The sequence below is a fragment of the Rhyacophila brunnea genome, unplaced genomic scaffold (assembly GCF_057557595.1).
Source record: "Rhyacophila brunnea isolate RB1 unplaced genomic scaffold, BYU_Rbru_1.0 scaffold_7, whole genome shotgun sequence".
NCBI lineage: Eukaryota > Metazoa > Arthropoda > Insecta > Trichoptera > Rhyacophilidae > Rhyacophila > Rhyacophila brunnea.
The window spans coordinates 42,781,659-43,002,196 of NW_028233339.1; the positions used below are offsets into that span (position 1 = coordinate 42,781,659).

The 220,538-nt window shown below is 35.3% G+C and overlaps 1 protein-coding gene across 3 annotated transcripts; it reads left to right on the forward strand.

The window, feature by feature from the left end:
* The first annotated feature begins 9,017 nt into the window (after window positions 1-9,017).
* Window positions 9,018-217,744, forward strand: nmo (serine/threonine-protein kinase nemo). Of its 3 annotated transcripts, none has more exons than XR_015071945.1 (10): window positions 9,018-9,802; window positions 134,202-134,331; window positions 135,594-135,649; window positions 174,202-174,308; window positions 201,172-201,340; window positions 203,081-203,207; window positions 204,840-205,031; window positions 206,561-206,786; window positions 210,231-210,404; window positions 217,030-217,744. XR_015071945.1 is itself a non-coding variant. In XM_085958251.1 (10 exons), exons 1-10 carry the CDS (start codon window positions 9,528-9,530, stop codon window positions 217,082-217,084), a joined length of 1,431 nt encoding a protein of 476 aa, XP_085814377.1. In that variant the 5' UTR covers window positions 9,018-9,527; the 3' UTR covers window positions 217,085-217,588. The 3 variants fall into 3 exon arrangements, 2 of the variants coding, with proteins under 2 accessions (XP_085814377.1, XP_085814376.1); XM_085958251.1 differs by having other exon boundaries at window positions 210,231-210,324; window positions 217,030-217,588; XM_085958250.1 differs by lacking the exon at window positions 217,030-217,744 and adding an exon at window positions 211,436-211,529 and having other exon boundaries at window positions 210,231-210,324.
* The last annotated feature ends 2,794 nt before the right edge of the window (window positions 217,745-220,538 follow it).

Consider the following 220,538-nt stretch of genomic DNA (forward strand, 5'->3'; position numbering starts at 1 on the left):
TTGTAACAAAGGCCCCCTGGGCTAATGTAATTTTTTAAATTATGTATATTTTTTTTAATAATAAATGCTCTTGCTGTCAAAAAATCATATAGTAAATTTTTAATTAACTATTTCTTTTATTCAACGAATAATTCATAAGATTAAAGAATGTACCATTCTAATTATATTAACCCCAGTTATTAATAGTAAACCCAGGAGATGCAGGTTCGATCCTGCCGGGTGTCTTACTTTTTTCAAAAAGAATATTTCTATTGGTTATAATATATTTTCTCAGAAGTGTTTTTCAAAATTATGTATGTTCATATTATAGTAAATGTTTTTTTATTCATTGCAATCTGGAAAGAGACTTTTCGCGCCATCAGTGAATTTATTTTTCAGGCCCGTGGGTTATAGTTCAAGTTTGAATCAAAATGAGTTAGGGGGTGTCACAATCTGTAATGATATTATTTATTGCTTCATTAAAAACATGTATAATATAAAATAAATATTGATTTAATGTACCTATTATAAAATGTATATTATAATATTTGGATGGATTATTTTTTGTGAAGTACTTATGCATTAAAACAATAAATTAAATTGATTATTATTGCCAGATATCCAAATGAAATAACGATATTTAATTTTTTCATATTGACATACAAAATGGCAGTCAATATTTTAACATTATGTTATATCAATTCAAACAAGATTTTAAAGACTGATAAAAATATACATTTTTAGATCTCAAATAACCGCCACATAATGTAATATTGTTAAGTAACACAAGAGAGCTTGACAGATATATTTCGTAAATTATTACCATAGACAAAAGGGTGTAGGTATATTATTATGAAATTTCAAAATTCGAATTTTTATACGGAATGTAATGTACGTTTTTCAACTTAACTATTACAAAATTAGTGTACGATTGTTCTACGTAATATTAATAGGAAATTTAAAATTTTGTCATTTGTAGTAAATGCATATTATTGTGTATGATATTGAATAATCAATGTAGATTATAATACAGTAAATGTTAATACATAGAACACATTCTATTATTATATTATGTATTTAAATGTTATAATAATGACCATTGAAATTCAAAAGAGTTTGTTTGAAATGTAATAATGTCAAACTATAATTATTTATTGATGTTGTGATTAATATTTAATTAACATGATTTAAAAACAACTATTATAAACATCAGTGGTGAAGAGTGGAGGAAGGCTGTTAGGAACCAACATAAATAGTGCACACTAAACTTTGTTAGTTAAACGTATTTATTTTCATTTTAGTAATACCCCGTTTACACGTGCATGAATTTACTGATGACAGTGTGTATTATCGCGGCCATAACAAGAAAATGCACGTGTAAACACGTATTATCGTGCAAGTTAAATTGCAATATTGAAATGCATGGATCAAAAAAGTTCAGCAGCTTCTGAATTTTCACGCGACAGTTGGAACTTGTGCGATATCTGTGCCTGCGAACCTGCTAGAAAGAAACAAACTACACCGCGCAAAGCATTTTGATGTTTACCAATTTTCACAACCAAGCACCATATAATGACAAAAACTCGTCTCGTGTACGCTTGAAGAATGAGATTGGTCAACACTTTTATGTGTAAAAAGATATTATCGCGATAGTTTAATTTACATACTATTGGTGCCAGTAAATACATGCACATGTACAGGCACTATAAGACTACAAATTACTAATGGTATTGGTTAGTTTTTAAAATTCAATTATACCCTGCGTAAACCAAGCCACAATAGATAATAGTCACAAAATATCCATCTATCTATAAAATATTTTTAATCTATTATGGTTCGGTTAGGTAGGGTTTAATGAATTTTAAAAAATGAACACCCATCTGTAATATTATATATTCTTAATTTAACGAAAACAAATAAGTATGACTGAAAAAGTGTGCACTTATTTTTATTAAAAACTAGATTGGCTACCGAACATGGTTCTTAAATGAACCGATGGTGTTTTACTCTTCAAGCATTCTATTTCAATTAGTATGTCAATGGGCTATATGCGTATGTATAAAAATGAATCGTACAACCGTCATGTTGCTTTAAAGCTCTTTAAGACGTGTGCAATTTAAAACAGTAGCCTGATAGTTTGTCATAATTTTTGAGTTGATAAAATGAATGATGAATGAGTGGTTCACAAGCCAAGTGAACCAAGTTCATTCTGGTTAGTTTTGTATAAACTAGGTTCAAACATAATATTTGAGTATTTCTAATTCTGTAAGGGTATGGTTGTCCTTACAGAATAACTTAAATGTACTCGAGATAACACTTCAGAATTGCGATCATACTCTTCAGAATTGGATATACTCAAATGTTATATTTTAACCTAGCTTACTCATAACTAACCAGAATGGACACTCAAATAACAGACATGATGATGGTTTGGGGGGATCCATTTTGAAAAATATCTATAAGAATGTATTAACAAAATTTAGCAGGTGCAACTACTTATAGCTTCTAGTCGCTTAACCCCTGAATTTTATGGGTGCATTCCCCATACCCAGACGCTTATCATCTAGTGATAAACACAAGGTCTTTAGTTATACCTACAAATTATTGCGAGTTTCACATACACGAGTGGTTATCGAATGCGCGTGGCCTAGCGGTCATAATTATTAGGATCGTTTGTGTCTGGTTGTGTAGTCCACGCTGTTTTGTCTTTTAGACATGTTGCATGAAAGTATTAAAGCAAACATTGAATGCTCCGGATGATTACACCAATTATTCATAAGTGTCACACGTCTTCCAGTGGCAACAGGACTTGTGTGTTGTAGATTGCCAAGAGGAGTCAGGCCAACCCATTGAGAGGACTGTTCGACAGCTTATCATCCGGTCCTGACAAAGAGGAAGAAGAAGCGCATATTCCATTCACCTATATAATTTGTATTTTTTCCGTTCCTGGGGGGGTCTGGAGCAGAAAACATCCCGCTTGTGTGCGTGTGAAAGTGATAGCATGACATTGCCAAATCTTCTGTTTCACTTTTCAACACCTGACTAATTTGTTTTTAGTTCAATTTTGAATGTGCGCTATTCAGTGAAATATTTTCTGTTGTACTGTTCAAATAATTTTTGTCATTTTATTAATTAAAAAACTATGAAATAAGATGCTAGATATGTGTATAATATTATATTAATAAAGAATATTTTTAAAGGACTCTGTCTAAAAGTGTAAACATAAAAATAAAATTCACAGTGAGTAATTTACAATATTTTTTATAGCCATGAAAAATGTAAAAAAAAAATGTATCTTCTTTTTTCAAAATACTAGTGAAAGCGAAATCTACCATTTATTTAGTTGTTTATTATTCTCTATGACTTGATTCTTGGAATGCTAAATATAATTATTATATGGACATCAAAATTATTTAATAAAACGCTCCCCTTTACAGTATAAAGTATAATGCTATAGAATCGACTCAATTATGTTCATCAAATATTTGATTTATCAATTTGCATTTTTGTTTTTGTAATGTAATAAATTATCGATTCTGATAAATATTACAAAAGTATTATGTTTATTTTTTATTTATTACTTTCGAAAGAAAAAAACAATTTTGTGCAATACTTATATAGGGACAATAATATTATAGGGATACTTGTGTTGAATTCTCTAATATTATCTTATCTATGTCCTCAAACAATTGTTTACTAAAAATAATAGTATTCAAATTAGAAACAAAGAAAATTAATTTGTATTACGGGCAACACTCCATGGTGTAAAATATGTCATAAAGTTATCTTGTGAGAATTTTTGCAGTTATAATTTATTTAAAAAGACGAAGGACATTAGTTAGGCAACATTAAATGTCATAAAAGTAAAATTATTGGTTGTCTTTTAATAAGATAACTTAATAGCCAAAGACATTGAGGGAAATCTTCTCTAAATAGACTAAATGATGAAGTTAGCTACGTGTCGTTTTGAACAGAACAGAATTTTAGGTTCACTAAATTAATCGATCACCTATATTAAAAAATCTGCAAATATTGCCCATATAAACCCCAAGCGGTATCGTCAATCTATCTTGTAATATTTGTAAATTCCATTTTGGTCAAAAATCAGATTTTTATCGAATATGTTATTGTTTGTAAGGTTCTTACACCCATAAAAAGTCTTAATCATTTAAAAAAATCAATCCACAAAAAACTCATAATGTCAATACAACAAAAGAAAAAAATTCGAACCTTTTTCATTGAATTTTGACAGTATGTCATACATACAACAAAGAAGGTTGCCATCTTCAATGCATCAATCGATGTTTGGAATATTAATTTTTCTATGGCCAATTCAACCCAAAGAATTTGGACAGTAAAAAGGAGTCTTATAGCGCCTGTACACGTGCATGGATTTACTGTTGGCAGTAGTACTTATTTTCAAATATCGTGACAATAACTGTTTTAACGTAAAAGTGCTGACTGTCTCTCCATTCTCATTCTTCAAGAATAAGCGAGACGCGATATTGTCATTTTATAGTAGGTACTATTTTGATAGGTCGTATTGAAAATCATGACAATGATCAATGACATTTAAAATTATTTTGTTAGTGTATGAAGCATAATTAAGTTGATAACTCCATAAATGTTGAAATCACTCAGTTGCCATTCCGATTTTCTGGCTCTGAGCATGGTGGTCATTTTTTATGTTCATTATGATTACTTAGTCGAGTGCAGTTATACCTAAATGGTTTTACACAAATTTTGCAGAATTTTTCAATTTACAAATCGTGACAGATTGGCTTTTTACACGCCGCGCAAATTGGTGAATGAATGTCATAGTAGAAGTGTGAAGTTCTCTTCAAATGAACATGCAATGCGATTTAACCCATAGCTGACTTAATCAGTTAGTGATCCTTTTTTTTTTTTGCTTCAATTTCATATATTTAGTCTCCATCTCTATAGGAGAAAGTGTTTTTAACATTTTTGATTCAACCGCGCTAAAAATATTGTGAAATCTTCATGAAGTGTTGTAATACAAAAAACATTCACATGATAAAGTATCATTATTATGTTTGAAGTTTCAAACTCTATGGCATTGTTATTTTAAATGTCAATGTGGATATTATAATATTAGGGATTTCACTGCATAGTATAAATGGTTTTCTGAACAAAGCTCTAATCTTAATCATATTGTTGAATATTTTGCACAACTGACTGCCTTTTACAGTTACCAATTATTATTTATCCTGTGGTTGTAAAGCTCTTTATCGACTGTATAGTTATTTTCATATTGCTTTTATACCATAATGTTTATATATTTTAAATCAACTACATATGAAAATTCTCTGTGATAAAAATAAAATATTTATTCATGGTAATATTTTCTTTTACTCTGTGATTATAATAATTAATTACCCCTGACATCTTTATTAGGCTGGTACTTTAAATAATTGAGGAACTGAGAATTGAAGGAATACAAGATGAGCACCAGTGATGTCCTGTAGGGGTAGGCAGTAGAGGTGAGTTGGAAATACTGTCACCAGTTTGTGTACTTAAGTTTCGGATGAAACTACCCATACTAAGTATTTGTTGCCCAATAAACTTGTTTCAAGAAACTTGAAACGTATTAGATGTTCGAATTCGAACGCATTCGATAATAATATCATCGCCGTGACTCGCTATTCCGTGATGCTGGTTGACTTTCAACGCTATTGATATTAAATGCGCGCGAGCGAGATATCATGATACACGTATGTCTAGCCGTGATATTATACTCAACTGTCATTGTTCTCCCTTTCTCCTCTGTTGTAAAGTTGGTATAGTGAAGGACAGAAATGGTCACGTCATGTTCGTTTTATAGTATACTTTTGAGTTCGCCTTAGGGTTTTAGTTTAAGAGTTTTAGTTTCAGTTGAGTATGAAACTTTATCGAGTCCAGGAGTTTGACGCATGGTATGAGATCTCGCCGTCCGCTAGCTAGTTCGTAGTCTTGCTACGTATGAAATCATCGCCTCGGCGTCGCGACTCGCGTATGTTTAGTATGCGACGGGTTTTAGTTTTAGTTTCAGTTGAGTAAGACATTTACATCGAGTTGACATCAGTCGCAAGCCGGAATAGCGGAGTTCTGATAACTGAAAATGAATAACTGAACTGACTACGCGTTTATCTGGTTTTGTCACGTCGAGTTTCTCGATTTTTAGTGTTATAATTGGAACTTATAAACATAAACTGAATTCAAATTGTATGCGTGATTGTATAAATGGATAATAATTATATTATACTTAATAAACAATTATTGTAAAAATGGCTACTAAAAGGTTAAGTTTCGTGTGGAATCGTTCCAAAGAAATAGTTACAAATTATGCCATCTGTAATGTTTGTAAAATAAAAAATTCATACAAGTCAATGTCAAATTTGAAGAAACTTTTACAGCGCAAGCACCCAATTATTCATATTGAATTTGCCAGGCAAAATATAGCTCCACCTGTAAATGAAAATACTTTACAGATAAATGAAACCAGTGCTTTTAATGCTTCAGTATTTTCTACTGAAACAGGAGTGACTAGTACCATAGTTCCAGCTGTACCTGTCTCGAAAATGGGACTTTTCGAAAAGCGGATGTATTTTTAACGATTCTATTATAGCCGATATTTCAAATACTAGTAAGTATTTTGGAACAAGTTTCAATACTAAGTATTTTTTAATACTGGTAGTAAGTATACTTAGTCTTCAAAATCGACCAGTTTTCCCACCTCTAGTAGGCAGATTGAGTGTCGCTTGGTGGCGGCAGTTACTCGAAGGGCGGCAAATGAGAATCATTTGGTATATTATAATATATAGATACAGCTACCTAAACTTAGTAATAACGAAAATATTTCGAATTAAAAATTCAGCTCGCTTGTTGGAAACAAAATGTATTAATTGACATAAAAAGTTTAACAAGACTGTATTTTTTTGTCGTGTTCCCAATGTCTAGTTTACTTCCGTTGCCCTTCGACGTCCGCCGTTGAAATTAAAGATGCACCCCCTCCCTCTTACGGAGCGTCCCACCTACCGCTCCTGGTTCTATCGAAGTAGCCATGCAACACGTTTTTTAGATATTATATAATACAATTAATATAACCATGGTAAAAATATTGTATAAAAAATGGGGCGGCACTTTGGCGCTGACTAGGGACAGAACTTTGTCTAGGGGCGTCACTGATGAGCACCTGGATAGAAGTTGAGTAAACTGACTTGAAAGTTAAATATGCAATTGTAAATTCTACAATATTACTGTTTTCAACATTCTGTAATTAGGTTCGGTCATTATTCCAAAAAAATAAATTCATAATCCTTTTTAATGGAAAACATATACAAATTAGATACATTTCTATGAATATAATAACTAACATTTTATACACAGGAGTACAATCCAATGCTAGAAATAAAATGGATTTAATTTTTCATATGAAGCATAAAAAGGTATGTTATGTGGGAAAACTATAGGTAGGTACTATTTTTTTTGTTATATATCACTTGTATTGCTTTTTAGTCTCTCATTTAATTTAGTAGGGAAGATATTACGCGAAATAAATTGTACACAAATTCTTTTTGTTGTTTAACAGCTATGAGAAATATGGATAAAATTTCCTCCTGGTAATATGGATATTATAACATTCCCGCTTAAATTCAAAAAATTTCCTAGGGCAACATTACGATTTTTAAGTTTGTTTTTCTACCACCGGAGATCGCTAGTTACGATTTACACGCCGTATTGAATATATGACGCGTGCGTCAATACTCTTTTCGAAAATCTTAAAAGTTATTTTTTAAATCGAATAGTTTTGAATTAAATTCAATTAGGTTTCATAAGTAATGGCACTTTCAATGTTAATATCTCTTTACTCAAAAAATAGCCAAGGGTAACATTTAATAGACCAACAATTTGAACTGTATGCAATCAAATGTAATGGTTAGGTGACATACCAAAAACACTGTCGCTGTTGAGTCGATAGAATATTTAATCGTGTTTTTCGGAGCATGATGAGGCGCATTTTTTTCAACTAATAATGTCTAACAACATAAGAAATGCGAAACGGGTAAGTGATCCATTTATGTTCTAATTATACTAGCAACTCGCCGAAGCACGCAAAGCGTCAACCTGAAAAAGCAACTACACGCGATGTTTTAGGTACAGATTGGATCGTCTCGAAACCCTCTCTGCTTGGTTTATCACATTAATTGTATCGCTAGTGTTCAAAATTAATCATTGATCAAACAATCTTTAGATTGGCTTAAACTATTGAAGGCATCTTAAACTATTGAAGACTACACAAAGTATCAAGTTAGAAGTTGCGGATTGAATTATCTATAATTGCATGTCTGTGTCGTATTATATTGTTTGTTCATATGATGAACAATATCCAGCGGCGACAATGACAATATTAACAGTGCACGAATGGAGGTTAAACTGTACACATTATTTGACACATTATCATCTTGCATACTTATATTATATCTGGATGCAAGAAAAATCCCATTCCTATTATTTCTTTTTTCGACCATGTCTAATCCTAATATGAAATCAATTATAACCTCCACAGAGTGGAGGTTATAACAGATTTTGTTTTTACGAGAAATTTATGTCAGCCACTTGCTCAACCTATTAGGTCCATTATCTGGTTCATACGAAAATTGAAAAACAATATGTGTACTTGCCAGAACCAGGATTCGAACCAGGGACCCATGACGCCACAGGTCGGCGCCTACGCCTCACGGACATCGTGGAAGATAAATTCCTATTATCACTCTATAAAGTAATTTCATGGATAGCTAATAAGATATTTATATAAAATATATTTTTAGATTACTCCTACATGGAAAGTGATAAACATTTGTGGTCTTATTAAAATTCCGATAAAGTTGCTGATGATGAGTATTGTATTATAACAATTTTATCGGCGCAGTTTCCTGAAGGCCACAGCTAGCGAGCAGCTGTCGAGTTCGGTGTCGCCACAGTCGGCCATTGTTCTCTTCTCTCCCCTCGCGCGACTCCGTCAACCCCTCCACCTCTTCAGTCCCGCTGCAGCCACGCACCGCGTCGGGCGGTGTCGCAGCATTATCTCCGCTTCAACTCCTTTGTCCTGAAAGAGCCCCGAGCTCTCCGCGCAACAATGATCAGTTGACGCATTTCGCAGATCACAAACGGAATGTGACATCAAAGTCCTGCGCCAAAAATCACAGAACAAAACTCCAGAGCGGAAGCGGACGACAAAGAAGACGCAAGTTCTTTCGCGTAAAGTTCACCGTGAGATGTGCAATGTTTTCATAAATACCTATCACGTATGCTAATGTAGTTTTATTTTTCGTTTATCTATTTTGCTATATTTTAAAATCTGTGATAGTAATAAATTTCGTGAAGGATCTGAGATCTGTCAGTTGAGAATCGCTCGTGTCATTCTCGGTTGTCAGTCAATATCGCGATCGGCTCGTCGCGCGACTTTTGAAGTTTTTTTCTGCCGAAGAACGTGATAAGCCCTGTGCGCGGTGTGCCGTGTGTCCTGGACGCAGTGATGGATTAATCGGATGGCGACCGTAGGCGGTCCGACGCGGCAGTCGCGCGTGTCGATGAGCGTGTCCATGTCGCTGATGCAGGGCGGAGGCGGGGGCGGAGCTGCCCAGGCGGGCGGAGGCGCCGGCGGAGCTATCCTGGCGACGGCCGCGGCGCCCTACTACCAGGCGCCCCCCGCGCCTGCGCCCCCTTCTTCGGGTCAACAGGACCACCACGCTGCTTCGCATCACCACCCCCAAGATGTTCTGCCTGACAGGCCGATCGGTTATGGAGCTTTCGGAGTCGTATGGTTAGTATTACTCATTTCTAATTTCCTCCCCTATACTGTCTCCTTGTTCAACAATATTTGACGAACAAAATTAACATCACAATATTTATTTTTCGGACGCGAAGATATTCCTAAAGTATCAATGATACACATTTTTTCGTGGTTAATTAGATTCCAACATCAGCGATTATAGACGACTCCTCGTGGGGGTAGGCAGGTCATGCGTTGCTTAGGGACGGAAAATGAAGGAACGAATACAATTTTTTGAGAGCAATGGTGGTTTTCAATGACGCAGACGATGCGGTCGCTTCATTAGAAAATATTAACATTTTAGTTTAAAAAATAATCATAAATATTGTTGAATTGTAATACCCATTGCAATATGTATTGCCATCTTCCATGTACTTCCACGCAGTGACGCCCCTTGGAACTATGGAGGTTATACGTTGCATAAGGGCGACACATAGAGGGCGGCGAAAGAAAGAACATATTTAATATTACAACTTTTGAGAGCAGTGGCGATTTTCCAATGAAGCAGACGCTACGATCACTTCATTAGAAATCGACAAAGTTTAAAAAATAACAAGCATACAAATCCTGACAACATAACTATTGTATGGTACTTAATACATATTGTGCACAGGCAACATTTTCACAAAGGTGAAAGGTCTGTCAGCGCCACAGACCTTCACGTACCTAAAACCATCACTGTTTAAGAGAACGTTTCATGGAAGTGCTCTAATTATCAGTACATCGTACCTGGAATGTATACATGCCGATTCAAAGATTTTTTGATGTATTTGTCTGTTTGAGATAGTCGGTAATTAATCATAAAATAGACATTTTGAAACTGAAATGAAAAGGGGTGGTATTTAACCTGCTTATGGGCGGCACTTTGCCTAGGGACGTGGCTGATCAACGTGTGTGTGGATGCAGGCTACGTACCCAATGGGTATGGTAAATAGCTAACATCTCATCATAGAAAAAGTCTGTTGATTCTTCCATGTTGCGCGGTTAGTTGACCCGACTTGTAGAAAATTTGAAAGAATCGGTTATTGAACATTTGGTTAAGGCTACTTCAGCTGGGGCACGGTCTAAAACGATTGTGACTACGCGACGCGAAGATTGTGCAAACGACGCGTGTAGAACAAAACGTAATTTGTCATAAAAAATCAACATGCGTCCATTTAGTGTTATGTTTATTGTTGTATTAGTAATAATAATAATAATATACTCATTGACATGTTTTCTTTTTCAAGTAAATGGGTAACGTTTTTAGTCATCTTTACACGATTTAAGAATTAATTCCCCCGACGCCATCACAAAACAAATTAATTGAGCTCGACTGTCGCTCTCCGATTGGCAGCGAGTCCGAAATTTCGTCGCACCTATAGTTGAAAATTATTTGCCGTTTCACTGAAGTATGCTCTTAACTAATACCAAATCCAATGTTAATTTGATTCAGCTGGAAGATTCAGATAATAAGAGGTGGAAGATATAAAATGCAGTTGATTGACGTAGGTACTTATTGTATTTATAATTCGCTCATAAGCAGTTCAAATGCTTCCTTTCCCTCGATATTGTTTTTTTACAATGAATGTTCGTTAGCACAAGCACAATGAACCAGACATGATTATTGTGCTAGACGTGAGATTCAAACCAGCACCCACTGCTTCAAACCCACCGTTATGTGGGTACCGTTAATCCTAAAGACGGTAACGATTTTAGCACCCTAAAACATGATATTATTTCACGTTGGTAGACGAAATTTGAATGAAGGAATGATTATGATGTGTTTGAAGAAAATATTTTAAGCTTCGTAGTGCTGAATTAGTAATCTATTTGTTCGAAATCCCAGGTAATTATAGCTTCATACCTCATATGCAGGTAGTCTTTTACTTTTTATCACCATTTCTAGCACTAAGACCTTTGGCAGACCTTCGCCAGAAACCAGCGCTTATGATTTTCTGTTATTTTTTACCAAACAATCAGGAATCTCAATTTCGGTCATCCAGGACTTCTCCTGCCCTCAGGGGATACGTACATACTTAGCCCGGCCCGCTTTGCTCGTAAATCCTGAATTCTGTACACGTGGCCAATCCACCGCGTTCGCTGCATTTTCAAATGCCACGTGGTCTTTTCCAACAATTATACTACAGTGAGATTTACGTTTTGTTGGTTCAGATAATTGTTGTTTGTTGTTTCATCGCATAATACCTTCTCAGATCAGTAATTCCCTGTATATGTATCTCTATACCGACCATTCCTTATACTGTCAAGAAACTGTTGCCACATCTAAAAGAGTTAATTCGATTTCAAAATCATGCTCAGTATGCACATTGTTATGTAATTCAAGATTTAGGTGTGTCGTTATCCCACCTTGTCATGCTCTAGTAGTCTAGTATCAGCGCACAGTGAAAGCGCTTGGTCGCACAATTTTATTTCCCTCGTTCCAACGCCACGTGAGAGACCGTGCATTTATAAAGGTTCGGAGTGTCTCAGTCTCGGGTAGCATCCTGGGCACATGTTCCAGCCACGTGAAACATTTATTCGTGATTACATCCGTCACTCAGGTGATCGTAACGCGGTCGTACTAGTGTACTGCGAGAGGTGTTAAATCTCAAACTTCAAAAGTCTGGACCTTGTTAACGTCTCAACCATACGGGGGAGATAGATATTGCACATTTAATGTAGCACGCACGCTGCTGTGTTGGCGAGTTTGGTTCTAACTTCAAGTTACTGAATTTAAAAAACCAAAACAAAATATCAACAGTTTAATAATCCAGTTTATAAATTGCATTTGGATTTTCCGTAAATATGAAACTCGTGGCAGTTAATTTTCCATATCAATAATAACTTCGTTATTTGCTTGTTTATTTTGACCTCAAATGAAAATCAACGTTACAATCACAGTTAAATGATTGGTTTAACCAACTAAACTTACTAAACAATGTCATTCCAATTCATTCATTATCTATGGTAAGCCTGACAAAGTATTACAGACATACTATGGATTGACAATTATTTAATAATTTACAGTGCTCCCCGGAGATGTGAAAATATACGACTAACTGGTATTTTTATGACACAAAACTTCATACCTTCAATTTGTTTCTTATTTTGACAGTAAGTTATCACGCGGCTTTTTCTATCTGATTTTTGGACTTGCTACAAAGTCGCCGATTGTCAATTGCCTCGGCATTAATCGCGCCGGGCTGGGATGCAATGAATTGAATTGAACAAATTACGAATTAAGCACTATGCACTGTGTCGCTGCTTAGGACAACTGCACAGACAGCTGGTTTACCAGTTAGGCACTTTAAACCCGTTTACAAAGGATTTAATTACGCGGTTTACAATGACGTGTAGGTATGTTGCAAGCGGTTGGCTTTGTCTTGTTTTGATGCACAAAGCGGATGGATGTAAAAAAGTACAACTCCGATTAGATTTTATTTTATAACGATATCGTTCAATGTTACTTGATTTTACGATGTTCAATCGTCCTATAATGCAGGAAGAAAAGAGATTTCGATAACTTATTAAGACGGTACTTCAGTGAAACGGCAAATAATAGGTGCGACGAAATTTTGGACTCGCTGGCAATCGGAGAGCGAACGTCGATGTGTGAACACGTCAATTTGTTTCGTGATGGCGACAGGGGTATCAATTCTTAAATCGTGTAAAGATGACTAAAAAACGTTACCCATTTACTTGAAAAAGAAAACATGTCAATGAATATATTATTATTGTTACTAATAGAACAATAAACAGAACATTAAATGGATGCATGTTGGATTTATATGACAAATTATATTTCGTTCGGCACTCGTCATTTGCACAATCCGCGTATCGCCTAGCCACGATCTTTTTAGACCATGTCTCAACTGAAGTATAGCCTTAAGAGCGTACATAAGTGAAACGGCAAATAATTTTCAACTGAATGTGGAACGAAATTACGGCCGCGTTGCCATTCGGAGAGCGAGTGTCAAGGTGTCTGCACGTCGATTCGTTTAGTCATGGTGTCGGATGAAAATATTCTTAAATCGTGTAAAGATAACTAAAAAACTTTACGTATGTACTTAAGAAAACATGTCAATGAATAGGTATACTATTATTTTATGACAAATTATATTTCGTTCGGCTTGTGTCATTTGCACCCGCGACCCGCAATCCGCGCATCGCCCAGTCACGATCTTTTTAGACCATGCCTCAACTGAAGTCTTTATGACGAATGAAAAGTCACTAAGCTCTTCGAATCAACTGGACTAATGACTCTATACGTGGCAGTTTGATCGTTTAATTTTGAAATACATAGTTATAAAAGCAGTTTGTTCAACGTATTTTTTATAACTTTCCAATCTGTATCAGATGTCTCAATAATTTTACTCTTCGTTCGCCAGCTTTGACAGCATATATCTGTGGATCAGATGACTTAGTTGACAGCATATACTTGTGGTTGTCGATAATTTCTTTCACTTCCACCCAATGGCGAAGGAGGGAGTAACGCTGCGGAGATCCGACATTAATTGTGCACACTAAACTTTGTCAGTCATAATTATCTGTTTTCATTGAACTATAAATTCAAACTGCAGATGGCGGCAAGATTCAATTTTGAAAGCTGATTATGTACATGTAAATTGTACGTAAAACATTTCACCGTGGCACAGTTCGCCGTGAGCTTTTTTATCGGAAAGAGGTGAATGTAAACTATACGGTCTCCAATTTTATTAGATTAAATATGAACATTAATTCAATTTTCATATCTGATTTTGGCAAAATTCATGAATTCAAGAATGAAAACATAACCTAACAAATAATCCAGTATATCGGCTATTTTCACAATTTGTTTGCTGCTGGCTTCCTGTGTAAGTGTAAACTGAACCGTGTTTTATTTAGACATGAAATTTATGTCAGTACTATACGACCCAAAGAGGTCTTTAATATACGGCCATATATTTCCGATACAACATTTCACGGTGCAGTGTGATACGGCTAACTGCATACGTACAAGTTTCCGGACACGCTCCGAAACAACACTGAATCCACGGTTATTATCTACTTATTCTAAGTAAATAAACAGTACCTAGCAGATTCGCACTGTTTTTTTAAACAACAAAAAAACAAAAAAAACATAAGAAATAATACATAGGTACACATTTTTTATATTTCCGATACAATATTTCACGGTGCAGTGTGAAACGGCTTATTTTACTGCATACGTACAAGTGCAATTTGTATTTTTAGTTGAATGAAAACAAATAAGTAGGTATGAGTGACAAAGTTTAGAGTGCGTTTTTGTCGAATCTATACACTATACAGCCTACCACACAGGCAGATAAAAGATAGCATTTTTATGGTGTTCAGTACCGATGTGTGATCTGCCAAGGATAATCCTTAGCCTTAGGCCTTAGTAGTTTTCGCCACCATCAACATACTCAACAGCCGTTTACGATTATTAACAATATATGCAAATTTAAGTACATTGTTTGTTTGTAAATGATAATATTTCAATGAATTGTGCGCTGGATAGACCGGTATGTTCTAAATTTTTAAAGCAAATAACAGGTCCACGGTCTGAATTCTCAGAACTATTTTGATTACGAATCTTCTTATAAAGTAGTATTTAGCCATTCAACGGAAAATTTAAATATACAAATAATAATCAGTACTAACTGTGAATTCAACTGGTTTCCGTTCGCATATAATATGCATTGCTTTGTGTGTGTGTCGAGAAGATGCAAATTAGTAACATGTCTGACGAAGTGCAGAATGCATTTTTTTGAATAGCCAAATGCATACTGACGCATCCATCATACATTGTTGTAAAGTATGTCGAGGAATGGCATATTAATCATTTTACGTCTTGTCATTTTAACATTATAATAATATTATGTATTAATTCAAAACAAATTTTTGAGACTCCTTTATTTGAGGTTATATGGGTACCTGTGGCGAAGGGTGGAGGTAGGCTGTTAAGATGCGCCATAAATAGTGCACACTAAACGTTGTCAGTCAAAGGTATTTGTTTTCACTGAAATAATACTACAATTTACAGACGGCGTTGGTTAGTTTCTAAAATTCAATTAAAACCTGCGAACACCAAGTCATACTTAATAGATAATAGTCAAAAAATACTGGTATATCTATAAAATATCTAAAATTATGCTATTAAATCATAATATTTTTTATCTGTTGTACTGTTATAGTTAGATTTAGGCAAGGCTTGAAAAAAAATGAACGAACAATTTGTGTAATATTCCAACTAAAACAAATAAATATGAATAAAACTGTGTGCACAATTTTGTTGTATCGCCCCAAGTATACCAAAACCATTACGGTTTTGTTAGGCAGGGTTTAATTGACTTTTAAAAACTAATCGACACCATCTGTAAATTGTAGTCTTCCTTCAATAAAAACAAATACCTATGATTAACAAAGTTTAATGTGCACTATTTGTGGCGGATCTTAACAGGCCACCTCCACCCTTCGAAACTGATGGGTACTATCCTTGGCTTTATCCAATTGGCTTTCTCTTAGGTATCCTTGGTGGTATTGACTTGTCTGTCCCTGATAGCTATCTTACTAATCGGAAGCATTGGTTGTTTGTGCACCCAAGGTACAGAACTAACCTGCCATTGGTTGCCAATTGGGAGGGCAATGACTCTGTTCAAACAAATCGCTTCGGATGTTGATATATTCCACCTACGTGAGAATGAGTATAGGTGGGCGTTGTTTTATAAATTCTTAAAATATGGTCCACTTAGGTCTTAGCTTATTCCGTGCTTTATGATTTATAATTTTTGTACCTTATGTATTTGTTTCTTCTTTACACTGTTTTAATACTATTTCCTTGTTTTTAACTATCATGTTGTAAAAAAAAAATTTTTGAATTCGAATTTGAAATTATTCCGTTTAAAAATCTGTATGCGATTATTATGATGATTTTAGTTATATTGATAGTTGGAAAAGTAAACTATTTTATTACAACCTGTTCCGTGGTTGGGTCAAAGTCAATTAAAGATAAAAGTGTTCAAATTTTAAATGACTTAATTAAATCTTCATATCCGTTTCAAAGTGCTGCCATCTTCACCGCTGATTCACCAAAGCATGGCCTTAATAATTATGAACTGGTTTAATCAATTATTTATTATGTATGCACAGAAGTAAAAAATATAATATACATATTCGTAAGAATTGTTTGTATTACATTTCGGATGGTTGAAGCCCTCGTTATCACCTTCCCATGTTATGTATTTCTGCATAATGTTAACATGGCCGACAACTTTGTGTCCACGCCATTGGCGGCTGAAAGTGTGCATAATAACTATATTATGCAAGTATTGAAGTAGTAAGCAAGCATACTTATTACCTGCTTACAAAGTGCGAGACCTTCACCCAAAAGTGAGGCAAGTATGATTGAATGTGAATCGTATTTGAATAATATTACTAATTCATTGCTTGCTAAGTTGTTTCCAAAACTTACCTACGTAAGTATTTACTGCACATTGATCCGGTTACTGCAAAAGCGGTGTAGGTAAATACTTACCTGATACGAGTAAACAATTATTTTTTTGTTTTTTTAATTATCTTTTAAAATAATCTGAAAACTGCACTCTTTGCAAGAATTTTAACAGTCATAATTAATAGCATATGGGTAACTCAATAATACTTAATATTGTTAGATAATTAGTGTACCAAAGGCATTGTACTTTATTTACCCAATACATTAATACTTACTTTCGTTAATTTAAAACTGGCCAAATGCAAGAATTATAATCACTTGAATGTTATTTGATATAGTAATCATCATTCAATAAATTGGTGGTAGGTGAACACTAATTAAGCCCACGATGGCTTATAATGTCGTGAGTCTGGAAAATACACATTGTTTTTCAATGTGTGTTTGGAGTCGAGAGTATGTAACCTAATGCCGGGTCCACACTGGCAACATGTCGCGCGACAACCTCGTTAAATTTTACGATAAGTATGATAATTATCGTAAAATTTAACGAGGCTGTCGCGCGAAATGTTGCCAGTGTGGACCCGGCATAATAATTATGTTGAGCAAGTGGCTAATATCCATTTCTCGTGAAAACAAAAATCTGTCAATACAAACCTCCACTCCGTGGAGGCCCCATGTAATCTTTTTATGATGTGGATGAAAATGTGTACTTTTTGCCTCAGTTAACTGTGTTTAATTTATGACAAAAAACAACATTGATTCCAGGCCTTTTTGTACTATATGCCAGAACAACTGGAATGGTGTTTTCAAGTTCATAATGATAGAAAATCACAAAACAGATAATAAATAATATAATTCCGATAGGCTATAATATATACCAATACAGTAAATTTTGACACAGGGTTTTAAATGTGTGAGTGTCCTACGAAAATGAAGCACGCATTATAGACGTGCAATAGCGTGTGTAATACACCAATATTAAATGAGCATCAATGCGTAAACCGAGAACAGTTGTCAGTATTCGACGTATGACGTTTTCTTGACACGTGTTTAAATTTATCGCGTATTCTTCCTTACTCGAGATCGGTTGCCTGCATCATCTCCATACCCGTTAGGTATTTCAGTTCCCATTATTTATGAGTTCCCCGTAGAAAATCGTTGTTTACATTGTTTGTTGTTGCGCTTTTGCAGCAGTAGGTATCACTTCTGCGCGGTGCAGTTTTTTTACACCTGAAAGATAAGAGATCTGTCTTGTGTAAAAATTCAATGCGTACCGGAATGATGGTGCCATAATGAAAACTATAATGTATTTTGAATATAATTATTATGAACTTAATTTTTAACCCCCAAAATTTTCATGTCTGCCTCATCACCTGATCGTTATTAAATTATGTGGAATAAGTGGTCCATTTAACGAAGGAAGGTTGATATTTTTTGTCGGTAATGGGCATACTAAGTTCTTTCAAGCACTAAAGTTTGAAATTGTTTTAATGGACCAACAAGAAACAGAAGTATAATCTTATTTTAACTGGATTTTTCTGCATTATGTAAATTACTGGTTAGTTAGTCTCTGTTCAACTTTATTTATACGTTATTCTGTGAGCTACTTATTAATCGGATTTGTCTGATAAGAAGTTTATCTTCGTTGGCAAAATTTTAATGCATTTAAGTCAAATAGATATTTTCACAGTCTATTTAATCTCATGATAAATAAATGTCTAATTCTTTACTTTAAAAAAATATTTCGCTTAAATGATAGCCAGTTTTTATTGCAGTATATATTCGGTTGACGGGGTTATATGCTTGATCGCCATTGGAGAAAAGTAATTGAGACAATTTCTTGCTAGGTTAGATACTCAAAATAGAATAAATCGAAGCTGTTATAACACTGAATAAACAATTTGTAATTAGGTTAAAACTACTTTCAATCACACGGTAAAGATTGCAATACAAGTGATTCTAAAGCGCGAAATATAATATTATGGTGCATGTCGCGGAATATCACGTGACGACACAGTAAGCTCAAAGCTGCTACGGGAGAAAGTGTGCAATGTCGTTTTTCTTGGTGTTTAAAATGTTATTCCCACCCCTTGCACATTTTCAACCTTTAAACTTAAACGAACATTGTCAGTTGGCAAAATCTGCCGTAATCACTAAAACAATAATGAGGTCACCTCACGTTGAACCGCACCACACAGACACCTGCATGACGCTTTGAACGTTTTTATCATATTCCACATGCCTACACTTTTTCTAATCATGTCAAAATCACGTATTTTGTTTTTAGTGGTTGGCACTATGTATTTTATGTAAGAATATTGTTTATTATCTATGGTCTGCAGGTTGGGTTCTGTTCAAAATATTATCTATGGATATAATATTGCAGGTAATTTTACAGTACGCAAACGTAGAAACTGTTAAAATTAATTGAAATTAGCATGAATAATTAATAATAATTCAAAATACTAATACATTAGAGTTGGCTTTCTCTGTAATTTAATTTAGAGAGGTGGTGATCATTCAAAATATCCTCCAAATTAATGAATGAAACCATATACTAAATTTGTCGCCCTGACGGTGACGTGACATGCAACTCAATTTGATCACAACTTTATAGGTTTTTGTTAAATGTATAGTGTTTTCGTTAAGTGTTAAATGTATAAATGTATTTTTTGGAAAAGTACACTTTTTATGATCTGCTAGTGTATGTATAGTACCTATGGAATGGTGTATCAATGCATTGTTGTCATATTCCGCCTATTAAAAAAATACTATCAAGTATGGTGTGTAGCAACTAGCAAGGCCTTCTACAGTCAGGCTGCGGCATCGAATTGCGAGTTACGATGGTAGTGCTTGTTTTTGATTATTTTCTAACGCAATGCGGTAACCTGCTCGCAGTAAATGAAGATTTTCGATTGCATATCTCATTTGTACGTATTACCATTTATTTAAATATGAAACAATCACCATTTTCTAATACGATCAGTTTCCCATATTGCATTCGAACTATAAACAATTAAGTACTAGCACTACGAATGAAATTCACAGTTTCGTGCCGCGGCCTGACCAAAATGGGCTTTGGACACTGCAAAACGTGTTCACTTTCGCATTGATATTCAATGGGGCTTTTTAACTGGCAACTATTGGATAAATTTTATTTTAATTTATTTAAGAAATCCAAAGTCATCGACCTGCCTCAATCATTCTTCATTTTCTATCTCGTGGATTTTAAAATACGCTTAATTCGCCGGACCTCCGTCTGCCGAATTGATTCATCAGTTTCTTTGTCTCGTGCTCTGGCCAGTTGCCAAATTACAAAAAAAATACTCACTCAAGTGATTTGTGGACTCCACACAGCTGACATTTTGTACACACTGTATCATTATTCAATGTTACAAACTTGAGTAGGTAGGTACACAATAGTTCTGTTTATTATTTATATTCAGAAAAAAAACAAGAGATCTTCTTAAGTATCTAGATCAGTGTTTCCCAACACTTTTTTACACTTGCGCACCGCACCGGTGAAAATATTTCACGGCTGCGAAAACAAATAAATATACCTAACATGAAAATTATTGTTGATTGAAATAGTGATCAGTAATTGCCTGTTAAACCATCTCCGATTTTAAGAAGATAATGCAGGCCTATAGGTAGGTTGTATTAACATTTTTTTTGTTATTTAGAGAAATGGAGCTTAGCCACTTACTCTACCATTTAGGTCCAAACATACATTGAAAACACTGTGTATGAATTATTTCTTTTTGTTGTTTAAAAAAATAGTGAGAGTTTGCTAGTGTTTCTTTACTTAGAATAAGTAGTTAGTTAATAATCGTGGATTCAGTGTTGTTTCGGATCGTGTCCGGAAACTTGTACGTATGCAGTTTGCCGTATCACACTTCACCGTGAAATGTTGTATCGGAAATATATGTCCACAGACCGTCCAACCTCTTTGGGTCGTATAATAGTACCTACTGACAAAAAAATTATGTATAAATAAAACACGGTTCTTGTCGGTTTATACTTTATAGGAGCCAGCAGCAAACGAATTTTTAAAATAGCCCTGGATTATTATACTGTTACAATATACTGGATTATTTGTTAGGTTAGGTTTTCATTCTTGAATTCGTGAATTTTACCAAAATTAGCTATGAAAATTGAATTAATGTTCATATTGAATTTAATAAAATTGGAGACCGTGTAGTATATCTATACGTCATCTCTTTCCGATAAGAAAGCTCACGGTGAAATGTTTTACGTACACTTGTAACCGTTTCGGATAGACCAGGGGTCGGCAGTTTGCCAAGTGAGAAGAGCCAAATTGTCGAGGAAACAGGATAACAAAGGTACTAGAGAGACGCATATATGTAATATACATATGTATGGATATGGATTTTTAGGGGGGGAAAGTTCAAGATTTTTTATTAAAAAAAATAATTAGAACGGCGTGCATGCATCACTTTACAATATCTGGCAAATAGCTACTTATTTTTAATTGAATACGTCATGAATGTAAATTTTCATCTGTTATTCTGCTTCTAAGTTTATTTTTTTATTTGGTTCATAGATGACAATGTTTGTTCGCAAATATATTATGTAGAGCCAAAGATTGTGAGAATAGCAAAAGTTACCGCGTACTATGTTTCAGGCAAACTATTCCATGTATAGTATTGTTTCTATTTTAGGCAGTTGTTTTATAGCTGTCCACTTGTGCTGAGAAATCAAATTGGATTTCTCTCTTTTGAGTTTTTCCAAACGGCTGGTAAGATCTGCGAATTTGTTGCTCCACAGCTTGAGATGAGGTGAGATTGGAGTTTATGTCTGAAGAGCCGCAAACTTCTATGCAAAGAGCCGCGTGTGGCTCTCGAGCCGCATCTGCCTACGTCTGGGATAGACGAAGCGCTGCATTGAAATTCGTTCTGTTTCTGTGTTTCGTTGTTATTACTGACATGGCCGATAAAGTTGTCTCAATTGAATTGAAAGTCAAAAATGCAGTCAATTTAATGTGTTTGTAATTTAGAGATGGATATTCTTCTTTCACTGATAAGATGTTTGAATTTTATGTCTGCACAACACGGTGGCATCAAAAGACAATTAATTCGATTAGGTTTCTTTTTTTTACGAATATATTATTAACCACAAGCATAGCTGGGTTACGTTTATGAGAAGCGCTTTCAGAAGGCAAGTGACGAATAGGCGGCATTTAGTTTCAACTGGAGACAGTCATCAGTACCAGCCATTCTGCATTGAGTTGAACGCTGCTCCAGCTATTTCCATTCATATAGCAAGCTCTCTTCGCAAAGTGCCATTTCCTGTGATGTGGACCGTGGCCCCCACAAGAGGACGGCTGACAGGGCACTAGCCTGGGGCCTGACGTGGCGGGTCGACCAGTTAAGTGAAAAAAACACTATAAATTTGCTCTAATAATTAAAAAAGTCGCCTGCGGTGGTATTTCCCTTAATGATATTTAACATTACAAAGTATGTGGCTGTGCGATGTGATATGATGATTGATATAATTACTTTAATTGATAATTGACGTGTAGAATTTTATTTTATTATTAATTTAAGTGTGTTTCCTGACTTAAAATGACTTTTCATCCAATGCACGTTGCTTGGTTACCACAAAATAAGGTCGCGATCAGTGCTTCATAACATGCTAAGTGCCGACAACTCAATAATTCGAATGGATTTATTTAAAAATCGCTAAAAATACACACAATACCCTGAACCTAGGGGTTCCGTGTGAACCACTCGGGAACAGTTCTGTAGAAAATCGCACAGCCCTTAACCTTAGCGATATATAGGGAGGCCCGTCATGGATCCTGGCATGGGCGCCCGCTTCAAAATGTGGTGGCTGTGGACACCCAGGTATTTTAAACTGTCGACACTTTTAATGTTTCGCTAGTTGCTAATAGTTATTGCACAAAACGTTGATCGATTTGAAAATCAAAGCGAGCTGATTTTGTTATGCAGCCAGTCGATTGAGTTGTCGAATAGGACATCGTCATTAGCGTAAAAACCTACACCATGCGGTAAATGTGAAATTAAAAGATTCTGTACATAATACAGTATAATACACAGTTCGTAGTTCAAGGACGGTTGGTCTCTTAAAACTAAAAAGAAAAAAGTAGGTTTATAAGAAATTATAAAACTCTAAACATGTTCTGACATAAAGGATTGTGCTCTATAGTGTATACTAAAATACGGATGATTGTCGTATCTTGTAATAATTACGCTTGTAGCAGTCGTTGAAGTTTCCCGACTATAATAATTTAACTCTCCACGCGTACTTGCGCGATTGTCAAACGCGAATAGATGAGAATTTCTCACGGGCCCCTCGACAATATCAGCGACGATTTATACTCACTGCCTAATCGTTGGGGGCAGCCTCTGCGTTTGGCTCGGCCGCGGCTCGAAGCCCGCAACGGAGAACGTCAGCGGAGCGCGTCCCCCCTCCGGAGCCCCCTCTCCGGGCGGCGGCGTACCCCCTCGCGTGCGATATAGTTCGGTGACCTCCCCACGGTACGGGCAACCCCTTATTATTAGTTTATTATTGTCCTTATTTGTTCCTCTCCCCCCTGGTTTCTTTCTTCGCTGCTTTTGTGGGCCCCGTCGTAAATGTTGAAAACCGGTGTAGCTATATGATATTCTATTGATAACAATTCATCGACTATTGACTAAAAATGTTTCGGAAAATATCGGTGAAATCAATTACAAGCATATTTTAATTTAACGTAATATTTATCTACCACATTTTTTCGTTCGCTCTACAATCCGATCTGGACCTTGGCCGCCCCCGAATGAGGTTTACACAGAACAACACTAACATGGAGCCCTCCAAACCAACTGGCCCGCACCAGACTTGGTATTAACTCAGTTAGTGCTGACACCGCGACTGGCGCGTTTGCGTTACCTGGCCATTAGATATAATTAACATGATATTTAAACGTGGTAATTAAAAATTAATTAACAGTTCAGCAGTGATTGTGTTATTAATCAAGCGTATCACGAGGCCCACGCTTGGATGTTGTTAAAAAAAGCTTAAACAATACGAAAATGTGACGTTTACGAATTAATGACGGTCAGGCCATAAAACGCAAGAAATGCAATTCCCACTTGACTATTCTCAAACTTTACCAATATTGAATGCTGGTTTCGTTTAAGTGACAAACATTAATGCATATTATGATAAGAGAATTAACAGCGTCTGTACACGTGTACGGATTTACTAACGCGTTATTACGCGTTAAATAGCGTATAAATTAAACTAGCGAAAATAACTGTTTACACACAAAAGTGTTGACTGTCTCGTCAATCTCATTCTTCAAGCTTAAGCGAACGCATTTGTTGTCGTGTGGTACTATTTGTTAGGTTGTGAAAATCGGTCAACGTCAAAATTCTCTGCGTAGTGTAGTTCTTATTTTTTCCGGCAGATTTACCACGCATAATATGTCATATAAGTTGCAACTATCGCCTGAAAATTCAGAAGCCGCTAATTTTTTGTGATCCACGTTTGCAGTCTTGCAACTTGCACGATAATACGTGTTTACATTTTTGCGTTTTATCGTTATGGTCGCGACAATACGTACTGCCTAAATAAAAACACTACCTGCCTTTTAATACCTATTATAAAAAAATATATACATACCTCATTTGTCGGTACGTACGTAAAATAAATACTTAATTGACTTTGAATTATTCAAAGAACTCTCTTATTAAATATGTAATGTTTTACTTTGAACAGTGCTGCTTTCAAGGGACGATTTGTTCTTCTCTTTATTTCATCCCCTACCTTTGTGTGCGTTGTGCTTTACTTTCTGAGGAATAACAACCCGACATATTAATATTGTAATGTGCAGGTTTTCAGTGGACCCATTTTACGTTCCACTTATATTATTTTATTCTCGTCCGTTGAGTTTGGTGTCGTTCAGAAACACGTTTCAGTCGTGGCCTGTCCTGGCAGAGGCATTCTTCAGCGGGGTTAGCTGGAGTCCTGTGATGTCCCCGTCGGGTTCGCGAAAACCGGTTGATAGAGTGAAAGCGTATCAGCGAACCGATTGTTGATTTTTTCACGTTCCTATATACTATATTGATAAACAATTGTTTATCTAATCACTAATGTTATATTTTGATTCATATGGTGTACACACACTGTACTATCTTTTATCATAATAATATTATGAATTGTACTAAGTATATCTGAAATTAATTGCTATAAGTATGCATGTTACGCCAATTGTGCGAAATTGACTATTACATGAAATGGGCAAAATTTTGGCTAATTCGTGTAATAGTCAAGCCCGTTGCCTTATTCATGAATTAGGTAAATTAACTGCCGAGTGCGTGAATTCGCCAGGGTATAGAATTTTTAAACTATCAACATGACAGTAGAAAAAGTAAATTTAATACGGATGGTTTTATTAGTTATAATTGGACATAATATAACATTATTAGATTAGGTTAGGTTTTGTAATTCTGAATTCAACTGAATGTCCATTTTGAGGTTAGCTAATAAGTGTCAACAAACTATCACAAACATACAATCGGCCATTGCACGATTGATACTCAAGCACGAATCAAATCGCGAAAATACCTTTTAATGAAATTCTTCCGTTATCATATTATAGTTCTAGATTTTTTTTGGTCATAGTAAATGGATATGAACGTCATTGTAGTTATTGATTGGTATATTTTTATATAATCAATGACATTTGATTTGACACATTTGGTTAGTTTGATTAGTTGAAAAAAACACCACCGTAGCGCGAACATCTATTTTGACCAATGCATGAGCATTTGACACATTTAGTTAAGTTACAAAAAAACACCACCGTAGCGCTACTATCTAATTTGCCAAATGCATGAATTAGGCAGAAAAATTACTGCCGAATTCACGCACTCGGCTGATATTTTGTCTAATTCATGAATAAGGCAACGGGCTTGCATTTTTCATGATTTAGGCAAAATTTTGCCCATTTCATGTAATAGTCAATTTCGCACATTCGGCGTAACATGCACACATATATTTATAATAATTTCATTACGACCATCCGTCAATGCAGTAATATACCGCTATCTAATGGTTATATACAATTGATTACTACACAACGCTCAATCAAGTTGAAACCCTGAATATGTATATTAATAAAAATGGTATATTATATTATTCTATGTGTAATTTCACACAATATTGTAATAATCGATGACTTTCAAAACCCGACAGAACCATACGGAAAAAATATAACTGATGATACGTTTAACGCTGTTTTGCTTATATGTATTGCATTAGGATTAAAGGGTTTATTGGCTAGTAAAATTGTATAGGTATATTATTGTTTTAATTTGCACGTAAAACTATGATGGAAAAAAAGAAACGTAACTTCAAAATCAACCATTTACCCCCGAAACACAGCGTGTCCGGAAACCTGTGCGTATGCAGTTCGCCGTATCACACTTCACCGTGAAATGTTGTATCGGAAATATATGGCCGTATATTAAAGACCGTCCAACCTCTGGGTCGCATAGTACTGACATAAATTTAATGTCTAAATTAAACACGGTTCTTGTCGTTTTACAGGATGCCAGCAGCAAACAATTTTCGAAAATAGCTGATATACTGGATTATTTGTAACGTTGGGTTAGGTTAGGTATTCATTCTTGTATTCATGAATTTTGCTAAAAAGGTTCTAAATAATACTAAAGTAAGTGAACTAGTTAATTATTAACAATTAACACACCGTAAACGAAAAATAATTAGATATGCACGCGTTATTTCACTTCAGTATAAAATGTGTTTGTAAAAAAATATTATTAGATACGAATGCTCGCCTTTATCAAGTTTTCGTATTATAGTAACTACCTACCTATCTAAATTATGGCATTTTTCAAACTATCCAGAATTTGTGCACAACCAATTAGCGGGTGCATGATTATGTGCGAGGGGGATTGGGTTGATTCGAAAATTACTACCACCCTATGGATATTTTTTTTATAAGAATGATTTACTCAGGTAGCTTCTGATTCCAAGGATGCACTGCGAGACTCCTGTCTGCAGCGTAATGAGCTGAACCTACTCCAATATCAGAGCGTGCTGAGGTCAAGCGAACGGGGTCGCAGTTGGAAGTATTCTCGTTTCTTTTGCATCGTCAGTGTCACAAGCGTACCGTCTCTTATTATTGGATTACACCAGAGTGTACAAATTATTGCGGTACAATAATAGTATATTATGTAGCATTAATATCATGTACATATGGTACTTATCCCTAATCTCACTTAATAAAACGTTTTAATAGCACTGGTATTTTCCGACACTTTATAATTTACTAGCTTTCCCATGCAATATAAAAAATATTATGTATACCTACTTACCGGTGGCGTGTTACATGTAAATTGTACGTAAACGTTTCACCGTGGCACAGTTCGCCGTGAGCTTTCTTATCGGAAAGAGATGACCATATATTATACTATACGATCTCCAATTTTATTAGATTCAATATGAATATTAATTCAATTTTCATGGCTGATTTTGGCAAAATTTCATGAATTCAAGAATAAAATCCTAATAGACATGAATAATGTACAATACGATTCAAAGAGAATCGCTGCGGATCTTTTAATTAATATTTAATTACCACTTTTAAATAACATGCTAATTATATCTAATGGCCACCCAATGCCACTGACTAAAAAACGTTATCCATTTACTTGAAAAAGAAAACATGTCAATGAATATATTATTATCATTACTAATAGAACAATAAACATAACAGTGAATGGACGCATGTTTTATTTTTTATCACAAATTATGTTTTGTTCTACACGCGTCGTTTGCACAATCTTCACGTCGCGTAGTCACGATCGTTTTAAACCGTGCCCCAGCTGAAGTATAGCCTTAACACAAGTATATACTTACTTACATTATTAATATTATGAAAATATGTTAAGAATATTGCAAGTTTGCCACTGAGTAAATAACTAATCCAATTAGTTACAAAATCTTAACAAATTTTATGGTGGAAAAAGCTTTATAGATATAGATATTATCTACCAATGTTTTGGGCGTCAATCTAAATTAATCCAGAATCAGCGTTTATCGGCCAACGGAGTTTCCTGCAAATTACTATTATTAGCTTAAGACTCTTGCTTACATAGAGCGTTAATTTCCAATTATAGGAAGGACTCTGCCCCGATGACGATGGACATTCGATTGACGAAATCGTGACAGTTTCTTAGCATGTGGGGCCGCATATACAACATCGTCTCGACTGCGACATTGTCATAAATCAAAATAACCGACGATGTGGCAAATCTCTCCCGCGTTCAGGCGGGACATGACGTAAGGCGACTAGCTAAAACGAATGACTGACCGCGATGAGCAGCATAGGCGAATGCACCGATGCAACATTTTGCTTTCTACATGTGGCACATGTCGAGTGAAAATGCAACAAGCAGATTTTTTTGTACCAGATATGTCGTACCGGCATGTGCGGTAGTGCATTAAGTTACATGTGTCTTGTAATGTAATGACAACAAAATTTCATCGACAAATTCGACGTGTTGCAGTCGAGACGACTCTGCATGTGCTACCGGGCTAAATTGTATGTATCTAACGCATTTTTTCTGACGGCGTTCCCTCCCCTTCGTCACAAATCGGCACATTAAAGCTTGAACCCCTCCCCTCTTAGTGCGTGATATCATATATGGACGACCTTTTAATCGTCAACGTTTTACCTAACATTAAATTCGAATGTAGATTCTATTGATTCTCTGTTTTACTTATGAACTACCAAAATAAAAATCACAATAGGTTAATATGCTAATACACATTGTAGCTTGCAATCACTTCCTCTGTCGATAGTGCATAGGTTGATGCGCGGCGCTGGGGGGTGGGACGGAGGCGTGCAGCCGGCAACTGGATGCAGCTGCGTTTATAGTAACTCCCTCGTCGACCCCCTCGATGCTTAGGCTCTGCCCGTTATACCCCCCTTCCCAACTATATTTATTTTAACGTTTACTCTCTCCTGTTGTCTATTGTTATCAGCGGAATAGCTGATATCAGCTTTGTGCTGTGTGATACTGCACATCGTAGAATACTCATTGTTATCATTTTGTAGCATCTGGAATTAAATTTCATTTAATAGTTTTACATAAGTACTGTTTTTTTAATAATAGGAATAAAGCTCCCGAGCCATAATAATGAGTAGGTATAGATAGTTTGATGGGAAAGAATGGGCATCGAGCGTTAATAATTTAAACCAAGGCTTGGCAAACTTTTTTTTGTCGTAAAGGGCCAAAAAAGGCAAACTCGAGGATATTCGTATAGTTTTCTTACCATGACGTCCCCTAACGGAGGTCGGCCACTAGGAAACTCAGAAATAATGGGAACTGAAATAAGGGTAAATCCGGGTAAGGAGTAGCAGGTAACCGATCTCGAGTGAGGAAGAACTCGGGATAAATTTAAACACGTGTCAAGAATACGTCACACGTCGAATACTGAAAACTGCTCTCGGCTTATGCATTGACGCTCATTTAATATTGGTGTATTACACACACTGTTCCACGTGCATAATGCGTATTTAATTTTCGTAGGACACTCACATTCAAAACCCTGCATCAAAATGTAGCGTATTGAATATAGCCTATCAGAATTTTATTTATTTGTTCTGTGCTATATAATATATACGGCGTCTCATGACATTCAGCATGCTCTTAAAATGCGTATGCCTAAATTAAAATTACTTTGAGTTGCATATTCCAATTTGGAAGTAAGCACATTATTTCTATTGAATAACGGATGACCGATTTTCAAAAGAAATGAATGTTTTGGCGCTCTCGCAGAAATTACACGTTAACGAAGTTATAATAAAATAATTGGGGAACCATATAGGTATTAACGAGGTATTGAGATATTTAACTGTTTGCATAGCATGCAAAAGATACTATCAAATAGTAAGTCCCACACCACAGTACATAATTTACTCTCAAAGGGACCAGTGCCAGGTGTTTAGTATGTCATTGAATTTATTGGTTTTGTGGATATTTATACTATCTTATAATCTCTATCTACGGAATGATTAAGGCATGCGTCGCATCCACAGCATCCATGGACCGCAAGCCACCGATAAATATTATTTAGATCCCTGAGTACGAATTAGGTTATATTCATATCTTGCAATTTGCCCTTTTCCTTTGTCATCTTTTAATGTGGTCGAGGTACTGTAGTTTTCTGGTTTTTATGTCAATCATTAAATAGTTTTTTTCGATCACCCGAATTTATTATTACTTCACCCTCATAAGTATAAATAAAATAAAATTGAGTAAAATTCGTGCCTTGGGGTTGGTACCAAATACTCAAGCCTGGCAGTATCGGTCACACAATAGAATTGTATTTTAATATATCTCCCCGATACAGTCTCGTGGAGTAAAAAAAATAATAAGGGATGCACAAAATAAAAAAAAAATCATCGTAATTAGGTACAGCATTGCTTTCATTTGCGAATCGGGGCAGGGGTGCGCCAAATTTGCACAGCTAAAGGGATTACAGGGCGCGGCATGGTGTTTTTTTTTAATACACAAATTACAATTTGCAAATTTGGCTCGCGACACCGCGCCGAGCAGATACCCTGTCAGGGCCAACCCCTGGCGAAGGAGGGTGGCTCATGGCCAGATAGTAAATTAATGTTGCGTGCGTGATTTTAAAACTTGGCGCAATACTCTAATTCATTCCACGACCATTTTCATTAAATTGGATTTCGTAGGTATATATTTTTTTGTGTTTTTTACATTGTATTATTTCCGCTCAGCTTATGGATGCATTGCAACGCCTGAACAAAAATATTGTTTTAATTTGTAAATACAATATTTTTTGCTTATGTATTTAGAGCACACATCGCATTTCAATGGACTTCTCCAGTAGTTTTGTACTTGCAGATCGTCAAAATTTCTGCTTGTGTATGAACATACATCGCATTTATGTTGTACCTATATGTTTATCCGTTTGTCTCATTTTATGTGTTTCAGTGGTGATCGGTTCTGCTTATATGAGGACAATTTTTTCAGATTAATTGTCCTTTATTTCTTCCAAGAAAATATGTTAATTTCTAGTTTATTTGTTTTTCAATTCATGAACTGGAGTAGTTTTTATCTCGATTAGTCCTGATAATTGAGCTTTTACTGTGCGTCATATTATTGACAGATTAGTCAATACGCATAGAAAAAAGACGGTATACAGTTGGTCAATGTCCTCATTCTATTCAATTGTAGTGTTTATAGATAGTCATTAGCTTTAATTCGACAGTTTGCACGTGAAAATTGATACATTGAAAATACCCTTGTCGTTAATTGCGCCACGGTATATACCACATCTGGATATGCTTATGAACAATCTATTCTTTCGTAAACGCTTTCATGTCTATACATCATTGTTATCATATCCTGCTAACGTGCTTGCTGAAATATTGCCACATCCAACATTGTGTATGTGCTTAAAACATAAACTCTACCAATTATAATAAGAGTGCAGCGTTATTTGACTTATTCTGCTAACGTGTCCACTTTAATATTACTTGGGTATGTTGGGCAGTGTCAATTATTTGTACATTCAGAATAACATTGAAGGAAAATATCGCTGTATTTAACTAAATGAGAAATCTCAAATAAATGCTAATGAAGCTTAAAATTCGTACAAGTTACCACTTAGGCAAAATGCCGTTCGGTGGATTGGTTTTATGCTTACGGTAATTTCTCATTTGTACAGTTGTTTTCGTGCTCATTATCGCAGTATCGTATACTATAGTATATCCGTAAATACTATTATATTTTATTTATTAAGCCAATGTAGGTGTTCGGTAAGTAGGTATAGTGGGAATAGGAAGTTTCAGTATCAACTTATCTATGGCCGGCCGTTTGACGGCTAGGTGTGCGCCGCGCGGTGTTGCGATCGATCTCCGGCTCGCCACCCCCCTACCCTAACGCAGCCACCCGACGCAACCCCCGTCCTAATCCCGCATTCCTAGGCCGCTCACAGGGAAATGCTCGTACTTGGAACTCGCCGTCATATTACTCGTATCGGTGACTAATTTATTTTTCGAAGTCTACCCACTGTGACTTAATTTCCCGAACTTACGGGGTTGTTTTTCCAATAGAAAGGAAAATCATGGTTACAAACTATAGAGGATAGTCCAGACCGTTACATTATACCTTTTATAAAAACTGTTTATAATAATTATACTTTATAAATTTTATGCAGTATTCCCTATTTGAACGAATGGATTGGTAATTAGGTACGTAGTTGATTGACATTCTTGTCGATTTACTGTCTTTCGTAAGATTTCTTTCTATATATAGACCAGGTGTTCTTATGTGCGGACACCAGACGATTTTGCTGCGGTCACCAACATAATTTTCAGTATTTAATTTAATTAACTGGGCTAACGTTAAATATGCGTTATTGGAAATGAGTCATGACCAAGTACTTAACCATTTTAATAATACCACGGTTGAAAAAAAATTGTCGAAGTTATACGTTGACCGAGAATCAAGTCAATTCAAAGAATTGGCAACAATTGCTTTATTAATATTGTCGATTTTTCCTACTACTGTATGCTGTGAAAGACCATTCAGTGTAATGCACTTCATAAAAACAAATATCGAAGCCAGTTGACAGATGTAAATTTAGGAGCAGCCATGCGGCTCGCATTGGAAAAAGGAGTATTGAGGAATTTCCATTTGCATTATTTTTAAATAAATAGATATGTACATACTAAAATTTTCAAATGTCTTATTAAACGGAGTTGATTTGAGTTGCCCCATCTCCACCCGCCATTTACCTATATGCAGTGGCGGTTTGTGCACGGCCGCCTTCCATGATAAATGGATTTATCTATAAATATATTCATCCATTTTTTTTAGTAAATAAAATTTAGCTTTAAATTTTTCAATTGCAACAGAAGTGAAATTTGGTGCGGCCACCAGACGTTTCAATAGAACTGTTAATTTCAATTGTGCGGCCACAGTTAAATTTCACGTGAGAACCACTGTTCTAGACGCAATATTATAACGTTATAAACTCGGGCTCCGGTAGAGATTGAACCTCATGTCGTATATTTTTGTTGTGGCGTTATTTCTAAGACCGCGGACGGCGTCGATGTCACGACGCCGTGGTGAGCAAAAAAGAAAATAACTTTCCGGTCAAACCGGGGACGCTTGCCCTAGGCGGAGTGGAGTCTTCGGAGACTCGCAAGCTGAAAATTACTTCTCGGTCGGCGCGTTTTGTCTTAAAATTTGTCGTAGAATGTGTCGATTCAAAGAGCACTCTTTACGTTACTTAGGTATGTCAAGTATGATAAATGGTGTGGAATAGATACACTCTAATATGACTCTGTGTAAAGTCTATTTTGTTTGGCGGACCCTTTAGCTAGTCATCAGGGAACAGTAAAGTAAATAAGTAAGTAATGAACGCTTAAAATAGTACAGTTGACAATTATTACCTTATTATATTATATTTGTCTTATGTTATCTGTAACCAGGGTTGCCAGAAATCCAAAATCACAGATCGGGACTTTCATTATTTCGAACGATCAAAAAAAATTAAAAGGATTAAGAAAGAAATTAAGAAATAATACATTATTTTAATTATGGGAGTCATCACTGTTGGAGCCATGGTGTGATGGATGATGAGGTGTTCAGAAGGAGAGATTTGGTGGTTGCTCCGATGGATGTTGGAGCGAGTTTTATTTGCAGCGTAAACGGTCGGTATAATAGTATGTTACAGTAGTTATGTTACAATATTTGTGATACTGTTCCGAGGTCCGATCTCTGTAGAATGAGATGTTGTGCGGAGGGATTCCGAGACCGGGAACTTAAATTGTCCAATGAATTATGATCCGCTATTTATTGATGTACTCACAATCAAAGTAATATCTTGAAAAGAATATCTATGATCAGGTACCTACTCGCTCATTTTGTATGCTTCCATCACTGTTCGACATCGATATTCCATGTTAAACAACATGCAATATAATACAAGAAGTATTGATATAATTGATTTATTTCTCCTCTAAGCTCTTTCGACAACTTACTAAGCGTCATAGATAAATGTGTCTCTTGATTTCAAAATCAGCCAAGTCCATAATAGATGAATAGGAAAAAAACAGCTTTTTGTTTTCTCAAATACAGTCACAAGGGTGAAAGTTTATATTATTTCGAGTATACAATATTTAAAATTAATAAATTACACATTTTGATAAAGTAGTAGTTCTTCAGCAATTCACAAAAAAGTAAAAAAATACCTACACGTAGACTTGGCTGATTTTGAAATGTAGCGACACAAATGTCCTTTATAGAGGGCTTTGTTTATAGACTGTTTTAATTGACTCAATTTCCATAATAAATTTACGTTTAATTCTTTAAAAGGTTACGAAGCTTTCAATATATATTTATTTATAATCTATTGCACGTTTGTCTTTTGAATAGCGGAATATTATATTCGCACAATTAGACTGTTTTCACAAAGTGCCGATAGCATTAAAAAAAAAAATGAAATTCACATCGGAAATCGATGGTTTCACAAATGATCGACTACTGTCGAATGGTAGATTTTAACTACGGAAAGAAATAGTTCTCACTTGTCAATAGATTATTGTAATACTCAAAAATGAATAGTTGTATCGACGGAAAATATATTTTGCTCTTTGCTGTTAAATTAATTAAAAGAATGTTTTAACATGAGTATACTTAATTAGTATTGTACATAATATTATATTCAGTAGGTAGGTACCTATATAAAACCATGAGCAAACTCATTCAAAAAGAAATAATCAATTTGATGAAAGTGGATTATTATTTATTATACATATAGATAGAGAATACGTGGTATTTTGTATGTCTTCAAAAATATATTATAAATCCACATTCTGTTATATTCCTTTTTATTGACGTGGAGCTATTAAAACGACAATTTCTACAGTAATATACTTTATTTCGTAGATATGACATATTATTATTATAACCTCTTTCGCAATGACGTGACCATAGTCGACCATAGGACATTAGCGACGAGCAGGGTTATTTTGCTAGGTGAAAATATTGTTTCGCTTTGTGTATTTCCTCCCTTTTCCATGTGACTAGTTGTGAAAACTAGGTTTACTTAAATTTTTAAAACATGCTACGTTACTTTTGTTTAGTATTATTTAGTTCATGTATTTTCTAAATGGTTGAATATTTTTTGTAGATGTGAATTTTGACTAACGCGATGTACGACTAATGAATTACCTTGTATATACTATTTGAGATAATCTTTAAATTCTATCGAAGACATTGCATCTTTCTCGATAATCGACTTTTCGTGATAATTATACAGCATTTAATACAATATGTTGACATTCATAATATTGCAAGAAAGATATTTTCATGTTTGGTTGCAAATAATTTGGCTGATAATTTTGCTCAATATTTTTTGAAGATTTTTAATTTGGGGACCCCTTGTTATAAATGGAGCTTTGCTCCTATGTGCACTCAATAATATGTTGTCTACGGGTCCACAATAATATTATGTACTTTGTTTACTCATTGTTCATCTTCCTCTAAAGTCTAAATCTAAATGAATGAGTAGTCTACGCCAATGTTTCTTAACTTTTTTACATCCGCGGACGACAAAAAAATCAAAAAATGTTTTGCGAACCATCAACATTGGAATAAAATAATAAATATGTATATATATTTACACTATTTTTGAAACAATTGTCGAAATATAATACAACATACAACCCCACTTCAAATGTTGGATTTCTAGGTAAACCACGTCCTTCTATGAAACGATTTATGACTATATACAATAGTGTCATTCATTCCGGAAATGACTTGTTAATTCATTGTGAACCCTTGTAGGTGCACGAGTTCTGAAAGATGTTAATTAATTGAAATTTAATATAAGTTTTTAAAATGCTTACTAACCTATGGTGTATCTATAGTCTAAGTTACTAACTATTTTTGAACTGCAGAAAATTTTTGCGGCCCACCCAAAAATCTTCGCGGACCACCGATTAAGAAACTATGCTCAAGAGTACCGGTGTACTGGTAAATCCACCCCAGCCATCCTGCATGTTCCAGCGCTGCCGTTTTTCAATTATTGTATTTTTACTTACATCGTTTTTGATGTTAGAACTAGGTACTTACATGAGATTTTAAATCGAAACGTGTGTTTCGCCTAGGGTAGATAGTCTAGGTGAGTTTGTTGGAATTTGTATGGGCCCGTCGTCGGACCCGCCTGGAGCTGTCGGCGTCGCATTCAGCCCGAGTTGCTTAATCTCCTGAGATCCGTTTGTGTTCTCCGTTTACCTGTTCGCCGCAATGCTGCGCGGTGCGTTGTTTTGTCGGAGGCAGCGAGACCCAAACGTGTTCACCATTTTTCAAACTCGTTTTCTCACCGGCCACATTTAATGCTAGGCTTTACCTGAAAACCTGAGGTCGGCCGGTGTGGGCCCAGGTAAATCGCGGCCTGCCAGGGACGAGCGATGACCCTTTAACCACAATAATTTCTTGCGATTTTTAACTCTACAAAATTAACTGTATCTGATTGACTGGTGCAATTTTTAACTATTAGGTTATATTATATTAATTGTGTTGATCCCTTGGCAAGCAACTCCTTCGATCATTAGAAATAATGGGAACTGAAATACATAACGGGTAAGGTGATAGCAGGTAACCGGCTCGAGTAAGGAAGAATCCGGGTTAAACTTACACACGTGTCAAGAATACGTTTTACGTCGAATACTTAAAACTGCTCTCGGTTTATGCATTTACGCTCATTTAATATTGGTGTATTACACACACTATTGCACGTGCATAATGCGTGCTTCATTTTCGTAGGACACTCACACATTCAAAAGCCTGCATCAACATGCGGCGTATTGAATATAGCCTATCGGTATTCTATTTAATATCTGTTCTGTGGTTGCTATGATGTTTTGCATGGCAAAAGATCGAGGGAGTTGCTTGCCAAGAGATCAACACAATTTATATAATATAACCTAATAGTTGAAAATTGTACCAGTCAATCAGATACAGTTAATAAGCTAAATTAACAATTTAGCTGCCACGTATTTTTGCTGTAAAGGTTTAAGTCGTCTGACTTACGTTGCAATGGAACGCCTGCATAATGGCTTCTGTAGATAGATTAACACAATACAAAATCTAATAACCGCTGCTATGAGTCGTTGTTGCCTCCAAGCGGTGTGATGTGAAGTTTTCGCGCCTATTCTAGTTGCCGTGGCGTACTGTTTTTACGATAATTATTTGTAATATAGTAGCAAACGAACAACTGACACAGCACAGCCTTGTATGCGATCCGCCTTAAGTATTGCACACTCGTTAGATCGAGTCCGTTACGTCTATATTTCAATGCGACGGGCTATTTAACAGGTATCAAAAATATTAAGGTATGTGCCGTGAAAATTGTTTAGGTATTGTCTATTTATGTCACGAATTCTGCTCTGATATGGTAGTGACACTACGTTTAATCGTGGCACACCCGTGTATTAGGGAATTAGGGTACACGCGATAGTTCGAGAAATGAAAAAATAAAAACAAACGGTACAAGTCGTTTTACAGGAAGCCAGGCGGGAACAGCGCAAATTTTCATGGTCGATTTTGGCAAAATTCATGAATTCAAGAACTGACAAACAATCCAGTATGTCGCTATTTTCAAATTTTGTTTGCCGCTGGCTTCCTCTAAGTTAACCGACAAGAACCAAACAAACTTGTTAATAAATGTCATTGATTACGATTAACACGTCATTACGAATCAAGCGAAAAGTCCGGTGTGTCAGGCCGAGTTTTTTTTGTTCATGAGTAGTGTTTTAGTATATTATTCTTTTAATTTTTTATCTCGTAAATAAATGTCACTACTTCTGTAATAAATAACAAGTGCCACTATACTTCTCTCACCTCGGCAAACTAAGCAATCGTGTGAAATAAATAATAAACCTTTACCTTTTGTACCTACATTGTCATTACTCATTCATTACTAGGCTTCGTATTCTTAGGTAGTAAAATATTTTTTTTGATTGGCCCCGCAACAAAATATCAAATAATTACAAGATAAAAAAAACTTTTTATATACAACGTTTTTAAATTTTCTGTTGAATCGTATAAAAATTGACTTGCTAGCTTAAACGATCAAAAAAATTGTACTTGATAGAAATAATACTGAAATGTCATTTTGATTTTGATTAGTAACGCACGTATATATAAATAATTTAGTTGCTAGGATCCCAGACCCCTAGCAACTAATAATAGTGGATTGAATTACGGATTTCTTCCGAAATAACTTTTCATACAAAACAGAATTAACCGAAAATGAATTCAATTCTACTTAAAGATTGCTAAAAGTATTGAAAAAATGCATTGGCATCGTGTTCTGATATATTCTAAAAGTTTCAAATGTCTAGCTAGTCGGGAAGTTAGTTAAAAATCGATTGCAAGATTTGTACTGGATAAACAACCACCGGACAAATAAGAATACGACCTAATAAAAACGTTGTAAAATATCTATATGTTTCAGACAATTTTGAAACATTTAAGGCCCATTTGTTAGCACCTATTTTTAACTATTTTTGGATTATTACATATTTTTACATATTTTAGGTTTAAGCACACATTTTCACATAAACACAAAATTAATTATCACAATTCAAATGTTAGAATCATCAACAAAGTCACTAGTGGAGCAAATTAATATTTTAAACAATACTGCTGCTAAAATAAGACAGTGTTCCTAGACCAATTGGAATAAAAATAAGTAAAAAATTAAATCGTCAAAGATTCACTTTCGAAAATTTGAAGCATTATTTTGTTATTTATTAAAGCGTTTTCTGCTTGTGAATAAATAATAAATTAAACTGTTGAAATATATATTATGATTTATTTAATACTTACTTAAATTTTTAGCACATAATTATGAAATTATAATAACATATTTTCCAATTATATCTACATATTTTAGGTACCTATTATTCATTTTTTAGCACCTAAAAATCCTAAGCCTACTCATTACATTATGATGCCGCTCAATGTTTCTGAAAAGCGGTTTAAATTCATTTCCAGGCCTATTACATGGACGGTAGACGAATAGATGCCGCGCTATATACCTACGATGTTATACTTTACTAGTTACCTTGATCTCATCTGTTGAAGCGCAGGTCGTTTTTGGAGAGCCACAATCCGCATGGCGTGAAATATATTTTGGGAAATCTTCCTTTAGAAATCCAGGTGATCATAAAGGATGACCGTCCTTTTATCATTGCGGGAGGCATTATACGCTTAGGAAATAGTACGGAATCCGTGTTTGACTGATATTCATTCCAAAACTATGCTCCGTTTTAATTTTAGGATTTTACAAGTTTCCGATTACTAAGTCGGACATACGTCATAACACTCATAACATATGAATCGATCAATGTAATACGTAGTGAGTACCTAGTCTATGGCAGTACTTCTCAATTCTCAAACTGTGGGGGGGGGGGGGGGGGGGATATCTACCAAACATAAATGAAGACCAAAAGTGCAATTGTATTGGATAAAAACACCATTTGCTAAATCCTAAAAATATAACCATGTTACGTTGCCAGTTCAAGAAGAATTGATTGATCTTATTATTATTAGATAGGACAATTCCCTTGAAGTCGAATTTAATGAAGGAAGTCTTGCAGAATTATTTAGGATAAGACGACAGCAAGAATATCCGTCAATCGCGTAAGCAGTATTATTAATCATAATTCCTTTTACGACAATAATATACCTATGCGAAACAGCATTTGCATCATTACTGGTAATAAAAATAAATACAGGTCTTTGTAGATGTCGTTACTGTACAGATCAAATATGTCGTAACCCTCAAATATCAAATTGTTCAGGAAGTGAAAAAACTGTGGGCGTTGGATTTACTTATTATTTTATATAATATTTATTTATTATTTTATTATAAATTGAGTGACTTATTCTGTACGTACCCTTTGGCTTACGTTTAGAAAGGGTTACAGCGTTTGGCTAGAATATTTTTTTGTCAAGTTACAAATGGCTTAAAAAATAGTTTTGAATTATTTTGATATGAAATATTTTTTGGGATTTATGATACTTAGCTAGTTTGTGTAGAAGTAGGTATGCAATAAATCCATTACCATCAAAATCTCACTTTTGTGAAAAGTGAGGATTACGGCAATTGGCCTGTACAGTGACGATAAGTATATAAAAATAATTACACGATAAAAAGAACTTTTTATGTACAACGTTTTTCAATTTTCTGTTGAATTATTATGCTCAATATGCTCAAACTTGTACTTGATATGAAGTAAATAAAAAAAACAAACAAATATATAGTATATTATATTAAATATATAGTATATTATTCTTTTAATTTTTTATCTCGTAAATAAATGTCACTACTTCTGTAATACCTAAATAACAAGTGCCACTTTACTTCTCTCACCTCGGCAAACTAAGCAATCGTGTGAAATAAATAATAAACCTTTACCTTTTGTACCTACATTGTCATTACTCATTACTAGGCTTAGTATTCTTAGGTAGTAAAATATTTTTTTTGATTGGCCCCGCAACAAAATATCAAATAATTACAAGATATAAAAAACTTTTTATATACAACGTTTTTAAATTTTCTGTTGAATCGTATAAAAATTGACTTGCTAGCTTAAACGATCAAAAAAATTGTACTTGATAGAAATAATACTGAAATGTCATTTTGATTTCCATAGTAACGCACGTATATATTAATAATTTAGTTGCTAGGACCACCCTCTTAGCAACCAATAATAGTCTTTTACTTTTTACGGATTTTTCTGAAATAACTTTCCATACAAAACAGAATTAACTGAAAATGAATTCAATTCCGCTTAAAGATGGCTAAAAGTATTAAAAGAATGCATTGGCATCGTGTTATATTATATTCTAAATATATTATATTCTAAAAGTTTCAAATGTTTAGCTAGTCGGGAAGTTAGTTAAAAATCGATTGCAAGATTTGTACTGGACAAACAACCAACGGACAAACAAGAATACGAGTTATAAACAAAATTTAAAATTGAATTTAAATTTAAATATTGCAAAAATTATGAAGTTTTCCTTACCTACTTAAAATTCTGCGTCGTTCGATTACATTTTTAACGAATGTAACCGATTGATTAATACAGTCGGTGAGACCGGAAATTCGTTTTTTTTAGATTTCTATGTTTATCCACATTGGGTGACGAATATAAGAACCCCAAGTATAAAAATAGTCTATAATTAGCGTTCCGTTACATGGACGTGAACGGAAATAAACTCGATACATTATTTTTACGTAGCTACGGCAAGAACCAAACACGCTTTAAATAGAATAAGGGGACAAAGCTAATTTTTAATAAATTTATTTTTATACAATGCCATAAATAACATCTCCATGAACATCTTCGTAAAGTCGCAGTCACATTCACGATAAGAACAGCTCCTTTACCCTCGACTTTCTTTATGAACTTCGCAACTTTTAGGAGAGAAGCTCATGGTGTTCTTTAAATCCTGCGGGCGACGTCGATAGTCTATTCTGGATGTGTTGTTCTTTTAGGATATAGTCGTTCGTTCGCTTGGCCGTCCATGGAAATCTGAGCATGTTCCTACAGCATGACATCTCACAAACTATCCTGCCATTCTCTTTCTATTGTCTTCAGTGCCAATGCTTCCACACCGTAAAAACATGATTTGTACGCATGCAGTTCGCCGTATCAACCGTGAAATATTCATCGGAAATATATGTTCGTATATTAAAGACCGTCCAACCTCTTTGGGTCGTATAGTACTGACATAAAATTCGTGTCTAAATAAAACACGGTTCTTGTTGGTTTACAGGAAGCTAGCGGCAATCTCATTTTGAAAATAGCCGATATACTGGATTATTTATTATGTTAGGTTAGGATCAAATAAAATTTGAACATTATTGTCTGCAATGCTCCATGAACAACACTTTTTTCATCTCTTTCCGGTACGGTATACGTCTTAGACTATAGATACATCTAGACGCCACCCATTGCATTGCTAAATGAAGCTGTGTGCCGTGCGTTTGGTTTGTGGGCGAGCGAACGAATTCGTATACAAATGTTTGAGACCATAGCATAGACCATTTCGCTAGTGCTCGCCCAAAGTGCTCGCACTAGCCGCTCAGAATTAAAATATAATTTTCTATTTTTTACGTTATATAGTATATGAGAGGTCAAAATGCAACCATTAGGTAAAGATATCCATAATTTAAGTTATTTTAAAGAAACACTAGGTCACTTGATATTAAAATACATAATAATATACAAATAAATTATCACGAACATGTATCAACTTACCTATGAAACGTAATACCATCTTCTTGCTTATCAGTACGGCTACCACATTTTAATACAACACACAGAACCATATTTTCTACTTAATTAACTAAAAATATTTACCACTGACTTTATGTTTAACACAAAAAATAGCAATTTTAGCAACACGGTTATCGACGCTTAGTTAAGCAACAAACTAAGATTTGGCGGCGACACCTTAGCAAACCATCTTCCACATCTGTAAACGTTTTATCTTACTCTAGCGCGTGTCGCAGAGATTATATGGGTGCCGAATACTTTCTCACTCGCACTTATGCATCGTTTTTGCTCAGGCCTTGTCTTAATCTATAGATGTAATACGTACAATTTACATGTAACCGTTGATAATATTGTGTATTTATTATGTATTGATCGCCCTAGACGTCTTTTATCGTGGTTTATTATTAATTAAAATAAAAATATACATATCTACTAACGTTATCAAATTCTTCGCTAAAGAACAATAAGTCGGTAGGTATTGTTTTGTGTTTTATTTCAATTAATACAATGTCATTTTACCGAGAATTGACATTGAAGAAAATAAGTCATCTTAAAACATACACGGTTATTTCAACGCGTGTTCCTGTGGAATGTTGATCAAAACGCGCCTTTTTGTACGATACGGACTGTCCAAACAAACTATATTTTAGTATATAGCAATGTTCGCAGGTATGCGTTTGCAGGCGAAAAATTTTGCATAAAACAATCTACCCTCAAAAGTTATAATTCAACTGAAATTCACAACTCAACACCTCTCATTTCTTATTCTTTCATTCCTTGTTGCGACGAAAATTCCCCTTCCAAGTAAAACCACGCGAATCCACTAATCTAACTTTCAATTTTTAAAGTTAGAGTTATTTAATAATAGGTGACGTTAAACCATTTTTTTTCTCTATTGTCAAAAATTTATTGGTTTCCCTCCACTTCTGAGCCCTGGCACGTTTCGCAGAACTTCGACTGGTAATCACTGCATTACATAATGAATAAATTGACCCTACTGATATAATAAAGGTTCTGCATAACTTATATAGATATTAATGTGTTTTCACTACTTAATCAGTAATCACATTCCAAATCAAGTCAACTAAATTTTGAAGATGGCTTTTATGGGAAATTGCTGACTGTGACAAATTAACAAATTCACTTGGTTTCATTAGCATTTATACGCATTGTCATTTTGGCCCTGACAAAATGTGTGACAAGCCACATATCCCGCAAACACGTAATTGTGTCATCTATTTGCCTCACACTGTCAGTTGACGTCGTTCCTCAAAAAATGTCATATGTACGAGTGAAATACAATTCACAATCTCGAAAAAAATCATATTGTTTTATAATATTACACTAGTGCCTAGTACATGGATGGCGAACCTATGGCACGCGAATGTTTTATTTTGAAGAGAAAAAACTACCTATAATAATTTATAAAAAATGATTTATTTACAAAAAAATTTATAACAGTTATTTAATATGAAAAAAAGTAATGACGATAAGGCCATGCGGATGTTCTTCGAATTTTAATTTTATTTTTACCCATAATATTTGCTAATCGATCGATGCGTGAACGGAAACGATGAAATGCATGCATAAGTGACAAATCGTATTGTACAAAAAATAGAAGGCAAGTAGTCTTCAACAATAAGCATTACGTTTAATGTAAAGATATAATTGCAAGGTCGGTCCTTAGGCTTAAAAAATTTATTGATCGAACGATTAAAATATAAAAATATTCAATCAACAAACTTAACGAAATTTATCGGCAATCATTCAAATATAATAGCAACTTGTTATTTCGCCTCAAACATAATCGTTAAAAATGGAAAACCGTTCACTGCTGGAGAATATAATTATAGAAGCATGATTAAAATCGTACCACGATCTCTTTGAAAAATTTGAAAACTAGGAACAAATTATTCAAAGAATAAAAGATATGCCTTCCGCTAAAAACGCGATGAAAGATAGAACCTCGCGAACTCAATTGTAATTTTTAAACCTTTTTAGTAGATTTCCTAAAAAAATACTTTTTTCATTTTTTCCCCATGAAAAATTGCGTGTCCGGAAGCTTGTACATGCGCAGTTCGCCGTATTACACTTCACCCTGAAATGTTGTATCGGAAATATGGCCATATAATAAAGACAGTCCAACCTCTTTGAGTCGTAAAGTACCTACTAACATAAAATTCATGTCTAAATTAAACACGGTTCTCATCGGTTTACACTTTACAGGAAGCCAGCAGCAAACAAATTACGAAAATAGCCGATATATTGGATTATTTTTTAGGTTAGGTTAGGTTTTCATTCTTGAATTCATGAATTTTGCCAAAATCACCTATGAAAATTGAATTAATGTTCATATTATTGAAACTAATAAAATTGGAGACCGTATGGAATACGGTCATCTCTTTCCGATAGAAAGCTCACGGCGAACTGTGCAACGGTGAAATGTTTTACGTACAATTTACATGTAAGCGAAAAATTGGTCGGCACGTCAGGCAATCAAAAAATAATTTTGGCACGCGTACGTAAAAAGGTTCGGCAATCCTGGCCCAGTAGGTACTCTATTTTGTCCGTGTTAAATACGAAAACAAACACTGTAGGTTATGTCGGTGAATTAACCGCAAATAATGACAACGTAGAATACATCTCTACTGGGTCGCTAAATTATGGGGTAGCGTCGCCTATGATTGTCAAATATTGTTTCGATCAAAACGTGCAAATTCGTACTGCGCAAACTGTCCATGATGGCTATGTCTGTACTTTTTTTTTTTTTTTTTTTTTTTTTTTTTCTTTCTCGACCATGTCCGATCCTGGTAGGATCATATGGGCCTCCACAGAGTGGAGGTTTGTATTGACAGATTTTGTTTTTTACGAGAAATGGATGTCAGCCACTTGCTCAACCTATTAGGTCCATACCCTGACACACACAAATTGAAAAACAAAATGTGTACTTGCCAGACCCAGGATTCGAACCTGGGACCCACGGCTTTATAGTCCAACGCTTATGCCGCGCGGCCACCGTGGGCGTGGGTGGGTGTGTCTGTACTACTATGTCAATACTTTCAAACACTGGTCTTTGCATGGTCATTCATAATTGTGTGAGACTGAAATCTTCCCTGATCTTTCAAAAAGATTACAATTTTGTTTTATCCTTTAGACATTTGATACACGAATGTTGCGTGTATAGCGTTTTGGTGCAGTTGGTTTACTCTCAAGACCAGCTCATTACCGAGATACATCTGTCTGTCATACAAGTATGTAAGAAAATTCTATATGTTTTGATGCGGACGTCCCAGTTTTTGTATTTCGCAGCGGATGGAAAACATGTGAAAGTGCACTAAGAGACAAGCGTATGCGGACATATTATTCTGATTCATCGGGAGTGATCTTGTGAAATGTTTTATTTTAATTAAAGCGCGCAAATTTTTACCACGTGGATTGCCTAAACTACATTTAATTTAAATTCTAATGGATATAAGTTTTGTACTCTTCCCATTTGAGTCGTTTTTTCCGACCCGGGTTTCGCCTTTCGGCATCTTCAGGCGCTGTGTATACGCTATAAAGGCAAACACACACTAAGTACAAAACTTAAATCTATTAGAATTTAAATTCAAATTCCATCAAGTACCTTCCGTCGATAGTATTAATACGTTTAATTTGATGGCAATGTGGACGTGCGCTGAGTTTCAAAACTATCAAACTAATGGATGTGCACCTATATTTGTACAGCAGCAAAAGTTTACAGACCATTGTGTGTTTGTGTCGTCTTCTGGATTCGTCATCAAGAAAACTATTATTGATGATCTTTATTGAAAAGGTTTCATTTCAGTCTCCCGGTCATTATCATTGAGGTCCCGTCCAGCGTAGGCGCGTTCGGTGGAACGATGAGCGGCGCGCGCAACTCAATCGTATAACCGTATAGAAGTATAACCAAAAAAAGACTTTGTTTATGAACATTTTCACACACGGTTATACGTTTGAGTTGCGCGCGCCGCTCAACGCTCCGCCGAACGCGCGTACGCTGTACGAGCGCTAATGGCGTGTTGGTTTTGAGTTTGATAAATTAGCGAACGATTCAATTACATACAGCGTAATGTTTTAAATAATAATAACGGGAATAAATAATTTTAGATTCTGCCGCTACTTAAGTAAATAACAATTATTATCTACTGATAATATTTGTTTGTATTGTATACATAAAGTAAATAACAGTTTGTAGCGGCTATCAGCTGTTTTCTGTTTGTTTTGTATACACACTTATTCAAGTTACGTAGAATTTGGAAAACGATAAGATTGCCGGGTAAGCTGTAATATATAACTGCGTAAGTACTTAGATCAGTGTTTCCCAACACTTTTTACGTCACTGCACACTATTCAAAATACAAAATCTCACACTCGTATTCATCATCATCATCAGCCGGGGTCAATCCACTGCTGGATGAAGGCCTCCCCAAGCATTCTCCAACTCTCTCGGTCTTGTGTCGTTCGCTGCCACGTATTTCCGTCGAACTTTACCAGTTCGTCAATCCAGCGGCTTTTAGGGCGACCCTGTGGCCGTTTCGTACCCCTTGGGGGTACCATTGGATGACGGCATTTGTCCAGCGGCCGTCCTTTCGGCGAGCAATGTGCCCCGCCCATCTCCATTTCAGCTGATTGGCAACGTCTATTACATCGCGTACTCTTGTCTGCTTCCTAACCCATTCGTTTCTCTTACCGTCCCTTCGCGTGATGCCCAACATGCACCTCTCCATGCCTCGCTGTGTGACTCTTAGCTTTTGGACATCTCTCGTGTTGAGGGTAGCACACATTGGTTGAAACCCTACGCTTAAGACATAATGGTAGGTCACTCTTGAAGATACTATTCAGACGTCCGAAAGCACTCCATCCCAGCTTTGTTCTTCGAGCAATTTCATCGTGCATGCTTCCGTCTATGGACACCTGCTGTCCGAGATAGATGTAGCTGCTGACTTGCTCGAGTTGGGTGCCAGAAATACAGATAATCGCAGGGTCCGAAAAACAGTTCCTCATCACTTTTGTCTTTGAGACATTTATCTTTAGACCGACCGTTTGACTGACATCCGCGAGTTCTTGCATTCTACCTTGGAGGTCTTTCGGGTCTTGTGAGAGTATAACAATATCATCTGCAAAGCGCAGGTGACTGAGGTGCTCTCCGTTAATTGGTTAACCTTTTTCCTCCCAATCAAGTTTCCTAAATAAGTCGTCAAGAGTAGCGGTGAATAGTTTAGGTGAAATGATGACGTATTAAATGATCATATTGTGCATACCTATATATTAATATTGTCAATCAGATGTTTGCATTTGGTTAATACATTTGACGCTAAAGACGCACCTAGCGCGTAACGATTACATGGCCATTAGATATAATTAGCATGCTAGTTAAATGTGGTAATTAAAAAGTAGTTATCTAGTCGGCAGTCAATTTGTTAAGGACCCTATGCACAGTCATATTTATTTAAATGAGAGTGAAGGAACCGATTTCGGGCGTACAACACAACGAGCGACAGGTCTCAATTAAATATAATATTGAATGTCGTTTGCACTTTTCGGGCAAAAAAAAATATTTATAGATTTCCGATTATCTCCGCGAAAGCGGCGAAAGACTACCAGTATTCAAAATGTTACTAAAACCAAAGTTGAGAGCTTTTTTATGATTCTTCCCAGAGAGAATACGTTTTTGTTTTTAACGATAAAACTAGACAAACATTAAAATTTTTTATTGGCAAATTATGTTTATTAGCGAAATCTGAATTGGGTCTTTCTAGTATATAATAGCTACCTCACCTGTTTGAATATTTTGACGTCTGAATTGAGTTATTTAAGTATACGCGTTCGTCCTTATTCAGTCACGTGTTTGTGTGTGTTTATGGCGTTTATACCATAGTACAGGGATTGCGAACCTATGGCACGCGTGATGATTTTGCATGGCATGCGTTTAAAGAGAGAAAAAAATACCTATAATAATAATAAATGACAGATCGCATTGTATAAAAAATAGTAGGCAAATACTCTTCAAGAATAAGGATTACGTTTAATGTAAATATATAATTCCATAGGTCGGTCCTTAGACTTTATGCGTCACACATAATATCGTCACTGTTCTGGCAGAAAACACTAATTCGAAAAATTGACATATTGAGTTAGTACCGAAATGTTCCTTATTTCAAACTTTACCGTCTGGAAACCTTCTTAATAAATAAACAGTCTTTATTTTAAAATCATCCTTTTCACGATTACCTAATAAACTCACATGATAGACCATTATTTCAAACATTTTAACAACTTCAAAGTCAGATTACTCAAAACTAGTATTCTCCAGTTAGTGTGTTCTGCCAGAACAGAGACGATATTATCGCACTAACCTCGTCAGGTGGCTGGGGAAACCGCGCCGCGTAACTTTGATTTGAACGATTTACAATACTTGAGACCTCATAGGTTGACCACCCCTGGCCTAGACTTTGAATTGTAACATAGCCTCACCGAGAATTAAACCCACCTTCCTTATTTAAATTTTTTATCGTAAAAATATTATATACTTATTAGTACATTACAGGCCATGATTGTATCACTATGTACATTACATGCTATGCCGCCATGAGGCCCAATGACAATAGCGTAACGAAACAGCAGAGTAATTATTAGTAATAGACGTGAAACAATCACAAACACACAGGGCTTGAGAAAATCACATATATTTGTTGTGACCACCGAGAATCGTAACCGGAGCCTCCTGTCTTACGCACTGGACTACGAGGGCCCGTCCCCCAGTCCTGCCAAAAACCTACCATAGAATATTCGTAAAAATATAACGTCTGAACGGTTTGTCTCCCTAAAAGACAATTTCTATCCAAAATCCGAATCGCGGCAGATCTCGGTCTAGGATATCTGTCAACTACTGTATTCATCAACAAACTTACCGCCATTCACCCTTTTTTTATTACGTCATTCATATCAATGACAGCACACAAGACATTGCTCGTACCTGCACAATAAAAATCCCAACGTCAGTCACGTTATCTACAACTTGAATATCGTTTAATTAAACTGGTAGACGCAGATCTAGCACACAAAGACGCGAGGAAAAGTTTGGCAACTCGATTCGGCGTCAGGCTCCGCTGCGCCCACCTCAATTCCGAGCACTTGTAATAATAATTGATTTCATTTAGTTTTCCTCTCGGGCTACTGATTAACAGGTTGTCAGGGTCGACGGATTGCAGGTGAATCTAAGACGAGGAGCGTTGCCTACATACATTGCTTTCGTGGTGAATCCATTGTCTATTATTATATGTATTAATTTATTGTTATTCATATTCCACGAAAAAATATTGATGTTTCTTTATGTTTATAGTGTTTCGAGGAGAACGTTGAGTGAAAATATTCGAGTTAGGTATAATACAGTTGCTATGAAAATAATAACGACATTATTTATATGTCATCGTGTCCATATTGTGATGTACTCCAATATTGGGAATAAAATTGTTACAGATTTTCATTTAACGCAGTTAGGTGCGTGCTTGAATTCTGCTTCACGCATATTGTATATAGAGTTGGGTTTCGGGAATTCTCGAGATTTTCCATCCCGAATCTCGAGAATTGGAATTTTTTAACATTTCGGGAAATCCCGGATCTTGAGAATCTTTTCTCGGGATTTGGGATTTCTTCATTATCAAATATTAATTGAAAAAATGATTTTCTATATGGAAAAAGTGTACAGAAAACGCAAAACGTTCAAAGACTGGTCGGGGCATTTAACGCAATGAAGTCAACGTCGACTCAAAATGAGCGCAATTTTTGCAACATCAGGGAATTTTGTGTCTCAAAAGCGTACGCGATTGTCAGACGCAGCGATTGACAGTCTGTGTTTTTTGAAAGTCTATTATAATAAGTAATGTTTTGAATTATTTTTGTTTTCCTACATCTATTTTGTTTGTCTTTTTACTTAAATAATAAAAAAAAAATATATTTTTTTCGAATTTGTCTGTTTTTACACTGATTTTAGGATTTTTACAGGTTTTTTTTTCAATTTCCCGATATCTCGAGAATTCTTTTCTGGAAATCCCGAATCTCGAGATTGAGATTTTCTCGGGAAATACCCAACTTTAACTGTATATACGTGGTAATATTATGAAGACTGTACTTACATGAAGTTACATGTGAACCTAATCGAGCTTAACTCATTTTTAATCATATTATATCATTTTGTACATAAACATTGAATACTCACTTTCATTATACGTATTAATACAGAAATATAGATGGATATGAATGAACTTTGGATGGAAATATCATATTAGTAACTGGGAGTGGGCCAATTTGTATGTTAGTATTTATTTGTATGAATAAATTAATCGTCATAATCCCCCAATTTTACCGGTGTAGTATCTCATCGCAAACTAATCAGTGATTAGTTTGACGCCTTATACTATTGCGGAATTCTGGGAAATAGTAGTCACCCTAGGATAATATTAAGTTTACTCTGTACATGCCTGACACAATGGTTATCTTCGGTAACGCACGTGAACGTCTACCTGCTTTCAATGCAGTGCACCGGGAAGATAGACACATTCTCGGTTGCACCGGTAAAGAGATGAACAGGCGCTTTTGAGTGTGCGGCATCGCCAGGTGTTTGTTAATGAATGACGATCGGGCCCAGGTAGTCGCGGGCAGGTGCGCCGTGGCCCGCCCGACAGGTAGATCGGAGACCTCCTCAACAACCTGCGAGCCCCGGCCAAGCGTACCTCGTATCATTCGTAAGCTGTGTTGTATTTTAATTTCCTGTTTCATACACATCTTTCCCGGTCGCTTTTTTTCTTGAATGTGGTAAAGTAGTAATTTGAGTGAAGTTCGCACGATTAATTCGCAGTCAAGTGAACTCATTTATGAACCGTATTGTTAAAATTTTATACAATAATACCATTTTTCAAGATTATTTTATCTCTGTCTGCCTCTGTTTAATTCATTATAAGTTAAAATTTTAAAAAAAAACTACTCAATCGATATTGATGAGACTTGCATGACTGCTAGAATGGTGGGTGCATACTAATTTAGTAGTTTCATCTTGATATCTAGAAAAGTCTCGAAATTACAAAAATAAAAAAACTTCTCGCAGATAACGTACTTGCAGCGATTTGTCGTGATTCGTGACACGAGTAGGTAAAGTGGTCGGATGGTAGCTGCATATTGTATGTACTTAAAACTAGAGAGATAATTAGAAAATGAGAATCTCTAGAATTCGAGAAATTGATACTAGGTAAAAATAACAGAGGGAAGTTGAAAAGGAAGAAGAAAACTGCCGACTGAACCCGGAATTTCAATAATTCGTCGGTTGACTTTTTTTGTGTCATGGGAAATACTAAAAAAACCCTTTGCAACGGCTAAAAACGTCTCGACTTAGATTGTAAATGGAATTTCTGGAATGGAAAAAAAATTCCAATCAAGCTTATGATTAATAAAGAGATAAATTCATAATAGTGTTGATTTTTCGAAATTCTCGAGAATTAATTATCAATAAATTCAAAAACTATTTCGAATTCTCGAGAAATCACAAGTTTTATTTAAAAACTGAACTCTACCTACTTTGCAATAAGGGCGATTCTTACAGAACATTTTCGAAAAAAAACTAACCATTTTTGTGTTCAGATATCGTGTGGGAATGCATTTAAATTACATACTTTTTTATTTCCGTATTTCACGCGGGCGTGGATTTCGCTAGTTGTTGATACATTTCAAGGTGGTTTATGGCATTAATGTAATATGTGGATAAAATTTCGCGCACTATTTATCCCATCCGACACAGAATTCGCGCGGTTATAGGAAAGTCGATTTTCTCCACCGTGCCTACATACATACATCCCGCCTTTGCATAAATGAAAGTTTTCCCGTGCCGGCTCTCGGTACGCCGATACTAAATTTTAATCACTGCTCTGCCGGCGCAAGTTTCCAACCGTGTGTGTAGATTCTGTAATAACCAGCACACCGTCGTACCTGTACGTGGCTAACTACCTACAGTTTTCCCACTGCAGTGTTTACAAAACTTTCGACATCAGAGTCAGTCATGTCGCTACATTTCAAAATCCACCTTTAGGTATTTTTTACTTTTTTGTGTTTTTAACATTTCTGCATTATCAAAATGTGGAATTTATTAATTTTAAATATTCTATACTCGAAATAATATAAACATTCACCCTTGTGACTGTGTATTTGAGAAAAGAAAAAGCTGTTTTTCTCCTATTCATCTATTATGGACTTGGCTGATTTTGAAATCTAGCGACACCCATGTACCCTTTGTATAATTTTCGTAACGCTGAGTAGGTACCCTTCGTTAAAAAAAATTGCATAATATACACACTTTAATAACAATCAAAATATATTTATTTTTCCTTTTTTTGTACATAAACAAAATTGTAATTATAATCGAAAAATAAAATTCATTCATAATAAAATATCTATTAAATATCGAAAATTGTGCCATTGAATCATATATCATTTTAGATATGGTTTGGTTTAGGTAGAACTTAATGATTAAAAAAAAACTAACCAATATCATTTGTAATAATATGTATTCTTAATTCAACGAAAATAAATAAGTATGACAGAAACGGTGTGCACTATTTTGGCAGATTGCCCATATACCTGAACTATTATGGTTTGGTTTAGGCAGGGTGTAATTGAATTTTTAAAACTAATCAGCACCATCTGCAATCTGTTCAATGAAAACAAATATGTAATTATTACTGACAAAGTTTAGTGTGCACTATTGATGTTGGATTTTAACAGCCTACCTCCATCCTTCGCCTTTTATATTATATTATAATATATTAGGCAGCACAATGTGTTTGGCATTGTCGATTCTTAAAATTGGCGCCAATTCCTTGCTTAATATTTACTACATCTATGATCTGTTGGTTGTCGTCTGGTGTACCCACCTCTATAAAATAATGTAAACAGGCTAGCGTACCATTTTCGCTCTACACGCGAGCATTATATTATCTGGCATTTATATAACGTAGGTTATCTTTATTTTTTTTTATCGATCCATGCATTTGCAGACAGATACTCTTCCAGTACTTTGATGTGGGTATTTTATGAATTTTGAAAGCAATATATAAATATATCGAGGGAAACGTAGAAGCGAATAAAATACCCTATAGGTACCTAGTTTATAAAATCCGTCTTATAGTCTGCTAACCTGTTTATCTTTTTAAATTAATCTTGTCAACCAATGAATCGAGTAGACAGGTAGACATTTTTCAGTATAATTCAATTGTTGCCAATACCTACATATCGATATCGCATGTACGTGATCGTAATAATATTGTGTTGACAGCTCTTTTAGATGATGATAACTAATGTGATATTTCGATATTTGTTTTATTTCTTCTCGGTTTCTTAATCATGACTGTGGTACGTGACCATCCTGAAATGCAGCCACTGAACGAACATGCCTAAGGAATCCAATCCCGAACCAAAATTTGACAATCCCGGGATCCCGGGATTGGCATTTTTTCCATTGTTAATATAAAATATTTATATTTACAAATAACATTGATAGAATCGGTCAAAAATAAATTTAGTATAATTTATACTATTTAAGACATTTATTGTTATTGTATACGTTCAATCTTGGAAATACATAAGTTTAATGGAGTAAATAATATTGCAATATAAATAATAATGTGAATTTAATATGAGATTGCTGTTTCTGATAGTAAAGACTTAATTAATGGGTTAGCGAGATTTTAAATAATAAAGCAAATCATGGTGTACTTATGGCCTTACCGCTTCATAAATCTAATTAGTCAGCCAAATATGAAACTGCTGTAAAACATATGAGATCATGGTGGAATTACTTTGTTAATAGTGCGAAGCATTGTTTTTTCCAATCTTTCTCATTTTTATTAATTTATGTGAAAAAATAAAATGAATCGGCAACTTACACATGGGTATAAATCAAACATCATCATTCAAACTCAGCTTATTTCTAATGTAGTTATTTGTTATTAAAAGTATTTTTTCTGTTATATTTTAGTTTTTATTTTATTTTCTATAAAAATTGATAAAAAAATCAATTCCGGGATTCATAGGTATCGAAAATAGCTCGGGATCCCGGGATTGGAATCGCTAACCATGACCCATCCAGACAAAACCCTCTGTGTTTTGTACATCCCTAAAATCTAAACTATTTATAATATTGCCATACATGCCTTTTGCTTTTTAACTATTTCCACGATTCCTAAGTACAAAATATAGTTTTTGTTGTTTTGTTGAATGTTTGTTCTGTTTTAACTCGGATGACTTACATCGCTTGACTACATCCCTGCGCATCTATTTTATACACAAGGCTACTATCGGCGGCTATCATCGGTAGTTTATCATATTTATGCATAGTGTAGGTTAATTGTTACAATAAGTTAACCGTCTGAACTGTCAAAAATGCTATGTTTTAACAGCACCTCTCTTGGCTGTGTTAACTTTTAGACTTTTAGAGCGATATAGACAGTTGTGACAAATTAGACGAAAAACTTATTGCAATAATTATAATACCTCAGTACATTAACATGGTAAACTGCTCTCGATAGCCGCCGATAGCAGCCTTGTGTATAGAATAGATGCGCTGGTACCAGATTGGTAAGGTTTCATCTCGAAAATAACGCACGCAACAATTCATTAGGAGTACCTAGGTGAAGTGTACAAATAGCATTGGTGGAGTGGTGGGGTGCAGTCAAAAGGGCACGTGACTAAATCCAACCATTGCTAATAATAATATTTAATAACGATTACCTAAAGTGGTCAAATACGGATAATAGCGGTGTTGACAGGTTAGGTGATTCAAACGTTGTCTAGGTAAGTACTTCATTCAACACATCGAATTTTGTATTTCTACTTTTTACTTCCGTATTTCACGCGGTAGATGTCGCCGGTTATCGCTAGTTTAAATAAATATAATTAATTACTCCAAATAAGCAGTCTTTTCATTTTCATTTACTTTGTTACATTATTATATTACTTATGTCTAATTAAGTTCTCAATCTCCCTAGCCATAATATGGTAGGTAACTACTATATCGATTCCAACAAAGAAGGATAGAAATTCTTTTTCTCTCCTCTCCTGGTCCAATCTGAACACTCGTGTTTGATTTCTCGTCATTACTTTTTTTCGTTCATTTTCCCCTCTGTTTTCCCACTTCTTTTTCATTCCTATTTCGAGCGTTGGGGTGCTTCTGCTGTATTATTTATTCCCCAGAGCGGTAGGCAACACTGACAGAGTGAATGCGTAGATCTCGCTTCGTTCTCGGTTACGTTTTCGAGCCACGCTACCCGAACCAACTCGGCGGGCACTAAGGCGTAGGCCTCGGGAGTCGGGAGGGGACAACAACCATCAGTACGCGATCGATAGTACGTCGTTACTCTCGGTGAAGTCAATGTTCATTGTCAGAGGTAGAGAGAGAGAGACCTGGCAAAAAAATGGAATGTATCCACCAAAGGCAGGCACACATATGTTTTTTTGCAAATATCAAATGGCGAATGGAGACGCTTTGACTCCAGATCATTACACCAGTCAATTCTTGACTAGACGTACAGGATGCAAACCACATCCTTTGGAAGTATCCTAAAATGCGTATGGAAAGGTAAGAGCTCCGCAGAGTGGAGGTTTTTGTATTAAGACGATACATCAGTGAAACGGCAAATAATTTTCAACTATAGGCACGACGAAATTTTGGACTCGCTGGCATTCGGAAAGCGAACGCGAGGTGTGAACACGTCAATTTGTTTCGTGATGGCGACGGAGGTATTAATTCTGAAATCGTGTAAAGATGACTAAAAACGTTACCCATTTACTTGAAAAAGAAAACATGTTAATGAATGTATTATTATTGTTACTAATAGAACATTAAATGGACGCATGTTGGATTTATATGACAAATTATATTTCGTTTGGCATGCGTCATTTGCACCCGCAATCCGCGCTTAGCCTAGTCACGATCTTTTTAGACCGTGCCTCAACTGAGGTATAGCCTTAACAGATTTTGTTTTTACGAGAAATGGATGTCAGCCACTTACTTGCTCAACCTATTAGGTCCATACTCGAAAACTCCATATTGAAAAACAATGTTTACTTGCCAGACCTAGGCTTCGAACCTGGGACCCACGACGTTATAGGCCGACGCTTAAGCCGCGCGGCCATCTGCACTGTATAAATAATAAACAAAGAAATTAGTTAATAAATAAATGTCGGAATATTTTAATTTTATCAACTACGAACTACCACCGGAACGAATTAAGGAGAGCATATCGATTTTAATCTCACTGTCGTTAGAAAAGCGCTATGATTGCTGGATTAATTCGCAATAGCGTGCCGTGCGTTCACAGTCAAATGGTTTATTGCACCTGTATCCTATCTCTACCTGCTCATGGTGGCAATAGATAGGATCCACGGACAGGTAGATGCCGTCTATTACGAACAGGGAAATCAAAATATATGTTTTAATGCAGGTACCCAATTATGGGCAGATTATAGAGTTAATTTAGTAATGCGTATACTTAGTACCGTTGTAATTATTATTCTGTACCTGGGGCAATTCCACGAGTGTCCTCGATTAGTTAAGATTTAAATACTTAATTAATTTTAGATTTTTAATAATAAGTCCGTTAGTAGAACATGACATTTTTTGTTGTCAACGTTGGCAATTTAATAACCTTTATTTCTCTTTCTGGTAGTTTATAAAATAAGTTGCAACATTTAAAATTGTCTTATCTTTTCAATGTATTTATATTATATTCTTTGATAATCACCACATACCTATAATTTTATTGATGATTTACGACTAGACTCGTGTTTCACTCAGCTGATGAGATGTTTTATCAAGTATGAGTACCGAAATTTACGTTTGAGTCTATGACCTATGTACTGTAATACAATTATATTAAGAGCGTACATAAGTGAAACGGCAAATAATTTTCAACAGTATGTGGGAAGTAATTTCGGCCGCGTTGCCAGTAGGAGAGCGATAGTCGACCTGTGATCACGTCAATTTGTTTTGTGATGGCGTCGGAGGAATATATTCTTAAATCGTGTAAAGATGACTAAAAACGTTCTTCATGTACTTGAAAAAGAAAACATGTCAATGAATATACTATTATTATTACGAATATAATAATAAACATAACATTAAAAGGACGCATGTTGAATTTTTATGACAAATTATATTTCGTTCGGCTCGCGTCATTTGCACAACCCGCGCATCGCCTAGTCACGATCTTTTTAGACCATGCCTCAGCTGAGGTAAAGCCTTAACAGCTAACAGCAATTACACGATACAAAATTATAATTTAACCCCTATGTTATCCACATACCTCGTGATTTTCTCAATAAAAATATCCCCCCCCCCCTTGATCTACACAATTATTAAATTGATTTTCACAAATTTAAAGTCTCCTGCACGTATATATCAGAATGCTGGAAACTCAGCAAACAGAGTGAGAGAAATATGGTTAACATTGAGAATAGAGTTTTGAGTTGAATATTTAGGACTGTTCAAGAAGATGATATTTGGAGGTCAATGTATTATGAGGAACTGTGCATACTGTATGGGGGCGAAAAGATTCCGTGGTATATGAAAATGCAGAAACTGCGATGGATCGGCCACGTGTATATTATACTGCCGAAGAAAATACCAACAACGCAGGCCAAGTATGCAACTCCTGAGTTCAAGAGATTTCCTGGCTTCCCTTGACTGCGAGACTAGATTTTAGAATGCTCGGTCAAAGAAACTGGAGAGTGTCGGGGCCGGATCGTCCAGGTTGATAGACGTTTTTGAAGGAAGCCAAGACTCGCCATGGGTTGTAGTGCCATAAATGATGATACCTAATCCCTTTTCTAAATCACATAGCTCCTTTTATATTCCCACTACACAGTGGGAGACTATAATACAATAATAATAATTTATAACATTTTATAAGTTGTACCTAACCATTGCTCACTGAAGAAGGAAGCCGATACATTACACGACTGGTCCTACTTTTCGTCCCTCCCGTTGTCTATGAATGACCTGTCATTGCCTGTCATTGTCTATAGAGTGCTCATACTGACGCGTTTGTCATGTTCATTTGTCGGAGTATTCTTAGTTTTAGATTTCTTTCAGATTATTTTAACGTATCTTGGAGACCTCGGAGTTCATCTGATTTAGTGGTTATGTGTTATTAATAATTGGAAGTGACGATCAAAGTTAGTGAACTTCTTATGTGTATAATAATATCACACTACACTTTATTTAGCGGTCGATAGGTATAGAATAGACCCACTGAACTACTTTAAGATCGATAGAGCTTTACAGAATCAAATTTATTGTCCAGGTTATTTATATACCTACGTTGATTTTTGTTTGTTTTTCTGCGATATTATCAATAAAGCATTATTGAGTTTTACGAAGCTGGTAAGCAAAAATACCCACGCATAATAATTTTGTTCCTTCAATGAAGTTTCGTTCATTTTGTTCTTTTTTTCATTTTAACAATAGACTTTCGTTACAAGCGTACCGAGATTTCCGTTTGCAAGACTCGAAAAAGTTTTTTTTTAACCAGCAAGTACGAAATTTACAAAAGATTTTCGTGGCCGCATTTTAAAACTGGCCTTTCTTCCTATCCCTTCAATGTCGCCTTTTGTTCGCAGCGAACGATTTGAAGCCATACTCGAGCCGATTCGATAATATAGTCATTCATACACAGGTAGACAACTATCGGTCTACCTGTGTATTTAATACCGTAGAGCAGGGGTTTGAGAGTTATTTGTGTACCTATTAACCAAAAAATATTCGTATTAAATAATATTTCCCCCCCCCTTCCCACAAATTTCAAACTAAACTAAAAGAACATACATGATTCTGAAAACACTCTTGAGAAAATATAGCCAATAGAAAAAATCTTTTTTGAAAAAAGTAAGACACCCGACAGGATTCGAACTCGCTTCTCTTGGGTATCGCGCTCTGTGCATTATCACTATGCTACGACTGCCATGCTTATTTGCGACACATTTTGACTAATTTTTGGATAATCAGAATGGTACATTCTTAAAATCTTGTGAATTATTCGTTGAATAAAAGAAATAGTTAATCATAATCTAAAAGAGTTACCAAAAATACCGAACCTTTTTTCCTCCAAGATAGATTTCGAATTGTATGAAGCATTGTAAACGTAAACGTCTCCAGTTGGGGGTTATGACTTATGGAGAAATGGTGGTTTTTTTGAATACAACATTGATATCTGGATTTTTTAAAGTTGAAGTAGAAGTTGTTTTAGGCCTTTAATGCTCCAAACCATTTCTCTACTTTGTTTTCAAATTCATAAAAGTCCACAATCCTTGTTTACAAATATAGCTTATTGGGTTATATGTAAATTGTACGTATGACAGTCCACCGTGAGCTGTTGTACCCAAAAGAGATGGTCATATAGCATAGAGGTAAAATAATGACGCGTTGTTCGTCGGGCATTGCAGATCGTTCCAATTTTATTAAGTTCAATAAGAACATTAATTTTATGTTGATTGTTATCATGTATCTGATAATAACGCTGTTATACGCTGCTATTATCAAGTATTTGATAGGTACGCCACGCATACGTACGAGCACCTACATCCTAACCTACTTTTGAATCATTCACAATTCTATATAAATTATCGGTGGCGAAGGGTGGAGGTAGGTTGTTAAGATTCACCATAAATAGTGCACATCAAACTTTGTCAGTCATACGTATTAGTTTTCAATGAAATAAGAATACAATTTACAGATGGTGTTGTTAGTTTTGTAAATTTCAATTAAACCCTGCGAAACCAAACCATTAAATAATATAATAGTCAAAAAATACTCGTCTATCTAGAAAATATCGAAAATTACACAATTAAATCATAAAAAACTTTGGATATTTTATATATAGAATAATATTTGTTTTCTATTATAGTTTGGTTTAGGCAGGGCTTTATGAATTTAAAAAAATTGACCAACAATATGTATCCTTAATCCAATGAAAACAAATAAGTATGAATGATAAAGTGTGCACAATTTTGTCGCATTGGCCAAAATACACCAAAACTATTATGGTTTGGCTTAGGCAGGGTTTAATTGATTTCTAAAAACTATCTTACACCAACTGTAAATTGTAGTCTTATTTCAATAAAAATAAATATGTATGTCTAACAAAGTGTAATGTGCACTATTTATGGTGGATCTTAACAGCCTACCTCCACCCTTCGCCACTGTAAATTATATACGATATGATTGTATTTCTAATTTACTTACCTCCACATTTTCTTGTCTCCCTTGTATTCCGGTGGTTATTATATAAGTACCTAAATATTAAATATTTTTTTTAAGAAATGAATTGAAATTAACAATCGGTCAGAAATATGCATATTTTTTATATAGATTTTCGTATAATTTTATCACTAGGTTGAACTGTATGGTGGCCGACTTTTAAATTTTATAACGAGTCGGTTGAGTCGTTTACGTCAAATATTGTTATTCGCCTCTGATTGTTAATAATATGTGTATGTATAATACTGTGAATTTTTTTAAAATTTTATTTATTAAGGAAAACAAACAGTTACATATTGATTACAGAAATTTAAAATATAAGAATAAAAAGTTATTGCAACCAGCAAAGTTTCCATATATACATTATAATATAGTTAAGCCTAACAAGATAGAGAGTACGAATAACATAAATATAAAGAAATTACGTGAGAAAAATGAGGAAGAATAATGAATAATTACATGATATACAAAAGAAAAAAAGAAAAATAAAAAAAGTAACATAAAAAATAAAAGAATATATATATATATATATATATATATATATTATGTATAAGTAAATACATTATATATATATTTATACAAAATTTTGGAGATAGCTTGTTTAAATGAAACAGGTGAATTATTAAAAGGATCAACGGTGGAGAAATACATACCTACTATAATTTAAACAAGAGCGCCGAATAAAGGAGTTTTGTGCATAATTAGAACCGCTACGACTGATACGGTACAAAGTTTGGTTTCGCGTAAATCTTGGATGGACAATGGAAACCCACCCTTTCGAGTAGGTTTGGCGAGTCAACAAAACCATTGATAATTTTAAAAAGAAAATATTGATCAGATATGGAACGTCGACTTTCCAAAGATGGTATCATAAAAGTTGCAGCGGTCGAAGTAGAATTAAATGAAGCTGAGTTTTTTTTGTTAAATATGTACAACTTGTTGACAGTATTACATAATATTATTATACCAATCGTTTGAACATATTTTTGTCCGACCAAATCACTAATAAGTTAAATAATAATTAAATGAATCTAAATTAAATACATGTTGTTTGGAAGTATTACTGATATAATATTCAAGTCGTATCATACAGTATACTGTATACCTCTGGAACCTGCTTATCGTACTATCACTTTGAAATTAGATTGCGTTTTAGTATGTTATCAAATGATTTTATATTACCACTCTTTTGTTTGGGTAAAATAGTCTATAGTAATAATGAAGATCCTCTATTCATTATATTCTATTCAGTAGCCAGTTTTAGATAATAAACGGTCAGCTTACAGTGTATGGCTTTCCACCAAGGTTGAGACCGGCCGATATTAATTCAAATAATAAATGGTCTTCTCGTCTGGTGCAATTTTCTGAACTTCAAACTTTTTGATGAATTTATTTCAGTATCATCTTAAATTTTGGAGATAAATTTATTTCCCAAAGTATTGTTGACGTATTTTGAAAACTTTAAAACAAAAAAAAATCCCTCGACGCAGAAACTCTTGGACGTTTCTTTTTCATTATGTAAAGTTTTTTTTGTTTTTGCATAATTTTGAAATGTCATATTGTAAGGGAGCCCTGTAAAATATTACTCTGATTGTACATACCTACTCTACTTATGAACGTTACAAGAGAAATAATATCTGATAATAAGAATTGGATTATTATAAAATATATCAAAATTGTTTGTAAAGTCACTAACATATAATTATTATTGTATACGACATACGTATACACATTCTTATTATTGGCAAACACGCCTCTTCCTATCTGAATATTCGTAAATCGCACGTTTTTAAAATATATTATAAATTCATAACCTCTTCATGAGCAAACCATGGGGTTTTAAGTTTTAATGGATGACAATTTTCGTGTGCTGTTACCAATGACATTATTAATCGACAACGCACTCATTACAGTAGCTAGCAAGTAAATTCGCGCATAGCGACATTCGCACCTGTGTAGGTAGACGTCACGCAATTTCCATTATGCGATATCACGCATCGGGAATTTATAGCAATATATCCTTTATTGTAATGGCGTTAGAACAGTGTTTCTATTGTCAATATTCATTTGAGCGAACCCGTTCGAACCGAACCATTCTGCAGATCCGACAAAAAGCATTGGGATTTTATAGCAATATCACCTTGTATTGTAATCGCGTTAGAACAGATTATGCCATTCAGCAGACCTGACAAAAAAATGAGTGTAATTTTTTTTCCAGATGCTTCGTCCATATATTAATGTCATTGATGTTTACGGATACGGTGTTGGGTAACTGCTGTCTTTTCTATTATCGTGTACCTAAATATGTAACTATATAAATAAAATACAAATGGTGCAACGTGTAAAATCAACCCTTGGCTTCCTCGATTCTCATTGTCCATTCTATCGGTTATGCACGCTAACCAACTCCCACGCTTCATGAATCGTTCCATCTTCACCTTTCGCTTCCCTCCCTGGTATTCGGTGAGGATTACGGAACCTGTGAGTTTGGCATACGGAGGACATATCCTGCCCATCTGAGCACGCACATAATATTTAAATTATTAATAGTGTTAAATTATGTTAGGCAAAAACGAATACCTAATAGGTAAAAAATAAATACTTATAACGAAAAAAACACGCTTTTAAAGAATATTACTGGTAAATTAAAATCATTGCAAAGTAGGGAACCTATGTGGGTAGAGATCTATTACATACATTTTTTGAACTTGTATAATATTACCCAAAATAAATTAATACTAATATGTAAACATAGTAATCTGAGCGATAACGATAAAACGTGGTAAATATGTGTATAAATATATTGTATAAATAAATAATTCTTTGTCAGCAACGTATTTTATGTAATATAATATAATTCCGCCATATTATAATATGTCTAATCATATAATATGGCGGAATTATTTCTCGGCTATACTTATTCCATTGGACTTCTGATAATTCTATTCATATCACACATTTACATTTAATTTAAAGCATTTTTAAAGTGATTATTTCTAAATAAGTTAGTTGTGCATATTGACATAATAAACACATGCATTAGTTAAACTTTGCACACCATTCATATCGATCGAGCGAAGTTGCACTGCTCTAATGTGACTGACTACTAACTTTATTTTATAAGTGTAAATATATTATCTAAATATTATTAATCCACTTCAAATGAAAATATGAATTAAATTTTAATTAATAAACAATATCCTTTCAACGTTACCCACGTACCTACGCGATTACCCACAAGAATTTCAATAATTTAAAAACTGTAGTCAAAAACAGTTCAAAGTATATTTATTATCCAGTTTACGATAACAATTTTTATATAAGTAATTTCACAATTATTACTCATTTTTATTGCTCATTATTTTGTGATATTAAATTATGTTTTCTCTTCTTTCAGGTAAGCTGGAAATTCTATTACATGCTGTCAAGTATTTAAAGTGAAACACCCTTCTGAGTGTAGGTAAGAACTAGTATGTTAATGTTTTGTACTACAACTATTGCTTACTGTATTCTAGCTGCTAGCATATCAATTAACTTCAAAATCAATAAAAGAGTGATACATATTATGATATGTTGTATTTCGACAGTTAATTACACCGAGATATGAACTGCTATGCGTGATCTTTTTGCTTTTGACCTGCTTCTTAGAGCGAAATATAGGACGAAAATTACGTTATTGCGTTGTGGTGATTTCGAATAATCATACTTACATTGCGATACCAGTATCACCGCGCAGCACCGCCAAGCCAAAATTGGTGTATTACACGCCTCTTAGCTGTGAATAATGTTGATTACGCGAAATATTTTCTACAGATAATTGCAAAGGCAACGTACCTTTCTCATTTGCTTGAGGATGTCAACACAATTCCCTCCCGTTAGTCCGAGAGAGATTGAGGATACGTGTACACCCAAACCTAGAAGGGTTTAATTTGTTTAACGCCTGTATCCCCGTGTCAAAGAAGTAATGGGACGCTATTCTATGTGGCACTTTAGAAAATTAATAATCACATTGCAATACTGGCGACACTGCCGCAAGCTGTCAAATGTCATTGATAACGTGAAATATTTTCAACAAGGTACCTTTGTACGATGTAGGATATATTATAAATTGTAATAATGCAATATACTATAAACGCGATATATAATGCAACAATAAATACCTACCGCGATACAACGCATACACAATTACAGTTCATTTTTTAAATTAACCAAATGGCAAAGTGGCATAATAGAATGTCAGTGGCATGGTGCGTAAGCAGCAGGTGTTAACTTGCAATTTAGATAACCTGTCTTCGTATACAGAATTGATACGAGAGCTATCGGTGTTATCTCGGATCATGAAAGATAACGAAAACATTTTATCCTTGTTAACTAGTTAGAATAGCCTTACAGGTTAAATTTTTAGTATTTTCTGGAGGGTTATGCCGTTTCTTTAGGATCAATATGCTATGTGTTTAGATTAAATTTCATTTAGTCTTCTGCTCCCCGAAGGTCTCTCCACCGCCATTCAACGTGTCAACAATAGTCTCATGCCAGTTCCATTGGATGGCCTTTATTAAAAACGCACGATTGATAAATGATAACGATGCCGAGAACTGGTCTTCAGTTATCAGTATCACGTCGTGACTGGCGCTCGGGTATTTCGGCCACGCTTACCATTGGTCCACCTGCCGCACGTTTTTCTCTGAAATACGAATCTGGTTTTTGTTTACCAACGGCCGTATTGCATTATGATTGCTGTACGTAGGTTATATATTAGTTTCTCCCGTCTGAGAGGTAAATTTGGGTATTTGAAACTTTTACACAAAGTGATAATGTAAATTATATTAAATTCTACAGTTTCTAACTATTACGGTTGTAACACCATCATCAAGACATCTAAAATAAACGGCTTGTCTACACTAAGTATAAAACACATATTATATTATAAACACGGGATGATCTCGCTCATATTGTTAAACGGGTCTCATTTGTTGATTTACATGTAGACCATCTCCCATTTAGGGCGTGACATCGTATATGGACGACCCCTATCAAGCGAAATTAGAAAAAAAAATATATTACGCACCGAAGACTTAAGAAATAATTGCAGTTGGCAATCGTCATTCACCATTCTGGTCCGTGGCCGTCTGCACAACCGTCCTCCAGTATTCTCTATCCCTCTCCCTCTCTTTTTCTCCAGTCGGTCACACTCAGCCCCTCTGCGCCCCTCTTGACGTTATCCGCCCATCTCGTCCTGGGGCGGCACAGGGCCGAGTATTCTTATTCGTAATATAATAAAATAATATGAAGACCCATTCCATTATTTTCATGAAAGTCATTTCGCAGACGTAGTATTGTTGATACTGTAAGCTCTGTACAATATTTTGACCGCATCACGCAGTGGCGGGGGATGGAGGTAGGCTGTTAAGATTTGACATAAATGCAGCCCACTAAACTTTGACAGTCATACTTATTATTTGTTTTCATTGAACTAAGATTGCAATTTGCAGGTGGTGCTGGTTAGTTTTTTTTAAATTCAATTAAACCCTGCCTAAACCATAAATAAACCACAAAATAGTGCACACCTTTTCAGTCATGTTTATTTGTTTTCGTTTAATTAAGAATTCATATTATTATTACAGATAGTGTAGGTTACTTTTTTAAAATTCATTCAGCCCTGCCTAAACCAAACCATAATCGATAAAACATATTCTTCGATCTATAAAATATATAAAATTATGTAACGGTATAATTTTATAAACGAATATTTTTTTGACTACATATTATTATTTACTATAGCTTGGATTAGGTAGGGTTTAATTGAATTTTAAAAAGTAATAAACACTATCTACACTTTGTAATCTACACACTAGAAATAATCACTTGACACGACACATTGGGTCTTTACGCTGGATTGATCGATCCCACTTCTTGATAGACGACCGCTTTACCAACTCAGCCACCATGGGTGCATTATTAGTTTTTTTTATACTTACAACTTATAAGTACAATACATAATAAACGGTACTGAAATGATACCAATATCTCAGGATTATAGGTTAACCCATAATATCCATGTGTGACTTGTGGAATAAACACTAACTACTTATTTTTGTGTTTTATTTTAATTGCCTACCTAATAAAATGTTTTCCTAATTCCCACCAATAAATAGCTGTTTTTATAGTTACCATTAAGTGCACTTCATAATATTAATTATTAAAAAAAATCATCTTACATGATATCTTATCATCTCTACATGATATCAATATTACACAAGGAATTATAAATCTGGATCTTGGTAAAATAAGTGCCATTACTAAGTTAAGTGTTGAAAAGTTCTTATAAATGTTCAAAAATTGCTTTATTTTTTAGTCTTTTCCAAATTATATACTTGTATTAAAAACAAAAATACGTTCTACTAACAAAGTTTAGTATGCACTATTTATGTCGGATCTTAACAGCCTACCTCAGCTGGCTTTGCGTTATGTTTGTTTGGATAGAAGCAAACGCTAACGGGCGCCAATTTCATACATGTTTCTCTTTATACGGACACGTTTTCCACTAGGTTGTTTGGCGCGATGCTTTGTTTTGGCACAACCTTCTCCGACCTCCCCATCCCCCACTACATCCACTGTTCACCCGAAAACCGTTTTCCGATATTATTTTCGCACACCCCATTGTCTTTCGCCTCGTCTTCCTCAGTAGTGGCGTACCATTGGCAATCGTCTAAACTAAACACAAGTGTCTTCTGTTAATAACTTGTAATTTTGACACTATTTCATCTATCACACAACTAAAACTCAATAAACGGGGTACACTAGAACACTGTTAATTATTGGTTTAAAGAAAAACGATGCATAAGTGCGAGTGAGAAAGTATTCGGCACCCTTATAATCTCTGCGACACGCGCTAGAGAAAGATAAAAGGTTTACAGATGTGGGAGATGGTTTGCTACGGTGTAGCCGGCAAATCTTAGCTTATTGCATAACTAAGCGTCGATAACCTGATAATCTCTCCTATGGACACTCACAATTTAAAGTCAAGTGCATTTGAGTGCATGGTGACCTCAGTCTAAAGTAACTGCCCCTGATATATTCCGAGTCATGAAAATTATATTAACGCTTGACCCACTAAACGTTGAGTCTCATGATACGCCCAATTAAGATCGGGTGTTGTTTGGTGTGACCATTAACATCGCAATATTATTTGGTCCCGACGAGAAAGATAGGGGTTGAATAGTAATAGCGAAAAATAAAATCGATATGCGTGATGATATTATGAAAATGTTTTCCACCGCTCGCGACAGACGAGTGCCAAAATCTTCCCGCGCCGGCTTTCTCCGTTCCACATGCGGAATTTCTAAACTATAAGACCGTGAACTAACCAACATCACACTGTGTCTACTCGGCTTCTGTATCTTGGATCTTCACACGCTGTTTGCGGTGCGAAGTCTTCTTTCTGCATGCGCCGGCACCACTGCGCCATGTGTGTACCGGTCCATTTTCGGGGTTAATTGACTCACTGTGCAAAATTATATGCTTACTTTAATTACGTAAAATTTGTTATCTTTGGTTTAAATTGTATTATTAATTGTAATTGGAAGATTGCGAATGTTCTTGCAATTTCATTAAGTTTTATCGTGATGTAGGGTAATTGAAATATTCAAATTAATTTATTTACATTACATATTAGACGACGTTCACATGATAGGAAAAATGTACAAAAATAAGTAACACTTAAAAATATATAAGTAAGTGTATAAAATTGCAGTTAATGTACTGTTACACACTCTACATCGCTAAGTATCTATGTATCGCCCTTCGCGTGTGTGAAGTGTGAATGCAATAATGCAAGACTGCAAGAATTGATCAATTGTTCGGGTATTTCCGAAAAGCGAGATGGCAACACTTCCATATTATGATGATCAGTGATCACAGAACCTTAATAAGCCAGTCGCCATAAATCAAGCCTTTGAAGGGTGGTCCTTGAACTTCTAAATATACAAGGCCCATCGAGTGTCATTAAATATTATCAATATTGAACGCGCTATGATACAGAAGTAACTATTGAAACTTACATATTTTCACATGGAACAAGTTTTACTCATGATCTCCCAGCCCCGCCCCGATTACTTACACTCGCCGATTATATTCATTTTACGTTCAGTAGCTTACATTCTGTGCGACGTATTGTTCGTCTGTTATTATTACTTTTTTAGTTTTATTATTGTAATAACATAGTTTTCAGAAAAGTAAAATTGTTTGAATCCTATATAATAAATAAATTTTTCTTTCGAATTTGGACAGCCAGCATGTTCCATGTTCAATAATTTTTACGGTCAGGGTTTAAGTAACCATAATCTGAGGGTGTTTAACACGTGTTTAAGTTTATGCCTTAGTTTCTCACACTCGAAAATTGTATTTTACAACCACACTCAGAACGTAGCCCACTTAAATAGGTAGGTACTTATACATTTGAAATTGCGATTTTAGTTCCACAAACGACCGTGGTGATGTCTTGATATAAAAGTCGCACTGTATTACCGTCATATTGTGTTCCAAAAAGTTAGGCTTATGAAATTACGGGCATTCCGTGCCTCGGTCGACACAATATTAAAATTATTGTCAAATGTGGGTACTTAACTTAGCAAGTATCTACCAGTAGACGACGAATATATCTACTTATTGCCCCTGTTTGTTTTTGTTATCTTGATTTCATATAATTAGGCATAAGTGACTATTGTAAATTTTTACAGTAAAGAGCGGGCACATTCGCATTATGATTCATTTATTTGAGCAAAAATCTCACGTGATTTCGAAAGTTTTTTTTGTATTGTGTCGGAATTGGAACGAATTGCGAATATTTTCATCCGTTAGATATTTTGTTTTACAAACACGGCACCGGTGCGATTGTTTAGTTACAGTTTTAAAAAGAGATTAAATTTATGAAATGTTGACATCGGCACACTTATAAAGCCATGCTTTGGTGATCAACGACATTCGCTAAGTAGTATTTTGCTATAGTGATGAATATGATGATAATATCTATGTACCCCTGATAACTATCTAAGAAACCGGGAGAATCGGTTTTTGTTTTTAACAAGGTGCATAATTAACTTGCATTATTGGGAAGACAATATCTGCTATAAGACAATACTTTGCACATTGAGTTATCTACACTGATGTTACGTACATTAGTATAGTATACCCACGATGGTTACATGTAAGTTATACATATGCAGTTCATCGTGGGACACTTATTCGTGCGCCGCAGTACGTGAAACATGAGTTCGTATAACATTTTATCAAATGACGAGTTCTTCGTTGAACATTTCACCGTGGAATACATTTGTACGTATCTTACAAAATGCGGCGATAGTTTGCAAATAGTACTGTTCCAATTAGATTAACCCTAACCTAACCTAGTAAACACATCTCCACATGTTCTATCATACGTACAAATATACTCCACGGTGAAATGTTCAACGAAGAACTCGTCATTTGATTAAATGGTACACGAACTCATGTTTCACGTACTGCGGCGCACGAATAAGTGTCCTGCTTTGAACTGTTTACGTACAAATTTCCGGATACGACCCACGATGGCCGCGCGGCTTAAATGTTGACCTATTGCGTCGTGGGTATCATCCTGGGTCTGACAAGTACACATATTGTTTTTCAATTTGTGTATGAGTCAGAGTATGGACCTAATAGGTTAAGCAAGTGGCTGACATCCATTTCGCTTAAAAACAAAATCTGTCAATATAAACCTTCACCCTGTGGAGGCCCATATGATCCTATTAGGATCGGACATTCGAAAGAAAGACGAAATCAAATCTATTTGTATATTATGTATAGGTACCTATATAGTATAACGTAGGATTTCTGTTCACAATATCAACCTGAATACAAATTGTTCGAATAGCTGCGGGTTTATTCTCTAATATTATTATGTTGATATTATGTATGAAAATAATTGTAACTGTATTGTATATTATTTAAATGTGTGTATATTCGTGTGTTTTCCTTTCATCAAAATACTTTGAATGAAAATGCGCGGCCTTTGTTCCGAAATAAAAAATATTAATACGTTTTCCAATATTTTTTCATGAATGTTTTACGCGTTACATTATTATTACGTAGTGATAAAGAGCAAATAAAACTAGTCTTTATTGCGGTATCTAGGCAACCGATGGGTACTTAAAGTCTCAATAGGCGTTTCCATTTTAAGGTAGTTATCATTTTCCTTTGCATCAAATTTTATTGACGGATTATTTTATAGACACATTAAATCCGTGGGTACTCCCGAAGTTAGGCATATTCATCCCGTAATTATCACCATTAAAGTGGAGCACGGTCTTGCTTCGGTATTATTTTACCACGTTTTTCTTAGCTCGTATTCTTGTTTGTCCGGTGGTTGGTTCTTTAGACCATGTCCGATCCTAATAGGAACATATGGGCCCCCACGGAGTGGAGGTTTGTATTAACACATTTTATTTTTACGAGAAATGGATGTCAGCCACTTGCTCAACCCATTAGGTCCATACTCTCTGACTCATACACAAATTGAAAAACAATATGTGTACTTGCCAGACCCAGGATTCGAACCTGGGACCCTCGATAGTCGATACTATAGACCGGCGCTTAAGCCACGCGGCTATCGGTGGTTGTTTATCCAGTACAAATCTTGCAATCGATTTTTAACTAACATCCCGACTAGCTAGACATTTGAAACTGTTAGAATATATCAGAACACGATGCCGATGCATTATTTCAATACTTTTAGCCAACTTTAAGTAGAATTGAATTCATTTTCAGTTAATTCTGTTTTGTATGAAAAGTTATTTCGGAAGAAATCCGTAATCTAGTCCACTATTATTGGTTGCTAAGGGGGTGGTCATAGCAACTAAATTATTAATATAATATACGTGCGTTACTATGGAAATCAAAATGACATTTCAGCATTCTATTTTTTTTGTTTGTTGCAAAATAGCAAAAAAATGATTTGTTTACAATTGCCTTATGTGTCCTAAATTATTAATACCTACATAGAATTGTCAAGTTTATATGATTCAACAGAAAATTTAAAAACGTGGTATATAAAAGGTTCTTTTTATCTTGTAATTATTTAAAATAAAATTTCTAAAGTATAACAAGCAGTACAACAGGCCATGATGCCCAATATGACAGTAGTGTAGTTAGTTAATATAAGTGACACAATCATTAACACTCAGAATTTGAGAAAATCATATAAATATATTGCATTGGCGAAGGGTGACTTTTTGAAAGAGGTAGAGATCAGAGAAAAAGAGCACACTTGTCAGGTATACTTACGGGAAATAAGAAGATAATACGATATTGATGAATAAGTAAGTATACACTAATGAAAACAACATACTAATTCGATGAAATTTTAATAACTTGCTGTCGATATAAAATTGAGCGATGATTTTAAAAATGATGTAACAGTTCGCCGTGAGCTTTCTTATCGGAAAGAGATGACCGTATACTGTACCGTCTCCAATTTTATTAGATTCAAAATGAACATTAATTCATTTTTCATAGCCGATTTTGGATCATGAATTCAAGAATGAAAACCTAACCTAACAATTAATAATCCAGTATATCGGCTATTTTCAAAAATTGTTTGCCGCGCTGGCTTCCTGTAAACTGACAAGAACTGTGTTTTATTTAGACATGAATTTTTATCTCAGTACTATATGAGCCAAAGAGGTTGGACGGTCTTTAATTTATATGACGTCACTATTCTGGCAGAATACATTAATTCGAAAAAATGACATATTGAGTTAGTTATACTAAAATGTTATTTATTTCAAACTTTACCGTCTGGAAACCTTTTTAATAAATAAACAGTCTTTGTTTTAAATTCATCCTTTTTACGATTACTTAATAAACTCACATGACCATTTCAAACATCTTACCAACTTCAAAGTCAAATTACTCAAAACTAGTATTCTCCAGTTAGTGTGTTCTGCCAGAACAGAGACGATATTTCCGTTCAATATTTTACGGTGAAGTGTGATACGGCGAACTGTATACGTACAAATTTCTGGACACGAAATAAAACAGGATATAAAGTTAACTGACAAAGAGAATTATCAAAAAAATCAACGGATGTTTCAACACGCATCTCTTGAAAACACTTTCTAGTTAATGTCAGCAGAATGTAAATTTACTTGTATAATATGTCGTCTCCTGTAAAACAGAGAAAAATGAAAATACCTTTCTTTGTCCTATGGGGTGGATTTGTTATTTATTATTTATAATGATTTGATTTGTTCAAAGATGATTCGCGTCAACTTAAAATGGTTGGTTTTTTATTATGAACGCATGTTATATTTACTAAAATGTGTTATATTTTATATTATTTCTTTCTTCGGCACTGGTGGTGGGGGTGCAATCTGTGAAAGTCATCAGGAGTAAAGGGTTATTATGTCTTCCCCAATTTCGCACACTGTTATACTTTCCACTCAAATATAAGTGATCATTGAAATATCTTCAGTAATTTTATAAATGGCGCTGTCTAAAACTTCCTGGAAACAGCCCCGTCGTGACAGGGATTCACCTCTTTCCCTCCCTCACGGTTCCTCCTTGCCCTCGCGTCTCCTCGTCCCCCGCCACCCTGGGGAAATGCGCGAGAGAGCTTTTGTATTACGGTAATTATTTTCCTTGCATTATTACAGTAGGTACGTAATATTTTAGTTCGGGCTTTCTTCTTATTGAGAATATTTTACGATGCTGTGTTTTAAACTCGGGCTTTCACTCTAAAGTTTAAATTATGACAGAATTTTCAACCTTCGTAGTTATTCAATTCAATTCATTTATTTTTAACATATTGTGGACATTACAAATTATAAGTTTAAGACGTTCACAACATGACATTTATAAACAAAGAAATATAAAACAGTATTACATAAAAAAAGAGATAGATCAGAATAGACATATTATGTAGTATAGTACCAGAAAATGTGTAAAAGGTCTGTGACTGATAAAGACCGTACGATACGTATTGTTGACGGTTCCTAAAATAACTCAAGAATAGCTTCAAAAATCGATCCGACAATCCAATAAGTTGGAGTTTTTCCATCAGGATATCATAATCGACTTTGTCAAATGCTTTCGAGAAGTCATTGTAAGAACAGTCAACCTGGTGGCCTCTATCCAGTGCCGATGATACATAATCGGTAAATACCATCAGGTTAGTTTCCGTTGATCGGCCTGCTCTAAATCCTTTCCATTATATATTATTATATACATGGCCCCCACATCCCGAAGCGGGCCCCTAGGCTGTAATCTTAGGTGCCCCCCCCTACCTTCCACTAAGGTTAAAGGCAGTCTGACGCTCTACAATGGCATTTTCTAAATGGTGTTCGAGGACAATAAAAATGTATGTATTTTTAGCGATTTTTAACACTTTGTGGAGAAAACACAATAACCAAAAATGGTATCGCAGAGCCATATACATATTTTAAAATGGTAACAACCCCGAAGTAAAATACCGCCGCAGGCGACTTTTTTACTATTAGAGGAAATTTAAGATGTGTGTTTATCTAATTATGTGGTCGACCCGCCACATCGGGCCTCCTCTGAACCTGGGCCCCTGTGCTAGAGCCCCCCCCCCTTGTGCGGGCTATGATTATATATATCCCCAACATTTTTACAGCTGAGGACCGGTAATAATAAGATAACTATTTCGGGGACCGCTAACGCAGAAAAAACTCATTCTCAGCACCGATTTTCGATGTTTCTGCTCACGATGTGCCTTTCAAAAGTATTGTTTTACTTTCTGCTGCTATGAAGGAAAAAACTGTAGAACTCTTTGGATACATATTTCTTTGCATTAATATATGTGTCTTTATTTATCTGTCTAACGCAGCGCAACTCAACACACACCCACACACAAACTCTCTTTCTGTCTGTCAAATGTATACCCCGTTTACACGTCCATGGATGTACTGCTGACAGTACACTACCTATTATCACGGCCATAACAAAAAAATGTACGTGTAAACATGTATTGCCCTGCAGTTGCAAGATTGCACGCATGAATCAAAAACGTTCGGATGCCTCTGAATTTTTATGCGACAGTCGGAATTTTTTCAATCTGCTCATGCGCGGCAGAACGATAGTGGCGAACCTGCCGGCAAAAAAACTACACCGCGGACAGACTCATTTTGAGATTTGATTTTTACGACAAATAGTACCACAAAATGACAACACCGCGTCTCGCTACTCTTGAAGAGTATAGTTACGTGTAAACAGTTATTGCCACAATAGTTTGAAAATACACACTATTGATGCCAGTAAATCCATGCATGTGTACAGGCGCTAGTATGCTCAGTTAACAATAAGCTGCCTCTCTCCGATGCACGTAATTTTGCATGCGAATTGGTTTAATCTTAATACAATACCTACCAACGGAACTCTGGCTTTATCGAAATATATTGTTATTCAAATCGACGCGTTCTTAGCTGTGAATATTGTTACCCTATATTTCTTTGCTTATGATATTTAAAAAAAAAAACAGTATTATTGTCAGTCAAGCTGTATTGTTGAGCGCATCGAAAATAATGTTGACATGTGGCAGCGCCACCTGGTTTTTTTCTACTATTCAAATAATAGAGAAAGTATAATAATATCCAACGTTCTTCAATACTTGTGATAGTCTTTATACCTAGCCTTGCACTATGATGCTTGGAAGTTGTTTTTTTTTACCTCTCGGTCTGAAGTTTAGTCGACACGATGCACACTACACCGATCACATGTGTTGTAATTATTATTGTGAGCGCCTGCGAGAGAGAAAAAAAATGAGAACCAACTTGTGTGCCTACGTCACTGTTTTATCGAATGTGCTGTCGTTTGTTAGTGAAAACACTACTTGTTTGATAGACTGTTTGATTGCACTCATGACATAATCTGGACTCGTGAAGTGAGATGACTTATGTGAAAAACGCATTTTTGTCAAGCTAAAATATCTGATTCTATCATTGTTTTAATGAACGGTTTACTGGATATTCAATATCTTATTTAATAATTTATTGAAATTGATTGTATTTACTTATAAATCTGACATTTTGTCTTTTAGGCAATGAAGACTTGTCTTATTAGAATATTAACCAAATATTAACGATACAATTCCTGCATCTCTCATTTTTTCGTAACTGCATTTGAAATGGTTAAAATTAAGTTTTAAACTACAATACTTATATAGACTTTTTACAATGTTTGTATTAGGTCGTATTCTTGTTTGTCCGGTGGTTGTTTATCCAGTACAAATCTTGTAATCGATTTTTAACTAATTTCCTAACTAGCTAGACATTTGAAACTTTTAGAATATATCAGAACACGACGGGAATGCATTTTTTAAATACTTTTGGCCGTCTTTAAGCGGAATTGAATTAGTTTTATTCTGTTTTGTATGTTTCGGAAAAAAATCGTTAAAAGTAATATTTACTACTCACTATTATTGGTTGCTAAGTTGGTCCTAGCAACTAAATTATTAATATATACGTGCGTTACTATGGAAATTAATATGAAATGTCAAAATGACATTTCAGCATTCTATATTAATTATTAATACATAGAATTGTCAAGTTTATATGATTCAACAGAAAATTTAAGAACGTGGTAAGTATATAAAAAGTTCTTTTTATCTTGTAATTATTTATATTCTAATAGATTTAAGTTTTGTACTATTGCATTTGAGTAATCAGTACTCAAATGGAATCGTACAAAATTTAAATCCATTAGAATTTAAATTCAAATTTTATCAAGTACCCTCGGTCGATAGTATTAATAATATTTTTATTGTATAAAATGCTTTTTCGCTAACATTATTTAAGTTGAGATAGATAAAAAAGTATTTTATTAAAATAGCAAATAAAAACACGAATCTAACGATATCCATACATTAAAAAAAAAATCTAAAAACGATCATCTCAGACTTACGGCAGTATTTTGCTGGGGGTACGATATACAGTGACGTCCCGTGGTGGTAGGCAGATTGAGCGTCGTTTGGGGGCGGCAGTTACTTGAAGGGTGGCAAATCGAGGAGAATCATTAAGTATACTATATAGAAATAGGTACCTAAACTTAGTACCTAATAACGAAAATATCCTTCGATTAAAAAAATCAGCTCACTGGTTGGAAACAAAATGTATTAAGAATTAACATGCAAGGTTTAACAAGACTATTTTTTGTCGGTTTCGCGATGTCCAGTTTACTTCTGTTCTCCTTGGACGTCACGTCCTTGATGACCAGCAAAGACACGTGCAGATTTGCGAATTATATTTCAATTATAGTACATAGGTACTTACCTAGCTTGCGTGTTTTGAAAGTTGTCATGTGTATTTTTAAATGTATCTGAAACCGTGGATTCACAATATTGATTATTGAAGTAGAGATGGCATTTAAATTGGATTTAGTGGTATATATTTTGTTAGTAATGTATCCATACAACACATTTCTTAAACATTGGGGATGATAAAAAATACTGTATAAAAATGGGGCGGCAATTTAGCGCTACCTAGGGGCGGCATTTTGTCTAGAGACGTCACTGACGATATACTACTATTGTTGATAAACAATAAAATATACAATATACAATATTTTATCCGTAGTGTCTTTTGTTTGTATGAACAAATGCGGTCAAGCCTTATTTATTATAGTTGTGACTGCTATCTTACGGTGATGCATTTCGATTATTGAATGCATTCTCCCCGCATTCATCGGTTGCATCGTTGAGATCGTTCCCTATGCCCTGTCCTCGGGCGAAGACGCACTGGCCGACATTCCTGGGATGTTTCTGATGCCACGGTTTCGGAATTCGACCGTCTTCCTCCAGTCGTCCTAAATATATTATTTACAAGGAAGTTTTGAATATTATTTTATTACGACGAAATGACCCGCGCGGTCATCGTTTGTGGCTATTGTGCGTCGAGTCGTTTGATGAAATTCTTCGACTCGAAGTGTTGTGATGATGGCATTGTGGCATTCGTTCGCATTTTGACAGGTATTCGGACGGTCGGTTTTTATTAATTTGATTTCAAGATAAATACATTATTTATACAGATAGTATTTTACGATTTAATAGTGCAGGGATGGCGAACCTATGGCACGCGAGATGATTTTGCATGACACGCGAATGTTGTGTTGAAGAGAAAAAAAAATAGATGAGTATATAATTTAAAATATATTTTTTTTTACAAAAAGTTTTACAAATGCCTAAATGTATATTATATAATATAAAAAATGTGTATTTTCTTCGGTTTTTAATAATATTTTTACCAATAATATTTATCAATCGATGCGCAAACGACGAAATTCATGCATAAATGACAGATCGCATTGTATAAAAAATAACAGGCAGCTGATAGTATTGAAGAATAAGCATTATAATTAATTTAAATTGCATAGATGGGTCCTTATATTTTATGGGTCACACATAATAATATGAAAGCACTGACCTTATCAGGCGGCGGGGTAAGCCGTATCGCGAACCTATGATTTTAATAGATTTACAATTACCTTATAACGCTGTAGCGAGAGGCTGCCTCATCTGATCCGAGAAATTTTGGCGTCAATTTGTTCGTAAAGAACCAAACTAAGTAGGTATTATAGTAATAATACCCAAGAACTCAATAGCTTTTAATTTTGAACTTTTTTAATATAATTCCTTATTTTTTTCCTGCTCGATCTACTCGAAAAACTGCTCGGCACGTCAGACAGTCTAAAAATAATATTTGGGAAATTTTGGCACGCTTACGTAAAAAGGTTCGCCATCCCTGTAATAGTGTAAAAGATCGTGACATAAATCACAAAATATCAAAAGTGATTTATGCTAATATCAATATCCCATAATGCAAAGGTACCCAACCTTTTTGAGGTTGAGAGCTACTTTTTATCTTAATTTTCCTGACAATCTACTTTACTTCTTCTAATACGAATTTTTGTTGTTACTTTTTTATTGATCTTCAAAATTAAAAATGATAATTTTAAAATACAAAAAAAATCGTTAAATATCTGCAAATTTTAAATAATTTTCGTATTTTACAACGTTTTTATTAGCTCGTATTCTTATTTGTCCGGTGGTTATTTATCCAGTACAAATCTTGCAATCGATGTTTAACTAACTTCCCGACTAGCTAGACATTTGAAACTTTTAGAATATACCAGAAAACGATGCCGATGCATTTTTAATACTTTTAGCCATCTATAAGTAGAATTGAATTCATTTTCAGTTAATTCTGTTTTGTATGAAAGGTTATTTCGGAAGAAATCCGTAATCCAATCCACTATTATTGGTTGCCAGGGTTCTGGGGTCCTAGCAACTAAATTGATAATATATACGTGCGTTACTATGGAAATCAAAATGACATTTCAATATTATTTATATCAAGTACAATTTTTTTTGATCGTTTAAGCTAGCAAGTCAAGTTTATGTGATTCAACAGAAAATTTAAAGACGTTGTTATATAAAAATTTCTTTTTATCTTGTTATTATTTTGTAGTAAGCAACGAAGAATAAAAAAAATCTTCATGCAATGTTTCATTAATTCAAATATATTTATTAATATATAAGTATATAATTGGTAAAATATTTGACATTGTGAATTGGCAATCTTCAAATAATTCAGCTTATAATTACTTGTTGCAAAACTGTCATCAAGGTGATAATCTGTCAAATAATGTGTTCGACATTTCGATTATATAAATTTCATATAAGAAAATGAGGATTCACATAAATATATAAGTACTTCTAAAACATGACAAATCGTCCTTTAAATATGAGTATTTTTTTTTGATTCAGTTCTTTATATATATCAGAAGATTTCAATATTGTCAACGTAACGTCATTTTGCAATTAAACCAATAATTGTAATTCGAAATTCGCTACATCCATTGGAAAGATCATTTCGATGGTTTGAGTTAAACTTTGGACATAATTTTCATTCGGAAATGAATAAACTGCAAATTTTATAAAGCTCGTTAAAATCATATAGCAAATATATAAAAATATATATTAATGTAGGTGAGGAGGATTTGCAGACGTTTTCGATAAATCATAGAATCACACTACATATACATCTTAATTAAACTATAATTTTTCTAGAGGTTCTATATTATTTAGTACTAGAGACTTTTAAGTTTTGTTGTTATTTTCACGTCCTATCTATATTATACATATTACATACCAGTGGCGAAGGGTGGAGATAGGCTGTTAAGGTTAAGATCCGTATTGCACTCTATACTTTATCAGTCATACGTATTTGTTTTCATTGAAATAAAAGCAACCAACGCCATTTGTAAATTGTACCCTTAGTTCAATAAAAACAATTAAGTATGACCAACACATTTTAATGCGCATTATTTATTGCGGTTCTTAACAGCCTATCTCCACCCTTCGCTACTGTTACGTGCATATGTTTGTAATATCGCAAATCCATCACATACCATATTATTACTTCATCGACCGCCCGTCTAAATATACACAACACTAAATGTAACAAATATTAGGTAAACCTAAATGTATTTTTCGAACAGAATTTCTACAATTAAAAGTAACCACACGCTACTAAATGACATTATTAATATTACATAAACACAATGCTGATGTTACCAATATAATCAGATTTTTGGGGCTGAAAATGAATTCGTCGATGTGACATTATTGACCTGTACGAAAACTCTCAATATGTGGTTGCATTTTTGCTATCGTTTCATGTAGTTTGTTTGCAGACATGTGATATCGAAGGCTCATCGCAGTATGCTCTCTTTTATATTGCATAAGTTGGGAGAGATATATAAATTAATGTTTACATATAACTTCTTTCACTATGATAAGCTAAATATTTTTTTCAATTTTGACACAGTTCTGCTGAAGTTATGTAGGTATGTTTAGTTAGCTATACGAGCATAGTTTTTTTCTTCTATAGTTTCAATTCGTTTTTTCATACCCTTCCTGTTTCTTAATACTTGACAGGATATAAAAATAAAGTGATAAAATCCGATAGGCATGCTGATAAAATGATTGCAAGCTTGTACGTTAGGTATAGTTTGATTAATAAATATTAAAATAGTTTGATAAAGTACATTATCACCATCATCAGCCGGGGTAGATGCACTGCTGGATGTAGACTTTCGGTATTTCGATTCCAGTATATTGAAAGTACAAATTATACTGGAAGACTGTCAGGTCCATTGTAAGTTTTGGATCGTTGCACGGAGTCGTGATCAAAATAGAATAATTTATATTTTCTGCCCACGACTCGGTTTACAATCGGTGACAATTGGGTCGATGGTTACTGAAACGTATGGTCGTACGGCGATCGGGGCAGACGATTGGCGTGAGGCGGTGTAGCTTCAAGAGAGCTTTAGGGCATCATCCCTATGTTTGTTTAGTGGGCCTTGATTACCACTGTATGTATTAATTTTTTTTAAATTATGGTGGATATGGAGCATTGAGGGTTTTACTAAACTATGCATTTTACACCCACGATGACTGTGCAGTTACCGCGTCGGCATATAATGTCGTGGGTCCCAGGTTCGTATCCTGGATCTGGCAAATACAATTTGTCTTTTGAATCAGATCATGGACCTAATAGGTTGATCAAGTGTCCAAGATCCAGTTCTTATGGAAATAAAAATCTGTTAATACAAACTTCCACTCTGTGGAGGCCCATAATATGATCTTATTAGCATCGGATGTAAACGAACAAAATTGTCACATCGTAGGTTTTGACAGTCCAATGACGATATATTGTTTATTGTACAATGTACATAGTTGGTATATACAGACATTTTAAGTTATGTTGGCAAGTATCGTCTATTATTTTGTTTTTGTTTCATTAATATCAGTGGCGTGCGATCCATAGATGTTGTAGATACGGAGAATCCCCATAAATGATACTATGTAATAATGATACACATTTATTTTGTAATTACTGTCCAATTTGTCACAAAACCATAATACGTAACAATTAGTGGCTATATAATATGTATTTTCAACAACATCCTCACAAGTAAAAGTCACCGAACGGTCACTCATTGATATGTCTCTCTAGTATGGAATCGATAGTTCATATACGATATCTCCTTAAAAGGTCTTTATAATGATTACATGAAATACATCTAAGTGTATAAACTAGAAAGATGTTAGGTGTTTCCAGCTGAAGTATATTTTCTTTTTGATTAAGTATACAACAATGCTGTATTATGTTGTCCTACTGTTCCTAAATATAATAAATTTTACATTTTATTTGAATTTTATGAAGATTATTCACCGTTAAAACACATCAAATCTGGTAATTTTTATGAGTAATACTAATAATTGTGTTTTCATAAACATCTTATTCATTATAAACCCGTATTAGTCACATTAATGTAGGTATATACATAATCATATAGAGGGCGTTTTATTTTAAATATACTCCCCTGTAACATGCCAAAAGCAATCTGAAGTTATGGCAAATATAAAATATATTTTCAAATTTACATTTCTCACAAAATTGTTTTAATCATGGTTAGGTAATTGATAAAAAGTATTTTTACCACGTTTTTCTTAGCTCGTATTCTTGTTTGTCCGGTGGTTGTTTATCCAGTACAAATCTTGCAATCGATTTGCAAACGATGCCAATGCATTATTATATTATTATCTATATAATATATTATTTATCAAGAAAATAGTCTTATTACAACGTTTTTATTAGTTCGTATTCTTGTTTGTCCGGTGGTTGTTTGGCCGGTACAAATCTTGCAATCGATTTTTAACTAACTTACCGACTAGCTAGACATTTGAAACTTTTATATATATCAGAACACGATGCTCAATGCATTCTTTTAATACTTTTAGCCATCTTTAAGTAGAATTGAATTCATTTTCAGTTAATTCTGGTTTGTATGGAAAGTTATTTCGGAAGAAATCCGTAATACAATCCACTATTATTGATGCTAAGGGGGTGGTCCTAGCAACTAAATTATTAATATATACGTGCGTTACTATGGAAATCAAAATGACATTTCAGTATTATATATTTGTTTGTTTGTTGCAAAATAGCAAAAAATGATTTGTTGACAATTGCGTTATTTGTCCTAAATTATTAATACACTGAATTGTCAAGTTTATATGATTCAACAGAAAATTTAAAAACGTGGTATATGAAAAGTTCTTTTTATCTTGTAATTATTTTCTTTTATGGTGTTAACTGACAGTTCATGGTAGAAATGCATTGTTTTAATTTAAATAAAAGACATTATTTAATTTTAATTTCAGAGTTCTATTTGACAATTTTCCTCTGAAGCGGACGAAACCGGTCCAGAATAATGTTCAAAAAGTGGAATTGTAACTTACACATATTTTTGAAGTTTTTAATACTGTTTATCGCTAGTTTTGCATTTTTAATTACCCTTCTGTTGAAAATTCATTGACTATTAACCATACATTTTACTATGGCTACCTACCCACACTAAAATCATTGTTGAATAGCAATTAAATGATAGACAACAATCTAGTTGTTATCCAAACTCTTGGATTCGTTTATTATTTCAATTGACATGCGTAAAATATAATAATTTTGTAGTCTTTGCAGTGTGTCAAAAATTTGATAGTTTGATAAAAGTATGTTGTGACATGAATAAGGTTAGGAACCACTGATCTAGTAGATGGCGTTTTGCTACACGAATCAATCAGCGCACCTCAGTCCCTAACACCATCCTTATTTTATAGCACCCTGTCCCTAAGAGAAATTACGTGTTGCCTGCCAACGCAACAAACTCTTGTGTGGAAAGTGCTAAGCATTAAATATTCCGATGAAACATTGACTGAAAAGGGGTGTCTATTTATACACTACGCTTTTTTATCGGGTTAGAGGGTTAGACTGTCCCCGTTTCAAGAACAATTTCCCGGAGCTTATTTTTTATAAAATACGCCGTGTGTCAAATATCCGCTGTTGTCAATTTTTTTACTCACTACCTAGCCAACGTTTTTCTGTATTATTTAAGACGATACATCAGCAAATACATAAACAAAAGCATACCTCAGTTGAGGCATGGTCTAAAAAGATCGTGGCTAGGCGATGCGCAGATTGCGGGTCGCGGGTGCAAATGACGCATGCCGAACGAAATATAATTTGTCATATAAATCCAACATGCGTCCATTTAATGTTCTGTTTATTGTTTTATTATAACAATAATAATATATTCATTGACATGTTTTCTATTTCTAGCAAATGGGAAACGTTTTTAAGTCATCTTTACACGATTTAAGAATATATTCATCCGACTCCATCAGAAAAGAAATTGACGTGCAAACAGGTCGACTATCCCTCTCCGAATGGCAACGCGGCCGAAATTTCGTTCCACATAGTGTTGAAAACTATTTGTCGTTTCACTTATGTACGCTCTTAAGGGGGGACATGCTCGTCGAAGGTCAAAATTGAGTTTTTATTGTATTTTCAAACCATTATACTGGACACTCCTTAAACGTTGTAGATAATCTATTTATATAATATTGAAGCCTTATTATCCTTTATAGTTATTTTAAACATTTGATGACTGCATAAAGTATTTTTGTTACATAAAATAGTATTCTTTTAAACCTCTCGCTCTAATGTTTTAGAATATAGTCATATTTCGGTACATAACTGTGCAGTGGTGTTAAGATTTTTTACATTAATTAATTTTTAAACGCATTTATGAAACCATTAGCATAATTTATTACGAGATAATTTTTGTAAAATATTCACGATAAAAAATTATATTGATAATCTCTGTGATCCCAAATTTGACAAAAATTAGGCATTTTATTATTCAAAAAATCGGCAAGATTAACACATTTGAAGATAATTTTAAAGATACTTATTATAAGCTATATTTTTGACCATTCAAGTGTGATAAACATCTTATGAATAATGATTGCTTTATAATAATTATTGACCTAAGAATAAGGTAGTGTTTTTTTGAAATACGCCATTTCTTTTGTCATTCCCTAGTAGTTAAGCTACAACATACGGCCGTAGCCATAAATTGACAAACTATAATTGAAGTAGGGAGTAAAATAATATTGACGTGCGTGTTTGAACATGTACCGTTTAAAAAAAAATTAAAAAAACTTCTGTTAGGTAAATGTTCAAACACGCGCGTTAACATAATTTTACTCCCTACTTTAATTATAGTTTGTCAATTTATGGCTACGGCTGTATGTTGTAGTTTAACCACTAGGAAATGACAAAAGAAATGGCGTATTTCAAAAAAACACTACCTTATTCTTAGGTCAATAATTATTATAAAGCAATCATTATTCATAAGATGTTTATCACACTTGAATGGTTAAAGATATAGCTTATAATAAGTATCTTTAGAATTATCTTCAAATGTGTTAATCTTGCCGATTTTTTGAATAATAAAATGCCTAATTCTTGTCAAATTTGGGATCACAGAGATTATCAATATAATTTTTTATCGTGAATATTTTACAAAAATTATCTCGTAATAAATTATACTAATGGTTTCATAAATGCGTTTAAAAATTAATAAATGTAAAAAATTTTAACACCACTGCACAGTTATGTACCGAAATATGACTATATTCTAAAACATTAGAGCGAGAGGTTTAAAAGAATACTATTTTATGTAACAAAAATACTTTATGCAGTCATCAAATGTTTAAAATAACTATAAAGGATAATAAGGCTTTAAAATTATATAAATAGATTATCTACAACGTTTAAGGAGTGTCCAGTATCATGGTTTGAAAATACAATAAAAACTCAATTTTGACCTACGACGAGCACGTGGGCCGTTAACGTTTTTCACTTAAATGTAACGTGCATTCAATATTGAAAACAGTCGACACGCTTTGTTGCTTGTTTTATAGTCTGATCGTCATAAAGTACCCTGCTTCAAAATCTTGATGACCTCTTGATGAAATTACGATGACGTTTATATTTATTAATCTGTTCTATAGATATACCATCATAAATCGTCAGGTGTTCGAATTTAGAACTAAGCTCATCTTAGTATAACAAGTGTGAAATGATAATATGTCAAATGTTAGCATGTGGCGTCCCCACCAGATGACAACTTATACTGTTGGATATATAGGAGTAAGACGCTACGTTATACGTATGAATATATTAGGTATTAGATATAGCAGCACGCGTGTTGATAAATCGATTTTTTGATCGTTTCATGCATCTCGAATAATGGCTATAAACACCTGTCACAGATCATCATCAGTCAGTCGCGGCGGACAACATCCAAGAATGTGGCATACCTAAACTCGTCATGTTAACTTAAACGTTTTTCCGTGAGACGCTCACCACTCTGCTTAGTGGGCATGCAGGTAGGCAAGAGGTAACTGCGGTGGGCATCACACGCGATTCGAAACTGGTAGACATTCCTCGCCGAACATTCTCGCTGATCTTCAACTATCTAAGCTATTTCCTATCATTTATCTGTATGATTTTTGAAACGAAATTGCTTTGTCGTGTCAGTAATGTAAAGTCGCATGCAGGAAAGGAATTTTATATCTAATTCTTTTTAACAATGCCAGTAGTAGTGTATTTAGTAATAGAAGAGAAACAATCACACTCACCCAGGCTTTGATAAAATCACAAATATATTGTGGCCTCACCGAGGTCGAACTCGGGGCCCCCGGATAAAAGGCAAGCGCTTTACGCACTTAACTACGAGAGCCGCGCAATACCAAACTTGCAGCATACTATCCTAGGAGATGAGTAGTGTTTCTTTGTTTTATATACTGTTTTAATACTATTTAAATTTCATGTTGTGAACATATAAAATTTATAATTTGTTAAGTTTGAATTGAAGAAAAAGGGTATTCGATTCTGATAATATTATGCTGAATATCAAGTTACGAGGGTGGGTCAATAATTCCTTAGAAAAAAGCATTAAAACAGTTTTTATTTTTGTATTTTTTTTTTATTTCTCAACATAATCTCCTTGGAGCTCAATACACTTGGTTAGACGTTTCTCAATTTTTTTTAAACCGTCAGAAAAATAAGTTTTCGGAAGGTCCTCAAAATAAGCATTTGTCCGATCGATGACTTCTTCATTTGAAAAAAAACGTTGTCCACTTAGCCATTTTTTTAAGTTTGGGAAAAGGAAAAAGTCACTCGAGACTAAATCTGTCGAATACGGTGGGTGGTCGACCAATTCGAACTTCAATTCTTCAATTTTAGCCATTGATCGTAAACATGTGTGAACACGGGCATTGTCCTGATGAAAGAGGATTTTTTTCCTGTTTAAATGAGGCCGTTTTTCTTCAATTTTGTTTTTTAGCTGGTCCAATAAAGATGCATAATAATCCCCTGTTATTGTTTTTCCTTTTTCCAAATAGTCAACGAAAATAATTCCACGTGCATCCCAAAATACAGTAGCCATAACCTTACCAGCTGATTTTACGGTTTTCGCCTTCTTTGGACATGGTTCGCCTTTCGCAATCCACTTTTTTGACTGTTCTTTCGTCTCGGGAGTATAGTGGTGTATCCATGTTTCATCTACAGTCACAAAGCGACGAAAAATTTCATCCGGATTGCGTTGCATGAGCGACAACAGGGCTTTAGAGGCCACCACCCTATTGCGTTTATTGTCGACTGTGAGCAAACGCGGCACCCATCTTGCAGAATTTTTTTTCATGCCCAATTTGTCATGTAAAATAGAAATGACGCTACCTTTTGAGATCCCTGTAACCTCAATTATCTCACTCAACTTTAATCTTCGGTCACTTAACACCATATCGTGGATTTTATTGATCATTTCTGGTGTAGTCACCTCTACAAGACGTCCTGAGCGTGGTTCATCCTTTGTCGATGTACGACCACGTTTAAATTCATTTAACCAGTTATAAATAGTTGCAAGTGAAGGAGCAGATATGCCGTGAACTAAATCCAACTCATTTTTTATTTCCTTTGCTGTTAACCCTTTTATATTAAAATGTTTAATAACAGCTCTAAACTCAATTTTCTCCATTTTTGTAAACAAGCAATTTTTTTTTAAATGTACGAGAAACACACAACAACCCGACCAATCTGATTGAAACTTCGCAGCATACTGAATCGGTAGTGCCGCTGCATGAAAACAAACCGCTTACAGTACTAGTCGCGCCACCTGTCGGCTTTTCTAAGGACTTATTGACCCACCCTCGTATATACTCGTTCTACATATTATTAAAACAATCGAAACCCACTATAGTCAGACTGCGGTACGAAACTGTAATTTCGATCGTAGTGTTAGTTATTGCAAATATTTTGAATACAATACGGTTAACTTTTTGTAGAAAATGACGATTTTGAAATAAATGGTAATACAATCGTAAATCTTCGTTTACTGTGAACAGGTTTCCAAATTGCATTAAAAGATAATCAATAACTACCACCACAATCGTAACTCGATATTAACTGTGCTCTCTCTCTCTCTCTCTCTCTCTCTCTCTCTCTCTCTGTGTGTGTCAAATGGTTACTAAGGCTAATTATTAAATTAGCTACGGGTCATTTCTCGTGGGATATTCGTTTGTAGCATGTTTCACACTTGTACCCTGACAGTTATTTCACAAAATATATTATTACTGAGATTAAAACGTCATACATTACTGTTTCACGCCTAAAAATCGTTTTATAGCACCAATCAGCATTATTCACATGAATAGTATCTGCCTTTCAATGGCTGCGATAGTTTTTCTGATCAGACATACACTTCAAAAGTATATTCCTATATACCTATACAAATTTTGAAATATATGATTTCTAATGAATGTTGTGGTACTGCCATTAGCTCATAATGAAATTAAACCTTTTTCCACCCTATATTAAAATAATGGGAAACTTTACACAGCATCGAAAAGATACTATTAAATATCAACTCACACACCACAGCATTTTTACTTTCATATGGGACAGTATCGGACAGCTAGTATGTCGATGAATGTATTTATTGATTTTGTCGATATTTATACTATAATATAAATATTTTAGAATAGTTAAGGCGTGCGCCGCATCCACATCATATATGAACCGCACGCCACTGGTGCCTACGTAAGCAGTAGGTACTTACTTCTTATGACAAAACCACTTATTTGTGCAATTATATGGAATCTATGATATTGTTTAAAATATTAATACATACTTTGATTGCTATGATAACATTTTTCCATCTTTCTTCCACACATACATTTCCAGCGATTTTCTAGATCATGTCGGTATTTCTACTGCGGTTTTTTTAAATATTGAATTGCCTTGAGTTGTCTATTCGCCGATTTGTGGTGAAAATCTAAAAGCTTAAAGCATGTATTATGTAATGGGAATGGTTCCAATTTAAAAAAAAAATACCTTATGAGTACATGTCTACTAATATACACTAAATTGACCTCCCTTCGGGGATTAGTATTGCAACTAAACGTTCACTGCAATTTAGAAATAATGATATTAAGTTATATAATATTATGTATATGATGGTCAAAATTTACGATTTTGTTCTTTTTACCAATCCCACCCACCTACCTGAAGATCGTCGATTCCTCTTCCCCGGTATTGTTTTTAACTCTAGTGCTTCCCAATCTGATGAGGTCGGTCCTCCATTTCGTGGCTGAGTCGCACATCTGAATTCGTTTCGACTGCAACACGTCGCATATATTATCGATATGAATTTGATGATATTCACAAAACACATGTAATTTAATGTACCCCCGCACACAGCTTGAACGCTACATTTTAGTTTGAAAAAAAAACCGCTGGTTTCTCAAGCAACAAATTTCACTCGTATAATAACAATGGGCAGGAGCACGGCATGGCCTCGCCTATGCGCACGACAGAAAGTTGCAATATTGCACCCAGTATTGATTTATGAGTTTTATGACTATCCCTGTCGAGACGATTTTCAATGTGCGACTGGGCTTGTGTTTGACTCTTGCTCACTTAATCTGTGGTAACCAATTGGTCACGATCATTGGTGCCCTGTCGTTTGTCATTTTCACGATTTACTCTCCTACTAATTGGGATTTGTCTTACAACAAAATAACGGAGGAATGTTTCGAAACTATTTCTCAAAGAAACATCATGCAAGGTACAATGTCGACGGCATTGACCAGTAACCTCTCAATTTTCAATTTATTGTAACTATCGTCGATCTATATTCTGTACCTATTGTTACCTATGCTAATGCATCCCTAAAAACTGTCAATTATTACTGAAAATAATATAATCTTATAAACATGCTTATTTTACACCTAGACATTGTGTTTATCTCGAATGCTTCGCCTTAGGGTAAAGGCTTGGTTAGACTTATTTCTTTGTCCATTCTCTCGGACCGGTTAGGAATTTTCTTCTGTGTTGTTAATCTTGTGTTGGTTTCGTCTCCGACCTCTTTTTCTAATAATCCACGACAGTTGGTCGCCGACCGCATGCCTACTATTAATTCACTTTTGTGGCCTGCCGAGACGTTAACATCACCTGTTTTTTGCCCCGTGTAATAATACAATATTTTTAATACTTCCTCCATATAACTATTTTAAAGATGATACTTGCCTGGGCATATAAATATTTACTAGATAGTATTTTCTTAAATTGCCTGTGTATTGACGTAACATGTGACCATTTTATTTACTTACGGCACAGAATAAAATATTTCTGTGCTGCAAAGTTTTAATCAACCCTTTTGACGTGCTGGCAGATAAATAAATAGCATAAATTCAAAATTATATTTGTCTTGGCAATACATAATAATTATGTGTCTATTTTGTAACACTAAAACTGAAATTTGAAATTGAAAGAAGGAGATACATAATACGATATTAATACTGATGAAATTACAATCACTCAGTGACGACATAAAACTGAGTGATAAATTATATTTATACACACCAAAAATCATTGGATTAATCAAAATATTTTTTTATTTTTAACAACAATCTAGGTATATTTATTTATGTGTTTGAATGCCATAGAAATTATTATACTAAATTAGCTTAATTATGAATTATTTGTATACGCAAAGATTTTAGGCTTACGCATTAGCGCCTATTGTTTTGTACAGATTGTTCCAGACACTTGAGGTCCACAATTAATTAGAGATGTCGCCCTGTTGCATATATTTTTAACCAATTCTTTATAATACATTCGTACTTTCCTACATGACAGATGTCCTTAGCAAATTAAATTATTTTTTTTAAAATAAAGTGCTTATATTAGCCTACCTCTACTTTGTGGAGGCCCATATGATCCTATTAGGATCGGACATGGTCGGGGATATTAGTATAGGTCTGTTACCGAAAGTTGAAGCGATCACAGATACGAAATGTATTTTTGAAGAATACAATATTCTTTTACAGGTGTTTCTTTTTTGATTAGTTCGATTTTTTCCCTAAATCTAAGCAAAGAATCTCCTTTTTTAAAAATCGATTTAAAAATTTAAAACACCTGTAAACAATGCGTCTGTGTGAGTATTCTGGTCGCCTCAACTCTGGTTGTGCTACCTATACGTCAATGAGTAATTAAAAAATATTTTTCTTAGGAAGGTAGGCTTTAAATAGTCGCCAGATATGGAGTCTTAGCCCCTGTTGAATATAGATACTTACGTATATTGTACCTACACTCTTTTTACATTTTTAGACCAAAATCCATCCCACGACAGCCATTGATGCGCTGGACATACCTGCTGCATCTTATACATATATTATAGCGTTTAAAAGCAGTTAATTAAAATTGAGTATATTGGTACAATCATTGTTCGTTGCTTCAGAACGCGGTGTCTTCCTGTCGAAATTTTCACTTGATTTTCCTTGTAGGTATTTTGAATGAGTTGTTACTTTTGTTTTCTCAAAATGTGACCGAGGTATCTACTGTTGTTATATGTTTTTATAAAATTAATCTATCAAAATGTAGACGATTTCATATTCCTACACGTTTCTATCGCTTAATTTTAATGTTATGTTAGTGTTATAATTGTATAAATTCATATTATATTCTTATTAATGGCACTTTATTCATTGTTCCATTCTTCATAGTCCGTGGCCTCCGAATGGCACGATTCCCTGTTTGACGTTTTGTTCATTTATACTTATCTATGGACAAGACATCAAACAGGCAATTGTACCACTCATTTCTCCAGAAGTGGCTGTAATCATGTTGAGAAGGGTACATAACACAGTTTCAATATATAAAAGTGATTTAATATTTCAGTTCAGTTCGTACCTACAATCATTCCAACTCCACTGTCTGGATTTGTGATAAGTAGGGTTTAGCAATACGCATCCAGGATCGTCGCGTAAATAATGGCCCTATCCTTAATCCTGGTTGGAGCATAGTCGGGACGTAAAATGTTCCGGAATTTTAGAATAGTACAATTAGGTAATATTACACTATTCTATAATATCTATTTGTAAGTATTTGTTGTGTTATATAATGTGTTATTTCACCAGACGTTACCAACACTAATGGTACTCCACTACCATCGACGAAACCACAGCACATGAAGTCCAAAACGGGATGAGACAGCATTCAGTGGGCACGATTCCTTCTTTAATGTTTTGTTCGTTAATAATTATCTATGAGCTAAACTTTAAACAGGCAATTGTACCACTTATTTCTCCAAAAGTGGCTGTAATTAAGTTGGGAGGAGTAATACAGTTTGAATATAATATAAAAATGTTTTAATAAAAGTGATAACATAAAAGTTACAATATCACCAGCGGATCTATTCTATACACAAGACTGCTTTCGGGCAGCCAACTAGGGTAGGAAAGTATAGAAATATTAACATTAAGTTAGCCGTCTGAACTGTCAAAACTGTCTATCTCACTTAAAATGTATCACAGCCAAGAGAGGTGCTGTTAAAACATAGCACTTATTGTAACAATTACAACTAACTTATTGTAATTGTTTCAATAAGTGCTAATACTTGAATACTTTCCTACCCTAGGTAGCGGCCGAAAACAGTCGTGTGTATAGAATAGATGCACAGATGAAGATAGCAGTGTGTCTAACTACTTAAGGCCATAATAATTTTACGATGTCAATGTATGAATAACCAAATTTGTACTAATATTTTTTATCATAATTATGCATTACATGCACGCATAGATTAAACAAAATAATATTGAATTCGTAACAATATCTAGAAACAATATAATTTAATATGTAGTGAATTTCCCTGCGTATTTTAATTTTATTTTACAACGTTTTTATTAGCTCGGTGGTTGTTTGTCCGGTACAAATCTTGCAATCGATTTTTAACTAACTTCCCGACTAGCTAGACATTTGAAACTTTTATAATATATCAGAACACGATGCCAATGCATTCTTTTAATACTTTTAGCCATCTTTAAGTAGAATTGAATTCATTTTCAGTTAATTCTGTTTTGTATGGAAAGTTATTTCGGAAGAAATCCGTAATCCAATCCACTATTATTGGTTGCTAAGTGGGTGGTCCTAGCAACTAAATTATTAATGTATACGTGCGCTACTATGGAAATCAAAATGTCATTTCAGTATTCTATATTTGTTTGTTTTTTATTTAATTCATATCAAGTACAAGTTTGAGCATATTGAGCATAATGATTTAAAAACGTATATGAAAAGTTCTTTTTATCTTGTAATTATTTTATGATTTTACCTGTTTTTAATCACAACGATTTGTGGGCAGAAATTGCATCATTTATTAGAATTGAATTATGCAAAGATAAGCGAATCTAATCGACTGTGTTTGTGTATTCAATTAATGCATGCTCTTTTTGCATTTTCGCATTTATTTTTTTATCGTTGCACCGTTACAAAAATGTCATTGTTTTCCGCGCTGAAAATGTCGCGGCAGGCAATTAGATAATGACTGCAATTTCCCACGCTGTGGCGGATTAAATGTCATACATATCTACGATTGTGTTTTCTTTTTTCATAGCGAAACATATTGCTTTTGAAACACGATGTATAGCTTTTTTGGATGTTGGGTTGTTTCTTCTACCCTACGATACTAATTTCTTTCAGCAAATCGTGTAATTTTACAGCTAATTCAGACACATCCTATTACACATGAGTACTGGAATAAATTTGGAAGAAAAAAATAATGTAGGTATGTATGTAACTAAAGAATGTCATAAAATCATATTTTTGTAATAAAATGGAAGTATGTAGGTCAGGGATGGCGAACATATGGCACGCGTGCCACCAGTGGCACGCGAGATGATTTTGAAGAGAAAAGAAATTACTATTTTATACATACATAATTATTTTTTTTATAAAATAGTTTTACAAATAAATATATACCTACTTAAGTATGTACTTACTTCTGTGTAATATTACAAAATAATGACGGCGCATTTTCTTCGGTTTTTCATATTATGTTTAGGTACCAATCGATGCGCACACGGAAACGACGAAATGCATGCATAAATATAATGATAAATCGTATTATATAAAAAATTGCAGGCAAATCATTTTCAAGAATAATCATTACGTTTAATGTAAATATACGATTGCATATCGATGTTGCAGATCACAAACCTTCTATGTAAAATTTTATGATTTTGACTTTATGGTATCAAAAAATCAACAAAAAATTAATGGATCTGTTGAACTTTACCTCCTATGTCAAAGAGAAAAATATCCGAGTTTATTGATATTTTAATTAAAACTCCTATGTCATATTCATCGTATTATGCTGCAAATAAATCAGTTTTAACCTTCCCCTGTAAAATCGTATTTTTTGACTAAGGAGGTTTGTGATCTGCACCATCGATATGTCGGTCCTTAGGATCGGGGAATTAAAAATAAAAATATTCAATCAACAAACCTTATGAAATTATTTATCGGCAGTCATTCAAATATATTAACTGCTTGTTATTTTACCTCAAAAACTCTAAAAATGGAAAACCGCTCAGTGTTTGAGAATATAAATTGAAAGAAGTGTGGTTTAAATGCTTCCACGATCTCTTTGAGTAGGTAATTTGAAATAAAGGAAAAAATATTCAAAGAATAAAAGATATGCCTTCAGCTTGAAATACGGTGAAAGATAGAATATCAACAACTCAATTGTAAATTTGAAACCTTTTTAATAGAATTTTTAAAAACTATTTTTTTAAAACCTTTTTTTCCGCCATAAAAACTGCTTGGCACGCGTACGTAAAAAGGTTCGTCATCCCTGATGTAGGTACTCATAATTACCTACTATAATTATTATCAAATGTTTGTTATAAATTAATGTCAATTGGAAGATAACTCGATCTCAAGAAAACAAACTTTGTATCTAGAAAATGAACAATATTATTACCATTTGGTCAAATGCTCTACGAAGGGCTCGTCATTTGGTCTCAACGATATTCTGCCATATTATGTTGTCGGTACAAAAGCTCACGTTCGTACGTACAATTTACCGGACAAGTGATGTAACTGTGGCATAAAATATAATTTTATAAAAAATTGTTTGACAAAACATAACTCAATGAAAGAACGTAAATTTATTTATAAAAATATTATTTATAAATTGAACTAGTCTTATGAGGTAGTTATAGTCGTCCGTTACGAATATGGGTTTATAGCCCGAAACAGCTGTCAAAGTAAATGACTCCATTGAAGTAGAATTAAAAAAATAACTTTGTTCAAAAACCATCATTATTTACATTATAACCTACCTTTTGTTAAAGGGTTAATTATTAATTTCAATAAACTTTAATTGCCATATAAGTCAGAGTCCCAATAATTAATGTTATTTATAAAACTACCCATAACAATCAAAAAATATTGTCAGTCTTTTTGTCTTATAAGTTTATTTTTTAATTCTTTAAATAATATTTATTTTTGGTTTTATTCACGAACATATTTTCAATATTATTTAATTATTTGTTAACTTATATAATTATTTTTATTTTTCATTATACAGCATTGCAATTGAGTGAATCAAGCGCCGCAGGAAAAAATATTGACAAATTTAATGGCATATTAATACTGTATGTGTTGCTTGAATATTTTACATATGATTTTCAAACCACAATGCGCGAGGCAACTGACCGAGTGGCTTCCTAATCCTCATTGCATTTTAAAGAAATCAGTTTTATACTGTCATAATAAAATTCCATCACGTAAATATTGTTAAACTATTTGTTTAATACGTTGAACGAATTAATGCATGCCGAGAAAATAATTATAAGATCTTATAATAATTAGTAAATTTTAAAGTAGATTTTTATAAGTCTAAAGAAAAGGTATACTCACCTACATGCCATCATGTACCAATCGTAAATACTCGTAAGTTCATTCCAACAGTAGGCCGATGACCAACCTACTCAATCTACGGGTGTTGTACCCCTTTGAACGTTTGTGTTAATGTAAATAATAAATAAACAGCGAAGTTAACTCGTAAAATAGAATAAGTCTAACAGATTCGGGTAACACCACTGACACCTCAATAATCTTGTCCGGAAATTTGTACGCATGCAGTTCGCCGTATCACACTTCACCGTGAAATGTTGTATCGGAAATGTATGGTCGTATATTAAAGACCGTCCAACCTTCGTCGTATAATTATTATAGTACCTACCGAGATAAAATTCATGTCTAAATAAAACACGGTTCTTCTCGGTTTACGTTTACAGGAAGCCAGCGGCAAACAAATTTTGAAAATAGCCGTTGTTATACTGGATGATTTGTTAGGTTAGGTTTTAATTCTCGAATTCATGAATTCTGCTTAAATCGGCTATACAAATTAAATTAATGTTCATACTGATATAATATCTAATAAAATTTATTAGAGACCGTATAGTTAGTATGTATACGGACATCTCTTTCCGATAGAAAGCTCACGGCGAACTGTGCTACGGTGAAATGTTTTACGTAAACTTTACACGTAACCCTCAATAATTGAATAAACTGAAACGTCATCCATTTTATTTTGTGCAAGTAAAAGTTATTAACCCTACGCGAAGAGAGTATGATGCTGGCTTAGTTGAACGAATGACGTAAACCAATTTAAATTTTCAATTTCTCAATTTGTCCCAATGAAATTTACATCTGTATCATCGTGTCATACATCATCTACGTATAAACATTTTACGCTGCACTCTGCATGTGTGTACTCGAATAATTCAGTGGAGAGCAACCATACAGCGGACAGGAATTGTCTAATTACTGAGCAATGTTTAATTTGTCGTAGGTATCGTCTGCCTATATCACTGTCACGCGGCGTTTATTTTTAATTGCAAAGTTTATTGCGGAGTTGGTAAATGGTGGTAGGTAGTAAGTACCTGCATGGTGAAATCTAGGGTGTTTTTAATGAGGGCCATGTATACTACAGTTTATGAAAAAAAACAGGTATTTCTGTTATAAAAAAAAAACTATAGATTGATGGAAAAACTTAGCAATATTTAGTCGTATTTTAGGTTAATACATTTAATTAATATTATAAAATAGACTAAGTTAGTGTAGTGAAAGTGACGTTTCTGTGGCGCCATAGTAGCGACACTTTGCCGACTGCCATCTCAAGGTTCGATGACATTGAGCGAGTTCACATGCTGCTAGTCGGTGAGTTTAAAAGCGGGCGAGTCAGCTAGTGCGATAGTGATGATGACACAAAACTTTCCAATCGCTCAGAAGCCAACAAGCTAGCGAGTTGAAACATTATGTTGTTTCTTTAATTTGCGGAGACGAAAATGTAAATAAAAGTTCATTGGTATTTACGCCAGTCCCCAATATTGAAAGGGTACATAGGATATACTTTATGTATCTTAAACGTCATTTTTGGTACTATTTGACAAGACTTATTGAGTAGTTCATTTTTTTACCGGCAGGTTCGCCACTATCGCTCTACCGCGCAGGCGCAGATCGGCCCACACGCCAGCGAGTAAAATAGCCCGGCTTTCAACTTTTCTAGTAGATTGTTTACAATCTGCTTGTTAGCTAGTTAGATGATGACACTGGGTGGGTTGACTAAAAGTTAGTAAATTCGCTGGCTTTTAGCTTGTTCACTCGCTCAATGTCATCGAACCTTAGCGCCGGTAAAGTTTAATGAATTGCCGAAGAGGTAGAAATGTGGTACGACTTTCGATTTCTGGATAGCTCCCGATGGACGGCCTCTTTCGTTCATCAAGCGAAGTAGGCAGGAAGACGATTTTACAAGGTCGGTTTCCCGACAAACGTAATTATTTTTATGTTATAAATTCCGACTACCAGAGTAAGGTATCTAGTAAAAATAACAATGTATTTTTTCCCTTTCCAATTATTATCTAAGATAATATCAGCGACAAATTGATAACACATACCTAATAATATTAGTGACCGTCGTTACGTATCCGTTTGTGTGTTTGTGTTACAGTGACGAACACTACTTTCTAGGCGAATTATACTAAACAACTTCATTATTTTATATTCTATAAAAATAATTTAATTTGTCAACGACATTTTTGTCGTATATGTTGGAATGTATTATAAGTATATACATATCACAGAACAATCTGTCAAAGGTACTTGACGTCACGTTACCCCAGTCTGTCTATCTAATCGTGTACGATATGGTAGGCTCCAATTGCCAAACCTAAAACCTTTGCGCATAATATTATTGTCTACGATTGCGGCTTTGTCCAAAATAATTAATAATTCGATAATTAAAAAATATATATTTCTAAATCACATACAAATTTTTAAAATAAAATAAATTTTATCTAATCATTTTTTATGTCTATAAATGTTTAGGGAAAATACGTAATTTAAACACATCGCTCAATTTTCTGTCGCCAGTCAGCTATCAGTGTGTATCTATTCATTAGTAGTAATATCGTATTAGGTATCTTCTTATTCCCGTATGTATACCTGATAGGTGTCCTCTTTTTCTCATATATCCAGAGCCTACCTCTTTCCAAAAGTCACCCTTCGCCACTGTTGTGTTATATATGCCCTTTTGGTGATAGTTGCAGAAAATTTGTTATGTTTAGGGTAATATTTTATACTTACTCAATTTGTGATTTATTAATAATATTGAATTACTTGTTTGAACTGTTTTGAGGTGTCCTTTTAATTCTTCTGATGAAGCTATCGATTCATTTACGTCAAAGAAAATTGCCGCTGAGTACATTTAATTAAAACGATAATAAATCTTAGTTAAAAAAGAACATTCTGTCTAATGCGTGTTCCATGTGATGGGTTCATCAGAGGCACCGGTTATTGTATGACATTGTATGTGATATCATATTAGTGTCATCATCATCATCATGCTAGGCACCACGGTCGTCGTAATGCTTCGCCACGTTTATTGTTTTCTTCCCACGTTTGGCGGCCGACGGGAGGTCCGTGAACCGTCCCCATGTTAAAATGTACTTTATTCTCATTCTCACTTCGCTTGCTCGGTTCAGATATTGTTGAGGTGAGTCTGGAAGGATGGCACATAATATTATGTTAAATGTTGCGCGAAATAATATTGCGCCGTGCGGACCTTACATTTTCCTAACTTCAATTTTTTTGTTTTTACATATTGTGGACATTACAAAATATAAGTTTAAGACGTTCACAACATGACATGAATCATTATTAAGATGAAAGAAAAAAGGGATAAAAATGAAAATATAAAAAGAGAACATAATATAAACATACAAAAGCAGTGAAAATACAATCATGCATATTATATAAGTTCAAAGAAGTACACCGAGCTTGCTAAGGAGACCCTATTTTAAGAATTTATAAGATAGCGTCCACCTAAACTCACTCTCACGCAAGTGGAATATGTCAATACCCGAAGTTATTTGGTTGAACATAGTTATCGCCCTCCCAATTGGCATTATCAGTGGCAGGTTGGTTCTGCACCTTGGGAGAATAAACAACTTATGCTCTCTATTTCTAAGATAGTTATCAGGGACACACAGGTCAACACTGCCCAGAATGACAGAGTTCTCATTTATACCTCGTATAAGTCGAAAAAAATACGTAGCTAAAAAAAGATCTCTTCTAAATTGTAGACTGCAGTATGTAAGCATACATAAGAGAAAGTCAGTGGGATAAAGCCACGGATAGTATCCATACAACCTCAAGTAAAGGAGTCTCAAGAATTTCTTCTGAAAAAATCCGTGAACCTTGTACGTGACTTTCTCATACAAATTCTCAAAAATATTAATGTGTACACGTTATCAGGATTATAATTTAACTCAATTTTGCAATACTAATTATCCGTAATTGGCGAAGGGTGGAGGTAGACTGGAGATTTGATATAAATACTGCACACCAAACTCTTGTCAGGCATACGTATCTGTTTTCATAGAACTAATTACAAATTACAGATGTTATTGCAAAGGTTAGTTATTTAATATATACTATGGTTTGGTAAAGTAGAGTTTAATAGAATTAATAAAAAAACTATTTGCAATAGTATTTTTAGTATAATGAAAACAAATAAGTGTGACTGACAAAGTTTACTTAACAGTATTTATGTCGCATCTCCACTGCCTACTTCCATCCTCCGCCACTGCAAGTGAGCATGAGTAACAAATGGAAATGATTAAAACGACACCAGAAGAACTAATTTTGATGTATTTGTAAAAAAATATATAGGGGCCTAACCGCCTTATGCATAGACGACTTATTTAAATAAGTGTTATGTACTATGCATAGGACTATTATATTTTTTACAAATACTTTGGTTCTTCTGGTGTCGTTTTTTATACATTTACCTTTGTCATTCGTGCTTGCTAGTTGTTTGCTACATATTATTCATATTGATGGAGTGCTTTCGGACGTCTGAATAGTATCTTCAAGAGTGACCTACCATTATGTCTTAAGCGTAGGGTGTTCAACCAATGTGTGCTACCCGTACTCACGTATGGCTGCGAGACGTGGACCCTCAACACGAGAGATGTTAAGAGAGATAAAAGCCGCTGGATTGACGAACTGGTAAAGTTCGGCGGAAATACGTGGCAGCGAACGACACAGGACCGAGAGAGTTGGAGGAAGCTTGGGGAGGCCTTCATCCAGCAGTGGATTGACCCCGGCTGATGATGATGATGATTCATCTTGAGTTGAATTAATTTATCCGAGGAGAGGGGACACTTACTCACGAAAATTAAAATCACAATTCCAATCATATTGATTTGTATACAATATTTCTACTGTACGTCATCAACATTACACCATGCGCTTAGCGGACCGCATCGGTTATTGGATACGCGGTCACTCATATTATAAGTAATATCCTCTCCTGGTTTTACGATGTCCTTCCACTGATAAAAATCACCTCACTGCAAACGACATAAAATCGTATTATTTTACTTACCTGTGTACCTACAAACTGACTTCCCACAAAATGAGTAAATTCTTGAGGAGATATTTTGAATAACACCAAAGAGAAACATTACACGAAGTCTACACATCAGTATTTCAAAAATGTAGTTTAGTTTTCACTGAATATTTATGATCCTCCGGTGGAGTAATTGATAAGATTGATGGAGTCGGTACGCTTTCGATGCGATGGACAATGATTATGTCCCCGTCGTCTCTTGGGCAATCCTCAAGGATGGATGGCACCCAACCCAAAATGCTCATCTACTATAGATCAAGAGGAAAAATGAGTTTCGGTTGACCTGACCTACACTGTGGTGATTAGACTGTATATAAAGATACAATATAATCCCTGTGTCTATTAGCGGTGAATCGACTTTGTGGACGATAGAGGGAATGATGATGTTTCTTTTCAATCTAATTTATGATAAGTTGATTACTATTTTCCAGAGTTTGAACCAAAGATTTTAAAAAATCTACTTCTATACAGATGGAGCCTAAATGTATGAAATTTAACCAAAAAAGAACCAATGGTCCAGATATGAAATTAGCTATTGGTGACTTCTCATTCTTGGTTCATTTGTAGAGAACTTCACACTACTCCTATATCATTTATTTGTCAATTTTTAGGGCGTATGCAAACAAAAACAATCCGTCACGATCAGTTGATAAGCAGTCAGTAATAAATACTACATTTCGGCGTTATTATTAAGTTGAAAAGTCGTATACAATTTGTGTTCAACCGTTTATAACTGCACTCAAGTAAGTAATCACAATAAACATAAAAAATGTCCGCCATATTATATAAATAATAATAACTGAATGACAACTGAGCGATGGTAACAATTATGGAGTTTACCAATTTAACCATACTCGCTTGCTAAATAATTTCAAATGTCATCAGAAATAACGTAGAAGGCGTATTCTATTTACAGTCTAATTTCTTTATTTTATTGTGTTAACTGCTAATTCATTGTGAAATTGCATTGTATTATTAATTTAAATTTTATTTTACTGGTTCGGTACTATCGCCTCAGTTGAAAATGTCCCTCTGAAGCGGAAGAAACCGACCCAGTTATAGTATTATCATTAATAAAAGTGGTACCTACATATCAGTACGATCAAATTTGTGTTTTATTTAAATTAAGAATACCAAATTCCTTCGTTTGAACCTTTAATGTGTCTGTCTGTACATCGAGAAAAGAAAATTTAATGGAAATTTTAAGTTTATAAATAATATAATTACACATTTATATTATATAAATAATTTGGATTAGAGTAGACAAACGAAAGAGTTCACAAAAAGTATGTAAAACTGTACCTATTTCGAAATGACCATTAATTGTGCACTTTGCTAATTGCAAAAAGTCCACAAATACCCATGTAGTATGGTAAATAATATATTATGAGTCAGGCCTACCACGCTGCCTAGTTTAATTGACCGACATGTGCGACAGTTCACCGTGGCGTATACTAATTAAACCCATTTCAAATAAGTAGATATCTTAATATTGTGATAGTGAGTATTTACTAATAGAAAAAGTTTCTTTGTTATTTATTTGAATGACGGTCTTCTTACGACGTGCCCACATATTCTACTCCTTTGTTCTGTCTGTTTGTAGATTTCGTGCGGATAGCTTTTTCTTAATGACGTCTCGGGCTTTTGATCTTGAAATTTTTGATAATTTATTGTCTCTGTTTATTTTCGCTACTGTCATGTTTTTTAATACGCTGCGACGTCCAGTCTGGGCGACCCTCGACGCCACAAAATACAACAATTCATTGGAGTGAAAGATAAAACGCTCGCTCATAAATTAACATGTAGATTTCTTTGTCTAAATTAAACATCACTTCTACAGAAATATTATAAGAAAGTTAATCTGTAATAATTATATTATCAGTATTATACGGAGACAAAGCTTAGATACTGAAGAAAGTTTCTTCAAATAACTATAACTGGAAGTTTTCGATATAACCAGAGCGGAGCTTGGAGCAGCAGTGGAGCAATTGGGTTTTACCCGAAGCACCGAAAATGTGTAGTGCTCCACTGCACCGGATGTTTTTTTTTTTTATTAAATTTTCGTCCTAAAATCCGATGAAAATATTATAATATTTTGACACGTGTTCGATTCGTGTCCGGAAACTTGTACGTATTCAGTTCGCCGTATCACACTTCACTGTGAAATGTTGTATCGGAAATATATGGCCGTATATTAAAGACAGTCCAACCTCTTTCTGCGTATCGTACTGACATAAAATTCATGTCTAAATAAAACACGGTTCTTGTCGGTTGACAGGAAGCCAGCGACAAACAAATTTGAAAATAGCTGATATACTGGATTATTTGTTAGGTTAGGTTTGTTTAAGGCAGGTTACGTTAGGTTAGGTTTTCATTCTTGAATTCATGAATTTTGCCAATATCAGCCATGAAAATTGAATTAATGTTCATAGTGAATCTAATAAAATTGGAGACCGTTTAGTATACGGTCATCTCTTTCCGATAGAAAGTTCACGGCGAACTGTGCTACGGTACAATTTAAATGTAACTACTAAAAATATACTGTATCGTATTCAGACAGTTAATTATCTCTGGATGTGATGTTTTTTTAACAATGCCGGTCATAACCGCGTTAAGAGCGAGCTGCCAAATGACATTGAATTGTTTGGTCTATCCAATTGGAGGTTTGGAATCAAGTAAGACGTGTTAACTGAGCTAACATTTATTGTGGATAACCGCCTTGTATACGGATATTCCCCGAGTGATATCCGTGTTATTTTGGACCAAAAAAAATAACGGAAACGTGTTAACTAGTTAGAATAGCCCTGCTAACCCTAATTGGAAGAACAAAACATAATTATACGAAGCGCTGTCAAAATCTTTCTGTACCAAATTCTTGATAGAAATTTTATTTAAATTCTAAACAATAATTAATTAGTTTTATACTACTGTCGTAGCTATAAGAATTTTACCTTTCGGTAAATCTTTTTTCAGGATCTGTATTCAGGGTGGCCTTCGTATTCCAGTGCATAAGGCACTAGCTTCCCATCTGGGGTTTCCGGGATCGGTTTCCGGTGACATTACAATATATTTATGTAATTTTCTCAAAGCCTGGATATTTAGATGATTATTTCATTTCTACTACTTCACTAATATTTTACTGCACTATCGTCGTTATATTATTATGATAGACCTTAGAAAAACATTTTTTATGTCTATAATTGCGCTGATGCACGGTCACAATAATTATAGATCCACTGACTGTCTTATAGTTTAAATTTTATATAATATTAAAATAAAAGGTGCCATCAAAGTCGGATAATATTCCAAATAAGTATTTCGGAAGACAACGTATGAATAGCGTCGTAAAACTTGCAGCTGATGTATCGTTAAAGTGCCGGCGTAAGGTCATTAGCGGAATCTTCTCTGACGATGCGGGCTGGACAGCAGGCATGGCCACCTGTCTTCGGCGCACACCTGCCCCACATCTTTGATCGCCGGCTCTCCTGCTGCAGCTGCCGGTAATCGGTAGTCAAACAGATCTCAGATCCATAAAATGAGGATGATGTTTTATTTCGAAATATTTTCTCATCATGCGTGTAGTACCCTTGGCATACATAATATTACTCAATTTTGTTCTAATGTAATATTGATTTTAAATAATATAATATGTTAGGAAAACACTCAGTAATAATATTATATCATAATATATTATTGGAACAAATACCTACAAGAAATCTTGGATCGAGTGAGGATACAAGTTGTTTGTTTGCTATTCTGGCTACCATCATTAACAACGCAAACTTCAGACTTGGTCTAAATTTAGATTTTCATTTGATTGTTTTTTTTAACCAAGCACACAACATTAAAAAGAATGTATCAAAATGGGTACATTGGTACGACCGCGTTACAAACACCCGAGTTCGTGAGCAGACACAACAGCCTTAGGTGATTGAAGTTATCACGAAGAGACGTTTTACGTGGCTGGGAAACGTATTCCGGATGCCGCCAAAGAGTGCGGCACTTCGTACCCTTGTGGCACAGCCTCAAGGATTCCGTCGCCGTTGCCGGCCCTCCCTCACCCTGCAGCGGTACTACAAAAGCGACCTACGTGCTGCAGGTCTGACATGGCGGGAGACGCAGGAGTTGGCGATGGACCGAGGGAAGTGGCGCCAACTTGTGCTTGCCCTATGCCCCAATGTTGGGACGTGACAGGGTGGAAGAAAAAGAATCATTATTTATTTCATCTATTGATATACTGCGATACTGTCGTGAGTCGTGACCCACGAATTCTAGAAGATTAGATTTTTGTTGATTCGGTTGTCATTCGTGCAAAATATCCTGGGTTCTGGGTCAAAATAGGCTTTTTGATGGATATCTTTTAATTTGTCATATTCCTCGTAAGATCTATTTGCAATATATAACTGTTTATCAGTGGCGAAGGGTAGAGCTAAGTTGGTAAGATCCGACTTAAATAGTGCACACTATACTTTGTTAGTCATACGTATTTTTTTTTCATTGAACTAATACTACAACTTGTAGATGGTGCTAGTTAGTATTTAAATTTTAATTTAAATTAAAGTAATCATGACACGGAATTAACTATTTTGGTACAGTATTTTTCCCTCCTGTAAAATTTTAAATACAGTGGGCTTGTGGTTTTGTCGAACGCATTGATGACGTATAAATGTCACTACTATGTAATAATCTCTACTATATAATAATATTAATTGTCAATTGGTGCTGCAAATTTAGCAGCTTAATTTTCCACTTTTGTGTTGCATATTTCTTCTTCGTTACCTATTTCAACTTTATGTAACATATTGGTTATTTTGAGTTAAATGTGAGGTTAGGTTTACAAAAAAATATATGCACAGATTGGCATAAGGGCGTTTTTCATAGATGATTGCAAACAGAGTTACGATTTCCCAATTTGCGTGTAAGTGATAACCCTACAGAAAGCCCATACGAATTAACGTACCAAAATTAAAATGATAATAATAAACAAATAAAACATAACATAGATACAAACAAAAACATCAATAAATTTTTCTTTATGAACTTTGTATTTTTTCTGGGACAGACAAAAGGAATTAAGTGATTTAAAATTGCAAATAAATAAACAAAAAAAAAACAATACTATTCTACCATCATAAATGAAAGAAAAAAACTCCAATATCTATCTACTTAAAAAAGAAATTGTTGTAAAGAAACGAATTTGTTCTCATTAGAATTTTATGAAATTTTTCACTCTTTTTGCTTCTCCTGAATAATAGCGATTTGTCACTAACGCCTTTGGCATGGAAAAGTCAATATAACAACATTTCAAAATGAAATAAATAAAATCGCAATAAGTATTATTATATCAATCGCTTTAACACAGGCAGGTACCGTATGATACCATTACGATTGGTAGTTGGACGGGATGCTAGGATACCCACCTCGTTGATACCTCATTCTGTTCGGTCGAGCGGGTCGCGGTCGGCCATTTCGAGTCCTGCCGGGCCGTTGACCCCTCCCGCTCCTCACTATGGGATTAACAAACTTCTAACGATGTGCCTTGCCTGCCTACCTTCGTCCAACTTAACACTTGAATTCACTTTATCTTATTTTAAAAGTACCCTACTCACTTTATACTATGTCCTTTGTATTAGATTTTATTCCAGGCGATTATATAAATATCTATCAAATTAGATTTTAGCAAAGCTATCAATTAACGTATGATTTAAACCATATTATGTAATTTGTATTCTTAAAAAAAAAGTATGACTTGCAAAGTTTAGCATGCACTGTTTATGACAGCGAGGCTATTCTAATCCTATATCACTTTATGTACATATTCAGGCAGTTCATTATCAAAAGTGCTATCTTTTAACACGCCCTTTCCTGGCTGTGTTAACTTCAGTGAGAAAGTACATCAATTATTACATATTGAAAATTGATATGCCAGTGTATTTCGAAAAATAATCTACGTTTCTGGTCACTTTATAGTTCTCTTCTTAGTCGTGCACTCATGGCTGAGGATCGTGACCACATTTGAATTTCGTCATCCTTTGAGCGTCCAAAACTTTCCATCCTTCTCGATCTTCCGCTTTTCACAGGGCAGAATAGATGGTTCCGCCAGTCAGCTCTTTAGCTCTTTCACTTGGTCGCTCCAGCGCGCAGACGCTCTTCCTCTGCTTCGCCTTCTCTGGATGATTGACTGGTTCGTCCTGTGCTCCATCCAAGAAATACGAAGCATTCGGCGCCAACACCACATCTCAAAGGTATCAATTGCCTTCCGTTCCCTTGCCTTCAGGGTCCACGACTCGAAAAATATCGAGAACACCAATGTTTTCACAAGCATCATTTTTGTGTCAAACGAATAGTAACATATTATTTTTTAATGCATACTGCAATGACATGTCACATCATGACTAATAAAATTGTAGAATATGTTGATATGTTCAATTTTTGTTTGGCGTTACGAATTACCAATAATGGTAGATAATCGCTATATGTATTTAATTGCTTCCGTGTTAATTTGGACCAATAAAAATAACGTAAAAGTGTTATCGTGTAACAGTTCAGAATAGCTCTGCAGATATCCACCTTTCGCCACTTGTGTGTGATAACTGATAATACTGTTAAAGTAATAATTATGCTCTATTTTATTTTACTTCAATAGGACCAGTTAATTATGGCAGCAGGGTTTGGAGTACCTAGAACTGGATTTTTATTTATGAATCAGTTTTTTTTTAATTTATTTAATTAATTGATTATGTTTCGTTTAAAATAGGACATGCCCACTGAACTATATTAAGGATAAATTTGACCCCGTTATGCACTGTCAGATGAAGCGAATAAATAAAAATTAAAAATGTTTTAATTACCAACTGCTAGTAAGGCCTTAAAATTCGTATTTTACAACGTTTTTCTTGGCTCGTATTCATTCGTCCGGTGGTTCTTTGTCCGGTACAAATCTTGCAATCGATTTTTAACTAACTTCCCGACTAGCTAGACATTTGAAACTTTTAGAATATACCAGAACACGATGCCAATGCATTTTTTAATAGCCATTATATTTTCTAATAACCATCATATTTTAGCCATCTTTAAGTAGAATTGAATTCATTTTCAGTTAATTCTGTTTTGTATGAAACGTTATTTCGACACCATTATTGGTTGCTAGGGGTCTGGGGTCCTAGCAACTAAATTATTAATATATACGTGCGTTACTATGGAAATCAATATGACATTTCAGTATTATTTCTATCAAGTACAAATTTTTTTGATCGTTTAAGCTATTCAAGTCAAGTTTATATGATTCAACAGAAAATTTAAAAACGTTGTATATAAAAAGTTCTTTTTATCTTGTAATTATTTATACCTTATCCGTGAATTCTGTCGTGTGGCACGACGTCAGTGATGATTCCGGCATTTTCCCCTGGATACCGTTGCTATGAACAGTCTCGTGATATTTTTGAACTAGGACAGTCTTCTGTTGTAGGATAGTCTCGCTTTTGTTTAAATCACCCCAAATTAGTGTAGATAGATATATTAGATATATAGATTAGACGCAATTATATTTTAGTAAGTAGGTAGATGCTAAAACATATGATTTGATTATCACTCGACATTGTGCAATAAGTATTATTATTGAATTTATGTTTCGTTGTGAACCTAATTTTAAATGCGTTTTGTGTAAATTTAAATTTTCATAGAGTTATAATATTGTCGTCCATTTTGTGCTCGATGTCAACGGTGGTGAATAATATCGAATATTTATAACGGAACACAGTTGACACAAAAAACAATAACATGTGTTTATTGACCTTAATAAATATCCTATTGCACTTGCACAACATAATTTTAAAATTTACGTGTCAACAAACTTTCAAAAAATGTTCAATTTAAAGAAATACGATTTTATGAAAAAAGGTGAATGCGATTATAGCCTGCCTGAGCGTCTATAAACAGTGTTCAGTACCGTTCTGGAAAATTGTACGCATGCAGATGCAGTCCGTTTATATCACAGTCAATGACATTAATATGGACAAAGCATCTGGAAAAAAAATGACACTCTCTTTTTTGTCGGGTCTGCCGAATGGCATAATCTGTTCTAACGCCATTACAATAAAGGTGATATTGCTATAAATTCCCGATACTTTTTGTCGGATCTGCCGAATGGCATAATTCATATTTTAATATCAATATCGCTCGTTCAAATGAACATTGACACTAGAAACACCACTGTTCTAACGCCATTACAATAAAGGTGATATTGCTACAAATTCCCGATGCGTGATATCGCATAATGAAATTGCGAAATTTTATCACGTGACGTATACCTATACATGTGTGAATGTCGCGATTCATCGAATTTACTTGCTAGCTACTGTACTGATTGCGTTGTCCATTAATAATGTCATTGATCACAGTTGACCGCGAGATGTTGAATCGAACTCGATGGCCGTATAGCATGAAGATCAAATTAACGTATAACTAAATAAAATATATACTTAATTAAAACCACCGCAATTCAAGGGAAAGACATAAGAAAACGCGCAGGGTATGTAACTAAATTAGAAATATAATGCTCGTAAGTATAAGTCATACCTATCAAATATTTGATAATAAGGACTGCGTTATTATCAAATATTTGATGCAAATCAATATCAAATTAATGTTTCTCATCTAATAATATTGAAATATTACTGTCTGCAGTAAATACTCTACGAACGTCGACTATTTTTTTTATTTCAATGCTATACGGCCATCTCTTTCCTGTAAGACAACTCACGGTAAAAAGTGACACGTACAATTTACATGTAACCGTTCAGTATAATATTATTATGACGACGTTCTTCTCCTTTCTTCAGTGTCGTCTCCTCTACGCAGGTTGGCAATTAGTAATCAACCTAGCACGATACCGTAGACTTGGGTTCTTCAGCCATGATGTTCGCCTTCTACTTAGACATCTTTTTCCTAAAATTATTTTCAGTGTCCAAACTAGACACGCGTCGTTCATGAACGACTGACTTGAATCACTAGAGTCGGACGCTTCCAGTGAAACAGTCGTACACCAGGTTTTATGCGTATACTGATTCAGATAATAGCTGGAAATCTACGTTTCAATCATCCAACGGAACGTCTTTCGTGAACGTTCTGCAGCCCGATTTCCTAACTATCGTCTCGTGTGGCACCAGACGTCACAATTACGTCATGTCGTCTGGTGCCACACGAGACGATAGTTAGGAAATCGGGCTGCAGGTGCCCTATGTTATAACTTGTGACATGAAGTCACCCGACAACATGACGTAATTGTGACGTAACCTCAATACACGCATCGAGGCGAGCCGCCCAAGCACACGGCTTATCATAGATATTATTATGCTGAAACACCTATTTGTGTATGGGGACAATGAATAACGCCAGTATTAGAGTAGCGTTAATTTCTCGAATGCTATTGACTCACTCTGGTAGTACGTCACAATTATGTCATATGACGTCATGTCGACCGGGTGACTGCAACTCGCAAGTTACAACATAAGGCCCCTGACGACGTGAGCAAGTCAGAACGTTCTCCGTGAATTCGTTCGATTCGGATTTTTGGTATTGACTAATTAATCAGTAGGAACGACGGAACGAGACATGCTACTTCACGGTGTGTAATAGCTCTAGCTGATTCTACATCTCTTGTCATTCCTGTTGGTTCTTATCTTGTCTTTCCGCGATTTTTTAAAGTATGTGTATTAACCTAAATTGATTAAAATAATATTGGTAGTGAGCAAACAGTAAATGTTTTAATATTAATACTATCAGGCGGCTCTCGTGGTGCAGTGCGTAAGGCGCTTGCCTTCCACCCGAGAACCCTTCCTGGGATCGATTCCCGGTCAGGACACACAATATTTATGTGTTTTTCTCAAAGCCTGGGTGTTTGTGATTCTTCAAAATTACTAACAACCACCTTGTGCGAAAAAGCAATGACATGGTTATTATTAATTCTAAAAAAAAAAAAAAATACTATCGACCGAATGTAGCTTGAATTTAAATTCTAATGTATTTTAGTTTTGTACAATTCCATTTGAGTCGTTATTTTGCGACCCAAGTGTCGCCTTTCGGCTTCTTCAGGCACTATCTGCACTCACCAAAAAGTAAATACACATTGACAACGAATACAATTAATTCTAACTTATATAATGAATGTAAATGTTTTGTTTATGTAAGAAAGATGGATAATTAATTTCCAGCACAGCAAGCTTTTTTCATATTACTTATTATTTATTATCTAATATTATTTTTATGTCATGCCTCTAAAATGACTCGGTTATCTTCGATGACGATTGACGAAGTGACGACGAAGTCGCCGATGTGACGCAACGCAACGCAAGTGCCGGCCGTGATGCGTCGTGTCTCGAAGTGTGTCAGTAGGTCGCGCCAGTCCGCCCGCTTTTCAGCTGGCCCGCCAGACTGATTTTGTGACGCTGCCTATCTATGACCAGTCGTGCCCAACCTTTTTCAATTGGATGACCGCAGCACTCCGACCGTTACTAAACAAAACAAAAATTATTCACATGACATACTGATTAATACCGATAAACAGTTATCTTTGTACTTTTTAATACGGCAAGTCAGATTTTGTTGTTCATTAATTTCTTCTTCTACTGTAGTGGATGTTTACAGCGCCTACTTTATAGAACAAAATACAATGTGTGCGAACAAATTTTACATTTTTTCTGTAAACATATATATACCCCACTACTAATGTCCGTGCCCTATCCACTGTTTGTTTTTTTTGGTATTAGTTTTGAACACACAACTCAACACACATCCACACCTCAAAACATTGCTATAAAATTAAATGTAGTTTGGACAGTCATACAAATTTGGTCGCTTTAATTAAAACAACATTCCACAGAACCGTGCGTCGCTAAACTTTTTCTTTCGCTTGCTTGATTGATAATAGTTTTATACATTTTACCCGATCGGTACCTAAGATTTTTTAAATTTTCGTAATATTATAACGACGATAGTGTAGTAAAGCATTAGTTTTGTTAGTGTTTTAGGTACAAGTCGATTCACAGGAAGCCTCGTGGGAACCGCGCCAATTTCATGGCCAATTTTGGCAAAATTCATGATTTCAAGAATGAAAACAGTATATCGGCTATTTTAATTTTTTTTTGCCGCTCGCTTGCTGTAAACCGACATGAACCGTGTTTTATTTAGACATGAATTTTATGTTAGTACTATATGACCCAAAGAGGTTGGACGATCTTTAATATATAATATATATAATATATTTTGAGTACCCCTTTTTATTGATTTTGGAGTTAATTGATGATACTATGTTAGAATAACCTTGCAACGTCAAACAGCTTTGCGGCCAACCAAGCGCCCGCTGACTACCGGTTGGATATCGCTGATCTATGTAATCCCTCGCCGCTAATCGCTTGCGGAAGTGTTCACAGAATGTTTCGTAATCGGTACGATACTACGGGCCTAAAGCGTATCCAACTAAAAATTGATTGCATATTATTATTTACTAGTAGAATGTCATTAAAGTGAGATTGATCCCACTGCGAGGCAGTCAGATGCAATACCTATGTATTACGAACACACTGGATCACTATGTTTCTCATTGAAGTTAGTTACACATTTAACTATGAAATGTATGCTGTTGCTTTCCGGCATCAAACTGTATTATCTATTATAGCAGTAGCGAAGGGTGGAGGTAGGCTGTTAAGATCCGCCATAAATAGTGCACGTTAAACAAAGTTCAGTGTGCACTATTTATAGCGGATTTTAACAGCCTACATCCACCCTACTACATATTTTTTGTGTTATGAAGTTTTATTTATAAACCTGTAGTTCTCTGCAATGGACAGCGTGTGCTTTTAAAATACTTACAGTTTTTATTCGTAACTAATTTATAATAGTAAATATACATAATCGATATTCTTATAAACGAACAGTGGTATCTATGAATATAAACTTGAAATAATTTTATAAGCACACTTCGTCATCCACTGTAGGGAACTGTCAATTTTTAAATAAAATTTTATTCACACAAAATATATAAGTCCCTAATAATATATTATCCTTTATCCTCAGAGTCTTATTAGGGAAAATCTTCCGACAACTGTGATTCAAATGCATATTTGTATTCACGTGTTGAATATAATATATACAAGTATTTCAATAAAATTATTCGTCAGCATAATGCCGGGTCCACACTGGCAACATGTCGCGCGACAACCTAGTTAAATTTTACGATAATCATCATAATTTCTTAAGAAATTTTACGATAATTATCATACTTATCTTAAAATTTAACGAGGTTGTCGCGCGACATGTTGCCAGTGTGGACCCGGCATAAGACGTCACACCAAAAATTTTGAGTGCCTAATCCAAATGCCTTCTATGAATCAAATTTACCAGGGCTCGATATAATATATAATATGTATATAAAGAGGGTCGATTTTCTTTGATGCAGATGATCCAATCGATTCGTCACAAAATTTAAAAGGGGGCCTCGAAACAGTTCAAATCAGCCGTACGTGCGATTCTTACAAATCTTTAAAAATATGCGTATATCTCACAGATTGAGGTCGGGCCTCAGTTATATGAAGACTACAAAGAGCCACCTGATTGATCCCTGAAGTCTGGGGAGAGGAAAGAGCTTGCGCCATACAGCTGTAGTAATTATGTATGCTAGAAGGCAGTTGAAATATCGATGAGGTCAAAATAAATTGTATTAATGTATTGTTACGATGTTGATCATACTCACCACTAGGGAATCCAATCCCGGGATCCTGGACAATTTTCGATACCTACCTTTGAATCCCAGGATTAGTAAACATAATCCCGAAACGATTTTTTTATCAATCATAATCAATTGGTATGTCTACAAAATCATTATGTTAGTGTGTATCTCAGTGGCGAAGGGTGACTTTTGGAAAGAGGTAGGCTGTGGAGATCTGATAAAAAGAGCACACTTGTCAGGTATACTTACGAGAATAGTACGATATTTACTACTAATGAATAGGTACACTCTAGTAAATGACAACGACACACTAATTCAATGAAACTTCAAAAACTCATTGACGACATAAAAATGAGCGATGTGTTTAAATTACGTATTTTTCAAAACATGTGTACCCATCAAAAATCATTAGATAAAATTTATTTTTATTTATAAAAACAATCTATACTTACTTATTTATTAATATTCGATTAAACGCCGTTGAAATTATTTTTTTAATTATCTAATTATTAATGATTTTGGACAAAGTGCACAGTCGTGACAAGATTATTATTCGCGAATGTTTTAGGCTCTGCGATAGGAGCTTACCTTATTTCGTACAAATCAGCAGACTTGCTGAGGTTACGAGACGTAAAGTCCATACGAAAAAAAATTCAGAATTATTTCACACACATAATCGAAGATTTATTTACGTCGAGACGTCGCGGCGTTTATTATTTATTTACGGCGCGCTGTGGTATATTTTTTAATACCTTTGCAGTTGTTTTGTAAACTGTGTAATACTGTAATACATTCCTACATATACGACATCTCTCGTTGGCAAAATAAATTATTTTTATATAACATAAAATAATGAAGTGATTAAGTATATAAATATGTCAATATGCAATTAAAAAATATTTGTCTTAAGAAGGTAGGCTTTAAATAATCGCCTAGTATGGAGTCTTCGCCACTGGTGTATCTACCTGCACATGTCACAGGGGGATTCGCCGGATGCTCACGGATAATAAATAACCATTTTTAAATAAATAAATAACACTGTTTTCCCTTCACATTAATATTTATATTACAATATTATTCACTCCATTACCTATGTATTTCCAAGATTGAACGAACACAATATTAACAACAAATGTCTTAAATAGTATAAATTAAAATTATACTATGACATTTTTGACCGATTTTATATATATAAATTTAATATAAACTATCGAACAAAAATACTAATCCACATTACATTTTTTAATTATTGTGTATTACGATATTGAGCATAATATTGCATTCATCAGGCCAGTGTTGCGAGTTAATTAAAAAAAACAGCATCGCGTAAATAACTAACTGCTTCAGCATGGAAGGCGGGCAGCTCGCTATCAACTGAATGTTTACTCGTAAAACTTGGGGAAACGAGTCAAGTTTTTCCTTCGGAGAACGTAAATTATATGGCAACAGTAAAGTTTGTTCTCCGAGCAGCGTTCGCAACTGGGTATTTTGTTTTACTGGTCTCGGGGGGTGGCTCGCCCGCCGAAAACTTTTCATTTTATTAGAAAATATAAAATTCTCCATGTAGAAGTGAAGTAAAATACATTTATTTGCCTTTAACAAACGGGGAGTGTCACTGTCTTCTCCTATCAGGTGGGTACTCGCGAATCTGATTTTATTTTCAATTCAATTGTAAATTCATTCTTACGTTAACCGTTGCGTGTACGAGTCCTGTAGCCGATTTATTTTACATTTTGTTCACAGCCACCGGTGGTAAACCGCGCGCCGCGTTGTGTGCGACTTGCACGGATTTCGGAAAGTCTACGCCGGCTCTCACATCAAAACTCGTCTCGCCTACAACGTATCGAAAAGGTCGATGTGACGTCATCGTTATTCACAAAACACACATTGCCAAATGGAGCTCCGCAGATTGGTCTAATGCGACTGTTTCATTTGAAAAAAAACATTGCTGTTGCAATCGACAATTTGCATTCATTCCTATACCGGCTCGCCGATCGCCGCATTCAAATATCTATTACGTTTCGAAGGCTACGCGAGACTGTCGCTAGGTAGATGTGCGCGGTCTTTACAAGCAACACTGGATCGCCGTTCTCGGAAGGTTTGATTTGTGATGTTGTGACACGGGCGAGTTTAGAAGTGAGAGCCGACTACAACTAACCGTCTGACTGTGTACCTAGGTACCTAGGTAAACGCTTGGCTGGCAGCTACAACCACTGTTGGGATATGCGCACTCACGAGTTGCTTATTAGACCTTTCGTATCCACACGTTATTATCGTGTGTGTGCCCTTAATAGGTGTTTGAATCAAGTGCATAGCCGCAATGGATTTAACGATTATATTCACGCTGGCTTTCTTCAAACCATGTTCGATTTTCACGTAGGTCAATAATTCTGGGTTTCAATCAAAAATTTGAATTTATATGCGGTCGACAATTTCCGATCTCTACTCACGTACACCATACGTAGCCAATGTCTTTTTATGACATTATTAATGGACAACGCACTCAATACAGTAGCTAGCAAGTAAAAGCGACATTCGCACATGTATAGTTAGACGTCACGCAATTTCCATTATGCGATATCACGCATCATGAATTTATAGCAATATGACCTTTATTGTGATGGCGTTAGAACAGTGTTTCTAGTGTCAATGTTCATTTGAGCGAACCCGTTCGAACCGAACCATTCGGCAGACCCGACAAAAAGCATCGGGAATTTATAGCAATATCACCTTTATTGTAATGGCGTTAGAACAGATTATGCCATTCGGCAGACCCGACAAAAAAGTGAGTGTCATTTTTATTTCCAGATGCATCGTCCATAGTAATGTCATTGCTTTTAGATAAATAAATAATGTTACATTGTCAAATCTTATAAATAATTCGTTGAAAAAAAAATAGTCTAGTAGGCAGGCACTTAATAATATGTTGTTAAATAAAATCATTGATTGATTCGATTAATTTGCTCGAATCTTATAAATATAAAATAATAATAGTATATGTTTTTCATTGACATGACGTGACAGCTTATTAATAATTGTAATTATAGTATCTTAATAAATGTAATTAAAATGACGTAAATAGTTTCATGTGTCGTAAAATGTTGACATCTGGCAGGTGGTAATTGAAATTAAACAGAAAAAACGTCGCAAGGTAGTTAGTCTCTGCTACTAACGCAAACCGGAGTTATTTATCAAAAACATGCCTCCGTCGTAAAGATTTTTACGGCCGTTTTTGTTGTCTTTGTGTACCACACGCACGTATAAAGTTTCTTTGGCGATAGTTTTCGTTTGATCATACTTTTTCTATTGAAGCTTCTATCCATTGGTAATTACGACGTTTATATACTGTCGCACTACGTTATATAAAACATATGATTGATTTGATTTGATTTGAATTGGACGTCCATTCCTTCCGTTTCATATGTAAGTACTTAAGGCCATGCATTAGTTGAGGCACGGTCTAAAAAGATCGTTGCTAGGCGATGTGCGGATTGCGGGTCGCGGGTGAAAATGACGCCTGTCAAACGAAATATTATTTCTCATATAAATCCAACATACGTCCATTTTATGTTCTATTTATTATTCTATTAGTAACAATAATAATATATTCATTGACATGTTTTCTTTTTAAAGTAAATGGGTAACGTTTTTAGTCATCTTTACACGATTTTAGTATTAATTGGCCCGTCGCCATCACGCAGCAACGTGGCGTGTGTCTGACTCGACGTTCTCTCAATGAATGCGAAGCGAGTACAAAATTTCGTCGCGCGTACAGTTGAAAATTATTTGGCGTTTCACTGATGCGTCACCTTAATATAAGCATTCACTTCATAGTGCTGACATATTATTGCAAAGGTTTATGAATTTCAGCAGACGAGACTCAAAAATGCTCCTAAAGAGGAAACGGGACATCCCCTTTGTGTTCGTTTTGTATCGCCCAAAGGGACGAAATACTTACAATTCATTAAATTTATAATTTATGCGAAAAGAACATTAATTAAGTACTGCGATTATCGTAAATTATTTTCCATGATGTGTCTAAAAGGCGGGTGACACAAATATACACTAATTAGCAGCATTAAGCCACGCGCATACGATAACCACTTATAGGTGCGACAGGTCACAGCAATTTGTTGGTTGGCAGCCCTGATTTTCATTGCTGGACTCAAGGTATGGAATGTCTGGGTATAAACCGAAAGTAACGGGTTGCATACGGCGTATCAAAAATAAATTAATATATAGTCTCAGCCCACCCCCCTTCGAACAAAATCAATAATAAATTATAATATTATGATTGACTCTTTTTCAACCCCCCCCCCCAATTATTCTTGGAAAATATAGAAAAACAAGTGAATTTCTCAAAATTCTAAAATCTGAGTCCTCAAAGATTTATGAGTCAGTATTTTAACATAATTTGCATAAAACGTTTCTGATCATTGAACGTAACAAAAAAATCGCATGCGGTGTACCGCATAACCTAAAATTAATAAAGTTTAATAACATGAAGGAAAAATGTATTTTTCCTTCATGTTAAACATCTTTCAAAAAATTTTGCCTAAAACACAATCACTGCTAACCTTTTCATTACCACATTTATATAACACGTTAATTATATTATCTAATGGCCAACTACTCAAAACGCGCCAGTCGCGGTGCTAGCACTAAATGAGATGCCTCCCTGATTTGTCGACTCCCTTTCGCCCCCTCATACATTTATTTTAGAATGTTATATTTTTTATTAGAAATAAAAATAATTATTTGAACTTTTTCTTTTATGGTTCTTTGTGTCTGTTGCAAATTATGCAGGTATATTCAAATCACAATGTTCCATTCTTAAATGTAGTTTATTTTACAACGTTTTTCTTAGCTCCTATTTTTATTTGTCCTGTGGTTCTTTGTCCGGTACAAATCTTGCAATCGATTTTTAACTAACTTTAAGAATATATCAGAACACGATGGCAATTCATTTTTTAATACTTTTAGCCATCTTTAAGTAGAATTGAATTCATTTTCAGTTAATTCTGATTTGTATGATAAGTTATTTCGACACCATTATTGGTTGCTAGGGGTCTGGGTTCTAGCAACTAAATTATTAATATATACGTGCGTTACTATGGAAATCAATATGACATTTCAGTATTATTTCTATCAAGTACAAATTTTTTTGATCGTTTAAGCTATTCAAGTCAAGTTTATATGATTCAACAGAAAATTTAAAAACGTTGTATATAAAAAGTTCTTTTTATCTTGTAATTATTTAATACAAAGTAATTAATATTGGTTTAAATTTTGTGTATGCTTAACAAAATCTCTTCCTATTAAAAAGAGACTAGCAGTTAGCTATAATAATAATATATAGTTGGGCAACTTTTTAACTCCGATCGTATGGGTAGTTATCGATACAAACCGTTTGTATTTATTATGAACGCAAAATGCAACACGTGAACAGCTGATGGTAAGACTGCATACCTAGCGCAAATAAACCTAGTTACCTAATACTCTAAATCCCAGATTCTGGTTAAATTGCCTGTGGATTAGCATCCAATCCCTGCGACGTCGTATTGTTAGTGTTTCGCTAAGTGTTGTAATATTAGTGTTAATTTATTTAATAAGTATACAATAAACACCCTTGCAAGATAAAACACATGTTGGGCATAACCAATTGATAAGAAACCAGAGAAGAGAACTCGATAGAATAGACGTCGCAAAGGTTATGAAACGCCAAGGAGATGTCTCGAACATGACAAATAAGGCGCGCACACAGAACGATTGTGTGGGGGAAGGTAACATTTCGAAAAAAATCTATAAGAATTATTTTTTTATTTTTAAGGTGCGAGGGGGAGGGGTTAGTAAGATTTAACTGGTGCCACTACTTAGGCGTCCAGGGAGTACGTGTTCCGCGTGTTCGGCGGAGCGTTGAGCGGCGTGCAACTCAATCGTATAAACGTATAACCAAAAAAAAACATTGTCTACGAACATTTTAACACACGATTATACGTTTGAGTTGCGCTCGCCGCTCAACGCTCCGCCGAACGCGTCCACCCTGGACGGGGCCTTATAGCTTCTCGTAGCTTCAACCGGGGACTTTTCCGGTTTCATTTACCGTCCCCAGTCACGTTGAGTCTAGTGATGAACATAAACACAGGGACATGCCGCATCAAAGTATTAGCAAACATTGGATGCCCCAGATGATTGCACCAACTATTCATAAGACCCGCGGGTCTTTCAGTGGCCATATTTATGTTATTTTTCAGCCAAACCTGATTATATTTGCTATAAGGTAGTTCGATACTGGTTCTTGACTACTTTAAGTTATGTGGGAATTAGGTTCCTTACGGGGAAGGGATCACACCTTTTGGCGGTTTCAGTATGTAGAAGAAGTGATACCTCCGTATGTGATTCAATGTCCTAGGCGTCGGTGATAATATGATTGGACTGGGCCGGGATAGGGAGATGTGGTACTGCGGGTTGGTCGACGCTTTTACATAATTAATGCAGATGTATTTTAGATTTATAATAATTAAGTACATATGTTGCAATACCTACTTAGTTTTATTTTGTTTATATTGTGAACATATTTTTGATCACAAAATGTGACAATGTATATTTGTATTATTTTATTGCAAATAATTTTCTCATGGGAATAATTTTGATCACGGAAATGTGCGCACCAATATTTCGAAAGCACAGTTCAGGAAACCTGGATTACGGTTTTAATTAGCTATGATGCAAAAAAAAATATGTATGATTTCAGGCGTGATAATTTTACTAGTATATTATTATATTTCTTTGTATATAAATTTACAGTAGAATCTTTACGAGGTGAAATTACTGAGAGCCTTTTAAAGAAGAATATTATAATTGTATTAAATTTATATCAGGAACGTGCTATTCTTTACGATTCCGTCCCACAGAACAGATTTTGTGTTTCTTGATCCGCCCTTTTGTTTGCATTTTTAAAATTTCTTCATTTTGAAAATATAATATGTTAACATTTGGAGTAAGGAAGTAAGGAACATAATATTATGACATCTGGTGGTGAAAATACCTACAATCCTATCTGTAGAATGGCCAAAAATGGAACTACGAACTACCATAGGACGCCATTTTGAAAATTTCATTCGAAATGTCAGATTTTGTCCAGTTACGAGTCTTGATTGGGTAGTTTTCGACAGTGGCTCCCCCATCCCATTCTTCAGATAAGTTTGTAGGTCTGTAGTTAGTTAGCCTGTAAGTTTACTGCAAAGACATTGAGTTTACTAATATTATGTAGATTGTAGACTTTAGAGAGCGTTGCCAAATAATATGTATGATTGATATGCAGTTTTGAAATATGTACGTACATAAATACCACACACGGGTAACTGGGTTATACTTATTAATCTGTTTTGTGGTTATAATTAATGATAAGGCTTGTCACAGCATCATTTTTTCGATAATAGTACTTATTACATTACCATTACATTATCATCAGCCGGAGTAGATTCACTGCTGAACGAATCCACTCTTCTCAGTCCCTAGTTCTTCGTCGCCGCGTCCATCTATCGAACTTTATGACTTCGTCTATCCTACTGGTTTTAGGGCATCCATGTCGACGTTTAGTGCCCCTTAGGTACCACTGTATGACGGCATTTGTCCGCTTTAGTACAAAAAAATATAACATGACAATTCTATTATTAATTAAAATAATCATAGTTTGATCAGTTAGAAAATTGTTAAGAACCTCTGGAATTTAAGGAAGCAATATTTAGATCTATTGTTTATAATTTATATTATATTATTTTCGGATCGGAGGTTGGGAAACACTAGGTTAGAGCACTCGATATAACGTCATAATGTGTATTATCCCACTCCATTTAAGATTTTCCTAATTAGTATATTTCTGATCTTTGTCGCGTTCTTATACCTAATAGTATTAATCGTTATATTAGTATGTAGCGGTGGCGAAGTTTGGAGGTAGGCTGTTAATATCAGCCATAAATAGTGCACACTGAGATTTTTTTACTATTATCTATTAAGGTTTGGGTTTCGCAGGGTTTTATTCAATTTCAAAAACTAACCAACACCGTCTGTAACTTGTAGTTTTATTTCAATGAAAACAAATACGTATGACTGACAAAGCTTAATGTGCACTATTTATGACGGATCTTCAAGGATCAACGAGTCAACCTCCACCCTTTGCTACTGGTATGTAGGGATGTTTAATTGATCACGTTTCAAGTGCGTTGCGTGTATAACAAAAGTTGTAGGAAGGCAGTTTTATGACGAGTGCCCACCCACATGACGGAAGTCCTGCTGTAATGGTAATGGGATATAATACTTACGTACTTGCTACATAAGGCTGTCTTATGTTGTTTGTACTTTCATCGATTTTCTCACTGCGAAGGAGTAGGTCAATCGACTTGACCTACGCCTACGTAAATAGATTGGGCTAAATTCACACAGGCTCCGTGCTAAACACGAAACATGTCGCGGTTACGTTTAAATTGGTCCGATATATTATTTCCAATTTAGTTAGGTATTAGTATAAACCTAGGGGTATGATGAAGCCGGCAAGTATGGTGAAAAGGTATGGTGAAACAGGTTGGTAATCAATTTGCGGCAAAATTTCCACGTTAACATTATATTATATGGGTACGTTTTACTGACCAAAGTAAATCATCCGTGATGCCATGCATTTTTTTTATCGCGTCGCCATTTCCCGTGAGTTATCGGCTGTTGTAGGCATGCTTCATTCAGTTGTATGAGGAAGCCAAATCGTTGCCTATCTTTACTTTTAATACATCTATGGTATAAACTGTGGCCGAACGGGGTAAAGTGTCAGTCAATAATAGTGATGCATAAACCGCGGCCCAAAATAACAAGTTCGTCGAACTTGGTTATAACAAGGAAGATGGGACTGACTGAATTTGCTCGTTATAAGTATTACTCGTTATATCGTTAGTAACACTTCGATCGCGCCACATTCTATTTAAGCATAGAACATAAAAAATCTGAAAACTATCGTAAAAATTCCCGAAACAAGCATGGCATTCATAAACTACAAAAGAAGTTTGTTGTAATGAAGTGCTGAGCCGCCGACGCTGGTAGGTACCTACCTACTGACTTCACAAAGCTTGGATTTTTTTACATGCAATTTCAACCATATGCGTGGATACTTTTTCAATATTGTCGGCGAAAACACCAATTAGGTACTTGTACACTTAACTAGTGTCATAAACTTCATCCGATCCCGGCGGCATCGGTCTACGGTCAGATTTTATTGCGTATATTCGAAAATGTTGTTTTTAAACGATCGACACATTAACAGTTTTGCTCGGTATACCCGAGAATTAGCTCGTTATAAAAGTGAATAAATATATGGTGAAAATCATAAACTAAAATGTCAACGAATGTTTCCTCATCACATTCGAGATCTCGCTATTTCCGTGATCGTATTAAGCAAGTTCGACTGTACTTGAATTTCAATGATTTACAACATTAATAATGCATCCGTAACAATAAAGGGATAGGTACATCATTATGGTAGAGACTGTACAATACAAGAATATCCGATTGAGGCAATTTTGTTGTTTCAAAATGAGAATCTGTTTCAGTGAGTATCAATAATATTGCCATTATGAAGAAATAAGCCATCATTATCCGGAGCAATGATTAAATCTCACGAGGCCGGCTCTTGACGGTTTCCAAAAAATGTCGACGGTAAGTGCTTTGTGCTCGTTTATTCGGCTCCGTAGACTGGGATGCATTAATTTCCTTTTGAAACAATTTATGTGTCTTCGCCGCGCGTTTGACTATCGCCCAGTGGCTTACCGAGCCTCTAGTTTTTCGAGGGATTTATAATGTCCCTTGCTCTCCCAACTACCAACACCAGTTTTCCCAGTCCTTGTACTGACACTTCGACGTAATTGAACTATTCCTCGAATATTCAGTTGCCGAAAATAACGGTACATATTTAGATAATCTTGGGAAAGAAAAGAGAACACACTACTATCAAAATTATTATAGTAGATCTCCTAAAACTTGGTTTAGTAAACATTGTAAAATAAAGCGAGATGTAATAGTGACAATAGCTAGAAGCAGGACAGGGCATTACAGTCTCAACGAATCATTGTACAAAATTAAAGTGGTAGATAGCCCCCAGTGTCAGTGTGGGCATCCCACTCAAGATCTTAACCACATTGTCTGGCAATGTGATGCCTATGACCAGGAGAGAGAGGTGTTAATGAATAAATTGGGAAAATGCAGGTTATACCCTCCTTTCACGATTAATTCGTTCCTGGCAAAACCAAATATTTCAGTTATGAAAATTGTACATGAATTTCTCCAAAAATGTAACGTAAATGTCTAGTGTATAGTGTAACAAAAATGTATATCTGTATTATTAATAATGTAACTATTTATGTCTGTAGTTAAAAAAGTGTATGTATACTTTTGTAAACCATTGTAAAGCAGAATAGCCTTCCATTCAGAGAAGAGCTCAATTGCTTCCAAATAAAGAAAAGAAAAAAAAAGAATTTGGTACCTACTCACATATCAATTCTGTGTATTTTCACATGCGGGCAAGATTCCTTGTTTGTTGAGTGTATGTCTACATCTCAAAACCTACAATTGTTGTCTTTTTTCTGTGTCCACTTCTCCATACCGTAGAAAAATTATATTGGCGTGATATAAATTATAACATATGTATATACGAAGTCTCGTGGACAGCCAAACGTATAAACTAGCCCTTAATCAGTCAACTCTTCTTTCGATACAAACTGTCATCGGATTGCATGCGGCAGGACTCTTCAATTTTCTCATGTCCCGACAAAAGCTCATGGTAATTAATCAGCTGGGCGAAGGTGTGAGAGAATGGAATGAAACAAAGCTTTCTACAGATTGCAAACCATATTAATTGTGCCATAGATTTATATGTAAAATTGGTAAACTGTGATACGGCCAAACTACATACGTACAAATTACTGGACGCACAAAAAATCCTGGTTACAATCCTTTGTTATGAAGAAGTCCCTGCAAAGAAATGATTTTAGATTAGAATAGAGTAAATAGTTTTATCAGTAATTAATAGGTGTATTATGAGCTTTATTATTTTACACATTTTGAAGATTATAATAATGTTTGAGGCTTTCACGGTTGTTTATTATCGTAGTAGATTTTTGGGTTTCCACCGTGTGTCCTTCTTCCTTCTTTCCTCGACGTTTCGGGCTCGTTGCAGAGGCCATATCATCTCTACACACTCCACATATCTCTACACACGGCGAAAACCCAAAAATCTACTACGATTCAAAGATTATCTTGCATTTTTAAAAAAATGCAAAGTTTTTATTTTAGACGATTTTTATTTTAGATATTTTATTATTCGATATTTTAGAGCGGACCCTTTTTTGAATTGCTCCGTTCCGGGACCTAATACTTGCTCCGGCTCCGCTCCAGGGTCTGCTCCGCTCCGGCTAAAAAGTTTTAGTCAAAGTATATGTATACAAATGTTAAAAAAATAAGTAGTTTTAAAGTAATCGTCATTTTCATTATTAATTCTATTAAACAAAATTTCCGAAATCGTCTCTCATTATTTCCTTTTTCTGTCAAAAAAGTTAGGTTATTTATCACTCGGCAGTGTGGCCATATTTCAGATAATTCCAGTGTTGCAAAGTGTCAAAATATACTATTTTCATTGGAATTTAGGACGAAAATTTTATAATAAAAAACATCCGGAGCAGTGGAGCACTACAAATTTTCGTTCCTCCAGCTCCGCGCCTGCTCCGGGTAAAATTACATTGCTCCAGTGCTCCTGCTCCGAGCTCCGCTCCAATGCTCTGGTTTAGACTATTGTGAGTCTATCTATTGGTGGTCTGTTTTCAGTTTATCACGTCACTGGCCACCGGCCGTTTCATAATGACGACTGATTCAATTCTATGCAATGTGGAAAATTACTAAAGCACACCAGGTCGTTAGTGTCGTTGTTTTTTTTCATTTTGCAAACAAAACACAAAGGCGTCTGCCTGTCAGAGTTAAGTCGGTTTGTCTCGCATTCGTGATCGCGTCTTGTCTTGTCAGGAAGTATTAAAAAAAAAAACCTCCGTTGTGATGCTTTTTTACGTTATGACGACTCTACCGATAATACTCTTCGCGGCATATATTACCTGTCGCATGATGATGATTGAATGTTTTATGATGCATTGAAGCCAGATAAGAATGAAGCCGTAACTTAAAAACAAGCAACTGAATTGTCTCATGTCAATCATTCATTACATTACGCTAGTGTAGGTAGGTATACGTTATATAACTTTGCACTTTTTTACATTTTTTAGCATACTGATACGCCTCTTTGTCTGATTACCTCACATGAAATTAGATCAAATGATATTTACTTGTATTAATATAATATAGTAATAAATAATAATAGACTGATGAATGTAATGTAAAAAAAATATTTTACATCATTTTCATCCTAGAGCCGGAGTGTAAAGTTATGAATCATAATATACTCTACCTCAGACTACGCCAGTGACGAGGGGTGTAGGTAGGCTGTAAAGATTCGACATACATAGTGCACACTAATTTTATTTGTCAGTCATACTTACTTGTTTTCATTGAACTAAGAATATAATTTGCAGACGGTGCGGGTTAGTTTTCAAAGTTAATTTAAACCCTGACTAATCCAAGGCATAATAGTTTAGGCATGCTATGCGCGATCCGACAAAATAGTGCACACTAAGTCAGTCATATTTATTTGTTTTCGTTGACTTAAGAATACATATTATCATATTACAAAAGGTGTTGGGTACTATTTTTTAAATTCATTAAGCTCTGCCTAAACTAAAGCATAATCGATAAAAAATATTCTTCTATCTATAAAATATCTTAAATATTAGTAGTATTAGATAATAGCCATAGTAGATACTATGGCTTGGATTGGGTATGGTTTAATTGAATTTTAAAAATTAACAAACACTACTTACACATTACACACTACTTACAATTACGAATTTGTCTGTTTTTACACTGATTTTAGGATTTTTACAGGTTTTTTTTAATTTCCCGATATCTCGAGAATTCCCGAGAATTCTTTTTTAAAATCCCGAATCTCGAGATTGAGATTTTCTCGGGAAATACCCAACTCTAGTTGTAAAAGCATTATTAAAACTGATGTCACATGTTTTTATTCATATTTCTTTAATGATTTCAATTATTGGCGATATCGATCTTTAAAGGTGGCGTTGTGGGGTTCACGTATTCTACTTTTGTGAGCGGACTTGGATATAGAAGATAGAATGAAGTGTGTGTGTGTGTGTTCTGGAGATGCTCTCGTTTAAAATTGATTCGACAGTTTGACGAATGATACGTACCGAATTCACATGTGTTGTTTTGTAATAATTATTATTTACAGTCTTCATACATTACACTGTCATAAAAAACACTCTCGAGCAGATGTCGGTAATGCTGTGTAAATTGTTATGAAGTCTGTATTACACGCTCGTCTCGTTTGCAGCTGGCGCGACATATTGCGCGAAGGACTCGGCACGGAAGACGAGATAAAAGAACTTCTTAAGTACCCACTCGGAAATTCGCTATACATACGCTTATCTGTAATGGTTATTATTTATATTTTACTTGCCAGAATATAATATAACAATAATTGAAAACTCAGGTGCAGTTACTTATACAAATAACTCGTGACCTACTTCTTCTGCTGTCGTCTCTTTGGTTTAAAAACTAACCAGCACTATCTGCAAATTGTATTTTTAGTTCAATGAAAATTAATTACCTGTCTATGAGTGGCAAAGTTTAGTGTGCACTATTTATGTCGGATCTTAAACATAATAATTACAAGATAATTTTTTTTTAAATACAACGTTTATTTTCTGTTGAATTATTATGCTCAAGATGCTCAAACTTGTACTTGATATGAAGTAAATAAAAAACAAACAAAGAAAGTCATTTTGACAATTCATTTTAATTTCCATAGTAATGCACGTATATATTAATAAATTAGTTGTTAGGACCACGCCCTTAGCAACCAATAATAGTCTTTTACTTTTTACGGATTTTTCTGAAATAACTTTCCATACAAAACAAAATTAGCTGTCTTCGAGCGCAAAATACTCCGCAAAATCTTTGGACCCACGTTGTAAAATGGGAACTACAGAATAAAAATGAACCACGAGTTGGAAGAGCTGATTGAACAGCAAACAATCATAAGATACTGTAAGTCCCAAAGACTACGATGGGCGGGACATGTGGAGGGAATGCCTGAAGCTAGAGCGCCAAGGATCATGACGAAGTGGCTACCCCAACGGAAGAGACCCAGAGGCCGTCCAAGAAGGAGATGGGCTGACGCCGTAGAAGTGGACTGGCTACATATAGGAAGACCCGGTAACTGGAGAAGTGTGGCGAGAGACCGGAGTGAGTGGAGAGCGGTTGTGGAGGAGGCCAAATCCCACCCCGGGATGTAGCGCCGTGGAAGAGAAGAGACAAAACAAAATTAACTGAAAATGAATTCAATTCTGCTTAAAGATGGCTAAAAGTATTGAAAGAATGCATTACATCGTGTTCTGATATATTCTAAAAGTTTCAAATGTCTAGCTAGTCGGGAAGCTACTTAAAAATCGATTGCAAGATTTGTACTGGACAAACAACCACCGGACAAACGAGAGTACGAGCTAATAAAAACGTTGTAAAATTTAAAGTGTCTGATTTCGAAATATTTGCTAATTAATAAGTGTTTTGACTTTTTACATGGTACATGGTAGATACGAGTAGTAAATAAATATATAGAGTGTGTATATACAGAAATGATACGAAATACTTGAACATGCATTCTAAGCTAATCTGAAAGTTATAATCACCGAGATCGTCTGATAACATCATCGTGATATTTTTTCATAACGTTCAATTGGTCACATGCCAGTCAATGAATGCATTTATCATACTAAAACTTACCTCATTTTTAATCGATTTATTCTCCGTGTTTGATGGTACCTAAGCTAAGTTTTTTTTATTAATTCTACTAGGTATATCTCATATATCTAAGTTGTTTATGTTGACGGCTGTTTCAGGCTATAAACCTATCTTCACTATATATAACTTATAACCATGGCCCCCACAAGGGGGGGCTGATAGGGCTCTAGCATGGGGGCCCGTGCTCATGGGGGGGCCGGCGTGGTGAGTCGACCAAATAAGTGAGATAAACACACCACAAATTTGCTCTAATAATGTTTAAAAATTCGCCTGCGGCGCTATTTTCCTTTATTGGTCATTATATTTTAAAATATGTGGTTGTGTCATGTAATTTTTGATTGCGTCGTTACGTGATGACTTCATAATTAAAGTGGATGTAAGTATTAAAATACACTAAAAGGTACCCTTAATTTTACCGTGAACACTATTTGGACATAGTTATGCAGAAAGTAACCAGTTCACAAAAAATAAAAAATGAGATGATAATATAAATCAGATGCGAGGTTTTCTCTACGTTCTGTTGAAAATAGCCAAGCCGCAAAAAAATATTCTTGAAATAAAATACTTTACAACGTTACATTTTTAATATCATGTTGTTGCTAAAGTGCCATTATCTCAACTCGACATTATTGTGGACTGGCTACATTCTGCATAACTACGTTCATTTGGAAAATGTTACTGTGGAGCGTCACACTGCCTGTATCCTAAGCGATAGGTAGGGGGCCCCGACAAAGATCCTAGCCTAGGGGCCCGCTTCAGGATGTTGGGGCCATGCTTATAACCATTATACTATAGTTCTGTCGTATAAACGCCAGTTTAATTAATAATTATGTATGTCTGTTTATTTCACGCGGATAAAGTCGCGTGCATTTGTTGGTCATTGAGATCCTAATGGGTGTTTAGGCCCACGAGTCTATATTACTGTACTGTTTAAATTCAATGTGTTTTAACGGGCTTTAACGGATACGGTTCTGCTAATTTCGCAGACTCTTGCTGAATCTCCCAATAATAATTGTGATCGTAACCAAATATTGGTTTGTCTGTTGAAACTGGTACAAAGCACACATAAGCATTATTCATACCGGCCGGCACGTGTTGTTAGTCAATACGCCGTCCACGGCGTCGCCTTTCTCGAAGTGGAAATTGTGGAAAACACAAGTAATTCCAACGGAGCGAACCGTGCTTTGTAACATACTGTACTTGTTGTACATATTGTACTTTTAAATTGTGTTCTATTTGTGTACAATTTTTGCCCTCAATTCATATAAACCTATCTAATTGAGTGATTTTATCTATGCACATTTAAGCAAACAGTTTTTTCGAGATAACTTTGATTGGCAAATAATTAATCAGATTACATGTATATTTTTTTTATTATCTTTGTTTTCACTTTTCTCACGTTCTATATTACTTATTTTAATTGTTAAAATACGTTCGCTTAATCTTTTCTAGGTGTTTTTTGGGTCACTTTATGAATTAACAGATCGAGGGACGTTAGAAAAATACTCGTAGATATGGACGAAAAGCAATGACAGTACATTCAAATTAAAAACGGAAAACTTTAACATGAAAAATCGATCATGCATTTGTGTAGCAGCAAATGTGTTGTAGTGTGAGATTTGGTAATTGCTAATGAAAAATAAAATTGGTATAATGGAAATTTGGAAAAGTGGAATAATATTATATAGGTACTTATACCTATTTGTTTTAAATTAATTTGTGAATAAATTAACGTTTAGCCTGCTCACCTGACACGCATGTTTGTTAAATGGCAATTCTCGAACGGAGAAAATTTCTGAGGGCACCATCACATGCCTGCATGTAGGTCCAATTACTTTGATATAATTGCAAATGCTGCTGTGGTGCATTTGAATTTCTCTGAAGCAGCTTGTTTACCATGCCCACTCCACATATAATTTTGATAGATCAGCAATAATTATTAGATCTAACTAAGCTCGAAAAAAAATCAATGAAAATGTATTTTGAGTAGACGGAGAAAATACATTAAAAATGATGCTTTCTGACATTAGAGAATAAAATAATAGTCATATAAACGTAGTTTGTATTCTAGTGACAGAATATGGGATAGGTATTAGTTTTTTTAAATCTTGTATAAAATGAGTGGATATCAAAGTATTGCGTTTTGAATTTGAAATGGTTACTTATAAGATTTACATAATTATTTCGGAAAATACCCCTTATAAATTTAATATGTTTAACTCCCCGGTTCTGGTTTAAATTTTAAATACATACCATTTTATAATTAACTATTTCTTTTATTGAACGAATAATTCACAAGATTTAAGAATTTACCATTCTGATTATTGAACGTACATAATTTTGAAAAACACTTTCTGAGAAAATATATTATAAAATAAATTATAAAGATGCAGGGCTCGATTCCCTGCCGCCCCCTTACTTTTTTCTATTGGTTATAATATATTTTCTCAGAAAGTGTTTTTCAAAATTATGTAAGATGTTGTGTTATGTTACTCGTACATGCCATTTTATTGAAAGTTTGGTTTTCATTTAAAATTCTCAGGTAATTCCATAATATGCTGGCGATTCGAATGGCTGCATCCACCAGTCTGATTTAATAATGATTTATGTATTCGCCTTTCATCGAGACCTTATCATTTATCTTATAGATTATGTTTATTACTATTGTATAAATGGGCCTGCCTGCAGTATATCTCTATATTTTGGTCCTGTAAAATCAGATCACCAACGCCTTGGAAATTGAGCCACTCGACCATTTGCGAATATATAAAAACGAATTTCGCTTTTGACAGCGTAGTCCGTAATTCGTAAAAATCGACAATAGTGTTATAAGTAAGTATATTTATTAATGTTGTCAGTGCTTAATGAAAACAGTTCAAATTCATCGTAAAAAATCAGTGACGTTGATTTAATTTTGTTACAGTTTCGCATATAAATTACAATTAAAATAGTAATATTTTTTTTACGAGATACTTAATATCCTTCACCAGTTAAAATTAAACCATAACCAGTGTCAATTTAAACCATGTGAACGTAGTGTTGGTTTTTATTACCTGCCATAGTTAATAAATCATGAAATCTATAAAATGTCTTCTTGGTCTGTAAAAAATGAAATACTTACCTGATTGGTGGTTAATTAATTTAACTGCCATGGACTGTCATGCATTGAATAGGATGTCGTAAAAAAATCAATGACCCTTAATTTTAATATTTATTTTTGTAGATCCTTATTATAATTTATTTTATTTATTTATTTATTTATTTATTAGATTACGACATGTGGATTGGCCAGTAAACCACCTGTCTAAGTAGCTCATGGATTTTTTTCAAATTACGTAGCTATGTGAATATTCATTTCAATTTATTTATTTTTGAACATATTGTGGACATTACAAATTATAAGTTTAAGACGTTCACAACATGACATTTAGAAACAAAGAAATATAAAACAGTATTACATAAAAAAAGAGATAGATCAGTAGATAGTAGTAGTAGAACAAGGAAGTACACCGGATGAGTTAAGCAGACCCTATTTTAAGAATTTATCAAACAACGTCCACCTAAACTCATTCTCACGTAGGTGGAATATATCAACACCCGAAGCAATTTCGTTGAACATAGTTATCGCCCTCCCAATTGGTATTACCAGTGACAGGTTGGTTCTGCACCTTGGGAGAATAAACAACTGATGGTCTCTATTTCTAAGATAGTTATCAGGGACACACAATATTAAATACTTACCATAAGATAACCAAACTTCATTCTTTTGAACATTGTGAGAATGTCACATATTACTGCGCGGTGAACTGTAGGACGTCAGTCATATTCTCCGGGCTTGTTTGTTCCATTGTGTGATTTGACAACGAAACTTGATCAAGAATGTACGACTTTCATTTTGTCCGGTTGGCTGTTACGATCTGGTTTCCAATAGGGGTAATAATATTGTGGCATCATACGGCGAAGGAGTATGTCTTTTGTAATCATCTTGGAATGACAAAGTAACGATAGCTGTGAACTAGGATTACTACAGTGGCGAAGGGTGGAGGTAGGCTGTTAAGATCCGCCATAAATGGTGCAGACTAAACTTTGTCAGTCATACGTAGGTATTTGTTTTCATTGAAATAAGACTAAAATTTATAGAATATGGTGTTGGTTAGTTTTTAAAGTTCAATTAAACCCTGCGAAACCAAGCCATAATAGATAATAGTCAAAAAATACTCGTCTATCTATAAAATATCTAAAATATGCAATTGAATCATACAAAACTTTCAATATTTTATAGATAGAATATTTTTTTCTATAGATTATAGTGTGGTATAGGCTGGGCTTTATGAATTCAAAAAAATGAACCAACAATATGTGTAATATGCTAATATGTTTTGTTAATCCAACGAAAACAAATAAGTACTAAATACTATAAGTGATAAATTTTTATACTCAATATGTAAATAAATCTAAATAAATTCCAACTTCATCGAATTTACCTCTCTCAGGTTTCGCTTTGATCCATTTTTTTCCTGGTCACCATGATTGGGTTCATTACAAATTTTACCTTGTATATTTTCTTTGTAGTGAGGGTTGCTTCATAAGAATTAGTATCTACATAATATCGTAGCTAACGTCTGGTAATGGATTATAAGGCAGAAACAGAAGAAGATTCTTACTTAATGCTGACATTTTATCATTTCGTGGTGGCTAACGACTTTCTGAAACACACCAGTTGTTATCATTCACCATCCCTTACGCCACATCGAATACAAATTAAAGTATAAGGGCTTGCGCAGACAGAGAGCGGTCGGAGTTCTGCGTTCAACCGACCGTTGACCGCTAACGTTCAGGGACAGCAGACAGGTGGCGGTCAACAATAAGCGTTCCATTTGTTTACAAACGTTGTACTGACACAAGCGCTGCATAATGCGAGACCGCTATATTCCGACTGCGAGCGGAAGTGAGAAAGCACCGCTGTTGCGTACTCACTCACCCGTGTGGTTTCGCTCTATGTTGTGTGACTGCTCAAATTCCTATGACGGGACTGCTGGACGGGAGATACGGCGTTCTTTGTAATTCCGGGCATAGAACTCCAGAACTCTAGCGTTCCAATTGACCGGCGCGGTATGACCGCCGGCTGTGTACCCATACAGTATGAAGTCCATACAGTACAAAGAACGCCGAACTCCGAACGCGGAACGCAGACCGCCTGACCGCGCTCTGTCTGCGCAAGCCCTAACTAATTTATAATGTTATTATTGTGATGATTAATTTTGTTTTTTTTTCTCTTGTTTTCAGGGCTGTGACTGATCCCCGCGACGGCCGAAGAGTTGCGCTCAAGAAATTACCAAATGTGTTCCAATCCCTAGTATCCTCGAAGCGAGTGTTTCGGGAACTCAAAATGCTTTGTTTTTTCAAGCATGATAACGTGAGTGTACATTTTGTTTACTACTAATCACATTTCTGCCAACGAGAGCTTTAGTATGACACTATCTATAATTAATATAAGTTTAATATTTTGCTACAATCTCATATTAAATTAATTAATAACCAGTGTTCTTATACAAAGATATAAGTAAAAAGTTTGTTAGAGAATTTAATCTTATTCGAAGAACCGACAATATCTACGTAGGTACATGCCTACTACGTAGTTGTAAAAGTTACCACGTTAATGTACTCTTTAAATAATACGCAATTTCAAAAGCATCTTAGACTGAGTGAGATTTAAATATACATCTTCCTCTTGTCGCGTGAGTGCCCTTAACAATTAAGGTACACCCCGAAGTGTCTTTGCGAATAATTCCTGATAACTGCTCTACCTGAAGTATTTTAAATTTCGTTAAGAAAAATGCCCAACATATTTGTAAATTTAAACCCGATTCATAGATGGCGTCAAGATTGGTACCCCACATATAAATTTGGACGTCCTAGCACTTTTAACACTTTTTAATTAAATTATACAAAAATCTGTGACGGTTATAATTATTATCACGTTGATTGGGGCAGTGAATACTTGAGCAATGAATGTCGAACGATGATTCGTACAAAACTTCTAGTTGGCAAACCTATGCATACAATTTAATAGAGTAAATATTAAAATTTAAAAAAAAATATTGATACTGTTGGAAATTATAACTTATGGAAAATAATATTTTTTTTACATTTTGTGAGTAGTAAATTTTTCTATTCTATCACTATGTACTTCGTACAATGATTCTTGGAGTATCAACGCAGCGCATAAATTGTTCTTGTAGCTTCGCTGTAGGCTAACAGTGGGTCTGCATCCGCGGGTTTATTTAACCAATTAATCCAATCTACGAGTAACAAAAAAATGTGTTACCTTTGTGTACGTACGTACCAGCGGCCTGCGGTCCATAGATGCTGTGGATGCGGCGCATGCAAATATGCACAAAACCAATAAATAAATTCAATGTCATACTAACTCCTTATGAGAATAAATGTACCTACTGTCGTGTGGGACTTGCTATTTGCTGTGCAAACAGTTCCCTATTATTTTATTAAGTATAACGTTTTTTATAGTAATGCAAAATATCACCTGTAATTTAAATATATAGTATTTTTAATAGCATGCCCAATCTCAAAAGACACCGCACGTCACTGGTATGTACGTATTATATTTTGTAATTTATAATTATTTGTGCTATTATCTATATTGTGTTTCTTCCACAGGTTCTCTCTGCACTGGACATCTTACAACCCCCCCACCTAGACTTCTTCCAAGAAATGTATCCTTTTAAAAAACGTCAAGTTTTATTAATCCAATAATTGTTCAGATGATAGATGCCACACCATAGGTCAGCCGGGTCAGCGTTATCCATTCCGTACGGCACACTCCTAATCATCGAAGGCATCGAAATGCTTCATTGTGTGGGGTTTAATGCCGCGTGACATCGCATGGAACTGTGTTCACCATTTTTAATTTATAAAATAGTCAGGAAACTAATCCACAACACATAGGGTTTATTTTTGTACCTTCTGTACGATACGAACCTCTAGCTAGTAGGTATTTAATTACTATATTAAATACGACGGCTTTCTGCATTGAGATTAAACGATGGCGTGAAATGGATCGATATCCCACGAATATTGATTATAGTTAGTTGTGATTTGTTACATATGTAACGTTATTTGTATAATAATGTATGGTTTTGCAATGTTTTCGGGGTGGCGGCTTGCGCCAGTGGTGCTGATTTCACCAACTACAAAAATATAACTCGAAAAAGTTCTGTATTCGGCGAAAGACTGGACATTTCATACACAAAGGCTTACACCGAGCGATACCTTTGGCTAAATTAACACTTCTTCACTGACAGACCTTTTCTTCTGAAGTCATGTTTAACCAAAGATGTTGAAAACAACCTTCTTCTATAGAAATGGATCCTAAATGCATGAAATTAAAAAAAAATGGACCTTTGGTATACTGATGAAGTTAGTTACAAGTAAACGTAATGCAGGTACACTTTGAAGATAATTTCACACTTCTAATGTAACTTCAGATTTACCCAATTAGTTAATTAATTGTTTATGTGTAAATATTGCCAAAAGAAACCTTAAATTCATAGGATTTCGTAGTATATAATAAAATTTGACTTTATTTTAACATTTCACACTTTGCCGTATCCAAGCAGACATTTGAATATGTAATTTATCTATAGCTATAAATAGCTATGGAAAGGGGAATGGGACGATTTGACACCGCGAACTGGCCTCCGCCGATTGGCCTCCGGTAATTGGCCGCCGGTACAATCGGACGCCGGCCCAATTGGACGCCGACCCAATTCGACGCCGACCCAATTGGCCTCCGGGAGGATTGGACGCCGCACAGTTGAATTAAATGCGCAAAGGAATAGACGTACGTTACGATTTGTTGGAGTAAGTAAGCAAGTCAGTTTAATATGCTTCTATCTACCTTATACATTTCGCGCTTGACACATTTTTAATATAGATTGAGAATAATTATTATGCCTTATGATGTTTATTAAAAGAAAATAAGTCTTCCCTCGCTGAAACGTAAAGATGTGCATAATCAATTAATTTATTGTCTATACACGGGTACTTATTTATATTTACAACAAATATTAAAAATAATGTTAGATGTTAGAATGAAAATTACATTATATTTCAGCGTTTTATCGACTTAATATTATAACAAAGCTTAAACATGTATATTATTATGCATAAATGCGTATTTTAAGATAGTATGAAATTAAAAACAAAATATTAAGTAAGTTATCTGCTAAGTATAAATGTTTTAGTAGTTTGATTGATAAACTACTTAGGTACTGGGTGCTGGACGAAATCCCGAAGGCCGAAATCCCGAATGCTGAAATCCCGAATGGCTGAAATCCCGAAAAATAAAAAAATACAATCATCAATAATTGCGCAATTTTTGCAAGAGAGACAAACCCATTTTTTGTGGAAATATAAAAAAAATGTAAAATATACACATCAATAATTGCGCAATCGTGCGCGCAATTTTTGTAAGAGAGACAAATCCCATTTTTGCGGAAAATGGGTTTTCCGATTGCGCAATTTTTTCTCAGGAGAGACCATTTTATAGAACGAATGGATTTTGTGTCTCTTGCAAAAATTGCGCAATATGCGATTGCGCAATTATTGATGTTTGTATTTTACGTTTTTTAATATTTCCACAAAAAATGGGTTTTTGTGTCTCTTGCAAAAATTGCGCAATTATTGATGTTTGTATTATTTTTATTTTTCGGGATTTCGGCCTTCGGGATTCCGGCCATTCGGGATTTCAGCGTTCGGGATTTCGGTATTCGGGATTTCGGCTTTCGGGATTTCGGCTTTCGGGATTTAAGCTTTCGGGATTTCGGCCATTCGGGATTTCGGCCATTCGGGACTTCAGCATTCGGGATTTCGGCCATTCGGGATTTCAGCATTCGGGATTTCGGCCTTCGGGATTTCGTTCAGCACCCAGTACCTAAGTAGTTTATCAATCAAACTACTGAAACATTTATACTTAGCAGATAACTTACTTAATATTTTGTTTTTAATTTCATACTATCTTAAAATACGCATTTATGCATAATAATATATATTTTTAAGCTTTATTATAATATTAAGTCGATAAAACGTTGAAATATAATGTAATTTTCATTCTAACATCTAACATTATTTTTAATATTTGTTGTAAATATAAATAAGTACCCGTGTATAGACAATAAATTAATTGATTATGCACATCTTTAAGTTTCAGCGAGGGAAGACTTATTTTCTTTTAATAAACATCATAAGGCATAATAATTATTCTCAATCTATATTAAAAATGTGTCAAGCGCGAAATGTATAAGGTAGATAGAAGCATATTAAACTGACTTGCTTACTTACTCCAACAAATCGTAACGTACGTCTATTCCTTTGCGCATTTAATTCAACTGTGCGGCGTCCAATCCTCCCGGAGGCCAATTGGGTCGGCGTCGAATTGGGTCGGCGTCCAATTGGGCCGGCGTCCGATTGTACCGGCGGCCAATTACCGGAGGCCAATCGGCGGAGGCCAGTTCGCGGTGCCAAATCGTCCTAGACCCTATGGAAAGGTACTTTATGTAGGCAGTGAAAGGCAATAACATTGACAATTATTTTTAAGATGAATGATCACATAAAACACCTATAAATGCGTACGTAGGGTATGTAAATAAAGCATCCGACTTGAAATCCGAATAAGAGCCGCCATTTTGTTTTTGGGGCTGCCAATAGAAGAAGAAAATAATGAATTTGTTATCAATGCAACGCCACGTACAATCAATCGTTTCATTTGAAAATCGAACAGGTTTCAAAATTCCGAATACGTCGTATTTCTCTTTCTGTCCTGATTACAAATTCTTTACGATTATGTTATGCGAATATAGTATTATTGTATGTCTATTGTCTACATACCTAGTTTTAATATTACGTTGAGAAAGTGCTGCATGCACGTCTTGTAAATGAACGATATTATTATTTACTCTGCCAGCCGTAGTTTCTCGTCCGCCGTGGGACTAGCGAAGCTTTTAGTATTTAAATAATAATAAATTACCGCCCTCGTAGCGCTGGTGCACTTATTCTATAAACTGGTGCAACCTTGCGCTTTTGCCCTGCATATCTGCAATTTCACTGCACCTCGTTAGTTTTTAATTTTTCTCCGCGATATCCGGCGGCTGTTCATTTTTTTTTTACCAAAACGTAAACGGTAAAGTGCACCTTGGCAGGGAATTTCATTTAGCCACGTATTTTTGTGCGAGTGTGTCGCGGAATCACGTTTTTAATTTACGTCGGACTTTAACGCGGCACTTCGGAATAAGCATATCGTAAACTGTTAAGCACCGTGCCCATAAGGCTTTGACTATACTAGACGGGACCTAATTATTTTTTAGTATTACTAACGTTTTTGGTGTGGTAAAACTGGTGGCCAAAGAACCACAGGACAGACCAATAAAAATAGAGATGTGAAACCAGTCGCCCCAATTTCTTTCAGTCAAAAACTAAGACTCAACCAATATTGAATGCGTGTTTCGTTTGCGTGACAAAGTTTAATAGTTAACCATTAAAAATAATATATTCTCTAACTCGTGTTTAAGTTTATTATTTATCCCATTCGAAAATTACACCTTGTTTCAGCTTAACCCAAAAGGCAACCCACTTCCCATTATTTTCGTGTTCCCTGCATAGAACATTAATATTTTTTTCAAATTCAATTTTCTTTACATAATATAGTGAATTATCTAATTTATATTTTTATGTATCTACAAGGAAGAACACCGAATGAGCTAAGCAGACCTTATTTTAAGAATTTATAAAACAATGCCCACCTATACACATCCTTTTGTAAGTTAGTGTATTGAAACAATATGCTAGCTTTATTAATTATAGATTCCATTTTCTCTTTGTCAGTTGACGTTACGGATACGTGATATATTAAATAATGATAATAGTTGGATGTACGGTGTACTTGACATTTTTCATTTCGATGGTTCTTTTATGGTATGAGTCTTCTTTCGGGTTTTACTGGCGCATTTAGTAACAAAATTGACTGTTTGCGTGAACCTAAAATCATTTTGAAATTCATTCGGATTTTGGTACAATAATAGTTAAAAGTTTGTAGAGGTGAATCACCTCTCATTTTTCAATCCTTTTTGAAGTTATACTTCTTTGGGCGCGTTTGGGAAATCAGATCAGAGGGTATTACAGGGCGTGTGACATGTAACACATAATTTATTTTTTCACACGAAAAAAACGCACTCGATTGGATTCGAACCACCGATTGTTCGGTTATCAGCCGAACGCACTACCCTTACGCCACAGTATGATACTGCGATCGTGACGATTATACAGTATAATTTTATAGTTTAGAATTGTTCCGTTGCCTAGGCAGCGAATTTATTATTGTCGGCCATTTGCAATTCCTTACGTAAACAAACGATTAAACGTCAGAGTGACAGTTGGTACTTTAAAAATAAAAACAACGAGAAACCATTATATAATTTAGTAATATAAGTTAAAGTGTATAGAAATAAACCAACGGCGTTGCAATAAGCGGTCCTTTTTATTGAGTGTGTAATTTAACAAGATAATTAAGGGCTAGTCAAAGAATCTAGTTTATCACAAGTTTTGTTTTTGTTTTGTTACGCCAAAGAAGTATAACTTCTAACGCGCGTACATAAGTACACACACCGATTTTTTCTAGCTTCACTTTCATAATATATGTGTGCTCCGTCTAGCATAGAAGATTTTTTTCAATGCCTTTGTGCCTAATTTATTTGGAAAAATTTCGAAAAAAGGAACGCATGATTCCAAATTTAAATCAGCGTGGAAATTTTCGAAACAAGAACGTACGCCATTTAAATTTCCCGCGTTAATTCTCACGCGGTACTCGTGTGAAATCACGATTTTGCAAATAGCTCCTTTCAGGTCTTCATTTCTCTTTGTCGTCGCTTTTACAGTTCGCGGAGCACAGCAGCACACATAGGCAGTCCAAGAATCGCAAAGTGGGGAGCCATAAATTAATCCTGCGGCAGACACGGAAAACCTATTTCGCGTATTAGAAGGGCGGAAGGGTGGGAGGGCGTCGCGACGCATTCACACGCACGCGGCGGCGCCGTGCTTCTACTCATACCAACTCGTTCATTTTGACACGTTGTAAAGGCAAGAATTTTCAATGAGTGTCCTGAAGTTGAATGTATGTCAACAGTGATAAATTTATCCAAAAATTAATAAATACATCTAGGTACTATAACAAAAAAAAAATGGAATAGGCATATAGAAGAACTCAAGTGGCGAAGGGTGGAGGTAGGCTGTTATGATCCGCCATAAATAGTGCGCACTAAACTTTGTCAGCCATACGTATTTGTTTTCATTGAAATAAAACTACAATTTACAGATGGTGTTGGATAGTTTATAAAAATCAATTAAACCCTGCCTAAACCAAGCCATAATATATAATAGTCAAAAAATACTCGTCTATCTATAAAATATCTAAAATTATGCAATCAAATCATACATAACTTGAGATATTCTGTAGATAGAATAATATTTTTATGTATTATAGTTTGGTTTAGGCAGGACTTAATGAGTTTAAAATAATCAACCAACAATATGTGTAATATGTATACTTAATCGTACGAAAACAAATAAGTATGAATGAAAAAGTCTGCATAATTTTTCATTCATACTTATTTGTTTTCGTTGGATTAGTAATACAATATAATATTACACATATTGTTGGTTCATTTTTTAAATTCATTATGCCCTGCCTTACCAAACTATAATATATATAAAACATATTATTCTATCTATAAAATGTCCAAAGTTATGTATGATTTAATTGCATAATTTTAGATATTTTATTCTTCTTGGTCGTGCACTCATGGCTGAGGATCGTGACCACATTTAAATTTCGCCATCCTTTGAGCGACCAAGACTTTCCATCCTTCTCGATCTTCCGCTTCTCTCAGGGCAGAATGGATGGTGCCCCCAGTAAGCTCTTTCACTTGGTCGCTCCATCGCGCAGACGCTCTTCCTCTGCTTCGCCTTCCCTGGAGGCTACCCAAAACTACCAGTCTCTCCAGGTTGTCCGGTCCGCGCCTGACAATATGTCCAACACCACATCTCAAAGGCATCAATTGCCTTCCGTTCTCTTGCCTTCAGGGTCCACGACTCGACTCCGTATAAGAATATCGAGAACACTAATGTTTGCACAAGCATCATTTTTGTGGCAATCGAAATTCCCCGATCCTTCCATATCAAGTGGTAAGGCGTGTCATCGCACTTTTTGCAATTTGTGTGCGCCTTCTTATTTCCGCTTCGCATCCGCCCTTTCCACTGATGGTCGATCCAAGATATACAAACTCGTCGACTGTTTCGAGGTTTTAGATAGACGGTATTTTTTTGACTATTGTCTATTAAGGCTTGGTTTTCGCAGCGTTTAATTGAGTTTTAAAGACTAACCGAAACCATCTGTAAATTGTAGTCTTAGTTTAATAACAACAAATACGTATGGCTGACAAAGTTTAGTGTGCACTATTTTTGGCGGATCTTAACAGACCCCTCCACCCTTCGCCACTTCTATCTTATTAATCTGGTCTTTGTGACCAACGTATAACATGCAAATACATACTGCAGACTACGCATTTACGCAAGAATGCAGTGCGTTACCTTTAGAAATTTTATTCGTACGGTTTCTTGTCTCCAAATTTAATCATGAAAAGAAGATCCCATTGTCTCTTACTTCAGTTGCCCTGCTACGTAATAATATCGTTTAGTTTTCTTCCCTCGCATTTCCCTAGCACAATCCCATTCGTTGGCTGGCACTAAACTCGGCTCCCACCGCCAGGCCGGGGACAGAGGGGACACGGAGCCATTCCGTTCTAGACTTCCTTTCCTCGTTCGGGGACGTGTTTGTTCCTCGTGGCGCGGCGTGGCGTGGGCGCCGATACAATCGGGATTCGGGACCCCCTTTCGCCCCATACAGTACCGTCTCGTACGGTCTTTAAGGGCAGTGTTGCCATTTATAAACCTAAACTAACCCAACCCAACAAATAATCCAGGATATCGGCTATTTTCAAAATGTGTTTGCCGCGGGCTTCCTTATATACTACTTGTACAAGTTGGTTATGGGGAAGCCAGGCGGGAACCGCGTTAATAATTGTCACAGCCGATTTTGGGAAAATTCATGAATTCCAAGAATGAAAACCTAACCTAACTTAACCTCATCTAAATTAACCCAACCTAACAAATAACCCAGTATATCGGCTATTTTCAAAATGTGTTAGCCGCTGGCTTCCCCATAACTGACTTGTATTGCATAACGTAACCTAACAAATAGATGTCACGACAAGTCATGTGTTTGGACGTGGAGATTTCATTCGCGCGGGATAGGTATGGAGTAGTGTGGTTGACATCTCTCGGGATGCCACAATATGATATGGCCAAAGAAGGCTAAGTATATTCAGGCCGGGGCACTAAGCTATGAATTTAGTTAGATCTTAGTGCCAGTCATTTCTTATTCTTCAAATTTAATATGGTTAAATGTTTTTAGAAAATGGTGATTGTTGTGATTTAATTAATGTGACATTAATTAATTTTAATAAAATATTCAATTGATAATCTTCATTTACTGCGAATATCGAAGTTGATGTCACCACCAAACCACAGCTGTCTCACACCACATTCAGTCTTAATTAGGCATATCATGAGACCCTACGTTTAGTGTGATGCACTAATATTTTTTATATGACTGAAAATATTTCAGGAGTGAGGTCGCCATGGATCCAGGTGTCCTTTAAGTGAGTTTACATGACTTCAAATTAAGAGTGCGCACATTTACTGCGAACAGGTTACCGCGTTGTATTTGAAGATAGCACGACAATCGTAAATTCAAATTTAGTGCCCCGGCCTTACGGCCCCGGCGGTTTGATGCCTAAAGTGTGCTGGGTAATTGAAATTGTGTTACCGACTAAGAAAATGGCCAATGAAGCATACAAATCTGTTATTGTGATAGTGCATCGACGCAATAAATTAAGATTGTCTGGAATTATAAATTTTCTGAACAGCTCGGGACGTCCCTGGCAACAGTTTGAATACCACTGTCTTAGAAAATAAATTATTGCGAATACGATATCAGTTCATATAATATCTACAGTTGAACTCGGTTATTACGATCTCGGACATAGCGAGATCTCGGATGTAAAGAGAAACTTTCGTTGACATATTGGTTTATGATTTTTTCCATACGTTTATTCACTGTTATGACGAGCAACTTATCGGATATATCGGATTGTCAAAAATTTTCTTAAAATTGTTAATGTGTCGATCGTTTAAACATTTCGACCCTACGCAATAAAGTCCGCCGGGATCGCATTACGTTTATGACACTATTTAAGTGTCTAAGTACTTACCTAATTGGTGTTTTCGCCGACAATATTGAAAAATTATCCACGCATATGGTTGAAATAAGGAAAAAATCCAAGGTTTGTGAAGTCAGTAGGTACCTACCAGCGTTCATTACAATAAACAACTTCTTTTGTAGTTTATGTATTGTTTCGGGGATTTTTACGATGGTTTTCAAATTTTTGTGTTATGTGACCGCTTATTTAAAAATACCTATTCTCTGATATAACGAGTAACGCTTATAACAATCAAATTCAGTCGTCCCCATCTTCCTCGTAATAACCAAGTTCGACTGTACTTTGTTTTGTTTGTATTTAATTTTATTATTTCCCTGTGAAATTCTATTGGCCAGGCAACACTCGAAGTGCGTCGTCATGGTAACTCCCGCCAATTTCGTTTCGCCCCCATCCCTGCTTTGCTTACTCTGCGCTTCGGACTTGGGGAAATTCCCGTTTGAAACCCCCTCTACCATCCCAGCTCCGGTTCTCCCCCCTTCGCCTTTAATTGCCGACTTTAATCATGCCCGCGTCGACTTTATGTTTGGCCATTATTTCGTTTCATCTTCGCATGAAAAATTATATTTTAGTTTAGGCCCACTATCTCCGGCTAACAACGCTTTGGCCTACGCAAATATCAAATGGTTACACCTTTACCCTTTAACCTTTCTCTTGCTGTGCTTAACATTGTACGCGACATTGCGTTACCATACTGATTTCACGCAAATACTGTATTTTAAAATGGAAATACTTTTCTTGGCTACAATAAGACACTATCGGTTAGTTTTTAGAAGAGCAATTCCGAATTTTTATATCGAGGCTGCCAAGCTAAAGACGCAAGGGACGTTTTGGGCTAAATCACTTTGTATGCGAGAGGTAAACTATTATTCTCGACTAGTATTTAGAATCTGTTGAGTACCGTTTTGCCTCTTCGGGAAAAAGCAACCATCTTGCAAAAATGGTTGCCAAAAATAGTATTTCAGTAATATTTCAATAACCGTTAGCCGTACTGAAATTTTATACATTTATAAAATTAAGATAGTTAGTTTAAAACCCTCTTTTCTAAATATTGTAGTTGCATGGCTGTTTTTTAGAGAAAGCACACCTGGTGGAAGAGCAAGGTTTCTTGAACTACAATTATTGCAATTATTGGTAATGTTCAGGACGTCTGGTCGAGCAATATATATATATGTCTTTAGGCAACTTATCATGCTACACACTCTTCATTGCGTCGCCTCTTGTCCAATAGTGGGTTGTAGGGTCGATATCAAGATGATGTAGATCTCCTGCCGAAGCCGGGCATTGTTATTCGTCCAGAATGATCAAAAAATGACAAAATTAAGTATTTTACTGATATTATCTGTACCTTGGAGCTGAAAGTTCGGAAGTCACATTTTTATCATTTTTGAATTAAGTATGCAGATTTAAATTTGTATTCCCTTTCTCTTAATGCTGAAAATTTGGGACTCCAATGTCACATGGTTTTCAAAATACTTACATCTAAAACGACGGTAGTCAAATTATTATATTTTAGAGCTGAAAGAGTGGATGTGCAATTTAAGTCATTTTTCAAGTCAAGTTATAGTAAAAAGATAAATTGCAAAAGTGCAGAAGTCCAATACAGAACGCGAGTGAGTATTTTAACTGGATTAGATTAACTATGTTTAAACTGCTCTCCTGCAAAATGATTGAATATGGGAAATTATATATTTTATCATTATTTGCTGCTTTGTCGACGATCCCGGGAATAGTTAAACTGTAAAGTTGATAAATAAATATTTTAAACATTAACTATTTCATAAAATGCGTCATGACATCACAGGACGGGAAAGGTTGAGAATGGGCAAAATGTGTCGTTGAGCAATTATTATCTCGGCTACCTACCAATTATTAAATACCCTCTATTTTACTACTAATCAAAGTAAAATAATTCTGGACCCGAGAGGTAAACTGGATTATTCCAATTACACAAAAATTTCAGTCGAGCCTAAAACTAAAATTCTGCTATTGTAATCATTCGTCACGAACTTCGTCATTAGTGTATTATTTTACAATTTTATTCATATTGCGGCGGCAGAAGTTTTCAGGGGTGCAAATTTTAATAATTCCAGTCAATTTTAATTCAATGCGCTGATGTACGGTTACAATGATAGATCCGTTTACATCGGTGGCGGTTTTCTTCGCGAATGTCAATTACCTACGTGGTCGTAGCCGTGATTTATTCTCAGTCAGAACTGTTTCCTCGAGTCAAGCCTATCAGGCACCATTAGCTAGGAGTGCGAGACTAGTAAATGCGCTCCCTAAAGACATAGACATTTTCAATGATATACCTAGTTTGCATTTTGTTTCTGAAACTTTATTTTATTGTATAAAATTGTTTATGTTTTTTTATTATTATTATTATTATTCTCTCTTGTGAGAGTAATATTTGGTAAATCTCATGTTGTGAACGTCCTGAACATTGATTTGTTATGTCCTCAATGTTTTCTTTTCTTAAATAAATACGTAAATAAATTAAACTTACTCATTTGTAAGTCCGTGTAAGTGTCAGAGCATGCAGCGCTGTGACGTAGACGACTTAATATAGAAGTTGGTCTATCTATAACTAATAAATTAGGCAGGTGCTGATAAAAACAAAATTGTGTTTATTTCATATAGATTTTTAACAGTGTAAATTTGTTGATAAATTACGTGATTTTTTACCAAAAGGTATAGCGATAAAATTTTTAATTTTTTAAAGCTCAGTTTTGGCAAACATCTACTTTTGTAGTAGTAAAAAGCAAAAGTATCATCCTGCAATACATATCCGACCCGAGCACCTCGATAATAAATAATATTATTCGTTAACCACGGAATGTTTAAAATGCATTTTCTTGTATCTTTTTAACAATATATCTTCCAGATGTCTCCCTGTTTGAGATTTACGAGATTCTCATTCTTCCGCATGTGTCTCGGATCTCTAAATTAAGACATTCGCAAACGTCGTTTTTCGCACATCTGCATGTCATTTAAAATTTGAATGAGCGAATCCGCGCCGCCTTCCCTTTACCGGCCTTTTCTGGATCTCTTCAAGAATTATTTATTACTCGCACATAAAATAATGCAGCCGTTTTAATTGGTCGCTTTTGGCAATGTCATTTTCTTTGTTGCACATCATTTGATGACGCAAAAGATTTTCCCTAAAGTTAAAGTCAGATAAAGCTTTGTGAGCTTTTTGGATTTTTCATTTAAATGATTCACAAAATACTAAGAATTGCAATCGCACGTTTTGTGTACCTCCATTGTATATTTTTTGGCAAGTGAAAATACGTACTGTAATTAACAGAGTGAATTGCAGAATTTCACCGTATGAATTTAATTGCACGAGTAAACATACGACATGCGATAATTATTAAGAAGATACCTACATATTAATACTTCTTCTTCTTTCAACCTGTCACGACCCAGCATTGGGGCAAGTAGAAGTTCGCGCCACTTCCTTCGACCCATCGCCAACTCTTGCGCCTCCCGCCATCTCAGACCTGCAGCGCGTATATCACTTTTGTAGCACCGCTGCATGGTGATTCAGGGCCGGCCACGACGACGGAACACTTGAAACTGTCCGGGTACGAAGTGTCGCACTCTTTAGTGGAATCCGGAACACACGTCCCAGCCACGTAAAATGTCTCTTCGTGATTACCTCAATCACTGAAGGCTGATGTGACTGCAACAGTCACAGCAACATATTTATACATTCATAATGCATTTATTGTAATTAGTAATGCATTCACATGATTCTAATGCATTTCGCTCAAGTCCAATGTGCTAATGTGTTTAATAAATACGCCAATATCGTTAGTTGGTTTGCTAGCATATCTACTTGCATTAAACGTAGTTTTGAATTTGCTACTGTACCTAAATGCTTTATATCTCATTGGGCTCTCACTTCTCGTGTTTTTTGCAACATCATCTTCAATCGAAACTTATTGCAGAAAGATATAATATGTATAAGTATAATTATATTGATATAAAGACAAAAGACAAAAGTAATGAGGAACTGTTTTTCGGACCCTGCGGTTATCTGTATTTCTGGAACCCAACTCGAGCAAGTCAGCAGCTACGTCTATCTCGGACAGCAGGTGTCCATAGACGGAAGCATGCACGATGAAATTGCTCGAAGAACAAAGCTGGGATGGAGTGCTTTCGGACGTCTGAATAGTATCTTCAAGAGTGACCTACCATTATGTCTTAAGCGTAGGGTGTTCAACCAATGTGTGCTACCCGTGCTCACGTATGGCTGCGAGACGTGGACCCTCAACATGAGAGATGTCCAAAGGCTAAGAGTCACACAGCGAGGCATGGAGAGGTGCATGTTGGGCATCACGCGAAAGGACCGTAAGAGAAACGAATGGGTTAGGAAGCAGACAAGAGTACGCGATGTAATAGACGTTGCCAAACAGCTGAAATGGAGATGGGCGGGGCACATTGCTCGCCGAAAGGACGGCCGCTGGACAAATGCCGTCATCCAATGGTACCCAAGGGGTACGAAACGGCCACAGGGTCGCCCTAAAAGTCGCTGGATTGACGAACTGGTAAAGTTCGGCGGAAATACGTGGCAGCGAACGACACAGGACCGAGAGAGTTGGAGAAAGCTTGGGGAGGCCTTCATCCAGCAGTGGATTGACCCCGGCTGATGATGATGATATTGATATATCTATAGTCTAAGATTATAATTATTCATTTTCTTTGCCAGACGCGTTAATTCCAACATCCCGAACGTTGCACCAATTCTCAAGTGGCTCAGCTATCCTACTTGCGGATATGCTGCCCCTTATGTTTCCTGCACGATGCGTTTGTAATACATTTAATATTTTAAATAATATTTTTCATTCCGGTATGTTTACAGTGTCCCGATTGCGTACAGGTTTCGAGATGATTCGAGAACGTATTTTCAAATGTAGATAATATGCATGAAGTATGAATGAATAAGACTAGATAATCCGGTATATGCTGTTGTTTTTTATGTGTACTATAAAAAATTGCGTTTTATTAAACTAAAAACAACAATTATGTGTACCTATTAGTGATTGCGGGGAGAGTCCGTTTGAAAAAATATCCATAATATTTATTAACGATTTTTAAGGCGGCAGAAGGGGTGGAGCTAAGAAAATGTTGCAGGTGAACTCCACATTAATTACCCCTATTACTAGTAATTGCTTCTCTTCGCTTTAATCGCTGTATACCGCACTTTCCATGTACATTCCCCATACCCAGACGCTCCTCATTTTGTGTCTCGCAATAAATACCTGAGTTACAGGTATAGCTAACGGTGTCTACTTATGAGTTATTTCGAGGTGTCGCATCCACAAGTGGTTATCGAAATTAGTATCCGTTTGTGTCGTATGCGCTGTCTTGTCTTGTAGACATACCGCATCGAAATATTAAGGCAATCTTTGGATACACCAAAATGCCATGGATCTTCCAGTGGCCACATGTCTTGCGTGTCGTACAATGCCGAGAGGAGTGCGGCCAACCTGTTTAGAAGATCAAATCATGAGGTACTGACAAAGAATAAGAAATAATGTTCCAATTAACTAAATTATTTGTATTTTTCCGTATCTGGGGATTGGGGGCGGACCCGAAAACTGCTCACTTTTGTGCACGCATGGATACATGTCATAATTTTTTACCCACCCTTAGAACCTTACAAAAATTGTGTTAAGACGGTACTTCAGTGAAACGGCAAATAATTTTCAACAATAGGTGCGACGAAATTTTGCACTCGCTGGCAATCGGAGAGCGAACGTCGAGCTGTGAACGCGTCAATTTGTTTCGTGATGGCGACGGGGGTATTAATTCTAAAATCGTGTAAAGATGACTAAAAACGTTACCCATTTACTTGAAAAAGAAAACGTGTCATTGAATATATTATTATTGTTAGTAATAGAACAATAAACATAACATTAAATGGACGCATGTTGGAATTATATGACAAATTATATTTCGTTCGGCAGACGTCATTTGCACAATCCACGCATCGCCTAGCCACGATCTTTTTAGACCATGCCTCAACTGAGGTATAGCCTTAAATAAAAATTAACAACAATGCCATACGATTCGCGCAAAAACCAATGGAAACAAAAAATATGTTTACCTCGAAGTTTGATAATAATTGTATTGTAATTTACCTTCATAATATTGAACAACCTTCTTCCCTTTATGCCACACAACAACATGGCTACGACGATTCCTGTAAGTGAATTTCCCTATCGTGTGAGTGTTCGCTTTGTCCTCGCTCCGTTTCCGCGCGCCCGTCCTCGCCCTCTAGGTCAGATTAGCTCCTTTGTGTCCAGCCCTGGTCAGGTCGCGGGTCAGCCCGTCTGTCGCAGCGTCGCGTCTCTGTGACTCAGTTCTCCACGTCCTCGGCGGGAGTCGCAGCGATTCTTTGTCCGAGACTGCTCCTTTGTGAGCTGCGACCGGCGTGGTGTGTGTTATCTCGATGATTGATGAGCACGCTCCAATGCCGTACTTATTAACATGCTATATTTTTATGTCGCGCTTTATTACCTGCTTTTAAATATGTCACAATGGCGTCGTATCTGTTTGACGCTTTGAATGTCTCCGTGCATTAGTACAAAGGTCGTTTGGGCTGTAAACCTTCAAGTTACCGTACACAAACTTTCTAATTTTATATTCCCGTTGGTATATTTTCTTTTACCGTTCTATAATATACTGACTAATAAACGCTCTTGTCCCACTATAATACGATAATTCCTACTAGGGATATTTGATTCTTTCAAAAAGAATCAATAAATACCTGTCGAATACCGACAAACGTTTTTGATACTTGCCTAAATATCGCTGAGAATAAAAAAAATCAGAAGTATGTAATACTATTGTCGAAAGATAACTTCTTGTCCGCGTGTTACATTCACGTGCTTATTAATAAAAATAAACCTTGCAGTATTACGGAAAATTATTAAATGTTTGTTACTAATGAAAATTGGTAACTATGGCATTGCAAAACAATGTTAAATTTATGCGTTAAAGTTAAACCATTCAGTTAATTACAAAATATAACGTTTAATGGAGTGCCCCTCGTAGAATTTTGAATAATTCAAATTTACAGCCAATTGAATGAGCTATAAAAGTGGATTTTTCTTTTTATGTATTGCCGATAAAAGAAATGGTAAACAGTTTCTGATATAAAAATATAATAAACTAATTCTTGTATTCAACGAATAATTAATTCACAAGATTTGAGAAAGTAACATTCTATATTATAGTGAACATATTTTGAAAACATCTCATGTATTTATACCATTAAAAAAATATTGCACATGACGGACTTGAACCTGTAACCGCTGGATTTGCGCCAGAGCGCTTTTCCAATTGCTGCGGGCATCCTACTTAATTATGATGATTTTATCTACTAGTAGGTACTTACATGAAATGCTTATTAAATTACGTTACAATGTAAGCTATCGGTTTTTGTATATTAAGTCAAGGCAGGTATTAGTTAAATGCCTTAATTACTAACCGACGTCACGGATCACTCCATTATTTAGTTTGTAGGTATTTAATAAACTACTTCTTTCATTCAACGAATAAGACACAGAATTTGAGAATGTAACCATCCTATATAATATGAATGTACAACAATGAACAAAAACATATCATAGTTTATTGTCTTATGCTGGCTCTATGAACGCATCTTCGAAAATCCTTGGGCTGACAAGGTGATGTCCTTAAACGAATGTGAACGGTAGTCTCCTCAGTCAAATTATAAGAGAAACCCTATATCATTACTATCCAATGAAAGATCAACAGAGGACGACGCCGCATTTCGTGGGTTTTAAGAACATCTGTGATTTGTATGAATGCAGGTTCGCTGAGCTATTCTGGATAGCTGACGTTGAAGCAAATATCGACCTGATGGTGACCGCTTTCCGAAAGGAAGGCACGAGAAGAAGAATGCTAAGTTTTTTCTACCCGAAATTTTATCAACGCTCCATATATTTCAATTGCACATTGAATACAGATTAACTCGAAACTAATAATTCACATATTACGTTTTTTTTTTTAATTATTTATTTATTACGAAATCGTGACCTTGATTTTTCGTACAGTGTGCTTCAGAAAGATGATGAAGGTATTAAGTTGATTAAGTTATTTAAATATTCGCATTTGAGTAGTTATGAAGATTATTGATTTATTTAAATTTAAAAAAATATTTTTTTGCAGTTAATTATTTTTTTTTCCATTTATTTTTTTAATGTTTTTTATTGCCAGAATTAGATATTTTGTATAGTGTTCTTGTGATATGTTGTTAATATTTCGTGAGGTGTTTTATCAATTTCATGGTTATATTGTCTACACAGAGCTCCGAGAGACCATCGCTCCATTTCTAGTATTTGGCAGTCGTTGATGACATGCCACCCTGTTTGAGAGGCGTAATAGCGTAATATATTACATTGAGGATGGCAGTTGGATAACTATATACCACACTTGCAATAAATTAATAAAATGTATTTTGCCTTTAAATGTTTCGTATAAGTATGCTAAATATTTAGGGTCAAAATTTCGCCACCCCCCAGATCCGTGCATACATAATTTATTTTACATTTTGACAATTTAAATCTTGTGCGACTTTCGCAGAAAACCTTTTCGGGCATCGTTTGATATTGCTGCCGGCTCCGGGGACCGTGGAATGTTTGCCGTCCTCCCCTTTTTTGGCGTCCTGCCTCGCCGTCGATAAATAATTTATGCCGCGTTTCTCACCGTCGCAGGGCTCGCCAAAATAATATTCATGAATACTTTATTCTGATCTCTCGCCCCGTCGCAGGGCACCGCAAAATGATATGCTTGAATATTTTGTTCGGCGTGGTTTCCTCGCTCCTTCAATGGGTGATATCAGTTGTTATTTTAAAATTGAAACAATTTAGGTTTCCCAGAATTTCGCAGTACGGCTTAATGATTATCAGTTAGGTATACACTAGAAATATATAATACAACTAGCTGACCCGGCAAACGTTGTTCTGCCATATAAATTATTTCTAGTGAATATTTTGGTTGTAAAATAAAAAACAACGAATGTATCGTAAGTGTGTGGGGATAGGATCTATGACAGAAAGAGGAATAGAGCGCTGTAGAAGATGACCGCCGATAAAAACAAAAAAACATCAACCATTCATTTTCTCAATTCAAAATGACTAATGATGTTCATAATGAATGAATTACCTGTGACAGGATCTCGTTGTTTAATTTTTATGCAATATCCGTCTTGTGCCTTCCAGAAAATTAGCGGATATTGGAGAGCGTCGTATGAACGGTGTGTGTCAGCGATGAACTCCAGATTATTGTTACTTCTTCGAATCACGATTTCTCGCGTCGATGTGCGGTCGCCAACCATGATTCCAGCAATGTCGTCAACAACAGGTGCATTGAATCGACGCACGTGCTCTCCAGCTGGTGTTTTATCAGGATTGATGACAATAGCGTGATTGTCACTTTGCAATTCGTGCATGTGTGCTTTGAAGAATTTCAATAATTCATTGTGCTCATTCAACAGGGCGTCCAGTTCGCCGACGATGTGCCTGGAAATAGGCAAATTGAGGCCATTGTAGCCGCAACGTGCATCCACATGATTGATGTCCTCACCGCCCATGAAGTAGATTTGTAAAAATGTATGTGGTTCGTTTGGCATTGGCAGCAATGAGCCTACTTTGTGGTATACTTGGCCTTTGATTTTGAACGTAGAATGGAATTGTTGACCATTTGCGGCAGTATTGTGAACTATTTCTGTTGCTCCGAACAAAGTCATTTGGAAGCATGAATTGAATGTGCGAATGGACTTCAGGAACAGGTTTGAATCTGGAACCGTGCCGATGAGCAAGCCGTTCAATGGTTCTGATGGTATCTCAATTTCTGGTAGTTGCACTTTTCCAGATGCGCAACACATCCCGACTGACTCATGTTTGAATTTGAGCGCATGACAATGGGGACATTCTTTGTCCATAGCACCAATCAGCACTTTCGGATGAGCGGAATATTCAATATCTGGCTCGTACTCGAATGCGAGACGAAAGAACGAAGCGAATGTAGATGCTCGATGTACTTGTTGGCGTTGTCGGTCATTTTCTCTGCGTGTGTTAACTACGAACCGGCGCGCTTGGCTCCGTTCCAATTGTCGTTGTTGATTTCGTTCAGCTCGTGCCTCTTGTGATTGAGATGCACGCAATTGCGACATGCTCACATGCACGTTTTTGTTATCTTGTTGGATTTGTTCGTCTGTTCTTTCTGCTCTACTATTTCGCATGTTTGTTGCTTTATTCGTTCGACGGCCCAAATGACCCCCCTTGCGTCTTGCTGGCATTGTGCACTGTAATACACACACACAAAAATAGATAAATTAAAATAAATCGTACAACATTTTGCACGCACTGCGTTGTGATATGCCGAATGAAATGTCAAAATGACGCGACGCTTCTCTTGAATTCTTCTCGGACATAGCGCCATCTGTCATTCAACAACATAAATAATTTCGTTCTGTTTGAAATACGAACGACGGTTAAATTTGTTCATACAAAAATAATAAAATCGCGATTAAAAAATGGGAGGGTGGGATTAGGAGAGTTAAAATTTGGGGTTATAGGTATTTTTTTATGCCAAATAATAAAAAAAATACAAAAAAAAAATTGTCAAAAAAATAAAAGAAAATTTTTCTGGATAGAGATACCCTAATCACCTAGCGGTATGAAATATACTTGTTGACCTATTCTCATACCTAACAAATATACATAAAAAAAATCATAAAAATCGGTCGAGCCATTTCGGAGGAGTTCGACCACAAACATCGTGACACGAGATTTTTATATATATAGAGATTTACTTTGGTTTATATTTAGTGAATAATTATTTGCTCTAATTTGAACAAATAATATATATTTAAATCTTTGCTAGGCGAAATGATAGTCTCCCTAACGTACCTATATATGTGTCGCTACATTTCAAAATCAGCCAAGTCCACCTTTAGGTATTTTTTACTTTTTTGTGAATTGCTGAAGAACTACTGCTTTCTAACATTTCTGCATTATCAAAATGTGGAATTTATTAATTTTAAATATTCTATACTCGAAATAATATAAACTTTCACCCTTGTGACTGTGTATTTGAGAAAACAAAAAGCTGTTTTTCTCTTATTCATCTATTATGGACTTGGCTGATTTTGAAATCTAGCGACACAATTATTATCGTGTGCGGAAACGTATGCAGTTCGCCATATCACACTTCACCGTGAAATGTTGTACCGGAAATATAATATGGCCGTATTTTAAAGACCGTCCAACCTCTTTGGGTCGTAGGTATAGTGCTGACATAAATTTCATGTCTAAATAAAACACGGTTCTTGTCGGTTTACGTTTACACTTTACAGGAAGCCAGCAGCAAACAAACTTTGAAAATAGCCGATATACTGGATTATTTGTTAGGTTAGGCTAAGTTTTCATGCTTGAATTCATGAATTTTGCCAAAATAAGGTATGAAAATTGAATTAATGTTCATATTAACTCCAATAAAATTGGAGACCGTATAGTAGGTATACCGGCATGTCTTTCCGATAAGAAAGCTGAACGCGAACTGTGCCACGGTGAAATGTTTTACGTACAATTTACATGTAACCATGGCCTTCGGCTAATAACGCGGTTCTCCATTTGTTTTTTTTTCCTGTTTTAGATGCCGCAGGGCCGTAAAGTTTGTGAACCACTTAGTTACGCCGAACAGATAATGGCGGTCTCACCAAGTGTCAATTCTTATCAATATCGTACTGGCACCTCCCCATTTCGCAGCACCCACCGCTATATTTTCTGAAATCTGATGCCACTTTTTACCCTTGATTTTTTTCACAAGCTTACACAATGGGATCCGTAGGTTTTGTTTTCCCCGCCACGTACCTAGTGTTTTATCCAATCTGGGTGAGATGCGGTTTTTTTATCGAATGTGTATTTCCTCGATCGTTTATTGTATTGCCTGAATGAGAAATAGCTCTTTTTATCAGAGAAACTGTCATCCCGTTAAAATATTATTGTAATACATCGCGCGGTGGAAAGTCTAATAACATTTTTTTAGCGTTGAAATATATCATTAATAATATTGAAATTTGCAAATGGTATTTTGACAAATGGATTTATTTACAAGTATATAAAAGGCAATAAATCAAGTAAGCATGCTCGTTGCAAAATTTGATTCTTATACATAATAATATTATAGCTATTGAATTGTACAACGAAGGTTTTCGATTTTTTTTTGGTCAGGGGTTTTAATATTGACGTATAATTAGAATTAGAGACAGCCATGGCCTCCACAAGGGGGGGGCTGACAGGGCTCTAGCCTAGGGGCCCAGCGTGACGGGTCGGCCGGATAAATGAGATAAATACACATCTTAAATTTGCTCTAATAGCAAAAAAAGTCGCCTGCGGCGCTAGTTTACTTCGGAATTATTACCGTTTTATAATATATGGTTGTTGGGACGTGTTGAGTAATACTCGACAACTCCATAATTCGATGTGTTAAAAAAATCCCTAAATTTCACTAAATTTTATTTAACCTCGAACACCATTTGAAAAACAATACTGGAGAGCGTCAGACTGCCTTTAACCATAGCGATAGGTAGGGGGCCATTGAGACAGCTGTTGACAAATTTTACATATTACTCTTCAGATTCCTTATTCCTCACAGCTGAAAGAAGCGACATTCACTGAGAATAACAGCTACGTTATCCTCGACGGTCATCTGCCATTGAGAAGGGATTCTTAAATGTCCCCTTTATTTAAGAGCCTATCTAAATTTTCAGCGCTTCTCTGAGTGTCTGCGCCTACACGCCAGCCTGTCGACTCTTCCGCCATAATAAAATGTAGAAGCCAGTCGGCGCGGTATGCCTGCGCGGAGTATAGAAGGTCATACATACATAAAACCGCGACTTCACGGGCAATATTCTAGTAGCACCGAAACCAGTGCCATATCTCTCGGTTTATCATCGTTAGTTTCTTCTTCAATTCTTTTACTTCAAGCTCCGCAGGCCTATTTTCTGTTGCAACGCTGTAAAGGAGCATATTATAATCATATGAGGATCACAATCATCCGGTGTCGATCCACTGCTGTATGAAGTTCTTCCATAGCGAATCCTGATTAACATTTCTTCTTGACACACGTACAGCGGTTATCGTTTCGCCCCATTGCTATCAGCCAGGTGAACTCTTCGAGTTTTCGACGGTGTATTATTTATATTATATCATACTCTTCTGCAACATCTTCCTGGCTACGCTTCTAGGCGCTGTTGTCTACTAAATTGGAGGAGCTTGTTAGTTTATAATGGAAGTGCGGTTAAAAATAAGCGGAGCATGTTAGTTCACAGTTTTAACACGTGGCCAAGAAGATGTTGCTGATGAGTGGTAAGTGATATATATAATAATTCATTAGAATTACAAAATAGTGGTTGTCATCGTTGTATTATTATTTACTTACCGGTTTTCATCACATGTGTGCATTTTTATATTAAGTATTTACTATGGGTTAAACAAACGCCCACGGTGGCCGCGCGGCTTAAGCGTTGGACTATAACGCCGTGGGTCCCAGGTTCGAATCCTGGGTCTGGCAAGTACACATATTGGTTTTCATTTTTTGTGTGTCAGGGTATGGACCTAATAGGTTGAGCAAGTGGCTGACATCCATTTCTCGTAAAAAAAACAAAATCTGTCAATACAAACCTCTACTCTGTGGAGGCCCATATGATCCTATTAGGATGGGACATGGTCGAAAGAAGAAAAATGGGTTAATATAAATTGTATTAGATAATAAAAACAACACTCAATTAATAGTATTGTAATCAATTTTTTTTGCGTGAGTAACACCAATCGGCGCCCTAATGGCCGGTACTGAATTGGCGGCGCTGAAATAACTGCGCCTAAATGGCGGCGCCTAAACTTTTTGGAAACACATTTTTTGTCCCGATTTTTTTTCGCAAAACTATGCTCTAGTTTCGATTGTTAATTATTATTTCGCACCACTGCCTCAAATTAGTGTTGCCAGTCTGCCGATGCCACTATTATTAATTACGAAGCTCTGTAACGGTAGCGTGGAATACCTACTTAGCCGCAGATTGGCTAACTCACCTCTGCCGAGCTAATTAATAACTAACTTAGAAATAGGTAGATATGTAGTTACCGCCGACACCCGAAATAATTGAAAACGGCTTTCCTTCAAATGCCAAAATCTATCGATTAAATTAGCATAAATTATTTGCTTTGAGGTATATTTTTTTACATTGGTACATCGACTCATTATGCTTACTTTATAAATCAATGTAGACAATTACAGATCTGTAACGTAATATAGAACCTATGAATGCCAATAATGACTTTTAAATATCTTCCGCTTGATTGGTGTTTTGATTATTTCGATGATCCGGAGTATAAAATACAGTTTTTTTTAAAAATATTATGTGTATCTGTATGTTCTCTTATAGCACAATAGCTACTGGACCTAAGGGCGGTAGGTTATATGAAAGTATGGTGAAGCAGGCAGGTATGGTGAAAAGGTATGTTGAGGCAGGCTGGTAATCAATTTGCGGCGAAATTTCCACGTTAACATTATATTATATGGGTACGTTATAACTTATAACGACCAAAGTAAATCCTCCGTGATGCCCTGCATTTTTTTTTATCGCGTCGGTATTTCTCGTATGTTGTCGGCTATTGTTAGCCTGCTTCATTCAGTTGGATGTGAAAGCCGATCCCTTGCCCCTCTTTTTATTTAATAATATTATTAATTATAAATATTGATAAAGCTGGCACAGCTTGTAGACTGCATTACTGGAAATAATTTAGTACAGTTTCATCACATAATATTATGGTTCCAAGAAACGTTACAAGAAAACTAAAATAACGCACATCGCTTCATTGCGTGTTTTTTTTTTAAATTACACATTCACTGCTGACCAGTTAATTACTAATTAGTTATCACATTTGATTATCATGCTAATAGTATCTAAAGCGGTCAAAGACTTAATAACCATGTCCTTGCTTTTTCGTACAAGGTGATAGTTAGTAGTTTTGAACAATCAGAAACACCCAGGCTTTGAGAAAATCACAAATATATTGTGTCCTCACCGGGAACGAACCCAGAGCTCCAGGATGGAAGGCCAGTGGCCTTACGCACTGCACCACAAGAGCCGCCTAGATCACGAGTAGGTAACGATGTCACGTAGTAGTGCGGTGTGGAAGGGATAGAGCGTAGCGCGTTTACAGCCAACCGTTGTCGATTACGTAGAATTAGTCGGGATCTCAGTTGAGTGTGATACTTTTGTCTAAAGGCACTAGGGAAGGCCGGGTAAAGGTACCCCTAGATCCAACATCCAACCGTTAATAATATTGTTAGAATTATACACATCTTCTTCTTCTTCCACCCTGTCACGTCCCAACATTGGGGCATAGGGCAAGCACAAGTCGGCGCCACTTCCCTCGGTCCCATCGCCAACTCTTGCGCCTCCCGCCTTGTCAGACCTGCAGCACGTAGGTCGCTCTTGTAGCACCGCTGCAGGGTGAGGGAGGGCCGGCCACGGCGACGGAACCCTTCTGGCACAGCCTCAAGAAGTGCCGCACTCTTTGGCGGCATCCGGAATACGTGTCCCAGCCACGTAAAGCGTCTCTTCGTGATAACTTCAATCACCGAAGGCTGTTTTGTCTGCTCACGAACTGGGGTGTTTGTAACGCAGTCGTACCAATGTACCCCTAAGATTCGGCGGAGACTCGATTATCAATGCTCAAAAGCCGAGACTCTTGAAGCTAGTAAGATGCCATGTCTCACAGCCATACAGGAGCACAGGTATTATACATATAATATACCTAAGTTAATACCGTTTGACATTATGGTTTCATTGCAATTAATTTTCGACGTTATTTTTCTTGCAGTCGTTTTGCTGTGTTAACACTACTGAAAAATATTATCATTTGACTTGTGAGGTTACACACACCCCGGTCGGCCATATAAATAATTTCCCACATAATTAATATACACAAATGTTGGGAAAATTTTTGTGAGGTATAGAGAATATAGTCGTGATTTACGCAAACAATGCTGTTATGTAAAATTCACTGTTATCTAAATTATAATACTAGAGATCGCCAAATGCATCGATTTATGCTTTTAATCATTTAATAAAAGAATTGATTTTATTAGTATTGCCACAGGCAGATTGCGTTTATATCAGCAGCTGACTGTATATTCTATTTTATGAAGTTAGGTAATTAAACATAACAGTGGGCGCGGAATACTTGTATAGTAGGTCAATAAATTCAATCTTCAACCGGACCCAGCTTATAACTTTTACAGAAAAACAAGATAGCATTGTTAATATTTATCGTAGATTCTGTTTCGTAAGTTAGTTTAATACTTGCGTTGTTAGTGGGTTGTGGTAGTAAGCTTCTTTCCTTGTTTACGCAACGTTTTCAAAGTAAACAATAACTGGCTACATTTAATGTTCGCGGGATCGATTAGAATTTTCTCTACTGTCGAAATCCCGCCTGTCAAATCCCGCGGGACAAAACATTGATTGATGGAAAATTCGGTAAGTGCGATCATCCATGAGTATTTTTTGAGTGTTTATGTATAAAATATATCGGGTATTCAACTCCGTTAAGGGTATACTCTCGTAATTAACCGGTTTTAGGCCTCGTTGTGATCTTTCTTTATGTAAAGACTGTTTGTCGGGTATTTGTTATATGGTGGCTAGGGAATCCAATCCCGAGCCAAAATTCTGATCCCGGGATTTCGGGATTACAATTTAACAATCCCGGGAATGGCCCCGGAATTGGCATTTTTCCATTGTTAATATAAAAAATTTAAATTTACAAATAACATTGATAAAATCGGTCAAAAATAAATCTAGTATAATTCATACTATTTAAGACATTTATTGTTAATATTGTATACGTTCAATCTTGGAAATACATAAGTTTAATGGAGTAAATAATATTGTACTTAATATAAATAATAATCTGAATTTAATATGAGATTGCTGTTTCTGATAGTAAAGACTTATTGAATGGATTAGCGAGATTTAAAATAGTAAAGCAAATCATGGTGTACTTATGGCCTTTCCGCTTCATAAATCTAATTAGTCAGCCAAATATGAAACTGGCGTAAAACGTATGAGATCATGGTGGAATTACTTTTTTAATAGTGCGAAGCATTGTTTTTTTCCAATCTTTCTCATTTTTATTAATTTATGTGAAAAAATAAAATGAATCGGCAACTTACACATGGGTATAAATCAAACATCATCATTCAAACTCAGCTTATTTCTAATGTAGTTATTTGTTATTAAAAGTATTTTTTCTGTTATATTTTCGTTTTTTTTTTATTTTCCATAAAAATTGATAAAAAATCAATCCCGGGATTCATAGGTATCGAAAATAGCTTGGGATCCCGTATTTGGAATCCCTAATGGTGGTAAATGAAATAGAGATCGGGTAAATTTGAACAGAATTTAATTAATTATTCACTTCCCTTATTCACAATGTCACTCGGTAGCAGCTACATGTAAACTCGCCTCGTCTGCCGCACAGACATGAATCAAACCTTCCAAGAACGGCGATCCGGTGTTCCATATGAAGACCGCGCAGATCTACCTTGCGACAGTCGCACGTAGCCTTCGAAACGTTTATATCGCACCGTCAGTGTAAAACCAAGGCATCTGCAAATTTTTAAGTTTCGAGATTAAATGCAAAACAACTGCAAAAGTCGTGAACTTGATAATGTAAAAGTCAAGTAACTGAAAGAACATGCAATATAATGTAGATATAAACCAAATATTATGATTTTTTTTAGAAACTCTATTTCTCCTAACAAAAGGAACACTTCAAACCCTAATATATCCAAAATATGTCTTTTGCTGATGCCTTGGTTTAACACTCACATTATATTTGAATGCGGTGATCGGCGAGCCGGTATAGGAATGACCAATTCGTAGGTGTTTGTATGCAACCTGGCGTCTTCGACTCGGAGCCCAAGCAGCATGCAACGTGTCGATTGCAACAGCAGATGTTTTTTTCAAACTAAACAGTCACATTCGACCAATCTGCGGAGCTCCATTTGGCAACTTGTGTTTTGTGAATAATGGTGACGTCACATCGACGTATTTGACACGTTGTAGGCGGACAAGTTTTGATGTGAGAGCCGGCGTAGACTTGGTGTGGAGTATCTGCCATGCGTAATCCAGATCGCGCCTCTTGACAAGTGCACTCTGCAGTGCGTATATTGGTAGATATTCTCATTTTAATGAGTCATGACTAGGGATGTCAAAAATGTATCGATAATTTTTGACAGATAATCCGATACTTTTCATTCAATATGACGTCCCTAGTAATGACAGTGCAAGAATTTGCTACAAAAATAATTATGTCCACATTGGGGATGTATATTAAAAGTTTGCACTCGTATATTTAGAACATTCGTATACAACTTACATAGTAAATTATTGTAAGTGCTTGAAAAATAAATTCCTTGTTTGATCACTTCACTTGTGTCACTTTAATATTGAAAGTCTGTTTACCGGAAGCCATGCGGGAACAGCGGCAATTTTAATTGCCGAATTCGATAAAATTCATGAATAATTCAAGAATGGTAACCTTATCTAACCTAACAAATAATCCAGTTTATCGGCTATTTTCAAAATTTGTTTGCCGCTGGCTTCCACTAAACATACAGGAGCCAAATTTTTATTTCAAGAACGTATCCCGTATGTAAATAATTTAAAATGCATGCTTTATTCCATGTGCAAAATTTGGCCGAAACTCAGTGGCGGGTTAATGTACGGTACGCCATTGAGAGTGAGATAATGCAGCATTCTTCTTCTTTTTTCACCCTGTCACGACCCAGCATCGGGGCATAGGGCAAGCACAATTTCGCGCCACTACCCTCGGTCCATTGCCAACTCTTGCGCCTTCCGCAATGCCAGACCTGCAGCGCGTAGATCGCTTTTGTAGCACCGCTGCAGGGTGAGGGAGGGCCGGTCACGGTGACGGAACCCTTGCCACAAGTGTCGCACTCTCTGGCGGCATCTGGAACACATGTCCCAGCCACGTAAAACGCCTTTTCGTGATTACCTCAATCACCGAAGGTTACTGTGTCTGCTCACGAACTTAACGCGGTCGTACCAATGTTTCCCTAAAAGTGCGGCCACACCGGCAACAAGTCGCGCGACAACTCGTTAAATTTTACGATAATTATCATAATTGCTTAAGAAATTTTACGATAATTATCATGCTTATCGTAAAATTTAACGAGTTGTCGCGCGACTTGTTTTCGGTGTGGACCCGGCATAAGATTCGTCGGAGACATCGCGTCAGCTGAATGCAGAATTATTCTAACTTACATTTGAAATTTTTGAGGAGAGAGTTTTTTTAAACAACTTAGGTACTGAAATTATTTATTATCCTTATGGATAAATGGATGCATCATATTTTAGTAGGGTTATTGATGAAAAAAATGGTGCATACACTTGTCCATATAAATACTAAATAACAGAAGTAGGCTGTTTCAAAAAACTCTTCTGCAAAATATTTCAAATGTGAGTTAGAATAGTTCTGCATTCAGCTGACGATCGGTTCTCAAATCTCAAAAGCTGAGACCTTTGAAGGTTAGTAAGATGCCATGTCTCACGGACATAAAGGAGCACAGGTAGCACGCACGCGTTGAACATGCAGCATTAGTTCTTTTTTTTTAATAATGTTTGTGAAATTATGTGATTTTGGCACTTTCTGATATAGCGACCGTCTCGTCTGTCTGGTTTAATGAAAAACCGCCATTGATGAAAGTTAATATATTTCATTAGGCACACTCATTGAAAATAGATCAGAAACGTGGCAACGTCAGTGCGCGTTAAGTAAAATATATATTTTTTGCGTAATTAGCAGTACATCTCTCAGATTTCTTTAGGCAAGTCTGGAAAGGCTTCAGCGATGCGAATTTGTTTTTCAACGATATTTTTTCATAAAAATATTTGTGTTCGTAAACTACGTAGGTACATGGAAAATTTCAACTTTACCCGAGTAATCTTAAAAATAAGTTCTTTACAATTCTGGTTCCCAGCGATTCTACATAAATAAAACTAAATGATATACCTACCTCATTATCCACGTAAAACGTTTTTCCTAATTTAATTTAATATTTTATAACTCCGTAATATTAACAACCATTCTATTCGCAGTTTCAAATCGATGTTTAACAGCTTAATATTAATTGATGTCTTACGTACTCCCATATACCTGCATATTTTGGATAATTTCTTTTATTTTGTTAACTGTCAATTCATGGTGGAACTGCATTGTATTGTTGTTTTAATTTAATAAAACGCAATTTTTATTTGTAGTACTTGTTACATTTTTAATCAATAGATTAGGACCGGTTTCGTCTTCCTTCCGCCTCTTGAAAATGTCCCTCTGAGGCGGACGAAACCGGTCCTAATCTATTGATTAAAAGTGGAATAAGTACTACAAAAAATTGCGTTTTATTAAATTAAAACAACAATATTTTGGATAGTCAAGTCTAATAAATTCTTCAAAAATAGGGTCTCCTTAGCAAACTCGGTGTACTTCTTTGAAGTTCTATAATATGTATAATTGTTTTGTCACTGCTTTTGTATGTTTATATTACGAGGGTGGGTCAATAAGTCCTTAGAAAAGCCGACAGGTGGCGCGACTAGTACTGTAAGCGGTTTGTTTTCATGCAGCGGCACTACCGATTCAGTATGCTGCGAAGTTTCAATCAGATTGGTCGGGTTGTTGTGTGTTTCTCGTACATTTAAAAAAAAAATTGCTTGTGGAAAATGGAAAAATGGAAAATGGAGAAAATTGAGTTTAGAGCTTGTTATTAAACATTTTAATATAAAAGGGTTAACAGCAAAGGAAATAAAAAATGAGTTGGATTTAGTTCACGGCATATCTGCTCCTTCACTTGCAACTATTTATAACTGGTTAAATGAATTTAAACGTGGTCGTACATCAACAAAGGATGAACCACGCTCAGGACGTCCTGTAGAGGTGACTACACCAGAATCAATAAAATCCACGATATGGTGTTAAGTGACCGAAGATTAAAGTTGAGTGAGATAATTGAGGTTACAGGGATCTCAAAAGGTATCGTCATTTCTATTTTACATGACAAATTGGGCATGAAAAATATTTCTGCAAGATGGGTGCCGCGTTTGCTCACAGTCGACAATAAACGCAATAGGGTGGTGGCCTCTAAAGCCCTGTTGTCGCTTATGCAACGCAATCCGAATGAATTTTTTCGTCGCTTTGTGACTGTAGATGAAACATGGATACACCACTATACTCCCGAGACGAAAGAACAGTCAAAGCAGTGGATTGCGAAGACAAACCATGTCCAAAGAAGGCGAAAACCGTAAAATCAGCTGGTAAGGTTATGGCTACTGTATTTTGGGATGCACGTGAAATTATTTTCGTTGACTATTTGGAAAAAGGAAAAACAATAACAGGGGATTATTATGCATCTTTATTGGACCAGCTAAAAAACGAAATTGAAGAAAAACGGCCTCATTTAAACAGGAAAAAAATCCTCTTTCATCAGGACAATGCCCGTGTTCACACATGTTTACGATCAATGGCTAAAATTGAAGAATTGAAGTTCGAATTGGTCGACCACCCACCGTATTCGCCAGATTTAGCCCCCAGTGACTTTTTCCTTTTCCCAAACTTAAAAAAATGGCTAAGTGGACAACGTTTTTTTTCAAATGAAGAAGTCATCGATCGGACAAATGCTTATTTTGAGGACCTTCCGAAAACTTATTTTTCTGACGGTTTAAAAAAAATTGAGAAACGTCTAACCAAGTGTATTGAGCTCCAAGGAGATTATATTGAGAAATAAAAAAAAATACAAAAATAAAAACTGTTTTAATGCTTTTTTCTAAGGAATTATTGACCCACCCTCGTATTATGTTCTCTTTTTATATTTTCATTTTCACCCCTTTTATTACTTTTCTTTTTCTTTCTTCTTTATAATAATGTTTGATGTCGTCATGTTGTCAACGTTTTAAACTTATAATTTGTAATGTCCACGATATGTTAAAAAATAAATAAATTGAAAATCTTGTATATCCAATCGTATGGCGGAAGATTAATCATTGCATTTAATTAAACATCCACGATTCGAATGCATTAGGGGGGAGGGCTCGGAACCTGTGCAACGTCTCTACGTGAGGTTATAAAATATATGTGTAGGGCGGCCGCCAGTTGGCAGACGCCGGCTCCGGTATGCCCTGCCGACTAGACGCTGCCCTCCCCCGTCATCGCCCCCATCTCCAAGCCATCCGAAGCCTGCCTCTGCATTTCGTATAACTCTAATAAGAACCGCCACACCCCCAAAATGGGTAGTGAATGAAATTGCGGTTGTGTACCTATAGGTTTTGTTCGAACCGGTCTGTATTTTACTAATACTGTACTGACCATGGAAAAATACTGACGGGACGCTGCTGATTATGGCTTATACTGTAAAATTACACCGAACTTCGTGTACAAATACTAGAAATGAACAATTATTGTAAATACAGTCAAACTCGGTTACTACGATCACGGATATTGCGAGATCCTTCGTTTTCGAGAAAAATTCGTTGACATTTTAGTTTATGATTTTCTCCATACTTTATTCACTGTTATACCGAGCAAAACAATTTAGACCCTAAGCGATAAAATCCGACCGGGCAGTTAACTAGACCGATGCCGCCGGGATCGGATTACGTCTATGACACTACTTAAGTGTCTAAGTACCTAATTGGTCTTTTCGCCGACAACATTGAAAAAGTATCCACGTATATGGTTGAAATTGCATGTAAAAAATCCAAGCTTTCTGAAGTCAGTAGGTACCTACCAGCGCCGGCGGCTCAGCACTTCATTACGATAAACAACTTTTTTTGTAGTTTATGAATGCCATGTTTGTTTCGGGGATTTTTACGATGGTTTTCGGATATTTTATGATCTATGCTCAAATAGAACGTGGCGCGAAAAATGTTATATAACGAGAAAATGCAGTCGGTCCCATCTTCCTCGTAATAACCAAGTTCGACTGTAGTTTTTTTTGTTTGATTTATATTCCTATAACTCATAAAAATGTTTTATGGCGTTTTATAATCATAATATATTGTAAAAATATCGAATTACTTCGATGTGAAATTACAGCAGCGTTTAACATAGTGACAGCATTCCCGTGCAGCCCTCGTCCGCACGTGAGCACACCGTTTACTATGTTCCAAATCATGTAACGTTCTTTATGTTAGATTCCTAAATCTTGGAGAGATTCTGACGCCGTCTAGGTATCAAAGTTGGTTAAATAAACATGGTCGCGAATATCAACACAGTAAAAGCACAGTTGCTAGGAAATTTTCGCGTGATTAGCAATAGTTTATTGATAAAGTTTACCACCCAGATTGCGATGGACGAGAGTTCAAGTACCATTTGATACTTTCTTTCATTCTCTAAAAGTTATGATTATGTATTTCTGTATGTTCAATAGAGAGATAAATCTTTTATATTTAAGTAAGCCTATTTTTTAATTACAGATGCCAATAGAATGTATTCAAACTGATGTTACAAAATGTTCTTCGCAGCATTTTTGGCTGTATACTAATCTTAATGCGAATACGTAATCCTTGTGAGGGTGGGTATAGCGCACAGCAATGGGTAAGGGTGTCCAGAGCCCCCTAGGTTTTCCCCCGTTCTCCATACCGTAGCGAACCCTCCCCCATGTAATGACGCATTCAGACTTATATCACTGTATGATGTAGCATTGTAGCATCTCTATAATCGTTTCAATCGACTGAAGGTTAGGTATATTGAATACCTATTGTTTATTTGGTATGTTTTATTTTAGATTTAGAAATTCACCCTCGGCATAATCTGCTATGGATTGTTTCAATTAATCTGATCGCTAACCATACCGAACCAATGACTTTGAATTTAGATTAACAACCGGGAGAGAAATTGATTAAAATTTTGATATATTGATGTACGTGAGACTGAGTTCAAATATTAATCGTGGCGCGACAACCTGGCCTCCTCCAAGACGACGTCTTTAATCCGCTCTATTCTCCGCAATTCGCCTTCCGATCACTCGAGAATCGCACAGAAACGCCATCCACGCCCATTTTAGGGTTCAGACACACAGCACTGCAGTTGCAGCGTGTTGACGCAGGTTCAAAATGCATCCGATTAGAATTTCCAGTTGGTTAAAAAAAATCCAATCTGAGATTCGAATGCATTATGGTAAACTGTTTGTAACTGTCTTCTTCTTAAGCTTCTAAATCAATCAAAATTATGTATGTTCAATAATTGGAATGGTACATTCTTAAATCTTGTGAATTATTCGTTGAATAAAAGAAATAGTTAATTATAAATTATTAGCAAGTTCAAGTAAGTTACTTTATAAAAAATATTGGAGAAATCCACGACGTCAGTTAGTAATTGAAGTAATATGTATCTACTTTGATTTAATAAACAAAAATCGATTGCCAAAGTAGCTTGATTTAGAAGAGCGCTGATGAGTAGGTATTAAAAGTGGCCAATAGTTCAAATTTGTCGCAATTAGTATGACACTGCGTAGCATAGAGGTAATGCGCGCTTGGGTCGTAAACCCGGGAGATGCAGGGTTCGAATCCTTGCCGGGGTGGTTTAGTTTTTTCAAAAAGATTTTTTCTATTGGTTATAATATATTTTCTCAGAAAGTGTTTTTCAAAATTATGTATGATCAATAATTAGAATGGTACATTCTTAAATCTTGTGAATTATTCGTTGAATAAAAGAAATAGTTAACCTAGCATTGCCATCGTAATTCGCAATTCAGTGTCACGGATTGAATATAGTTAGCCTTGGTGGGTATAATATTGATTCAAAACACTTGTATTAATCACAATCCCTGAAAATAGTACCGTTTTACTAACTGGATTCACAAGTTTAAAGAAAATACACGTGTAACCATTCTCCACTTTTGTTATTCTATCCGTTTCACTCGGTATACACACAACCAGAATACTAATTCAAATGTATAAAAACGATCGACAATCCATACTTTATTTTATAAACGCAGCCTTATATTTACTTAGAGATATGAGTGATGCTTTGCAGTGGCGAAGGGTGACTTTTGGAAAGAGGTAGGCTTTGGAGATCTGATAAAAAGAACACACTTGTCAGGTATACTTACGAGAAATAAGAAGACAATACGATATTACTATGAATGAATAGGTACACACTAATGACAACGACACACTAATTTCAAAAACTCACTGACGGCATAAAATTAAGCGATCAGTTTAAATTAAGTACGTATTTTTTCAAAACATTTATACACATCAAAAATCATTAGATAAAAGTTCTTTTTATTTAAAAAAATAGTCTGTATTTATTAATATTCGATTAAACACCATAGAAATTATTTTTTTAAATTATCTATTTTTTAATTATTTAATTTTAGGCTCTGCGATCAGAGCTTATCTTAGTTCATACAATTCGATAGACTGGGCGGGACTACGTGACGTAAAGTCCATATGAAAAAAAATGAGAATTAATTGAAACAAAATCCGGCCTTTATTTGCGTCAAGACAGATGGCGCGCTGTGGTATATTTTTTAAAACCTTTGCAGAATATTTTGTAATTATCTGTGTAATACATTCCTACACATACGGCATCTCTCGTTGGCAAAATAAATTATTTTATGGAATATAATATAATCAAGTGATTATATAAATAAGTCAATATGCAATTAAAAAATATTTCTCTCAAGAAGGTAGGCTTACAATAATCGCCTAGTATGGAGTCTTCGCCACTGATGCTTTGTGTCCAGTACCTATATGTATTTAGCTTCTTTGTGGCTCGCTCTCGGTGGCATTCACGATTCACGCGTTTGCCACAAACACTACACCAACACTGACGGTTGACTGAAGATAGAGATGTCATAATAGTAAGCCGACGAAGTACGTAGGATTATTCAAAAGCATTATTATGTTACGAAAGTACGTTGTGAGCTTTTTTAAGCACCGGGTGACCTTAATAAGGTATTTTCATGACTCTTGTAATAATATAATAATATTGCCCAAGTACACACCAGCCCGCATGCGATACGCTGACCGCCTGCCACGAGAAATTAAATATTGGAAGGCTTAAGTTTCTTTCTCGGAAACAGTGCGTCTTTCCAGCGAGCCGTGACATTAAGTTTTTGTGGGGCCAGGGTTTTATTTTCTGAGCTTAGTGGCAATACACGCTCAAACCCCTCACACACGACTAAGGATATCGGCAACGTATGGATACTTAGGAGTATTGATAGATTTTTTTGTCTTGCAGTACCGATATCTAGAAGCGTCGATAATTTTTTTTTATCCCTGGATTCGTGTCCGGAGACTTGTACCTAAACTTGCACCGTATCACACTTCACCGTGAAATGTTGTATCGGAAATATAATATGGCCGTATTTTAAAGACCGTCCAACCTCTTTGGGTCGTAGGTATAGTGCTGACATAAAATTCATGTTCAAATAAAACACGGTTCTTGTCGGTTTATATTTTACACTTTACAGGAAGCCAGCAGCAAACAAATTTTGAAAATAGCCGATATACTGGATCATTTGTTAGGTTAGGTTAGGTTTTCATTCTTGAATTTATGAATTTTGCCAAAATCAGCTATGAAAATTGAATTAATGTTCATATTGAATCTAATAAAATTGGAGACCGTATAGTGTCATCTCTTTCCGATTAAAAAGCTCACGGCGAACTGTGCCACGGTGAAATGTTTTACGTACAATTTACATGTAACCAATTTTTGACCGATACTCCGTGCACAGTGACAGTGCAGGAATTTGGTACAAAAATAATTATGTCTACATTGTGGGGTGTATATTAGAATATTCATAAGTATATAGGTACAGTATAATAAAAATCGTATAGAGACAGTAGGTAGTAAGAGATTCAGACTTTGAGAAACCCACATAAATACATTGTGACCTCAACGGTCAATCATTGAACCCGGAGCCTCCGGGTGAGAGTCCAGTGGCTGCGCGCTGGACCACGAAGCCTTATTGGATTCGCCACCCCAGCCTTAACAGTAATGGGTAATACCTATATCTATAAATGTCATTATGAAAGCAGACAAGAAATGAAATTTCAATGGATTGGCATATCGCTCGGCGAGAGGACAACTGCTGGACAAATGCCGTCATACAGTTGTACCCGAGGGGCATTAAACCAGCGGTCCCCAACCTTTTGGACCTCGCTGACCACTAAACTCAAAATCTTGAATCCCGCGGACCACTACCATGTATTTTTTCCACAATTGTCAATATATAATGATAAAGGCTAAAATTGCAAAAAAAATATAAGACTACTGAAACTTTTTAATAAACACGAAAATTGCAAATATATTCAAATTACTCAGCGGACCACCAAAATTCTCTCACGGACCACCGGTTGGGGACCGCTGCATTAAGGCTATACCTCAGTTGAGGCATGGTCTAAAAAGATCGTGGCTAGGCGATGCGCGGGTGCAAATTACGCATGCCGAACGAAATATAATTTGTCATATAAATTCAACATGCGTCCATTTAATGTTCTGTTTATTGTTCTATTAGTAACAATAATAATATATTCATTGACATGTTTTCTTTTTAAAGTAAATGGGTAACGTTTTTAGTCATCTTTACACGATTTAGAATTAATACCCCCGTCGCCATCACGAAACAAATTGACGTATTGACACCTCGACGTTCGCTCTCAGACTGCCAGCGAGTCCGAAATTTCGTCGCGCCTATAGTTGAAAATTATTTGCCGTTTCACGGAAGTATCGCCTTAAACGACCATCAAGACGCTCTAAAACCCGCTGTATAGACGAAGAACTCATAATTTGCACGGTAGATATACACGGAAGCGAAGGACTGAGAAGAGTGGAGGTGGATCGACACCGGCTGGATGATTTCTGTTTCATAATAAATTAAATGTTGGGCAGTATCTGGATACATGTTTATGTTTATTACACCGGCAGTAGGTCAATATCACTGCCTACCAAAACGTCTTCCAGGTAGGATTTGCGTCAATAGGAAATCCATACGTCATCATAAATATTATATTGGTTTTACGTAGGTCGGCGTAATACCTCGGTGGGAAAAACACTTTCCCGCTTAATACGTTTTAGAAAATCAGGTTAACTCGTCCATTTTTTTTTCGTTTGACAAAAAAGTTATGAATTACCTATTGCAGATTTCGCAAAACAACGTGACAAAATATATAAAACGAGTTAGTACGAGTTTTACCTTGGCATAAACAAATTGCGACATGATTTTATTACGCTGCGGGTCGCCAAAGACAAGATTCTGCTATATAATTTTTACATTTTTGTTTGTGGGGTCCACGGGAATTTGACCGCCGTGTTCAAATGATCGCTGACATTCTTCTTTTTATACTTTGCATACGGATTCTTTCCTTATGCTAATGACAATCAAAAGAATATTCTGACTCGTTTTCTACGGGTCTAGGACGATTTGGCGCCGGACTATTGGACACCACGCAATCCGAAATTAAATAGACGCTAGGTACTTAAAAAAAAATATCTAATATTATTATTTATATTTCAAATATTATATTATGATTTAATAAATGGAGCGAATTAAAATGTGCACACGTAAATAATGATTTAATTGTGCATATGTTTAAGTTCCAACGAAAAAAGTTTTTTATTTTTATATAAAGCCTTAGGCGTGGTAATTCTCAATCCGCAATAAAAAAAACATGTTAAGAGTAAAATAAATTAAAACTACCAAGTAGTAGATAGAAACTGATTAAAATTCCTTGTCTACGTTCTGTATACGTGTCTACAACAGTGCGGCATCCAATTGTCCTAGCGTCCAGTTGTCCCATTCCCTTTTCTACTGGGTATGCTATTAGTGCAATCCTTGTCCACCCAAGGAGTGATTACTCTTTGAATGCATTATTCGTGGGTTCATTTACAATCCGTCCATATTGTCAAGCATTAATTTTCATGTTCCCGCCAATATCATCAGTGACTTCGTAATGCCCCGTTGCAGGACGGATGTAATGTCTCACGATGCTGTGTACAGACCTACAAACTTATCTCTAGAATGGCCAAAAATGGAACCACAAACTACCATGCGACGCCATTTTGAAAATTTCATTCGAATGTCAGATTTTGTCCAGTTACGAGTCTTGATTGGGTAGTTTTCGACAGTTGCTCCCCCATCCCATTCTTCAGATAAGTTTGTAGGTCTGTACCGTGCGATTAGCATATGCCCTATTTCATAGCACCATAAAGATTGATTTATTTTTTTATAACTTCATAATGTTTGTGGGCGTTTTAAATTATTTACATTTATAATTGTTTTTATTATTTTAATTTTAATATTTACATACAAACATACTGTTTCTTCTTTCGTGTTTTATAGTATCTAATTAAGTCTTTTGATGTCATGATGTTTATAATTTTATAGTGTATTTTATTATGTATTATGGCGGATTGGCAAATAACTGTAATGCCATAATACTTTTTTTTTCTAATAAATAAATCATTAAATTGTATATGAAAGCCAGTGTACCATATGTTCAAAGATAACAATTTCGGGAAAACGCAATTTAAACAATGTCAGCCTTTTATTGTATTATATTACTTATAATATATGCGTTCAATTTCAGGTTTTTTTGTTATTAATAAATATACTCCATATGAATTGGTTTTGAATGATATGATACTAATTTAGATACAAAATCTGTAGGTCATACATAACGACACACTAGATCAGATGTGGTCAGATTTGGTTTTTAATATCTCGATGTTTCCTTAACTTTATCTAAACAACAGATATGTGATAACTGAATTGCTGCAGAGTGACCTGCACAAGATAATCGTCTCTCCGCAGGCCCTCTCCACCGACCACATCAAGGTCTTCCTCTACCAAATCCTCAGAGGTAAGAACATTTTATACAACATATTTTCTTGTTACCTTAACTTGCTTGTTCTTCGCCCTTATATCATGTTTACACTAACATCTATGTTTACACTACACATTATGACACAGTGCTAAAAATGGAACAAATTTACGAACCGAAGCGCTCGTAGTTTTCCGAAAATTAATTTAATCGTTGTACTTATTCTTATTATATAAAAATAAATGTTATAGATTTTTTTATAGACCTACCTAGCTCAGACGGTCAAATGGAATAACAGTCCTTGAACTTGTGGCACGTAAAAGTTGTCAGCGAAAAACGGGGCTTACAATAATATGTTAAACATATTATTTGTTTTACCATGAATTTCCCCTTTTATGGTAGCCAAGAAGTAACATGTGACCATTCGCAATATTGGATACATAGCCATTTTACAACGTTTTCTTAGCTCGTATTCTTATTTGTCCGGTACAAATCTTGCAATCGATTTTTAACTAACTTACCGACTAGCTATACATTTTAAACTTTTAGAATATATCACACCACGATGCCAATGCATTTTTTTAATACTTTTAGCCATCTTTAAGTAGAATTGATTTCATTTTCAGTTAATTCTGTTTTATATGAAAAGTTATTTCGACACCATTATTGGTTGTTAAGGGTCTGGGGTCCTAACAACTAAATTGTTAATATTAATATATACGTGCGTTACTATGGAAATCAATATGACATGTCAAGTACAAATTTTTTTGATCGTTTCAAGCCCATATTCCATTGGCAGATTGCGTCTGGCCCGATCCTCTGCCACGACTGTCAAACTCTATTCTCTATGGTTTTCAAGGATCGTGAGCGATCGGGTCGAAAGTGGAAAATTTTCTATTATCCGTCGTGCGATCCTTTCATTATCAAGCGAAGATTGCCGAAAGCGTACGAAAATAGCCGAATATGCGCCTGAGTCATGCAAACGGTCGTTCATTTCATTCTACTGGTCGATTTCAACTGAACAACTACAAGATGGCGAAAACTTAAAAAATATATATGGAGTATCACCGAGGACACAGTCCTCGTCGAATAAATACACGCCAAAGATATAATGTGGAACGTAAAAACCCGCCATATTCAGTGTTTTCGTTTACGGCGAGTCCTGACCGCCTGAGCCAGTTGAAATATAGCCATACTCGCTACAATAAATAAAATTAGTCTTTGGATTATTCGATTTCGATATTCGAATTACTCAATTGGTTTGGAGATTCAAGCTCGCCCAGTTATTCATGATGTAAATTAACAATAAGTATACAAACTTTCTATAAATGTCAAACGGCCGCATAAATTTTAACAGATCTGATGCCTCGCTAGGTTTGACAGCTGACAGCTCAGTTTTGTTGACGTAAAATTGCGCGGGAATGCGTTCAGTGTAGCCACCAATCTAAGAAATATCTAGTTTTCACTCAACCTATATTTTTAATAATAGCAACACTAGTATTATTTTAACCAATCAAATCAAGTACCAACGAGATTGAATCGTTGCGTGTAATTGCAAATAGCTAGCGACAACGGTTGGCGTCGATCGTTGGATCGGGTTGGGTCTGTGCGTCTGCCAATGGAATATGGCCTTCAGCTAGTCAAGTCAAGTTTATATGATTCAACAGAAAATTTAAAAACGTTGTATATAAAAAGTTCTTTTCATCTTGTAATTATTTATTAATCAGGAAACATAATATTACGTATTATAAAATAAAATTCTACGTGTTAATTATCATTTTATTATGTCAACCTATCATCAAATTCCATCGCACAGCCATGTATTTTAAAATGTTAATACTTTAAGTAAAATAGCGCCTTTTTATTATTAGAGCAAATTTGTGGTGTCTTTTTATCTCATTTAACTGGTCGAACCCACTAAGCCTGGCCCCTAGTGACCTATCACCCCCCCCCCTTGTGTGGGCCATGATCATAATTGATCCAAATATCCACTATTGTATAGCTCATAAGCGTTGTCTTTGTCGTTTTGGGCCAGGTACTGATTTCGTGTAAATGTTTTTCTATTTAACACCCATCAAACACCAAGATTTTTTATCCTTGGTTAATTGGGAGCTTTCTTTATGCGATCTGTACAATATAAAATAAATAGTTGATTGTGGCGCTTTTGGCAGTGGAGGGTATTTGAAGGTGATGCTGGATTGGTGTATTACTGATCTAGGGGCGGGGGGTTACACAGGATGCCAGACACTGACCTTTATGTTGAGAGGGTTGGCACGCGCTGAGGCCGGTTCGGTGTTCACGCACTGGTAAACGGGCGGTAGACTTTTGATGGATGATATATTATGAGGTTAATGAATGACGATAATAAGTTTAGGATGGATGTTATAGACGCGACGTTCACTCAAACCGTAACAGATTTAGAGCAACGAAGGTCGAACAGATACGTGTTGTATGAATCAGTCTGTGGTTAACGCGTTCGTATCATATCAGATAGATCGCGATAGCTTTACATGCCTAGGCGCGTCGGCTGTCGTGGAGTAACTATCACTTTCATCACGGTCGATCATGACCCGTGACTGGTGGGCTTGTGACAATAATTGGGGGTTTGAGGTTGGTGGAAAGAAATGATGAATGCGAATATAAATGGCCCAACCAGTTAATACTGTCATTATAAGGATTTTGAGACGTACTGTTTCATTTCCCGTTAATCCGGCTTCGCACAAAGTCGAGTGCGATGGCACTATACTAAACAGGCTTCATACCCATAAAAACTTTATACTATCTGGTATATAGAAATATCGCTTGTTAAGCCGAAGTCGAGGTCGATTACCATACAAAATAATATTATTTATTATGTATAAACATTTTCCAGACGCGCTTTGTTGGCTGCATTGTGTCGTGACGTCGCGTGTTTTCGCGCCTTTTTCGGATAGTCAACCGTCAATTATTATAATGGAGATTGTGACGATAGTGATGTGAATAAATTGTTGTTTATTTATGGATCTTGCACTCGGGTACTTGATTCTTATGAATATTCAATGGATTCCTATAAATTGTACAGCTCACCCGGCCAGTCAGGTGTGTCAGGTATAATCGCATGTAGAATTTATTATATGCAATTATTATTTCCCCTTTTTAAATCATCGCTTAATCTTAACTCCATGCTTCAGTGAAGTGGTTCCGAATCGTTTTGGTATCTCTACCCTTGTGAGGGTGACATGGTATGGATGAGAGGATGGTAATTTAAATAATAGCTGTTGTGATGAATCCCTATTATTTAGTTTAATTAGTTACTTAATCTGGTGCTATAGGCCAGATCCATAGCCGACTGCATAACCGTGCTCCGGGTATTTCTATCACACAACCTCTCTACGTCCTTCTTGGCGTTATCCCTGGGCGGCCCAGGAACTAGGGTTCTACAGGGGTTCCTTCATAAACTTTATGGAAAGCTCTAGATCCCTCAATAACTAAAACAACGCGTTAAAACAGGCCGCAATTTTTAAAGTTGTACTTATTTTGGGGCGTTTGGTAAAGAGTGAAATACAGAGCTGCGCGCACACACCGTTACGAAAGTCCGCGACAGTATGAAGTTAGCTGCGAATCAGTCAGCTATATACAAACGCAAGTTTGATAGTAGAATTGTTCCGTTGCCTAGACAACGAATTTATTATTGTCGGCCATTTGCAATTCCTCGCGTAAACAAACGATTACACGTCAGAGTGACAGTTGTTACTTTAAAAATTAAAACAACGAGGAATAATTATAAAATTTAGTAGTAATATAAATTAAAGTGTATAGAAATAAACCAACGGCGCTCCAATAAGCGGCCCTTTTTCTTGAGTGTGTAATTTAACAAGATCATTAAGAGCCAGTCGAAGAATCTAGGTTATCACAATTTTTGTTTTTGTTTTGTTACGCCAAAGAAGTAGAACTTCTAAAGCGCGTACATAACTACACACACCGTTTTTTTTATTAACAAACAATACTGCCAACTATTAGAAGGATAAGAATAAGTTAATTTTTCTAGTTTGAAAAATCGTTCTGTAGTGTAGTGTAGTCATTCGTTATCATTTTTTTTTTTATACAAAACATTCTCCCAAAATGTGGCTCCTTTTGATTTTATTTTTTCATAAAAATGTTATTGCTTTATTCATTGCTCGATGCAAAAGTTGTGTTGTAATAACCGTGTATCTCAAAGGATATGAGCATGTTGTAAGTTTGGGAACCATAGCACTAGGTATATAGTTCAAACTTGTCAGCTTATTTTGTAGTCCTTTTTAGATGTGTACGTAGTGGTAATTTTAGTTACTTTGTTCTGCATGACGTATTGCGACCTTTTTCGCCCTTTTCAACCAAAGCAGATAATAAGTCTTAAGTATTGGCGTAGGAGTAGATACTTTTCCATTAGCACGTTGGATCAAGAGTTTCGTCGCAAGTGGCACAGCGCTTCGCCCGCCCTTTCCGTTTGAAGCTAGAGAAACCACCCTCCTTAGCGCCGCGTCTGGCATAAGCAAATTTTAATTCCGCTCACAATCATGGCCGAAGTAATTTTTACGCCGCCTAGGGGCGATCTCACCGCCCTTTTCGCGAGCTCGTGGGAGTTCGGCATTATTCGGGACCCTCCTCAATTATGCATTGGTGGGGTAAGGATGCGATAAAAAAAAACAGCGATACGCGGTAGGTTTCGGTATTTATTTACTGTAGTTAAGGAGAACTCGTAGGGCCGGCTTTACGCTTGAATGGGCTCTGGGATAATACGTATTTGGGGGGTCCTCGGGAAAAAAATCAAAACGGTATTTTATAAAAATGCTTAATTATTCTTTTTTTACAAAACTTGCTTGTCTACTTGCTTTTTGATGTATGAAATTTCATGTCTTTCAACCACGAGAGTTTTGGATGATTTTTGCGTATCATAACGTCTGAATACTACGGTGGTTTCCGATGTGCAAATCTGTGTATATCAGTGGCGAAGGGTGGAGGTAGGCTGTTAAGATTCGCTATAAATAGTGCACACTAAACTTTTTTAGTCATATGTATTTGTTTTTATTGAACTAAGACTACAATTTACAGATGGTGTTAGTTAGTTTTTAAAAATCAATTAAACCATGCCTAAACGAAACCATCATAGATTTGGTCTAATTTGGGCAATATGACAAAATTGTGCACACTTTTTCATTCATAGTTATTCGTTTTCGTTGGATTAAATATACACATTACACATATTGTTGGTTATTTTTTTTAATTCATTAAGCCCTGACTAAACCAAACTATAATAAATAAAAAATATTATTCTATTTACAAAATATTCAAAGTTATGTATGATTTAATTGCATACTTTTAGATATTTTAGAAATAGACATGTATTTTTTGACTATTATCTATTATGGCTTGGTTTCTAATGGTTTAATTGAATTTTAAAAACTAACCAACACTATCTGTGAATTGTAGTCTTATTTCAATGAAAACAAATATGTATGTCTGAAAAAGTTTAATGTGCACTGTTTATGGCGGATCTTAACAGCCTACCTCCACCCTTCGCCACTGGTGTATATTAAACAATAATATAATATACATAACTTGAAAACATTTCAGATATATACCCACTAGAAAAAATCATATTTGAATCGAACCTCGACGGGATTTGAACCCGTCTAACCATTGGTGTCGCGCCAATCTGAAATCAATTTCTGAAATTTTCAATATAATGGAATGTTACATTCTCAAAATCTTGTGAATTATTCATTTGGATAAAAGAAATAGTTTATTAATTATAAAACATTTTATTGAAAGCACTTACTTGCATACTTTTATCGAGCTTTTTGACCCTGCAGATTCGTTGAGAGGGGAGGGTTGCCTCGTCTGCCATTTCAATGACCATGAATAGAACGAATTGATTTTTATTATTCCATCGGTTATACTGTGAAATTATATTGTCTGTAATCTTAATCAATGTTTGTATATTATGTATGATTAGTGCTGCACTTTGGAAAGTACCTAATAACGTTCAGTTTCTATACAAACCATAGGATTCAGTTTAATCTGAAAATTTCGATTTGGTCCGAATGCGGTAGAACAAAGGCGTTATTTGGCTTGGCGTTATTATATCATCATCATCAGCCGTGGTCAATCCACTGCTGGACGAAGGCCTCCCCAAGCTTCTTCCTACTCTCTCGGTCCTGTGTCGTTCGCTGCCACGTATTTCCGCCGAACTTTATCAGTTCCATAATCCAGCGGCTTTTAGGGCGACCCTGAGGCCGTTTCGTGCCCCTTGGGTACCATTGGATGACGGCAGTTGTCCAGTGGACGTCCTTTCGGCGAGCAATGTGCCCCGCCCGTCTCCATTTCAGCCGTTTGGCAACGTCTTAACGTGGCGTTATTATATACTGCAGAAAATAGTATGTTGATTTTTTAGTATGTATTTGATCTAGTTTAGGGACCCAATGAGTTGGTTGAGTGACTACCAACTTTTTAGTCTGCTCGTGTCTTCCCATATCGGAGGTCGGTTACCATTAGAGCGATCTTTCATTTGCTACCCAGAACAGTTCGATAGAGCTGCACTCGAAATGCAGCGTCGTCCAATGCTATGTTTACCGTTAATCTTTTCTTAGATAACGGGTTGGGGAATGCTGCACTTTCGTCCTCTCATAATGTGACCGAGGTATTGTAGTTTTCTCGATTTGATGATACATAGAACTTCTTGATCATTTCCCATTCATTGAGGACGTCAGCATTTATTTGTCACCACGTTAGTCCAAGGAATTTCGACGAAGAGTCTATACAGCCACATCTCGAAATTCGTGACAACTCCTGGTCTACTGTCCATGCATCCATACTTATATAATTGAGAGAACGTAACGGCGAACCATAACGCATGTCGGGTTACGCGATGTCTGATTACTTCCGTGACACAGTATGCAATAAAATATTAATATTTTAAAGAGATTTATACATAGGTATATTATATTTTTTTATCAACTTTTTTTTATTCAACGAATAATCACAACATTTAAGTACCTATATAACATGATTATTGAACATACATAATTTTGAAAACACTTCTGAGAAAATATATCAAAAGCCGATCGCCAATTAGTAGCTCAATGTAGAAAGACTTTCAGTGAGTATTAAAAGCCATTAGTTAAAATTTATCGTAATTAAGTATGACTCCTTTAGCATTATGGTCAATGTGCGTGGGCGCGATACCCGGGAGATGCAGGTTCGGTTCCTACGGGGTGGGGTGTCTTACTTGTTTTCATAATTATGTATGTACAATTATTATATTTATTGGTAGATACTTCTATTTTTTTCAAATTCTTTTACGAATACCAGTATCCAATAGGAAATACATTTATTGGTATTTTCATTCGGTATTGCAATCCCTACTTATGAGGCGTCTCATTTTGAGAAAGGCATTCCTTGATATCTCAATTTATTATTGTTAACAACTATTCCTTGTAAAAAAAAGTCTGTTATAAACACTTCTCTGTGGAGACTTGTATTGTTCACATTATATACTTTTTCATATTGCCACCATTTAACCAGAATAAAAAACTTTGTGAAATCGAGTCATAGTCCCCCTTTGATATAAACTATATTTCGTCCACAGTATAATATCCCAGCCGCTAAAAGTCGAGTCGATGATACAACAAACGATTTGTATCTGAAACACCCCCGTATATATGGCTCCCCAAATCCCCGCCGGGTGACTTAATGTTTGATCGAATAATTACTATCGCCTATTGTGCCGGCTGCAATGCGGAACATCCTACAGACGACACCACATTAACTGTATTGTATTATATTATGACTGATGTAGTATCGAGACCCGACAAGTAATGTTGGTTATTCGCATAACGCAACTTTCCAGTCAGGCATTGTTTTTTTTTTAAATTAAAATGCTGGAAGACCTACTTATTACAACCCGGGGTAAATCCTGGCGTACTCCAGCAATTCTCTCCACCTGTCCTTATTTATAGTGACCGGTAATCATTGGTAACTCCGTCCAGCCAGATAATTTTTGGCCCGCCTCTTCTGCAATTGCAAGACGTTACCCCCTTTGCTGCTTCACTATCGTTCATACATCGCACATAGGGAATCCAATCCCGGGATCCCGAATCCCGGGATCCCGGGATCCCGAGCTATTTTCGATACCTATGAATCCCGGGATTTCGGGATTGATTTTTTTATCAATTTTTATGGAAAATATAACAGAAAAAATACTTTTAATACAAAATAACTACATTAGAAATAAACTGAGTTTGAATGAAGTTTGATGTGTATGTTGCCGATTCATTTTATTTTTTCACATAGATTATTAAAAATGAGAAAGATTGGTAAAAAAACAATGCTTCGCACTTTTAACAAAGTAATTCCACCATGATATCATACGTTTTACGGCAGTTTCATATTTGGCTGACTAATTAGATTTATGAAGCGGAAAGGCCATAAGTACGCCATGATTATTTGCTTTACTATTTTAAATCTCGCTGATCTATTCATTATGTCTTTACTATCAGAAATAGCAATCTCATATTAAATTCTCATTATTATTTATATTACAATATTATTTACTCCATTAAACTTGTGTATTTCCAAGATTTAACGTATACAATATTAACAATAAATGTCTTAAATAGTATAAATTATACTAGATTTATTTTTGACCGATTTTATCAATGTTATTTGTAAATATAAAAATTTTATATTAACAATGGAAAAAAATCCCAATCTCGGGACCAGTCCCGGGATCCCGGGATTGTCAAATTGTAATCCCGAAATCCCGGGATCAGAATTTTGGCTCGGGATTGGATTCCCTAATCGCACATGATCTATCCGAATCTTTCAATGTTGATTGATACAATCTTTGTTCCGGCCTGTAGCGTCCCGCTCAACTTAGTCCATCGCTAGCCTTCGGGCGCAACACATGCGCATTACACACTCACGCACACAAAAGTATAAATGAACATCTTTATTTAATCAATCATGTAGCGAGATTCACTTGATCACAACATCGAGTCAGCGACCTTCCTCTTCCATTCATAAATTGACGTTTTCCCTTCTTGCGTGTTTCCAAAGAACTGCAGAACTTTCGTTCACGTCAATTTTTTCCAAGATGGAGATATTCGTACCTTTTCTTGTTTATGGAATCCTTACATGCGACTCCAGCACCACATCTATCAAACTTTAATTCCACCTTTTTATGAATGGTTTTCGCACAAAACCAACAAGAGAAATTTTGTTTTTCGCCGCAATTGAAAATATTATGTTTTTAGATTAACCCACTTCACCTCTCGGGTACTGAATGTATGCGTTGTTTGCGAAGCGTGTTTGATTGGACGCGATAATTAGCGATGATTTAGTTATGCGCCCAAACATAGAAACACCTTTATATTCGCAACATGTCTATTCGCCAACGTATCTGTGTAGTTTAGTACAGAAAACGGTACCAAATAGTTATGGTCGGTTTATATTATGGTATTTATGCATCTACGGGCATATTGCTAATTAGTATAGTTACGTGTTGTTAATTTTACGAGAATTGTGACAGTGAAAGCAATCGCACTGTATCGGTGCTAATACTGGAGCCTAACGGAGAAGCAAGAGTAGGCTATCCAAGTATTTGAAAACAAAATTTGCCGAAGAGTATGTGGACCGGTTACAGATAACCAAAGGTGGCGAGGCGCATTAGTACGAATGCTGAGTTGCGCGAACAATTTTAGCCCAATATAGTCTATGTCATGAGGGCGCGAACACTCAGATGGGCCTGACACGTTTTTAGATGTGATGGATCAGGAGCTCTTCATATCGTTTATGAAGGAATCCCTGTAGGTAGAGTTGGGTATTTCCCGAGAAAATCTCAATCTCGAGATTCGGGATTTCCCGAAATGATGAAATTTTGAATTCTCGAGATTCGGGTTTTCCAGAAAAGAATTCTCGAGATATCGGGAACTTTAAAAAAAACCTGTAAACATCAAAAAATCAGTGTAAAAACAGACAAATTTCAGGGATTTCAAGAAACACAGACTGCCAATCGCTGCGTCTGACAATCGCGTACGCTTTTCAGACACAAAATTCCTGATGTTGGCTTAATTGTGTTAAATGCCCCGGTCAGTCTTTGAACGTTTTGTGTTTTCTGTACACTTTTTTCATATATAAAATAGTTTTTTCGATTAATATTTGATAATAAAGTAATCCCGAGAAAAGATTCTCGAGATTCGGGATGGCAAATCTCGAAAATTTCTCGAGAATTCCCGTCGGGAAATTCCCGAAACCCAACTCTACCTGTAGGCATTTAGTCTTTGGGAGTCAGCTTCCGGAGGAGATCGGCGGATAACGTCAAGAAGGACGCAGAGAGGGTGCGGAAGAGAGCTTGGAATAGAAATTTCTGGAGGACAGTAGTGCAGTCGCACTTCGCTACAGCAAATGTCGTCAAAAACGTTATTATCGATTACATTATAGCAAAGCCTGCAAAGAGCACTGAAACAGCATTTCGCCGAGTGGTAATTCGTACGAATTAAAAAAAACTGCTATTTATTTGAGATACGAAGTTTATCTGAAGACGTCAACGATCCAGTTAGATTTATTTAGAATAATTAGATGATTGAAAATTTCGTCATCATCTCATGCAAACCTCGTAAACCTAAAATAAAACTTTCTTTTTGACACAGTAAAAACCCTCTTATTTTCATACATCATCTTGAAAACACAGAAAATATATTATAACTTATAGAAATTTTTTTTTTTTTGAAAAAAGTAAGACATCCGGTAGGATCGATCCTGCGTCTCTTGGGTATCGCGCCCTGTGCATTACCACTATGCTACGACTGCCATGCTTAATTGCGACAAATTTTAACTATTGGCCTTCTTAATACCTGCTCACAAACGCTCTCCAAATTAAGTTACCTAAGGGCGCGTTAGGCGATCGGTTTTCGTGTTCCAAATTAAAGTATTTATTACTTTCATTACTAACCGACGTCCTGGGTCACTCCAATATTTTCTGTTGTAACTTACTTGGACTTTCTAATTATTTTAAATAACTTTTCTTTTATTCAACGAATAATTCACAAGATTTTAAGAATGTACCATTTTAAATATTGAACATACATAATTTTGAAAACACTTCGTCTTATTTTCGTTTTAAATAGGAGTTGTAAATTCAAAGAAAATAAACAAACCAAACTCTATAATAATATATAATTGTATTCCTGGGCACGATTTAGAAGGATTTTGTGGATCGATTTTTGAAATGATTTGACGCGTTTGAATACGGGTTTGTAAAACTTTCTTTTACTTTTCATAATATGTTTAGTCAATAAGTCGACTATCTTTTTAAACTATCCCATACGGTATGTCGTACGTTACCCGAGACTTGACGTGTCCCAATACTATTTCAAATCGGTATTAGCATTTCCAAATCCCCGTATTAGTGAAACCATGAAATCTTACATCACCGTTGTCTTTTCAAAGTAAGTCTACGTTAATTCATAGTTTTCATAGTTTTATGGAATGATTTGAATTTATAAATTGCCATGTTCATTGTGTGTAAAATTAATGAAATTTGAATTTAAAATTTAATATATCAACTAACCGACGCCACATTTGTGAAATCTACATTTATTTTCAATTAAAGTGTTTACTATGATACCACCTTCTAACTAGTATCGTAGCAGCTAAATTAACTGGGTTAATCTCTACGCCTGGTAGCGCATAGTCTGTTTATCGTAGCGCGTTAGGGTCTACGGCTCACTAATGCGGTTTAACGCACGGCATTATTGCATACCTGGGGATCAATTACTATTACTACATTGTAGGCACCACACAACAAAGGAACTAAGTAACTGATTTCTCGTAATTTTAATCAGCCATTTAAGTGGCTGATGGGCCCCTATAACATAATATGACCGACTGTCTTGAATCGAGAAAGTAGCAAGAGGTCTTATTTGTTTTTATTTTTTTTCCTAAACGTTTCTGAATAACTTTTCCACCTAGGTACTTACTGTCTTCCGAATGACTTTGCAGACACACACAATGGATACCAGAGAACATCCTAATAGGTCGACGAGTCTCAAATGTAAAAGAAACTATAAATATTTGTATCTACATTTTTTCGTATACCTCTATGGTCTTACCTTACACTACTGCTCGGGTGGACTTTGGCAATGTAACTCTGGAGAACTAAGGATTCACCATTAACAAGTTACTAAATTTTGATGACCGCTCCCTCTAGATCAGGGGTAGTCAACCTTTTTTACCTACCGTCTACTTTTGTATCTCTGTTAGTAGTAAAATTTTCCAACGGCCCACCGGTTCCAAGTTGCAAGCATCGCCCGTAAAAATAGATTTGACTGATTACATTAATTTAAAAACTGCGAGCACATGTTGCTGAAATTTATTGTTTGTGTGTGTTTAGTGGTAACTATTTTTACAATTACAACACTTATTGTTAATTAGGTTTTGTTAAAATTTGGTAGCCGTTCTGAGAAGCAACATAATGGTATAACGTTTCATAGTTAAATTGATAATAATACAATCGGGGTTTTACTATGCGTTATACGCAAGAAACACTGCTTCATTTTGCCGAATAATAGGCGCACTCTTTATACCATTACTTCGAGATGTATGCATAGATGTGTAGGTTTATGCATAATTTAATTTTGTGTTAAACGAAAAAAAAATCCCACGTGGGTCTCAAACCACCAATCCGTCCCCTGCATTAATTACACTCTATGTGCGAATGTAGATAATATTTGTGGCGTTATCTTGCGACATATTATTATTGTTTGTCCGGACAAGTTAAATATGATCAAATGAACTCTTTTTTTTCCTTATAAGCTGCCATGGTTCTGAGTTCATTGCTTGATTCATCAGTAGACGGGCGAGTCTTTGGAATAGATGGTGTGTCGACGATCAGCCGTGCACCGGATGTGCCCTCTTCCTCTCCTCTTGCGTCCCTCTTACCTACCCCGCCGTCACTGGTCTCACCGTGCCAGCTGATGGGGCCAGTGTTGCAAACTTCGTCTAATAACAAGTTTGCGTTGGTCAAAGTTAATAATGTTTGAAACAGCGAAAATAATGAAGTATTCAAATTCGTTGATTAAATGAATGACATTGACGAAAATGCACATGAGAGATTTAATGTATAATATTAAAATTAACCTGAAAGGGTTACTATGGCTTATTATTATAATCAATTAATCTGCAAGTTAGTTATCATTATTAAATCCAAACATTTAAATTAAAACATTTTCAGACTTACGGGCGACATTCAAATGTCGACGATTTTACGACAAAAAGACAGGAGGAATACAAAAATGTGCAAGTTTTCAAAACTGTCGTTTTCATAATAGAGATCGTACTTATTTATGTACAAATCAACCAATATATGATTTTTTCGAAAGATAAAATATAAATATTTTATTTTTGACTATGTCAGATCGTACCTTAATAGTTTGTATGTATTAACGATGTATCTATAGTCTATGGTATTAACAGTTTTTTGTTTTTACGTGAAATGGCTGTTGGCCACTTGCTCAACTTATTAGGTCCTTACTCTGACTCCACACAATATGTGTATTTGCCAGACCCATGTTTCGAACCTGAAACCCACGACGCGTAAGCCGCTCGGCCATCGTGGGTGTGGCCTATGAATATACTTGAAGATTTTTTTTTTAAATATATTACATTTGTTTATTTATCCAACTTTCAAATGTTACATTGTCACACAACGCAAATACAACATAGATAAAAGGTCGCCATTGATTTATTATAGATAAAACCACAGAAAAATTTAATAGTAATGGACTAGAACTTTAAAAACCAATTTACGAGATAACGACTGTCAAATCATAAATCACAAGAAATACAAAGCCCGTCGTGTCGTGTACGTTCCATCAATGCATATTATTATGATACTCTTATAGTCTTATCGCATATTTCTCTATACTCGAAAATTAAACCTTGTTGCAACCTCACCCAGAAGGCAATTTACTTCCCAATATTTTTGTGTTCCCTGCCCGTAGCTATTGAAAATAACATACTCATTAACACGTGCTTAGGTTTGTTTATACTGTATTTCTCAACACTACTGGAGAAAAACCTTGTTACGGCCTCACCCAGAAGGCAATTTACTTCCCACTATATTTGTGTTCCCTGGATAAAACACAACAAGCCTAACATCATCGTACAGTCCACCTGGTTAAAATAATAGTTCATTTTGATCGTGCCTTGGCTTGACTAAAAATGGTCTTTCTTCGGTCATATCATATAAAAAAACAGCTATTTCAACTATACTAACAATTTTCTAACTAACAAAACAGAACATGACAAAACAGAAAATGACAAAACAGAACAGCCAGGGGAAAAATGAAACCTTAATTTTTGTGGAATCTATTTAGGTTAGGTTAGATCATTATTTCGTTGTACGAGGGTGGGTCAATAAGTCCTTAGAAAAGCCGACAGGTGGCGCGACTAGTACTGTAAGCGGTTTGTTTTCATGCAGCGGCACTACCGATTCAGTATGCTGCGAAGTTTCAATCAGATTGGTCGGGTTGTTGTGTGTTTCTCGTACATTTAAAAAAAAAATTTGCTTGTGGAAAATGGAAAAATGGAAAATGGAGAAAATTGAGTTTAGAGCTGTTATTAAACATTTTAATATAAAAGGGTTAACAGCAAAGGAAATAAAAAATGAGTTGGATTTAGTTCACGGCATATCTGCTCTTTCACTTGCAACTATTTATAACTGGTTAAATGAATTTAAACGTGGTCATACATCAACAAAGGATGAACCACGTTCAGGACGTCCTGTAGAGGTGACTACACCAGAAATGATCAATAAAATCCACGATATGCTGTTAAGTGACCGAAGATTAAAGTTGAGTGAGATAATTGAGGTTACAGGGATCTCAAAAGGTAGCGTCATTTCTATTTTACATGACAAATTGGGCATGAAAAATATTTCTGCAAGATGGGTGCCGCGTTTGCTCACAGTCAACAATAAACGCAATAGGGTGGTGGCCTCTAAACCCCTGTTGTCGCTCATGCAACGCAATCCGGATGATTTTTTTCGTCGCTTTGTGACTGTAGATGAAACATGGATACACCACTATACTCCCGAGACGAAAGAACAGTCAAAGCAGTGGATTGCGAAGGCAAACCATGTCCAAAGAAGGCGAAAACCGTAAAATCAGCTGGTAAGGTTATGGCTACTGTATTTTTGGATGCACGTGAAATTATTTTCGTTGACTATTTGGAAAAAAGAAAAAAAATAACAGGGGATTATTATGCATCTTTATTGGACCAGCTAAAAAACAAAATTGAAGAAAAACGGCCTCATTTAAACAGGAAAAAAATCCTCTTTCATCAGGACAATGCCCGTGTTCACACATGTTTACGATCAATGGCTAAAATTGAAGAATTGAAGTTCGAATTGGTCGACCACCCACCGTATTCGCCAGATTTAGCCCCCAGTGACTTTTTCCTTTTCCCAAACTTAAAAAAATGGCTAAGTGGACAACGTTTTTTTTCAAATGAAGAAGTCATCGATCGGACAAATGCTTATTTTGAGGACTTTCCGAAAACTTATTTTTCTGACGGTTTAAAAAATATTGAGAAACGTCTAACCAAGTGTATTGAGCTCCAAGGAGATTATGTTGAGAAATAAAAAAAAAATACAAAAATAAAAACTGTTTTAATGCTTTTTTCTAAGGAATTATTGACCCACCCTCGTACCTAGTCAGTCGCCCAATCATTTTGAACATATTATATTGATTAAGATGAGATATCCTAAGCTTGCCGGCAACACCGAGTTAAGTCCCGTATATTTGAGGCTTTCTAGCGATTAGGAATGCAGAAATTAGGTATATAATTTTATTTATTATGGCGTATTGAAAATCTGTGCTATTAAATATCTATCAACATAATAGAGATAGAGATAGAATATAGAAACAATTTCAATATTAAATTTATATTTTTCCTGAAAGGTCATAGTTATAATTTATTTATCGTTGTTCTGTTTTGTCATGGAACCGTTTTTTTAATGGTGTCGACCGCTTTCCATGGGTTTTAAGTAGGTCTACGGCAAAATAAGTAAATCAAATTTCTTTGTGAACACAGGCAACATTGCAGTCGATATTCGATACGGCGTGGGAAACGACACGTCGTCATTTCAGATGTTTTACGTTTCGGTCGTTGCTACGTTTTTTCTGTCTCACGTTTACTCAGTGCTTATGGCGTTGCTCTTGTAGATAGCATACATTAACATGGAACCGGTATCTAATCCTGGAACCCTGAGAACCTGTCAATTATTTTTGGATCTGAAACCCTTTGGATTCTGAAAGGAACAACACGGAACCCCTAAAAATACTATCATCACATAGGTCCATTATTTTAAATAAAAAAACAAAACATAGGTACCTACATACTTATCATTTTTTACAAAATATTTTTTCTTATGTTGTTATTCACCTGGTAATGATATCTTAAACAATTACAAGATAAAAAGAACTTTTTATATACCACGTTTTTAAATTTTCTGTTGAATCATATAAACTTGACAATTCTATGTATCGATAAATACTTTTTTTTTGTACTTGATAGAAATACTGAATAAGTATAGAATACTGAAATGTCATTTTGACATTTCATATTGATTTCCATAGTAACGCACGTATATATTAATAATTTAGTTGCTAGGACCCCTTAGCAACCAATAATAGTGTTGTACTTTTTACGGATTTTTTACGAAATAACTTTCCATACAAAACAGAATTAACTGAAAATGAATTCAATTCTACTTAAAGATGGCTAAAAGTATTGAAAGAATGCATTGACATCGTGTTCTGATATATTCTAAAAGTTTCAAATGTCTTGCTAGCCGGGAAGTTAGTTAAATAACAAGATTTGTATTAGACAAACAAGAAAAAAGTTGTACTGGACAAACAAGAATACGAGCTAATAAAAACGTGGTAAAATATATATAACTGGAATCGAACCCCGGAACATGGGTTCCTATTTTTTATTCAATGGAACCGAATTCCTATTCGATTTGTCCACAGGAACCGAAAATTTAAAATAAATGGGGTTTCCAACTGCTCTGGTGATAAAAACCAGTTTATGCAATCTCGGGATCCAGCGAAACCGCTCAACTTCTTGGTTCCGTGAATGTTCTATACACAAGATTGCTTTCGGTCGCTATCTAGGGTAGGAAAGTATCCAAGTATTAGTACTAATTGTAACTGATATTGTAATTGTTACAATAAGTGCTATGTTTCAACAGCACCTCTTTTGGCTGTGATAAATTTTAGAGTGAGATAACCAATTTTGACAGTTCAGACGGCTAACTTATTGTAACTGTTACAATAAGTGCTAATATTTCGATACTTCCTACCCTGGATACCTGCTGTAGAGGCTGAAAGCAGTCTTGTGTATATAATATATGCGCATGAATTAATAAAATTACAAGTGTCTCGTTAAATCTATTTTTAATAAATCAATTCACACGATCTTTGCACATGCATTGAATTTCAAAGCGCATTTGTGTAGAGGCAAACGTTAACAAAAAAATGTATTATTTGTTTACGGGCAGATGTATCTATATTGGTATGGACTAGGTTTTAAAGATAGATTTAATTAAACGATTTAGTGGACTATAATATTATAATTCGTCGACTATCATCTCTATGATAAGCGTGTGGCAATTTTTGATGAGTCTACGTGGGGTCTACGCGTCCACCGACGGCGGTCACGGACCGGGCCGGAAGTCGGCCGTCCGCCGCGAGTTTGAAATTCCTCTGTCTGTCCCGAGGACGCTGAGCGATCTTCTCGATGTGACTTTGCTCTATCTCACGCCTTCGTTGATGCTTTTAATTTTGCGGCTATCGGGTATACTTACAACATCGAGTTATTTTTTTTTTTACCTGTGAGTCGTTCATTTATGTTTTTATTCTTTGCACTTACTGATTCAATCATATGAGTGTATCGGTCTGATTGTGGCGTCAGTGACACTTCAGGGGTGAATTTGATTCAAAGCAGAGCTGGAAATTGGACCGAAACCAACCCCTTTAATTCTTTAATTTAATTATTAGTATTCGGGATCAGGGCTCTATATTTTGAGAATTTCGAAAGGGGAACCACTTAAAAATGCCAGGATTCCAGAGGTTTCATTATTATTTAATCTTGCATTATACCTATTTACTCTTATTTACATTATACTTATTTTTGACCCCACGCTAGACCCTGTTCATATAAGTAGGTAGGTAAGGATATTGATTTTTTTAAAGAACCGAAACCGAGCTTCATTGTTTTTTTTTTCTACTGGAACCGAACCTTTAAAAAAAATGGTGGTTCTAATATTTCTGATCAGTGACGTGGCTACAACATCGCAAGAGTATGAATGGTATTGGTACCCAGTCGGACATTCTATGTTTCTATTTTATAATGTTCACAAAAAATATAGATTATAAATAAATTGCATAGAAAAATGGGCAGAAAAGCCGATTGGATCGGATAAAATCGGAGTGTAAATTTTTAGAGAAAACCTTTAAGAGGTAAAACAAGTCCTCTACTTTGTAATTTTTTATATTAACAATCTGTTTTTGCATATGGGCTCCATATTAGGGCTACGCTGCTGCTTCGGATTCAAATACGACATACATACGTATAGATTACGCACGCATTGTCGATAATTAGAATAAATTATTAGAACATTGAATATTGTATACCTACGTCGAAAACTGTAGGTGAGTTTATGGAGTTTTCTTTTAATTTCGTGGGTCGTCCGATTTAGGCGTCAGCTTCTTGACTCTGGCGGAGGGTTACCTACTTGAAAGCGCTCTCTGTTGCGAACCGCTGATAACTAAACTAGGTGGCAGTGTCACCTGTCAACATTATTGAATGTGGCTTAGTTCTGCACAATTATTTTGATTAAAATCATCCATAAAACTATTATGACGGCATCTTATAATATCATTTGTTCTTTATATTGCCTTTATTTTCGTGCGAGTTCATTTTTCAAATTTAAAATTTTCGTTTACGTGTATCTTTATCCCATTTAATACGTCCTATTCGTGTCTCGCTCTCTACTGCACATTTACTTATCTCATGCGTTACAGATAAATCAAGACGAATATATAAGGCAATCATTATACCTTATTAATGTAGGAGTTTATCTAAATTACCATAAGTTTTAAACGTACCTACACAATTTCTGACCGTCCGTAATGCGATTGGGGCCGAACATTGGTCGGCTTATTAGTACTAGATTGTATGCTGCCTATAAGATGTGAAGATGTATATTAGTATGTAGCGATTTTCAGCCAAGTGAGCCCAAACTGAACGTGGACTGATTTTCGTTTCTAAGGGCGTCTCTATGAGCACAGCGTTAAACTCAAACCTCAGTGAAAATGTATTTATTACGCATAGTATGCCGTGAATACTCAGTTATGGCACCACAAAACAACTGCTGAATCTCGTTAAAATGCTATATAGGTACGTTCTGTTTTTGTAATTATATTTTAATTTACCATTTTTTCGGACATTGTGTTTCATTAGTTAATTCGACATCATTTCAAGTCGCTTCGCGAGGTGCACTGGCCCGTGTTCGGGTTCCAAAGCGGTCAAACAAGAAACTCGGCTGCATTTTACGAGAGAGCATACAAGTCTTGCACAAAGCGTCAGACGAGGAAATGGAGGTGGATGTGATCCAGTCACGAATATTGCGACCGCTCCGTTCTTCGGCTGGGTATACTATAATATTAATCGTGCTCCCCCCACCGTTTTGATAGTGTTGCCAAACACTGCAGTTAATAATAATATTCTTCCAAATTGAGATGGAAATATTTTCAAGTCGTTTACAGATTACTGCTGCAAATTTTGTTTAAATTTAACATGTATATATTTTATTCGTTTATACCGCATCACTAGAATATAATTCATTATAGAAACCATTGTTGTATCATGTCTCACTCCAATTGGCCCTTGTAGTCTGGTCATGGCCCCACATCCTGAAGCGGGCCCCCAGGCTAGGATTTTTGGCGTGGCCCCCCTACCTATTGCTATAGATAATGGCAGTGTGACGCTCTAAAGTTGCGTTTTTCAAATGGTGTAGGTGGTAAAATTAATGTTTATATTTAGTGTATTGTTGTATATTTTAAAACATCCATTTCCATATAGGTACAATTAAAAATTGTGTCGTACAACCACATAATTTTAAACAATAACATTATCGAAGAGAAATAGCGCCGCGGGCGACTTTTTTATTACTATTAGAGAGAGTTTGTGATGTGTGTTTATATCACTTATCTGGTCGACTCGCCACGCCGGGCCCCCAGGCTAGAGCCCTGCCAGTGCCCTCTTTGTGGGGGCCATGAGTCCGGTGCGTAAGGCACTTGCTTCTCTTCTACGGGCCCCGTGTTCTATCCCGGTGAGATATTACACACAATATATTAGACACAATACATTTTGCGATTTTCTTAAAGCCTGGATGTTTATGTAATTGTTTCATTTCTACTAGTGCATTACTGTTTCACTACAGTATTCTCATTTGGTCGCATGGGCTGTTATAGTGTAAAAAAGAATAATGTTATATTTATAGTGCAATACCTCAAATGTACGTACTTACCACATCGGTCTTCTTATAAACACTCAATTATGACGAACACTAAACTACCTACAGTCCTACACGTTGTTTAGATAAATCAAGTTAATCAAGAAAGCTTACCTCCATTTTTGTGATGAAACAAAGCCTTTCTTGCCTAGCCTGCTGTACGATAATTTCTTTAAATTTTGTCACATTTGGGATTTTATAACTGTTTAGTTAGTTAGTTTGTACTATAATCAGCATTGAAAAAATGGCAACACTTATAATATAAGATAGTTGATCGCGGAGGATACGTAGGACACTGTCCCGATAAGCAAATTTTCGTAATCAACGGTATTTAAAAATCAAAACAATTTAAAATTTGATAACGCTTTCATAAACTAACACAATAAACGTCACGCATAACAAATAAAATAAATATAATTTTGTTCCGTGTTGCAAAAAATAATTTACAATTAACCCTGCTCGGCCTATCTGCACTTTTATGTTAAAATTGTCGATAACAATCAAAATAATTTAATAGTACGCGCCTCGTTCATTATGACAATTCCTGGTACGTGGCACATGTTAAAATAAGTGCGAGACAACAAAAAAAGAATATTAAAAATCTATCGCGATATAACGAATTCGTTCTCGCCTGGGACACGATGAACGAGGATTATCTGTAGGTTATGTAGGTACCTTTTTTCCCAATCAACAAAGTCATGTGTAAGGCGTCTTACCCAAGCCCATACAAAATCTACAGCCTGGCAACCCTGCCATATCACTCGTTAGCATGGTGTTCGTAGAACCTCGCCGTAGCGGCGCGATCACCGTCCCTCTCCCCCATGCATTCGTTCATCGAAGGGGAATTCAATATTCCCCAACATTGCTGGCAACTCGTGAAAGGGCTCGCGAAAGCTTCTTCCTTCCTGCCTTCAGTATATATATATTGTATACTGTATATGTTGTAAGTAACAGCGTCGCAAATGCCCCCCCTATGCACCATGCAAATGTCACCATTTATTATAATGTCATTATACTCATTAATCTTATATCCACTGACAATGCAATCATTATGATGACAGAATGTCAAAGAATTGTGTTCCAATATAAAAATATACGGCTTTTAATCCGTTCGCGTGCGTGACACCTTATTTTCAATAGACTCAAATTCGTGAACGCTCATTTGAAAACTGCCTGATTTGGCTTGTTCATATATTATAATCTTCTAGATACTGACTTTTATGGTTACGTGTAAATTGTATGTAGAACACTTCACCGTGGCACAGTTCGCTGTGAGCTTTCTTATCGGAAAGAGATGACCGTATGTCCGTATACTATACGGTCTCCATTTTATTAGATTCAATATGAACATTAATTCAATAAATTTTCATAGCTGATTTTGGAAAAATTCATGAATTCAAGAATGAAAACCTATCCTAACAAATAATCCAGTATATCGGCTATTTTCAAAATTTGTTTGCCGCTGGCTTCCTGTAAAGTAAACCGACAAGAACCGTGTTTTATTTAGAAATGAATTTTATGACAGTACTATTTATACGACCCAAAGAGGTTGGACGTCTTTAATATACAGCCATATATTTCCGACTACCTTATCAAAAAAAGAACCCCTTCAGGAAAACACAATTTAAGATTTTCTATGCTTTAAGCTTAAATCGCAATGTAATCACAGCTTTATTGTTTTAATTATTTCGGGTTTCTGTTGTGAAGAGACTCAAAGTGTAAAAACCCTACAAATACTTACATATTTCAAAAAACCATTTACTTAAATATAATTGTTTCAAAACCTACAGATTTTTTGAAAATGAAAGTGGCTATTTTAGTGTTAAACTCTTTACAATACAATACAATTAAATCTGGCTGTTGGTCCATTATTTAGTCCTTTTGAATTTGTCTCAGTGGATTAAGGATTTATGGCTCTCTCTCTCTCTCTTGGTCGTACACCCATGGCTGAGGATCGTGACCACATGTGAATTTCGCCATCCTTTGAGTGACCAAGACTTTCCATCCTTATCGATCTTCCGCTTCTCTCAGGGCAGAATGGATGGTGCCCCCAGTCAGCTCTTTCACTTGGTCGCTCCAGACGCTCTTCCTCTGCTTCGCCTTCCCAGGAGGCCACCCAAAAATACCAGTCTCTTCAGGTTGTCCGGTCCGCGCCTGACCATAAATGTGTACCGCACAGAAAATTCTTTATTATATTATTTTGTATAAAATTTACAATGTTTGTTTTACTGCGTTGCTGATTAAAATTTCGAAACCCTATCGACGTGCATACGTTTTAGTTTCATATATTATTAATGTATTTTATGACATGTTTAGAGGACCTTTTGCAAAATTTGAGTATCTAGTGTTAGTTAGTAGGTGTTAACCATAAATGGTAATACCTATAGTTGTGCTGCACTATTTTTTTTTTAAATTCTACTTGGTTTGAAGTAAATCCACCACTGTGTCTGTTCGTATCCGAAAATTCTGTAATCTCTTCGACTGTTTAAGATTTACATTGGAACGTTAGATGCATATTACCTACCTGTTTGATACAGGTAGAGTAACGCATGACACGCACTCATGATTGCTTTTACCTGCGTGTCGTCAAACTCTTTATTCCAGTCTCGCTTTTGACTTCCGTCGTCAACTCTCTCGTGCCATTGTTTTTATTTGTATTCTATTGTTATAAGTGTTATAATATTATGTCTTTTCTGTCGAACGGCCTGCTAGAGTGTCAGCTATCTTGTCCCACAGGTGTTGGCAATGGTTAACAAATAACATGTGAGTAAACAATAGTATGTTGTTTATTGCAGGTTTATAGTAACTAACACAACATATTCAAAACTATATCTATCTGTCAATCATTGCAATATTGTTTGACATGCAGGTAGCTTATACAACTATGCCCGAGATGCATAGAACAAATTGTAGTCTTAGTTCAATAAAAACAAATACGTATGACTAACAGAGTTTAATAATGTGCACTATTTATAACGGATATTAACAGCCTCCCTTCGCTACTGCAGTAGATGGAACATTGCATGGAAATTGAAAATAATCTAATACGGTAGAAAATATTATGCTAATTTTCTTTTAATCCATTACTGGTTTCATTAACCGCTCATGTCCGTCGTAGTTACGCTAATAATGCATTACGGAGACGTTTTCATGCTTTTTTGTACCTTTTGGCAACATATGCAAAACGACAGCGTGTCATTCATAATGTCTGTCGCGCGCTTCGTGCGAATCGTGTCATTATTTCGATCCCGTCTGGGTTCATTGCCATTCGGTTCATCCGCTTACGTCACGGTGAATCCCAACCTTTTATTTTGGTGGAACCCTTGAAACACTTTGTAAAATCTCAAGGAACAAGAGACATTATTGATATTATGGTGCATGCAGAGGCGGCTCTACCTTAAGAATTCGTAGGGACCATCCCCACATCATTATCATGTCAAAAATACACGTCCGATATTTTTATCATTGTCATAATATACTTAATTACATGACTAAATGAACCATTTAATTTATTTTATCCATCTAAACCTAAACCCGTCGCAATTTTATAGAGATAATTATTATTATGCAAATAAATAATGCAGTGGTTGTAAATTATACAATAACATAAAGATGATCATGTATGCGTTATTAAAGTAATTAAATAAATTAAATACTCCCCATTTCACGGTCACATGTATGTACAGATTAAGAAAGCTATGGCGTCTACATATGAGAAAGTTGTCTATCCGCTACTGGTTGCATGTAAAGTAAACGAAGCATGTATATCTGTAAAATGCGCTGAGAAACACCATAGTAGGGGTCAATAATTGTTATTATTTCCTGGTAGTATGCACAAAAAATCTCTCAAGTAATGGTGTGCTTCTACTTATGCGATAATTGCAGTAGTGTTTTCTATGTATATATATAATTATATTGTTAGTAATGCATCCATACAACACATTTCTTAGATATGGGGAGTCATGAAAGGATGATAAAAAAATACTGTATAAAGAAATTGCGTGGCATTTTGGCGCTGTCTAGGGGCGGCACCATGGGCCCCACATCCTGAGTCATGAAAGGATGATAAAAAAATACTGTATAAAGAAATTGCGTGGCATTTTGGCGCTGTCTAGGGGCGGCACCATGGGCCCCACATCCTGAAGCGGGCCCCCAGGCTAGGATCTTTGACAGGCTCCCTTACCTATCGCTAAGAATAAAGGCAGTGTGACGCTCTACAGTAGTGTTTTCCAAATGGTGTACGCGGTAAAATTAATGTGTATATTTAGTGTTTTTTTGTATATCTTAATACATCCATTTGAATTATGGAGTTATCGAGTATCGATACGCAATTAAAAATTATATCGTGCAACTACAAAATTTAAAACAATAACATTACGGAAGGAAAATAGCCCGCAGGCGACTTTTTTTTGCTATTAAAGCAAATTTGTGATGTGTGTTTATCTCACTTATCTGGTCGACTCGCCACGCTGGGCCCCCAGGCTAAAGCCCTGTCAGCCCCCCCCCTTGTGGGGGCCATGGGCGGCACTGTTACACGGTCACTGGCTGCGTCGCCTTATGTTTGTATGGATTAATTATAATTATATTTGTGTAGTGAATCTTCGATAATAATTGATGAATTCTACATATTCGTCGCATCGTTAGGTTAGGTTAAGGCTGATAATTTGGCCCCACAGAGACCAAACTCTGATCCACATGTCTAATTACATTGAACGCGTTATTTTTATGTGAAATATATTTATAATATTATGCTATTGTTGGATTCTTGTGTATTTTTAGACTAACTGGAAACTAAATGCCAACGTGCAATCGATTAAACATTATTTTGATAATAATTTATGCTCCAGCGGCGTCGCGTGCGTGCATATGGGATTCCAATTTTAGTGCAGTTTGACATGTTTTGATAATAATTTCGTGTTGCATAGACATTACAGGGCCGGTCTGTGTGTATTTATTTCATTAGTTAATAATTAGATTTTTTTAAAAATATTTTCGCCAACAAATGAATTGTGAGGTGTTTGATAAAATACGATAGCGTTTGACGGCAGCGTACCGAACTATTATTGTTCATATTTCGTATCACAGTTCATCATGAGATGTAAATAAAACGCTTCGTTACCATCGGAAAATTCTGAATTATTCAAAAGTAAGTTAGGATGTAGGTGCTCGTTTATATGAAATCGTACCTTTCAAAGGAATGGTTTTATTCAATATAATAAAATTGGAATATTATTACTGTCTGCAATGCTCCACAAACAACGCGCCATTTTGCGATCTCAATGAAATACGGAAATTTCTTTCCGGTACGACATCTCACGGTGAACGATGTAATGTAATACATACATACAATTTATATATGCTTAACCCTCTTTTGACACGAAACCGTATACTTCGATGGTAGTGCCAGTTATTGCTCATACTTCAAAATGATAAACTGTTGTGACATATTGAAATAAATGGTGATAATTTTAATGAAATATACAATTGAAAATCTTCATTTATTGCGAACAGGTTACTTTGTTGTATTGTTGATTGTATTCGAAGATAATCGATGACTAGCACTACCATTGTAATTCGCAATCTAGTACCACGGCCTGAATATAGTCAGCCTTGCTATGGCCCTATAATTAATGCTTTACAATAGATCGACCTGTTGGCCATACCGGGAATGTACCGATATGCTTACCAAAGTATTACTTATTATATCGACTTTAGAATGGAAAAAGGGCGTAACCCTTAGTTTTTTCAAAATAGGTTTTATTGCATAATAACGTTGTACACGACTAAATACACGTTTTGTCCAAAGGATGTAAGCTGGCAAATACGTATTGTCGAAATTTAGCTAGCAATTAAAAAAAAAAGAAGGACGAGACGTGGAAAAAACGACTTACATTTTGTTGGTTTTTTTTTTAATTATATTAAAGTTAATACTTATTTCATATTAGATTAGGGATATAAAAACCAAATTATTAATTATCATGCACTGTAAGGTTAGGTATGTCTATTTTGTATTTTAACTTTGACCGAAAACTATACAAAAACGTTTTTGTGCCTCTTGTAAAATTTGATTTGTGTGGATTACGCCCGTTTTCTTTTTCAAAGTCGATATAATATATTATTCTATTGGTATCGGCCAGTGCACTTTATGCCTTAACGGGCCCTGTCATTAACAACACAGACGCACGTCAAAATACACATATTCACGACACCAGTCCTGCCGCTGTCAGACGGTCAGCCCATTTGCAAATGTAAATCATTGTTACGTGAATCCGAATCGTCGCTAATTGAGTTTAATGTCTTTAGGGCTGAAGTACTTGCATTCGGCGCGGATCCTGCACAGAGACATCAAGCCCGGCAATCTGCTGGTGAACAGCAATTGCGTGCTTAAGATCTGCGACTTCGGACTGGCGAGGGTGGAAGAACCTGACCACACGAAGAACATGACGCAAGAGGTCGTCACGCAATACTACAGGTTTGTTACTAAACATATTTTTTAGGGCCCAGTTGCCTTATAATCAATACTACTAGTAGGTACTATTCCATTTGAGTAGTTTTTTGCGACCCGGGTTTCGCCTTTCGGCATCTTCAGGCACTATGTGCATTCGCCAACGAACACACTGACAACGAACACACTGACAACGAATACAATTGATTCTAACTTTCCATCAAGTACCTTCGGTCGATAGAACTTAATTAATTAATTAATTTAAAAAATTTAAATTAATATAATGTTAGGTATGTTTTAGAGTTCAGTTTGAACAATGTGTAGATTGTGTTGGAATTGTGTGTAAGTATGTCATTATAATGGCCAGTCTTTTCTCCTCGTGGAAATTAACATGTGGTTTTTTTAAATTGAGAATAAAACCATTTTTGGTCAACAAGTGAATTATACCTTTAATTATTGTACTATTATATTATTAATACTGTCGACCGAAGGTGCTTGATGGAATTTGAATTTAAATCCATTAGAATTTTAATTGCACTATTTAAATAACGTTATAATTATTGTGAAATATATTCTGTAAAGTTTCCTACATTTAAAAATGTGAATTTTTACCTACCATTGGTACCTACCATTAGGGATTGCAATAAAATAAATAATAAATAAAAAATAAAAAAGTCTTTTTACCTACCATTAGGGATTGCAATAAAATAAAAAAGTCTTTTTATTTCTTACAAACAAAAGTAAATGACAGTTAATTGACTATATCTAATGAATAATATATAACCTATGAATATTATATATTATGTATATATCTATCTATGATTGTATTATCTACTTATCTTCTAGTTTATATAAAATTAATTATTATTATTTTTGTATAATACAATAACGGATTTCCTATTGAATACCGGTATTTTAAAATATATGGAAAAAAAACTGAATTATCTACTAATAAATATATATACTATTATATAAAGCTCTTTTAAATATTAATATTTTATATCACGTGGCATTGCTGGTCGCCAAGGGCGTTGAAGGGTAACGGAAGTAAACCAAACATCGCGTAACTCAGCGAAAATACAGCCATGTTGAACCTATCATGTTAAATTAATACACTTTGTTTCCACTTTCAATACAGAATAATATATCAGTATTGTCCGATTTTTAAAACCGGTATTTCGGAAACAAAAAATACTGGGATACCGGTTTTGAAATACTGGTATTGCAATCCCTACCTACCATACCTATATTTACCAAAAGTCGATTGTATTATTTTTGTTCTCATGTACCTAATAAAGCTTATGAATATGCTGTGGATCCCAGGTTCGAATCCTGGGTCTAACAAATACACATTTTTTTTCAATTTGTGTTTTCAGTCAAAGTATGGACCTTTAATAGGTTGCGCAAGAGGCTATCATCCATATCTCGTAAAAACAAAAATCTGTTAATACAAACCTCCACTCTGTGGAGTCCCATATGATCTTATTGGGATCGGACATGGTAAAAAATAACCCGAAAGGTGAAATGGGTTTATTCGTAAAGCAAAACATTTTCAGTCTAACCAAATTAAATAAATTCATTAATTTGTTTTATTTTTTCTTCTATCGTTGCGCTTTTGAATAACCCCCATGTCCATTCGTCTATAACTAAATGTCAGTATGTTACTTACTCTATGCTGATTCTGGAAGCTTAATTTCTTGTGATACCTATTCTTTGATTGCAATAATAATTGTATAAAAATAATAATCGTTGTAATGTATTTTGCAGGGCGCCGGAGATTTTGATGGGAGCGAGGCACTACACGACGGCGGTGGATGTGTGGTCGGTCGGCTGCATCTTCGGAGAACTCCTCAGCAGGAGGATATTATTCCAGGCACAGAGTCCTGTTCAACAGGTGCCATCTCAGACAATATCATATTTTTAACTACATTATTATTAAATGAGGTTCCTTGATAGTATTACAATACAATCCAATCAATTGAAAATTTAGTCGTAACTTAGTCGTAAACAAAGTCAAAATATAATAATAATTCAAATAATATTTCCTTTTTCGTGAATCCTTAGTAATAGAGCATTAAAATAGAATAAATGAATTCAAAATTATATTTTGGTTTACTTTCAGTTATCCATTAATATTGCAATGGGATCCATTTTTACCCATGTGGTTTTCAGTCAAACCACTTTACTGTAAATCAAGCTCTTGGTCTTCACAAAACATTGACTAAAGCGTCAATTACATTGAGCTTCTTTACGAGCTGTTTGTTGGCGATTTTAAAAGCGGGCGATTCAACTACTGCGATTTGATGATTACACACAAAACTTTCCATTCGCTGAGAAGCCACAAGCCGAAGTAAGGATACAAATTGCAGATAGTTTTTAAAATTCGATTAATAAGGCCTGCGTGAACCAAACCATAATGGATAACAAACATTCTTCTATCTATAAATTAATATTTTGTATCTAATATCTATTATGATTTGCTTTAATTCAATTTTAAAAACTAACCAATACCATCTGCATTTTGTATTCTTAGTTCAATGAAAACAGATAAGTATTACTGACAAAGTTTAGTGTGTACTGTTTATATCGGATTTTGACAACCTACCTTCGTCCTTCGGCACTGACCCACATCTTCAGAGGCAACTACTTCATCTGCAACCACTTAGAGCGGAATGCAGAAACATTTGTCATAACTAAAATTTCCTTAGCAGAAAACACTATGCAGAAACATTGTCCTTAGTTAAGAACATTTCTATTGAAAATAATACCATATTTAAAAATTCTCTTTCCTATAGTTTAGGTAAATTATTTTATAATTGTTAAACGATGACAAAAATATGACAACTGCATTTTATAAATGCAATAACTATAAATACATATTAATATTTAATTATAATACTCTTATGTTTCCGTTATAAGTCATTATACGTGATTCCACAGGCACCGCAAGATATTTTTTTAACATGGTAACACTAGCGTCAAGTGTCATTCTATCATCTGGCATCTTGTATTTCTGCGGGCTGGCGTATAAAAGTAAAATAATATTCTGCAAGTACATGCCAAATGAATTAACACTATCATTATCCATATTGAGATACATTGTTAAATGAATTTGAGTGTATGGACTGTTTTATAGACATGCGAATTTATTTTGACAGCAGTTGTCATTGGTAAAATGGTAATACGGAATGAGGCGTGTTCATAACAAAAGTTGTCTATGGTTAAGGATTCCTTAACTCTATACTCAGTATAGTCTATAGTTAAGTCATCCTTTTCGGCGACTTTTCCTTAGGATCGAAATCTTAGATTGTGCATGCCGCTCTTCATCATTAAAATCATAAAAATATTTAACTATTGGTTGGTTTGTGGGCCCTCGAGGCATACATAGACTTTTTTGTTTGCAAATATCTTGATATTGATTCATGTATAAATATTCTTAATAAAATACTGTAATACCTAAGTGTTTTCATTGTAGATTGTTATCTTCCGTTTACGTGTTCCTCAATTTTCCATTGTCGGTTTCCAGCTTGAGCTGATAATCGAGTTGTTGGGGACGCCTTCAATAGAGGACATGCGGCGCGCGTGCGAGGGGGCGCGAGCACACTTGCTGCGGCGCCAGCCCCGTCCGCGAGCGCTGCACGCCCTCTACTCCCTCTCCTCGACGCAGGCCACGCACGAGGCCGTTCACCTACTCTGCCAGATGCTCGTCTTCAATCCGGTCAGTACTACCATGATACCTATTAAACTTTCTATGAAGATCATCATCATCAGGAATACGACAACTCAAAGTCTCTCCATCTGTGCCTCTTTCTAGGTAGAGGTCCTCCGGTATACAGCAATCATTAACTTCTAACCAGTGAATTTTTGATCCACTTCCTCTACTGCATTCTATTGGACTGCTCGACATTACTCCCTTTAGGGTGCTGACACACGGCACTGCAGTTGAAGTGAGCCAATGCAGGTCTTACTTGATTCCAAATGCATTTCTGATTAGAATCTCCAATTGGATTTTTTTTATCCTCCAATTGGAGATTCTAATCGGATGGATTTGAAATCAAGTAAGAACTGCATCAACGCAAGCCAACTGCAGTCTTGTGCGTCTACGTCCTTAGCGGTTTATTGTCGTTTGTATGGTGCACATGACCTAACCAGTACAGTCTCCCAATTGTAATTGATTAAACTGCGCTTCAATCTTCATTCAGACTATAGGGGGCATTGTAGCTTGCCATAAGTTTTTTATATTATAAAAGTGAACATGAAAAAAGGTAACCTAGACTAATGATTAAATTAACTGTAAGTTATTTCACAAGTTCATCAAGTTCACTCTTGTGTTCTGAGATTTGTTTCCATGGGCTGCGCTGTCATAAAAACTCCTTACGATTAGAGCATAATTTAATACCAAAATATGTCGCCTTGACGGTGAAGAAATCTATTCCACCACTGCAAAATTCAAATATATGGGCAATTTAAATTTTCAAGTGTTATTAAACACATGTCTTTTAGTGTTTGATCCTTTGGCAGTTTTAAATAAACCATCTTTCTATCAAAATGTTACTTAGTTCTTTTTACCACTATAAAATTTCATTATAAGAGTCATTTGGTCAGTTTTGAAATTTATGTGGAAAAGCTCTATTCACCGCCAAGACGGACAGATATTAAAAAAATAATTTCCAACCCGTTCCTGCTACAAGACAGTTGACGAGACAGGCTAACATCTCTGAGTGGCGAGATATTTTCTCTAGATAAAGTGGCTATTGGTCGAATAATCGTGGGGTGGGCATCACTGTTTCAATTACATGAGCAGACTTGGTGACTCACATCAGTTGTCGTTTTCATACTGAAATAGTCATTATATGCTACGGATTCAGGTACCAATTCGATCACATTGTGCTTCTTTTGATTGGTTCATACCATATTATATTGTGTTGCTAGTGTTTAAAATAAAGTTAACTTAAAAATATATATTGGTCATCTTTGTGGCTACACACTACTACTCTCCCTCATATTTTCATACTTCAAATATCGCCACAAACTACTGGAGAATGCTTTTGGACAAGTAACAAATCACTGGTTGAAGTATTAGCATATTATTATGTTTGTATTGTCTATTGAAATAATGGATTAAGTTAGGTGACTATCAAACAACGATATAACATTTTGTAAGTGGCTGTCAATTTGCCAATTATCAGAAAGAAATCAAATTACAGGTAATGCAATATGCTCAATGTCTCATTGAAATGTTTCTAGGACAAGCGGATAAACGTGGTGGACGCATTAGCGCACCCGTACCTGGACGAGGGTCGCCTGCGCTATCACTCGTGCATGTGCAAGTGCTGCTATTTCTCGGGTGGAGACGGCACCGTCAGTTCGGGACCTGGCCTCCGACACTACACTGTCGAGTTTGAGCCTGTCACCCCGCAAGCCTTCACCGATGCCTGGGAGAAGAAGCTCACTTCTGTGCATCAGGTCAAAGGTAATTCAATCATCCAATACAATAATATCGTGGCGGAATGTCTCCTTCTGAAGACACCGGTCGCTGGTTCGAATCTGGCATCTGATACAGTAATCTTATTTCAATATGTATTTGGATCCAGAACATGGATACGAACCCGATTGGTTGAGCGAATGGCGAGCTCTTCCTTTCCTTGACATTTCGGGCTCGTTGCAGTGACCATTTGAAAGAGATAATTTATTGAAGTATATTGTTGGGTGTGTTCAGTGTATGCATGCACTCAAAAGTGCGTCATAAAGGTTTCGGTTTACTTGATAATGAATGTGTGAGTGAACACGAGAGCGCACATCAGTTAAAACCCTACAATATGTTACCTATTATTGCCAAACACCATATAGATGGATACAGGCCACAAATTTAACTTTGAGGCAGAGATACTAAGTCCAAATAAAGAATATTTTTCACATTTTGTATAGAAGGCTATCGAACGCTGGAACTATGACAATAATAATTGGGACATCGGGTTGTGTTTAGAATTGTCATGCCTCCGGCTCTTTTGGCAAAGTTCAATATCCGATGTGGTATTTCTGGTCGCAACTAACACAGTAAACTCCCCTTTTTACTCATAGATACTATCACTGTCAACTAAACCAAATCCTTTTCGATGCTCTTCGAGTGGCATTCACATTCATACAACCAACAGTACACTTCAACACATTATCTTTTGAGAATGGCATCCGCAACGAGCCCGAAACTTTGAGGAAAGAAGATGGAAGAACACACAGACAATTCAAAAACCAAATACGTTAACAATTCACCATGAAATTAATAGAAACTCTTTGATGAGATTAAAACCTTTACTGATCTTTTTACAATGAGTAGTGATAATATTAAGTTGGCAAGTTTTGCTGAATTTACTGTATACTCAAAATTGACGGGTCGATGGACTTATTATTACCAAAATAAATTATGAAGTTTGTGTTTATTTCGTAATTTTTTTTTTTTCATATTAAAATACTCCATGTACGTTTTCCAATACATTTTTTTCTGATCAAATATTTACTTTTTTTTTTAATAAAGTTTGGCTTTCTTGTTAGCATTAAAGTTTTTGATTTGCGTACTACTAAAGTCGATAATTAATTCATTCAAGCCATAATTCTCTCCCATTCATATTAGGCACGTACTCAATTTACAATCTGTGAAATACAGCTATTTTTTATTTTTTCAAGTGGGGTCAGGTGAATTAAGCGATTTTTTAAATTTACCCACATATATAGAAATCTAATTGATCTTAAATGAACAATAAACATATGCCAATTAGAGTCTAATGGGCACTTAGCACTTTTGTTGCGTATTTAATTTAATACACTCGTAAACACCTGGAAGAAATTCATGTTGATCAGGAATTAACTCTAAACAAATCGATTTTATAATGCTAAATTAATTTTACAATGTTGGTGTTTCATTACGGCAAGGTTGTATGTGACATTTTAAAGTCCTTTTATAAGTCAGTTCTGTTGTCCGTTCAGTCGAAGTTTCCGTTTTGGTCTGTTCAGTTCTGAAACGGCGGTGTGTTTAGATAATCAGTTGTCCATTCAGTCAAGGTTTCAGTTGCCAGTTCAGCTCAGAATCGGCGTTGTATATTTACGTAGTTTTTATGCACTAAAAATGAATATTATTTTTATAATTACTTTCTAAACATTTTGGTTGGTGTAATACAGTATCTATATTTGAAGAAATAATAAGATTTCAATTAAAATTCGAAAAGTAGTATTAAAAATATGTCAACATATTAATTTACACGTCAATTTTACCAGCAACTCTAAAAACGGATACGAAAACTGATAGAAAATCCATCCTGTCTCCTCTCCTTTTTTTTCACTCGGCCGATTCTGTTTTGCATTTACACGTCAGTTTAATGGACAGCTCGACGGAAACGGAGACTGATTGGATAGTAAAACTGATCGTTTAAAAGCACCTTTCATGTGCTCTAATCAACAGTGTTTATATAATTCAATATTGTATACTATACGTATATTGTACGAAGTTGCTCCATTGATCGATATACATTTATCTTACTTAACAAAACAATAAATAATTACAAGATAAAAAGGACTTTTTATATACAACGTTTGTAAATTTTCTGTTGAATCATATAAACTTGACTTGACTAGCTTAAACGATCAAAAAAATTGTATTTGATACTGAAATGTCATTTTCACACTCATATTGATTTCCATAGTAACGCACGTATATATTAATAATTTAGTTGTTAGGATCCTAGCAACCAATAATAGTGGATTGGATTACAGATTTCTTCCGAAATAACTTTTCATACAAAACAGAATTAACTGAAAATGAATTTAAAATACTACTTAAAAATGGCTAAAAGTATTAAAATAATGCATTGGCATCGTGTTCTGATATATTCTAAAAGTTTCAAATGTCTAGCTAGTCGTGAAGTTAGTTAAAAATCGATTGCAAGATTTGTACCGGACAAACAACCACCGGACAAATAAGAATACGACTTAACAAAAATGTTGTAAAATTAAGTACATCCTTCAATATTAAAATATTTGTATCTAGGCAAACGACATGTCAAAATGAAAATAATTCTGACAGCCGAGTCAAGCAAAAGAAATTAAAATCCAACCCAAAACATGCCTACTTTATCTGCAATCAAAATTTAATATTGGAATTGGCAGGAAAGATAATTTGAACAAACTTTGTATTATTTTTTTATATGTGATGTCAGTGGAGGAAAATAGAAAAATGAAATCAAACAGACATATTTTGACTTAGAACTTAGACTTAGTATAGATAGGTATTATATAGATTGAAACACGAGTTGAATGCACAAACAATATCCCCTCTATAGTAGGTATGCACTATTAAGAGATTGTGTGTTTTTTATTTGATAAACTAGAAATACTGAATTCTGCTTTCAAGCGCAGAAAAGCTGCATATTTTCCGCCATGAGAATTATGATTTAATCCAACTCATAATTCAGGGGAAGGTAGAGGGCAGCAGAAGCGTAGATAGAATGAGAATCTCTTGGCTATGCAACCTCGGCGTTGCGATTTGATACGGCTGGTCTAAGATAGGGAGGTGAACTAAAAGTTGGTTGCCAACCTTCGATAGAAGATAGCACCAAAAGAAGAATGGTTTATTGTTGATTAAAAAATGGATCATACAACCCTATTATTTCGAAGTGGTAAAGTAAACTGCAAAAGTTACATCTTATTTTTTAATTTGTATTTTTTTTTAAAGCAACATATAACCTTGTTATATTGAAACAGCAGTGTCAGTATGCAACCTTTTCGAAGCTTTTGAGGTCATATTAATAAAGGTTAATTACAATCATCTGTAGGTTTTGAGGATGTTGGTCAATGTTATTATTGTTTGTTAAAATACTTGATGTTCTCTAACGCTTCGTGGGTGTTCGTGCGATTGTGTCTGTTGCAGAGGAGATGCACAAGTTCATAGCGGAGCAGCTGCAGACGAGTCGCGTCCCGTTGTGCATCAACCCGCAGTCGGCCGCGTTCAAGAGCTTCGCAAGGTAAGCCGACCCGGCCCCCCACCACCAACCACATCACCGTGCCGCCACTCGTCACTCGCCACTCACCACTCTCGCAATAGGTGAATAAATTGAACCAATCAAACGAGACGCATTCCGCCACACCTCGTTTTTCTCATTTTTTTTTCTTTCTTTGTCAACCTCGCTCTGCGGCGCCGTGCCCGCGAGTCTCAAGCGGCAAGCGCAGCTCGCCCGTTGCTCTTATTCGCTTTGTTTTTTTTTTTCAAAAATTCGTCGGCCACCTTTTGATACTAATTCATCTATTTAATTTTGTTTTTTTTTTTTATTTTAATTTAACATTATTAATGATAATCCCTTTTCCGGTAGTTTTCGACGTGTGCTTTTTTTAGTATTGTTGCATATTTTCGTGTGTGCCCGCAGACTATGCAACAAGTTTAAATGGCGTTTAAAATTAAAATTAAATTGTTGCTATCACCGGTGCAAGCAGAGCGAGGCTTGCGGGCTTTTAATTGAAATCTGTTCAGCCCTTTGTGTTTTTTATAAATGTTCACTTTCACAGATTTAACAGATTGTGGAGATACCATTCGGGCACAGACTCCGTTTCGATAAATGTTCATCTCTTTCCTTGCAATGTGACTGAATGTTATATGAATGTATTTTTATTTTTCTCACCGCGTTCGACAGACCGGCATTTATATACCCGACCGGCTATAATAGTATTAGTTAAAAGGACAGTCGCGTGTGCGACCGGGCCGGAGGCCTGACTGTCCACGCCGCCTTTCACCGAAGGCGGCGACCGTCGATTGAGTTAGGTCAGGGCCCCCTCCTCTCCCCCGTCCTTCGTCCACTCCTCGTTGTAGTTTGTTGATTTTGTTTTGGTAATCTCTTGAGTTGTGATTTGTACAAGTAGTCTTGCAATATTTAGTGTTGACATGCGCCGCCAGGCCCGTGCATGGATTTATTTATTTTGTTCTTCTCGCTTTTAAAATTGTCACTGTCGCCTCTGACCTCGGGCGTGGTGCCGCGATTGTCTATCGCATACGTAGGTTGCCTTTCACTCGATCGACCCTATTGAAATGCGCGGGCAATCGTCATGTAGATGTGTGTCCGTTATCCGTTATCCGTTGGCCAGTTTCAGAGCTCACCCGAAACCAAAAGTTTGTTCCCCGTTCAAGACGGCCGCCAAAGTTCTGTTTTCCCCCGTCATCTTTCTGTGCGCCGCGTGACAGGTCAGTCCACCTCTCTCTAGCTCCCGGGTAGCCGTAGCCCCGCCTCTCGTTCTGTCTCTGTCTAGTCTCTAGGTAGCTGTAACGCCCCAGTGAATGGAATGCCTTGTTTCAAAAGGGTTGATTGTACTAATAGTCCTTACTTACAATTATTTGTTTCTTCGTTTTCCGAGTCGAACCGGTCGTAGTCGAGCAGTCGGGGATCGGCCGTCCGGTGTGCATGCCGTATTCTTTTTCTTATTATGGGGAATCTGCCTGAGGTTCATTTTATTATTTTCTCTTCTCTCTCTCTCTCTCTCTCTCTCTCTCTCTCTCTCTTTCTCTTACTAGGACTTTTGTTTTTGCACTAGTTTTGAATAGTTTTAAGATTTTTCCTCTAGGTGGTTCATCGCCTTCATGAAGAAGAGAAATCGGTGCAGACTACTCAATTATATTACTTCTTTTTCAGAATATTACCCCTTCATGAAATAATATTGGTTGTGATGATGCAAATATAGTCACCTTTCACTCTTCGTAAACAATCATTAATTTCTCACTTGTTCATTCTTATATTATATAATGGCAAACATACGATTTAAAAATATTTTTGATTAATCTATTTGTAAAAATATAAGGTTGTTAATTGGCAGAATCAACAGTATCCTTACTAATTTAATTATTGCATGCTTTTAACTAGTGGATATTGTAAATATGTATTGATAAATAAATAAATAATATTAATACATTCAGAGCTCTCTGTCTGAATACAATACCTAGTAGATATACACATTATTTACTCTAGTATGAATATTATTGTACGAAAATAGGATTTATTTGATTCTCCAAGACTGCATCTAATTCTGAACGAAAAGTTCTGCGATAATTTACAAAAGCTTGCGAAAAAAAGTGCAACTTGACTCTTGTAACTTAGTAAAAAAAATGTGATGTGGTTAACTATTCGCATGATTCATAGTTACAGTAAAATCTCGTTAATTCGAAATCGACGGTACAGAAAATTGAAATAGGAAATACAAAATGTGTCGCAAACGAACAGTAAAACTTGAAAAAATGTTAAAATTTTCTTATATTGTGAACTTTGTGAAAATTTTGAAATAACCGTGTTCTTATTAACGAAGTTTTACTGTATTATTGAAGAACTTTTATGATAAACAATTATATTACTTAATTACAAAATATACTGTGCAACAGTAAGCCAAAGGTAAAGTATAAATGTTTGCCATATTTTTTATAACCCTGTTGTTCGCTAAGATTTTATAAAATATTTCAAGGGATTTCTTCCAAACAAAAAAAAGCAGAATCACTGCTCTAAGGTGACTTTATTTGCTGTCACAACTGTATTACATATCTCCGACGATTGCTGATTTTCAAAAAAATGCATGCATATTTTAATATTATATTAATTATTACATAATATTAATATTTTTATGGTAAGCTTGAAGGATAAAAACTTATTCATTAAAAAAAATCTTAACTGATTCATTAGGTACACTTATTTTTTATTGTAATGTTGTTTTTGAGAATGATTTTATTATTATAACATTGCAACACTGGAATAAAATGTGATTTGTCATAAAATTTTACAGAATTATTAGTCAAAACTATGTAAACATACCGGAGCGATGTCATAATTGCCAACATAATATGCAGTAGTCTGTATTCACAAAATAGATACATGAAAAATGGCCCAAAACTAATACTTTTTAATGTAGAAATCAAAATGAACGTATATAACACAATGGGATTTATAATTATATGCTTTGAAAATATATTTAAAATAAAAACGTGATCCATGCTTTGAAAGAAGTTACATAGCATGCTATATTTTTGTTGAGTGTAGCCAACCTACAAAAAAGTATCTAAATTTTTCTCAATTGACAATTGAAAAGAAACAATCTTAGTTCTTTATTTTTTTTTAAAGTCCTCATTCCGATGTTGAGTGAATTAAACAAACAAATCTATCCCAAGAAGATTTTCTCGGTTTTTAGTCAATTATTTCAAATGTATTCTTTTGTTACTTTCACTGTCAAAATGAAATGAAAACTTCGATTAGTTGTATTCTGGACTGACTATACTCCATTCATTATTTTTGATATTTTTAACACTCAATGGGAAAGTGCACAGGTATTGATTGAGTCATTCAAATACATAATAAATGTCCATATCGCACTTAAAATTTCTCAAAGCATACACAACTGAGCATAGGTATAACATCTATGCACCGAACCATCATCATTTCAATTTTTTTTACATTTTTTTTCATTTTAGTTTCTAAATTATTAAAAATCAATAGTTTTGAGCCGTTTTTTAAATATTTTTTTTTTGTGCGTAGTACAAAACCGTTATCCTTTTGACTACAAGCTATTTATTACCTTTGTAAAAAATCGACAACATTATGCATTGAATCTGTAGATAAGTGACGTTTCCACTAATCATATAATTAGCTTTAAATTGCGATTTTTCTTAGATATTGTCGGTGCAGTGGCACTTAGTTTCAAACTCTCTTGAAGCGTTGTACACTTATTTTTACGTGATTATGTGATACTGTTAGTTTCAAAGTCGGTAATCTCCATATTCCGCCATTTTAGATAATCGAAGAAAACCGTCAAGCACTGCAAACATCAAATACACAATTCATTGTCATCCTCATGATGGCCGCACGGTTTAAGCGTCGGCCTATAACGACATGGGTCTGGCAAGTACACATATTGTTTTCAATTTGTGTACGAGTCAGGGTACATACCTAATAGGCTGAGTAAGTGGCTTACATCCATTTCTTGTAAAAACAAAATTTTTTAATACAAACCCCACTCTGGAGACCCATATGATCTTATTAGGATCGGATATTGTCGAAGAGAGAAAATTAATTTAAAAAATTGAGCCTAAAGTTAGTTGTCAAATATGAAAAATGGCATGTGATGAATATAAACAACTGCAATCAACTCCCGGCTTAATTAACAAAGAAACAACATTTAACTAAGAAACTGGGCTGGATTTGATCTTATATGAATATACATACGATGAAAATGAAAGCCGCAAAGCAGGTTTAACGTTAAATGTCTCAAAGATAAAAATAATGATAAACATCTTTGCTGAACCAAAAGCAATCATCATCAGAGGCAATCAAATCAACAACTACAACAAATGTCAATGGACTGCTCGCAGAAACAAACTGGCATGGAGTGCATTTGGTCGTCTGAATAGTGTTTTTAAAAGTGACATCCTATTGTGTCGTAAGCGTAAAATGTTCAACCAATGTGTGCTACCAACGCTCACGTATGCATGTGAAACATGAACTCCCTAATGTAAGAGAAATTCAAAAATTACGAATAGCGCAACATGGCATTGAAAAAAGTAAAAATGGAAGGTTATCGACTTTGAAACTAATTGCTTCGTATGTAGTATTTATTCCACTTAATTTAATAACAATCAGCGCATTTATTCTATACACAAGACTGCTTTCGGCCGCTATGGCAGCTATCTAGGGTATGTTTGTATCGGAGTATTAACACTTATTGTAACAATTACAATAAGTTAGCCGTCTAAACAATCAAAACTGTCTATCTCGCTCTAAAATTTATCACAGCCAAGAGAGGTGCTGCTAAAACATAGCACTTATTGTAACAACTACAACTAACTTATTGTAATTGTTACAATAAGTGCTAAAAACTACCCTCGATAGCTGCGATAGCGGTCTATAGCAGTCTTGTGTATAGAATAGATCGTCCACTTCAATGGGATAATATTATCAAAATATACAATATTACAGCCATTTATACTAACTGATCATGTTTCCCTTAATTTGATGTCACTTAATCTATAAATGCATAATGCAATCGAACACAAATCACTTATTCCACTGGCCTATGTACAGATATAAAATTATGTTGATTTTTTGAAACATTTTTATTAATAATATCATTATACTGGCATGAGTTTTATTATACATACTGACATTTTTTATAGGAATAGTGTTTTTTTCTATTCCTTTTATATTAGATAGTCATGTTAAATTATTGTCCTATATGTATCAGTGGGGCAATGATTTGTAATATTTAAAATATTTGACACTTTTTTTGATAATCCACCATGAGTGAGGTGATAGGAACGGAAGCTAACATCACTGCAATGAAATACTCTACATATTAATAATAATATTTATAGCTACCTATCAAAGATTTCAGAAGAAAACTTTTCTTTGATACAGGTGGATTTTTTATATGAAGTTAATTTTTTTTTTACCGGTACTACAAATCATTTTACATTGAAGTAGCAAGCTTCACACTATCGCCAGTGTTGCCATCTTTTTCTAGGCTGATTATAGTACAAAGGTGTAAAAATTATAGTATTTCTAAAAAAATACATAGTACAGGAACATTTTTCGTCTTAAATCCTTTAAAATTCTAGTATTTTGGTATATTTGGCGTAAAATTATAGTATTTTACATTTTTCGCATAATTAAAATTATAGTATTGTACTATAATTATAGTACGGTTGGCATCACTGACTATCACCCACATCTATCATTCTATTAAATAAATAATTATTTATCATGCAGATTTTTTAAACACCTAGGCTTTGAGAAAATAACATGTAATCTCACCGGGAATCAAACACAGAGCCTTAGGATGAGAGGCCAGTGCTGTATACATTGGATTATAAAGGCCGTTGTCCCACTTAGTATATTACTTTTTGAATAGTTATAAATATTTTTTCCGTTTCGAGCATGAAACATGGTCGACCTGTACTTAAATGAAAACATTGATATAATACAAATGTAACTATGTACAAAGATATAAAATGTTCTATGGCTACCAAATTCAACCACACTAAATAGTGTTATGACACCCACGTTGGCCGCGCGGCTTAAGCGTTGGACTATCACGCCGTGGGTTTCAGGTTTGAATCCTGGGTCTGGCAAGTACACATATTGTTTTTCAATTTGTGTGTGAGTCAAGGTATGGACCTAATAGGTTGAGCAAGTGGCTGACATCCATTTCTCGTAAAAAACAAAATCTGTTAATACAAACCTCTACTCTGTGGAGGCCCATATGATCCTATTAGGATCGGACATGGCCGGAAAAAAAAATAGTATAATACAAAAATTAAAATTTTTATAATCAAGATGAACAATCACTTAAATTCTCCAATAAAAGTATGTAAGTAAGTAATCAAAGCAAGATGACAGCAGACGGCCACTTTCTTTTTATGTACCAACAGTCCATCCAATGCTGCTGAAGAATAGAATATTAATTTTTTCTGTAGTGACTAATTCAACCGTGCAAAAATATTATGGAATCACCAAAGTGCCACCAGTGGCGGTTTTCTATGAAGCAGATGAGCTGATATCTTAAAAAGATCCTTATTATTTACAATAGGTGTGTAAAAATCAAACAATGTGTCAAAGATTTTAAAATTGAGGGTAAGTAGATATTGTAGGTGGTGCATCAGATCAGACGGCGGTGCTCTGGCAGGCGAGTGACGATGTTGTGTTTTGTTGCAGCTCGACAGTGGCCCATCCGTCGGAGCTGCCGCCCTCGCCCCACCAGTGGGACTGACACCGCAAGCAGGCCTCCGCCACCAGCCACATGTGTGATTGTGTCTAACGAACTGCCCAGACAGTCGACCCCAGACGAGTGTTGCTAGCCAAATAAAACGCCCCAAACAGGACTCATTTCAAAATAGACTATGTAGTTATACCACAGCATACCTCATCACAAAACATAGTGTTAAGGAAACAATCAGTGTTAGTGCGCTTCAAGTTTTATTTCAACACGTCAGTGTCTTTTGTACAATCCGAACTCGGTGTTTAATTTAATTTTATTTTATTCTCCAATGTTTTGTGACTTTTTTATCAGTTATACAAAATGTATCTTAGAAAATGAATCCGTGTACACTTTTAAATATCTACAAAAAAAATGATTATACATGATCAATGTTACCGATGAGACCGTATGCATAAATATGTACATATAGAATCCTAATTCTTTTTGGTAAGGTCATGTGCGTAATTCCAAAGTTTTAAAAACGGCTCAGAGGAATTATTGGTTATGGTAATTCGTAAAAAAAATTAATAAAAACTTTATTTATCCCTGTAACTAGACATCAGCAAATAAATTACGCTTAACTTCATGTGATTTTCCTATGTGTCAGCTGAAGGTATTTGTAATAATGCTCGTTAAATCTTGTTTTGTTTGGCATGTTCAAAATGCTTCTATAAAAAAAATAGTTTCATTGAAATTCGAATTATGAATTATCATAATTACGAGTAGCCTAAGAGTATAATTCAAATATTGATCAAAATAAATTAAATGCATATTATTATCTGTGTTCACATCAAACAGTGTAACCCAAATGCCTATAGAACATGTTCAAATCAGACTTGGAACTTAACAGTACAAAAGAAAAGTGCTTGCGATGGACGAGTGGGAGAATAACGGGTTCGAATCCTTTATGTGTCAACTGGTGTTGTTTTTTTTTCATCTTTGGACCTGCACTGTGCACTACAATTGCACCATTGAGTAATATTTTTGAGAACATTACGTACATTACGACAGAATACACCAGTTGATATTTTCATTCATTAAATAAAATTTTGCCTATTCAATTATGCCGAAATCAGCGGTACAACATTTGAAATAGTATCGCGAAAGTAAACGTGTGAATGTACTTTCTAAGAAATCTTTTAAAAGTGGACGATAGCGTCTCCGAAAATGAAAACCAACACTTTTTACTGTGGTATTCATATAGTTTTTATAACCCCCTGTTAAGTAAGTTTTTATGACTTATACTCTTTAGGCCACTCATCATAGATTAGTTTAACTATTCTTTTGTTCACTAATCGAATTGAGAACAGTTCTGTTTCATTTATCAAAAGATAAACTGAACATTTTCAAGTATTCAATAACAATGTCTATATATATAAAATATTATCTTCAGTGTGATATTGTTTGCTGTTGTCCATAAAATTATAATTTAATCAGCTATATCTGCATTGTGATATGTCTACCTGCAATTATTATTCATATTTATGTGACAACGAATAATTGGTGAATTAATTATAAATATTTCTGGCCAGTCATCAATTTATTTTGTTACTAAGATCATTTTATATCTTGGTAAGTTTATTGTTTATGGTTTGTAATAATATTATATCATTGCCTTGGAAGTTGATTGTACTATTCCACAAGTCAAAAATCTTCTGTATTATGTATGCATATTTTCTACAAATAAAATATGTTTATATATGGTAATATTTGAACAGATCTAAACTAAGAATTTATTATAGATTCATAGAATATTAATTAATCAACTGATTTATTGGTTCTAAGTTAAATTTGTCTACAAAACTAGTAGTTTTTTTTATAATGTTGTAACAACCAAAAAAGCTATCAAAAATTTCTAACAAGTGTACTATTATAAAATTTATATATATAATATAAATTGTTTCACTATTGACATCAACGCATGCGTCTGCATTTACCAAAACGTCGTTGAAACTAGAAATAAGTGTAACTCCGTTTTAATCGAAAATTGACTTTGAATGCCATCTAGTGGCCGTTAATATCTACTCGCCTCGCAAATTATGTAATTCCATAAAAATTGTAGCATTGTTAATTTTATGGATGATTTAACTTTTTTGGAGTTACACAATTTTCTAGTTTCAACGACGAAAAGCGGTTTAAACATTTTCACATGAATATATTATAATAGTATATTGAATACAGTTGTGTTTTACCTGTGCGTAGATCGCATGAGTTGAACGTTTTAGCGTAAATAGGACATAGGGCCAGATGCAGAGATGTCACCGTTAATTAACCTAAATAACAAAAGTGACAATCCTGTTGTTTAATAATTAAAATAATCAAGTAAATTGCACACAGAAATACAATAAGTAATACTATATTCACTTAAATTCCGTGCATGACATACTTAACAGCAGGCTGCTACTTGCTTTTCTGAATATTGTCATTGGTAGCTATTTAACTGATTTCAATTGTCTGACATTAAACAGCAGTTAATTGTGACTAAGCATCTGGCCCGTAATCATTTTGTGTACTATGTTTTTTAATTTGTGGGATAGAACTGTTCATCGCCAAGGTGACGATTATATATGTTGTATTCCTTTTTTTTGTATACTGAATACGGAAGCTATTAGAACTGTTGAGGCATTGCTCATGATCATGCGAATACATTCTCGTGAGTTTTTTTTAATTTTAGTGCTCATGTAAAAAGATTTCCATTAGCGGTAGTGGAGCATTAGTGATTGATCATGTCTTTCATTAAGGGGGCTTCGTGCCCCCTCCTGGGGAGTCGGAAGCGATACTCTAATCACTGCCTGTCTCGTGAAAGAATAGTTTTTAAGTTAAACAAAAAAAAAACATCGTCTCATTTTGTACATTGTAAAATTTTATGTTAAACGATAGACTGATTATGACAAAAAAAAATATTATGTTGTAGGTCGAATGTTGTGTGTGCGCGCGCGTCATGTTTTTAAAATACTAAACAACCATTCCGGCAGTGTAAATTTTAAAGATGTCCCTTTATATATTATAATAATATGTATTTGTAAACGTTCCACTTTCCGGACTTATAATTGAGTTCCTAATGGCCGCGAGTTTCGTTGAGATGCTAGGATTTAGTGTTATCATAATTTTTTTTTTTTACTTTGTCGTCACCTTTGCTATTATCGTATCACGGTGAAGTATTCAAGACACGTAACGTTCTCACGCACGTTACACGGACTCAATAAATACAACGTTATGCATAGATATTTAAGTTAAGTCGTCACTACTTCGTGAATGTTCGTTTGTCTGACTCGTTTACTTTTTGTAAAATAATTATTAGAAACAATTTTATAAAGATATGTATGCAGTTTTGTTTTACATAGAAACTTGTGTGGATGTGTGTGTTCAAATATATATATTTAGGCTGTGCTACGTAACAAATTATATTCCTTTAATATTTTAATTAAATCAATAATAACGGTTATTGTGTATAGTAAGAGTGTAG

Excerpts from the sequence above, each read along its gene's own strand:
- nmo (XM_085958250.1), top strand. The coding sequence starts at position 9,528 with ATGGCGACCGTAGGCGGTCCGACGCGGCAGTCGCGCGTGTCGATGAGC. Across the intron at positions 206,787-210,230 it reads TTCTGTGCATCAGGTCAAAG|AGGAGATGCACAAGTTCATA; the intron begins GTAATTCAATCA and ends TGTCTGTTGCAG. Across the intron at positions 210,325-211,435 it reads GCGTTCAAGAGCTTCGCAAG|TTTCAGAGCTCACCCGAAAC; the intron begins GTAAGCCGACCC and ends TCCGTTGGCCAG.